The following is a 226,680-nucleotide window of genomic DNA, read 5'->3' on the forward strand; positions in this document are numbered from 1 at the left end:
TGGGGGATGCACCAGTGCTGCACAAATGCAAATGGCGACGCCGCTGCCCTGAAATCCGGCCCCTGCCAATGGGGATTTTAACTCTGAGAAAAAGATGAACCCTCAGCAGGGATCCAAGGAAGAGTTTGTTTGTGTTTTTAATTTCACCATATGGCCAGCTGCCGTTGGTTTAGACTGTATTGCTGTAGTTAATCAGGCAGCCAGCAGCTTGAATTTTTAGTGCTGGCTGGCAGCCAGTTGCTAATATTCCAGCCTGGCATGGTCACCAGCTGCGACAGGAGCTTGAGCAGGACCTCTGTGTCCAGCCTGCCTTCATGCTACTGCTACGTCCATCTGAATGCAAACCTGCAGTAGGCATGTGGGCTTTAAAAGTGCTGCTGAGCGTGTTCCTCATCCCGCCTGAGTGAGAAATCTGCTGGATTCCCCCCACCCCAGCACCCTGGGTAAATACAACTTGTTTCTCATGAGGTCTGCAGAAAATCAGGGACTTTCAACAATGTCACCTGGTATCTTTTCATCCTCAAAAGGTGTCTGCCCTGTTTTGGTCTTTCTCAGAGGACCAGGCACTCAAAAATTGATATTGCCCTATTTCAAGCATAAAAAAATCAAATAGTTAAAGCTAAACCCTTGAGGGGAACAACATCTCTTTCAGGTAAGAGCTCTGCCCATTGCCCCACTGAACAAATGTTTGAGCCTGTAAAAATAAATAAATAATTTCTTATTCTCCTTCATGCTTGGAGGATCAGGATGTTTAGAGAAATTGCATGATGCTTTGAGCCATCTTACTGCTTTGTTGCTAGTACTTCTGAAATCGGCCGGTGAACAAGTGATATTCTGGGTCTGAAGGCTGATGGACCCTTCTCACCCAAAGCTGAAAGACTTTAGCCAATCCTGTTTGCCACATACATAATACAGTGTTGCCCATTTCATGCCATCAGATCACCATCCCATATGAAGGATATTCAGATCACAGCTTTTCCGATACTTTTACGGGAATTAGGCACTTTTCCAGGCACATGCGATTCAGCCCTGCAGAAATCCCGGTGCTGTTTGTATGCAGAACAGGCACATACAGCTGGCTCAGTGCTTCAGCAGCCTTGCAGTGACAGCTCTGTTATTTAGCACCCATTTACTATACATCATTAATACCCTGTAGGCTTTCTAACATGCAGCTTGTTCCTGCTCTCACTTCTGTATGGTTTTGATGTGTTAGACATGTGAATGGTGCTTTTCAGGGTTACGTTCAGAGTAATGCTTACGGTCTTGTTTGCTCTGCTGCTGCATCAGTGCGATTTGGAAACTAATAAAAATGGAGGCATCGGCTTCACTGTCAGCAGCAGCATGCACTTACATGGAGGCAGTTGCCTGGAACCTTTTAGGGGAAAAAAAATTATTGGAAATACCTTCTGTGCTGTTTTCAGCCAGCAGAGGGGCAGGGCAGCTTTTTCTCTTGCCAGCAATGTAAGAAATCCCTGTTGTAATATCTAGTGCTTATTATCCTTGTTGATAGCTCCCTGCTCCCTTGCAACCCAGGAAGAAGCTGTGGCAGGAGAGCAAGCACGGAATTGCAGCGGACTGGGATTTATTCACTGCTGAATCCTTCCCAAGTCATCTAAACCCTCTGTCTCAGGTGCCTGCATTCTTCTTAAAATGGAAAAAAATATAAGCAGCCTGCACCAGAACCAATGAATCAATGGCGAACCAGAACCAGAGTCGATGGGGAGATGCAGTAGGTGCTGTGTAACCGGCACAGGTGCAGGGAGAGGCAGTGTGGGTGGGTGTAGCGTAGCTTACCACCTGCTGGTTTCCTCCTCCTCTATGGCTGGGAGAAATCAAGAGCAAACAGAGCCAGGTTTTAAAGCAGTGCATCGTGTAGCAGCAAATTGAACTAGCAACAAGAAGCGCTTTGCGAAAGCTTCTGGTGTGGCACGCCATCAGTGGAGGACAGCCTCTCGGCTGAGACACAGCACGCGGCTTCTTCTGCAGGATATACTGACTTCAGCCATCTGCTTTGAGAGATTTAAATTCTAGAAAATGCCCAGCATCCTCTTCAAAAAAATAAAATCTGATTGCTTTAAATGCTCCCAGGTTGTACCTTTGAAGCCCTGTGAGGTGTTTTCCATGATCTGTCTCCAAAATGGAGAGGAGGAGAGCGTGACAAAGTTTGAGGGACACGGAGAGGAACATGGAAATCCTAGAATAAAATTGCCCATCATCACTGTGACTGTGTAGTTTAATTGTCGAAGCTGAGACCAAAATCCTACTAGAGTTAGCATTATCAAGCACATCTTTACTGCAATATATCTTTCACATGTGCAGCCCACCCTTAAGAGAGGCACTTTGGCTCAGTATGTTAGAAAACCTCTTAAATAAGTTTAAGCTGTTACACTTATTCAGCCATGTGCAGATGTTTTTCTGCTGCACTCTCCATCCCTGTTTCCCCTTCCACCTCTGAGCAAGCCCAGACCACTGCACGTCCCCAAAAAACAGCTGAAAACACCCAAACCCACAATTACACAACCCCACAGCCAACTACAAGTCAGACCAACAAGAAGAACTAGGGGGAAAAATTAAAGCTCAAATGCCCAAAACAAGTCAAGCCACAGCTCAGCTGAATAATTTCAAGGGCAGGTCTAAAACACACATACCAGCAAAATATTTTGATGATCTCAGTTAAAAGACTCCACCTCTCCCTCTTTAGGGCCATAAACAAACTTAGGTCACTGGAAGAACATTTTGAACTGAAGTACCCTAGCAGGAGAATGCACTCTTCTAGTTTTAACTATTAAAGCCTTATAAAGTAAAAACATTTATAAACAAAACTGGGATAAAATCAGTATGTTTAGTAGGATTTTTTAAATTTTTTTTAAAGCTATCTACAGAGAGCTAATGTTATCCTCAGGGTGCTTTTAAGCCTGATGCTGAGGCTGAAACACAGGCAATGTGCAGCTGGGCATGGCTTTTTCGCCTTCTGTAGGTTGAATCCTGGAGTTTGCTGGAAAGCCAAAAGCAAGCTTGGGGGTGGGGACAAGGTGGCTGGTGGTGCATGGTGGCACTGCCTGCACATCGCCCTGGACCAAGTGCCCATCCCATGGCTGGCAGCTGCACAAGAATTTGGGGGGAAGAGCTATAATTACATTTCTGTGACAGTAATTATGTGTATTTCACACAGCTTAGCAGATGTCATATGGTACAATAGATGCTGTGAAGAATACTCATTTATTAAGTAATTTATAGCATAATAATTAACAGCTAATCACTTGTGAGTTAAGATGCTCTGGGAACAGACCCAATTCGCAGTATGTGCTGCCTCCTTCCAGGAAATCTTGCTATTGAGACAGTGCTCCTCACCCCCACAAAGCCAGCTTCTCTGCTCCATCCCCACAGAGCCTGTGCTTGCACACACACATCTGCAGGTAATAACTGTGTACATGGCAGCAGCTCAAACGAAGAAATCAAACTCTCATGTGATATCTGCAGGGTTGTCACCGTCTGTCCTCAAAGCCACATCACAGGATGGTTTAATTTAAAGCTCTCAGCCCAAAAGCTGCTCAGATGCAAAGCCTCAGGCTTTCCAAGCCTGCCCTCACCATGGTCACCCCTTCCCTGCAATGCCTATTTGCTGCCTTGCTGCACACCAGCTTGCATGGCCCAACCTGCACCTTCTTCAGCAGCCTGGCTCAGACTGATGTTGAGGGATTTGGGGTCACTCGAAGCCTCCATACCTCTGGAATGGCCATCCCATGGTCTAAGTGCTAGCGTTCAGGCTTTTGAACCGCCGTCACTGGTTCTCGAAGGGCTGCCCGGGGAAGTTCAGTGGGAAATCACTGCTCAGAAGCAGCCTGAGCTTTCCAGGAGATGGGGCTTTCCCCAGCATCCCCAAGTAATTTCTTAGCCATATCTACTGCATTTTTCCACATCGCAATCACTCACTTGGGTGGGTATCACCCAGTCAGTCAGCAAAATACCACTAGAAGTTTCTGCACTTGAGCTGATATGGTAAAAAAGACTCTCCAGGAGGGATTATCCTTGGTTTGCGATTATATTACAGCCTCACCAGCCTAGTGCCATTCAAACCACAGCATTAAAGCCACATTTCCACTTTTCCCTACATGCAGCATAGCCCCAGAAGTGTGTGCCAGTGCTTGGTGAGGAACAAGGAACCATTTCCACCGCAGAGCATCACATCAGCCCTCAGAAAGAGATGTGCTTTGGCCAGGGCACTGATCAGAGGAAGGTCCTTGTCCTCTGGCTGGCTTGACCCTATGCAACTCAGTCCCAGCTGTAGGTGCCAGAACATCAGCCCCGTGTGGTTTAGTCTGCTGTGCAAAGAAACCCCTTCCCACTCCCACCGGTTATGGCCTGAAGCAGGAGACTTTCAAACCCTTCATCATATATTTTCACTTAACTGTGGGTCATCCTCAGTCCTTGCCCCTGTACCTAACTTCCATTTGGGCATTGCAGAACTTGCTCTCGGTCATATCTGCTGTCAGTGAACTCCACTGCCCCATTTCACATGATGAAAAAAATAAAATATTTCCTTTATGAGTGTAAAGTTTGCCTTTGCAGATTGCTTTCAGGGAGCGTCCCCTCATTCCTGTATTATGAGACAAGCCAGTTAGGATATATATCACTACCACAGCCTTTTATTTCTTTCCCTCTTAAACTAAGCTGCACCAATCCCTAAGCTTTTCATCCAGGGACCTCTCCAAACCGTAAAAATTTTCATCACCCACCCAGTCCCATGACTGCCTGCATTTTTGAACAGCAGCAATAAGCTGAAGCCATTTTGCCATTTCTCTTGGGTTTCATCCTTTGGTTTTGTTTCAGTCGTCTGCAATGCAAGCAGAGGCAACTCGCTATAAACCTTGCTTGCCTGCAAGGAGGGGTTATTCCTGCCCTCCTGTGGGGTCATGGGGCTTGCTGGAGCCTCCACACCCTCCTTTACTGCAAGGGATTGCTTAGGAAATCTCATATGTACATTGCATATAAAGGTCATGGCCAGGAAAGGTTTAGTTTGGCAGAAAGTGCCTTGTACAATGGCAGTGCTACAATACATAGCCACGTGGCTGGCCAATTCAGTAAAGCACAAAGCTTAATGCAAGGCCAGTAGTATTTTTTATCTGCTCTCTGGTTAGAGCAAGCACAGCGATGCATTCAAATTGCTCTGAGGAGATGGAGAAAAGAGAGTTGAGCCGAGTTTCCCCATCTCTGGATATGGCTAATTTCATCCTGCATCAATGGCACTCAAAAGCATGTATAGGAAGAAGGAAGCTTTTTTCCCTCCACCACTCCTTTTTAGACATGCTGCGTATAATTACACTCTGAGGTATTTTTCCAAAACTCTTTCCTGGTGGAAGTCTCCCTGGAGACTCCTTGGTAGCCCCTGCCCTGTGGAGCACAGGCTGCATGATCATCCACGTGCCATCAGAAATTTCCTACCTGTATTACTCAGTAACTACAAGGAGAAGCAAGCCAACATCTCTGATGATTAATATATCTATAGACATTTGTCTCAAGGTTTGCTACCTCCTTGCTTGGTCCTCTGCAAGGATCCTTTTTTCAGCAGAGGAGAAGCAGTGGAGCATACCCCAGCCCTGCTGCTGCCCATCCACAAAGCCTGGGTCCCCACGGTGCGTGGGGTTTGTCCCGAGGGAGAAGGGAGCCCATGGGCGCCCCGAGTGCCTGGGTACCACCTGCCCTTTCCACTGCTGCTGCAACACAGAGCAATCACAGCAAAGGCTGAAGCATCCTTCTGGTCTCTGAATTCATCCTCACTGCTATAAACGTCTCCTTATCATCTGTCCATGAAAATACCCTCTTTGCTCACTTAGGGCCCATTTACTGCTCTACGATCTAGCACCTTAAATGAGGCCTTAGATGAGCCTGAGGTTCCTCCCCAGCATGCAGACGCAATGGAGAAGAGTGAGAGGAGAAGTTTGGCAGGGAGCAAGAGGCTGTGTCCTCCTAAACCTGGCAGGGCATACAGCGACATTGAGCCTCTGGAGATCTCTCTTGGCATGACAATAACCTCAGCAATACCCCAGCCTCTACCAATGGGCAGACCTTCACAGGCGGCAGAAGACACACAAATGGTGTCCCAGCAGGCTGCGAGTGCCGACATCCCTTTCCCATCTCTCTGCTGGTTGTGGGAAAGGAAACCAAACTTTTTTCCAGCATCTCCCTTCGCAGCAATTCTCCCCACACGTTATTTTTTGCTTTCACTACTGAGGCTGAGGCACCAGCCACGGCCACCACATGTTGAATGAGGTGTCTCCCATTCTTCATGGCTTTTCTGCTGAGGCAGATGCAAATGGGTAGGGCGAGGGGTCTCCCACAAGGAACTCCCTCCACATCTTCTCCCCTACCTTGATGATTCATGTCCAAGGACAGTGCTCTGCGGCTAGACAAGGCTTGCCCTGCCTGCTTCAAAACTCAGCGAAAAAACAATCGTCAGATGGACTTGAAGCATTTTGGAAGAATAAGTTCAACCAGGGCTCAGTAAATGTCTTTAAGAAAAATAAAAATCCACTGACATTCAAGTACTGTTCCTCCCCTGCAGCTCCTAGGACATCTCCCAGTCTCCAAGTTAATCACGGACCCTCTGAAACCTCCGCACACACCACAGTTGCGCAGCGATAATGCGTGAGAGAACAGTTCCTGCTGCAAAAAAATCATACCTGGTGGCCCATAAATCAACAGTGTGTCATTTCATATGGCCAAGGGCTGTGAGCGAGCAAAGCGCTGCGCAGCAAGGTGACAAATTCATTTTGGATGTCAGAAGCAGCAGAGCTCCCAGTCAATCTGAGACTGCAGTGCCTGAATTCAGATTTACAGATCCAGCAGATTTGTCTCATTTTATTGTCTATTAATTCACTCTGCCACAGGTGAGGGAGAAGAGCACATGCCAATACCCCAACCTGCAGCAGAGAGAAGAAATTCAGCCCCTCTCTGTTTGATTTGGGAGAGCAGCAAAAGAGGGATGGGCTGTTCCTAAAGCCAGCCTGGTGTTCATGAGGCAAAGCAGGACTGCGTGCAGCTCCTTCGGCCTCAGTGGAAAATAAAAAGCAACATTATTCAGGACTGAAACAGTGGATATTTGTAGCAGGGAAACCATAACACCTCTTGCTTATGATGAGCTTCATGTCTGGATCTGAGTCCTGCTGTGTTTTGCACACAGATCACACGTGCACCTTAGATGCTTCCAGTAAAACCAGACATTTCTCCAAAGCGCAGCCATGAGGAGCAGGTGCTGTCACTTCACACCCGATAAGGAGAGAGACAGTGTGCCAGCTCCACCTCCTGCTTTCACACCAAGCACGGATGGACCCACTACTGTAGTGGGTTTAGCAGCAGCAAGCCCTGCCTGGGCACATTGCTGCGCTGGGCTTTCCTCCCTCCCCCTGGGCCAGCACATGAGAATCAGCAGGACAGTTTGTCTGGATGAAGGATAGCAGGGAAAGGTGGTCCAGTGGGAGCCTCGTGCCTGGGACACAGTGCAAACTGCAAGCAACAGAAATAAAAAAAATCACAAGCTGAAGCCAGCTCCCATCCTTGCCTTGGACCACCAGGTCCAAGAGGCCAGGTCCTCCCCCAGCAGTTGGCTGTGCTGCAGTCGAAGTTGCAGGATTTCCCTCAGTGGTTTACAGCATGAACTTAAGAAGTCATAGAATCATAGAATCACAGAATGGTTTGGGTTGGAAGGGACCTTAAAGATCATCTACTTCCACCCCTGCCTGCCCTGGGCAGGGATACCTTCCACCGATCAGGTTGCTCAAAGCCTCATCCAACCTGTCCTTGAACAATTCCAGGCAGGAAGCATCCACAATTTCTGTGGGCAACCTTAGTGCGTGGGAATAGGCTGAAGTAGGTAAATTAAATGCTAGGACTTTACCCACAGCATTAGTTATCCCCCCGCCCCCGGGTTTAAGAGCAAGCCACGTGCTGGGCAAAGTGGAGGCAGGCAGAGCTTTGCCCGTTGTCCTCATTGCGCAAGAAACCACAGCCTCCAAACCTGGAGGCTGCTTGCTCAGGGCAATCTCCCACCAGGGATCCAGGCCAAGCCTGACTGAACAAGCATTTCCGAGACACTTGCTTCAGGAGCTGGTCACAAGATCGCCCGGCCATCCTCTGCTGGCTCTGCTGGCCCCAGAAACAACCCCAAGCACCTGAAATCTCAGAGAAACCCACTGGCTTCTCTCAAAGAGAAAGCTGTAAAAGGCATCACCATTTGTTTTGCATCAGGAAAAGTGTTGGCTGACTTTGTCATGCAGGAGGGGATAAATGGTTTGCAGTTCTGCAGCTCCTTGCATGTAAGCATGGGAATGCACTTACAAGCAGGGCATCCCTTTGCATTAGGCAAGGATTACATTTCATTTCTACAAATGGGGGAAAGCCAGCAAAGATGCACCTGGCTGGCATCCTACCTGGGAACAGAAACTCTTCCAGTCTGCTCCTCTGCTGCTGCCTGTGCCACACATATCCAGCCTGAAACCCGTCCTCAGTAAATGACAGCTCAGCTGATGATGATTCCTTTTTCAGGAATGACATCATCTCTTTCCCTCTCATAGCATGCAGGCCAACCAAACCATTTCCATCCTTGTATCTCCTACTTTTCTCGCCAAGCGTTGACGGGGTTGTGCTAACCATGCACTGATCCGGGTGCAGGCGGTGTGAGCTCTGGGGAGAAGCACCGGCTCCGCCCTTGGATTTATTATCTCTGTGGTACGCCATACTATCAATGAGGATATACCTCCCAGCCATAATGCCGGAGCGGGGATGAGCCATTAAGGGGGAGGTAATTCCATGGTGCTGCCAGAAGTCCCAGCTGTGCTCTGTAGTAGCATAACGCCATGTGTGGAAGATGAGCTGCTTATTAACAATACAGCTACAACAGACAGGTCTGGAAATCAGCACAGCACAGATCAGATTTTTTCAGCATTTAAAACACTTCATATCCACTATATAATAGATATCTTGTGACCAAAAAAAAAAAAAAAACCCAGATGAGGGGGGGGATCTTTCACTCAATCTCTTCTCCAAGGCATCGGTCAAAAATAATGAAGAAAATCACTCCGTGAAGAGCAGGAGGCCTCCAGCCCATCACCTTCTTGTGTATGTGCCCATGCATGTACAAGACAGTATGTAGCTGTATCTCAAAGTTTTGATAACCTTGACCAAAAGCTGCCAAGCAATCATCCCACCCTCCCTTGCACAGCGGGGGATGCCGCCAGATGACTCCCTGCTTTGCAGCTGTAGCACACCCCCAAATGTAGGTCTCCATCCACCCTCACAGGGCACCTCTGCTTTGGGGACTGCAGGGATTGCTCATCCCGGAGCAGTCATGGTGCTGGGTAGAAGACCCCTTGCCTTGGCCAGGCCCATAGAGCAGGAGGACATACCTTGCTCCCTTGAGGCCAAGCACAAAGCTTATCTCTAAGTCTGCATTTTCTCCCAATGCCTGTCCCTTTCTTCAGTACATTGTGAAGGAGAGTAACTAAACATCCAGCTTCTGATGCTTTCCAGCATCTACACAGTGGTGATAATCAAATTTCACGAAACCTCTTAAAATGGGACAAAACATGCTGTGACTAGGGAAGGAATGGGATGCGGCTCAACTGGCTTGTGGAAGGTAAGTTGGTACCTTTGACTTGCTCCTGGATGGCACCAGGGGCTTGGGGAGATAGAACAGCTTTCATTAACCTGCTGAGTATCACAGGAGCTGGCTTCCCACACAGGAGCACAGTTTGGGGCTCACCTTGCTCGTGGAAAGGCTGGAAAGTCAGCAGAAGCATCAATCTCCTCATTAGTTGCTTGGCTTTCGGATCCAAACCTTACCTTACTGGGAGAGAGAGAGAGCGGAGTTTGCAACCTGAAGAGCCCCCAAGCCCCCTCATGGAGCCAAGGAGGGAAAAGGGGAGAAGGCAACCAGTCACATCCAAGGCCAAGACAAGGACAGTATTATTTTAGCCCCTTCTGCTTTTCTTTGACACTCACTCTGCGCAAACCCATTAATGATTTCCTTCTCTTTATGATGGAAAATTACACACACTTATCTGCCTCCTGGGGAGACGTTTGCATTTCATTCTCTGCTATTTGCAAAATACTTTAAAAACCACATATAAAAAATGGTCGGTAAGAGCTGATTGCTCCATGTATGTCAAAGGAAGCAACAATCAGGATGACTTTGGGAGACCTATTTTTGTCTAACTTTATCAGTATACAAACCCAGATGGCACTAAGCAGCACTGAAGTGAGTTGCTGTTGGAGGAGTGCGTGCAGGGAGCTGTTCATTCTACTTTGCATATCTCTGCAGGAAGGAGGGCCCCATCGGCATCAACTAATTTGGATGAGCCTGTTATGGGAGAGCAACACAGTCACCCCTCACCAGAGGGGCACCGCAGCTGCCAGCCAAGCACCAGGGATGCTCGTTTCTTTATCATCTCAGTGCAAGTAACATGCTCTCACCTGATTTTGCACAACATTGGCCCCGATTATTGCTGCAGCCCCCTCCCTTGGCATATCCCCCTCCATGCTGCAAATGTTGCTTCTCCCATGATTCAACAGCTGAGATAGAGAAATTGCTTTTTGGAGGGAAGGGTGGAAAAGAGTTACTGTTAGGGAAATCTCTGAGGTTGGTTTTTCCTCCTTCACCAGCATCCTCCCCCCTTCCCTGCAGAGAAACACAGCGAGGCCTTTTCCAGCCCATTAAGCTCACCCCAGAGAGCAAACACTGAGCTGGGAACACATGTGCAAGCTCCTTCATTCAACCCACACCTCCACGGCACATCTTGGCAAAAGCTGGTCAACGAGTGCAGAGAGACCATCCATCAGCTGCACTAACTGGTCCTGGTTCAGCCAGGGACCCCCAGCTCTAGCTGTGCCCCACATCTGGCAGCCCCTGCCCAGGCCAGCACAGGGGCACAGCTCTGCAGCAGCAGCCCTTGCTGAGTTTTTGGTGGCAGACAGTGCCCTCCAGTGGGACGCTTGCCACCACACCATTCACACATCTTCCCAGAGAAGAAAAAAAAAGTAATTCAAATTTTAAATTCCTTAAATTGGACAGATAGAGAAGTTACAAGCCTGCAGCTGGTAGGGGCGAGGGGCAGAAGGCAAGCTGGACAGACAACTGTGTTTTACTGCCAGCAAGGAGGATTTATTTAGCGGTGGTGCTTTTTGCAGCCAGCATCTCAGCAACCAGCATTCATGCAAGCAGCAAAAATGCTGTCCCCATCATTCAGTGACAGGGGATTCACGTGCCATAACCCAGCCAGGAGTCTCCCCAAAGCTTTAAGTCAAGCTCTGCTGTTTTCTCAGCCAGGCTGAAAGAAGCCCCCTCCAGATCCTCAGGTCATGCCAGGGCTTCTTGTAGAGCTCTGCCTTAGCGGCAGGGGAAAGCAGGCAGCACTGAGCACAGATGCAGAATAATTTTTAATTTCTTAAATTAAGCACCAAAACATCTTATTTCCTTTTTTCCTTAAAAAGAGTGTTTAATTTCCATGTTCCACGCAGCTCTCAAGCAGGCTAAGACAGGAGATGATATATAGTGGTGTGGAGCAAGCGCTTTGTTTCCCAAGCTGAGCAAGTATTAAAAAACCAAAATGACAAGATGAGGAAGACTGTGGTGGGATATTCGTGATCCATAAAACACACTAGAAGGGTTTGGCTTGCACAGCCGGTGGCTTGTGTTGGCCAGGGAAGGCAGGAGCGACTGCGCAGGTCACTGAGGCCACAGGGGGTTTAGGGGAGCACCAGGACCCCCTCAGAGTGGGGGGGACTGCTCCAGAAAGACCCGGTATGACTGGCCAGGGTGGGCCCGGGCACCCCACAGCCACTCGGGGGGCCTGGCCCGCAGCTTCAGCTGGAAGGGGTCAAGTCGCAGGCACTCCCCCAGGTCATGCAGCTCCATCGCTGGCTCCTCCACAGCCCTCACGGGTGGCTCCTCGGGGCTCAGGTTCCTCTTGGGCTGCCGTCCCTGCCTGGCTGCCCTGCACAGGGCACCAGCAGCCACCAGCGTCACCAGGCCGGCCATGATGGCTGCCCCCACTAGGATGTCAGCGTGGCGGAGAAAGAAGCCGATTCCTGCAAGAGAAAGGCCATGGCCTCATTCTGCTTGCCTCAGTGGCCCCCACTGTGCTCACAAAGTCCCCCACATCATGACCACAGTGCTCAGGGGTGAGACCTGGAGCTGTGGGTGCCCCTCCAGGAGGGTCAACAGCTCCCCTGCTGCCCCCCAGAAACCCTCATGGCCACCCCTGGGACAGAGCATCTCTCCCAAACCTCCATCCCAAAGAAATATTTAGACCAAGAGCCAGCCTGCAGGAGAGCCCCAATAGAGCAAAGCCATTGCCAAATCTAGGTGCAGCTATATAGAGGCTAGAAGGCCTGCTACCATTCCCATCCAGACCTGAAGGGACCCTCTCCTTGACCCAAGGGATAAATATGCATTTATAAAATTATTTTTATATAACAATATCCAGCTCATCTGGATAGGCTTAGACTGCATAACTGGTTAATGAATTTGGAGCTGGGAGGATGGAGGAGAAATGCAGTTTGTCTGCAAGCTCACATGCAGGTTTAAGCCACTTCGAGTTCTGCAGGGATGAGAAGTAGTTTTGGTAAAGTAGCAGCAGTGTTTTGACAGTATTGCAGAATATTGCTGTTTTTCAGGCTGGATGGCCCCATTACTCTGCAAGATTGGATTAGCCAGCTCTGATTATAGTCAAGCACCACATGCCATCTGCTTGTGGCATGTCAGGGGAGTGCTGAGGTAAACACCAGGAACATCAATGTCTTTCTCACCAAGATCTACACAGTGTGACAGGAGATCACAGGGCACTCTGAGTGACCAAGTTTGCTGATCACATCAGTTACGGCAGAGGTAACTCATAAATCACGCTCGGCCACACTGCTTATAGCAACAAGCTCTGAGCAGCAAAGGCCAGAAGATGCAGAAGGTCTGGGCTCACACGTGGCAAGTTGTAACCCTGATGCAGAGAAAATAGCAGACTAGGGAAAGAGAGGCTAAGCCTCGTGGAGAGATTATTATGAACACTTCCTCACGTGGAAGTGCCAACACAGCCAGTGAGCAGAGCATGGCAGCAAACACCACAGGCTGCTGCCAATATTTAAACACCTGTTAAATACTCCAGGCTAAGCTCCAGGTTCAGGTGCTGGCTGCCACATTGACTTACTGCTCCCAGGGAGCATGAGCTTTACCAAAAGTTTCCATCCACAGCCTCCCTCAAGCAGGGAAGTGGAAATCACAGAGCGGTTGAGGTGGGAACGGACCTCTGGAGGTCATCTGGTCCAACCTGCCTGCTCAAGCAGGGCCATGTCTAGACAGTTTTTTTAATATCTCCAAGGATAGAGACTCCACAACCTCCCTGGGCAACCTGTGCTGGTGCTCAGTCACCTTCACAGCAAAAAAAGTGTTTCCTGATGTTCAGAGGGAACCTCTTGTGTTTCACTTTGTGCCCACTGCCTCTGGTCCTGTCAACACATACTACTGAGAAGAGCCTGGCTCTTCTTTCCACCCTCCCCTTCAGGTATTTATATACATTAATAAGATCCCCCCGAGACTTCTCTTTTCCAGGTTAAACAGTCCCAGCTCTCAGCCCTTCCTCATAGGAGAGATGCTCCAGTCCCTTCCTCATCCTTGTGGCCCTTCGTTGGCCTCTTTCCAGTATGTCCAAGTCTCTCCTGTATTGAGGAGCCTAGAAGTAGCAGCACTCCCTAAAACTTCCAGGCACCATTCTGAAGAGCCTTTGGGAGCATAGATATCACACTGAATTATACCCAACAAGTAACAATACTTTAACCTGACATGGTTAACTGATGCAGGTCACCCCTTAGATGCCTATCTAGGCTAACCTCTGAAAGCTGATGCCTTTGGAGTCCAGGAAAGATCATTTCTCCTTTGAGTACAGACTCTCCTCCTAACTTAAATAGCTGTGCTGCCTAAACCTCACTCTTCCTCCCTCTCCTCAGTTTCCAAAAGAATCACATTTGCCTCCAGTCCACTCATATCTGAATATAACTCCCAAAGAAGAACGCCTAAAGCCAAAGGAAGAAGCCTAATGGGACAACCAGCTGGGAATTGCCTTGCAAAGATATTATATATCCTTCCCACACCTGGCCCAGATATTCAAAGCCACCATGCCAGTCGCAGTGCCATTTTTAAGCATCACATGCAATGCATGTTAGCAGAGGCGCAGCTGGTAGGACCCCAGCCCCTTACCCCGACAGGCTCATGCCAGGTTACACATGGCAAGAGTGATGACAAACAACTCGCTCACTCACATGAGAAACACCCAGATGCAGGAGAAAGCAGAGCCACTACTTTGTCCTCTACCTGATCGGGGAGCACGGATGCAGAGGGTGCCGGACTTGGTGGGAGAATGATCTTCATAGTCCTTTTTGCAGCGACAGAAGTACGTGCCCACGCCATTGAAGCACTCCGCCTCCTCCCCACAGAGGCCAACCCCAGCACTGCACTCGTTCACATCTGTAACAGGGGAAATAGATAACATAAGTAGAGTCAGGCTTGGCATAAAACGATTTATCCCAGAAAAAAGTGAAACACCCACCTTCAACAAGCAGTGAAACAAGCTGCAGCTTCTCCACTCCTACCGAGGTGCCAAGCAACTCCTCCAGCTGAGAGTGCAGGAGCAGAGACACATTTCTCTCCTCTGGCTTCAGGTGCAGCCAGAAGGTGAGCAGCAGGTTGGCACCGCTCGTCCTGCGGACAGGGGAGAGCCCAGGGTGAGGCAGGAGGAAAGCATCCCCACCAGGCCTGGCTATGAAAGCCTGTTTAGACCTCCCGCACACTCAGATGGTGGCGCTGCAGGCTCTTGCAACCATTTGTGACAAGAGGCAGCTTTGCACTTGGACCAAGGGAAAAAGGAAAGCCCAGTAATGGGCCCTCACTTGGAGCTAGGCTGAAATGACTCGGTATTCACATAAAGCAAATTGTAGTGGCAGTTCGCAGCCCCAGGTCAGCCTCAACCAAGTGTGGCAGGGACCTTGATGACAGCTCACAGCTTTCTCCAGCAGACATCACAGCAGGTGTGAGAATCCTTGTTTTCTCCAAAGTTTAAATCCACCTATAAAGGCCCTAGCCAGCACTAAACATCCATTTTCACAATTCTTCCTCTAGAAAAGAGATTTTTTTTTTTTTTTTCCCTACTTTCAGGGCAAGTTACATCACAGGAGAGGAGCAAACCTGGGTCTCTGCCTGGGGAAGGAGAATGAGAACCCAAGCCACTTCTGTCCAAGAAGTATTTCAGGTTATAGCAGAGTCACCTGCCAAGCCAGCAACACAACAGTAACTCTACCTTTTGATTTCCTTTAACTTTATTTCATTGACTCTGTTGGCAGAAAGTTTCAGGTTCTCCTGGATCTGCAAAGGAAGAGTGACCAGCGCTGATTTGATGTTTGATGGGCAGGAATATAGCAGCAAACAGTTTCTTTTCTCAGTCTCCCTCCCCACCATGCTCTTCCCCTTCACAAACCACTCAGGACACATTAGATGTCCCATAGCCCAGTGCCCTGGGCCTTTTCTCTAGGAGACTACTAATTGCTCCCATCTTCTTAGCTTCAGCTCAACTCCCCCAAACATACAAGGTAATTCGGGAAGAGAAAGAGCAATAGTAGCCCCAGGTAAGTATTTGGGTGCTAAGCCATTGCACAGCAGCAATGGATGGATGGTGGCTTTCTAGGCTAGGCAGCAGGCTGAACCCTGTACCTGCTCCAGTTTGCATCCTGGAAAGGAAGTTTAGGTGCAGCCCTGAAAGCAGATGCTCACGTGCTTGCTCTCTTCAGGCTCTGGCTTACAACCTGCCCTATTTCCAGAGACGAATTACAGCCCTCGGTTGGTTGTATCCCTGTCTCTGCAGTGCTTTTCTACTGCCTTGCAATGGCACAGCACTCTGAAGAGCTGCAGCAGCTAAACGCCAGACACTGCAGCCAGGCACACTGCCATGGTATTGGCCTCAGATGACCACCAGCACAAGCAACTCAGATGCTGGTTCATCATATGGCTTTAACAGAAAATCCTGGGAATGAAGGGCACAACATGGTCTCTCCTAGTTGAAGATTTGGGACATCACATTTGTTTTTCTCCCCCTCCCTGCACCCAGACTTACATGGCTCTTCACAGATTCAAGAAGACCCTTTTTGAGCTCATGTCCACCATAAGGAATCCAGTCCTTGGGTCTGATTTCAATAGTTACTTCAAACAGCACATCTACCAGAAGACATAAGATCCTGGCATGTTTAAGTCCACATAACACAACAGGCTCCTTAAATAAGTTAGTCCTTAAATGTCAACAGTAGTAGAATAGCTACACAAGGATGTGCTTGTGTAAGTCAGTGCCACATGGGTATTTCCAGAGGTTGTGCATCAGGTAGAACAAGTTGTTGAGTAACAGGTGAAAGCAAACCTTAGCTAATGCTCAGTGCCAAATATAGGAATTGATCTTTCAGCAAAAAGTATGGAAAGCATTAATGTGTATCTGATCGCACTCACATTTCATTAGCTATTATCTTTCCCAAAGGTATCATCATAATTTGTGATGGAGTCTAAAAGCCCATGTCTCTCACCCATCTCTGTTTGGGATCAGCTTAGATAAACTGCTGTGTTCTGGCTGAATCCAGGCTGGCACAGATTTGCCAGAGTCTGCTGTTTAAAGCCTATTTATTCAGCAATATTTCTCCTGTTCAAAGCTCAGGCTCCTTCTGTATTGACTCCTTTTCACAAACTGTTTCTGTGGCTTGCTCTGCCATATAAGCCCGCTATTGTGCTGCTTAGTTGCTAATACTCCCATAAGCAGGTTTTACTCCTCTCGCCAGTCTGAGGAGCAGGACTCCTACAGGTTTCTGATCCAGGTAGTCATGAGACACCCATTGGAGTATATTTGAGGAAGTGAGGCTCATTCACCTTGGCAACACCTTCTTTAAACAGCCAGCAAGTAATGCTTGAACTGAAACAAGCCAACATTTATGTCAGGCGGCGTGTCTGAACGGAGGTTTCTCCAAGCCACAAAGTGGCCAAAGCACAACTGTGGGATTGCAGTGATATCTTGAAGTCTTCAAACTGGTTACTAATCAGAAGCATCCTCCACTGCTTTCTAAACTTAATGAGCAGATGATGTCCAACAACTCCAATCAGCACACTGAACTTAGGGCAGTGCTTTAAGACATGCTTAACCCTTTGCATCGCTCACCTCCGGGACGGTGCTGGGATTGCAGTGCCATGTCATTCTCCAGAGATGCCAGGGCAGAAACCAGATCTGTCAGAGCAAGGGAAAGAATCAGGCTGCTAACCTCAGCATACCGGTAAGGGAGAAAACGTATATTAGGTATGTGTCACTTTGCAAGAAGATTGCCATGTGCCAGCTCCTTTCTATATTCCTTGTACTGAAGTCAAATATCAAGCTCTAAATACAATCTACTCTACAGCGGGAAATGATCTTTAGAAAGAAATCACCCCAACAAACCTCATTTCCATTTCTGGAAGTGGATGAAGTGTTATCTCTGTGAAGCCACCAGAGCTCCTGCAACCAACAAGGCTGCCTTGGACCCCCAATGAAGAAAAGAAGCTTTGGCCTTGCATGTTAGATGCCAGCAACTACAAAAGAGCTTCCCCACATCTACAATGAAGGGGCAAGAACAGTTTGGAGGGGAGGAAAGACCAGTTGAAAACATCTTCTCTTCCACCTTCAGGAAAAAATTAATATATATCAGTGGCTAAATATTTCTTTAAAAGAAATCTACCATTAGTTCCTAATCTTTCTTGGGAGACAAGAGCCTTCCCCCTCCCCCCCAACTTCTGGAACTCAAACTCAGTTGTTATGGCTAGGAGCATCATGCCAGGCTACAGCCACGGGAATCAATGCAAGCCAGAGCTGTTTAACACCAAGATAGGCATTCAGTCTGCTTTGTGTATAAAGGCTGGCTCCTCCATGGACAATTCAGAGCACTTGGGTTAGGAACCAGCCTCTCCCTGTTAAGAGAGGCATCAGCCCATAGGTGCCCATGTTACAACAGATAATCCTGTCTTCTCGACTACCACCTGCCTTCGATACAGGAGTCAAGAGTGCTACCACATGGACCAACTGATGGCGACAGCCATATCTACAAATAAAACCTCTTAAGAGAGTCCTGCATCACTGGAAATGGATCTTGCACAGTGTCAGGCATCAGTTCAGCCAAAAATAACCCAAAAAACACCTTACCAAAGAGCTCTTCATTCCTTTCTCCTGGGGACACCACATCTCCAGCAGTCACAGTAGGAGAAGGGTAGAGAGGAGAAGGTTTTGTACTCGTGTTTAGTGGTGGCTCTTCCAGCACTGGTGTCTGTGTGCTATGTGCAGCAGTGACTGCTTCTTCTGACAGGCTGTTGCTGGCCTGATCCAAGCTAGATGATTTGGGAGAGACATCTACATTGCTGCTGGACACCTCTGAGGAAGGAACACTCGCTGAGTGACATGGAGCTACGGTGACCAGAGCAGACACCAGCTCTACATCCCCCTTTGCAATCTCCAAAGCAGATAGCTCAGCTTTACGCCTAGCTGGAGACGGCTCCACCAAGACATCATCTTTGGTTTCTCTGCCCTCAGTGCTGCCATCCTTAAGGCTCCTTTCCAGCTCTGTTTCATCCCACAGCTGACCACACTCATTCAGGTCAAGCTTGCTCAGGTTAGGACCAGACTGAGCATCTTCCATGAGATCAGGAGAGTGTTGAGCCTCTTCATCTGGGCTCACAAGCTCAGGCTGGATCCTGCCACCAGCAGGTGCACCTGATGGGCCCAGAGAGGCTCTCAGTATGGGCAATAAACCTTTTGTTACTGCCTTCCTCCAGCTCTCTTTTTTGGAGACCTCCTGGACAGACTCTTGGGGAGCTATGGTATCATTTGAAGAGCCCACAGTTTCAGAATCTCTGAATACATAATACCGTCCTTTAAAGTGTCTGTATTCATGGCTTAGGGAACCACTCCCTGATAGAAACAATATATGGACAACAGTAGCTTGCGTAGCAAAGATCAGAGTACCTCGGTTGTGACAGGCATGCACCACTTTGGTTTCCACACTTGATAAGACCCCCTGGAAGATTATCTTGTCCTGGTTCTTCCCACAGCCATCGCTCCCCTGGAACCCCTGGATGTAGATGACAATGTGCTTCTGAGAACCTGCCAATATGGTCCAGTTGCACCAGATGTTGGTTTTAATGTCAGCGTGCAGTGGCAGGTAAAATGTCCCAGACCCGTTCCAAAAGATGATGTGGCAGCTTCTGACAGGGAAGTACTCCATTGCCCAGGGCGGTCCTAGCTCTGACACATCAGAAAGGAAACATAGTCAACCGTTATTGTACACACCAGGACATGGATATCGTGCTTCTAGGAAAGCTGCAAATTGCCACAGAAGAGGCACCGTTTAAAACTCTTTCCTGCTGCAAGATTTCTATAGTTTCAGCCCCCAGAGCCACATCTCAGCTCTGCAATTGGAGCTGAGCCTGGGCCCCAGCTGCTCGGCAGGGGTTTGGCCCTTTGCAGCCCACCCAGCCTCTGGCAGCTTGACTTACATGTTTTTGCTTCCAACAGAGTTTTGGTCAAAAAGACCACTTTGTTGGAAGTCTTCTCCTCCCCAGACAGCTGGGTTACGCCTCTCAGGCTGGGACTGCAGGTGATAGACATAGCTTCATCCTTGCCCCCACAAGTACTGCTGCCTTCTAAAGATGGCTTATGGCAACACATGAAGTATTGGGAAACCTACCAGCATGTTTATGTTGCTGTCCTCCTGGCATCCAGGTGTTTCTGGATACAGAATCATCAGAGGGCTCCCAAGACTTTTGGCCTCTCAGCACTGTTTCCCCCCCTCGGGCCACAGGAGGACCAGGGTGTGTAGGAGTGGCACTGAAGGAGACATTTCTCTGCTCTCCTGTACCTGCTCGGAGAGCTTCTGCGGCTTTCTGCATTTTAAATCCCCCAAGGATAGAGGCAGAAGTTAATTTGTCATTAGCAGCCATGCCCTGATGGTGCACAGGCACCCCAGAGCCACTGCTCACACAGTCCTTAGGCCAAGGAAGTCTCACACCAGGCTTTGGACCAGTGACAGAAGCTGGGGAGGGACCCTCAGCCACCAAGCCCACAGGGGCCGAGGCTTCTCCTTGCTGGCTGCCCGCCTCCCCCAGCAACAGCTTTTGCATCCCAGGGCCAAAGCATCCGGGGGACTCATCTGTACCCGGTTCAGAGGCTACTGATGGATGGCGAGGTGGGGAAAGGGAGACCATCTCTTGTCCTCCTGGGCTAGCCAGTGAGACATCTGCCCTTTGCCTGAGGCTAACAGGGTCCAAATTGAAAGCTGCTGGTGGAGAGAAGACAATGCTGGACACAGGCTCCACTTTTGGAGGAAGAGGTACTTCAGGGGTGAAATCAGTAGAGCCAAAGTCTGCAGGGACAGGTTCTGTGCAGGAGACCACCAGCGCAGGGATTGTTTCTGTCCCTAGGGTGGACATGGCTATGGGAGGATGCTCCAGTCCTGTTGGCAAAGGGGGTACAGCCAACCCTGGCTGTGTAGCTCTGTCACTTTGGTGGTGGCAGCTTTTTACACCCAAGGAAGATGCACAAACTTTCTCAGCAGCTGGATAGTCTTGTGCTTGGGTATTTTGGGGAAGGCTCCCAGGGTCTGTAGGGGCTGAACGCAGGACATGACTGCTGTGGCCACACAAATCAGGACGCTCTTGGAGGATGTCCCATGGTGCTGTGGGATGCAACACTGTTTTCCCCTCAACAACTCCCCTACAACATTCCAGGGCAGAAATATCCATGAGCTTTGTATGTTGGAGGCCAGCTGTTCCCAACTCAGGTTGAGTCATGGACAAATCCCCAAAACAGCTTTGGCATCTTTGGTTTCTCTGGAGTAGCAGCTGTGAGTGATCCCCATTTACCACTTCATGCAGGCTACTCAGGCTGGGCATCAGGCCCTTTGCAAGGCCATCAGCATCACTGCTCGCCGTGTCATCAGCCAGGACACTTGACTGGAGATGGCTTTCATCCTTCTCTAAACGGACTGTGTCGAGCCCTTGGTACATGGTGGTATCTGTGCTCTCTTTGCTATTTCTTCTGCCAGGGGACAAAGCCTGTGAGAGTGCAGCCAAGTCCAGGCAACTCGTGTGTGTTGGTTTAATAGTAAACTGTAGGTCTCCCAGATCTTTTGGCCTCAGGCTAGGGTGCAGGACAGACTGCCTTTTCTCCAGACCCACGCCTGTCGGCTGCAAAAAAGGCTCCACTACCTGCAAGACGCTGAGCAAAGGAGTTTCCAAAAGCACACTTGAAAGCCTGCGCACATAACCAAAACTCACAGCGGTGTCCCCACTCATGGAGAGACTCTGACTCCAGGTATCCTGTGCTGCAGTGGGGATTATGCCCCCAGGTGTTCCTCTGCCTTGAGCTTCCTTGCAGCATCTCAGACCTCCTTGCAGCTCAGACCCCAGCACGCAAGGAGCTTTTGTTTCCAGGAGGGGTGTCCTTGCACCTTCATATGGGACCAGCTCAACAGGACTTTCCACAGCTGTAGTACCCAGCATGCTCCCTCTTCTCACCAGTGACCCATCACTCAACACTGTGGTCTTGCCAAGGCTCACGGTGACACGTGTGGTCGCAAAGCCCAGCACATCTCTAAGGTCTTCAGCCCATCGAGACTGAAAAACACTATCTTGCTTTGGTAGTTTTGGAGCAGGAGTTTCAGAAATAACATCATCTTTGGAGGAAGAATCACCCTCCTGCTCTTGGAAGATGTAGTACTTCCCTTTAAATTGTGTTTTTCTGCAGTTTGGCAAGTACCTCTTCAGCAACACAACATGGACAGCCTGAGCAAAGGTGGCAAAAACATGTGTCTCCTTTTTCCAGCAAGCATAAACCACACTGTTTTCCACCAGTGAAGAAACTCCTTCAAATAGGATTTTGTCCTCATTTTTGTTGCAACCCTCCTTAGAGATAAAGCCCTGAATATAAATTATTACATGCTTTCTGGAGCCTGCCCAGATTGTCCAGTTGCACCAAAAGTTTATTGGGGAATCACCACGGTACTCTGGAGGAGAAAATTCCCCATACTTGTCCTTCAGGACTCTATGGCAGCTTCTTATAGGCACATATGCCAATATCCAAGGAAAATCTGACCCTGGAAGACAAGAAGCAACAACCTCAAGTTTTCCTCCATTTCCACTTCCCAGGAAGAGTTACTAGTCCTTACTTCCAGAAATTATTTTCGGGTTCCCTTATCTCCCCATTTTGCTACATCCCACTCCCATTTGCCAAGCAACATGCAAATCCATCAGCAGGAGAACACGCAAGTAACCCTGTGTCAGGTTCTGAGGTCAAGGGGGGGAGGCCACCTGGGCATGCACCCATGCACCAGCCCAGGGTGAGCCTAAAACTGCCATCCCTTCCAGCCCGAGTGACTGTTTCCACCCACACCTGCAACCTACCCCAAACCTCCTCCCCATCAGTGCTCACCCCACCAGTACGTGCCGCTCCAGAGCATTCAGAAGGCTGGGGGCAGCTGGAGAAGCTCTGGCCTCCACCACCACCTCCTACCCCATGGAGAGCCAGGCTGTACCCCCACTGCTACCACCCCACAGCAGGACGTGCTCATGCTTTGAGTCCGTATCCCCTGCCAACATGGCACAGAGGTCCCAGCATGGCTACACAGTGGGTGCTACTTGTTCCAGGGAGGCAGGTTCCCCACCAAAGAGTTAGGCTATTTAGGGATCAAAGCTAAAGGCTCAGGGAATTGCCACATCAGGACAAGTTACAAAAGCAAAAAGTGTGCTATCGTGTTTGGTTTTGGCATGTGGGCAACATTTGTTGGTTATACACCTGCAGAGCTGGAAGGTAATGCTCCCCGGAAGGCATTTTCAGCCCCTTTGCTTTAAAGGGTTCAGCCAAGCAAAAAGTCCTCAGAGCCTCAGTAGGATGAGCAACACTAGCATCTGACTATAGTTAATTTAGCTCTCAAAGAGGGAAACACCTTCCCTCAGGTAGGAAGAAATGTGGTACCTTCCAAAAACGCTATCTCAAAGCTAGAAGAGCCACGAGCCAGCAATAGGTTTACCCTACAGGAGCACAATTAAAGTTTGGATTGAACTTTTGCTACTTGTTTTAATTGCTGCCCAACAGCGATTTGCTACAGTGCATTGCTCCTGCCTCCAGGGTCCTTGCTCTGCAGTAGGGGTTTGGCAGCTGTAAGATAGCAGCACACATTATCTCCCACACTAGCACTGATTTTTTCCCTTCCCCAGCACTTTATATCAGCTGTGTTCCCTGCCCTCCCCACACCACCCTGGGGCCAGGTTGTTGCTCCTGGTTTCCCATGGCTGGATGTGCCCAGCAAATTCTGGGGAAGATTTATTCCGGCTAAAAAAAAAAAGAGGCTGGGCTGAGAATTAACTCTTACCTTGTTTAACCTTCTGATATTCCCGAGAGGACCCACATGCCTATAAAGAAAAGAGAGTCTTATTGCAGACGCAAGTACCACTGCCCATGCTTGTAACACTGCCCAGAGAGATCCGAGCCCGATGGGAAGGGAGAACCAAATCCCCTGTATCCTAGTAGCTTGGGGTTTTGCCTGCACCTGGACCAAGACCCTAAGCCACCTCATTTTTCCCATGTGACAATAAATATGCACCCCTCCTTACCTCCAAAAACATTACCTGATTCATGCTGTTAGACCACAGCCAGTACAAAAACACCCCAAAAACACAGCAAGCAAAGCCCAGCTGTTCTTTAATCCATATGGACCACACAGAGGAGGAAAGGATTTGTAAGCAGGCAGGACGCTGCACCTAGGGAGGGAGTTTTCTACAAGCAACTGAGTTCCTACTTCCCATCACTCACCCCTGAGGCAGCACCAGCAGCATCACAGCCAGCAGCATCGCAGCGGGACCTCAGCATCGCCCTAGGAGCCTGCCTGCCAGCAGCCAGTCCCCATGCCCAGGGCACCAGGAGCAGGGCCAGAAGCACCGGGGAGGGCAAAGCCTTCATGGCAGAGGTTACCAGAGGCACAACATTAAAATGAGACCAAAAAAGAAAAGGAAAACCTCTCCCTCCCTAAAATAATCCCCCAAGCAGAGCAAATGTGGGACCACCAGTTTCCCAGCCCTTCTCCAAAACACATCCCTGAAGCAAAGGGTTTGGTCTAGGAGCCCACTCACTCATATATTGCCCTGCTACCCCTGTGACAGCAATTAGCTAATCAATGAAATGAGGCCAGCTATCACTCATTAGGGACAGACCTGCTCTTTCAATTCACTGTCCAGTAATCCTCCTTTCCTGGGTGTTTTGGTGAGAAGGCATTATGTGTTTATAACCATCTATAAACATCATGCTATAAACTGGGATTAAAATAATACCGATACCCCAACCTGACCCAGAAGCAGAGCCCAAGTTGCTTGTTCTCTTAAAAAAAGAAAAAGATCCAATTACTGGAAGGAAAAAAAAAAAAAACCAACCTAATGTGAAAGTGAATGTTTTCATCACAACATTTTAACTGACTTCTGATGAAGGCTGTGATTTCCCCTGGGGCTGCGCCATCCTGAAGCAGGACTGAGCAAAACAGGTGAAACCGCCTTGAAACACAAGCAGCTCCTCTGCTCATCTACACTTAGTGAAGTGTGGAAAGCAAATAGCCAAGGTGATGATGTGTAAATTATTAGATGCTTAAAATTCTTTCAGCTGTAATAGTCTAACTTGTCGTTAGGGGCCATGCAGATAAGGCAATTAGGATCTTTGACATGCGGCTTTGACAATATTCTTTTTAAAATGTCAATCATCACTTAGCAAAATAAAATAAAAAATCTTTTTTTTCTTCTAAGTCACCACAGCTTGACAGGCTGATGGATGTTCAGGGACAAATACACCCATTTTTTTCATGGGTTGAAACAAGCAGCGCATCAGAGCATCCCAGCTGATCAGGGTTCGCAGGGGCGTTGCTGCAAGTGACAGCATCCCAGCTCCTGGTTTTGAAGCTTTCCCACCCATCCCACATGCGGTCCCAATGGCCCAACAGCCAGCAAGAGGCTGTGATTCTTCCAGTGGCACAAACCTTCTCCTTCCATGGCTGTGTATCTGTAACTACACCTGTCCAAAGCGACCCCAAATTCCCTTTCGCTGTCCTACAGCAGGCGTGGACGGACCTGCAAACCCACTCCACGCTTACCATGTAAATGGGGTTTGCCCTCATGAACATCAAACAGGGTTGTGCTACCACGATGTAAACCCTGGAAGATAAGCATCCTGGCTGGATGCCCTGTCGCAAAGCAGGGAAGTCCCTAAAGTATCATTTGGTTTGCGAGAACAGGAGTGTTTGCTTGATTTTAGTTCAGCAGATGGTAGAGTGGAGATGGTGAAATAAATCATAAGGACAAGTTTATTTTTAATTTGCCGATATGTAAGTATTTGAGTGAGGAATTTTAACATGTAGGGGTTTTTTTGTTTGTTTGGTAGCTATTTTTTTGAGTTTTATCATGAGTATTTCCATAAAAATGTAAATTGTCCATTAGGCTGTTTGGGCCTTTTGACTAAATCCATGTGCTCAGTGGTTGCTGATTTTCTTATTTATTTTGGGGCCGTCTGGCCTGAAAGTATCTTTTGGAGGAGAGCTGGTGGGCACATTCATGCTGGCCTGTGCCGAGTTGCACAAACTGCACCACGGGGCCAAAAAACGCAAATTGCAGGTCTCATCCTCTACCAGCTCCCACACTCCTGGTTTCTCGGGACGGGGTTGAACCTCTCCCAGGATGAGCCAATGGACCCATGACCCTCAGCAGCCAGGCAGCTCCGAAGCTGCCGAGGCACCTGGGCTGGTGGCAGCTGCTGGGGGGGACACGGCCACCTTGGGGACCGCTGGTGCGGGCAGGGCCATCAAAGGGAGAGTCATCAAAATTAAGCTAATTTCAGCAAGCGCTCAAATTTCCCCCCTTTGCCAGGCAGCATGACATTCCAGGTGCTCCTGCTTACAACTGTTCTGCTGTCATTTATAAGGCAACATAAACTGGCTGAGAGCTTGGGATACGTAAATTTACTGTCTACCTCCCTCTAGTGATTGCATTGCTGCATACAGAGAGAGGGAAAATCACACTGGGCAATAATTTTTGTTTTCTTTCTTAGAAAAATCAAAGTAACTGAACGCTTTCGTTTTTTCTGTTGCTTATTCACTATTCTCTTAAGCACCAAAAGCTAACGGGAAGAGTTAAAGGATGAGAAATTAGGAGCTCACTTATCACCTCACTAACTAGAAATAACTACAGTCCAAAAAAAAAAAAGGGTAACATGGGTGGCAGCTAAATGCTGCTGCAAAAACAACATTTTTATCAAAGCTGAGAATATTTTTTAGGAAAAATGGTAATGTGACCGATAAGCTCTTTTTTTAACAGGTTTCAAAAGCTGCATTACTCTTCAGAGCTCAGTAAGGCGCCCAGCTAAATACTGGGGGAGGCACCCTGGGTGCCCATCTTAGTGGCTCCATCCCTTCGAGTGAGCTGACAGCACCGTGCTTGCAGGGGCTACTCTATTATTTATGTATACATTAGGTAGAACAAGATCCTTGTATTTAGTTACCAGAGATAAGCATCAGTTTAATTCCCTTTTCTTTGTGTCACTCGTTAGCCGGATTGATTTTAGGTCTGTTAAAGCCAAAGATGCAATTATGCTCTTAGGTACAATTAAAGGTAAGGGATTTCTCAGGAACTGATGTTTTCCTTAAATACGGAGTTGGCTTTTCTTGATCACTGGCTGCTTTTCATTGATGTGGCTGCTAATCCTCCGGACCGTGCTCAGGGATATTTTAAATGAGTAATGCCATCACGCTCCAGTTTATTGTGGTGAGTGTTTTACCCATGTTGATGGTGAACTGTAATATTAGTAATAAAACCAATTTATAGTTTAGACTTCATGTTTTGTGGGATTTCTATAGACTAATAGCATAAATCACACACCTGCAAGATTTGTGTAAGAAGATGTGTGGCATGGTTGGGCTAAAGTGATTTTTCTCTGGGCTTTCTGATGCCTTCAAGGCACCTATTCCTTCTTTATCCTGACCTGGGAGTCCATGGACACCATTATTTAACCTCAGTCGGAGCAAGCTATAGGATCCATGTGCAATGTATATCTTAGCTTAAAAGTTTCCACTATTGATTGTAGAGCACCTCATGTTTGCATGGAGCCCATCTCCATAGCCCTTAAAGCCAGGATGTTTGTGTCCAGATGTTTGTGTGTCTATGGCCATCACTCTGTAAAACAGTATAAAAGGTCCTGAAGATGACAATAAATTGTATAAAGTGAGCAAGTCCCTAGCTCTCTTCATGTGCCTGGTAAGCAGAGGGAACTACACCGGCAGGGCAGAGTTCCAGCTTTGACCAGTAGACAGTACCTGGGGGGTGCACTCAAAGCCCATCCTGCCTTGAAAGACCACAAGCTTCTGAATTTTGACCTGGTTGTGAGATGAGATGGAAACAAATGCTGCTGCATGCCAAGAAAGTAAGTGCTAGCGGGCATTTCCCAGCAGATGTGCCCCGGCGGTGGGAGATGTCCCTCCAGGCCCATTGGCCAGCTCAGCCCCAACCCGAAACTGGGTTGGCCCAGGGCTCCTGCAGCCCCCAGCCCTGCCTTGCTTAGGGGCAGCAAAGCCTTCACCCCTGGGGACAAACCTCACTCAGCACCCCTATCTCTGCCCCCGCTTGATCACTGCTTTGGCGTATTTTATGGTACAGTTTATCCCAGGCAGGTGCACACAGCAATTACCTGCTTAAACCCAAAATATTGTCCCTGTCTTTCCCACAGTTGAGCCATGGGAGGCTTGGTAAGACCCGCTACTGCATCTGCAAAACAAGAGTTGGTGGTCCTGACCCACTTCTAACCTCCCACCTCACCTCAAAGGATGCTCCCACTCCCAACAACCGGTTGCACCAACACCTACAGTTGGCTCCCACTGCAGCTGGAAAGGACAAATCCAGCTGAAAAACAATATTGCTGAAATAAAATAAAATAAAAACCACCAAGAAGCCCAAGTTTAATGCCCAAGGTGCAACATCTTGTTTACCTCATGAGGGCAGCCTCAAGTGTTGGCACTAATTTTTTCCCCATGCAATTATCCTGCGGGGTAGAGGGGAGTTCATCAGGTGCATCCCACTGCCGGACCAAGCACCTCCCTGATACATTGCTGTGCCACTTCAGCTCATTACCAAAGCAGGAAAAAATTCCCTGCTTTTTCTTTTTTTCCCTCCAGGATGACTTTTCTTGCTACTTCAACATAAGGGCTCATGGCAGCCACCGCTGCTGCCCGGCAGGTCCGTGTCCAGATAGAAAAGCTGCTTGCAACCAAAAAAGAAGATGAAAACCGCCGAGGTGGGTTTAGCGGTGCCTGAGACATGGTTCACCTGGCGGTGAGAGGGACAGAGCAGCTGTCACCCCAGCCAGCCTGCAGCGGCCACATGGTTTCCAGCTCAAGAAACCCAGGCAAGGAGCCCTTCGTGGACTGTGGCTGCAAATCAAGTTAGGGCTCTATGGAGTTATTTTTAAATTCTTTTTTTAAACTGTTATTTACTATTTTTCAACTAAACTACTTTTTTAAACTTTTTTTTAGCTGGCCCAAACTTTATGGGAGACGCAACGTCAGCGGGATGCTGAGGCAGCAAGGAGGGGACCTGTGAGCAAGGTGATGCTGCCGCTGCCTCTCAAACATCCCCCAAAACCTGGCTGGTTGTTGTTCTCCTCAGCCAAAAATAGCCCCTGCTTCCAGTTGCAATAATTTGTGATGAAGACACAAGGCTGAACTAAAGGGCCGTCAATGAGTCTCCCACATCGACGCTGGTTATTTCTTCAGCTGATTAATTAGCCCTGATTAATTACCAAAGAGCGTATTTTAGCCCTGTTTCCCATGGACAAGGAGCTCGTCCACTGGAGGGGTCTGGCTCCTGCACGTGCAATGGCAAAAGCAAAGCCCTGTGAAGGGCCACGAGGACCAGGCGAGGGCTGGCCCTGAGGTGGAAATGCCCCATGAGCAAACTAGGTGATTTCCCCAAAAACTGTGGGCTGGTAGGGACCTGCCCAGCTAGTGAGATGAGGAGGGCTGGTCCCAAACCACCACCTTCCCTACAGGGGAAATGGTGTCTTTATTCCCCTATGGTCTAGAAAACAAAAAAAAAGAAGAAAGGGGGGGGAGAAAAAAGGGGGAAAGGGGTAAAGGGAGAAAAAAGGAAAAAAAAGGAAAAAGGAAAGGAGAAGAAAAAGGGAAAGGAAGAGGAAAAAGGAAAGAAGAAAAAAAGAAAAAGGAAAGAAGGAAAAATTAAAAAGGAAAAAGGGAAAAAAGAAAAAGGGAAAAAGGGAAAAGAGGGAAAGGGAAAAAGGAAAGAAGGATAAGAAGGAGGAGAAAAAGAGGAAGAAAAAAGGAAAAGGAAAAAAGGGGGAAATGAAAAAAAGGAAAAAAGGGAAAAGGAAATGAAGGGAAAAAAGAAAAAAAAAGAAAAAAAAAAAACAAAGGAAAAGGCAAAGGCAAAGAGAAAAAGCAGTACACTTCTAAGTCTGTGCCTGGTATGAATATACTGTTTTTTCTAGCTGCAAATTCACCCTGGGGCGGCAGACACATGTGTGAGGTGGCACCTCCCGCGCCTGGCTTTCCTCCTCAGCAATCGGGGCAGCACTAGAGGGAAAAACAAGCCACACTTACCAAATACGCTTCTCCACACAGGGTATCGATGCCTAGTTCATGAGTAATGTTGGAAATTCGCCACCCTCATTATTAATGGGATGCATGCACCCCTTGCCCTTCTCACCTCTCAAAGGAGGTGTTTTCCCACCCATGATGGGGCTGGGGCTTTCCCGGAGGAGGCTCCGCAGGATATTTGGGAAATGTCCTTGTCCCTCTATTTAGAAGAGGTGGGATTTCCCCGAGCCGCTCCCCAGTCAGCAATTTCTGTGCCCGTGGCTGAGTTCAGGTGATGAGCAGCCTGGCTGGCGCGGTTGCTACGTGCCAGTTTTGCTTGGGCTGGTGGCAGAGGTCGAGCACTGCCATTGCTCTGCCCTGATGGGAACCAAAAAAAAAGAGGTTTTCAGCTCTTTCAGCTCAAAGCACGACAACACGATGGCAAATGAGCTGCTCTCCAGAACATGCAGTAAAACACATTTTAAAAGAGATGATGGAAATAAATACTTGCAGAAATGTTTTTCAACAAAATATTTTTAAAATTGAGGAGCTTATGAATCTTGCCCATACAACGTGCAAACTGCTGCTTCATTGTGGGCAGCCTTTTTTCACTCAGTTAATTCAGCATCACTCTGATGAACTATTTTCAAAAACCAAAGGAAGTATTTCCCTGCTAATAGCTCCCAAGACCAGTTTTCCATCAGAAAAGCAGGTTTATAAGTGAGCCTACATACCCACAGCAGTACATGGGGAATTGGACTCTGCAGGAATCCCAAAAGATGGAGAAAATGGAGACCTCACCCTGCCTCAGCAGACAGAGGCAACTTCCCCTCCTATTTGATGGTTCCTTTTTCTGGTTATGAGCCCAAAACCACTCCGTCTGAGAGCCTTTCCTCTGCTGGCAGCATCAGGGGTTGGCACTTTGGTCTGGTGTTTCCCCATCACCCATTTTAAAGGGCATCGCAAGAAATTCACACCTAAAATTGGTGAAGCCCTTTGTTCCTCCCCAAGCCTTAATCCAGGCTTTCAGTGGAGCTGCTGACCTGACGGGTGCCAAAAATCACAGCATCCCTGCTGGGAGCCGCTGAGGAGGCTGGCGAACACAAAGGGGCCGGGAGGAAGGAAGCGCATTGCTGAATTGCTATGGGACCCCCCCCTCTATGGCCATGGATGATCCATGGGGCTGCAGCAGGGCTTGTCCTCCTCAGGAGGAAACCAAATCAACCAAAAAAAAACCCAACCCAAAATGGGGGAGGACAACCAAGGGAATGAGAGGTGCCACTGAGACAGGCGGTAGAGGAGAGGGCGATGGGAAGGGTGAGCAGGGAAGACCATGGGGCCGAGCCAGTGAGGAAGACAAGGCTCCCCGAGGGGCTGAAGGCTTCCCAGGAAGGGTCTGGGAATGGATGACGGGATGCAGGTGGTGCTCAAAAAATGTTTGGAACAGCTCTTTTACCTGTTTTCAGGTACCTGAGGATGCCAAGCCGGATTGCCTGGCTGAGTGTCCCCAGCAAGAGAGGATTGCTAGGGCACTGGGGCAGACAGGAATGACACAAGTGCCTGTGATGCTCAGGGGGAGCCCTGAGAGCACCCCCAAGACAGCCTCTGCAGCTTCCCCATGGCCAGGGGAGGGCAAACAGCCCACGCAACCAGGGTGCAGAGGGCTTCAGCACCTCAGCACAATCCCAGCCCCAGGTCAGCAATTACATTGCCCAGCTGATGCTTGACATGAGTGCCTCACGGTCCAGAGGGTGCAACACAATAAATGCTCTTGCAAGGTGGGAGGGAAGTTACTCTCTCTGTGCGCATCTTGTTTCTTAGCCTTGTAAGCCACTATGACTGTTTTCAGACACTGGGTCATGTCAACCCACGATCTGGAACAGTACAGCTCTCTTTTAACCTTCTTGTTCCAGCCCAAATCCCAGCCCATGCTCAGGATGGACCCCCTGCAGAGGTGTCCTCTCCCATGGGTGCAATGGAGGGTATCAAAGAAAGTCAATCTCAGCATCTGCCCAGTGACAGTAATTTCTGCTTGCTGGTGGTGGAGAGGAGACACAGGGCTGGGACGAGACAAATGCCAGAAGCAACATCTGGCAGGACCAGAGCCTCTTCCCTGCACCCCTGTGCCCTCCCTGGTGGGATTTATGCCCCCCAGGTCTCTCCCAGCAGGGGCCCTTCTGCCTCAGACACAGAGGACAATGGTGGGTGAGAGGGCTGGTGGCCATCCCTTTGCACCCAGGAGGTTCCCAAGCCAGGGCTCAGTTGGGAGGACCAGCTCTGGAGGACTTGGGAGGGTTCGCATCCAGTCAGGCACGGGCAGGCTCATCCCGTCAGCAGTTCCCACCTTCTGCACACCCTGAGCAGCAGGAGGAAGGAAAGGCAGAACAAAAACCCCGCGGCAACGATGCCCCGGCCGCTGACCCATGCGCCCGGCCAGGCCATTCATTCTGGTGGGAGGAAACCCAGGCTGCAGGCAGCTTTGTGTCCTTCTGCAAACCACTGCAAAACTGATTTATATTAAAAATAAAGAGCACACAATACCGAAGTGGTTGGGGTTTGTCTATTAATCTCTCAGCAGTCAGCTGCAAACCTAACAAATCCCCTGAAATAGCAGCGGGGAGCCATGTCCTAGCTCATTCCTCCCTGCCCCCTTTTACAGCTAAAAATAATCAATAACAACTGTCCAAAACAGGGAGACCAAAGCAATTTTACAGGCTGTGGGATCATGACTCATATTTTTACTCATGTGGCAGCTAGGCACAAAGAAACCACGGGGCTGTGTTTCTCAGCAGCCACGGTGGAAAATCACCTCTGAACCACCAGGGACCGGGACGGAGCAGCTGCCATTGTTAGGGCAAGCTCCCACATCCCCTCCTTTTGCTGTGATCCTGCAGTGATGCTTTGCGGGGAAGAAATGAAAATAAAAATGATGCAGCCGGGTTGAGAGTGGCTTTATCCCCCCTGCTTTATGCAAGTGAATGCTAATTGAACCACCCGGGAGCAATAAGCCCCAGGGAGGCAGTGGTGGTTGTTATTCTGCTGATAATTGCTGTTTTCAGCTGCCGTAGGCAGCAGAAGGGACTTGTCGGGGGTTTCCTGGGGTGGCAACAGTGCTGGAGGAGATTTCCATCTGAATACCCGTCCAGAAGGGGCCAGCCTCCTCTCCGGGCAGCTACCCTGCTCGGGTGAGTCCATTCTCTCTCGTGCACATCTGTGCATGGCCATTTTGCCTCGAGAAGCAGCAGCAGCACCAAAGGCAATGCTGGCAACAGCCAAACTGGGGCCTCTTTTCTCTACAGCAACCACATTTCAAGAGCCGATAACAAAAACTAGCGTTTCCCACCCAGCTGGCCACCATGCTGGCTCCTACCACATCCGGGGAGCCTGCTGGGGAGGGGAAGACGCAGCCTTGTATCTCTGCGTCAGTGTCACTGACATGGGAAAAGCCCAGCACTTTGGGGAATTCCCCAGCCTGGCAAAAAAATGAGCTATATTGCTCCCTTCTGTCCCAAACAGCCTGTCCTGGCCTTGGAAAGGTGGTGGCGTGATGCCCAGCATAGTGGTGCATAGCAAACCGATGCGTTAGCTCCCCCCCCAGACTTTCAGGATGACTGTACCTCGATCCATGTGCTGAGAAACACGCTTTTCTGGCAGCCAGATCATCTGTCCGCCACAGCGTTTCCTTCCCCGCTACTCTCTCGCAGCAGCACACGTGGGTGCGAGGCAGCCGCAACCCTTTACTGTTTCTCTCTGTGTTGGTTCATTATTGCAAAGCTGGGGGGCGGAATCCCGACCTCTCCATTAAAAAAAAAGCTGAAACACCTGAAAAAAAAGAAAAAACAGAGGCTGCAAAGGTGGTGGCCAGATTGATGTGATTTACTCCTTGCCTGCTTGGGAATGGGCTGCCAAGGGGTTGCATGGGTCCTGTCCCGACCCCGGCGCAGGCTCAGCACAGACTGACGCTCTTTGCATCGGGTTACCCCCATTTCAAGCCAGCGTGGCCGGGTTGATGTGCTGGTCTGCAAAAAGACTGACCCATCACAGCTACGCTGGCAAGCCTGCCTGGTATCGTAGCAAAACACTCCGTGAAAATGAGGCCCTAGAGGAGATATTTTCCTGAAGCCCTGGGTGGATCTGCACAGCCCTGGTTAGACGAGCTCCCCACCTACCCTGGGTTAATACACACCTCATCTTCTCAGCAAGGTCTGTTACACACATGCTTGCTTCTGATGCTTACGGTGTGTAGGTAGGGATGGGGTCACATTGCTGAAACCTTCAGCAGATGTGTGCACCGAGCTGGTGGTGGTGACCAAGGGCTGGCGGTGGGCTCTGCAGGGGAAGTTCGTTGCCCCACACACAGACGTACGTGGCCAGAGGGCTTTCAAGGCAGAGGCAGCAACCTGATGCACGGGCTTGCCTACACCAGATGCTTTCAAATCTGCTTTTTCCAGGCTGATAACCCCCTCTCTTCCCATCTCCTTTGACCCCACCACAGCCAGCAGCTACTCCAGGAGTCTGGCAGCATTGTCTCCTTGCGGCATGGGGAAAGGTTTCATTTCCAACGTGCTGCCACTGCCACTGGCTTCACTGGGCACATAGTGAAGCTGGGACTCGAAGGTGCTGGAGGAAGGCAGCAGGGATTGCTGGGGTGTAAAAAGCCATGCTAGCAAAGAAACCAGCGCTTTGAGGATGATGTTGCAGTCAGGAAGCGGTTTAAGAAACAGTGCAAAAGTTCAAATTGAGAACACGTCGCCGCTTTTTATTTTAGCGCCTCTAACTGTGTGTGATTCTGGAGAACAATGTTATTCCTGCTACTGAGCTACCGCTTCCTGCTCTTGCTGAAGATTTTAACACAGAGGAGAAGCAAAGCGAAACGTTGAAAATCCAACAAACAAATCATAAAAATGAGGACAAAGCCCAGCTCTGAAAGGCTGCAGGAAATGCTGCTCCATACGCCCATGTGACGGAACCGCAGAGAGACTGCAGCAGCAAAGCCAATAAAAGAGATGGATCCTTCTTACTGCTCTGCACAGGGAGCAAATGGCTCCCAAATATCGTGTCTGGCAGCATCTGTTTGGGAACCATCCAGGTGGAAGCCATCACGTTTCCAGCTTCAGCCAAAAGTTGGATATTTTGGTGGAAACCCGCTGGGGAATGGGCTGCTCAGAAGCAACCCGTTGCATGCACCGAGGGTATTCAACGAAGCCGGTGGCAAAACCCTGCCTGATTTCAAGGCAGACACAAGCTCACCCTGAAAGGTCTGAATCCCAGATGCTTTGTGTGTGCTCGCAGGGGTGACGACTGGGTCTGTGCTGGCAGCAGCCACCACCCTCAACATCAGCTCTTTGAGAGAAAATCAGAAACACATCCAATTCCTCCAGCAGGACATTCAAATGACCCCACCAGTAACGCGAACGTCCTCAAACAACAGACTGGAAGAGCTATCGAAGGGGAATTTCCCCTCCTTTCAGCCTGAATTCTCTTTTACTTCTGCTAATGACTTCACATGAAGGAATCCAGATGTTAAAAATGGCAGCCACACCAAAGAGCTGGCCCATGTCCGGCGTGTGACACTTCCCTGCTCTCCTGGCCGGCTGGGCTGGGAAGGAGCTTGGGAGCAAAAGCCCAGCTGAGCAACAGCTTGCATTAGCTGAATGACTGCCAGCAGCCACAGCAACCCCCGAACCAAAAAGAAAAACCCCACCTGGAGGAGAGCAGGATGATGATTGGTTTAAAAAAAGTAGACCAAGCAACATTGCAGCCCTTCATGGCTTCAAAAATCAAAATGAAATTTATAAAAAGCTAACAAAAGACATGCTTGGAAATGGTATTTGTAAAATGGTAGCTTGACCCCCACTTCTCCGGGTCTCTGTTCAAAGCAATTGGCCTGCAAGTGCCTGCACTCCCATGGAGGAGGCTGCTCCCATCAGCCATCCATGCTGGGCTGGGGAAGATCTTGGGCAAGAGATAACTCTGCAGGGGTCAGTTCATCCAATAATGCGTATATATGTATTTTTAACAAATCAGTCTGTTCCCAGTGGAAAAGACCAGGCAGGACCATACATATCCAGGTGAGACTCTCTAGTGTCTATCAGCCACCAGCACTGATGAAAAATGCCCGCTGTGGGGCTTGTACAACTTCCAGGCTTTCGAGGTCTCCAGCCCCAGCTTGGTTGAAAACGGCTCACCCGCCACCACCCTCACCCCAGCACCATGCTCGCCGTGGAGCAGAGGGGCTGGGAGAGTTGACTGCATTCTTTAAATGCAGAAGTATTTTGACAGCCTGGCTTATTGTAAATGATCCTAATGAAAAGCAGCTGCCTCATGCCTGTAAATAGGATTCTCTATGCAGCATTTTGCCCTAACAGAGTAAAATCAGAAGATAGTATTTTTAAATATATATATAAAAAGATTTGCAATCTCAAATCTAAACTTTACTGACAGGCCAGCACCACTGGTTGGAGGGGGAGGGTTTAGAGACGGTCATTTATTGAAATAATTTATTCAAGTGTGGTCACTAAGACTTGAAGCCCACCTGAGGCTTCTTCACTCTGCCCACACCTCCCTCACTTTGAGGGGGTCCAAGCACGCAGCACCTGCTCCTGCCCCCCAGCACGCTTCTGCCCTCCAGCTCCGCTGGGCTGGGACTGCCAGGCATACCCTCAGCTGTCATCACACCAGCATCTGGGGACAACATCCTTGGCATCGCTGGTTCGGAAGATAACCTGCATCTGAATGCCCCAGCCTATGGAAAAAAAACTCAGCAATGGAGCTGTCAAGTGACCTCAAACAGCCTTAAATATCTTCCCCTGCCTCCAGCCACACTGTAAATCCCTCTGGCAAGACAGATATGCTTTATATCACGTGAACTTCTTCACTCCTGGCCGTCCCTCGGTCCCCTGGGCTGATTTCTCTGTCAGGTCCCTCCCCGTTAGCCTCCCCGAGCTCTGGCTGGTGGCTCAGCCCTAGCTGGGTTTGCGTCGTACAGCCACGGAGAAATCCAGCTTAACCTTCCTCACCGAGCAGGCACTTGTCCCAGTGAAAACTTGTCCATGATGCAAAGTGAGTGTAAGCCAGGACTGTGGTGTCAGCCCGAGCCCAACCATCTCCATCCAGGATGACAGTGGTTGGTGGATGTGGGCGCAGGTGAAGAGAGCAGCAGAAGCCTGTGTGAGGCAAGGAGCATTGCCGTGGGGCGGGGCAGCTTGCCCATCCCTGCAGGCACCGGGGCAAAACACCTACTGATTTCCAAGTGGCCTTTCCTTCCCAGGCAGTTTCACAGCCAGCAAAAATGGTTGAGAAATGCCACTTACTCCTCTAAGGGGGGAGTCTCCCATGGAAGGAAGGAGTGAGAACCAAAGCATAAACCTCAAGCATTAGGTTAATAGTAGACATGTGAGCAATGAGCATGGCCACCACTGAGTGACACCCGTTTCCTCTCTTTTTCCACTCACCACTTCTTGCTCAAGAAGCTCTTGCTTCAAAAGCCTGGGCTTTAGAACTGTCTTTCGGGAGTCTCTTCAGAACAAAGACAACAAAGAGTTAGTAAATGAGCAGTGCCTACGTGCAATGGCTTGTTGTGAAAACGAGGAAAATAATTATCTTCTGTGCAGTTATTAGAGAGTTGGTGTTCCTGCATGTTGTACTGCTGGTAACTGCTAGGAATTTCGTATAAGAAAATGAGCATTTTTGTGCCAGCTCCTGACAACACTACTGGACGTGAACATAGGAATCAGCATCAGGTTAGGCCAATGATCCATCTAAGCCCACTGGCTTTGCCTCCAACAGCAGTCATGAGCAAACAACCAGGGAAGAGTAAGAACAAGACACCCACGTAAGGTATTCGCACCAAAGTGCTCTCCTGCCTTCAACTAGTTTCAGCACAGGGGTCTTCTGAGCCAGATGGGATTTCTGCTCAGTGACACCCACCGCACAAACACACCGCGCTCCTGACACAGACTCCCTTTTTCAAGTAATTGCCCAGTGTCCTCTTGAGTCAATGTAGATATTGAGCATGCAAAACACTTCGGACAGGGACCTCCACAGATCCACTGCCTGCTGTGTAAAAAACCCACCAGTTTTTGCTGCGTTTCTGGCCTTGAGTGACTCCCTTTGAAGACCCTCACTTCTTGCTTTTCCAGGTCACTCATGATTTTGCAGACGTTGTCATGCCCCTCTTCAGTCATTTCTTTCCAAATTGTGAGTAATACCTTACATAACTGTTCCTAAGACTGTAGCTGCTCAGTGTGGATCTTTGTTGTCTCCTTCTGCACCTCTTGCAGTTTTCCTCTGTCCTTTTTAGATAAGGAAACCCAAACCATGTGCGCTAATGAAGATGCAGATAGACCATGGATTTAGAGTGTCGTAAAGATGTACTCTGTTGCTTTCGTTGCCATGTTTGGTGTGTGATGGGCTTTGACCACTACCCACCACTACCTCCAGCAACCCCAAGATCCTGCTTCAGGGCAGCACCGGATTACACTACCTTCTCCCCACACTGTACCATCTTCCACCTATCTTCCTTCACGTCTACCTCCCATTTTACTTGGCCTCCTATAGCCCTTCTGAACTCCCCCCAGGCTGCGCATGTCCTCATCACCACCATCCTCAAAAACTTTATCTCGTAAGTAAGCTGTCCCATCCCACTGCTCACCTCCAGTTCAGCACGAATACGTTGAAGATAATCTCGGTTCCTGTAAGAAACTGCCTTGTGCTCACCTGCCTAGGACTCAAGATGGTGAGCAAGAAGGAGGGTCCAAATAACAGAGGTCTGATTTCTGTTACAGAGTGTTTGGCTTTTCTCAAAAAACGTCTCTCAAATCTTTCCCACGAGCCCAAGTGGTTAGGGACAAAAGCTGTTCACTGAATTTTTAGATATATTTATATAGCACATCTCAGATACTCTTTTCCTCCACAGTAGCTCCATGACTCACTGTGGAAGCATCCTGGAGCTGAATTTCAGAGGTTATCCTTTTCTCCCCCCAAACGCCAGCCCAGGAGGATATGATGCAACTAGCAAGAGCACTCAGCTCTTCTAACTCTTTATCTTCTTTGTTAAGTACCAGACTATTTCTCTTCCAAGGGAGTGTTTATAAGATTTTCAAATCTTAACATGAACAAAAATTCCCCGGAGTAGAGGCTGGCATCATGCCACACTATACATCATTATAAAAGACAAATTCCAGACACTGGGATATTCAGAACAGACCAGAAATAAAAGGAAGAAACACAGAAGGAATTTAAAGAGAAGTAGGCATGAGGGATGTTTAATATAATGTTAAAGCAGCACTCGTGTATTTAAGCAAATGCTGACTGACTAAATGAAGTGATGGTTGTAGCATTTTTCTTTTGCACAAATCGGGCCCTTTCGTTGCACAGATCTCCCTTCTGGGGATAGAAAAAAATAACATCAGCCCCAAAGCACCATGTTTATCTGTTCACCCTCACAGAACTACAGCCACATGGGTATTCTAGCAGTTGTTTAGCCCCTGGAGACATGCAAGGTGTAAACATATATTGTATCTAGAAATAAGCTATTCACAGTGTTTTTGAAACCACTGTCCTTCACTTGAAATCAGGGAAGAGATACAGACCCAGGGAAAAAAAAAGCCACTCATATTTCTGTGCATCAGTTTTCCACCAGGTTTTTCCTGGGATGCAGGAGTGGGCCAAGGTTCCTGCCTGCAGCTCCTGGTTTGCCATTGACCATGAAATCCTTCCAGCTCTGATGACCCTGGCTGCCCCTCTGCAAACTGCAGACCCTCCATTTACAAAAACACTCCCACGCCAAGCTTTTTCATCTTTGTTTATATACCCTCCTTCGCCCTCTCCTCTGCGGAGGAGAACGGGAAGTCATTTCAGCAAGCCTCAGCAGGCAAGAGGAGCGTGGTGGGTGAAGTCCATCATTTACCGCGTCAGCTGATCTCCACGAGACTGGGTGCAGCGCCGCTCTTGCCCAGCGGGATTGCTGGTTGAAGTGCGCAACTGCTTTATTACAGGAATGATGTAGGTCTGAAATCATGCTGGCCTCTAATGCTATTTTCCCTAGCCCGGTGAAACTGGGAGAGGTGATGTCTTTATCATTTGGGCTTCTCCTATTTACCGCAGTGCTTTAGGACACAACCCTGCACACTCATCCGTTAAGAAGGTAAAGGATAACTCTGCCAGGTTACATAGGAGCCTCCTCTCTAGACAGACACTTTGGGAATGGATGTAGATAGGATGGCATATAAAGATGTATCTTCTCTAGCACACTCCCCGTTTAGCAAACACGGCTTAAGGATTTCCTGAACAGAAAGCTGCGCTGGTGCAACAGCCACAGACAAAGCTGTAGTCTGTGAGTCACCCTATCCTCGTTTGATCTCTGCAGTCTCCTACAGAGAAGGATGTCCTCTCCTGGTTTAGATGAGGGACAATATAGTGTCGCTGAATACAACCACGGCATTCTCTGTGCAACTGCAGCAACTTCCCTTGCTTCTCCAGGCAGAAGGCACAGGGACTTGGAGAGTTACCCAACACAAAATAAACAGGGAATTCATTTCATCAAGTGCCCTTATTCTTTGGAGGCATGAAAGGCAAAGGACTGAATCATAGAGGTGGGGAATTAACAACTCTTCTAATTATTAAGTACCATTAAAAATTTCAGTGCAAAACTCATCCACGTAATTAGGTTAGTATTAATTACCCTGAGTGAATGATTCAGATCTCCCTGGCATTAAACACCACCTACATACAAACATCCTAAAACAGGGAAAATCCCAAACAGACTACCTGAGAACAAGCAAAAATAAACCAGGGGAAAGGATATTACACTCTTAATCACCCAGCTGAGAGCAGAACCAGGAGGTCCACGTTCTCTCCTGCCCTGAAACACACTCAGAGTAGGGGAAAAGCATGTTGCACGTGTGAGAGGAACCTCACATGTGCTAGAGCCAACTGGAAAATGGGATAAAGGACCAGGCATCATCTGAGAATCACTACACTGGGTCCATGCCAGTTCTTTGTCCCAAGACACAGGCATGTATTTCACTTCTCTTTGAGCAGGGAAACTTTCTAGCAGGCAACTGCAACTACATCACACAGTATGGCTCAGGCAACACACAAGACAGCTGGAAAATATGACAAATTTTGGCATATGCAAATGTAATTTTGGTGTGCCAAGCAGTAGGAAATCAGTTCCAAAGTTAGATCAAATGTGAATATTTTGAAACAGTTTGAGATGCTTCAATGAGAGGTCCAAAGAGAACTCCTCCATAATGCCCCTACTGTGGTGTTCACTTCCAGGCAGCTCTGAACTCAATCTTCTCGCACTTAATATTCTTTCACTTGTAGCTAATATGGTTTATCTTGCTTTCCTGTGAGGAAGATTTAAAAATCAGGAAGCTAAGGGAGAATACATGGATAATCCGCATCGAATAAGAACTGCTGACACATATCACATGAAGGTATACTTCATGGAGGAAAGAAAGCTCTCTTCAATGCATCATGTAACCAACAACCGCCTACCCATAAAACTTTCAATTTTTCCTGTTATACTTTGTTACTAAAAGATCACAAGGGCATCAGGTTTAAGTTACATCACCAATGGCTGGACCACCAACACCCACCGGGGATGGTGGAATGGTCCATTCCAAAAAGATATAGATAGACAGTAAATAAAGATACCCTTCATGCTAAATCCATGTGTCATATAGATTCTCGGGGGCAACATCTCCCCCAGTGCGTGCTGTCCTCCATGCCGAGAGTGCTTCAGTAGAGCTGCAGGCTTTTACTGAGTAGGCATAGAAGATGCAGGAGAAGAGTGACAGTATGCCATACGTACATACTACTACTCACGCTATTGCTGCAGGTCTCCCACAACACGGTGTTTTGCTCAAAAGCAAGTTTCTACTGCTCAAGCAAATTCTTCAAGCTTTTACGCGTAGATTACCGGCTTTGATAAGGAAGGGGGTTAGTACTTATGTCCACTCCAAATTGCGAGGGAGGGAGGAGACATCTGACTAATGGTTTTGTCATTCTTGGAGTTCCAGATACTAAATTTTCGTACAGCACGTAATTATGCCGCAAAGCTCCTTGTCAGAGCATGCAGTGAAGTTAAAAAAACTCAGACAAATTCCTGGAAGATATTTTTGTTGCTCATCACTAACCACCGTGGTCAACTTCTAATCAACTTTGTGGTCACCAAAGCAACTTCCAATCATAATTAAAGGCTCTCCTGAGCTACCAGAAGCATTTTTGTGCTTCCTCTGAGGGGCTCGAAGGACCAATCTAGCCTTGGCTTGGCCCAATACAGCTCTTCCTAGAATGTAAGTTAGAACAATCCAGGTTATATTTATACAGAGATGGGATGACAGCTCTAATAACAAGAATAAATTCTCAGACTAGTTCCAACAAGGAACCTCTCTGAAACCTGAAGGGCATGAGCAAAGCTGGGCTGTGCAGCGTGCCTCTGGAAACTCATCCAATTTCTAGGTATCTTAAAGCATGGCTTAGGTTTCAACTTTTTTGATAATGTAATAACTTTTTTTCATCATTATCTTAATCTAAACATCATTAGTATTTTTGCTGAGCATCTGGGATTGTATCAAAATGAAGTAGGATAGATTTAAGAAAAACAGAACAATTCACTGCCTTCTCTGGCATTTATTTTCACATAAGCAAAGTGGTCAACAACTAACAGGATGATGAAATTTTCTCTCTCAGGTCTCCTGGGCAGCTGCCAAACCTACGTCTCAAGCAGAAGTTTGTTTCCTCACATACCAGAAAGAGTGAAGGGAAAGGAAAACAGACAAATTCCTTTGGTTTTACATATTCAAAAAATATTCCCTCACAGTTCACACTGTGCATAACAAGGGATCCATCTTAGTTAGGGGTCATTTGTTCCTTCAGCTTAGGCTATTATTTCCTACCCTGGCTGTTGCTTACCTGAAAGCTTTTGCAATGTCTGCAGTGGGGATTTTTGTCTATATCCTGTCCCATCCCTCCCCTTTTAAAAATCATTTTCATGTGCCTGAATATGGGACAATAAGAAATACAAACCATGATGCAGATTTTGGAAAAGAAAAACACAAGGGGTCTCTAGGTACACAAATGTGCTTCTGTTTTCTTCAGTAATGTTACTGAAGAATATTTCAAATCTCAGTAAAATTTGGGTCTAAATTTGGGTATTTTTAATCTTGCCTCTACTCACAAGATGAACTTTCAGGTTTGATTTCTGTAAAGAGTTGACAGATGAGTATATAGTATATACTTGGCTGAGTATATAGACTCAACACAAATCCCACAACCGTTTCCAGCTCTATCACAACAGCTAACAATCTAATGTTACAGGATACCAGGAAAATAAGAGCATGAAATATAACAAAAACATTAAGAAACTGAGTGATCCTACAGGTAAGAAAACAGGAAAGAGGTGACTTGAAGGATGACATTGTTTTCTGAAGTTACAACTCAATTTTATTGCACAAATGGAAGGCTTGTCTTCGTAAAAGGAAGGCACAGGTTTTACAGAGAGCTTTCAAATACTCATCACGCATGCATTCTTGCTGGTCTGCCGGCATAACACATGCTTGGTGTCCCCAAAAAAAGACAAAATTCAGACCATCATGAGATAATTGACTTTTCTGGAGGAGCAGGAATATCAGTGGCTGTGGTAGGAGTAGTGGGGAAAAAACAGATGACACATTTCAGCCACACAAGGAACACAAATGAATGAATCATGTACAACCCTCTCGCACAGCAGAAAGAGCAAAAAGGAGAATTCAGTCAAAATTTAGCCAGAGGGATGGAGTAAGAGGGGAAAAGTAAACAAAGATACAGCTGGAACAAATACTGAGCTGCAGGTCTTGGCTTTAAAACCTAACAGGGGGTATTTAGGGATTATTTCTAACCCTTGTAGAAACTCTCTCCAAATCTGCCCAGAGCAGTTTTGTTTAAAGAAATGACAATGGCAATTACAGTAGAAAAGCTAACTTTAAAATCATGAAGTTTACAGTTTGATTTGCAGCTCAGCACTTTCCCCCCCCCCACTTACTCCACTGTTTGAAACAGTTTGAATCAGGCTTTGATAGAAGTCATCGATTTTTGTTTTTTTCAAGAGCTGAATTCCCAGGTGAATTCCCAGTGAACACTGTCCAAACTGTCTCTTTGCTCCCTAGTCCAAGGGGCTGTCACTGAACATGAAGCCACAAAAATCAAATACCTTAAGACTATCCAGTCTGAGGGAACCAAAATCCACTTGCTAGAGAGGGGAATATCTGTCTGTTCCAGTGAATCCAAAGAGGTGCTTCTGTTTCTCAGTAAACCTCCAGGAGAGGGAAGCACTTCATCTCCACCACAGCTGAGACAACATGGGACAGAAGGGACATAGACATGACAACAACAAGGCAAGAAAGATGGATGCATTTAGATAGGGAGCTCAGCAGCAAAGACTGGAAAGAGTGATGCAGGTCACCGATTGAAGAAACAGAGGGAGTCAAGGAGCCTAGAAATTAGAGAACCGATTAGGAATTTTCTCTCTATAAAATTTGAGATTGTGCAAATTTCTATCATGATCGATCTTTAACAGGAAATTCAGTATGTATTCATATGAATGCCCTCTCAAGAGAGCAGGGTAAGAGGGAGAGAAGGGCCTGACCTAAGATCAGTAACTTCACAGAACTCAACCAACGGCAGCAGGAGAGATCCCATCTCTTTGTTGTCCTTCGGGGCTGAATGAATGCCTTTTGTGCCACCACAAAACTGACATCCCAATACACCCAAGGTCAGAACTGAGCGACATTTATCAGGCTTCTGCGATCGTAACACACATCAGACACGCAACTGCTGACCTGAACAGAAAATTGGGCTATAAACTTACACGGGCAAGTTTTGGGGCCTCCCTCCACAGTTCTTCAGAGAGCAAAGATGCTGCATGCTGCCAAGTGCCCCCGCCCCTGCAGCAGGGAAGGGTGCTGAGTTATAAGCAGATAACTCATGGTCTGAAGTCCTCAGGCAGGAGGGCAATTAAAAAAAAAAAAAAAAAAAGGAAAGACATAGGTAACTGCAGTAACACACAAATATGGAAAATGGAGCAAAAATTGAGATCACAGAGGTTTGTTCCATACTTACATAAGCGTTAACAGATCCTGAAGTGAAGGCTAACGCACAAAGGCCAGCTTTTATCCAACTCACCTTGTTCAGTCACATGTTAAGACAGGGTACAAAGGTCTTCATCGACAAATGAAAACAGACTAAATCTTTTGAAAAGGCTGGCGTGCAAACTCCACAAGGTGCTGTTCAGCCATCCCTCAGCAGAGTCTAGCCAAAGTTGTTTAAACACTACTTTGAGCAGGCTGGGCCAATACAAATATTATAAACTGTGATTAGCAACCAAAGACCTGGTCTGAGCACAACAAAAGAAAAGAAAAACTGACCTGCTTAGTATTTAATCACCCCGACATGCAGAGAATTTGCTTAACTCTCTCAGCATACAGTTTGTAATGTGATGTGGAGCTACAAGACATCAAAATGTTCCTGTGAGGTTAAGATCAAGACTGGCTCTTTCCGACCCTGTCTTTCTTCAACTTTCCTTCTTGGGAAAACCACTAGCAGATGTCTCTCTTTGCATAGCACGGGGCTTTGTGGGCCATGACTTGGCTTCCAGAACCGCACATGCTTTACTAAGTTCTCACTCCCACTCCTGTTCTCATCTTCATCCAGCAAGAAACAGGGCAACAGCTTTAAAAAGTTTGAGGAAGAGGCTGAAGAGAATTTGAAGAGTGATGTTTTGTGCTCATGCCGATTGACATTCCTCCTTTCAGACCACCTCTGTGCATTACTGTCCATAACAAGGATCCATTAAGCAGCTCTTCCAGCCCTATCTGCTTGCTAAGTTGGTTTCATGATTGTGATGTGAGGAGGAAATAGTTCAGTGTAGACATGAACTCATTTGGATTGGTGCCCTCAGGCAAACGCAACTACAGTGGAAATTTTATGCATATGAGGTGTAACAAGCCGGAAGGGAAAGGAGGCCAGATTTCAGGGAGTAAACTGCTTACTGTCAGCTCAATCAGCATAACAGCAGCACCAGATAAGAGATAGATTGCTCATTACCACATCACAAAGCCCAAAATTAAGAAGTACCTGCATGTGGATCCTTGTTGAATTGTGTACCTAACACAGAAGTTCTACTAAATTCTAGTCTGCATCTTTCTTGTATTCTCCAGCCAAAACTCTTTTCAAGTTTGGCTTTCAGTGCTTCCAACACTGAAAAGCAGAAAGGATTGTCAGGAATTCTGTTATCACCACTCCTGTCAAGTGCTACATTTCACTCAAGCCTACATAACAAAATAAAACTGGGTAGGGAGAGAAGGGATCCAAGTCTAAGTGCATACAGTCCAAGTAACCAACTGGCACAAATTTTTTTATTTAGGAAAAAGGGACTCCATCCTCTAGAAGATAAACATTATAATTTGTGCATTAATTATAGCTCATTTACCTTCTTTATCCAAAGGCCTGTATTTCCTCCTCCCAACTGAATTTAGAAGCAAAGGCCTGAGCCTTTATACAAATGAGCTAATGGATTCTAATGGCTTAGCCTGATGCAATGTCATTTAATCACAGAAGCACTTCATTTGCTGTACTCAGGGAAGAAAAAAAAAAAAAACCAAAAAACTGCATCCACATTCAACTGTCACATCTAAACACCTCTTATTTCAGTGTTCAAATTCCATTATTCCCATTATTCTCATTGTAGTCAGACTTTCTCATGCTTTCATCTTAGTAGACTCTCCCTTAAATTTAAGAAAAATAAAAATCCATCTTTAGCTCCCTGTATTTCCCAGATCACTTTTCACTAAGTAATTAAAAAAAATTTTCATATACTTATTTTATAGTAGTTACCACTGTTGCTCATTGTTTCCTCAACTGTAAGTTTACTTCATTGGAAATCAATCCATATTAAAAAAAATTATTCCTGATTTAATTATGTTACTTTCACTTTTCATTTAAAAGTACCTAGTACTCAAGAAATGCTCCAAAAACCAGGAACCACAACAAAAACAAAACCAAACACAAAACCCAACCAAACCCAGATAGAACAACGTAATACTGCATCTGCTTTTTAAAGACTTTTCATCTTCCGTTCCCACCACACGTTGTTTCTTTTGGTTGCCTTCTGTTTCCTTATCTCTGTTTTTGTTTATGTCACTTGCTCTTTACCCCACACACTCCCCATTCTTTGTCAAGACAATTCTTTCTTCATGGGAGTGGACTGAAGACTCAATCGGACAGTACAGTCACCACTGCTTCTCCACACCCACAGTAAACAAGACTAGTCTGCCCTATTTCTTCTCCAGTACCTTTTACCCATTTCGCCCGCTGGGGCCACCTGCTCAGTCTTTTCCTCTCCCCTCTTCCTCTTCTCTAGTCACTAGATGCTTTCTCACGGCATTTCTTCCTGGCAGGTACCACTCAGCCCATTTTTCCTATACAAGGGGCCTGTTTTTAATCTCATGGTTACAGGAAGGGTAAATAATTAATGCTGGCACTCCACCAATCCCATCCATTTCACTAACAGGTTAGTATCACATGTGCACTCCGATCCATCTTACTCACAAGAATTAATTCCTTTTCCTCTCCCTCTCTCTCTCTCTCTCTCTAGTCCATGAAGACTCTTAACATCACATCTCTGCTTGCATTCCCCATCATCAGCATAACTTCTCTCCTTTCACTTGGCCCAAACTCTTGACAAAATCCCCACTAATATTTAGAAAGAAACAGGGTGCTTAGCATGGCTAGGAAGAACAGAGTAGGAAGTAACACATGCACAGTAAAACCTACAGCTCTTTCACAAAGGTGTAATTTCTCATGAGGAATGACAAGGCACAGGGGCCAAACCTCATGGCACAATACCAGAGCACAGTCTGTCTGTGATCTGTCCTGGGGGTTGACAGTGAACATCTACAGGACAGAAAGGTGGAAGACCAAAAGACCTCACCTTCCCCCAAACAAAAAAATAAGGCACCACACCTGTTCTTCAAGGTAAACGAAGGAACAAGAAAGCAGGTGAAGAAGCCAAAAGAGTTGTAGCTGCCAAGTTATTTCAAACAAAAACTAAAGTGCCAGCCATTCAATCCATTCCTTGACTCCTTTCAATTGTACAAGCAATGTTATTGTACAGGCAATTATTTGTGTACATACAATTTTTCTTAGGGCACTTAATGTTCCCGTGCTTTTGCCAGAGTTGTCCATCTAACAAATCCATGCACAATTGTGACATTTTCTTGACAGTCTACTACATAAGCATTAGAGAAAGTTATGAATAAAGCCTTTTGCTTCTGAACTTCTGAAAGGCGTAGTTACTGAATGCCTTGGAGCAGAGTGCAACTGCTCTGTAAGTCAACATTATGTCTCAAATGAAGCATTACAAGAAATATTTAAATCACGATTTATTTTTCAAATTCAAAAATAGCAATTAGCTTTATTTAACATGTTACACATCTCACAGATTTAAAATATCATGCTCTTTTTAAATATCTGAGTGACAACACTATACAAATAAAATGTTACACAAAATATATTTTAAGAAAAAGTTTTGGTCTTCAATCTGAACAATAAATAGACAGGCACTTCTACATATACAAAGGAAGCAACCACTATTTAGAATAACTCTTATAAGCAAGATGTGGAAATACAGAAGAAAATCTGAGTTTTGAGAACATGTTTAACTCTACATGAGACATCATGCAACTTCAAAGTTTGTTTCAAAATTCAAAACTCTTAGGATCTGCACAATTCTAGATTTGCTACCGCTTTACAGGAGATCCAAACCATGCTCTTGTAAGCAATGTGCAATTTCAGTTATTTGCATCAAATCAAGCTACCTGATCACATTTAGTGCCAAAACAGAAAACAAGGACTGACCAGAGCAGCTTTTCACATAAATAACATGAGCAACAAAGTCAGCTTTACCTCACGTAAGCTTTGGGCAGGGGGTGGACCTAGCTGTACTTAACTGCCCAGCTCCAAACAAAATCTGTTCTTCCTTTTCCTTGTATATTCAGCTCTTCTATGGGGTGTTTCAAACCCTTTTGTAAAAAAAGCATCATCCAATAAATGAGTAAATCCTTCAGACACAGGCACGCTTTGCACAAAAGATCGTAAGTAAAGGAGAAAATACTGTTCTGGGGTGCAAAAAGACTGAAAACTATAAATTAAGAAAATCAATAGTTAAAGTCTCATAAGAGCATTTCATACTTAAAGTAAAACTACATTCCTCCAATTTGTGAGCTTTCAATTTACAGTGGTTTCCACACACAAACACTACTCAAGGAAAAAATTATCTTCCACCATCACAATTAATGAAAGATGCATTGTAGTAGGCAATCCCTGTTTCCAATACAGCTAACCAGTCACTGACAACTAATTACATCCTGTAAGTCCTTTTTAAAATTAAGATGAATATTGAAACATAATGACCACTAGGACAGTGGAAAAGTCAGGACCAAGTCTTCAATCCATCCCCTCAAATTTAGTATTATTCTCATTTTCAAAAGTACAGGAAAAAGTTTCCAGAGAAAATTAAACTATTGAACAGAGCCTCAATGGTCCACCAAGAAAGTCAGATCCAAACCTGGAAAGTTATTTGGACTTAAGACACTTATGCACATTAACAATTTAAGTGTGGATCTTGCAAGCGTGTCCAAATCTTAATCATTTCTTGAGGTTTTCTACTATGTACTAACATTAAGTTTGTGTAAGAACATATGTTATTTCTGTATTTCTCTTCGATATCAAATGTTTTGAAGCCTTTGTGTTTTTCCGGAGCAAGCCCAAGCTTCTGAAGGCACATTCCAGTATAAACATCATCAATAGGGTAAAGGAGTACCTGGTCAGATGCATTATTCAGTCTTAATGCCAGATCACCAGAGTACAGAAACCCACCGCCTCCTGCATATGGAGGATACGAACCTTCATAAACACTTTCTGGGATGTAGTACTTCAATTTTTTCTCTCTATGAGGTCCAGCATCTTTGATCACATCGCCTATAAATAAGTCTTTGGCTTTGTCCTTTGATAAGCTCTTCAAGTAATCCAGGATCTGATGGGTATTCACAAAAACATCATCATCACCCTTAAAAATAAACTGGACATCTGCGCAACTGCTGCTGACCCACTTAAGAAACAGCACCTCTTTGAGAGTTAAATTGAAGAAAGTGTCTCTGTAGCTCCAGAGGAGAATGTCTTGGTGGGTTTCACTCTCAAATTTTATCATGTCTGAAAGATCAGGAAAATTATCCTCTGGTGGGGTCTGTCCAAGTAAGAAGACCCTTTTGACTGTCACATCCCCTGATTTTATTTCCTTGCCCCAGGACTCCCTAATTGCTTGCCTTCTATCAAAATGGGGTGTAAGTGACTTAATAGCCAGCAGCAGAAAAGGTTTATGCTTGCACTTGTTTGGCTGATCCATTAATAGTGAGTAATTTCTACATCTCAAATAAAGCAGAAAGTCTTTGAACCTGTCTGGCAAGTTTGCAAAGTCACTAACTTCTGAAGGTACCCACGGGTCAGGGTCACAGGAGCTGAGAACACTTGAGTTAGAAACTAAGTTCTCATCCACAGTCATATTGGAAAGAATAGGGTTGTACAGCAGTTCAAGCTTCTGTTGCTGTTTGTTCCAATAAGCTTTGTGAGGAGTATATTTTCTCCAGAATTTGCTGCGTGGTATAATAACACGACCTTTTGCATTCTTCTCTTGGCTGCCGCTTTTTGAGACTTCTACAATCACATAAATAAAAATGTTTACCATCATCAGAATTCCCAGCAGCTTTAATCTTCTGCGTCCAACACTCATTTCTCATATCTGGAAAGAGAAAACAATGACAGAATTTTAGCCTTCTTTCTATCAAGTTCTTGATCTCATAAAAATACAAACTACTTTCAGACCAAGAACGTGCAAGTTAGTAGCCTAAAACCAGAGGTTACCTATACAAAAAAAAAAAAGGCAAAAACTTTTAATACGTGCATACCTACAGCTAGTAGGGGTTTGGGGTTTCATCAGCAAACAAGAAGCTGGTAAGAATGTAAAATTTCCATTTGCTGCTTAGGAATTTTACACAGCACTTCACAGTGGTCTAAATTAGCCAGCAGTTTTTGTTCCTCATTTAAGTCTCCCTTAAACACCTGACTGTGTAATAATTAGAATTTGAGCCCTCAGCTTGGCAAAGGCAGGCAGAGAAACTTTTTTTCTGCTAGTAAGGTAAACTTAAGGGTATAGAATAAATTCCTGTAAGATAAGGTCAGTTATTTTTCAATTAAGTTTCAGGCTTTTATACTTGCACTCTTATACCTTCCAACTACGTAACAGGCAGAGCTGAATTTTAAAGCATACAATCAGTTTCTGTCCATTTAACTTGGCTGTTCCTTGGGAGAGAGGCTGACAAAACTGGCCAGCTGCGTTGCTGGTATTCAGGTCTCTGGAGATAGAAGAGAACGTGAATTTTGTTGGGTTTTTTTTTCCTCCAACTGGAAAAGGAAACGAATGGCAGCAGAAAGTGAAAGTATAATTATTCCTAGGAAGGAAAAAGAAACCGAAGAGAAATCAAAAAAGGAGAGGTTTCCCATATATGCAAGAGCAGGAATAGTACGCGTACCTCTCTTTCTTGTAGCAAAGGTTATTGTGACCCATCTCCAGTTTTTACTGAGAGAGAAAATGGATCAATCCCTCTTTCTTCCACAGCTGTCAGAATGAAAGGTGCACAGTACTAGGAGCAACATGAAAACAGTGTGTTCCTCTAAAGTAGTGCCTATCAAACTGTTTACTAGCCCAGGGGGATATCAAGCTACAAGCTACACAAAATTTAACAAGCTATTCTAAATCAGGAAGTAAGACTAGAAAAGAATTCAGAATGAATAAGAAAGTCAGTAAGACTACATTTAAGTCAGATACAGAACTTACTGTTGAAAACGCTTTCATTTGCCAGGAGTATAAACAATTATTGGAAGGCCAGAAAAAACTAATGAAATAAAAGATTCATAATCACTGTTAAAAGCCCAGCAGTAAACGCTGCCTCAGAGGTCCTGAAGTCACAGAGCAACAGCAGTCACTTGAGAAGTACACCTTGTACTTGCTCTTCTTTTCATTTTATTTTCAGCCATCACCAGACACCTGAGCTAGACTGACCCCTCATATCCTCTGGTTTGACCAGTCTTACTTTCTTTTACTCCTCAGCAAGTTAAACACAAAATTTAGTAAGAAAGCAGCAGGTAAACAATTAGTCATTTTTTTTTCTCATTTGACCCCTGCATTCTCATTAAATCCAAAGGGGGGGTATTTTTGAATTTAAATAAAAAGCCACTCCTAGAAACAATGCACAAAATCCCTGTTCTCCCTTCATGTGACCTCATGTACCATCTGCATATTTATCCTAGTATACACTCAGGCCAGATCTACTTTATTGAATATCCTGTTCTCAGCCAGCTATGAAGTCTACTGTTCCAATTTTAAAGTAGTTTTCTTCTATACCTCAAACACAAAAACATACTTTGTGGTCAGTGCCATTATTTAAGCTAAACAGCTGAACTGTTAGAAAGTACTGGCTGGCCACACAGAGTTCAAAGAAACTTTATCTTCCTCTTTCAACTGCCACAGCAGCTTCCACTCAAAACAGACCATTATATATGATTTTTCTTCACTTCCCTTTCAATACAGACAAAAATACTGGAGGAGCAGCTGTCCCGTGTTTTGTACTATTCCACACAGTTCAGCACGCAGATCAGTGCTGATCTACCCTGTCCTCTACAGCGCTTCTCACTAGAACAACAAATGACGTGGGTTTTGACCTATGATCCTAGGACTCCCGAGACAACTGGGCAAGAAGCTCCCCCCTTAGTAATAGCTAACAAACACAGGACTGTCAAGAGCTCAGCCGAAGCCTGATTTTCCAGGATATGTAGCACTACACAGCTCATCTGTCCACAGCCCCCAGCTACTAAGCTATGAGTATTCAACACCTCTGTAAGTCATCTGGATGCTTGACCTGAGACTGTTCTGAACACAATGAGACACCATTTGCAAATAACTTTATTTTCAATCACTTAAAATCCTTCAAATCACTAAGTCTCTTGGGTAAGTATTCAAATTCTGTAACTACAAGATCCTCCCTAATCTTCCTGTTTTTCACTTGTTGCCTTGCAATTCCCTGCAGCAAATGAGACAGGGATCCTACACAGAAAAATCTCCATTTATGGTTAAACTTGGTAGAACTTTTCATCAGGAAAAGTACCAGTCTGGCAAGACGACACTGGTTCCATCACATAAAGCACAGTAAATGCTATCAGTCCCACATGTAAACACTTCCAGTATAATTTTCAGTCTCCTTTTTAAAAAGCTATCCAATATTGGTGATAAAATTAATACTTCTGAGAAGAGACAGGTAACAAGTGACATTTGATGTCAATACAAATAAGAGTTTTAAGACTTAACACCCCCCCAATTTTGCATGAAAGCGTTCTTCTCATCTGTAATTAAAAGCTATCTACATGTGCTTTTTATCAATTCGTTAAGAATATAACTCATTAAGAATATCAAACCAATACTAAGGGCTACCAAGTGAAAAAGGGATAAAAACTGCTTTGTTAAAAAAAAGTGTCCTTTTTCTGAACTAGACAAAGACAGGTTGTATTAAACACTTACTGATAGCATTAGATCGAGATTCCTGAACTAGAAGCAAATAGAAAACAATCAGACTTCAGAAAGGCTATTTCTATAAATTGAAATAGAATCCTCCATTTTGCAATTAATATGTATTAGCTTTAATCATTACACCTGAAAACAGAAATTGATAAAAGGATGCCAGTGCAGCAGTTTCACAGTAAGTTAACTGGATTTATTACAAAACATAGTATTACATCCTTCAGCACAATGGCAGGGCGGGGGTGTGTGTGTGGGTGTTGCATTTGTGGGGGTTTTGGGTTTTTGTGGTTTGGGGTTTTTTTTGTTGTTGTTGTTGGTTTTTTTTCCTCCTCTCTTCAGAGTAAAGACCCACAGCCCATATCTCAATGCAAATCTCATTTCTTCATCTGCTTTGCTGACACTGCAGTGATTGATCAAAGTGCCAGCATGACGGAGATTTTGTGTGCTGGGCAGCTTGCTAAGGAGCAGCATCGTAGAGTACAAGACAGTGCCCATTTCCTACTTATAGCTTAGCGACAGTGATCTGGACAGATCACAAAAGCTTCCTCTTATTCCAGTAATAGCTTCTTCTATCAGCATTAATATTACAAAAATTCCCAGCTGCCTCCTTTCACTGCTGAGAACAGAAGATCTGTTAGTGAAGCCAAAAACAAACTACAAGTGACCTGGTTCATCCTTAAATCTCTCTGATGCATTTTTACACGAGTTTTGTTGAAGAACTGAGATGATCAGTACAAAGCAATACTCTATTTGAAAAATTCCTGCTGCTTTAGGCGTTAAAAAAGAAAACGCTAGAACACTTAACTAGCTGGCAGAAAAAGCAGAATGCAAGGGTAAACACTATATATCGGTAAAGCAAACCACAGTACACACAGAGCCTCTGGAACAGAAAATCCTGCAGAAATTTATTCCAGCTTCAGCGGGTAAGGTGAAGAGAGTTACCCACACTCAAAGACGATCTGACACACAGTTTTTCAACGCCTGTTTTCAACTTCTCAGCTACACTGATATGAAGACTGTTTCAGCAATCAGTTCAAGTTTGTATAAATCATGACATTTCTGCTTATGCAACTTCCAGCTGCACAGTTATGCATCAGTATCACTGCATACATTAAGTCCATTTGTTCAAAGCCTTTAGAAAATATCCATGTGGCTAGGAAAAAAAGGGGTTAACATTAACCATACTCTGGATAAACCAAGATTCTGCTACAGATGCAGTATTTAGAAAGATTGATCCTGCAGAAACGGGGGAGCTGCCCTCTCCAGCTCCACTCCACTCTCACACTTTACTGCAGTCAAAATTAAGGTACTGATAGAAGGGAACAGATTTATGGAACCACAAAAGCAGCACTGGGATCAAGAGATGGATGGAAAAGGCAAGCCAGCAGAACCTGGGAAGAAAGAGAGTTTCACTATGCAACCACACAGCCATCAACAAAACAAGATAAACCCCAAAAGAAGAAAACAGGTATTAAAAAGAAGTCATAAGCTACAAGAAAAGATTCCAAATGCCCCAAAAGCTTTAAGTCCAAATAACATTAATGCACCACAGTGAGAAACTGTTCACAGGTTGTTTTTAAACAGTATTATTTTATGCTTTATCTCAAGAGTGGATGTATTCCAAATGTCTGCAGGGAACCTATTCAGAAGTATAGAAGTGTTGGTATGAAATGAGAATCACTCTCTTGAGCTGGAAGACATCTATGAGGATCCAGTCCAACTCTTGACTCCTCACAGGGCAACCTAAAAGTTAAACCATATATCCAAGAGCATTGTCCAAACGCTTCTTGAACACAGAGTATGCACACTCTGTCCAGTTCCAGCAATTAATCAGATAAGAGACACTTTTTTCTGGAGGCAAGAATTTACACAAACAGGGGCCATGATACCCCCTGACAAAAGACAGGGGTTACATCTGGAGGAGACCAAGCTCAAGGTCAAAACCAAGAACACGTATATCTAAGTGTACCAGCCCCTAACTAAGGGCACACATGGTTCATCAGTTTGAACTTCTCACATTGGAGCTAGGATCCTGCAGAAGAATTCTGATTAGCCCTGTTACAACACTTGATTTTCTGTAATGACTTCAAAGTTAGTTTGTGATGCTACTAAGACACTGCTATGCACAAAAATAAGCTTAAACCTCTAACTGAGGTTTAACTATAGAAGACAAAAAGGCAAAAGAAAGACACAAATGTTGCAAAGTGGCTAAAAAAGCAAAGTATATTTAGAAGTTCAGAAAAAGCAATCCTTTCTAGGATAGAGACAACAAAACACAGTGGATTCAGATGGTGCACTAACTAGTCCTCTATAGCAAGATGTCAGAACACACCTAGATTTGCAGTCACTGAGTGCAGCCTATAATCAATCCAAACAGGAATTCTGAAGACTTGGAACTTGCTTCAATATCCAGATTTTGGCAGATGCTGGACATCGCCCAGAACTATGAAGTAGTTTCTCTATCCTACAGTTTTTAAGCAAGGTGCTACTTGATTTGAGTTGGAGATGTTACCATAGATAGTAAAAAACCTTCAACGTAGGACAGGCAGGTGCTCCTTTGGAAAGGTCATCAAAACACAGATGGCACTGATAAGCGTGAAAGCAAGTGGCAAATGGATAAATTTTGACAGTCAATCCTACCAATTTTACCAATGAAGCAACAAAAAAAAAAATCATCTCTCCTGAGAAGTCAGATCAAGTTTGTATCTAACTTATTTCAGTCTGCTTATATTCAACAAAACACCCACTGAGTGTTTAAAATATCACAGGATTAACTGCTTGCTTACACATTAACTGAGAGATCATAAGACAACTTCAGGAATGCCACCTTCCTAAATGAGTGGAACTTTCTTTTATTCCAGGTTTCTAGTTAGCAACCCAAGTATCAAATAACCATACATTCATACACCAAATATTGATCATATTTGTTGATTTTTATTGATGCTTAATTTAAGTTCTTATCCAGTGGAGCCTCTTACTAAGATGCCCAATTGCTGTACATTGAAGCTTCTTCTGCAGCACTCTACACACTGTCTCAGTCTCTGTAGAGAGATGAATATCCATCCCAAGCTCCCCCTTGCAATGTGAGTATACCTATAGCATGAAATTGCAGAACAAGTCTTCAGAAGGGAGCTACAAAAGGGAAAGCAACTGTTACCTCATGTGTCTTAATACTGACGGAAGAGTCATCTTCCTTGCTCTTAAGTACTGAAGTCCACGATAAATTACGTAAGTGGACAGATTGCTGGTGAATATTTAAAACTTAACACTTGAAAAGGCATTACTGTTGTTATTGCAGGAGGGTTCCATCATTTCCCTTTCAAATAAAGGGCTAAATTTTATCAAAAACACCACTGGGCATGATGCAATGCATCAATACTCAGCAAGGATCTTTACAAGCAGTTTCAGGTCAGCAAGTAGGTTCACACAGCGCAATCCTGAACAGTGCAAGGGTGTTAGCTTGCATTCAAAAGGTAGCATAGCCTCTGGTAGCACAGTGACCCGTGCTGCATTCCACTGCACAGCAAGGGCATACCCACAAACTCTTCCAGCAAGATGAAGAAAATGCAGTATTCCTGTTCATTACATAAAGAAGGAAAGTTTCAGGGAGCAAAAGACAGGTAAGACAGCCACCATTTTCAAGGTTATAGTTCTATTTAAAAATAACTTAAATGGTGTTTCTAGATGTACCAAACATCAATTCTTCACTCCAAGACCAGTCTTTTGCTATTAAAACATTCTTCTTTTATGCTTTTACTTATGAATATTTATTGTTCTCAGATCTCAACATGAAAGCTCAACAGCAGTAAAAGTAAGCTGTGACTACCAGTGACCAGTCTCAACAGCAGCAATGTATCATACAGATTTGCAGCTAAGCAAACCACCCAAAGCAGAACTCCCTTAAAACAGCTTGAATATTTAGCATTGACAATTAACAATTCCCCTGGGAAAGGAAGATCAGATAACATGATGCAGACTACCTCAGGTGCTGTTCCTTCCCGCATTGCATTTATTGACACGAGCATTCCTGCACCAGCAAAGTGCTCCACAGCAGGTGCAGCCGTAGTAGCAAATCCGTACTTCAAGGCACTAAACCAAACCTAGGCACGCTCATGGAACCCCAGAAAGAAAGAAAAACAATACGTTTAACCAGACTACCTGCCTCAACCCTCGCCTCTTGCAGCAGTTCCAGGCTGTGGATCCACAAGAAGCTGAACCGATCTAATTGCCTGACCCCTCCTTTTGATGGAGACTTTCTCCTCCTCCCTTTCTGACTCCAAGAACTCAGGCCCAATCCCTCCCTAGCACTGGCTCTGGTGCTCTGCCAGGCCTTTCTGGAAATCAGTTCACATCACTAACCCAGCAGAAAACTAACAATGACCAGAGAATGCACACCAGATAAGCACCAGAGCAGCTACGTATCTCCCCTCTTCAGCACGGATGACAACCCACCAGGAACTGAGCCTGGGTACTGGATCCATAATCCCTTCCACCCTCTAACAAGAGGCTATCTAGCATCACAGCAATGACAACATTATACTTATACCCTGGTGCAAACAGTCATATATAATGCCAGTCCTTGAACAGATCATGCAGACACAAGGTAAAACACCTAAGTTTTTCCCCTCCTTGAAGTCTGACAGAAGCCATGACCTTTAACTGCAAATACTTGTGTCTTCTACTGAGGACAAGAGTTATGCTGTATTTTCTAAGTGGGCTGAGTAACCTGTCTACATTATTTGACTGCCAAAGCCAAGCATTAGAAGTCCATTTACTTACTGGGGCTGACAAAATAGAATATAATCCTTACTCCCTGCAGGTACTACACCTACCACTCTACTGGTTCAGGACTGAACTATCAGGAATTTGGCAAAACAAACCTGTAATTCAGGTATTTAACAGATACTACCACCTTTCTCTCTTTGCAGAGACTAGCTATAACTGGGGCTATGGCAGACTTGGATCTCACCATGTAACTTCATTTTGAAGCTTGATATCCCTTATAGCAGTTGTACATGTAGCACAACTTCTGGTAGTTCTAGCAATAGCGCATGCAATACTGACACTATGGTTCTGAAGATAATTTTTAAAAATTATTATTATTAAACACATCACAAGCCATATGCAGTCCCTCTAACCTCCTGTGACATGCATCAGTTCTTCTAATACCTCAGTTCTGTTCAGTGAGTCAAAAGAGATTCCTGGATTGAGCAACAACACAGTTTTAGAATGTGAAGATGTTGTTAATAGCCCCAGGCTGTTATAAAAAGTATGTGCGATTTCCAACTTTAAAAAACCTGAACACTATTTTTCTAACCACACACAATCGTATCTCTTTTTTCCCCTCAGAACTTTACACAAGTCCACTTTTACACAATAGTAATGAAGAACATCTTAAAAACAGGAAAATATTCAACAGATATCGGCATTCTGCTTCTGCAGAAGCGTGTCACAGTGGTTACCACTGAATAAATCAATGTTGCCTGCGTTCTTCAAACACCACAGTCTGAAACAATATTCCAGTTGGAGGAAAGTTACCAAGATAACACAAAGCATCTAAGTGCAATGAAATTCAGAGCAGTTAATTTTTATTTTAACATTAGTTTTAATGAACTGCATACACCTGCTTTGAGCCATCTTTCAGCATATTATTTCCTTTTAAGAGAAATACTACTCTTCCAGTATTTTAATACCAAAATACATCAGTGCAACTTGGGCATGGAATTTCAAGATCCAAATAAAATAGCAAGACTGGGAAAGGATGTGCTTGTATTTTCCTAAAACGCAGCCTGAGGCATAAAGAACTATAAACAGTTTGAATAAAAGCCAATCTAACTTCACATTCTGTTTCCCACTAGTTACCTTCAGCACATTTTGCTAAAAACAAAAACAGGAAAAAAAAAACCAACCAAAAAAAACCCCCAACACCCAAAAAAACCAACAAAACAACAAAACCCACAAAAAACCACCACCACCAAAAGCAAAACTGAAAAAACTCCACACCCAAAAAACCCAACGGTACAGTGAGGCATTTCTCTAGTAATACTCCCCTGGTTTTCTGTAGTAAGGTATTACAGGGCTAGGAGCTGCATTTGAACCATGCTTAATTACTGTTGTTGAACCTAATCTCACTTTGTCCAATCCCTCTTGGTACCCGTTTGTATTTTCAACTTTTATGAATTCCACTGGTGATGAATTCCTCAATGTTTCACACAGCAAGAACTTGGAATGACTTGCTTTTCTATTACCACACAGGACGGGAACCCTCGGAAAATACAACATAAAAAAATTGCAGTTATTTTCTCTATGTACATTTGCCATACCAGCTATATAACAAACCTTTATCTGTCCGCTGTTCCTTCTTTGCCACAATAAGAAGTCCTAGTCATTGATTTCTGGAACTATTTTGCACTTCTGAGTAACCTTATCTTCCCCACCCCCCCCACCCCCCGCCTTAGGTAATTTTTTATATGGCAACAACAAAAAAGGCATTTAGTACTTAAAGCTCACGAATAAGAAGTTGTGGAGACTTTTTTAGAGCTACATATCAATGGGGCTTGGGATAAGGCGCAAGCCAGACAGCATACTCAGTCTTGCTAAACATAAGGAGGGAGAATTACTTCCAAAATAACCACAAAATTTGAGAAAGAACACTTTCCCACACACATCTCGGCATATTCCCATTAGCTTAGAAAGCTTTCTCATTTAGAACATCCACACACATAACTAGTTGTCCAAAACCCTCATGGCAGGTGGGTGATACTGAGCTTCTGTCATTTAATTTTTCAGGAAGTCATCATTGTCTTGTGACCCATATGAAGTTGGATCTTCTCAATTCAGCTTCCAGCACCCACAAATTTTACCACTAAAATTATCACTAATCAACACTTATTTTGGCTGTCTGGTAATGAGATTAACTGGACCTGACACCTCAATGTTCCTAATAATACATTTAACTAACCTGATTCCTCATGGACCATGCCCTACAATTTAAGGGAATGAAGCATACACTGCATGGAATGATAGACGGTTCCACCAGTTTTGTGCTACACTTGGTGCTGCTTCCTTGTTACTCCTCATTTTCCACTCCCCCTAACTCTTGTCCATGCACTCAGCCGCTTCACAAAGTAGCTTTGATAATAAACTTGGGGCCTCATGAACTCTACCAACGGTTTATCTTATAGGTTACAAACTCAACACTATCTTTTCAAGTCTGAAACTGACACAGAAGGATTGACACCTCTTACATGAAAGAAAACAATCTCCAAACTTCAGGCATTGGAGTTACCCTAGGCGTAGCGACAAAGCTCTCCGCTGTCCCTCCTTTTCTGATAGCCCACCTGTAGCCCTATTCCTACAGAAGGGTTTTCAAATATGCTTTTGTTCCTGCTTTGAAATAATGCCTCTCAGCTTCACTGGTAGTTTTCACAGAGTTCTACATTGCACCACCCCCTCCCAATTACAGCAAAAACTTCTGCAGCAGCAGCAACACTGGAGCTACCTACAGACTTCAGGAAATAACTGCACCATTCACTCTCAATTCATTTGGCACATCACATTTGCAGTCACAGGGGTAAGAGCTTAGACCCAGCTTCTAAAAATATGCTGAACAACCATATGTCTGCACACAGATGGGTGAAAAACCCTAGTTTCCAACTGAAATGGTGTTAAAAAAAGGAAAGATACAAACTGTTGCAATTTCCCCACACAGAAAACGTCTCACTCCATGTGGCATTTAATCTAGTATCCTACAGAAACTCTTTAATTTTTTTTTCTTTAGTGGCTAATATACTTAAGTAAGACAAGCTGATCTAAAGAACATGTGCTATTCAATCCAATGGTAATTAACTGGCTTGAATAAAAACCTTTAGAATGTTGTACTCACAGGCCTATTGTTTTAATCATTGAAATGAGGCCCGCAAACTCTTTTCAACAACCCAAACTTTTGCCATCAGCCAAGGAAAAACTACAGTGAAAATGAAAGAACATATATCTAAACTTTGACTGACTTTAATCAAGCACTAAAGCAATAGTCCATATTTGAACAGCTCACTTCTCACTCATACGAGCTACCATATTATGAACGTGACATTCCAAGAAGCCTATCTGGATTCTTTCCTGTGGTGGATTGAATGCAGCAATTAAGGAATAGCCTCAAACAGCACGTAAGGTGGAAATTAATATCACCGTTGCATTTACTACTTCATAAATAAAAATGATTTTACAAAAACATCTCTTGAAGGTTATTACACAACATACGAGTCTTAGAAACGCAAAAGAACGTAACTATGCTTTATAGAATTTTAAGTGCAGTGGTACATAAAATACAGGGCATTTTCTCTAAATACAATCTAGAATTGTAATTCACAGCGCAGTTTTGTGAACCACAGCTGGCTTACAGAATAGAAGTTGCTATTTTAACTACAGAACAGGTAAATATTTTTCTCCACACAGGCAGATAGTCTCTGTCATCTGGCACCATGTAAATACACACAAAATGGCTTTATTATATTAGTTATACCACCTCGTTTGTTTCCTATGATCCACAGAGCTGCTTCCAAGAAAACTGTGCAATAACTATAGAAGGAAGGCACGAAAGACAACAAAGTCATCATGCACCCCACACAAACTACAGTTCTGAAGTAAAAGAACACCAAGGCTCCAGTTGCAGCTTCTCAAGCCTCATCCAAGTCACAACCACAACCAAGTGAACATGTTCCAACAAGGTTCTTCTACAGCATAAGGCAAATTTGACCACACTCCATCACCAAATCTCACCAAGACTCCAAATCACATGAATTAAGAGTCAGTCTTCATCAGGTAAGAACACCATCCTATAAGCTTGTCAGTAGACAATCAGATTATCATTGAAGCCAATTCCTCTAGGTGCAATGCAGACAGACCCTGCAGCTATGTGAAGGGATCTGTGAGCACTACAAACATTTAAATTTCTCAGACTACTACCACCTCATGTCAGCAGGTTTATTCTCTGCAAAGTCTTGCTTCTCAAAGCAATCAGATGACGCACAGTGTTTAAAATGCATTGCTCAAAGCAGTTATGTTAAGATTAAACTCAAGAAGTTAACTTGTCAGAAGCTGCTACAAAAAGGTGGGGAAATCGCTGCTACATTAAAGTTTGTAAAAGCATAATGAATCCAAAACTCCCTACTCCTAACAGCCTAGTTGACTGCTGTCCTGAGACTACTGACATTAGCTTCAAACTGTGGTATTAAGACGGAATAGTCCTTTCATTTATTGCTGAATGGTAAGTTCCAAATAGCAGAATCCCAAAATCTTCAGGGTAAGTTATACTACTGCTATGTTTCCTGTCACCATTTTGACTAGTTCCAGGTGTTTCCCTCCCTCTAGCTCCTCAAACAGGAAAGAGAAGTTACCAGAATGCTGCCTGTTAAGGTACACCATTTAAAATTACATCTATGAAACGAAAGTTTTGTTGACTTTATACTGCTGCTTAGAAATATTGCAGCAACACCCACAAAGTTTGCATCAAGTTATCTTTACAAAGTAATTCAGGACAACAAAAACTTATTTTTACTTCATTAGAACCAGTTCGTGTGAAATTCCTGCCTGACAGAATACTTGCAGATGGAAGAGATACCACCAGATCTTCACTGTCTCAAACTGAACACTTCCAGCCCTGAAGCAAACTGATAAAGTCACAAAACCTTCAACTGGAGAGTGGTCTACTTTTTCATCCATTTTTAATTAGAAAGTCAGCTGCCAGTAAATCACTCAGATCATCCCAACCCTGTCTATATTTTAAGTTATTATAGGTGTCTCTCATAAGAGGTCTGGGTTTAATTAAGAAGATATTTAAATATTGTGTACCTATTGAATTCAATGCAAGTTAGGCCTCAATATTTTTTTTACCTGTTAAAATTATATCCTTGGATTGGTTGAAAGAATGTTCAGTTCATATTTGAATTGTTTCAAGTGTTCCTATAGAAGACCACAGTATATGCAAGAAAAGCCCTCTGGTCATTATGAAAAGTCTTCTGTAAACTCAATCCCAGATTTAATGTATATTCCAGTTTTTCTACTGGTATAAACTACTTGAGTTTGGCCATGATTTTCTACAGGGATAAAAAAGGATAAAAAAGCTCCACATGTACACCACATATACTGACATACCTGCAGCCACACTAAACATCTATGAAGGTGTTCCTAACTGCACATGCAAAATAACTTGTGATTAAAAAAGTTTAGTTTCTTTAAGGGTAAAAAGGATTTGGGTTGTTGGTTTGGGGTTTTTTTAGTAATTGAGATTTCACACTGACAACCAAGGGTAAGATCTCAACTTGCTATAAAAACTAATATTAAAAGTTTAATACCTCAGTATTTGAGGGCTCATGGTAGTAAAAGTGACCTGTTTTTCCCCAATCCAGTATACCAAAAAAAAAAAAAAAAAATCACGTGTCATTCTAAGGTCAGTTCAAGCTTTAGAATTATGACACTGTGCAATTTGTTAGGAATAACCCAGACCTGCCAGCTTCTGATTTACGAACTTCAGTTTTTACACACCTTTGAGAAGGCTTCAGCTTGAACGAACAGTAAATTACAAAGAATGAAGAGGTTTAACTGAGTGGCAGCAGAGAAATATTTCTTGGAAGAAAATTAATTGTCATTCATCACATCGATTACAAGTCGGCAGGTACAGTTCCATGGCATTTAAAACAGTTTCAGTCATGGCTGACACACTCCTGTAATTTATTCCTTCCCCTGTTGCACAGTCCCATCCCACCTTTGCACTGATTTGACTGTGGTGAGTCAGTTCAGGGAGCTAAAGAGGATGATGAACCTAGCAATGAAGCAGCAATTAGTTTTCAGCTGGCTCACATCACTAGATTTGCTTGCTGCTGTGCTGCACAAACACCAGTTACAGTTCAGGAGAGGGAAGACTCACAAAGCCAAGACCACAGCAGAGCCCATTTTCAATCAGCTTAAGCTTTCATGTACCAGCACGCTGCCACTGCAGCCTGACGCAACTGATCTTGTTCCCACCTTCATCCACAGAGGTCCCACAGGCAGGGCTAGAGAAGCACCAGCACTGGTCCACCAGAAGCAGCTAGCCTTTAGGCAACCTCAACCATAACAAGACACACCCCGGGGGTCTGAATGTGTCTAATACTTTTTGTAATCAAGTCAGTTGTTTAGCTATTGAACTAGCCTGACCCACCCATTTCCGCTACTCCTAGTGCGGTCTGCTGGAGTGTTATCTTCCCATAATTACCTGAAAGCTAAGGAAGTGGATAATGGACTGCCTTCCTCCCAGATAGTTAGCATGTGGACCAATGCTAGTTCTGGTAATAAAGAATGAAGAATGTCTAACACATTGAAAGCATCACTGGGGTTTGCAATGGACATTTTAAAAGTCTGCTGGAGAGGCACTGTCTTACTTCTTACTTTTATGCTGTATTTGAATTAAAAAAGGTGATTTAGTATACCTATTCAAGATGCAGATAACCATAATTTCCACAAACAAGACAATTCATCTCCTCCTGGCATCTCTTCCAGCTTTATCTTAAAACCAGTAATTACTACTGCCTTAGCCATATTCCAACCACCTTTATGTCTGCATAGAGAGCATTCACTATTTAGTCAACTAACAAAACCGTCCTTTAAGCACCATACTTCAAGTCATCAAAATTTTACCTCTGCTTTGTCTTCTTGCCCATGTTAAACTGTCAGACATAAGCCACACTACTAAAAACTATGTTTCAAAAGCAAGGATGCTGTAACTTGGTATGTCTGATGAGGTTACTACCCCCAGTGACCACTCTGTGTTTTTGGGTTAAAAGTAATCAGACACTGGCTTTCAATGACTTCCATGAGATGCTGCCTTTGCAGCCAGCAGCTGGGTAATGGGATGCACAGGTGGGATGACAGCCTTCCCAGCCATGGGAAGTGCCTTCCCAGTGGCAGGGAAGCCACTTGTTTCCCTGCAAGTGCTATGCGGTTAGTCAAAAGTGAATTCCAACCAAATTCAAACTGTGAATATGCAGGTCAGAATTCTGAGATCTGCCTCTGAATTTATAGTACTGAACTAAATAAATGTTTAAGAATGCAAAACCTACATTTTAAAATGCAAATACATGAAAAGATTTTCACCTTTAATTGGTTTTGGTTTCAAGTGTAATTAACAAGCACAGGAAAAAAGTTTTTCATCTTTCTGAAGAATTCATTTAAAGTTCAGAACATCAGTGGGGTTTTAAGTAGGGAAGTTCATTTTCCTCCTCCAAACTTGTAAAACCTAAGATACAGATCTCATTCCAGCCTATGACATTTAAGGAAAATGGAACAATTTCTCCAGCAGTTTTAGGCAGCTAAAGATGCATATAAGTACCAGGAGGATTTTGTAAAAAGATCTTTAAGCAGGTTAAGCAGCTAACTCCCATTTTTGTTAATGGCGGATAAGCACCTAAGCCGATTAGAGACTTCTAAATCCAAGCAGGAACAACTTCTGTACCTGTTACCTGCACACCAATGCAAAGTATCCAGTACATTTGAGAGTGGTTTGAGTAAACAGCTTTAAGCCGGTTTGCATGTCTTTTAATTGTTTTTATTCGAAAGTAAATGAACTATAAGTTTGCAATAACATTCTCCATCCCAAAGACAGCCTTCCATTACCATTTGCTAACATTCAAATATCAGATTAAAAAATATCATTGCTCTAAATTCAGGGTACAGTCTGACATTCAGCTGCACCATTCCTTAAACTGAATTTAAAAATCCCATCCTTCCCCAGTCCATGAATTCCCATACTTGCATAGCTTGCCGTATGACGTTATATGTAACCCCAAAGACAAGCAAACAGAAAGGTTATTTCTCAACCCCCCTGGTTCCTCAATTCAGTTCGCCGCACAGCTGCACAAACAGCTACGCCAGCACAACAGACTGGGGGTGCAGAGAGGAGTACCGCCTTAGCCACTGTGCCTCGGAACCAGCCTACAGAAGGATGCTATCAGCAGGAAACCGGGTGCAAGCTGAACGGCAGGTGGCTGCAGCAGGAAGCTGAGCACCCCACATGCACGCACACCTTGGCAGGGCACACAAACTTTCAGTACCCCACTGCTACTGTAAGTTTCATACAAATATGCATATCCTCTGGTGGTTAATAAACCATTGAGAATTAATCTTTCTAGAAAACGAATAAAATTAGTCACCCACAAAAAAAATCCCAAACCTCAAGATTTCTTGCTCATTTGATTTAAGAGCTGACTTACAAATTAAGTGAGTCAATCCACTCTCAGAGTAACTTTTCTGTGAGTTTAAGATGAAGCAGCTGCTAAATTTCAGAAGTTATTTACAAAGATGAACAAAACTAGTTCCAAGTGAAATGCTTTTCAGCTCTTACTATTGTATTTCTCTCAAACAACAAAGCTTTCTTAACCAACTGCTGATGAAATTGTTTCATCAATTCTCCTTTTAAAAATCTCAGCACCACACCCATCACACGCTGGGATTCGTTTCCTTATTTAAATGCTAATTGCTTCTCATGAGACATCAAGTCAATCGTTCTTTTGCACAGTTCATCACAAGACATTTTAATGATCCAGTCTTTTCACTGGGTTTTACATGATCTAGAGACTTGGAAGGTTTACTCACTTGCCTCTTAAATCCTAAAAGGCCCAGTGAAATCGATACAAGAGAAGTGCAGGATCAAGCCCAAGATACCTGTCAGTGCTTCCTATGTAAAAAGCAAAATGTGCCTGAACAGATCCAAGATACTTATTCCCTAACTTTCGGTTAGTGACTTTTTCACTCCGTACTAAAATTATGGGAAGAGCCTGTATTTCATTATATCATCATCATCTTTTCTTGGTTATTTTTTGCTGATTTTTAAGCGCAAAGGATTGTGGAATGCAACTGCAAAGTATTAGCAGCCTGATAAAAACATCTAAATATACATTTGTAAGGTCAGAACATGGCATAACAGGGAGACTACATAAGTAATTTTTGTTAACTGCACTCACGGGCACAAATTCTTCTCTAAACCATGTGAAGCATTTGTTTGAATATAGCCTACCAACGCACTAGAAACATCGAATACTAATCTGGTGACTTCACATGCACAAAACCATAATGGCCACACCTTCTTCCTAAATTAATTGTTAACACTTTGATTAAAAACGTTATTTTACAAATGCCCATTAGGAATTGAAATTGAGTATACCTGAAAAAGATCATAAAAGGTTTGAATTTGAAAAGCAAATGGATGCCTACTTCCTTCGAAATTACTTACGTACTTCTACTGTATAGTAACAGAAAATATAATAAATAGACATACTAAGAAAAAAATCCCAAACTGACAACCTATGAAAGGGACAAAAATGGTTTCAAGCTTTTGGAAGGTGATCAATTCTAATGGCTTTCCAGAAACATTAACATGAAAACGAGACACATTAAAAGTCTCCTTATTTTAATGAAATGCATCTTTTTTCTGTATTCTGTGCTTTCTACAAAACCACACCAAACTAACTAAAACAGATTATTAAAACCTTGTTGCCACAGTAAGTATACTCTTGCCAATAGCCTCCCTCCACCCCCACCCCTCCTTTGGCAAGTTTTAGAATTACACAGTTTAAGAAGCTTTAAGTGTGTGACAAACCTACAAAGAAACCTACCAGGCTCTACTATTTAGAGTGCAAATGCTTCAACTGAAAAAGAATAAATTAATGGGCTTTTTACAGCAAGAAACATAACTGAATCCAGTAAAACACAGAGATCTGGAATGCCAACCCTTGATGCATTTCTGACAGAGCTGCTCAGTCACTTTCTATCAAAACCCTGTGTCTGACAGCACACAGAAAAGGCCCATTAAGTAACTAAGTTTGTGAAGTTTCACGAGCTGTCTGAAGTAAAGATTTTACAAGATAATTTGACACGTATTTATTTGTCAAAAATGAAGTAATCTGCTGAAAAACGCTACCAAAGAAGTTGGCTGAGGATTTTAACTGATACTGTTACATCTTTTTCCTCTCCTTTAGCTAATTTGGAGAAATACGGACATACAGGTTTCAGTCAAGTACACATACCGATGACAAGCCATCCCTGCTTCTTGACTGCTGTGATAACGACAATATTGGCTGTGGTAGGAGACAGATGACTACATCCTATGTTTCAATACGATCGGCACTGACATAGACTGTCTTTTATCACCACCATTTGTTCTCCTTCAAATGGTTTCACACACTCAACAGGAAAAATCACTATTGGAGCTAGTCCCACTAAAAAAATAGCTGCACCAGGTGGCAGTAAAATGACAATTGCTAAGGCTCTTGGCATTGACAAGTCACCGTGGAGGAGTACTCCTCTGAAAGACTTCATTCTCCCAAGAGTCTGATGGGTAGGCAAGAAGATGAAGACTCAAATCCCATATTTTTTTCCCTCCATCTACAGTGTAACTTATTCATGCAGACAATTGCATATGTGTCAGCACAGAATACAAAACCACTTTATCCACTTCTCATTTTTCGTCAAAGCCTTTCTGAGCAAGCACTACTTTTATACTGATCTCCTCAGCAGCATCTTCATTACCCAGAAGTATTTAAAAAGTTTAGGAGGAGCTTACAGACAATAATAAAATTTTTGACCACCAGTGACATTGTGTTCATTAGGAACAATCTCTAGGGAGATTAGCGAGCTCTATTATGAGACAGGGCATCAGACAGCTAGCTAGCACTCCCAGTCACCTAATGCATGACCTTCAAAACAAGGCCCTTCAGCAGTGTTACCTTGCTGCTGTACCTCATTTTCCTCGTCTATTTATAGTATATGGGGAAAAGAAACAAGCAAAAATCCAAGCAAAACCAGTTTACAGATGACAGAATTACTTAAAACAAATTCTAATTTTTGATCACTTTATGCAGTGTCTGTAGCTTCCTCACAGCTGTACAACAGTATTGCACAACATGTCAGGTAGAAAGTCACACATTCAAAACAATCAGCAAAATCAGGGTTTCCTTTAAGCCAAAAGATTTCGATTCTAACCGAGAGCATTATATTTTTTAAGTGTACGACAAACATTCTGTATTTTAATTCATCTCCACTGCAATATTGTGTTTTAAAGAGTCTATTCTCTTTTCAAGTTGTTCACGGCCTGGCAAAAAAAACCACTAGAAATCACAGTTGCTGAACTAGAAAAGCTGATTCTCTGTTTTGCTTCCTCCACGCATTTGGTAATAATTCGGAGCTAATTCAACTCCTCCAGTGGTTTCAACAGGTATTAGGCTGGGTGACTGAGGTGACAAGGCAGCCGTTGCCAGCAGCCAGTTCCTCACCTGAACAAAGCACCAACTGTACCACTCACCCGAGTGTCATCGGCTCCCCCCACCCCACCCGCACACACACCCCTCCGTGACACCATGAAAATCTGACGCAAAAGCGGAACTGCAAGAACATGAAACCGTTTTTAAGCAACTTTAAAAGAGAACTAAGTTCGAGACTGCCTCTCTTTAAGACAGGGGAGGAATAATTAACCAGAAATTTCCTCAAAGGCGAACGCTATAATCATCTTTCCTCAACAACTTTCAGATTATATATTTAGCATGTAATTTTATGCATACATCCTTCCACAGCCAGATTAAACTCTTCTGTGCCCAAACTCACTGTGCCAAAAATAATTATATTTAAAAAAAAAAATCAGGCAGAAAAAAGCAACTGAACCAAGTAAACTTCACTTACATAGTTAAAACTGAAAGTTAGTGTTTAATAATCAACTCGAACAGCACTGAACATTTTGGGAAGTCAGACTAAAGGGTTACTTAAGTAACTTTCACCATAAATTTTTGCAGGATGACTAATGAATTGTGAGCTGCAGTTTGGCCACAATCAGGGCGAGTAACCTTAAGTCCCCTCCTGGCGGGGCACTGTATATCTCAGGAAGTTTAAAGGACTAAAAAGCATGATCTCGTGACGGAACACAATATATTCAGGCCAACTCTAGCAAAAATATCATTTTCCCCCTTTCAGGTTCACCAAAGTGCATACTTGAGAGCCACCACCTCAGCACTGTACCGTAACAGCAAAATCCTAAAGCTGCGCAGGTATTAATAATTAACCTGTTCGGTTACAGCCTTCTAATTAGCTGACCCCACGAGCTGTGCGAGTCTTCCAGCTCCGCCACCACCGCCGAAGAAAACCCGACGGGCGCTACCCTGCCCGCGTCCTCCCCTTTGCTTCTCTCCTCCAGCCAAGGAGAGGATTGCAGCAGCACCCAGCACTGCAGCAACCCTACGCCTCAGGTTTTCTCTGGAAAAAGCTCACCGTTTCAGCATGAACTCCTCCTCCCCACGTTAAAAAAAAAAAAAAAAAAAGCGACGACAAACATACGGTCATTTAACTCGGCTGAGCTGGCCTAAGTTTCATCCATGCCAACAGACTGCGCCTCTGCCTTCCGCTCACCGAGTTTGTTGCAACATGTGCCGGCTGCCGGCGCTCCTGTGGGCCAGGGTAGATGTCGCGTCCGCGTAGTTTAACCCCACCCTTTCCACCGCCTGTCACCTCCCCCATCGGGAAAAAAAAAAATGTAAAACAAAGCCCCAAAAATCCCAAATAAATATATACGTCTCCGACCGTTTCCCCCCCCCCCCGCCCCGTCAGCCTGTAGCTGTCAGTATACAAATAAGCTAGGGGCTACGAGGAAGAAAACCCTCACGACCTGGAAAACAAGAGGAGGTAAAAATTAAGTTAAAACATCATTTTTTCTCTCCCGCCCCCACTCAGCCCTTTTCGCAGCGACGATCCCCGCCGCCCCGAGAGGCAGCGCTGACGGGGGCGGCAGCCGAGCCCCCTCCCGCACGTACCTTGCCAGGCTGCCGCGGGTCTCCGCCGGGGTTCTTCCTGCCGCCGCCGCCTCCACATCCACCATGCTTTTGTCCGGCCGCGGGCCGCCTGTACGCGGTGGGGGTCCCTCCTCCCCCCGGCGCCGGCCTGCCGCCCTACCGCGGCCCCAGCGGCCGGCGGAGCTCCATGCCGCCGCCGCCGCGCTCCGCCAGCCCCCGCAGCGGGCGGGGGCTCCGCACCTGAGGGCGATGCCGAGGCGGCGCCCAGCCGGCCACGGAGGGCTCGTCCCGTCCCGCCGCCTCCCCGCGGGACGGCGCTCGCTGCCGCCGCCGCTCTCTCCTCAGGGCCGGCCGCGCCGCGCCCGGGCGGAGGTGCGAGCCCGCGGCGGCCCGGCGGCCGGGGCGGGGCTGTGAGCGAGGAGAAGGGATGCGGGGGTAGAAAAAACACCCCAAACGAAGCGCGGGGGGCGGCGGCGGGGGGCCGGGCGGGCCGGCTGTTGGAGGGGGCGGAAAGCGCCTCACTTGTTGCCCTGCGGCAGAGCCGCGCGTCCGCCTTCCCGCTCGTCACGCGCGCCTCCCCACACGAGCACGAGCGCGCGCACCGCCCGCCTACCCGCCAGGCGCCGCCGCAACAGCCGCGCGAGTCCCCCACGGCTCGCACCACGCGCCGTAGGCGGGCTGGGGGGCGGGGCGGGGGGACGAGGCAGGGGGCGCGGCGCTCCCGCTGAAGCCCCGCCTCCGGCCGGCCGGCGGCGCAGCGGATTGGCGGGGCGGGCGGCGTGGGGCCGGGCGGGGCACGTGGGACGTGGGCGTGGGGTGGGGGGGTTGTCCCTGCGCCCCCTCTGGTCCCGGTCGTCCCCGCGGTTGTCGGACCGTCGTGTCCCTGAGGAGGCAAGCGGGCGGGCGGAGGAGGAAGCCCGGCACCGCTGCCTCGCCGGCCCCTTCCCCAGCAGGACACAATCTCCCCACCAACCCCCCGCCACCCTACGGCTTGCAGGCACCGCGCCTCGCCACCCTGCCCCCGCGGGGCCGGCCCTGAGCCCAGTGCCCCGTCCCGACCCCGCCTCCATGGCGCCCGCCCACAGCCCCGCCTGCCGCCCGCCATGTTCTCTCTCGACGCCTCACCCCTTTCCTGAGGTAAAACACCCCGGCACCCATAGCTCACTGCAAAACACAGACGGTTGGCACAGGAGGGAGATGTCACCCGGGGTCTCCCCGCAAGAGGAGGGCATCTGGTTTGGGGGTCATTTCCACCGGGAGGGAGCAGCACTTGACCCAGCAGAAAGGCAAACACCAACACATGTATGTCTGCCAGCTTTGTTTGCAGGAGAAGGTGAGGTTGCGCCTCCTTCTCTCCCTCCTATAATAACAAAAACATGTTTTCTGAGGTAAACACCTATTAGTTTTACAGACTGGCGGCCTCTACAGCCACAGGGGCTGCTGGTTGCAGCTACAAAACATCTTTGTGACAACATCCATTCCTTCGGGTTTTTTTCCCACATGGCATCAAGCAAAAGAGGAAAACCCCCAGCCATGCTGAAAAATGCTGTTCCACATCACTTTAAAAAAATTTTTTCTCCTTTTTAAGCAAGGTAATTGCAGCTGTCTCAGTTTTATGTGGTGGTCTGCAAAGCTTTTGTTACTGAATTCAGGCAGGAGAAGACAAGGACTGCTTTAGTCTGTCAGTGCTTCCCTTAGTAAGTTTCCGAGAGTTTCAGATTTTGGAAATTTGCCTTCCAGAGCTGATACTAATCATGCATGACTCACTCATTAGTTACCCTCTTTTTTTGTGTTGTTTGCTTACTTGCTAAATTGATGAGACTACAAATCCTGGCCAAACATCCCTATTAAACTAGAGAAATCGCTGAGACCGAGGATGCTTACTGAAATAAAACATGCATGCTGTTGCAGCAAGGAGTACAGTCTTCAGTCTCATTGTGGCCATATCAATAGCAACCAGTGGACAGATTTACAGTTTATGTGGACTGTGAACCTCACAGCTTTTTGTCCTATACAGGAAGAAAATGGACACATGCCATTTGTTTCTATTTTTAGCACCTGCATTCTCAATCCAATGTAAGGAGAGGCCCAACCAAAGCAATTATCTCAATGTCACCTGGCACAGTCATTTAAAACCTATTTTTACTGCAAAGAGAGAGCAGGGTAAGCATGTCCCCACAATCCACGAAAATACACATTTATGCACTTCCATTTTACAGCACTCATTTTCACCAAGACTCAGTAGCTGACGTGCACAGCCATAAACACGACTGGTTTGGTAAACAGCATGAGTATCCACAGCACGTACTGAGCTCCCCGTGCGCAGTGCCATTAAATATTGGAGGCCCATAGAAAACCTGCAGCGAGTCTCCTGGAGCTGTTCCAAAATCTCTTTCAGGAGTCTGGAAGGAATGTCCCCATCCACAGTGCATTGGAGGGACATTGCACGTTTCGTTCCTCTTCAAATATTTATATATGTAGTTCACATTTGAGTAAAGCTGTCCTGTTCATCAAAGTAGAAAGATTACAGCAAAGGGAGGAATTACCCTAAATCGGCAAGCACCTTTGTCCATTAAGTAACACAAGGCTTGAAAGGAGAATTAAGCGTCTGGCAGCCAGGAGCTTGGCTTCGCTGCACGGGAGATTTCATAACAATATGTTTTCAAAGCAATTAAAAAAAAAAAAGGAAAACAAAAATCAACTACAACAGTGTGTCACATAACACTGGGTGCTAAGGAGCCTGGAAAAACACATTAAAGCTGAAAAGTTTAGACCATGGTGAAATGGTCTGCTGTCTTTGGGGGAAAGACATTTCTCTCTCCTCCCAATCCCACACCCACAGCCGTGCCTGCTCCTCTAATCGCACCGACTCAACTGGTCACGGGGCTGCGTTGTGAAACCTTGGGGGGGGGGGAGGTGTTTTAATGCAAATATGTTCCCTGATCCAATTGGCAGCTGAGCCTCAAAAATTAGCTGAAAGGGGGAAAAATACCTAGAACCGACACTGCCACCGAGCACAGCGTATTTTGAAACCGCTGCCTAACTGTGATGCCTCTGCAGTGCAGCTACACTCTAAAAACCTCAGCGACGGGTAAGGCAGGAACTCATTTTCCAGCCCTGCTCCCCTGAATGCGGGTGGCTTGACCTTCCCTGAATCCGTGCATCACACCGGGCAAAGCGTTAAGCCTGGGGAGGTTTCCTACCTGCTGCTGCCAATTAACAGGTCCCTGTATGAGTACCAGTGAGATTAGCACCATCCTGGGGCAGGGTCTGCAGGGCTTCAGTGTGCCTCAGCCTGCTACAATGGCACGAAAACTGCTCCAGCTCTAAACTCAAATCTCCTCTGTCAGTCATCAGGTTTAATTAAGTCTCAGTAGCACAAAACAATCCCACGAAGCAACTCTCCTTCCATCCCACAATGACATCCTCCCTTCAGGCTTCACTCCAAGGCAGCCTCCTTCCCTCTTGCCCCATGCACTCTCTCTGGGGGCCTGGACACCTCCCCGTACATCCCTGTCCCCACTGGGGTTTAAGGGAGGGATCTTGTTTAAAAGCACCTCAGTCGCTCTCAGATTTATATGTATTTTATTCTATTTATATCTCTTTCTCCATTTTCAGCAGGACCTGTTGCTTACAGCTGCGGAAATGGGAGAAAACAACGCTGTCAAGCAAGAATGCAAATCCACCTGATGCCCCACCATCCCGTGTCATGATCTGGTACAACCTTATACATTAATTAATGGGAACCGGTTCCTAACAGCACCCAGACATGCTGTTCCCAGGCTTTTGCTGTTGTTGTTGTTGCTTTGACAGGGCCTGCTGGAAAAGAGGATTTTTTTATCCAGCTGTTGAGACAGGTAGTGGGGTGCCAGTGTAAGGAGTAACCTCATAAAAATACACTTTTTAAAGCACTGACAATGGAGTAGACACTACACCTGCCAGTGTCCCTGGGCAACCTCCAGCATGCACAGTAGGATGAAGTAGGACATGAGGGACCACATCTAAACACAGATGTACAGCCTCTCCTGGATGGCTGGTTGTGCTTGGGTAAAACTAAGGAATCCCTGAAAAATTTGATGTTAAAATTGTTCTGCAGTTTGCTTGATTAGAAAGGAAGCAGGATTTGCATGTTTCAGGTCTGTAAAGCTCAGCTTTGTTACGGACACAGTAGTAAATTGTTGCTTTTTTTTTTTCCTCCTGCGAAAGAGAGCAAATGCTTTTGATTGCAGCTGTTGTCAGCAGCACGTACACACTTTGGTCTGAATCTGGAATAACTTTTTTGCCTACATATTCAAAAATACCACCTTCACTCAGCATTGTGGTGCAAATTATGACCTCTCACAATGCATCCCAATGCAAGCCTCCCTCTTGTAAATACTCACCTAGTTCTCCTGGGTCAAATGCTCCTGTAAGGCCAGTGCAGCTGGAATTAATTTTCTGTGATGGACCAAAGCTTATCCTTATAAAAGCTTATAGACAAAAGCTTATAGACAAAAGCTTATAGACAAAAGCTTATAGACAAAAGCTTATAGACACAGGTCTATCTGATTTTTGTGGACAGACTGGTGTGGCTAGAGGACACCGGGAAAGCATGGGACTAACCTGACTGTGCTTCTGTGACCAAGGAGGATAACAACACAAGATAAGAGGTTAAAATTTAAATAATAATAGGAGCCTAAAGATTGCTCCTGTGGCATGCGAGCACTTCAGCAGCAACCCTGATTTTCAAACACTGAAGATAAGAAAAAATAAAAATGCAAAGATGACATGCAATTGGAGCTGGAGCATCTCAGCTCCTCCAGGAATGAATCTGGCTTTTCCGCCCCAAATTGTTTGAGTCTGCAATTCAGCCAAGCAAAGAGCCTCTCCCAGGGCAGGCAAGGTTTGTCAGCAAGGCTTGCCAGCGACGTGAACACAACCTTTCAGTGGTCTCCTCACACAGTAATTTTCCCCACTTTCTCCCCCCAACACACGCATGCAAAACAGCGCAGCGAGAGCAACCACTACAGAGCTGTTTTGCTCCACTTCCCTTTGCTTTCGTGCCTTGGCGAGATGGGGGAGATGCGAGTGGTATGTTCAGCTTTGGCTAAACCACTCAAGTTGAAGAGATTGGCATGTCCATCCATGTTCCCCAGAGCACCACTTTTTTCTGGAGCGTTGCAGCTTGCTCTTCCAGGCAAAGTGGGGCAGGATAGCAAAGGCGGAAAGAAACTTGCTCCTGCTACGTTGTGTGCTGTCATTTGCAAGCAGTGGGCAGAGCTGCATTGTGCTTGTATTGATTCACATTTGCAAAAAAAACTCCCTGAGCTGCTTAGATTAAAGTCAGTGTTTCCCTGCTCCAGAAGGACATACCTGTCTTTTCCAGACAAAGGCTGCAGTAACTAACAGCATTTTCCTCCCAGTGAGGGTCCTTGTCCTTGCAGATGGAAGGCACAGCAGTGCAGAGTGCAGGCAAGAGGATGGAGAAGAATCCACTTGAAATTCAACTTCTGTATCAGGAGAAACTGGACAACAATTATTTTGCAAACATCAAAAAAGCACCCACTATGTACAAAACATCTTTTTTTGTGTCCTGGAAATGTGAGCCCCTTACACCTCTCCTGACCTCCATTCAGAGGCATGCCACAGCATTTTGCAGCAAGACCTGAAGAGCTGCAAAACTGAAAACTGCCAGGCAGCAGAGGCTGCAACTGAGCCTCTTTGAAGGTAAGAAAACTTTACACTTACTTAGGAAAAAAATGTACTGGACCCACTTCAGCTGAACTGCTTCCATTTTGTTTTTATTTTTTAGCAGGTGTGGTTTTAAGCACCAGCAAAACACCAGCTGTGGGAAAACTGCCAGTCCTCGCATTTAACTTAGATTTTTTTGAACCACCTTGACTTCAGGCGTGTCCTGGATGAGGCTCTGCTGCGTGATTTCCCCTAGACTCTTGCGGTGCCAGCTTGGGTAAGGCAACTCCAATTAAAACCAGTCCTGTATCTGGAAGCGTGCTGACATCCAAGCTGGCTGTTTCTGGGTGGCAAAGAAAACTAAGCCAACACCATGCGCGGGAGGTTTTTTAAGACACTCCCAACAGTTTGGCAAAGTGCTTGCAGCTGCCACCACACTGAAATCCTGCTCAGCCCACAGGGTTGCAGACCAGCGGTGGTGGCACAGCAAGTGTTTCGTCACTGGGGCTTGGGGCTGGCACTCCTCACTGAGGGCTCCTCCTTTGCGTGACATGGGCAGAAGGGTCTCTAAAACCAGGGTGGGGAGAGTGGCCCTGTCTCAGGGGGGCAGCAGTGGCTGGCTCCTAGGGCTGCAGGGTTGGGGTGCGACCTAGCTGGGCTGTTTGAAAGCTCCCTCTGAGGCACTTGCCAGGCCCTATCCAGAGGGCATTGTTGTTTTTGTGCCAGTGCTCTGGGGACCCCAGCAGGACAGCAGTTACAAGCCCTGGTTTTGGCCCAGCTGCTCCCCGCATTGTCTGTGCTGGTCTCAGGGTGCAGGCACCCATCTAGCATGTTGGGCGCCCAGCTTGCGGGGCAGCCAGGGGCCTCACTCCCAGCTGGGAAGTTCCTGCCCCTCACCATCTGCCTGCTGATGGCTTCTCACAGGTGCTCAGGGCTCATCTGATTTCCCCCAGGCCCCATGGATCCCTTGTAACTTTTTAACGTGTATTTATGCTTGTAAAAGCCACCTCAGAGGCCACAGGCCACTTGCCATGCCGCATTGCTCAGTTACCCACACCCATTACCACCCTGACCTCATTGCAATGAGGGGAGGCCAGCGGTACCACCCGGGGTGCAGGATGTGGCCCCCGGCCTATCAGAATTACAGTATATCAAAGAAGGAGATCAGAAAGCTTTTATCTTGTTATTGTAGGATCTGCAGATAAACTTCAGGAATAAAAAAACAGGGCAAAGGGAAATGAAATAATCCACATATCTAGTTTTAATATCCAGCCTCATACCTATGGGTTACTGAAAAATGACCTGGAGGGAAGATACCTCCTGCATTAGGGACTGAGATCAGCAACATAATCAGAGTAAATGAAGGGTTTTCTTCATGCTGCTCGATGGAGAAATCCCTCTGACATGGATGTACTCACTATAAATAAATAAAACTTCAGAAGCCAGCATGCAGCACAGATGAGATCTAGCCTTGTAAATTAGTAAACCACTGCTCCATGTATGAAATTGCTGCAGGTTTTGCGCCTGATCCTGTACATATTTAACCTCCCCCATGTAAATAGTCCTCTGAAGTTAATGGAGCTATACTAATTTGCAATGGCTGGGGATTAAGCTGCTGAGGTTAAGCATTTCTGCCAGCTCTGATTGCAGCATGTTGTAGTTACAGGGCTGTAGGATGACTCGGAGATGTTCCTGCTCTGGAAAAGAAACATCCGTGGCCATTACACCGTGTCACCAGTGGCCCCATGGTACAGCCCAGGTATGAGCACTCTTCCTTCACAGGCCATGTCCTTGGACAGAGAAATCCCGCTTCCACTCTGCAGAGGAGGGTGCAGACATTTTGTCGGACGCTGCAATGTAAAGCTCATTTCTCTCTTTCATTCTCACTGAGAATGTGCCAATGTTTTCCAGAGATCGTTTCATTACTATTATGCTGCTTGCAAGCATCTTAATTTAAATCACATTATAGATGCTCCAAGGCAAAATGATCTATCCACAGCCTAAATAATAAACTGGAGTGAAAACATCCTTGGGCTGCAAGAGGCTAGAACAAGCATTAATTGAAATGTATAAACTTACATAACATTATTTATAGAAAGCAGCCGGATTGTCAAAGGCCCTGAGAGGGCTGGAACATGGGAATGTTTGTTCTCCCTGCAAAGAAAAATTAATTATGGAAGTTTATAAATTCCAGTTGCTTTGTTTGCTCATCTCCTGATGTGCCTAAGGATTGCTTGAAAGGTATTTATGGTTCCGGGCCGCTGCTTCTCGATGGCGTTTTTTAACCTTGTACTTCTGCATGCCATTGCCTCGCAGGATCTTGGAGCAGGTGATTAGTTTTACGCACTGTGTTCCTCAGCCATAGAAAAATGCAGATTTATCCTGAGATTCTGCAGTAACAAATTTATTTTAGGGATGCCTGGAGGAGGCCAGGGCTCACCAAGCCACCAGATCTTTTGCAGAGGGTACTGGGGTGGCTGCCGTGTTTTGGGAGCATGGGAAGGGCCCTGAGCCACCGGGTGGCTGGGATCAAACGGACACCTCTCTCTGCTTGAGCCTGCCATCTCCTCCTGACGTGGCTTTGCTTATTCTTTCACTGCCAAGAACAGAGATGCCACGAAGACTCTAATGCTCTACATGGTTTGATTTGCAAGGCAGGAAGAGTGCCACCTATTACTAAAATGCACTATATCATATAATTTCCCAGTAATGGTGTATTCGGTCAGGGCTGCCAACTGGCCAGAAAGCTCAGGAAATATGGCAGACAAATTACGTATTATCAGACCCAAATGATGAATGTTTCCTCCCAGGCTCTGCCCAGAAGCACTATGGCTTTGGGTTTTGTGCTGCGATCGCTGTTTTTCCCCCCATCCAGCCCTGTAAAACGTCACTCCTCAAGGGTCTGAGACACTCGCCGGCATCCAAAAATGCCATTTATTCAATTACCTAGTTTTAGGTATTCTCCAATACCATCTCATTATGAAAGCTAATGTCTGAGTGCCAGAGTTTCAGTGCGTCTGACTGCTAAGTGAATTAAAATGCAAGTTCCAGGTCACCTGCACTAAGGGGAGAAAGAAACAAGAAAACATCTTCGGAGAAATATTTCATACCTCCCTGCTGGCTGATGTCCTCTGACAGTGCTGCATTTCAGGGACCTCCCCTTGGGTCCTGCTTGCTGCGATAACACTAAGGGCCACCTGCTAAATGCCCCAGGACCAAAGGCCCCAGGCAGGCTCTCCGTTCCCGGCTGCCCCGGCCCCCTCCCTCCCATATACTTTCAAACCCGTTTTCCTGCAATTTCTTGCATTTCAAGATCTGCCTTGCTACCCCAAAAGGAAGGAGGAAGAGCAAGGCATTTGGGGATCTGAGCATGGGGATGATCAACCCCATTATGTCTGGGAAGAAAGCTTCATAGCACCAGCCTCTGCCACCCATGGATTTTGTGCTGGGACAAGCAGCTCAGGTGATATCCCCAAATAATCCTAATCAAGCAGTACTGGCAGTTCAGAGGTGTATTTGCACCAGGTGAGGCTGTAGCTGCATTCCCCTTGCCACCCTTTCACGAGAGGTGACACATCATGTCCTCTGGGGACTCCGGTGGCGCTGGGGATCACCCATGGGAAAAGGCATTTTTGTTGGTTTCTGTGCAACCCTTTTGAGGAAAGGAGGACTCATCCACAGCTTTTGCAACGCTTGGCTAAACCAGGGTGACCTTTATGGGTAGAAACACCTTTATTTTGCTGCACTGAGTGGAGAAAGCATCGATGGTGATGGGCTGCCTGTTTCCCTGCGCCATCACCTTTCCCTCCCAACAGGGCAAGGGAGGCCCAGGAGCCTGTTGGATTAAATGGCACCCTGAGCCCCGCTTCCTCGGGATTTGGGAATTATTTAAGAGGCGGATTTTAACAGTCCCAGCTCCAAGGTGAGGAGTCACTGTCTATTTTTCCGGTCACAAGCCACATGAAACATAACGCATTAAAAAGTCATCAGTGGCTGCTGCGAGGGACTGCTGCACTCCCCCGACCCAGCTGTTGCCATGTGGTACCGCATTCTTAAAAAGGCTCCCTCTGTCCCTGGCACCAACTGAGCGCCTTTTTATAAATATTTGGAATAAATGAATAAACTGTTGAAATTCCCCAGAAGGGGAAGGAAACATTTCCATGAGCAACGTGGGGCAAGCGTGAGTCATCAGGTAAAACTTCTCAGACTTGCACATCTACAAATGGTCGGCAAATATCTAAATCAGGAAATCACCTCAGAAAGATGGTAGGTGATTTATTTTATTGACAGATAGCAAAGAACTGACATACAGAAAAGAAAAATCTCTTAAAATGTCAACCAGCTTATCAAAAAGTTAAAGCACAATAAAACGCGGAGGTCATGGACTCCAGCGAAAACCCTCCCGTGAAACACAGTAAAAGCACAAACATTAATTCTGACATTTATACTTGCAAAAAGGACATGTAAGAATGGGAAATAAAAAAGAAATGTAAAATAAAATGAGACTAAGTAACCTGAACAATGGAAAAGTAAATCAACACCAATATAAAATAAGTATGCCTCATCGTCTGCTGCTTTCAATGGCCCAAAGCTTTATGAAATACAGTGCTTGCTTGGCTTGGATTTGGAAAAACATGGTGTGCCTAAATTGTTATTTTTTTCAAATACAGATATGCCTAGAAAAATACTCTAAAAATTCAGCAGTTCTGGGAATACGCAGACCAAGAAAAAAGAAAATTGTGCTAAGAGGAATCTTTGCCAAGCAGAGAGTGAGTGCAGGGCTTGCCAATTGTGTAATGCGTGATTGAAGGCGACAGCACTTGCAGATATTTTAGAGAGCACCAGATCATGAACGAGCGGCAACTTGGAGGAATTCCCAGAAAACAAGAAGCAATTGCATTAATAAATTGCAGGGTGTTTTAGCAGTGCAAAAGGTGACATCTGAGGAAGAACCAGCTGAAGGTTGCAAAAACATGTGGCTGCTGAGTCTTTGGTAAGAAGCAGCAGAGCTTGGGATGGGCTGCACATCTGGAGTTGCACATCTGGTGCTCACTGTGGGGCAAATCCACATGGCTTCAGCAAGCTGTCACCCAGGAAAGCGCCAGCAAAACTGGGACCGGAGGAAATTGCTGGTGCCACTGGGTGCTGTCCTCTGCCTGAGCAGCATCTACCTGGCCGTTCCCTGCCCTGCCTCTGCCAACATGATGCAGGTTAGATTAAATATCTAGGCTTTGATCGAAACCAAGCCTGCCCTGGCCCGGCACCACCCAGCAGTCCCACTCACGAATGGTTTTTAGTTGTTAGTAAACCAGGAAGGATGGAGATTGGGCAGATCGCAGGCAGGTATACCTGCAGGGGGGCAGCTATGAAGGGGAGTTTTCTGAGGTTATTGGATGCATGGCATGCATTGTGTCCCTGCTCCTTCCCTGGCTGCTTTCAAGGACTGGGTCGGGAAACCTCTTCCAGGTGGGACTCAGGCAGGGGCCCTCCTTCAGCCCTTCCTCCAGCTGCTTCCCTGTTTCCCTCACTTTCCTCCTCCAGCTGTGCTGGGCTGCTAGTGTCCCTGCTGTAAATCTACCAACTGCCCAGCAGGCTCAACCAGCGGCTCAGGGCATGCTGCCTGAGAGAAGGAGGAAGAGAAGGAGGAGGTGATGGCCCTGGTGTCACGCTGCTGGCATGGCTCAGCACACAGGCACGGGAGCTGGTGCCATGGTGGGCAGTAGTGGTCTCCAAAACAGGATGAGGCCCCTATGGCCAACAGGGCTGTACTGGGCTGTCTGCTCAGATGGACCCACACAGGAGGCCAGCATCCACACATGGCCCCAGCCACAGCAGGAGCTGCCTAGCCACGTGTTCAGGCTGAGTCCGGTTTACATCTGGGCTTTGGGGACGGAATTTGAAATCTCTCCTGAAGAGCGTAAGCAGCAGATTTCATTTGCCAACACCACAGAGGTATTTAGTGGGACCATCAAGAGCTCCCAACAAAAAGCCATGGCTGCTTGTGTCCTTCACTCAAGGAAGGAAAGCAGAGCAGCATCGGAGGCCTCTTCTCCTCCACCAAGTTCAGCCAAGAGTGGCCAATAGGTTGAAAACTCCACAGCAAGGGACAGATGGATGGACACACACATAAACCAAGCCAGGCAGGGTCCCACTCAAGGGGGACAGTCTGTTCTCCGTGCCGCAGTAGCAGCTGGGCATGACAGCAGACTGGGGAAGCACAGCATCCTCCTTCCCTGCCCACGTCAAACCGCGTGAAGCAGAAACGATTTTGCTGCCCAGTGACACTCCTGTGCCCTTACCAAGGGCCGGGCAGAGTGTGGTCTCCAAAACATTCAGCTTTATTTTTTCCAGTTTTGCATGGTAGTTTACAAACATCCAGCAAGAAGAAAATCAGGATCATTAGATATTCAGGGGAGGGAGGAGTAGGAAGAGAAAGAAGCGGCCACCCATTAAAACATGCCCCTTTTTAACATCTCACCTCTACTAGGAAAGTATCCAATTATTTCTTAAATGACCCTGATATTTTTTGCCTCGGCCTCCTTGCCTGGTTAGCCATTTCACATATTTATTATTCTTTGCATGAAATAATACTTCCTGACATCTGGTCCCAGTTTGTTTCTCTTCAATTTCCATTTATAGCACATTTTCCTATCCTCTGACCATGTTAAAGTAAAACAATAAGTATGTTTGAGATGGTGCAAGTTACTTAAGATCATGATCCTTCCCTGACCTTGACTTTTTTTTAAACATGCTCTAAAACACAGAAAAAACATTTTAATGAACTTTGATGAAAAAGTAAGTGGAAAGATCAGAGAATGGGCAACCACTCAGCGTTTCACACCCATGCTGGCAGCTGGTTACCTGGGGACTGGCGTGAGGATCGGCTGGTGGTTACAGCCCAGTTCCACTCTGACGAGTATCAGCTGGAGGCAGATGGGGAGAGCTGTGGGCTCGGCAGTCCCTGCACGAGACGGAGGGGAGAACCAGGTGGCTGTAGGAGATGAGGTAGCAGTGGGACAGGCACAGGAAAGGAAATGTTAATTCCCAGTGTGGTGATACAAATTGCCTTGGGTGATGCTTTCCGTCCTGACCAGGCAGATGGGAAAAGGTGCCCTTCTCTTGCTCTGAAAAGAGAGTTTGCTTCCAAGTACAATCTGGCAGCTCCACAAGCAATAAATTCACAAGGGGAAGCAATGAGGAGTACTTTAGTTACGGCACAAGAACATTTTATGTTGTCACCTCTACCTTGGTACAAGCCCTCAATATAATTTTAGCTCAGGAGGAGGTGGCTTATGAAGCTAAAATAAAATGGAAAGAAACAATGTAGCCTCCAACCAAACGTGTGTGCGTGCCTTCCTGTTAAGTGACAAAGCAAAACAGCGAGCCCGTGTCATCTCCAGCTGGTCCATCACCATTTTATGGACTACCAGGCAGCTCTCCAGTAGTATCACGTAGTATCCAGTAGTATCATGCTCCATACAAGCATTAGCCTGCTCAGAACAGCCCCTCCAAGTCCTCCTGCACTGATAAGCCAGTAAGCGTGGTTATACATCCTGCTGCGACAAAGCTGACAAGGTTGTACCCCTGAACAGAAACATCTGAAACTGAAAACATTTCTGCTCAGTCCTCTTCAGCCGGAACCTGCTCTGCAGTTTGGCACTATGGCAGACAGATGTGGGTGCCTGTGACAGCCAAGAGCCACAGCAACCTGGGCAGTTCGGATCATGGTGCCCTGTACATACCTTATCTGCCTCTCAAAATTTTCTTCACACAACTATTTTATCGATAGGGCTTTAACCTGCCAGGTTGCCAAAGGCGTTTTCCCTTTACCTGAATTCCAAGCTGAACATGCACATACTAGAAACCCTGGGTTTAACCTGGAGCTTCCTGAGGTCAAGACAAACATCGTGACAAACAGGACTAAGAGCAGCCAAGTTAGACCGTGCCCTGACAAAGCACCGTTCTCTCAAACACACTGTGCAGCTTGGCGCCAGGGCTGCACCACTACAGTTGAGAGCTGGAAGGTCTTTGGGAAGCAGGTCAGAAGTGGCTTTGAAGGCTCGCCAGCAGGTTGCTCAACACATGCAGAAGGGCTGCTCCTTTTTGGAAACCAGCATCACCTCCCACCACCCAAGAGATGCTCCCCTGATTGTCCCCTGGCTCCCCATGGAGTCGGGTGGGTGTGACTGAATGGGTTGGCCACCTCATGCCTTGGGAACCATTTAATCCTCAGCAGCATAGAGGCTCACAATTACAGAAATGTACGTTTGTGTCTCTGCTCCCTGAACTCGCTGCACTTCATCTACTCTCCTGGGCTTTAAGCTCGAAGCAGGCAGAGTTCATGCGGGTGTATTTGTCCTACATAGCCCATGGTCTGAAAGGATAAACATGAGTCCCCCCTAGTCTGCCTGTTCCTTCTGCTCACTTCTCCCCTGCCACAACTGACCAATTTACCTTTGCTGTTCATCCAGCCCAGTATTTACAGCATCTGGAAGACTTAAAAATTGATTGAGGGGAAAAAAAGAGAAAAGCTACACTAAACTCGAAGGCCTGATTATGCACAGCTTTATGTGAACAACGCCTCCACTGCCTTGAAGAACAGGCCTGGAGGATGGGTTGGAGAAAGCTTCACAATGTAACTTAGCCCATGCTTGGTTGTGAATGTGCGGTACAGTTGTAGCTGGGATTCAACAATCATTACCTATTTTACATGCAGAAACAGGAATTATGACAAAGTACCGAGGGTCATTTGTTTTCTGAGTTGCAATCTCTTTATTTGGTTAAGTGGTCTGAGTCAACAAAGTCATACTCTCCTCTATCTCCGAGAGTTTCTTCAGCATCTGGCTCACCTTGGCCTCATCAAACTCCAGACAGAGAAACTCTGATTCCTACAAAACAAAATTGCAAGAACAATAGTTGAGAAAGATAATGGTTTTTCAGGCTTACAATGGAGGCAGGATAGCGAGTTCTAGTTTCCTGACAATTCGTGTCCCGTGTCTCCTTTTTTCCTGGTACCACTTAAATAACCTCAGTAGACCCAGAGGTTGGCTATACACCTACCGAGCAAGAGCAGTGCATGCTGGCAGGCCAGCCAGCAGTTGCCAAGGACGACACAGGAAAGCTGAGCTCTGCCTGCCTTTCAATGTAGGCATCAGTTTGGGTCTCTCCTTAGCTGCAGACTTTTGCAAAACTTGTAGAAATTTAATTATATCTGAGACTTCCACTTTTCTTTCCAATCTGGTGATCCCCAAAGCATTGCTGTGGATGCTGGGAACTGCAAAGTGGTTGGAGCCACTGCACAAAGCTCGTCACATATGAAAAACAGATTTTATACAGGGGAAAACAAGAATCCAAAACACAGTCTTGTACAGGACATTCCGGTCTGGAAATTCAGGAGAGTTTTATATTCTCTTACGCATGGGCTCTAGTGTCAATATAAACTTAGAAGCAAGTTAAGAAGCAGCACTGATTTGCTCTGAAAAGTCCTGTCACATCTTAAAAAAATAGTTATTCTCTGACAAGATGGATATTGGGATATAGTAAAAGGATCTTGTCAAAGGCCAAGAAAATAAAGAATATATCTAAATAAATAAAGACTATATATATGTGTGTGTGTATACGTATAAAAAAAGTTCAAATGATACAGAACTCATTAATAAACACCAATGTGAAAAGGCCTCCTGAGATCTCCAGTCCATTAGCCTTACCTACTGGTATGTCTATAGTTGCAAAGTATTTCCTATAGTGAGTCTGGCAGAAGAAATGTTTGAGATTGCCAGGAGTGCGACTGTGTACTAGAAGTCATTCCAGGTGAAGCACCATCCATGACAGAGAAACAAATTGAAAATATTTGAAGAGGAAAGTGCAGCCAGTATGGAGGGAGGTTGCCTTATGAGACACTGGAATAGTTTTAGCAATCAGAATCACTGTATATCCACTGAATTTCTGTATGTAACACAGACCCTGTGGTGCTTATAAAAGCAGAAGGGCATCTCCAGATCTCGTCTGTTTTCTACCAGACTAAAATTTCTATCATTATTTCAAAATATGTTTTTTCCATACAATTAGCATCTAACCAAAACACCACAACTTCATTGTTTACATTTATAGAATCAATAGTTAATACACAGGGATAAGATCATCGGACAAATTAAACTCACCAACTTCTACTAACCACATTTTAGGACTGTTACAAGTGTTTTCCCCCAGGCATCTGGAACAGTTTTACGTTTTACCCTCTCTCATTCTCCCAAGGATTCATGGATCATTTCATTTTTTGGAAGAACCAAACCAGCAAGTGAGATACGAACCAAAATGTTCACAGAAGAAGCAAGGGGATCATTTTGTGTGCAATTATCACAAAGGCACTGCCAGAAGAATGCTAATGGGAAAGAAATGAGGTGCCAGAAGTCAGTGATCAGGAAGCCGAGCATGTGGAAGCGCATGGAAAAGTTGTGCCAGGGCTTCTGCCCGGACATCAGTCATACAGGGAACTACCACAGTTCAAGGCAGAAATTAAAACAGTGATTTAAACCTTAAAACTTGAAACTTTCTAAGAAAGAAGACCTTGTAAAATGAGAGTGGCATGCACTTTAAACTTTTTTTTGTCTTCAAATATCACTGTCTCTCCCCTAATGCTGGTACTTAGGTGCAATTATGCTCATAAACAGCATCCTATTGGAAACTATTACTGTAGGTTGTGTTTTGTTTTGTTTAACATTAATTGTTCATCTTTATAATATTACTTAGTACATTCCAAAACATCACCAAAGTAGCATTAAACATTCAGGATCAATAACACCACAGATAAGAAATCTAGGACTTGGAAGAAAGGGCTCTCTCGCACTGTTTTTCTTGTCCTTGACAATGGTTATTGACACATCGTACGGAAAATACCTCGTATAAAATATCTCTGCAAGCATAATTACAGAAAAGCATAATTACAGCTGGTCACTGTGCAGAAAGAAAATGTTTGGTGAGGAATTTGACAGCTTAACTCCATTTGGCAGTGGGCTTTCTTGTATTTTCCTGTCTGATTAGGAGTGCCCTGAAAAAAAGCTAGGTTGGATCTGCCTGAAGATGTGTTTGCAGGAGATTGCATGAGAAAGCCTGAACGAAACCCTGAAATATCTCTCTATACATTCCTCGATTAGGAAGCACTGGGAAAGTCAAATCTCAAGCAATCCGTTATTTAAACCCTGAGGCTTTGTGAAGCATTGTGCTGAAACCAGATCACAGACCTTGCTGCAGTAAACCATTCTCCACTGAAATGAGCGGAAATGGGCAGCGTCAGCCCAACCGGTGCAACTGCTGCAAATCGGGACTGCAAAGCCAATGCCTCTTCAGCTCCGCCAGCTAAATCCCTCTAGTTTTAGCATCCTTGTTTTCCCAGACCTGACCAGAAAGAAGTTTTGAGCTCTCTTTCACAGAAGAGCTACTGCAGAAGCAGAAGCTTTTCTCACCAACCTAAAATCATCCCAATATCTGTAACACATTTTAAGTCTTGTTTCACAGATAACATCTGAAAACAGCTCTTCTCTCCATACCCTGACCTCTTTCTTCAACACGTGTGCCATGGCCACAGCCTGATTTCTATCTTGATCTTTTCCCTAAAACGCGGTGCCATGCTACGCAGCCCTGGGTCATAGTCCTCGACAGGACAAACTCCAAGGCCAAACTCCTGTTGACATCTGTGGCTTTCCAGCCACAACTGTGCACCTCAAGTCATGGGAGCCCATCAACAGACTTCCCCAGGCCAGGGTCTGCCCATGACGCCTTGAAGATCTGCATAAGCTGATTTTATGGCTTAACCACATAGTGAGTGTGAGCCGACAGGAGAAGACCGAATGTCCCAGCTCTGGTGGAGATGTTTTTGCATGAGCCTAAGGCATAAGGAAGCTTTTTTTTTTTTTTCTTCTTCAGGTTTTGTCAGTTAAAAGGAATGTAAATGGAGCAAAAGGACGCTCTTTGATTACACTAAGACTCTGCATGCCACTTTACACAAGTGTAAGTGTACTCATAAAGCATGTTTTTATCTCTAAAACAGCTAAAACTTTCCTATGTGGACTGGATGGTATTTAAATAGTTATCACACTTTCATGTGGACCAACATAAAACATGATCAGGAGGGCTGTAAATCAGGCTGTTCAGAATTGGGCTTTAGTTTTATTTAATGCTTCGTTAGTTTATATTCTCCACAAAGTTCCAAATAAGGAGAAAAAAGAAAGAAAAAAGAAGATGGAGCTGTGAAATTAAAACTTTCCATCGCTCCCCGAAGGTGTCCTCCAGGAGCAGGATAAATTTGGTATCTCTGCTCCTTCTCAGCAAGAAACAAGGCATCACTTTTAATACTTGCTATTGTTATAGGAATTTTCAGCCCACTTGTATCTCTTGTAGTTAAGCAAACCCAAAATGGAATGAGTCGTTCATTAAAAATAAACCCAGAAGCCATCAAACTAGAACATCAACAGGCTACCAAACACTTCTTATCTGAAGCCACCAAACACACAATGACAGCACCATGAGCCCCTTCACGGGATGGGGACCGGCTGTGGTGAATACTTCATACCCAAAGCATGAGTAGCAGTGCCTTGAAGCCCTGAAGCACGGCACACTTGCCTACCAGACCGAAATCTGGACTTCAGCTGAGCCCTTCATGGCGATGGACGCAGCCTTTGGAAAAAAGGCGTGTGTATGCGCAACAAGCGGGGTCAGTAGAGCATGTCTGTGTGCAATGGGAACGGCACGTGCATCCCCATCTTCAGGCTGGAAAGCCAAGCTCGATGGTTTCAGAAAGGTGTGGGAATGGATCTCCACGTCCTGCGACTGTCTTGGTTTTCTCCCCACATGCTTTCCCACCCCTCCTCCCACTTCCCTCCTGAGCCTGGGCTATAAAAAGGCGCTGCAAAACAAACATCCAAGAAACACAAACTCCCCCCAGTCATGAATTAGGTCTTCTAGGTTTTTTTCTGTTTCAGGAACAAGAGAGAGGTGCAAAAATATTTATATGAGAGACTAAGAGAAGCACAACTTTCTTTATCTCAGTAACCACACTTAAAAAACCATGCATTTTTAGAAAACCAATCCTCACACATTCAAAACTTAAAAAAAATACAACTGTTCTCTACCGCATCAGTTTGACCAGCTACTTAAAATGGTTCCCAGCATTTCTGATACATCTAGTATTTTTAAGCTTTGGCCATTATATTGGAAAAACAAAAAAAAAACCCCTCTGAATTCATGTATCATTTTATTCATATTCATTTTCACTTTATTCGGAGACCTCCTACAACACTCAGCGTTCAGGGAACTTGGTCACTGCCAGGACTGCAATGTAAGTTGGCGGTAAATTTGCTTTGGATCACGGAGTGTCTTGACTAAGGCTCGTTCCGCAGGCCGGGGCGGTGGCTTGGGGCATCTCCTGACGCAGAAGTGAGGAATTCAGCTTTGTTAGCAAACGGTGGTCGTGAGGGAGCGCTGGTACAGGTGCAGTCAGTGGGGTGCCATGCCTCACGCTCGCTGGCCCAAGGACAGTGAAGGTTGCTACATGCAGATATTTGCCTACCCAGGTGGAAACACCTCAAAAAAAGCTTTGAGAGAGGTAAGGAGAACCCCCTGCCAAGGGGTAGGAAACAAAAATTGCTCAGCAACTACACAAGACGCCAAGGTGTTGACGACAGCCTTAACAACCTACAACCCAGGTGGGCTCAAGGGACCGGGGCTTCCTTCCATTAAGTCAGAGGAGTGCCGTCAAACAGAGAGCTGGCCAGCTACCAGGAGAGCAGGTCTCCATTGTTCAGTGGAGGTGTCACGAGCAAGGGGAGAGGAAGCCAACTCCACCTTCACATAGGGAATGCTCTATGGCGTTCGAGAAACTGAGACAGAGAGAAATGCAGGGTTTGTCTGGTTGGATACTATTTCATATAAAAGTAGTTGCACTTTAAAACCCTACGCAAAGAGAATACAGGTGATGCTGTGTGCCTCTCCTCACCTCCATGGATTTCAGACATGGCCAGAGCGAGCACAGGGTCCATGTCCCATGGGAACAAGCCCACTCACAGCTGCTTGATCTGGGGTCCCAGAGGCCGCCGGGCTACAGGTGCCACTGCCAAGAGGGGCCCACAGGAGAAGTGCTTCAGATCACATGGAAGTGGAAGAGCAGAGATGCCACGAACTGGGACCCACAGACCTTGTCCTGAGTGACCGGGAGGGAAGAAGAAACCTCAAGGACACTCCATGATGGGCAGCCACCAGCCAATGTGCCAGGCCCATGCATAAAAGCCTTCTCAACTTGATGTGGTGCTGGTAAGATCATTAATGGCTCTTTGTAAAGGAATTGTCCAATTTTGAATTACCACGAAAGCAAACTCTTTAGACAGCGAAAAAGCATCAGCTTCTGATGCCTGTGTGTGAACACAGCCAGCCAGACAGCCAGGTAGAGACATGGACTTCTGTACTCACACAGCTGCTTCCTGGAGCAATGGGAGTATCATGGGGTTTTAGGTCTTATCCTTTTGGTACAGGCAACGCCATCATTTTCTCTGTAGAGGTCAGGCTTCAATGTAATTTCATTGCTCTGGAAAATATTTTATTCTCCTGGCTTAGGTTTTGCATTAGATTAGGATGTTTTAAAGATTTAGCTGCCCCTTGCACAAGTACAAACCAAGTCTGTATTGTCACCAGAAACCCAACTTGGCTTCCAACATCCTGGTACCTTTCATTGTGATTAAGAACCCACATGAATTTTCAGCTTTCCCAATTTCTTTGGTCAACAAAGACATTAAGTGGGTTTGGATAAAACAGTTTTACACCTGCAGTTCGCATTTGCTTGCTAGCAAGGAAACCTTGTTATCCTTATTAACAGTTTTTGATACTGCAGTAAGCAAAGTGCTTTACTTAGGGAGGGTTTTTTCTTAATTAAAAGAATTGCGGAAGCCAGAATTTCAATAAAAGTTGTTAACAAAAGTAGTAGAGTTCGGAAGTGTTGCCTTTTCTTTGGGCCAAAGCCCAACCATTCAGTGATATGTGATTAAAATAAAAAGTAACTTGTTTCTCCACTTCTCAATGGGATGTGTGAAAGGGTGAATCAAAGAAATTTCTAGTATAACTTTTCGTACAGAAATGAATTTTGCTGCTTTTTAACGACTTCTGAGTTCCTCATGGCTGAGCAATACATAACAGATTCTTCACTACTCCATGCACTTTTTCTTCCAGATCACTGAATATTCTGCAGGCAAGCAAGTCTCCTACCTCCTCTGTGAACCAGGAAAAATACCATGTATATTTTACATAAGTAATTAAGTGCATCACTGGAAAATAAAGACTCCAGAGTCATGACTGTCACACCTCTCAGCATTTCATATTAGCTTGGGTAGTGAAAACAGCAGGGAATACCTCCAAAACGATATCATATTCTACCGTAATATGCCGTGAGACAACCACGTATAGTTTTCCACCTGAACAGCTGCCCTGGTCTCCTCTGCAGAAGAGGTGGTAGGCAGGAGTCTGCAGATTGCATCTGGCTCACGTGCCACAAGTCAACCCATGCTGATCTGTGATAGGATGCGTGTGGCAGCTTGGCAGGAGCTTGGGAAGGGATATGGAGGCCCCCGCCAGCCCCGCAGGGTTTCACTGCACCTCTGTGGATGCTGCCAACTTCCCAGCAAGCGCACCCAGTTGTGGGCACCCTCCTGCTGCAAAATCAAGTGCCAGGCATCTTGCTCAGACAGGCTTATTCTTTGTAGCAGGAAAAAGTACTGAAATATATAGAAGGACAACGTGCCTTTGGAGGATTTCGGGCATACTTATACGTCTGAATAGCATATATCTTATATTCAGAAGAAATGCAAGGATATATAAAGCCACATACATTACAAGACAGCCAATCATTTTCTTTCAAACAGATTTATCTCTGTAAATGCGTATCTAAAAAACACCTTTCACTTTTATTCTAAGCACACTAAAGAAATTCTGGGCTTGGCTTACATCAAAGCAGCAGGGCTAGGGTTAAATCAGCGATGTATTAACACCAGATGAATGATGAATTGTAAGATAAGTATCTTACAATTCACAATACAAGCAAATTAGGTTGCAAACAGAAAAGCCGGTGGGGGGTAAATAAAAATCCTGGAGAAAGCTGCTCGGTTCGGTGTGGTACAAGGAGCTGGTCACTAAGACATCACGCAAGCCTGAACTTGCAGTCAGCTTGCATCACACGGGAACGAGCACGACTGCAAACATGCATGGGAATTCAAAGCACACTCATCTTCTCCAGCAACACCCACAAGCAGAAACAAATGTCACTTTGTTTCCAAGGCATTAATTAATCAGAAAAGACAAAATACTGATTTCGGAGTAAATCTATAGCTTACCAACTTTTTTTTTTTTTTTTTAATTTTTTGCAAGCAAGTATTAAGACATTGCTTATCTGGAGTAAAAGGAAACATATGCATGGGCTTAGATATAACCTGCTTCAGCAGCATGAGTTAGGATTACCAGAAAATCTTCTGGTTTACCTGAAAATGTCAACTCTCCCACTTCCTCCAAATTTGCTAATGCCATTTAAATACTATTTTAGTAAAACACCTGCAGAGACTACCCTGTAAGTATTATCCCAAGCCACAAGTATAATAGTATTCCAATAGGAAAATCAATAATGACCAACTACCTTCTCAGCTCCCATTTTATACCTTACTACCCTTACAGAGAGATGCTGACGCTCCCCCTGGGTGTGCTTTCCTCCTCACTGGCTCAGCACCAGAGCAGGTTTTGCCTGTGCCGGTCCGGTCCAGCTTCTCCTTCTCACAACCAGGAACTGCACGTTCTCAGTTATCCCTTTTCCTATTTCTTAATCACGAAAATATTATAATTGTAGTTGAAAAGAAAGTGTCTGGAAATAGCCAGTGAGGAAACCTAGAGAACTGGCAGAGGGGGTAGCGCACACCTGACAGTAATAACTGTACCTTAACTTTACAAATAAAAAACCATACAAACCAGTCAAAGTCCTTTAGACCTTTTTTAAGCAGGGCTCCATCAGGGTCACTTAGCTAGTTTTTAAGTCGATAGACTTAAAGTACAAGGTGGCTTCGGTCATTCCTCGACACGCCACCACCGCTGGGAGCAGGGGGAGAGGAGGTGGCTCCAAAGCAGTGACAGCGAGCTGCCTGCGGAGCCCACTGGCTCCAGTGTTGAACTGGCAAGTAGCCCCAGTCACACCAGTGCCCCAGCCAATGCCGGAAGGTGTGGACAGCACGCTCCATGTTAGAGTTATTTCTCTAACATGGACAGAAACAATAAGATACTACCTTCAGGGTTTAGCTGGACCTGCTTAAAGGCTTGCATGATAAAGAAATGCAAATCTTAATTAAAAAAAAAATCCCAAACACCCTCCCCTATCCCAAAAAAGACAAGAAATTAAAAAAATCCCAACCTAACCCAAAATTCAAACTGGAAATTAGACGCTTTTTAAAATGGTGCAAGGATGCACGTTCCTTGGAAAAGGCACATCTTCAAGTCATTTTTGCAATTATGCCGCCCAGCTCTAGCGCAGAAGCCTGCCTTCATTGTAGACTACTCTTACTTACTCATTAGTGTGGGAATTTGCTATTGTACTGCCTGATGGCGGAAAATAAATAAACTCTGATAAAAAAACCCTGATAAACTCACCTCAGTTTTATTATTACTATTACTTGCTTCCAAACCTTTCTACGGAGGACCTCTCCTTGACACCTGCTGCACGCAATTCAAATGTGCCTCACCCCAGTATTGCTGGCAGGCCCTGAAGGGCTGCCTGGTAAGAGGTATTTGGTTCTGTTCTGCTACATGTCAAAATACACAACAAGCTACGCTTGATCTTCTCGCAGATCGACAGGGTGGAGGCTCTGCCCAGCACAGAGCACTTCCTTAGCTCCAGGTTTGCTTCTCCAAGGAATAGTTGCTTGTGCCATTCCTAGCAGGACTGGGGGGAGAGGGACAGAAATGACCTGTGTAATTAATGCTAAAAAAAAAAAAATAAAAGATAATGCATAAGTTACCACGACAATGTTCTCGAAATTAGGAAAAGATGACCCAAAAAGAAGAAAAATATTGCATTTGAGCTAATTTTTTACTTCTTCAAGAATCAGGGCAATACCACAGTGAACTGGGTGAAAATACTTCATGTCAGATGTTTATGAGAGCAATTAATTTTTGCTGCTTAGACTCTCAGTTAGGAACACCTGATAAGTGGTGAAAAGAGAAAAAAAACCAACAAAACCTGAGCTGCCACAAACCAATGCAGGGCGATAAAAGTACGAGATGCTGCATCGAATCTCCTATCACATTGCATCAATCGTGATCCCACTGCAAACTTCAGAAGTTATTTTTAGATTCATTAATATTCTGCAAGATACACTGGGGCATAAGATAATGACAGCAAAGTCTAGATAATTCCAGAAAAATTGGAATGGATGGCAATCCATTGATTTCATATGACCACATTTCTGACAATACTGAATTCATTATTTTTAATTCAATTCAATTGCAACAAACCTATAATCATGGCCTTCGAAAACCCTAAAGTGCAATTCACTTCCATAATACTGTATAAAATAAAGCACAAATATTTGTAACTGAAAGTGCCTTCTAATTCTTCTGCATTATTTTTGTATTACATGAACGAAGAATCTCTTAAGCGAATTATTATTACATCCACGTGGGGGAAAAAAGTTAACCCGCTTGCAGATTTTTTAATACTTTTAATGTAACATCAAGCCTGTAATATCACAGATTAAATAGATAAAGGATTGTAGAAACTGGAATAATTCCAGGAGCGTAAGACTAGGTCTCTGACACTGCACGGCAAATGCAATGTCATTGCTTTTACAGTATCAACCTACTGAAAATAGTCCATCTAGTATGTTATACCTTACAGGAAAGATGAATATTTGTGGCTGCAGAGATGCACATGCTTTAACCTGCTGGTCTTTGTGTCTTTTGGAAGCACAGGTTTCTTTTCAGAAAGTGTTACAAGAAAAAAAAAAAACCCAACATATTTTAATCAATATAACTAATTAGAAGGAAGCGTACACTGAAGTTCTTACATATTTCACATTATAAAGAATTAATAAGAAAAAAGACAACTTAATACTTTTATGCAAGCTTTACATAATTTCTGTATGGCTATGCTGTTTTCAAACTGCTGATATGAACCTGCATTGGTTTCTGTAAACCTTCCAACTTCCTCTCTTTTTGATTAAAAAAAAAATCACTTTGATTTGTATGCATTTCCTTTTTTGAGCTGTTGTAACCTTATGTATTCCTCATATCCCACCCAGAGAGCAGCATCCTATCCTGTGTGCTCTCCCTACACAAACTCTGTATTATGGGGGTTACTTATCCACGCTTCCACTTAAAAATATTCTACCATGATGCATAAATACAGAGGTTGACAATGAACATTTGGTTCATTGGTGGACATCTAACACGGGTAATTACCCTGCGTTTGTGATTAGTGATCTCCTATTTCTTTTCATTATTGAAAGAGTGCTCAGTCATAACCGTTGTGTTCCAGATGCTGCGAGGACACTGCTCATTCATTATTGATGCCAATTAGCCCAAACCCTCAGTTGTTTCAGAGAAAACACCGCGAATATCTTTCCTACGAGGGCAAAACACATTAAAATACCCCGAATGCTGAGCCACTTCATATGGCAACTTGCTGTGGCTGGGAAAGAAAGGTTATAAAAGCCACAGTTCTGCTGGTACCAACGCAATTCAGAAAGACAGACCTGGTTATGTTGACAAAATGCAAATTTCATTCTGATTTACCAATGACTCTTTGCAAGATTATACCTGTAACTCTTTATGTGGGCTTATCGGATTGATTGCCACTTGCTAAGCTTGCTTACCTGGTTCCTCCAACACCCTTTTACAATGTCTTCAAGTAATTGAGACTCAAGTTACCCCATAAAATGCCTTTCCAAATCTGCTGTGGTCATCAGCCATCATGAGAGGTTAACAGAATGGAAAACCCTTTATGGCTTTCCCTTGCTGAAGAGCGGCGTATGTTTAAATGTATATAACACACATAGTATTTTGGCCTCCTGTCTGTTTGCAGTTCAAGTCACTAATTATAAAACTGTGAATTTGACAGGGAATTCCCAGTGATTTCTCCAACCCCATAGTCAACCAGCTTCATAAATGTGGAGTGACTGAAATGCGTTAATACTAATTGTTTAAAAATGGCCTGGTTTGTCCTCCTGAGTCCCACATGCCAACATTGAGCACCAATGCTAAGGTTGCAAAGTCAATCATCCCCATGAAGCTGCATCAGCTTCATTTCAGCATTTGGTAAACAGGCAAAGAGATGCAGAACCCAAAACCCCTCCGGTGTAGCCACAGTTTGAGATATCTACCCCATTTTTCAGAAACCTGCAGTGTTTTTAACAGTGCTCCATACCTTTTCAACACAGCTCTGACCACCTGTGGCTGTAAGTGTATGGTTCTTTGCAGAGTTACCTGCATCTGCCGCAGGCACCCAGAAAATGGGGAACATCTCGTTGGGAAATGGCTCTGAAGTGCTCAGCTGCAGCCAGCTTCACCAAGCCTCATGCCAGGGTTCTCTGGACTGAAATAAGCCCGGAGGTCACATTTCACTGTCTTACACATGAGGTTGTCTCTTACCTTCTGGAAATGCCCTGTGTCCTGCCCTTGGATAGCCTGTTCATCAGCCTGAACCTAGAGCCAGGTACCTACAGCAGTGCCCAGAGCATCCAGAGGCTACATTTCCACTCTGGAACATGCTCAATTCAGGCAAAATCCTCTAGGAATTGAGCCGCTGGACAAAATCTCTATCAAGGATGCATAGATAAGATTTTCAGAAGCTCCTAACTTGTTTAAGGCAGCTGTTTATTTTCATAAGGGCACCAAGAGGCACATCCCTGACCTTGCTGTAAGCCTTGAGCTTACTATTTCCATGCTTTTTTCCCCCAAAAAACATTACGGCATTTCCTATATGAAAAGGTATTTAAGGAGAAACCCCCAGAGCATTATTCCCTCTTAGTCTTTATCTTGGAGATGGACAAACTAGTTTGGGGAAAGATTCAGCCTGGCAAGGGAAATACTGACCGTGTAAGTTGGTCAAAGCTGAAGGCCACCAAATACAGGGGTGGGTAATCCTAACCAAAGGCACTGCCATCGCTGTTGCCTTCTTTAGATGGGAGTGGAGTTATGGCAAGAGAACAAAAAGTGTTACGATCTAACTCCTGGTGCGGAAATGAAAAGTGAGACACCTCTGTATCTAAACTGATTTTAAAAAATTAATGCAAAAATAACCTCCCCCAACTCCTCTCTGCCCCTACGGACACTATTTTGACACAAAGCACATCAAGACTGTTTTCAATTGAACCCCAGCATCTCTGAAAGCATGGCTGAGCTCAAGAGTTCTTTCAAACCCTAAAACAACAAGCGTGGGATGTTTAATCTTTAAGAGGGGCATTTTTCTCCCGCTGCTTGACCAGCTTGAAGTAAGCGGCTGTAACAGCATGTAAAATAAATCATTTCACCTGCTTAGTCTGCTGGCACTTTCTTGGTGATGCTAGTATGCCACTCTGGTTGGGTCTCGAGCCCAGCTGTTATGTAGAAGAAGGTGTAAACAAGCAGAGAGTTAAAATCACCAACTAAGAAATGCATTTGCTTTCTTTGCACAAACTTTGTTTCCATTAGGCAAGCTTAAAAGACGTCTCTGCAGGTGGGTTGCAGACATTTATATCACTTCGTGTGTATATTAGGGAGAAAGCCCTGCTCTTCCTCTGTGCTACAGGCAGGGCCGTTTCCTCCTTACAAGAAGAAAGAGGCAATACAAGTCTAGAGAGTTGAGACTCTTCAAGGTCAAGGCTTATTAAGGGAAAATTTAGGGAGAATTTATTTAGGTGCTTGTGGTCAATTTTTGGAAATCATAGAATCATAGAATAGTTTGAGTTGGAAGGGAACTTTAAAGGTCTTCTAGTCCAACCCCCCTGCAGTGGGCAGGGACGTCTTCAACTGGATCAGGTTGCTCAGGGCCCCATCCAACCTGGCCTTGAATGTTTTCAGGGATGGGGCGTCTACCACCTCTCTGGGCAACCTGTTCCAGTGTTTCACCACCCTCATTGTAAAAATTTTCTTCCTTATATCTAGGCTGAATCTACCCTCATAGACTGGTTATTACTGGTCTAACCCCCATTTGGGAGATGGTACATAAAAGCTTTATGTGGAATTACATTAATTCTGTAACAAACAAGGTTGCCAGTCCCCAATCACCCTAAAAGTGTAAATTAGACTGAAAGTTTCACATTATTTTTGCTCCTTTAGAAGAAAGCTTTTGGGGATCTTATGCAATTCCAGTGTCTGTCATAGGATGCAATCTTAGGGAAACAGAGGCTGAAATATTACGTTTAACATTTGTATTTATCTTTCTCCATGTGAATGCCCTAGTGCAAGCCTACGGATATCTGGCAGGGCTTAAGAGGTTTTAAAGGAAAAAAAAATGCAGCGATACCTTCAAGTTTCACCAAACTGTACAGACAAGTATATAAAGACAGCATTAAAAAAAAATTAAAAATTACCTTTGTATCACTGTGAGATTTGAATCAACACATGTATTTAAAAACTAAAGGAAATATCCTATATTTCTGGCAGGGTATCATCTTACTTCTCATCTTACTTCTTAATCACATTTTTGTCCAGCTCATCTCAGCTCCCCCTCTGCTTCCCCAGTCCTTCCACTGCCGGTGCTCACAAGGGCACCAGAGACTAGAAACCTCCATCATCATTTATTCGAGCTCTGCTGTGTCAGCTCTTAACTAACACAGAGTCTCTCAGTGGAACCGCTGCAAGGTGATGTACTTTCCTCTGAAAGTCCCCTGCAGGGGACCTTAAAGGGTAAATGTCCTTCCTCCCTTATGATTGTTGCTTTCCTGTGCTGATAGCATTTTGCTATTTCTATCTTGTTTGACAGCTGTACTTGTTTTCTTGCACCACATTTTGTTTGGTTGGTGTTTTTAAGCCCGCTCACAGAGCTAAAGTATCAGTCTACAGCTTTCTCTCTACATGCTTAATCTCCGAATACCTAGGCTAGTCTCTGTTTTTCAGTCTTGTAGCACTTAATTACAGTATGAAATTAATGTAAGAAAAAGACAGCCCTTACTGGAAGGACCTTCTGTTTTACCCTAGATTCAGCTTCTCTAGTGAGAACATTAATCAGACCTGGAATTCGTATTTACATTTTAACCTCCCTATTATCTAACATGGGACTCATTCAGCATTGCAAAAAAATTAAAATCAAGCATCATTCAGCATCATAAAAAAAACCCTTTTCAGAATCAAGTTTCAACTCCTTTGTGATATGATTTACCATCTTCTTAAATGTATCGGAAAGTACCGTATTATAACATCAAACCCTCCGTGCCAGGGGGGCATGTTTTTGTTACAGGGTATGGCCAAGACTGGAGTTTGCAGACTGTGCATTTAGTTAACTCTTAATTACATAAGGAAATCTCTGTGCTTTTAACTTAACTGTTTATTTAATCAAATCAGTGTAAACCATGTTCCTCTCAGTTACCGCAATATTTACTGGCAGGAAAACAGGAATGAGCTGTGGGGTTAAGAATTATTTTTATACCGACTACATACACACAGTTTAAGTAATCTGCATTTAAAAATAATCTCACAGTCAAAGAATACAGCCAAAACCTGAGCAGAGAATACCTGACCTTTAGGAGGCTGCGTGACTTGGGATCCTGGCATATTCTGGCTGAGAGAACTATCAGCTTGCAGGCTTAATAACTTGGTTAGCATCCCCCAAAATGGATCTCTTTTGCTCCCTCGCAGCTCTGTAATGTTTTAGTTTATCTGTTACATAAAGGATTCAAATGCCCATTAATGCCCTGCCTAAAAGTATTAGACCAAATATAAAAGCTGAGTGGAAATTAATACCCTAGGACAGTTCAAGTGGCTGTATTTTCCATGACAGCAGGCAATCCTGGCTGCTGTTGATGGCAATGGCTAGAAGGTCTTTGCTTTTTGATGCCAATCTGTCTTCAGTGAAGACAATACCTGGTTTGGTCAAAGAAGAGACCAAAGATTAAAATTACTCGGAATCAGCATTTTGGAATAAGTGTTTAAAACCTTCTTTTCTGCTCCTTTCTTAACCGTGCATACTTGCCCTGTGGTCTAAAAGGCAGCCGGATTGCCTGAAACAGAGGAGCAGATGAGGGAGGGGAGTACAGCGCATGTTGCTGAAATACTTCAACATGAGGAGCTGAACAAAAAGTACATCGGTCTTTAGTCGGTTGTTGCAAGTTTTTCAAGTGGTTAGTAAAGGCCATGCAAATCCTCTGCTGGTTTGCATCTCTAAACAGTGACAGGCAATGCCCTCAAAAAGTCCCGTATTCAAAACATCCTTATATTCTTGCACCTAAGCTCTTAGATCAGCACAACCCGGCTACAGCAAATACGTTTGTGCCCACAAAATGGAATTTTTCATAAAGTAATTTTTCAAGGGCATCTGTTTATGCACATCTATCCCGGCTGTGTTTATAGCATCACAGCGATGCCAGGCATCCATTTGCTCCAGGGTATTTTAGCACCTAGAGGAGGAAGAGCACAAAGCCTGGCAAAACAGACCCTCACAGGCACACGCACCACCAGCAGCATCCCCATCTTGTTATGAAAACATCAACCCTCTGTCCCTGGCACACTGGTGCATCATGCAAATCCTGAATTACACACGAATATGCCTCTAAGGAGAGTGAAAAGGTACTCTCATTTGGGCAGAAGGGCTCATCTAAAAATATTGAAACAGCGTACCAAAGGCTTGAAAATATGGCTGCAGTTCAGCACATGTTCAGCTGGGTCTTCCTTCTTAAAATATTTAATAAGACAAAGTGGTCAGGCCAAACAGGCTTTTTTTTTGCTGTTTTTACGGCATTTATCTCTACTCTTTCCAATGATCTGAAAATAGAATTTATGGGGACAAAAGAGGCTATTCAGAGTTACGTTGCCACTGCAAACACATATTCTCAGCGGGACCAAAATAACTATACTTGTTTCTTTTTAGTAATTTGAATGTATGAACTTAGAAGGGGAGAAAAACCAAACTGGCAAAAAATTGTTTTATTTCATTTTTTATATTTTCTTATTTCTTTTAAAATGCAAACTGCTGTCTTTCAATTCGCCTTGAGGAACCTACCACAGAAAGGAGGGCAGCCACGTATTCGCAGTCCAGCCTGTTTTACAGCCCCTCCAACACTGCTGCTATTGCTGTTCCAAAGCCTCAGGATGGGCATTGCACTTGGATTTATCAGCAAAACAGCAGCTCTTGCTGAGTGTGGTGCAAAGCCCACTAAAGATAGTGGGAATCTCTGCACTGACTTCAGTGACCTTTGGATCAAATGCACTAAAATATCAGTGTTACGTGCCAGCAGGGAGACACCACAGGAATATAGCTCTCTGCTGAAAAAAATGGAGAAGCTACAGATTTGCATTTTTCTTTGCCTTTTTTTTTTTTTAAACACAGAATGTGTCCTTGCTAACATTTGCTGTGTGATACATAACTCCTTTTTTTTTTCCCCAGCCTCTTTCCCTGTGTAAGAGGAAAAGCAAAGGCTCACAATGAAAGCTGAAGCTGTAGGTGCAATCCTGCAAAGAGATTAGCGTGGGAGGACACTTACGCCTGTGCAGAATCCCACTGAAGTCAAGGAGCCGTAGGCTCTGCCCACACAGCTCTCTTTGCCTCAGCTAATATTACAACTTTGTTTTATTCAAGCTGCAAGTTCAAAATTCATCCTAGAAATGAATACAGGCAATACCATATGAATTCTGCGTTACAGTCAATGCACCTCACCTGGATTCATCTGTTTAAAAGTCTAATCAGGACAGATCAGGACAGCAGTTCCCAACGTGATCCCAAAAACAGCCTTGCCATGAAGATTGTTTTAACGCACAGCACTTCATAGTCTTCTTGACAGGCATCATGTTGAACCATATCTTTTTTTAGAAAGAGAAAAAATTCAAAGAAAAGTTATCTAATTTTGGTTGACCTCTTGTTCTCAATTCAAGGGCAAGTGGTACTGAAGTAGAAATTATTTCCATAACTGAATTGCAGAGCAGTCATTTAACAATTAATAAGTGATCTGCTTGGCATATGAAAACTGAATATGAAAATAAGCATGTGAGAATTGGAGATACCTCTGCACAAAGAAAGGCTGCAGCCCCTCCACATCAGATATTTAATTGGTTATCTCTTTCTTTTTCTCCCCATGAACAAGGGGAGGAGAGGGCAATGAAATAAAAAAGAACTTAACCACTTCTCCAGACGAAAATGGAGATGATGTGAATGGCTCATTTAGCTTTCTGTGTCTTTGAAGCAGAGGAGAAGTCTCTCTTTTTTCTCTCCACAACGGCAACCTTTCCTTTTGCATCCACAGTTTGGACATCAGCATTTAGCAGAACAGACTCATTTGTCGTTGGCAGTAAATCTGTAACGCTGCAGCCTTGTTCTCCTGCATCAAATCCGGTAAGATTTGTGACCGGTTCCCCTTGGCAGATGTAAGGTCATCGCTCTTGTTGTAGGACTGCAAGGAATAGGACATGTTTCACCTCCTTCCCATTCCTGCAATCAGACTGAACATGTCCTCCTGGGAGACCAACCTAAGCACCGAGGACCTTGCCTGGTGGACCTCCTGCTGGCCTGGCACATCATGGCCATGAGGGCGCAGTGACACCACCTTGTGTCTTCTCACTTCAGCTCTTGAGTGGAGGGACAAGAACCAAGTCACAATTTGTAGCAGCTCTTGGATAAAAGAAAAATGAATTGTGCTGTCTTTTAAGGTAGGGAGAAGAGCAATATTGCAAAACCCAAAGCTTCCCCTTCCTTAAGGAAGCAGAGAACAGGAGGAAGATGTGCAACACTGAATGCTGTTGCCTGGTTTTAGACAGCTGACCTAAAGTGGAAGTATAATAAAATTTGTGAGTGGGCCTGTGTCCTTAAATGTACATGTTTCTTCTCCTTTCAAACATCAAAGCACTACACCTTTTTAATCCTTGCAAGCCTAGGGGTTTGTACCAATGGCTGATCTTTCTGCTGCACTCTTGACCAACAGACACTAACAAAGCCAGGGCTAACTGTGCACCATACTAACAAAAATACTTGTTTCTGGTTTAAATATCTTGCTTTTCAATTTCCCTGCTTACTGTCCTACCACAGGGCTGGGAGGTAGTAGAGATTGTACAGAAAGATTTGGACTATGTTGGGGGCTAGGGGGGACAAAAAGAGGCCTACATATAAAATAAAAAATGGTGATGAGAACAGAGAACGTCTGTCTTCCCTCCTTACCCACAGGATTTTCACATCTCATAACCCTGGTAATGCCTGTTATATCTTCCTATGTCTATTACATCTTTCTTCAAGGTTAGGAGACAAGAGCTAGCACAGATTTTGCAGCAGCAGTAAGTAATTAAATTTTCAGGTTTATTTCCTCCCGTTCCTTAAGCTTGCTTTCATCTGCACCGCTGCTGAATGCCAAACAGGGATGTTCACTGACCATCCAACACTTACACCCCTGTCTCTCCCTTCCTTCCCAGGCCTTTACAGCTCACATGGAGCTCAGAGAGGTTTACAAAATCCAGACGACTCCTTCTCCGAACGATCATTCCGCCTCCCCTACGGAGATTTAAAAAAACTCATCTTGGCTATATTAATTAGCAAAGCTGGGTTCAATTCATGTTAGCTGTTGTTTGTACCTACCACAAAACAGTAGTGATTAATTCCTCAGAGCCTGCCAAACTGCTTGCAGGAAGAGCTCAGGCCGATGCATTGGCGGCAATGCAGACGAAGAGAAAGGTGCATTGGCAGGGCTGCATGGTGACGCCGGCACGAGCTTGCCTGCATTATGCTTGACGCAAAGCCAAAAGCGGCGTTTCATTTTCAGGAGGACTAAATTCACTCATAAATTGAAAACCAAGTTTGATAAATAGCTTGTAAGAAGTTGTAAGAAAAATGCACACGGTGGCATGCTGGGCTTATTGCATTCATTGTGCTCCACTGTAGGCTCGGTAACGTACCGCTGGACATTATAAAATGTGCCTTAATTTCCTTGGATAAAAGTATTATCCTGAGATAAAGTATGCTGGGAAGCAGCTTTACATTTGGAATGGCCTTTCTCCCCTCAAGCCCAATCAACAGTTTTGGAAACAAATTGTAGACACATAAAGGAAATATTACTGCAGTGGTATTTTCCAAAATATCAGCCTGGGTTATAAAAAGGGTGTTCATGCTATAAAGCTCCTAAAATAACTAGGGAGTAAAGATGGCATTTTTGGCCTCCTTCGATTGATTCTCCGATAAACAAGTTCTTGATGAGAACTCAGCATTACCATTTGATGGGTTTGTACTGCTTCTGTATGTACCCGTTTAACAAAGAGCTGTAATTAAATGCCGTTAAAATACCTTATTCTGACATTACAGACCTCAGCTTCTCATTTCAAACCAATGTAGCGGCAGCGATTGGTTTTAGTTTGGTTTTTTTGTTGTTGTTGTGGCAGCAGAGCAGGGGAGGACATTGGGCAACACGAGCATCCCCTGAACCAGAAAAGTAACAACAAAAGAGGAACTTCCAACCGAGTAACTTTCAACATAACTTTTAACAAAGCCAGTCAGTCACATGAAGAAATCAAATACATCTTTGGTGCACTACAAAAACAGAACAACACACCCTTGGTGAAAAACATCCCAGAGATGCTTTCCAGAAGAAACTCCTCTAATGTGCTGTTGAATCCTGTGCCAAGGTTTTGATACAATTTCAGGCCACTGCTGGATTTTAAACAATAGAATAGGTACAGACAACATTAGACTTGGCTTTTTCTTTTTTAACCTCACTGGGTTTATCTTGCCACACTGCTCTTCTTAATACGATTTCATAACATATTGCAAATGATGGAGGGAAGAAAGAGAGAACAAACAGTTCAATGGTTGTCTTTGAAGGCGGGTATACTGGCTTGGCTGTCTTGATAGGTTAATGGTTGAACTCGATGATCTTTTCCAACCTTAATGATTCTATGATTCTATGATATACAGAAATATATATTTCTGTATTTCTTTATATATTTATACATTATCTCATCAGGTCTGAGGAAATTCTGATAGAACAGTTTTGGATGTCATTAAAAAAACCCACAATGTCACCAAACTGAAAAAAAAAGGGTTCAGAGATATGCAAGCTCTTTGGGAGGACTGTGTGTCTGCAATAGCTGGCAAAGTGTCTGCAACAGCTGGCAAAGCTCTGCCGATCATTTCTTCCCTCCGCCCAAGCACATCGGACACTGAATTCTCAGGCAGTCCTGTATTACACCTCAAATGCATCCTCCCCTGTCACAGTTCACCACCTCTTCTTGACTCAGATGGTTAGTCTGTATTTTGGGGTCTCTTAAGAGTGAAAGCTGACATAGACCGAGAAATGTGTGTTGAAGGACACTTTCCATAGAGAGCAAGAGCTCTCGATACCCAGGTCTAAGAAATCAGGAAAGGAAGGCAAGAGATGAGCCAAGACCTGCTGGTTAAACTAAAGGGCAAGAAGGAAACGCACAGGCAGTGGAAGGAGGGACAGGTATCATGGGAAGAGTATAGGGACGCTGCCCGCTTGTGTAGACGTGGGGTCAGGAAGGCCAAGGTGCAGCTGGAGCTGAACTCAGCAAGGGATGCAAAGAATAATAAGAAGGGCTTCTACAAGTATGTCAGCCAGAAAAAGAAGGTCAAAGAACGTGTACCCCTCCTGATGAGCAAGACTGGCAAACTGGTAACAACACACAAGGAGAAGGCTGAGGTATTAAAATTCTTTGCCTCCCTCTTCGCTGGCAATCTCTCTTCCCACAGCTCTCCTGTTGATGGACGGAGAGTTGGGGAGCAAACTCCCTCCCACGGTAAAAGAAGATCAGGTTCATGACCACCTTAGGAACCGGAACATACATGAGTCTATGGGACCAGACAAGATGCATCTCAGAGTCCTGAAGGAATCGGCTGATGTAGTTGCCAAGCCACTCTCCATGATATTTGAAAAGTCATGGCAGTCAGGTGAAGTCCCTGGGGACTGCAAAAAGGGAAACAGTGCACCCATTTTTAAAAAGGGTAGAAAGGAGGACCCTGGGAAGTACCGACCTGTCAGCCTCACCTCTGTGCCTGGGAAGGTCATGGAACAGATCCTCCTAGAAGCTATGCTAAGGCACATGGAGGACAGGGAGGTGATTTGAGACAGCCAGCACAGCTTCACCAAGGGCAAGTCCTGCCTGACCAACGTAGTGGCCGTCTATGATGGAGTGACTGCATCACTGGACAAGGGAAGAGCTACGGATGTCATCTATCTGGACTTCTGTAAGGTCTTTGACACAGTCCCCCACAACATCCTTCTCTCTAAATTGGAGAGATATGGATTTGATGGGCAGACTGTTCAGTGGATAAGGAATTGGTTGGATGGTCACATCCAGAGGGCTGTGGTCAATGGCTTGATGTCCAGATGGAGATCGGTGACAAGTGGTGCCCCTCAGGGGCCTGTACTGGGGCCAGTGCTCTTTAATATCTTCATCAATGACATAGACAGCGGGATCGAGTGCACCCTCAGCAAGTTTGCAGATGACACCAAGCTGAGCGGTGCAGTTGACACGCCTGAGGGATGGGATACCATGCAGAGGGACCTGGACAAGCTCGAGAAATGGGACCATGTGAACCTCATGAGGTTCAACAAGGCCAAGTGCAGGATCCTGCACCTGGGTCGGGGCAACCCCCGGTATCACTACAGGCTGGGGGATGAAGGGATTGAGAGCAGCCCTGCCAAGAAGGACTTGGGGGTACCAAGAGATGAAAAGGTGGATATGAGCCAGCAATGTGCTCTCGCAGCCCAGAAAGCCAACCGTATCCTGGGCTGCATCAAAAGAAGCATGGCCAGCAGGTCGAGGGGGTGATTCTGCCCCTCTACTCTCCCCTGGTGAGACCCCACCTGGAGTCCTGCGTCCAGCTCTGGGGTCCTCAGCGCAGGAGGGACATGGACCTGTTGGAGCGGGTCCAGAGGAGGGCCACAAAAAAGATTGGAGGGCTGGAACACCTCCGCTGTGAGGAAAGGCTGAAAGAGCTGGGGGTGTTCAGCCTGGAGAAGAGAAGGCTGCGGGGAGACCTTATTGCAGCATTTCAGTACTTAAAGGGGGCTTATAAGAAAGATGGGGACAGATGTTTTAGTAGGGCCAGTAGTGATAGGATAAGGAGTAACGGTTTTAAACTAAAAGAGGGTAGATTTAGACTAGACATAAGGAAGAAATTTTTTACAATGTGGGTGGTGAAACACTGGAACAGGTTGCCCAGAGAGGTGGTAGATGTCCCATCCCTGGAAACATTCAAGGTCAGGTTGAACGGGACCCTGAGCAACCTGATCTAGTTGTAGATGTCCCTGCCCATTGCAGGGGGGTTGTACGAGATGAATTTTAAAGGTCCCTTCCAACCCAAACTATTGTATGATTCCATTCTACATACTTTGTATATACATGCCCACAAATGTATACCTACAGGCACCGAGTTTTGTTCAGAAAGATACGACAGGGAATCAAACGCCGGGACAACGTTTCCTTGCCTCCACTTCCAAGCTTCCTTCCAGTCAGCGCTCCCTGGGAAAATAAAAAGCTCTTCTCCATTCCCATCATGTGACCACCCCAAAGCTTTGTGAAAACCACGCCAAAGGTCCTGCTTTTGACGTGATAACCTCTTTGCATCACTCTTTGTCATCTGCATGATCTCTGACTAGCTTGTATGTGTGCTATTTGTGGCAGGTGGCTTTCTCCAAAATGAGCTGACGATCATAGCTGGTTTCTTACTGCTGGCCTTCGGGGCATCGTGGGCACTGGGAAGTATACACGGTGGCCAACACCGTGGGAAGGTCTTGACCAAAATTTTAAGTGGCATCTGGGAAGGCACATTTTGGATGAGGGGTTAAGAGCTTGAAGGTGTTCGCTTAGGGCAGCCATTGCCCCGCTGCATGGGGAGCTGGGCCTGGGAGAGCACAGTCACACCCCAGGCTGGAAAGACTCGATGGTCAATCCTGAGCAGCAACTTCATGGATGCATTTAAAGCTCAGACAGCACAAGTCCCTACAGGACCTTTCCCTGAGGGAAAAACCAAGTTGGGATGACAACAGACCTGCCCCGCTCAGTGCTTCAGAGAAGTGATGAGGGATGAAAAACCTTGCTGGAACCCTCTGCCAACCCTGGCTGGATAACGTGCTCTCCTCCCTCCACTATCCTCCAGTGCTGCTCTTGAAGAACGTGTGCGATGAAATCTCCACCATGAAATCCCCAAGAAAGCCAGTCTTCCTGAACAGGGGACTGATTTCAGTGCTCCCACCACAGATGAGCCTCAAAAACATGGAGTGGTACTTGCATGGCATCACTGTAGAGGAGTTAAGGAGGAGGCAAGAGGGTCACTGCCCATGACTTTGTCATGGGCCAGGTTAAAAAACCACGAGGCTAAACAGACAATATTTTCCATCTGGACCAGTCCTCCAACGCAACTCCCTTTTTCTTGCTAGCTTTTGGCTGCCTCAGATTCTGTGTCTCAAAATGGTCATGAAGAGGAAATAATAAGCAAATACAACATCTCCGCTTATTCCTACCGCCCGTTACGCATCCTTTGTGAGCAAATCGACCAGGACTTTTTAAAATTGTGGTGAAGCATATTTTTAACTGTTACTAAAGATATAGTGAGTCATTAATGATCTGTGTACCAGAAGACTGTGCTTTCTGAAGTCATCACTGCTCATTATTCCAAGAAAACAATTAGTCAAAATTAAAAACAAAGCCCTAGAGCTTCCAGGAACTGGATACTGTTTTTTGAATCATTCATGAACAGGATGAAGACAATAAAGGCCGTCTGGACCATCCCCTCACCCCTTTGTAATGGGTATAATAACCAGAGACAATTTCATCAGTGAGGGCCAATAAAAACACAGATCCTCTTCAGGAGCTCTGGATGGGGAGGATGGAGGGATGGAAACACTGAAAAATTATTCTTATTTACTGACCTGGCTGCGTTAAACTCCAAGCTACATACTTTTTATTTTTAAACAAGAGTCTTAAGCATCTAAAAATAATAGCCTGAGAGGAATACTCATACTGGAAAACCAAGGCAATAAGTTCAAAAAAAAAAAAAAAAAGTAGCTTTTAAAACTGGGATTAAACTTTTTCAAGACAACACATTTAGAAGATAGCATATTACCAGGAACAGAACAAAAATGAAGCCATTTCTTTTCATTAAAAAATGAATCACCATACTTTTCCCCAGCTATAACCCATTTATCTGACTATAATGAGGAGCCAGCATTTGATGTTCTAATCTCCACAGATTCCCTCGCTAAAATATAACTACTGTGGCAGCAAAAAGACCCTGGTACCTGGGTCTAAAGCACCGGTAGCACCATCTGAAGTTCTTTAGTCTCAGAATAGCCACATCCGTAAGGACAGATGCACTCTGCTCGATGAGATTTATTGCTATTAGATAAAGCGGCCAGAAAAGCAGCTTTACTAATTTTTTGTTTTAGGTAAAAGCTCTAATCACTGTCCTCTTAGTTTTCAGCTACAAAGGGCAAAACTGTAAAAAAAGCAAAACAAAACAAAACAAAAAAAACCCCAAACCCACCATATGTTTGGAGTTTCGGTTACATCATCCCCCTCCCTCTGTGCCCTCGCTGACCCGAGAGACACGCTGTCATGGTGAGATCTCACTGCAGGCGCAGACATGTGCCATCGGCTGACAGCTCCGATACAGGGGAAGCAACCAGCACAATTGCTCACCTGGGTCTGAATTTACTTACAGAAAGGAAAAAAAATTTGGTTTATTCCTCAAAGGAGGGTTGAGGAATCTGGACCGCAGAGCCCAGGGGATGTTTTTCCCTAAAGATACCTTTCAGTTTGCAACTTTTTGTGCTTAGTCTGTGATCTACTTTTTCCTTCTGTCCTAGACTCTCTCTGACATGGCTTGTCTCCCTGTGATTCAGAGCAGGCATTTGGGGACTCTTCACTGACAGCAGGAAACACAATTTTCAAGTAGAAAAGATGAATCTTCTACAAAGCTGAGTTTCACATCTCTTCTTCGGAAAAGATGGCATTAGTGCCCCCCCCCCCCCAATAAATCATTTGAATGTGTGACATTCAATTCATACCTGAAACGTCCCCCCTTGTGCCATCGCAGTTGTGACTCCTGGCATTTTCTAGCAATGAGCAACGGCTCTAATGCCAGTGTTGAAAGCACAGAAACGTTACAAATGTACAACGAAGCCTGAGAAGAGCTGCTTGCTGTTCTTTCTGTTGGCTTAAACATCGCACTTTGGTTTGCAGTGCAGAACGTCCCGTAATGACGTTATGTAAGTAAGCAGCTGGCCAAGCATTAAATCTAACACTAAATCTAACTTGTCTTCCTCTTTTTCACGCTGGTGGAATACCCTCTCTGGTCTCTATCTCATGTCATCGATATTACAAACTTCTCTATTTTACCTTTTCTGATTCACATCTCATCTCTCCATCTCTGCAGAAATAGAGATCACCACTTTCTGGTTTGATTACAATACCCCTTCCTTGGGACAGCCTTTGGTATATGTTTAAGGCATCTTTACTTTCAAATTGCACTACAACGTTTACTCCTACCAGGGTGACTATGTGATCACAGCAAAGACACTGGAAAGAAAAACCAATGTAGAAGAACAGCATTTATTATTTTAAAAAAGAAGTTGTTCCTTCCTCTTAATCTTCCCTTGTTGCTTTCCATTAGCAGTTTGGTAACTAGAGAAAATTTCTTGCAACGTGTTTTCAACACGCCTAATGCAGTGGGTTTTATCCTGGAACCCTTGAACCACTTTCAAGAGATAAGGGAGAGTTAACTAAGAAAACTAATTTCATAGTTTTGCTTTGGAGCCACCTGCGTGTGCCACCTCCAAAAGGTCCAGTACCTCCAGCAAAATATTTTGCGCTCCACAACTCAAAAAAGATGATCCCACACTACAGGCACCATCCCAAGACTATATGAAATGAAAAGGGGCTTAATACAGGCCATGTGCTATACTTATTTTGAGATCATATCACTTCTGTCCCTAATACCACTGTTTTGCTGTTTTTTTGGTCCGTGATGGATTGAACATCTCCAAGTGCATAATGGCAGACCAGTACCTCTCAAATGCAAAACCGGGGCATTTAATAGAAGCAGTATTTAAAAAGTGATCCTACAGCTACTGGTGGATCTGCTAGTTAATGTTCATACCTCTGCTAAAAGCAGCTTTGAAAAGGCAACTTTGCAGCCACATGTACAGATGTTAATGATTAATATGCTTCTGCATGAAGAGGGGAGGAGGAACAGGTGTACCAAAAAGATAACAATAGTAGGAAGACGTTGTTAGGGAAAAGAAGTGTAAAGGTCAAAGAATGGAGGAACCGTCCATCCTTAGAGCTACTAAGTGTAGCAGCTCACAGTAAATGAAGGACAGTACAGTTTCATTTTGGGGAGAAGACAATTTGTCAGTCAGTACAAAACTCCACTACAGCAATTTTTTGTAGACCAATTTGGTAAGTTGGAAGAAACAATTTTTTCAGGTGCTTTTGCTACCTTTCATTTGATGTTTTCATAGATGACACAACCAGGCAGCACTCTTTGAAGTAAATACAGAAACGTTTCTTGTTGGGAGGGAAGAAAACCCCTGCAAAACCTTTACCGCTCCTTTCACATCACTAGCATCAGGCACTACAGATGTAACTGCCTAACATGCACGAAAGACTTCTAGCTGAAGAAATCAAAATTAGCGTGTATTTTTTTCCTTTTTCTTTTAATGAACACGCAGACATGACAGGGCATCTAAATGAGCCATTTGAGACTTAATTTCTGTGAAACCCAATACAAATTCGGATGGAAAAGCAAAATTTGAAGCAGCCTTTAAACAAAGCCACCTACCTCAGAAATACTCTTCAATACCTTAGCATGATTTTGAAGGTTTGTTAATGTGTTAAAGCATTTGTTATTAAATGGCACACATCAGAAAAAGCCTGAAACATGATCAGACTTTTCAGCAGTTTTGCTCCTCCTGTGATAAAACACCATTCCTGGCTAGGGAGGGGAGGGTTTCTTGATGGCCCTTTCTGAGAAAGGGCTATCAGAAAGCTGCCACCTCCCACTGCAAGACAACAGAGCCACTGTGCTGAATTGCTCAGTGGAGATCCTCCTCATCTGCTTCTTTGAAGTTCGCTTAACCTAACTTGCTTAACCCAAAAAGTTCCTAAAATTGCCCTGCCACGTGCCCGGATGTAGCAAACACTACACATCAAGGTTATCCCACTAGATCTCCAGCCGACCCGGGCTTTATACCCCCAGCAGTAGGTGTGTCATGTTATAAGGGGCGGAGACAAGGGAGGGTCGACCCTTAACTCTTTCCGTACAGCACGTGATCTTCCGGTCGCCAGCCCTTATCTTTACTACATTTCCCCCTCCCTTAGCTCCAGTAGTTCTGGATCTTGCTGGGGAAGCTGCGTGTAAAATAATCGATATATGGTAAGACTTATACAGGCACGCATCCGTTACGTTCATAGATTTTGCCCAGTCCAGCCAGTAGTTCGTCGCGGCTCCCTCATTACTCCCCCACACCATCAGGATGCATAGGGAAATGGTAACCTGTCAAGATAAGACTCAATAGATTGATTAATGTCTATACGGTCTAATATTTCGACTGGGTACCCATTCTAGCGTCCCTTTCTCGGTTTGCACACACGCATACCCACGTCCCAAGCAACGGAGGGAATAAGGGCCCCCCATTCACGGGTTTGCAGGTCCCGTACTTGAACCAAAGGGTAAGGCCCTTCGTTCTCATCGAGCCGGAAATGTGCCTGGGTTGCAGTCTGGGTTTTATAGGTGTTCCCTCGAATGGTATGATTTAAGGTAATTAGTGCCGTCGTCAACAGACGCTGTGCCCGAAATAAGGGAGGGTCAAGGGGAGGGGGAACCCCTGTTCCTGGGCTTATCTTTTCCCCCTCCCTAAGTCGGTCGAGTAACTCTTTTAATGTGCGGTGCGCGCGTTCTACAATGCTTTGGCCCGTACTGTTATAGGGAATGCCATGACTCAACTGAATATCCCAGCGCGCGCAAAAGTCCTTTGTCTTCTTGCTGACATATGCCGCTCCATTATCTGTTTTAATTTTTTGTGGGATGCCAAGTTGCGCCATACAGTCCTGCCAATGTAAAATAACTGCGAGAGCATTTTGTTTAGCATGCATAGTCGCTAAAATAACTCCACTGCAGGTATCAACTGTGACATGCAGATACTTACGTGGATTAAAGGGTTCATAAATCGTAACATCAGACTGCCATATTTGGTTGGGCTGCAACCCTCGAGGGTTTACCCCTGCCTCCCAGAGGGGACCTTTGGAACACACAGGACAAGCAGCAATCACAGAGCGAGCATCTTGCAACGTAATGCCAGCGAGCCTAGCTAAACCGCGAGCTCCACAGTGGAGGAGCTCATGCAGGCGGAAAGCTCGCCTTAGGTTAGAAGTTTCTTCAACCGCCAGTACGCTCTTTGCTAAGCTGTCCGCTATTTCATTCCCAGCAGAAAGAAAACTCGGTATGGAACTATGACTATTAACATGGATAGGACAGACAGGAGCGGTTCTCATTTGCAGTGCGGTGAGCAACATTCCGGCAATCTCTGACGTTGCCCCAAGTGCCCATCGGCACTTCTTCAGTAACTTATATACATAGCAAGAGTCTGTGATTAGATCCAAGGCCTCTTCGGGCCATTGAGTGAGAGCCATCCATACCGCTTTGGCCTCAAGATACTGCACGGATTGCCCTTGATCTTGATAACTAATGTGGGTCCACTGACCATCCTCCTGCCATGTAACGACAGCTTTCCCAGTAATCGATGACGCGTCGGTAAAAACTGTGCGGCCTCCGGTGGGTTGTTCAACTATGGCACTAGCTGGCAAAAAATGGAGTACCTGGATTATCTCCCCACAGGGGTGTGGTCTTAGACCTTCAATACGACCCGTAAATTCAGCTATCGCCGCTTGCAGGAGCCCCACTTGTGGAAGTACCAACTCCCACTGTGCCAAAGAACAGGGCAATGCGATGACCTCCGGGTCCTTCCCTGTTAAGTGTTGAGTTTGCCTCCGACAGCGGAGAATAAGCTGGGATAATAATGTTGGCCAAGAAATTAAAGCCGTCTTTGGTTTGCCTTGATACAACCAAGCAAAAGGCCAGCCTTTTTCACCATTATTTTGAATTAGTAAACCATGGCCAGCGGTATCGGTCATGTAAATCAGGGCAGTGACTGGTTGTTCAGGTGTAAATCGAGCAAGACCCCAATGCTGGGCTCGCTCCATAATTGTCCTAAGAATCTCCTGATGGTTTCTTGAAAGAGTCCTTGGAGCTAGGGGGAATCTCCTCCTTTCAGGAGTTGATATAAGGTAGTCATTTCTGCCTCAGATATTGGAATAAAGTTTCTAAGCCACAATAGTTGTCCAATTAATTTTTGTGCCTCATGGAGTGTTGTCACTGTAGTCCGAATTTCAAATGATTGTGCTGTCACGCTTCGTGGCCTCAGTTGAGTACCTAAATACTTTACTGCACGCCCTACCTGTGTTTTCCGAGGCTCAATGTGTAACCCATGTCGCTCCAAACTGACTATCAGCTGCACGCGTGCCTTTTCCAGTAACTCCTCTTGGTTGGACGCCAATAACACGTCATCCATGTAATGGAAAATGATGACCGTAGGGAAATTTTCTCGAATAGGGCGTATCGCAGCAGCTACAGCAATTTGACACAAGACTGGTGAGTTTTTCATGCCCTGGGGTAACACCTTCCATTGATATCTGGCGCACGGGTGTTGATTGTTAGGCTCAGGAACAGTAAAGGCAAAGCGTACTCTATCTTCTTCATGCAAGGGAACACTAAAAAAGCAATCTCTAATATCTATAACCACTATTTGATAGTCAGGTGGAATCATGGCCGGAGAAGGAAGGCCCGCTTGTAGCGGACCCATGTCTTGTATACATGCATTAACTGCGCGTAGATCATGTAGCAGTCGCCACGCTCCCGATTTTTTCTTTATCACGAAAATGGGGGTGTTCCAGGGACTTGTAGAGGGTTCGATGTGTCCTGCGTCAAGTTCTCGTTGTACCAATTGTCGAACAGCCGCCCTCTTTTCCTCTGTCAATGGCCACTGCTCTACCCACACTGGTTTATCTGTCAACCAGGTGAGTTTTAATGGGCGGACACAGGCAGTGGCCATTATGATAAATTTGTACGCAGCACTATATTCATCTTCTGCAAACAACATCGTCCCAAGATGACAATGGGTAACTCAGCAATGACAGGGTTACACCATGCTACCCTAGCTTGTCCAGATTCCGGATCCTTCAACATAATTTGCATTGGGTTCCTGCTTTGATGCGAGGTCTGCATGCCTCCCACGCCTTGCAGCGAACCTCTCGGTTCGAGTGGCCAATCATCTGGCCATAGATGTGATGGGATTACTGTAACATCCGCTCCTGTATCTAAAAGGGCTCTTAACACGAGGCGTGGTGTTCCCCCCAACGCTGGGAGCCATGGGGTAACTATAATATCTACTTCTGGTCGTGTGGTCATGTTTAGGGTGAGTGCCACATACGGCGAGGCTCTATCCCCAGCCTCCTCTATTGCGCGCTCCCATCTCCCCAAGGCAGCTGAGTTGGATATTGCATCATTGGGACCGCAGGCGACTGTGCTGGTCCCGGGGAAGGAGAGACTCCCTGTGCCATACATTGCGCTGCTGTCGTCGGGCCTGTTGAGCTGATCACTGGGGCAGGTGGGGATGGCACGGCCCTCAGCCATCCCCTCTTCTCGTTTCCCCAGCCCGGTCTCCTTTGCTGACTCCCCGATTTGCACTGTCGAGCTCTGTGGCCTAGTCGCCCACAGCGCCAGCATCGTAGGTCTCTCTTTCCTTCCCCTGTTCCGGGGGTGTTTATTTTTGAAGGGCATTGTCGCGCCATGTGTCCTTGCCCCCCACACCTATGGCACATAAGTCGTGCGCCGCGGCAGGCCGCATGGACTGCGGCCACTACCGGTTGCATACTTTGCGCCTGTTCCTGTTCCAGCACATAACGAATCATCTGTGAAAGCGTGGTCCCTATGGGTAACTGTCTTAGCAACACTGCAGTTTGTGGGTTTGCTTGCGTACGTGCACAGTCAAGCAATATTGCCTCCTTAGCCTGCTCAGGAAGTCGAGCAACCTGGAGCGCCGCTTGCAGCCGGTCTAAAAACTTTGTGAAGGGCTCACTTAACGATTGCCGTATTTGGACCCATGGAGGCTCCCTTTTATCAAGAGCTGCGATGATGCGTATTGCTTCCTGGGCAGCTTTCGAAGATGCAGCAAAATCGCGCCCCCGCATTCGCTGAGCCTGTGCCTGAGGAGTTGCGAACTGCCCTTCACCCATCAGCTGCTCTAAAGTCACTCCTGCCATGGGATGGTTGGCCTGTTGCGCCTCAATAACAACTTGGGTGCACCGATTCCTCCACTCCTCCCTAAACAATACCATCATCGAGGGGGTCAATACGGCCCGCATCAACTGAATGATATCAAAAGGTGCAAGTGGCGTTGCAAAAACACAGTCTAATAGGACTTGGGTCTCTGGGGAATTTAATCCATGACTTTTCACCGTTGTGACCAATTCTTTCACCAACTTTGCATCTAACGGTTGCCACTCATATCCTCCACCTGGGGCTGCTCGGATAGGAAATGCTTGAATCGGAGGGGCCTGGAATCGCACTCCTTCCAAGACACAATTTTTTGCAATCATCTGCCAATCCGTCCCATTTGCCCTCTCTTTCGGCATTCCCCCTGGCATAAGACTTTCCGCATTTGCCACCACCCCTCTCAATCGGCTGATCAATGCCTCGAGTTCCCTTGAAACCTCGTTAGTCCGTCTTGGAAGCGGGGGCGGATGAGCAACAATCGAGGATCCCTCGTCACCCCCTTCGCCCTCACTGCTATCAGAGCTCATGGGGTAATCGTGTACAGGCTCCCTCCACTGTGAGGGAATACCAGTTTGATTTCCCATTGCCCCAGGGATAGGGGTTCCCTCTGGTGGCTCAGGTATCACTGGCAGTGCCGGGGGAGCCCTACCACCCCCCCTCGATGTCCTGCGCTCCGCTCTCTGTGTGTCCAGCACTCGTCGATCACTGGGATACAATGGGGCGTCCTCAGGTGTTTTGCCTTCTTTTTGTCCTTCCCGCCATCTTCCTTCACGTAGTTCACGATACTGCTGGGATCCCACATCAGCCCCCGGGACCCAATCCAGCAACCTATCAGTCAGCTCCCTTTCCACACATTGTTGCAACTCGCCCCAGGGGTACTGAGGAAGTGGCAGATCCGCCGGTGCAGGAGGTGCCGAAGGTTCCGTGGGCGGCCGCTCTAAACTCCCCACTTGTATCGGGAACACCTTTCCCGACTCCTTTGTTCCCGCTGCACCATAGTCTCCCTGCACCTCCCCTTCCTCCGTTGGCTCAGCCCCCAGTAACAACGGTTCCGTCTGTGTCCCACAGGCCACTCCTTCCCAGCCAGCCTGGGTCCCCTCCGAAACTAAACTTGTTGGCTTTTCGTTCCCAGGAGATTCCTGCCCCATCAGCACACCACGTGCAGCAGGTCGGCGCCGCCTTGCCGCAAACCCCCGCTTGAGCACCCTTGTCGTTACCGACTTTAGTACCTTTATGAGTTCCGCGAGCTCCATCGCTGTTGCCTGATCACGTCGGGGTCACCACTGTGTAGCAAACACTACACATCAAGGTTATCCCACTAGATCTCCAGCCGACCCGGGCTTTATACCCCCAGCAGTAGGTGTGTCATGTTATAAGGGGCGGAGACAAGGGAGGGTCGACCCTTAACTCTTTCCGTACAGCACGTGATCTTCCGGTCGCCAGCCCTTATCTTTACTACACCCGGAGCTCTTAGGAAAAGCACAGGTGGGAAGGCACGTACAAAGCACCCCACTCATATGAAGAGAATAGTAAGGCATGGGTGTATTTTAAATATCTAATCAAAGACCAGTTTTACTATCAGAATTTTATATTACCAAGAATTTTCTTACTAGAATTTTGTTATCAAGGACTGGTTTTATTACCAGAATTTTATATTCTGCAATATTTGTATGGACTGCACAAGAAAGTAAACATCCCTAATTCAATAATGTGAATCCTACCACAGCAAGGAAGTTCACACAAAACTTTTGCTTTAATGGCTGAGCCAGTCTGGTTATTTGAAACAGAAATGCCAGTTCACTGGGGCAAGCAACTACCTTTAGAGTTTCAAAACCAGAAATTCAGTAATCCATTAATAGTCATTAGTCTTCCATTTAATTTCTGATGTCCTTACTGTTTTGCTCATGGATTATCCATCTCTGCGTTAAAAACTGTAGACAAAGCATCAGACTCATATTATACAAAGCCGTAACACACTCATGTGAGAACAGTTTCATTAAGATTGCAAACCTGTTGCATAAGCTTTACAGAAACCTGGATTGTACATGGATTTCACCTTGACTGATGTGTCTAGTTTCCAAAATGTCACTGTAGTTTCCTCTTTGTAAGAAAAAGAACATTAAAATGTTTGAGACAAGCTGATGACATGATACTTGCTGTGAATAAGAACGTTTATATTGGTGATGAATTAATGTTTGCATAAATGTTTGTGTGACACTTGGTGTTTTTTTCCTTCACAGTGAGCTTTACATGAATTTTATACATATTTAACATGCATTAATGATGGTATCTATAAAACCAAATTGATTTCTATCGGAAAAAAAAAATAATTTTAAAGAAGCAGAGAAGGACCTCACAAATCAATTGCCTCTGTCAGGTGACAACAACTGGACTTCTTTTTAAGTAAGTGGACTTGTTTTTAAGTCATAGTTTAGCAAGGGATCAATACAAGCTGGCGATGGCAGCTAACAACCAAATTCAAGCTCAGATGAATTTTCAGAGCTGCAAGACAGGCTTTGTATTATAAAACTTGGAGGAAGGCGAAGGGATGTGAAAGACCCAAGATTATGGCCAAGGAATCTTTCAGATCCTCAAATCTACAGAAGAAAAATTACATTTGAGACTTTCCACCTTAGAAAATGAAGTCTCGGCAGCAAGCAATCCCATCCCTCCTCCCATCCAAATAATGGGAAAAGCAAGTGGTGGCTCTTTGAATCTCTCTGCCCTGGGGGAGGGCTGATCACTAATGACCAGGAGAAACAATAGGCAGAACTAAAAACAATGGGACCGGCTCCTGTCTGCAGCTCCAGACATTGTTCTGGAGCATCCAGGAGCCTGAAGGAATTTTAAGTCCCTTTCACCTATATTTGACTTTTTTTTTTTAAGGGATGCCTATGGGTGCATGTAAGCATCAATCAAGTACTTGTGAGGAAAGCTTCTGGCCTGACAAAGGGATCTCTCATTTTTAAGTTTCTACAGTTCGTGCTTTTGAGATTAGAGCTCTTTCCACATTCATTAAAAGGCAGAAATCCAAAATACAATCCAAACCTGAGACTACAAACTTCTATTACATCCAGCAAACTTGGTTAATGCAAGGCTTGAATACCAGCGTCATGCCCCATGCTGATGTGAAAGTGCCTGACTCCAATGCATTTTACTCTCATTTGAATGTTTCATTAGCAAGAACTATTTTTTTAAGCTACAAAAGCTTGTTTTTCTTAAGCCTTGAAGTACCTGTCAGTATTCTTTTCCTTGGAAAAAACAGTACACTTAGTACTTGCACATCTGGGAAATTCTGATGGGTTAAAGATTGACAGAGCAAGGCACTCAATATCCTAATCAATATAAGCACTCGATGTGCTAACTTTCAAGAGGTTGGTAGCGAACTCACCTGTGAAATATTATCTGGGAATCTCAGTGTATGAGTTAAGAAGTGCACGGCAAGAGAGAAAAGAAACCCCTCGTTTCATTCGATGAATTTGATGAGAGCACTTGGGCTGCAACCTACTGGCTTGGGCCCTTCCTGATCCCGGCCAAGTAGTTCATCCTTCTGTACATAAATTAGCTTAGCATCACCAAGAAGCTTCAGCATTTCTTTTTTATAACTCTGTTTATTGATGCCTGTCAAGATGTTTGTTCTAAAAAATTTAGGAAATGGAGGTCTACGGAATCTGCTAATGAAAAGTTTATTACATCCAACTGAGACTGATGTTGCATCTTGGTTGGGTTTATTCATTCATGCTGCTAAACACAGATGAGCTATTGTATCATTAGAAAATTACGTAAAACAATCAATATTCTGTGACATGACAAGCAAAGTTATTTTGGGCAATCAATGTAAAAAAAGGCACAATACATCTCCATAGCCCTTTCATTTTTGCTCCCTGGGTGCATTTGTTTTAGCAGCTTCCCTTGCTATCTAGTCTTGAATCTTCTCACAACTGTGATCCACAAAAACAATGAGAGTAACTAAACACAGATTTCAAGTTACAAAACAAAGTTGTTCACATTTGCTGGTAAAACAATCTCTGTTCCTGTCAGACCGAGCTTCAAAACACCTCGGTTAACTCATGCGGCAGATAAAGCTCTAAAAATATCTTGCCCTTAAGAGAGTTTTGACCAAAACAAATTATCCAGTTTAATAAGCATCGTTCTCTCCTTATCCTCCAACCATTATGCCTGCCAAAGGAATTAGAAACAAAAATAGCCGTTTTACCTTCCTCAAAACTACCAAACCTACAGGCTCCTAACGGAGTTAGAGCTCAGAGGAGTGCAGCAGCCTGAGCTATAAGGTGTCAGAAATGAAAGCCGGAAAATGGTTAATTAGCTCTTCAAGTATCTGAAAGGGTAGGATATATTATAGGCAACAATTCCGCAAGTTCAACCTGAACTCCTGGTACTGGATTATCGATTGTTGACGCTCTCCTCAAAGCACAGGATTACAAATATTCCCCCCAAAGCTTGTCATTGAGCATCTAGAATAAGCTCCAAAACAAACCCAAAATTGAAAATGTTTTAAGAAACAGATGACTGTGAAAAATACAGAACGAACACATGAAAAGACCGACTTTTAATGAAGCTCTTCATTAAAACATACATGCTTGAACAATCTGCTTTTCTGCCCAGTATTGTTAAATGTTCACTTCAAGTTCCATGTTTCAAAAATTCCCTCTTCTACTACCAGGATATTTACTGGTAATAAAACCCGATGGTTTATTCATCCCAAACATGTCACAGAAACTTTTGTTATAGGTGGTTTTTTCTATGGAGCTGGTTTCATTGTCAGACTTAGGCATCTCACCCAAAACAGATATCCCCCATGCCAAATCCCAGAAACCAACCCAAATTTGCAGATTACCAGCCTACTATTGTGCATCTGCTGCACTATTTTAAAATATCACATCTGTTGACAAAACTTCACCTCTGAGTTCCCCAACCTGCTTATTTTGGCCAAATACTATTGCTTATATTGGCTGACACACTAACGAGAAAAAATCTTTGTGTAGCCATAGTTAAAGAACAACTCTTATTAAATCCTGGTGTACACCCTTGCAAGGCCACTTGCTGGCAATTTCCATACGATGCATGTTCCTTGCTTTGAAATACATGCATGCTTTATGCTATGCAACGAATTTCTACCTAATACATTGTCAAAAATAGAAATTATTAACAGCAGATTCTTAAGGCTTCAGCTTAGTAGGAATTTACAGCGGTATCTATAATTTATCTCTGCAAGTGAGGGACAAGTCATCAACCTTCTCCAGAAAGACACTGAAAACCAGCAGGATGACCAATATCTGAACATAGAGAATTACAGAGGAAGAAGAGATGCATTTAATTAAAACAATGTAAAATGGAGTGTAAGCAGTTATTTGCATATGGTTTAAATACTCACAGGAGGAGTGGGAAGACAGCTGGATAAGTAGGGAACACGATCAGTTCCTCCCTCCTTAAAGACAGAGGGTACCCACAACCGATTTTAAGAATTAAGTATCATTTGAAAGGATAACAATTATTTTTGCGGCAAAGCCTACTAATAAAATAAGCACAAAATATCAGAATATTTTTCTAAATTTGCATTGAATTCCAAATTTCCTGAATAACAGTAATCATTAAGTATTTTTGCATTTTATAAGATTTATCACTGAAGTAATAAAGAGAATTCTTAGAAATAGATACTTTCTTTTAGAAATAATAAAAACCAAATTTGTAAATGCCTAAGCTATAATTTTCTTTGTTTTTACAAGGCTGATGATTTCATAAAATACAGCTTTTGTGGGACCCTAACCTTGCTTACAACTGCTCTGTTCACAAAAGTATCTGCTAATATACTTTAATAAAAGTATTATCTACACGCTTAGACTGCATTAGCGGTTTATGGTACAGCCCCTTGAGCTCACAAGGAGCCAGGCTCCAACAGCTGACATGTGTACGTTCAACACGTGTGCTGGAGCATGCAATGAAGTGAGTAAGTCCACAGCCAGTGCTTCCATGTGATTTAGCACCTTAGGCCTGAACGTTTTTGATTTCTTTAAGAAGAGACAAAATTAATTCTCTTCTCAAAATGTTCCCTGAGAGTAAATAAAAATGAAGCCCATCTTACCAGTAGCATATTATTAAACAGAATAATGCAAGTGGGAAAGAAGACTTGTGAGAGTTTGATTATCAGACATCCAGGATTGTGGCAAGCAAGCCACAGGAAACAAAAAACATATTTAAGACATGACTGAAGGGTCCCCAAGTGTATTAAAAATCCCTCCTAGAAAATGAAGCTTATCACCTCAGGGATGGGTGAGGGACATCTCACGCATCTTCTCAAATCGGGCACATACTGATGCTGAAGGGGCAGCGCTGTGCTTGCTGCTCAAAACCACTGGTCTGAAATGGAGCGGTCCTTGTGCAATATGGCCACTGTTTCAGAAAAACATATCACGAAGTAAAAATAATTCATAATCTTTAACGCTCTTCACTAACTTCATACCAGGTCTGTGATGGAAACTTTCCAAAACAGTTATCGGATTAATTTCTGAAGTAGCCGGATAATGACATTTCAGATATTTTGATTTTTCTGTCTCAACAGCAGTCTGAAAACCTAAACACACGCAAAAGACTGGATATGGTATGAGAAAGCGTAGTTCACCTCAGATTTTTTGTTGGTCATAAAACAACAACAAAACCCCAGGATGCTGATGGAAACAGCTTTAGGACATGCAACCTAAGAGTCTTCGAATGCTGTTAACCAGCAGCGCAAGAAAATGCATGCAGGAGACTTAAGCCCAGCACAACAAGAGGAAAAAGCATCGCCAAATGACACAGGTTGCAAACTTCTCAAAGACATTTTTTAAACAAAGAGGCAGGATCTACTGCCAAGGTGAGTCCGAGGTAACTTCAGACAACAGCAATACACCGTGTCTCACCAATAAACTCGTTTCTTAAACCGAAGGACTGTGTCGGTGCCTGAGTAACTTCATCAGGGAAAAGCAAATGTGTAATTGCCAATAAAAGCCTCGCCACACAATTAGTGTAGTGTCCAAAAAATAAAGTCCAAGCTAATTATGTTTACCTGAACAGCAGAAGATGTGAGCCTTCCACCTGGGAACATGCCTGGGGCCCTGACACCAGGATGAGGGGCTGGGCTGGTTCACGCTCTGAGCACGGCTTCAGGTCAGCAAATGTCCCTAAAGATTTTCAGGTGATCTAGATATGCCATGGTTGAGGAACCACGTGGCATCCTGACATGGGGATGTCATGGGTGGCTACCATGACACCTGCACAAAGCTCTGGTGCAACAGCTGCGGCTGTGGACAACGCCTTGGAAAAAACAAGCCCTCTCCCTGGGAAAACATACCCTGCCCAAAACCTTTTTCAACAACTCATTTGTAAACCATTACAGGCATCAGCATCTTGATAGTTAAGTCGGCAAGAAGTGGCTGGAAACAGCCCCCATCAGATACCATCGCAGTCCGGCAGGCAAAGCCTTGAAAACCCAAGTGTCTGCAACTGCTGCCCAGCTGGCCAGACTGTGTTGCTTGCAAGGGTTCAGCCTTCTGGACTTTACCAGACAAAAACGTCTTTCTTGGGAGATGTGACTTTATAATCAGGCACTCTAACAAGGACTGCAATTCAGTGCCCATAAAACAATAGAAGACCCGATCCTTCCCACGTGAACAAGCCGAACAGCGATCTAAATAAATAAAGCATAAGGCAAACTAAGTTTTAGCCATCAGGCCCATGTTTTTATGTAGCAAAGCCAAAAAGTACTAAATTTAAACACTGAAAATAAAGGAGACACTGTTCCAGTTCTTCTTCATGAGATGCTCTCCCCCACTACTCTTCTTTCACCAGGCACTGAGCAAGCCAACATAAGAGAAGTCTAATTTTGTAGGAAAACATCTTTGCCTGCTAGAAAGAGGAGAGAGACTCCTCTGACCCCCAACTGCACAGCCGCCGTGACGCCAGGGAAAAGGGCTTTGTCTCCCTCCCAGGCTTTGTGCACGCACGCACACCATTACACACCTCTGCAAAAAATCACTTTGCAGAGTGAATTTATAAATGTTTTATGCCTGGCGTTGAACTAACGTTATGCAAGCACAAACGCTATGATAAATTACAGCATGTGCGCATGGGACAGAAAGCAGAATATCAAATGACAGAAATAGCCCAGTCTCCTTCATTGTTTATTGCTTTTCTTTAATTTTAATTTAAAATGCACTTCAGAGATAAGCACAAGACTTTTTTTTTTTTTCCCCCAGGTCAGATACAATAAACTTGTCCTGAAAGAATTTAACCTTACTTTTTAGTCCTTCTCCAGAAATTCTCCAGAAACACTACAAAAACAAAGCTTTCCGCATGCTGGGAAGAACAGAAACAAAACCAAAGCTTTAAAACCCGGCCGCCGTGAACTGCAGCTCTCCTTGTCCCAAAGCCAAACGCTTTGCTCATCCTTGCCGGGCTGCACCGTTCAGCTACTGGCCATCACCTCAACGCCTTTTTCTGGTTTGTGGGTTTGGGTTTTTTTTTGTCCATGCAAATACACGAAGAGTATGACAACACAGATGTGTGGATTTTTGGAAGGCAATGTTAAATTCAAGGGTATAGCTTCTCCCTCAGCACCTGTGTAGAGGGTTGAACAGCAAACCTGTGGCAGTGTGAGCAGGGGTGAAGACAGGCTTTCCTGCCAGCAGAAACCCTAAACCATGGACTCCTACACTTTATATATAAGCTTGCCCTGTTCATTAAGTCCTTCCTGAAGAGGCCCCTGGTTGCTGCTGCTCCTAAACCTAGAAGAGACAGAAACTCAGAACTTGGTGATCAGAAACTCCTCAGCCAGATCTGCAGCTTCCCATTCACTGCAGATCTTGTGCCAGCAATCCTTCCACCACGGCTGATAGCACCAAAACGTGAGAATTTGAAATGTCTTTTTAAGTTGGTATCACTTGCACCACAGGATTTGACTAGACATCTCCTTCCACAGAAAGCCCCACAATGAAATTCAGCAAGAGTTTTTCCCTTAGCAATTAATTAGCTGATATGTAATTTCAAAGACAGATATTTTGTATGTACAAATCTCCTAAGAACCAAAAGTACACAGCACTTTTTGTCTGGTTTACTATTAATACAAAATATATTTCTGTGAAGTGATAATAATAAAAAAAACCCACCAATAAACCTCGACTAATATTTAGCTCTTTTTGACTTACGCATTTACTTGTATTTTTTTTAAGGAGGTTTCTGAATCCTGCGTATCAGCAGGGCTGCCCTCTGTCATGAAATTCCCTTACCCAAGGAGTGCACAGGCAAACAGACTAAGTCAGGCTGGAAGTTCAAGACACAGAGAGGTCAGCAGGCGTTCCTATGGATTTATCCCTAATGGGAAACTCCACAGATAGCGCTGGCTACTTCCTGCTTAGACGGAAAGGAATTAATTTTACCATTGTAGATCATGTTTGAAAGTCGAATAAATGGTTGTGTTTTAGGATACATTGACATCTTTCAAGGAACAGATAAAACAAACTGGGTTTCATTCTGTCTGTCTTCACAGCCATGTTGTCAAGTCCCTCCTGCTCCAAACACCACACAGTGAGCAATGTGATAAACCACAAGTTCCTACAATTTTACAATATAGAATGCTTAAGTAATTTTCTTAACCCTACGATAAATCTTTCTTACTATAACTGGTATTCACTGTGAAAATATTGATATTAAATTTAAATTATTCCATATTTTTAAGACAGAAAAATATACTTGCTAAAGATTAATAAAGGCAGAATAGTCTCAGGCAAAAGAAAGAAAGAGAAAGGAAAAAAGAATTAAAGACATTTAATTGTTTTTGTGGAAATGTTCACATCTTTGGTAGCAAGTTTAGAAAACTACTCAGAGCCACACAGGAATATTTCTGTTGGCAACAGCTGATCAATTTGTGGATGAAGATTTTGTTTCATTTAGAGCATTAGAGGAACAAATTCCCTCTTTTTTTATAAACAGAAAAGTATTTTTCCATTATTTCTATTACAACTTCTATAAATGCATAACCTTTATCAGAAAATTGCACTCATCTTGAATTTCCATCTCGTTTTAAAAACTGTCTGAGAAGTCAAAGTGTAAAAGACAAAGTAATACCACTTCAACGCAGGATGAAACAGGACACTTCTCCAGCACCGGAGGGTAACAATCAGCAAACTCCCAGCAAACTCCCAGCTTTTATTTAAGGATGATGTTACGGGCACCACTATTACAATGTCACCGAGATAACATGAGAGAAAGAAATACCTCATTAAAATTCCTTTCATAGCACACCCTTCCTTTTGACCCCCTTCTTATCACCAGCAGCAAAAAGATTAAACAGTGTGACCCACCAAAACGATGCAGGAAAATGCTGCCACGCAAAGCATGAGCGCGTGTGATTTTGGAGGGAGACAAGATCAAGCAGGGGCAGGATGGAAAAAGATGACAAATGGTTGTCTTCACTGAGGATGGACAGTAAACATACATATTATTATCACAAAGAAACTTCTCTTTACTGCATCAGTTGAACTTGGAAGATGGCCTTTTGAAACGCTAGCCAACCAACTAACAGTCTTTTACAAATATTTGCTCAATAAACCACACTGAGGAGTATTCTCACATCAGGTCGAGGTAGCTACAGTGCCTCAGGTAGTCTTCATTGGGCTATATTTGCCCTCTGAATCAACCCTGAGTCACTCCCTGGAGAAGCCTCTCCCTCCACTGACTACACAAGGAACCTACAGATACAAGACGGAACACACACAGTTCAGAAGCAATTTTGGCTGCCAAAGATTAGGCAGGGAATGAATCTTCCCAGCTGTCACCTTCTTGGAGGCAGTTGATTGAATTTTTTGTTTAGTTGTTGGTTTCTTCACTGTTTTTATTCAGACGGCCCATCGGGTCATGTTAATTTTGTATCCCCCTAGAAAAATCTTTTCCAAGGTTATCGCTGGCACCCTGGATGCAAGCTCCATGAACCTGTTCCCATTATCAACAAACTTTAGGGAATAGCCAAAAGGTCTGTAAGTGTATCAGGATCCATAACACAGAGGAAAAAAACACATTACTTGGAGATGAAGACTGCTGTGGGTCCAGCCAAGCTGAAGAAGTACTGCTGTGTCTCAGGAGATCAGTGTCCATTAGAAATTTCACTGACGTTCTGGCACTGTACTTTGAAAACAAATCCTCTCCTTCAGCTCATGGTGGGATGGGGAACAAACTAAAACCCAAGCATTTCCATTCATTTCACTATAATTCACATTTTCAAGCCCCTGGGTAGCAGGAAAACAGGCATCCAGTGTAATGAGGCTACACTAGGGAAGACGAGCACCACACAGAAAAGTTAGAGTTTAAGTCCTCATGAAAGTAAAAAAACCACTGCAATATTTTCAAAATTCCTGCTGTAACAACACCTCTTTGAGCAACTGCCAGATTTCAGTTACGTCCTCAGTGAAATACAAGCCATTAGTAAAACAGATCCGTAATTCATAACCTAGGGCCTCTTCTCTCTCTCTGTACTCTTTTACAAAAACCAAGGACAGCCTTAGAGACGGAGCTTTAGGTGAACGAACAAAAAACCCCAGGGCTTTGCCCTGGGAAGCCTGACCCCAGGTAGGTGTTGCATGCTCTGGCAGACCTCCACAGGAGGAATGACTCAGCAGGGCTGCCAGCATCTGAAGACTCCTTTATGGGAGGCTATTTCGCTATGAACTCAACATCTATCTCATCATGTTAAATATGAAATGCTCTGTTCTTCATGTTGTATTCAGCACCCTGTAACTTTACCCAACCCAACAAAACGAGGGGCGAAACCCTACAGATCTTTCTCCCATGGGACTTGTCTAACGCATGGCATCAGCCCCAGGAAAAGCCTGCGAACCCATGACTCTGGTATGCACAAGGAGGGACACAGAAACAGCAGGAGCAAAGGTCTACTTTCACTGATTCTTAGTAGATTTTCTCTGCTGGAGAAGTGTTTTAGCTGATGGTTCACTGTATCTTTCCCATGCTTCTATATTTGGTCAGCTCCATATATTCCTGGCAGCTGATCTTTTTTTCTTAATATATATATCACTCTTAAATTTCTAAATCAAATGATTGCTAATATGACTTAGCTTCACTCTTCTAAGTTCCTCATAAATCCACAGCGAAAGAGGATCCTTTGTGTGAAATTCAATAGAATTACCTTCCTCAAGCCCAGGGCAACAAGCCTGTGGCTTTCTTTTTGAAGGAGGGGGGAAAAAAAAACCCACAAACTATTTTGAATCTCAGATCCTGAGATTAGAAACAAATAACCCTCCCAAAAATCAGTAAAAGGCCCTTTCTACTTTAGATACTGAAAATTAGCCTATGTCAAGCCCACATGACAAGTTATTTAGATATAACAGAGGCAGATTTTCTGTGTTTCAATGTTTATATTCTTAGAGTTCTCCCAGGAGAAAGCTATCCCACTCAACAGATTTATTTTTCTCCCCCCAACTTCCTGGTATACAGTAAGTTAGTTTTTAGTGCTTCTGGCCACTTGGTCCTTATGTGACCCATGGAATAGGAGGAAAAAAGAAAGAATTATGGTATTCTTATGCAGTTTAAGTTCTCATTAGCTTGTTTGTTGACTTTACCAAATGTAACGGCCCCTCAAAATAAATTCTTAGCTTATTTTGTTTGTTGAAAGCAAAGTATGCTTCAGGTCAGGAAGAACCAGTAATTACAGCATCACTGGTTCAGAGAGAGGATGAAGCCTTCAGAATCACGACCATCATAGCCAGCTTGTGAGCAGCATCACTTGGAGAGAGTTTCTAGCAGAGCCTCCGTGAGCTACGCGAGGCAGCCAAACAGAGGTCCTCTCCCCCTTTCCAGAATACCCTCAAGAAACCCAAACCACGTCCCCCTCTCCAGCCCCTAAATCCTTGTGCAAGCCGCTGATCCCCCTGTGCCAGCACTGGCAATCACGGGAGTCTTCTGTGAGCCAATTCTGTCCACTAACTTGGCCAAAAATCAACCTAGTAAAGCAAGCGAATCTCTTTCTGGGAGAGAAACAGAGCAGTGAAGGGGAGAGAGGACTAAAACCTCTCTTTCAGCTGTGGCAGTCTGTTAGACCCGCTCAAGCATGACGCACAACTTCAATCTTAATCCACGTGGCAAATTTTTCCAGAATAATATTAGCTAAATCATGGTACTAATCACTCTTCTACCCTGTAAGGAGTAGAATACCGTTGTACCTGTAACTCCAACATGATTCTGGAATCACAGGAGGCTTTGCCACACAGGGAAGGAAAATTATACACCCGCTGGTCCCACCAGCGATGTCTAAACACAATTCTGGGTTGGTTCTGCTCTCATGCCTGCAGCCATGGCCTTGAGGTCTGTATGCAATGCATTTTCCCATGTTTTAGAAAATTCTGTTTCAGGTTTCAGAACAGACCATGAAGAATTGCTTCCTGAATAAATGAAAGGCCAGAGAAGTTAGGACAATATTGCATCGTTTCATATTTCTGCTTTCAAAGTAAAAGTACAAAAGAGTTCCTTACCAGTGTTCATTTGAAACACACTCCTAGAAGTAGGGATCCATTTGTATTTCAGTGAGCAGCACTTTTACACAGGCAGATTCCCACATCAGAAGCTCTTCTCCTGAAGCTAAAGCAGTACAAAGTAATAAGGTGCTGATAAGCACTAAGCAAATAATTAAAAATGAGTTTCTTCTAAGGTAAATAGCATTGACATTGCAGTGGGAATTAGATATGCCTGTTGTTTAATCATCTTGGAATCAAAGCAATAAAAAAAACCTTGTAAAAATTATTTTACAAGTACTTGCAGGCAGTGTGACAGTGTTTAAGATCACCATGGTACCTGATTGCTGTCGCAATGACAGCAACAGCAAGCCAGAAATCTGGAGGTGTTTCAAACAAGAGAAGCTCTGAGGCTCCCTTTTAGATTCTGATTTCCTTGGGTGGAAAAAGAAAGAGGAGGCAAGTGCACAAGGAAAAGATATGCTTGGTATTACTCACTGCAAGAGAAGAGACCTTGCAACTTGGGGGGGGGAGATAGTTATCTCCTTTAACACTCGGAAAACCTAGTGATGATGATCCCTGGGGATGAAACAACTCCAGAGTGATGCAGATTACACTAATAAGCAGTTCGGTAGTTTAAAAACAGTATGTACTTCCCTACTCCCTTTTAAACATACTCTTAACCTAGGGATTATTAGAAAGGGGCAGCATCCCATATAGGTTTAAACCACCTGCAACACGATAAATGAAATATGCTAGAGGAGATGTAAAATCTTTGAGGATACAGAAATATAGTACACAACAGCATCTTTGTAAGGTTAGGATTGGGACTGGTCGTTCATAAGCATGACATATGGGACTAACCCATCTCTCTTCTACATCCAGAAAGAAGTAAAGAATTTCTGTTTCCCTGCACTCCTCTGAGGAAGGAGACAAACAGAGCTATGGACAGGGAAGAGCTACTACAGCAAATATTTAATGCAAACAGTAATTTTGATAATGAACTCACAAATGGTAAGCGCTGCATTCCCCCTATCTCTGTCCCTAACATGGCAACAACTGTCTGTATCCCAGTCCTGTGCTGGGATACATAAGAATTATTACCCACGTGTGACATTTTTAATATGATAGAAATAAAAAATAAGTTAAGGGGAACATAGATAGCATTGGTACTATCATGAGTAAAGCAGACCTCTGCATTTATTTCCAGTGACTACTGGATTTCCATTGAAATAACTACATTTCTAGCCTTGCAGGAATCTCAGAAGAAACACTCCCTGGGCATCTCCAGGGCCTCCTCCACCCTAGAAATTTCCCTCAGTGTCAGTAATTGATACTTTCGCTCCAGGCACACCTACCTACAGCAAGTTGGCAGGGGTGCAGCCTTGTGAGTTTAAACAAGTTTCCAAAAAGCATAAAAGTCCACAGGCATGTATGTTTGTGAGGGGGTGAGTTACAAGAGTACCTGACACATTGCAATGACTCAAATCAGAGTGAAAATTTCAGAGATAAATAAGAAGAGGAGACAAAGTGAAAAGCAGCAAAGGCCACAATAGCCTGTTATGTCCAGATGTTTATGCAAATGGTAGACTGCATATGAAACAAAATGTGCTCAGAATTTATAGGGGCATAGAGATATGCCATTAGCTTTGTAAAGCATGACTTTTTCTGCCCATGAGCACACAAATATGCTAACTGTACAGCGCAGCACTTACTGTGCATGAAGGCAACTTCACTGGTGATGCAACACACCCATAAGACATACTTTTTCTGTTCAGGTCCTTACACGATCACTTTAATACCCAAAAATACCCTGGAAGCACATGAAAAAGCCCTCCTGCTTATCCAGAAGTATAGATTGTATAGATGAACAACTTTGATTCAAAAAGGCCAAATCTTTTCCTCAACATCTGACTCATTGCTTTCCACCTGGTTTGTCTCTAATTAGTACCAGACAAGTCTAAAGTTAAACATCAGCCTGAGAGATAAAGATGTGTTTGTACAGAGGAGAGAGAAATTACAGACAAAATGCATCTTCATAATTTCAAGTGTAAGAGATTTGAACGTGTTTGTTTTCAGCACAAAAAGTAATGTTCCATCCACTCTGGTGACCCAACCTTTGCCTCCATCAAAAATATTGAGTGTCAACAGGATGCTGGGCTTTGCATTAACAATGCTTGTAGTGTGAAGTATGTTTACCACTGGGGAAAGGAAAAGGAAAAAAAAAATTTATTTCCATATGCAACATACAGAGCAAGTCTTCTCTAAATAAATGGCCCCATTTGTTCATATATGTCAATCTTCAGTTCTCAGAATTTATTTTCAAGTAAGTCCAACTCTAAAGGTCTAAAGAGGAAGACTTTTGTGCAGGCTACAAACAGATGACAGATGAAGTAGGGGGGGAGGAGGGAAGAGATGATGGCCCTTTGGTTTGCTGATATTTAATGAGACATCTGAAGAATTCATCCAATGCACGCATGAAGGATTCTCTTGGTAAATCTATTAAATCCCTTGATGGCATCCTGTTTGAAGCTGAGATTGCCACATGATCCACTAGTCCAAAGGGGAAAAAGCATCAGAAAGAAGAACCAATGTCCTCACGTACGTTAGAGCCACATGTTGGAGCATTAGTGTGCAGTATTATTTGTACAGTCTGACATACAATTTTAATTGAGAGCTGTTTGCATACCTTCATGGCAACTACAGCTTGCTTAAAATGCAAATATGCTTACTTTTAAGCTGCCCTCTGCCCAATCCCAGCACTATTGCTAATCAAGTCTCCAGGGTAATAAGCCTGGGTTGTGTTCATGTGTATCTCAACTAGCAAAGCTGATTCTCAGTATAATCATCATGATGAACAAAATTATACAGCTCAGCTACATAAACTTAGCACATAAAGCTCATTACTTAGAATACATTAGAACATGTAGGAGCCAAGTAATTCCTGTATGCTCCATCCTTGTTTTTAAAGCTCTACTTTGGTATTGCAGTTCACTAAATCCACAGAAGAATTATAGACAAGGAGTTTCATGCACAGTTTCAAGTGAAGATTTCATACACTGCTTTAAAAAAAAAACAAACCACATACAACCCCAAGAACACAACGCAATCTATTCACAGCTTCCTATAAAAGTAAGCTTTGACACAGAGCAAGAAGAATACGTTGTTTCCATAACACAGCACTGGTCTCAGGACAGTAACAGAGAGAGACAGCAAGTGGAGACACCTTGCAAACCCAAACCTTCCCCAGGAGAGCATCTGTACTTTCACATGGTCATGGGCAGGGGCAGCTTTGACCTGGGATGGTTCATGGCCCTCTGCTGTGCTGCACAACTCCAATACAGAAAAAAAACCTAGGTTGCTCTGCTGAAACAAAACAAAGAACCAACTTTGAGAGCACCGAGGAAGCCAAGGGGATGAAAAGAGGGAGGAAAGAGGCAGAGAAGCACCCTGAGGGTGTGAGGGCAGAAAGGAAAAGAGAAGAAGCAGAAAGAAACGAAAGCAGAACCAGCAGAGAAAGGCAAAAGGAGAAACAGGAAGACTCAAACGCAGTGAGGAGTACGCTGCTGCTGCTGAGAGGTGACCTGCCTCTCAGGACCTGCTGGAGTCCGAGCCCTCTCTGGGATTCTGGCTTGGGCTCTCACAAGGCAACCCTGCTACAGCCTCCCACTCCCCACTGACGCTTCTCAAGCAGTCCCCTCTTTAGCAGCTAATCCTGGAAATAGTCCCCTGCCTACCAGCAAACCCATTCTAACTGATGGCCTGGCAATCTTCAAGCAATGACTTATAATTTAGAAAAGCAGCAGAGTATCTCAAAAGCACATCCTGCACATCGTCATGCCACACATCGAACGACCTTCTACAGATGTTCCAAAGAAAATGACCTTTCTCCCCTGTCAAAGATGAGAGACGCTTCCTTGGACAAACAGAGCCCAACGTTAGTTGTTTTATAGCATGCTTCCTGCCTAGCTTTCCAGCCTTGCAAAATACACACTTTAGCCAAGAAAAGAACGGCAGCACCTGCCCAGGGTGCACTTCAGTCGCAGCTGGGCAGGCGCTGGTTTCCGAAAGCACAGGTGCATTACACTTACCCTGCTACACCAGTATAGATCAGATTTTTCTGCGTGATTGCCTACTCCCTTAGTTAAGCCTGAGATTTACTTTATTGACTAGAGTGCTTACAATATAATCATATGATTACATTTCACTATGTATAAAATGCTATTGCTTCATGCAATATTCTTCCAAATTTGGAAGAAGGAAGATGTTAAGTAAAGGATGAGGCTGGATAGTACATACACTCACATGGAGCACAAGTCTGGGCAAACCACTTCAGGTAAAAGGCAGCATTCATCTTAGGTTCTAACAACAGGGAAAGAAGAGAGAAGCACTAAAAGCCATTTCCCAGATTTTGGATGGGGAGGTATTAATATTCTGCTCCAATATACCTCCATCTCAGATTTTCTTTGGCTGGAAGAATCCCACCAATATTTTCTCCAGTGGCTTATGAATATTCATGAGTGTTCTGCCTTTATTTGCATACAGCCATTAAGTAAACTTATTTGTCCACGGGTAAATGTTCTTGTGTGCACACAGGAGGTCCAAGCCAGGATCTTCTGCGTGCATAATCTTAAGAAACTCTTTCTGACCCCATTCTTAAAAATTATATTAAAGAACACAAGCACTACAATGCAAAATTATCAAAATACAGAAAAATGTCAGAATTACAGTTGCCAGGCAACCTTAAATAACCTTCTGTCCTTTTGCATATGCGCTGTAACACAGGTTGCCATAACAAGATCCAATACTATTTTTTTTCCAGCCAAACTCCGTCGCAGGCAGTGCCCAGGCAATGAATGGGGGCTGTGTAGCGAAGCAAGCTGTGGTCTGTGGGCTGCCCAGGCTCACTTGCATTGCAGAAGCTGGAAGGTGCGGAGTGAAGCAGATGGGGAACTGCAGAAAGAGAAAGGATTTTATGGTTAAAGCAGCTGAATGATACCCTGGAGAACTGGGCTGTGCCTTTACAGGAAAGCCCCTGAAATGGCAGGCAAGTCACAGCAACAACGGTTTTCCAGGTGGTCACTCACTGTGTGTTCCCTGTTTTCTCCAGGCTCAGTCTGAGGCACCTGGAGCCTGGTTTGCAGAATGACTGATGTCCGTCACAGCTATGGGTTCACAATCAGAAATGTATGCTGGCTATACCACCAAGGCTCAGCACTCTGGGAACTCGGGTTGAGGGCTTTTCAAGCTGGGCACCAAAATCAGTGGAAATCTTTGCATTTATGTTCTCCGCCCTCAGATTGTACCCTTGAAATGGGAATTATAATACCATCATAACTGATTATAACTATTTATTTATGAGATTTTTGTGGCAGTAAGATGGCTTGCATAGAAGCCTCCAAAATAATAAATACTATTAAAATAAACAATGAAGACATTCATAATTTCATGTTCAATGCACGCTGAAAACAAATGTTAAATAAATAAAGAGAGAATGAATGAAGAAGACAAACTACTTAGCAGCACCCTTTCAACAAGCCCCTTATTATTCTGGGCAGAGACTATGTGGGAGAGAAAACAAACACACAACCAAAGCCAAGCAAAGGGCATAAAAGAAAGGAGGGTGCAGAGGAGCCACACTTAAGCAGGGAATGGTGCCAAATGGGGAAGGCAGTGAGACGGCAAAGGGAGAGCCCTGGTGACAAGTCCCTGCCCGAAGGAGAAAGCCCTGTCCTCCGAGCGGAGGGAGGGTTGTTGGACGCTGCTGTCACTTCTTAGGATGGGAGATCATGAGCCAGGCTGACCCAGAGCACAGCAAGCATTGGAAGTCATGTGCAAATTCCTGGCCGACAGCAAATTTCTCACATCCCGTTTGCACATAAAAGCATTTGCAATACTCAGCCCTCTGGCCTGGCGCTCTGCTTGCTGCCCCAAGGGAAAGGTATGAGTTGAAATCTCTCCTGGGAGCCAGAATAGCTTGTGGAGAGCTCTGCATGTTGTCATGCAAATGGGGAGTTGCAAGGAACACGCAAGAAGGGGCAGATGGAACGAGGTTGTGTTGCAGGCTTGGAGCACAGCATCACACCTCTGACAACTCCTTCCAAAAATCCTCTTCCAAAAGGCAATGGCTGAGAAAAGCAACATCCAAAGCTCTTTGAAATAAAGTACTGCCCATGCAGAACAAAAGTCGATGGTTTAGAGTAAAATACAAAGATTTGCCAAACACAGTTTTCTTACCAGGCAGCTTCTGCACAAGGATCATGGCAAACCAACATCCCCCAGACAACCCCAAGGCCACTGGGACATGGCAGCACCATCCAACCCCACAAGTCCCTCAGCTAAGCTCTCCTCCAGCAGCCCTGGGGAACAGTCTCCTTCAGAGGTAAGCGAGCCTTTTTGATCTCCAAGCTCTGTGCCTGGAAAAACAAGCCTCTCTTTTTTTTTCTCCCCCCTCCCCAACAGAGAAGCTTCAGGTCCTTGAAACTGATCCATTTGTCCACTGTCTTTCAAATCCTTGCCCTCAGCCAGGGGTATTGTCTTTCTTCTGTCTATTCTGCCCTAGCATCCGCTAAGCTTGACTCTTTGTCTGCAGAGGAAAGCGTTATGACCCAAAGCGGCTCGGTCACACATCATATCCAGACCACGATGATATTTCAGTGCTCTTGGATCACTGCTTATCAGCACCATAACTGTCACGCATTGCATTTGGCATGTTTAAACCTGTAAGTACTTCTGCTCTGCAAACTTAATGCTTGTTTAATATGACTCAAAAGGAAGAAACACACATTTAAAGAGCATTTCTTTATCCTTTCATTTATACCTTGCATTAATTTTACCCTGAGAGTTTCGCTTTAATGCAAATGCAGGTCTCTGTCACCCAGCAGCCTGCACTTCTTTGGCTGACAGAATTTAATGACATTCAGTCGACTACTCTTCCCCTGGCATAAATGGAGGAGCTGCCTTTCTCTTCTGTTTTTCCTCCCTGGAAAACAAAGACTGAGACATTTGCCTCATCTGCCCTGAGCTGAACTAAGCAACAAGGTTTTATCTATACTAGTCATCTGAGAAGACTGGTTGTTAAGCCTTCATTAACCACTATGTGGTTCAGACAAAGGGTGGGATCTATCTCACCAAACTTCAGGCCCCTAGAGCTAATCTAATGCTTCCTTTCCTTTGGGAGTCCATGGAAACAGATGCTTTGAGGGAATGATCCAATGCAGACAGCTGAACTGAATCAGATTTACCGTTCCCTCAAACCAGCCTGGGTTTCTCCACGTGCTCCCGGTGAGCTCCGAGTGACTGGCTGGATGCAGAAATGGCTCATTGCTCAAACTCTAACAGTGGCGACCTAAACACTACAGGACAGCAACGGCAGTGAAAAAAAAAGCACGTTTTACTATACACAGAAGTTGACTGGATTCAGTTAGTATCTTTTCTCTTCTAGTGGAAAAGGTCAGTAAGAAGAGAAACAATACGGGAAGATGCTGTTGCCAATGCCTGCACCTTCAGCGAGAGAGAGCATGTGGATCAACAGCTCTTTTTCATGCCCCCACAGCAGTAGGTATCATAAAAGCCAATTCTGTCAAGCGTTGTGATTGCTCTCATCATATAATCAAGATATTTGTAGGTAGAAACAGGTTCCAGTCTAATTAATTTTGATCAGACTTGAGCTTTTTCCCAGACAGTCGCACTTTATAGTCGTCTCTGAGCATCACAGTGATATTTACTGGGAAACGCAAGTGCTCCATTTCCATAAAAGCAGGCAGTTTAAAATTAGCTGCAGATAACTCAAAATGACTGCTTAGAGCAGAAATGTAATTTTCTGAAAGGAGTTATTGGTTCTGAACATGATGCACTGCACTCATGATCTCTCTCATGTCTCATTACTTCAGACCAAATAAGTCGGGCCAGCGTAACTGGATATTCTAGAGACTCTCCTCAATGCCAAGTTCTTTTGAGATGTTGCCTTCCAGGCTGAAGTCTTAAAAAAAAAAAAAAAAAAAGAGCCATTATCAAATTAATTTTCTCAAGTCCTGTGGCATATGTACAGGTTAACGGGAATGAAATTTTTTTAATATTTTTTAAAGCACAGCAAGCACAGCTCCACTTTTGAGAGCGATTCGACAGAAATGGAACCAATTGACTTAAAAGTTTAATGTAAACATTCAAATATCACTTCAGACGTTTGAAGAAATAGATATTATAGCAGCTTTGCATGTCCAACCAAGGTTCAGAAGCTGTCAGAGAATTTATTCTAATTCCAGTAGTAATTTGCGAGTATCTCATTTGATTAGACCACTGCAAACTAAGTATAGGGCGAGCATGTCCCTGATTTGCATTGGTGGAGCTTAGTCATATTTGAACACAAGGAAACTTTGTTCTTTCCATCCTGTCTAACCCCACCTAATATAGTTTGGGAACTCAAATTACAATGCCATAATCTTCACGAGGTCTCCATTGGCACAATTTATTACAATTAAATCATTAGGAATGTGATGATGCACACAAGGAGGACTAAAATTCAGCACAGAGGTCCTTTGGTTGTGCAGGGTCAGGGTAAAAAGCACTAGAAACTTATTTTTGTCACTAAACCAAGAGGCTTTATACCCTCCTTGTGACTTTAGAGAAAAAATCCTGAAAAAGTGGCATCATTTGTGGTTACTTTCAAAAGTGGGACTATTATTTCAAGCATTTATTAACCAAATTAAGCATATGCAATTTAAATTATGCTTTCCTTGTCTTATTAACATATTAATGAATATACATCAGCAAGTTGAACTAAAAATATATCGAAGATTTGCATGTCTGATTATCTTCGTGGAGTTTTGCAACTGACAACTTGAAAGGAGGACAGAAAAAAACCCCCTTGTGTCAAGGTCTATGCAAAATTACAGCTTAGAGAGGTTCCTTAATCAAAGGGTTGTTTTGTATATTTTATAAGCTAAAATGAGAATCTCTTTCTAAATGAAGAGGACTTGCTCTTAGAATTATGTTCGAAGTAGTCAATTTCTCAATTTTTAAAGCAGTAAACAGGACAATGATGTCTTAACCAAAAGCACTGCCAGTGATCTCCTCCCAACCATCTCCTTTCAGAGAAAAGCAGGGAAGCTTATGCTTCAACACACCGCCTCAGTAAGTATTTTCAAAACAGGCAAAAAGAAAAAAAAATGGAACAGAGGCACGCAAGGAAAGAGGGAAAGTTATTTTGACGATTAAATTGTTGACAGCAATCAACTTCTTGTAACAATTTAATTGAAAAAGAAAATAACCCCAACCAAAAAACAACAAACCAGTTAATTTGTTAAAGCTGTGACTAAGTCAGGACTCGCTTGCTGTTCAGCTCTACTCCTTGCTGTTCCCATACTCCTAGCATCACTCCAGGCAACTCAGCCAAGTCTGTGGTTCAGCCTTCCATATTTCCCACCTAACAGTGGAGAAAATAATTGGACAGGTAATAAGACAAGTATTTCAATCATATTTCTCATTAAAGACCGTCATGAATGTGCGTAGCTGAGAAATTTTCTAGAAACAAAAAATACTAATGCTGCTAAAATACCAAGATTCCTCTGTTCTTGCAATCTTAGCAGGTTCCCACCTCCAGATACCATTTTAGATCATTTCCAAATCAGATACCTTTTCCACACTTCTCCAGATTAAGTCTACAATACCACACTTGTCCAACAGCCGTGCCTCTCAATTTCTATTCCACCTCCGTTCTTTGAGGAAACACTGGCACTTTGGAGAGGTTATCCTTAGCACTTAAGGAAAGCTGCTTTACTTCTCGTGTTCAAGAGACGACTAGGTAGGATTTAAAATGGGTGATCCTTTGAACATCTGTGTTTAAAAGAGCATTTTTAATGGGTTCTTGATTTCTTTTGCTCAATTTTGCCCTCAACCTGTCCTTGCAACAAATTGATCCAAACTAAAAATAGTTTGGGAAAAAATAAAAAGGGTGGGGAGGGACCAAAAAAAATTTAAATTTGGACTCACTCAGCCAATTTTGACTTTCAACTTTGTAAATGTGTAACTACCAGGGTAGCACAATGGTGAGAACAAGTAGCAAAGGTCAGGAACTCTTTAAGTCCACCTTGCTGCAAGAAAAATGACCTGTAACCCAGAACTACCATCTAAGACCCAGACATGATTTTCCATAGCAGTTCTATTTACTGCCTTCCTTTCGGTCTGTGTTTTTAACAAGATGAAGCAAAGGCCAGGGTGCTAAGGTGCACCTGTAAGACAAATCCATTTAATGTGGAGGTAAGTGAACCTGCAAATGCAGATGCAATGTTTGAGCTTCTTCAGTGCAAACTCCCACCAGTGATCTCCTGAAAACCTGACCTATACAACATGGAAGTTGATATTTGCAAAAAGAGCCGTGTTTCCTACAGTCTTAATTCACTCCCTTGGGAAGGGGCATGAGCATCTCCCAAAATTTTTTTGCTGGCATCTAGAAGTCCCTAGGTACCATTTCTAGTAGTATAAATCAATAGCAGCAAGAACACCTGCAGCAGGAATGAGGGTTTACTTTTATGCAGACACAGCACTAGTAGTCCAAACATTTCACATGTTGATTAACTACATTTCCGTACAGGGAGCTGATAATACCTCAGCATTAACGCTCAGTTACCAACTGCCAAGGACAGTTTTGTACACCAAAAAATTCCAGCAGCTACCAGAGAAATCCCTCTGTTAGAGATTTTTGTAAAGTGAATGATAAGAAGAAAAGGAAGGAAAAAAAGTGATGTTTATCTTTTTTCCCATTTTTAACTAGGACGAGACATACGAGTAGAAGCACTAAAAGGACAGAAAGCCACAGCTTGTTAGAAATTAGAAGAGCAATATCTCCTCAATAAAAAGATTATACTGCGATCTGCCTACGAATTGCATTCTCCTATTGCCCATGCCGTCTGCTGCCTAATGTATTAATAGAACTACTCACCATGTGGGAATTCAATTCGTGAAGAAAGGTGAAAAAATAAAGCTGCTGGCAGATAATATACAAGCTGCTCACAAGAAATGATGCAGGTTCACTCTCCCCTCAAAAAACTTCAGACATGCAGAGAAACACGGCAAGTTTAATTGTACAGTTTGCAGTGACTTTGCTTTGCTATCGTGTACTGTTGGGTGCGGGTTTTTTGTTGGATCAATACTTGCACAGCCAAAGCTAGAGTCCAGCTTTTATGTAGAGTATGTGTGTGTGTATATATATATATTTAACACAGAATAAAGAGAATCCAAAGGATTAAGCAGCAAAGAAGGGTGTGAGTTACACGCATTTCTCCCCAATTACATGCCAGCTTTCCAATTTTATATCTTCTGATACCTCCTCCTGCAGCAGCTCTTCCTAATTGAAATAAATTAAGTACGAACCTGTTCTTATTTACACCCCTGAACACGACTATTTGGGGATTTCAAGAGACACCATTACAAACCTGGAAGGATCTCCAAAGCACTCTTCAGCGGCAACGTGGCATATTGTCAAGAGTAGGAAGACCGGCCAACTGGCAAAACAACAATTTAAAATGTTCTTGGCCAGGCTAGGCCTGTAAAAACAAGATGCTTTGTCAGCCAATGCAGTGGGCACTTATGTTCATAGCAACTCCTTTTTTTCCCTGAGTTTTCTAAGAACAAATTACTTGCTAATGTTGACATCCAAGTCCTCTGAAGAATGCAGACGGCCAGCAATACTGGAGCTAAGATGCAAAGAGGACAGTGTTTTTGATTTGCTGTATACAGACTCCCCAGCAAAGAAATTCCACTTTTAAAAATTTTTTAATGAGAATCAAGCAAAACTTTTTACTTTTGTTGAAAAGCAGCTAGTGGAGATTACGATTTTTGGTTCTTCAACCATGTTCCCCTTCCTTGAAAGCCTCGTGGGGTAAATATATTTCATAAAATATTCTGAGATTTATCCCAAGATAAATTATTTCACAAAACAGAACACATTCACTTTCACACCCAAACTACATGCTGCTGGTATTACAAAAGGTGGGCAGTGTCAAAAGAAATCACTAACTCTTCTGTATTTACCCCAGGAGGCCTCATGCCAGCAAATCCTCTCTCTGGTTCCTCAACAATTGGCAACACTGCAGCCAACAGACCCAATCTTTGCATTGCAAAGTTGCTTTTTAATAAGCCAGGAATCGATCACGTTGGCCAAGCATGGTCCTCTCTGCCTCCTGCCCCAGGCTTAGTACAAGTACAATAGAGAAATGGCAGCATTTTTTAATCTACCTTTTCCATTTCAGTTTTACCTCACCTGCAGATCTCCAAAGACCTTCCACTTCATACATTAAAGCTCCAACTTTCCAAGCCTTACACAACGTTTCGCCTCAATTAAAGCCTGGTTTTGCAGTAAGGTTGAATCTCTTGCTGGTTGGTAGAGGTGGGAAATGCAGAGCTGCTCCTCTACCCTCCAGCAGTGACCCAAGCCAGGCTGTGAGCTCTGAAGAAGGCAGAAGCTCTGACTAAGCTTGTTTAAGAGCAAGGTCATGCACCCAAATGGTGTGGGTCTGCATGTGGCATTTTGTGCAAATGCAATGCTTTAACTTGCGTATTTGCAGTCAGTTTCTATACAACTCCATGGCCATTGTGGTGGGGGACTGCACAGACAGTGGAGTCATCTGTGATTATTTACATGACAGCAGTAGTCCAAGTGTCACATTGAAACTGCTCTGCCAACTGCTCAAACCGAGCAATTCCTTTGGTGACGGAGGGTATGCAATTTAGGGTCTCCAAATTACCCAGTTAATGCAAAGTGATGAGGAAGCACAAGAAACTCATAACCGTCCTCTAAGCTCGTTAGTGACACAGGAACTTTCTTATTAGAGAACAGAGACAGAGCTGGGGAGGTTTTGAAACTCATCAGCCATCTCTGCATCCAGCCTCTGCAATGTGTTCTCTTTAAATGCCATCAGCTTTTTTCGGCCCCCCCCTCCAACATTCAGTGTCACAGTTCCCAAACAGCTCTCCCTCTTCTGAAACCGAACTCCCCATTGCCTGACCCAGAAGTTCACGCATTCAGACTGAACTAAAGCACAAAGTACAAAAGCAACAGAAACACGCTCTTAGCTCAATCTTGCATGTGAGGTGCGGTGAATAGAGAAGGAACTGAAATGCACACAGTGACTGGATTAAACAAGGAGCATGAAACTATCCGTTTCACCTGAAAGCCTGCAGGCTAAATGCTCAGGTCTGGTGTGGTGGAGACCCTGCCCATATGTCTGTCTTGATCCAGCTTGAGTCTTGAGGATCTCAAAACGTGCACTGCCACAAACTCTCAGGGTAACCTACCCCAGCACTGCAGGAATAGCAAAGAAAAGGTTGAAAAGTTTATAGAAATGCTTTATCTGGACTGCTGTTAAGGCCTTTGACACAGTCCCCCACAACATCCTTTTCTCTAAATTGGAGAGATATGGATTCGATGGGCGGACTGTTCGGTGCATAGCTAACTGGCTGGCTGGTCACATCCAGAGGGCTGTGGTCAATGGCTTGATGTCCAGATGGAGATCGGTGACAAGTGGTGCCCCTCAGGGGCCTGTACTGGGGCCAGTGCTCTTTAATATCTTCATCAATGACATAGACAGCGGGATCGAGTGCACCCTCAGCAAGTTTGCAGATGACACCAAGCTGAGCGGTGCAGTTGACACACCTGAGGGACGGGATGCCATCCAGAGGGACCTGGACAAGCTCGAGAAGTGGGACCATATGAACCTCATGAGGTCCAACAAGGCCAAGTGCAAGGTCCTGCACCTGGGTCGGGGCAACCCCCGGTATCACTACAGGCTGGGGGATGAAGGGATTGAGAGCAGCCCTGCCAAGAAGGACTTGGGGGTACCAAGAGATTAAAAGGTGGATATGAGCCAGCAATGTGCTCTCGCAGCCCAGAAAGCCAACCGTATCCTGGGCTGCATCAAAAGAAGCATGGCCAGCAGGTCGAGGGGGTGATTCTGCCCCTCTACTCTCCCCTGGTGAGACCCCACCTGGAGTCCTGCGTCCAGTTCTGGGGTCCTCAGCACAGGAGGGACATGGACCTGTTGGAATGGGTCCAGAGGAGGGCCACAAAAACGATCAGAGGGCTGGAACACCTCTGCTATGAGGAAAGGCTGAGACAGTTGGGGTTGTTCAGCCTGGAGAAGAGAAGGCTGCGGGGAGACCTTATTGCAGCCTTTCAATACTTAAAGGGGGCCTACAAGAAAGACGGGGATAGTCTCTTTAGCAAGGCCTGCTGCAACAGGACAAGGAGTAATGGTTTTAAACTAAAGGAGGATAGATTTAGACTGAACACAAGGAAAAAATTTTTCACGATGAGGGTGGTGAAACAGTGGAACGGGTTGCCCAGAGAGGTGGTAGATGCCCCATCCTTGGAAACATTCAAGGCCAGGCTGGATGGGGCTCTGAGCAACCTGATCTAGGTTTGCCTAGATCAGGTTGCCAATTGCAGGGGGGATGGACTAGATGACCTTTAAAGGTTCCCTTCCATCCCAAAGCATTCTATGATTCTATGTTTTCAGTAGGGGAGCCAGGATGAGGATCGAGGGCTGTTAGCTAACAGTAGGTTCCAAAAGTGTACCAACCACTTCTGGGGGCAATGAAGCTGGTAGAAGACCAGGGGGAGGACTTCCAGAAAAGCAACGAGCAGAGATAACATAGGGAGGATAAGAAGAAGGAGGAGGAAGAAAAGGTCCTTCTAACTCATAAATGTGTAGCATCAATTCCAGAAAAAGGTAAGTGATGAAATGCATTTGCTGGAGACAATTTCCAGCAGACAGGTCTGTTGAACCCAGCTGCCCCTGTCCCAGCCTCATCGTAGTCTGTATCCCAAGGTTGCAAGAGATGGCTCTGCAGGGTGTTTCATCAAAGCTATGAAACATTTTATTGCTGCATGAGAATGCCAGATACATAACAGATGGTAAGTTCCCTGTCATAATGTCCAATACCTCAATATATTTTCTGAGAAGGTAAAAAATTTCAAGTGTCCAGGACTGAATCTGAATTTAGGCAGATGAATGGCAGTAAATATGCATCGTTATGATAACATCCATCTTCATACAGTTCACCTTCAATTAATCCAAAATTCTCCCCTTAATACCCTGAGCTCAGCTACAATCAAAAATATTTATGTCTCACTTAAATTATTCTATTTAACTACTTCAACAAATCCAGTTCCAGAGTAAAAACAGTTGACAATGAATATATGTGTGTGCATGCACCTGCACACCTGTATGTGTATATACACAGCACAAATAAACAAGGATGGAAACTGTTAGTACCAGTAATTGTAGACTATCCTTGCTTCGTATAGGATGAACAGATGAGGTACTCATAAAAAAAAAATTGTCAAATATATACAGTGGAGAAGTGACAATTCAAGTTGGACAGTTATTTAATATCTCAATTTAATACTCTTATCTTCGTAACATATTACGCTTAAAAAATACCAACAGCCACAAATAACAAAATTCTCTTCTTGTTCCCCAAATTTCACTTTGCTTTCAGGAGAAGGTGACAAAAATTGAACTGTCGAAGCAAAGGACTACAGAGAGTGCCATGCAGAGGATTAAGGAAATAACTGAGTTAAGTCAGTCAACTGTGTTCCAGTTTCCTCTGTGCGAAGTGACCCCTTGCCCTCTCTGGTTTTTATTTGCTTTTCACTGTACTGCCTTATGTAACTGTTCCCTCCAGCTCATAAATTTCCAAGGTGAATAAAAGCTCAAGTGATTACATTCAGCTTGGCCACAAAGGTGATTTTTTTCCATTAACTTCTACTTACTGGGTTTTATATTTTTAATCACATAAAGCCCATTGCAGTTCACTTGATCGATTCGGCTTCTAAATGCCCACCTTTTCCCATTTTTGACCGTAACAATAGTTCCAATAATGTTAATAACTACAAAGATTAAAATGGGTTAAGGCTGGAAAGGAAAAATTGTTTGGTGGTTGTTTTTCCTTCCCCTTCGCAGGCCAGGCTATCCTTATTTGGGTTCGAGTACCTAGAACCGCTTTTCATCTCCCAAAGCATTGTTTTGCCCATACCAATATCCTACAAATGGCAGTCTGTCTTTTTGGAATAGATCGTACATAAAAAAGACTGGAAGTCCATTATCTGAAGTTATTTTCAGTGATAGCTCTGAAGCAGCCTGACCTGGAGTCACACGGAGACAAAAGCAAGCGCAGCCATAATCCTTCCTCCCTATAGCATGAGTTTACTCATGACGTTTTCTTGATCTGACCTTTCTTCAGCAGAGAAAGCTATTGCTGGAGATAACCACAGCCTAGGGAAACCAAGAGACCTGTGCTTACAAAAATGTGCAAAACACCCACAGATCCTCAGTGGCATTCAGTCTGTAGTCCTAGCAAGGTAATGAGATTTATAGAAGCTAAATCCTAAGATTTTTTTATTACACTGTGAAAGTATGTTCAATTTTAATATTTGTCAACATGTGTGAATTCAGCTTATCGTTTGTTTATAGCACGGTTGATAAAAATGTCAATATAAATTTGTGTGGAATATACATAATTGACAAGTCAGAAGCAATTTTGATTTCCCAAAAGTTTACTTTGAGACCTACTTCACTCCTACCCAGAACATTAAAAGAATTAAATCTTCATAGTCATACAAATTAAAAGTTGATGAAATTTCAAGCTCCAGACCTTCAAAATCCTGGTAGCATTTTACCTCTTACATACAGCACATGATAATTGTCTATGTTCGTTATGAGTTCTTTCTGCACCTGAATTATCTGAATTATTATTATTTTCTCTGAATTACCGGGGTCTGGACCCAGCTGCGAGCAGATGTGATATACCTAAGGTAAACTGTGAGCTGACAATTCTTACTTTTTCAGTATCAGGTAAATTCTTGCACTGGCAAAGGATTGCTTCATCTAGTAAGCCCTTTCATCATAAAGTATTTATCTCACTGGTGAGAGTTTAAAATGGCAATCAAAATATAGTGAGCACTAGGAAATATTAGACTTTTCAATTTATAAAAAGACTGTTACTAATGCTTGCCTGTTCTTTAAAGAAAGATGTTTATTTTATATGAAAATATACATCCCTGGTGATTTCAGACTTCAGAAAAATGATATGCAATGAGAGGCTGCTCTTTGCCCTTAAATTTGAAAGAAATTATCCTAATTTCATAACTTACACTGTGGCTTTTACTATCTGCTGTATAGTAGTATTTACGTACCATATACCATTAACTCAGTTTTATGATACCTCTGTCAAGCAGATGTTTTAAAAAACGAAGGAGAAGAGATATACAATGTTTTGGGAAAAAACCCTCTAATCCATAATCCTGATGCAATTTCCTCAGGTCTTTCTGGGAAGAATCCTGCAGCGGAACCCCAAACTTCATGTTAAATTAGGGCAGAAAATACTCTTTGCTCACAAAACATGCTTAACATCCCACAAAACTTCAATAAAAGTGCTATGACATGGATTACCAGTATCTTAAACACTGAAAAGAAATGCATGTGAAAATACCCACTCTGTAAACAAGTTCAAGCACAAAAGCCAAGAGCAAATACTTGGGCTAATCTGTAACATTTGATCACTCTCAGATATTAAACTGCAAAATATATAATGCAGCAAGAAAGTAAAACTTATTGGCAAATCAGCCCAGAATACTAGTGGGAATAACACAGCCCCAAGGGAGAGGCACATCTCATAAGGAAAATAACATGGCAAAGTCCATAAAACAAATGCAAACACAAAAACAGTGCAAACCCAATGCATTTATTTCCTATTAATAACAAGGTCAGATATAAATCTGTGACTGAAATCTGCAGGTAACCTAACATTACATGGCAGTGTCGTTCACCATAAGGAGCAGCGTTGGTGCAGCGAGGCAGGAAGGGCACGAGAAGGGCGACTCTCCAGCTCACTCTGCTGTCCCTCCCGGCGGATTCGTGTCCGGTTGACATTTCACGCCAAAAGAGCTTTACAGCAATGCCCAGAGAGGGAGAACAAGATTAAAAAGGACAAAAAGAAGGGGGCAGGGAGCTATAGATGTTTTAAGAGAAAGTCAGCAAGGTATAGAGATACAGGAAGATAAAACCATTGTGCAAAAGAAAAGATGGGCTGTTCAGAAGGAAAGAATGGACTGGCACTGATGAGTGCTGAATATCGCAAACAGATGAAGGCAAACGCAGGCTAAAGTGCAACTGCTTTAGGAATTTTATTTTTAGTCATACTGTTAAAGAAAAAGGGCTTTCAAAGCAGAGTACTTCGTGGCTAGCATGTTCATCTGCCTTTAACCACGATGTATAAAGATGACATCACCAGCATAAAGGAAACTTTAAATGTCTCTGTAAAATCTTTACTGAAGAAGAGTTCAAACTGCAAGTTACAGATCCTGAACCAAACTTCCCAAAGTTTGGAGCACCAGTATTACCAAATGTTTACCATTAGAAGTGTTTTTAAGAGCATTTAAAGGAAAGGGTTCATTTTTTTTCTATTATCAGTAATGCCAAGGATAGTAAGAATTGATTCATGCAAGTTGTAATGGATTCTCAAACCCAGAATCATCTCTCTTCCATGAGAAAACATTCATGAAATTTGACATAATTCATGTAAACTTGGTCTACTGACATTTATGAACCAGTCACATCAAACTCCCTATTTCTAGCCATATTAGCTCTTACACACATATTCTTTCCATCATGAAAGAACTGACTGATTAAAATTCAGAGATGACAAGCAAAAGCAGAAGGAGCAGACACTTCACCAAACCGCCTGGCCTTCTGCTGGGCAGAGATCTAAATCCAGTTCAGAGACATTGAGAAGAATCAGAGCGACTTTAAATTCTTGAAAGGTACATTTTCTACAGGGTATTTCTTTGCTTCTTTTAAAACATGAAATATTAATGACAATTCATTACACATCAATGCATCTGTATACTCCCCTGTTATCAAGTGTCCAAATGAAAACAGTCTGTTCTGAATAATGTACTCCTGAATCATCAGCCAGCTTTCTTCTACAAATCCAGCAGATCTTCAGTATTCGCCAAATCACTTCTATGACTGACAACCTTTTAGAAAATGTTCTCTCTGTTCAGTTTCAGAACGGTACCAGCGTATGTGTATTTGATGTGCTACAAAACTTGATATTTAGAACAGATATAAATGTGCTAACAATAAAGTAAAAATACATGTAAAGGCTATAAAATGTGATGGTTTTAAGTTTGTGGGCTGAATCCAGCATGCAAGAACAACTCATTCAACCTCCAATAGCAAAGCCTCTGCGATCATCTTTCCAGGAGGTCCTCAAACATATGTGGTTAGAGGCTGAGGGCTGGAGTTCTGGCAAACCACTTGCTGCTGTTTTGGTCCCGGGGTTCCCCCAACTCCCCTGCCTCAGCACATGACATGATCATGCTGTGGACTGCCTCAGCCAAAAGCTTTGCAGCAGAAAACCTATTTAAACCAAAGCTAAAGACTATGTGAAACCACAGCGCCTTAAAATAAATGCCAATTTTGACTCAAGTGGTGACAGTCTTAATTACTCCGTTATTATTTCTGTAAGCACCAGTCTAATACCCTTATTTGCACCGATAGCCAGACTTGCTGACAGCTCACTACTGCACTGTCCTCAGCAAAGGAGACAAAAGTATGTCAGTTCAAAAAAACCACATTCACACAACCACTTCTCTTTGAAATACGAAGCTGCATTGCTAAAATAATTCATTCTGCTTTTGTTGTGGGGCTCTTTGGTAAGAGAAATTACAGTGTCTCAGAAATGTCTATTCTTCCTTCATGTTCACATCCCCTTTCTCTTGCTGCACAGGGAGGAAGAAATATAAATGTATTTGCTGATTGACATTACCATAATAATCCATTATCAGGGAAAAAACAATTTCAAAACAAGAGTCACTAACTACACAATTCCCTTATGAAATACAACAGTGATTCTGACTTAAGGATTTTTTTTTTTTAATGAACATGGGTATTTTTCCCATTTGCTCACTAATGTACTCATTCTAATGTACTCACTGTAACTTTTTTTTTTTTTTAACTTTTTCCATTTGTTACTAATGGAATATAATTATTTCCAATCTCAAGATCTTGAGCAGAAAACTCCACTTTTTTGAGGCTCAGAAAAAACCTAAAACCACACACCATTACCCTATTGGTCACTGCAGAGATACACGAGTGGAAGGTGGAGGGTCAGCGCTTAGGAGGGCTAAGCTTTCAAAGACTGAGAAGTGGACTAACAGAATAACTTCCACAATATATACTGTCTCAGTAGGATCCCAGTTTACTTGTACTTTCATTCCAGCCTTGGTATAGCCACACAGTTTCAATTTAATCATTCAGCCTGCATAGGTATACTCCAGGTATGTGTATATACACACATTTTAGGTATACCTAATCCAAGTACTTTTTTGCTATAAGCTACCGAAATATTATGAAATCCAAGGAAACTTGCTAAATGTTAACTATTAACATCAAAACCCCCAGATTAGCTTTACAGTATGATTTACAGTAGCTACTGCTAAGAAATGAGGTTTTAAGATTCACTAACACATTACAGAGGAGAAAAAGATACCAAATTGAAACACATTTCCTCTCAGAAAAAGACAGAAAAATTGAAGATGGGAAGCCATGCCTTTAGTTGTACATTCATATGAATTACATAAAGATTAAAAAGAAACGCAGTGTTCAGCACTGACAGAGCTATACATCTCTTTCAGGTAGGTAAGACCACATTGCATAATGTGACTGGTAATAAAGATGTACTTGTAACATGAAAATAGGCGTTACGTAAAATAAAGAGGAGTCTTTCCCCTCATTTATCCTAAAATGTAAGGGATGCTTGATCATCATAACTTGTGAACTTTATTCTTTTTCAGCTTCTACTTTGCAGATATTACCTAATTTTAGTATTTGATTAGGAAAAAAAAAAAGACTAATCGACTTCACAGTGCATTGAATATATATGTAATTTTAATATAATTGCTAGCATGGATGATTTTGCGTTTGATTTCTGCATCCTCAGGTTTTGCAAGCTTAATGTAAAGAGAGCTGTCAATACATATATGAAAACATAAAATAAGCAAAAATTGCATTCACCACCCAGAATGTATCTTTGTATCCAAAGATGGCCCACAAGTTCATTAAAGGCCCACTGATGAAAAAGACACTGACTTGATTTGGATGCAGTGAATTCAGCAATAGGTAAAATGTCTCAGCACCTACACAGCTAAATCAGTTTTATATATTTTGCAAAAGAAAGCTTACCTGCCCATTTTTCCCCAGCTCCATTTCAACTATTGCAACAGGCGTGTTTATCTGATCAATGTGTCTTGACTGTGACTTCAGATCCACTCGCCAGTTCATGTTTTTCAAGACATTATCCCAACGGCTTTGATTGATCAGGCTCTCGTGGATCTTTATTCGGTGGTTCTTCCAAAATTTTGCAATGACTGCAGCTTGATCGGATGTGATGCCACCTTGTTTTTTGGTCTGAGCAGTGAGAAAAGCCTCCAGCTGATTCAAATCCATGTCAGCTGAAGCAATTGACTGAAGGGAAAAGAAGAGGAGAAAAAGGGAAAAGCTTGCTTAAAAATACTCTTTAACAGTCTAAGCTGAACAGTCTACCAAAAGGCCACGTCTTTGGGGTTTTACAAATACCGGATTTTAAAGGGATACTGCAAACAAAGCTGGGTTATGGAAATAACCTGACAACTTTCATTAAAACTCAATTTGCAAGTGCCTGCCACTTATCCCGGATTCCTGCCCCCAGACAGCTGGAGGGTAATGCATCGGTAACAGCGATGAGGAAGCTGGGAGCACCTTGCGGAATGCAGTACTGGTACAGGATAACAAGGAGGCTTCTCACTCCCTGCCTGGCCCCAGTATGCCCTATGCATACCCAACTGGTTGCTGCTGGGGACAGTCTGCTGGGAGCTGGGTCAGGGGTCTAGTATGATACCGCTGTTCTGATGGTCAGAAATCTGGGGCATACATGGCATGCCCCTGGCCAAGGCTGAAACAAGTGAGGAGACATCCCAGCTCGCTGCAACATCCACAGCTTCGTCTGCCATCTCCACACCACAGACAAGGAAGCAAAACTGCTAAATGCTGCACCAGTCAAGCAGGGTCTGCAGCACTGGCCACAGTGGTGTGCTGGCTGCAGCAGCAAGAGCGCAAGTCTTCCAAGGGAGAGTCTATGTGCACGAAGCAATCCTTAAAAATGCAACTCCAGCTTCTTCTGAAGTGTCAGTGGACTCTGTTAGGCTAAATACTGTATTTGTGTTTTGCAAGGGAGCGTAAGGGGTCATTTATTCCTCCTCCCTGCGCAGCAACAGAAATTATTCTTCCCAAACCCCCTTTTTAATAGATATCCAGTTTTTCCACCTATTTTTCCAAAGCTGGTAATCCTACAGCCTCAAATTTGCATTGCCTAACTGGCAATGGTTGCTAAATACAGCTGTGAAGGGAGGGGAGGACAGGAGGTGGAGAGAGGAAACTGTGGCTGTTTCCCCATCGTAGTTTCAAGCAGATGCTTTTGCTTCATTCCTACCCAAAACGGATGCAGCTTACCCTAAATGAACATGCCACCTCCAAGCATGCACCAATGTGGAGCACAGCAAGGTGAAGCGTGGCCAACGCTGCAATCCTTGGGATTTGCCTTGATTTAATTTTCTTTGACACAGTATTCCTACTGCTGTATTCCATGCATTCAGGGAAATGACAACCTCACCGTCAAAGCCTACCATTAGCCAAGGGGGTGACACCATGTGGCTTTTGGCCAGACACACACTGTGTTCTTCACACTGCCTGTCTGCAAAGCAGGGCGTCACTTATCTAAAAACCAGCGGTTAGCACTCTGTGAGCTTGCAGAGGACACAAGACCTGCTGCTTCTCCCCATTTCATCAGCGATGAACCAAAAGCTGTCAGTGGGGTGAACTACCAGCAGGCTTTGCCACCTTCTTCTAGACCAGACAAATGTCAAAGTATGTGATCTTAGTCACACCAGGAGTGACCTGAAATAAAATGGTGGGTAAAAAAAAAACAAACAAAAACCACAAGAACTAGCCCAAAACAAAGAGTTCATGTATCAGGCAAGCAACACATAACAGCAACAGGTTTGATGCTTTGAAGGGAGTAAAGTCAACACTGCAACTTACTCAACCTTCAGCAGATACACCACCACATCCTCCTTACCCTGAGTTTTTTTTCCAAGAGAAAAGCAAACCAGAAACACCCGCCCAAAAAAACCCCAACAAAAAACTTGCAATCTACAATGGTTACGCTGCCTTTTATCATCCAGTGTATAAGATCTTTCTCCCGAAGCTTTTATAGGTTTTTGTTTGGTTGGTTTTTTTAAGAGGGACACACTGCCTTCCCTCACTCTCGCAATAGATTAGCAGCCATCTGTTACATGAGTGAGAAAAGAAATGGCAATCCACACTGGAAGTAACTGGGTAGCAGGGTTCCAGCTTAATAGGAGTATCTGCCAATTTATTATAAAATTTGAGATGCCTAGTACACTGCTCTGTCTTTTCTATAGGGCATTCACTGTATCTGTATATATTGTTTGCTTTTATCATGAAGATATTTAACTTAAGAGGTAATTATCCTGTAATATCTAATTAGGCGGTAACTGAAAAAAGCACGTATTTTCATTTTCAAAAGAAAAGCTATTTAGACTTACAGTCCTTTCCTACATTCACATCTTACATGAACAGGACTGTCTATTAACAACAGTGTGCAATATTTTCTGTTCTAACATTTTTCACATCACTACACCTGCGTGTGGATCTGTTTGCATGTTGTGTGACACCAACTACTGCTTACGTACGCCTTTTGTGTAGGCTTACATGAGTATGTGAAGGGGGGGAGGAATACAGGTGAATCAACAACCCCAGACCCCAGCACCTTATGTAAGCCCTGTCAAGACCAAGATCAAGTTGAGATGCAGACTTTCTTCTCAGTTCAGCTGTGCAGAAAATCGCCTTCTGTTTTATTCCTGTGCAGGAACCAAGAACATAAACTGCATCCTGTGCACTGAATGAAGCAAAGATGTCATGGAGAAACATCTAATCTGCATTAAATGTGAACCTAATGCAGATTCACTGGATCAAACAACGAGGTAACCCTTTTCTCGGCTTGATTTTACAACCTTCAAATATTTCACATTTGTAATTCTTAGAGGTTTCTTTTAACCTCACCCCCTTCACAACAACAACTTTTGCAAGAGGCAGCAATATTTCTGGGAGGGCCTTGCTAAGCTGATAAAAAGACACAAAGTTCCTTATTGTGCTTGACACAATATAAATCTGACTTCTAAGCATATCCAAAAGAGGAAGCTTATGACCAAGCTTGCTGTTTTAAGCTTAAGGATGACAAAACAATATTACTAGGGCTTGTACAGGACAGCTAAATTGGCTCTGATTATGACTGACTCTATATGTTCATGTACTATAACCACCCTGATACAGTTTGCTACCAAAATACTATCACATAAAACAGAGGAAGGAAACCATGTATCATAATTAGCAATCGTTTCTCTCTACTGTATTTTGGTGGAATATTTATCAGATAATGCATGCTTTAAATAACGTACCAATACAGTCCACTAGAATCTCTCTCAGCTTGGAAACAGTACTAGTTAAAAACTCCTTTTTAAAAAAAATTAATATACATTTTAATTGGAAGCAAGTACAAGCAATCAATAAGTTATACCTCAGTATAGTTGCATTAAGATATTAATGAAGACTTTTTTTTTTAAATTCCTCAACAAAACCCACCAGCTATCAAGGTTTTCAAGTCACAGAAGAACAGCAACTCGTTTTAATATCCTTTTTCATCTTAACTTGGAAACATTTCATTGTGGACTGGAAACCTGATATAAGTTACAAAGAATGAGAGAACAATTAAGGTCTTTGCTGATCTTCCATCTCCTTTATTGTACAAACACTTATACAACTCATTTTTTATACAAGCATAGTTCTACGCCATTGTATGAATGACCACAGTCAAATTTTGGACTTTTTTTAAGCTTGATGAAATGTTTCAATTTAACTGGGCAAAAAATTGTATTTCCAGTCATATTCTGCACAGCATTACAAACAGTTCCTTCCATTACTTTTAACAACGCTCATTTATTACACAGAATATCAAATTACAGTGAATACACCTTATTGATATTTCTAAGGATTAATTTAAATTTAAAACATGAGGGGTTCTTCTGTGTTTACAACTAAAGACAGATAAAATATATCTGATTATAGGTCTCCCTCTCATGCTTTTAAACCCTAGGAGCTTTGGGTGAGCATTTACCACCACCAGGACAAAGACCAGCTGTTGTCCAGCTCCCACAGCAGTGATGAAGATGGATTCACTGCCAGAATAAACAACACACACACATTTTAGCATCATTACTGGAAACTTCACAGGACTTAAAAGTGTTGAAACCTATTTTACCCACCAGCTCCTACAGCTGAATTACTGTCAGCATTGGTCCAAGAGGGATACATCTTATTAATGCCGATTACTTAGTCCAGACAGACCTTAAAGTGCAGGATCTACTGCAGTAACTTGAGTCACTGTACTGTCAGTGGCACACGTCATTACATTATATAGACTTTATATTCTGAGCTAAATGTGTGTACGTGGAGATCGATCCAGCCTTAGTTGTTTCCCATCTCATCTCTTCAGCAGTCATCAATAACCATACTTTTGCAATATATTATCACAACCCCCTTTTTATTTACAGTGTCCCATCTCCATGCAGTTCTACAGTGCATCAAGAAGTGCTGTGTTAAAAGTGTGACGACAAGGAAAAAAAGTTATGTAGGACCTAATTCCAGTTTTTATTGGTAAACGCAAATGATTTACTATTTCAACGTAAAAATCTCCAGCTAACAAAAAGCAGAAAAGTTTTCTAAGTATGTATAAAATCATAGCTACGGTATGCCAGTGAGTAATTTAATTTACATTACTAGGACTATTCACTCAAGTGACTAAGTAAAAAAAGCCTATTTTCAAAACTAGAGTCTGTAAGAGAACACCATTTGATATTAAAAATTTCCTCACATTATGTATTTTGAGATATGTTAAAACATGCTTTTTTTTTTTTCCCCCTAGGAAGCACACATGTCATATGAGCAGGCAAAACCCACCCTCAGCAACTGGCTACACCTTTCTTTCCAGAGGCTGGGCAGATGCTTTTAAACAACAAGAAACAGTTTGGGTCATACTGACTTCTCCTACATTCACCTTCAACACATACCCACTATGTCTTCAAATATAATTCAGCCAATAAAAATATGACTTCAAATACTATTTCCTTAATGGAACAATATTTGATAATCTGGAGAGTTTTGTATTGGCTTAATTAGATCCATTAGACATGTGCTTTGGTACACAGAACAGGAAAACAGACTTAAATTCATTATCTCTTCTGAGAAATAAAGGCTGACAAGCATGCAATACTAGTTGAGAAACAACAATTGGTAAAACCCATGAGGAAAAAAGAACACACTTCATTTCCGGAAATAAAACATTACTTGTCAACCATTATGGAAGAGCTCCAAGAGCTGGCCATGCCAGCATGTGTAGGCATTTTCTCCAGCTGACCCTCAAAATTGGAGGCTGCTGCCAGCCTGTAGCACAAAGAAATCACAAGCTCAGAGAAACAAACAATTCAGGGCCATGTACCGTATTAATGAACTCGCCTCCTCCGGGTTTTGGGAGGTGGGGGTGAGAGGCTATTCCTGTATCATGACCCTTGTAATTTGGATGTTCTTAGAAATATAACCTTGAAAACCATTTCTCAGACCCTTGGAGCACATGCATGGAGAGGAGGAACCAGATGCAGACGGGAGGAACATGCCAAGGGACCCCGCTCCGCCAAAACATTTTGATCGCGCAAAGCTAATTCCTGTTAACGTCAGGATACTATGCATTTCTTTCACTTATCCTTAGAAGAAAACCTTTACTGGATTTGGGGTAAATATGGGGTGTCTGCTGCATGCAGACTGGGGGTGTGTAGCTTCTTTCTTCTTATCCAAAAAGAAAGGCAACCCTGGGAGAGCAGGGGGGAACAGAAGCAGCTCTCATCATCTTTGAGCGTAACAGCACACGCGGGTCATAGTGACACTGAGCTATTTGTCAAAGTTAGCTCAGCATGTTCTTCTGCAAATAGTAGCTTCAGACAGGAGGAATATGAGAACATCTCTGCAACCCTGTGGTTTCTGGGTCCTCCTTTGTAAGTATGTACTAACCAGACTCTCTCCCAAGGGCTGCTGAGATATCCAGTCCCGTAATAAATGAGCTGTTCCCATAGATGTTCCCTGGATATTAGTCCAGTAGACTTTCCCACGTTTTTGGAGACAGTGGAGGTTTTCAACTACTTGGTAGGTTGTGCCTCACAAACACTACACTGTTTATTAGAGTCCAAGAGCTCTCTTGAGAATTGGAATTAAGATAAAATTAGATGCAACAGCCTGCCCGTCTGCACTTGAAAATGGTGATCTACCTTTCGGAAAAAAACCCCAAAGCTAAAGGCCTCTACACCCCCCCCAAATTTGTAAGTCAGAAATCACAAGTGACCTTAACAACACATATAGTATTTCTACATCAAAGTAGAAAGGTTTTATCTAATCTTTAAGTCTTCATCTAATCCATGGGCGATCACACGAATTTCTTTTATTCAAGTTCCATACTATGTCCCAATATTATTTTAGTTTGCTTCTTATTGAGCTGTAATACACAGTTAAAAGTGAAATGAAACTGTTTGCTGAAAGAGCTAACTGTGAATCATTAAAAGGATAATATTATATGTACTGTTTAGAAGCCTACAGTTTAGTTTTTTTCTAGTGTATAATACATCTTCTGCAACACCTATTTCTTATTCCAACCTGTAGAGCCTTTTGATTCATTGCCGAGGAGACACTAACCAGGTCAACTGACATTCAGCAGACTTGTAAATATTTTTAAGTTTGAGTTATTCTGACTTTCATCAAGCTTGCTTCTTGGACAGGAGGACTCACAGCACACAGCAACAACAACAACAAAAACTTAACTGCTACTGCAGATGGGAAGAACGTGTGTGCATGATGAAGTTTCAGGCAAAATTACATCCTTCCTGCATTTCTAATCTTGTTAAGCTTGATTCCACCCAGAGTTGTCAAATATGCACATGGAAGATAAAACTCTTCTCAATGGGTCGCTTCCATGCTTCTTAACTGACTCCTCCATTATCTCCCCCAAGGTTCCCAGGTTCCCACCAAGCAGAAACCCCTCAAAATCCCTATCTTACTTTTTTGCATACAAGCTCACCAAACCCAATGTTCTCTGCTAAAATTACTTTTTCATTTGAACATGAAGTTCAATAACAGGAGAGTAGATATACAGCTATTTTTGGCCTAGCTTACAATTGAATGCAAAAGAGATCTCAGCATTAGTTTTTAAAAGCATCTGAAGTGACCACAACATTTTTTCTCCAGCTTGCCTCTGCTATTAGTCTGTGTGTCTGCTAGAAACGACCAGTTTGAACTCATAATTCCATAAAAAAACACTTCCTAAATTTATTTGCATGAGGTGTCATTTTTCTGCGGTATGAAGACTCATTTGATGACAAAGGAGGATAAAAGGCTGATTAAAATAGGCAGCCACCAGATGAACCACAACCTGAGCCATGCTCCTGTGGTCAGATCATACTTCCTGCAAACCTGCTGTGCTGAGCTCAAAAAGCGGCTCCCCCACCCCAGCCCCATCTGAAAACACATCTTTAGCTGAAGGAAAATTGAGAATCATTAGGATTACTCTGTCTGGACCTGCTTACCGGACTCTGTCTAGGCTTTATACCACTTACAGAACAGGAATAAATGAATAAATGAAAACAGAACAAGCCCACTCACTAGTAACGTTAGTCATAGCTAAGATCTTCAAACGATGCCTGCATACTCAGATTACGAATAGATACTAAAAGCTTGGATTTTAAGCAATAAACATAAAAAAAGAAGCGCCACTCCCTTCCTGAATAATAGTTTCCAAACTACTTAAATTATTTAAAATAGAAAGAGGAAGAGATGTACAAGAAAAAAGGCAATGGAAAGCACTTCTCAGAGAGCACAGATAGGTGTTGGACAGGCTAGCGGGAGATAAAACAGGGAACCAAAAAAATAAGGAAATGTTCTATTAATAGCAGATATACTTGCAACTACAAGGGTCAAACAGGAGGATTAAAAATATAAATATATTAAAATTAAAAATATAAATTGTCCATCATGGCCTGCACTCAACTGAATTACAGCAAAAAAATCCTAAACTTTGCTATCGGTTTTCTCCCCATTTGAGTCAAATTCTTTGCTATGGTTTAGAAAGCATTTTGCCATTTGGGGTGGAGGCAAAGAAATGCCACATTTCCTGTAGCTCTTAAACATGCTGTGTTACAGACAAGTTTGACAGGTTCAACCTTTTTCAAAACGAATGTGCATACACATGTGCTCCCTGAACTATGCTTCAGTAGAAGCAAGTTGTTTTCTTGGAGAATGTCTAAATCTTCACAGGTTACGTTACTCAGTCGAAAATGGTTTCTTCTTCAGTCCTCCTGGAGGAGCTGGATTCAGAAATAAGAACTGTCGACAGATGGAAGCCATTTAATGCAGTATTGCTAAAGACGGAAAGGACAATAAAAGACGCAGAGAAATCCAGACAGGGCAGAATAAATACCAGACGGTAAATACAAAAAAATTCAAGGGACGAAATAAAGGCAGGAAAAAGAGAGACAGACAGACAAACACAGTGACAGTCCCAGGATTGGTGACACGACCTGTCGTTCCCTTAAGAGACCACGTGGTTGGCATTTTTTCTGCTCCTCCGTTCTCTTACAGTAAGAGAACTGTGTTTATCAGGTTTCTACAATCATTCTGGGAAAATTACTTGCTGCCGCAGACTGCTGCTTCAAGTTTAATCTTGTTTCACTTAGGAGAGTTAAAAATAGAAGCTGGAGCAGCACGTATTTTGAAGGCACATGGAACAAAAAAAAAGTTGTAGCCCTACCCTGTGCGCAGTGATGGTGCAGACATTAGCAGAGGTTATTGTAGCTCTGTGCAGGCAGCAATCCTGTCAGTGAAATCGGGCAAAGTGCAAACTTGCTTTATTATGAACCAAGCACAGAAAATGGAATTAGCAGCATGAATTAATTTTCACTTTTACTCAGTGTATCTTGATTGTTTGCATCTTAAAAGTTAATAATTAACTGAGCTAATTTCCCTCTTGGTTTACATTTGGACATCAGCTTCCTTTATAGCAAAGCATAGATGCTCCAGCAGCGAACAACATGAAACACGAGTCACACCCCTCAACTCTATGATGTGTTGCCATATGCTCTGATGCAGAGCCAAACTCTGACTCCAGGCTCTGCTTTCCTTCCTTTCACAGCACCATTGTATATTATCTGTACTATTCTGGGCAATAGCTAAAGTTACATTTTCCTACCTGGAAGGAGAAGGGCTCCTGCACTCCTAAACCAGGCTCACACCATAGCCCATCACTGCCTTGGCTTATAACCCTGCAGAGACATTTCACAGCAAAGAGATCAGCAAGCAAATCAGACAAGTTTAGAGACTACACTGTTTCAAGGGAAGCAAGCAAGAGCACTTTACCATCTGGTTATTCATCACCTATGTTGACAACTCGTGTTACCCGTTGACAGGTTTGACAGGCAAGAGGTAAGCTTCCAGCGGTAGGTCTTCCTTTCGCCATGGATAAAATGGTTTTCCCCCCTGTTGGCTCAGTGAAATAAAAAACACGTTCCCCAAACCAGTAGCAGACATGGTGGTTGTTAACAGCTGGGCCTTTATGAGGAGAAAGGAGCAGCAGGTCAAACTCTCCACCACAGCAATCACAACTGCTCTGTGCAGGTCCCCACTCACCCCCTGGTGCTGGAAAACAACACTTGATCAGGAGCAAAGCCCAACCTGGGGAGCTCAGACGAAATCATCCCTCACTTTCCCATAAAGATTTAAGTACCATTTGCTGTATCAAAAATGCTCTTAGAACTACATGTAATAAATGTTTTTGGGAAAAAAAAAAGCTAAAGCCTTAATGAAACAGCCAAAATATCAATCTGAAAGCATTCTCCAATAGAATCACATTAAATATTAATGACTGCTTTAGTTACCCCAGAGCAGGTTCTCTATTTCTATCAGGTTAGGCTCCTGACCAAGACATCTATCGGTAGACCTGGCCAAGTAATCAGGTTTTCCAACAAGTTTGTAGGAACAACTCCCCGCCTCTGTGCCTTCACAGACAACATGCGCTGCCCTTGAGAGCTGCACGTGCATGACAGTGGTTTGCAGAGCTTGTAGACACACATTATGGTAATTACACATGCCAGCCACCATAACAGGGTTCGACTCTAGGTTTCCACTGAATCAATGAGCCGAAAAGAGATTCTTCTAAAAAGCCCTTTTTATTAATAGTGCTACAGCTCGAGCTGGGTGCCTCCAAAGAGGGACCTCGAACAAAGAAATCCCTGGGCAACTATACCCTTACAATCTAAATCCCCCACCCCTCATGTGATAGTTAGGACCAGTAGTAATATTAGCGTCTGGGGTCTTCCCATTCTTCATTGGGCCCTTTCGCTGTCTCTAAGCAGGCCGTTTCTTTTCTTATCTCTAAGGCTGCAGCTTCTGTTAATGAATGTAGCTTCCTTATCTTCTGGCTTGAACCAGCTCTGGGGCCTTCTTTTACCTGACTAGGTAAAAACTCAACATATCTAGGTGAAAGTTCACAGCTTGTGGTCTAAGGCTTCAGCAAATTAAGTTACTAATGCTAAGCAAGTTCTATGTAAGTAGCATACCAAATCGCAAAACGCACACCACCAGTGAAAACTGTTTGGTGCCAAACAAAATCTGGCTTTAGATTTCACCATTGCAGGCCTAAACAGCTAAAATCTTCAGCATTCGAATGCTCCAAGACAGTGCAGCCCACGCCATCAAAAAGAATTCAATTAATTTTTCCCATGGCTTTTCTTTGGCTTTTAGTTAAACTGGGGGCTACTCATATTCAATAAACTCCCTACCATTTCTCCATACAAACTGGAACATTTCTCTAGTGCTTTCTGTTCATTACGAGACTTTTTATAGATTTCCTGCCATGTCATAAACTGACATGTCATAAAATGAATCCTGTGAACAAAAGCACTCTACCTGCTGAGCAAGGAACAACTGACACTCTTCCAACCTGGTTCACAACAAACCAGAGCCAGATCCCACTCTTTTGGTCACGCAGGAGGAGACTTTATACAATGGACACAAAATAGAGGCATGCACACGGGTACTTGTTGCATACAAGGAAGCATGTCCAGTAACCGATGAGGGAAGAGTCCTTCTGCAAAGTTGCATCAGCCACTCGTGTCTTTGGGCTCCTTAGAGTCCGCAAGAGAGGACCATCTTAGAGGTCTCAAGAGGTCCGAAGCAGCATAACAACCTCTAGCCTCTTGAGGACCCATCAAGTAAAGCAAAGCTCAGGCAAGCCATGCATCTCACCCGTTAACAGTGGAAAGCAAACCACGGGGCCATACTGCAAGACCCCAACCAACCTCAGAACCACAGCTTGTCATCTTCATCCTAGGCAATGCATACAAACTGTGTCCGTCCCTGAATGGTGTTAGAAGGGCACTCATTTCTGACCTCTCTTCTTATCTCTACATACATGCATACATATTTTGTAACAGGTACATGTGAGCACCATGTGAATACCTGAAATGATATGAACCATATGAACATCTACTAAAATAATAGCACGCTGCCTAAATGTGCCATTTCTTCTGCAGAAAAAGGGAGTTACGCGTACTTTGTTTACTTCAAAACAGGTAAAAATTGAGTTTAATGAAAAATGCAAAAGAAATCACAACTAATTCAAATGTATAAAATATTTTTACCATATTTGACCATTTAGAACTGAAGGGTACTTATACAAACAGCTTGTTAGAACACAATATAAACTACTCTTGAACCAGAAATGGCAAAAAGTATAAGAGAACGGCACATCTGATGCGACAGTCTGAAGAGAGACAACAAAGCCATGTGTAAATGTCAGACAAGGAGTAAAAATGTCTGTTGCTTACTTGCCTTTTACACAGATACTACTTCAGTGTCTGCATATATCTTCAGAACATGTTTCATAATCTTGGCATTCACAGTTTATAGAGACTGCAAAGAAAGGAAAGAAAAAACTACCCACCAAGCTGAGGTAGGAATCTTTTGGCAGAGACCCCAAAACATCTCAACAAAAACATCTCAAAAAAAAAAATCTAACCTTATTTGGAAAAAAACACAGAATTTCACTCAAACTATATTTGTATTGCCACTTCTTATTGTTAGGGGAGAGAGAGAGAGAGAGAGAGAGAGATGAAAAACATGCTTTCAGAAATATATTAATGTATGCAAAATGAGATAATTACAAAAATACTTTAAAAAATAATTAGAAAAACACTTGTTTTAAATCTAAAAATTTTTTTGACAAGTTGGCTATTATTTCACATTTGCTCTGCACAGTATATTTTATGTCTTCTTTCAGTGAGATTCTGTTGGTATCTATTTTTACTTATGTGGAATCACACATAAACTAGCATTGTTAAGAGGTAAATATAGAAGATGCTAAAGAATTAGAGAAATAAAAAGCATATTCCAAGATCACTGTCACCTTTAAAAGTGAAACACGCAGTCCTCAAGGAGAGCAAATTAAACAGGTATCAAACTCCATGGGGATGTGAGGAGGAAGAGGGAGTCACAGGCTTGCTTTACAACTATAAAACTACCAACTTCATAAGAGATCAAGTACTCCGAATTAGATCTTGGACTATCAGCTATAAACAGGTGCTCGTGCACTGTAAACAAAGTGAAAGGTAAATCCCACTTGCTTTGTTCAAACAGTCCAATTTTAAATCATTGGGTGGCTAAAAGCAGTATAGGATGATTTGGTTTCCCTGTATGATTTGTAAGATGTAGTTTCCTTGTATGTGACTACTATATACAATGGAACACAATTATGGAAAACCTACTGTGCTTAAGCTTCAGGTGTTCAGAATACACAACAAAAATGCCCCAAAATAAGACACCGAGTTTGGTTTTCCCAATAATGAACTCCTAATCCTTCACAATGGAGGCCATCCCTGTACCAGTCAGTTCTGACTTACTCCATGTATTAAATCCTTTTTTTTTCTTTTCTAAGTTATTGCGTAAAAGTATATATTTATGATACACATAAAATTTTAAAAATGGGATATTTTAGGCTCTGCCTTTAAAGAAAGTCACTCACTTCATCTTGTTCTAAAGCCAATGATCCTCCAGGGATGAATCTGGAGCCCCCTCAGTAAGTTGCAGCCAGCCCTTGCTGCCCAGGGAGGCTCACAGGGAACCAGACCAGCCCGTGCAGACTGGAGCTCAAGTTGCCAGAGGTTCTTACCTGACAACTTCTGCCCCATTGGTCTCAATGAACAAAAGACTTCATGTAACAATTGTAGTGCCTGTTATTTTGTGTCATGAATGCCTTTTTTTTTTTTTTAAATTAAATAAACTATTGCAAAAATCAACGACATCGAAATGTGTTGAAGAGTTCAAGACTCCATCATACTTGGCCACCAGACTGGAAGATATCCAGAGAGTACAAGCTGCAAAATGGTATAATTCTAGCCACACAGCATTTTCACCGCACTAAGATTTTTGGTTTTTTTTATACCAAGTTGTTGGATATACTGCATCCAGTTGCTACAAACTAGTACAGTAGAAAAACGAATGTATGTCATACCAAGACTGTAGCTGCTAAGCGTTACCAGGAATGGAAAATTTCAGATGTTCAGCTTGTAAAAAGGTTGACTTGCAAGTGTCATCCAAATTTCTTTTTCATACGCTAGCTGTGAACTTCAGTGGCTCAACCGAATGCCACAGCTCTGCATCTTTAATAGGGTGTTGGTTATTCAATGCATTAACAGATCATTCTGTGGCTTTCTTCTTGTTCTGAACTTTCTGTTAAATGAGGATGTATATGTTAGCAGAGGAGATTATGCTCATCCCGATGTAAAGGATCCATTGACTAGTCTTTTTTCCTAATAAGGTTAATCTTTACTTACAATGAAAAAATATACGGCTATTTGAAGAAAGAAAGAAGTCCATTACCGGCTCACCTGTGTGGCAGCCTCATGTGAGACCGGCAAGGTGGGAATAAGAATTTTTACTCCATTGCCAACATCGGTACTCTCCTGGAGCAAGCAAGCACCAATCTTGCTTCAGATCAGTTGTAACAGATACAATTTTAAAAGTATCATAGAATCATAGAATATTATTTCAGTGTACAGCCTTTCCTTTCCTTTTAGTCCTTCTTTATGCATCAAATTGAAGAAGAGACAACTCAAGTTCTCCCCTTTTCATAGGCCACATTTAAAGAGGAAAGACAATTCATACTAGTACAGAAAATCACCAGTGCTGAGATGATGGCAGTGAACTTCGTTACCCTCTTCAGCATTTCCCCCACGCTTTGGGGAATAGGGAACAGAGCATTAATGTTACTGAAATAAAGGCATGAAACTACACGTGAAGCCTAAGGGAGTCTTTTTCCCTTTTCAAACACACTCCATACAGCCTGTGTTTGATGAATACTAATTCAAGAATAGTAGAAGCATTTAATTTGTAGTAATGAACTTCAAAGGCAAGATCTGACTCCCCAGTCTTCAACCAGAGTAGACTCTCGTTAAGGTCAAGAGAAACACTGCAGGGATCAGACTGGACTACTGAATTTCAGCATAATCAAAATACTTGCCTTTCTGCGCATGCATGTGCGTGTGCGTGCACACCCACACGTATATATACCCAACACATGCTAATCACACACACACATACATATATGTAACTTGTGCTAATTATACCTGTGTGGGATTGTTTTTTTGAGAAATAAGGAGTGCATCCAAAACTTGCTGGTGTTATTAATGACGAAAATACTACTTACTGGCAGAAATTCTACAAATGCAACAAACTGAACCATACATTTGGATGGGAAAAGGGAAATCAACAGGATACAAAGCATCGTGACCACCAGAGAATCCAACTTCCTCAGCAGCACACTGTTCTGGAAGTCCATTAACACACAATTAGCAGATTTTCGGTAGGGCATTATAAAACTAAGACGTAATGCAGAGTCATTATAAACATGAAGAGCTGGCACTGCCCTGCCTGCTCTAGACATGACAGATAGGGCAGCCCTCACCTCCGCAACTGGGACAAAGCAACTAGATTTCTACTTGCAGAGATAAAAATCAACACTGTAATCGAGGAAAAACACAGAGAGAGACTTGCTTCTCGTTTGGGCAATACAGAGTTTACCACACCTATTATACATCAATGACGCAGGTCTGCCAACTTCTTTTAATTTACCACTTTTCTGTAGGTAAGAACATAAAAAAAATAATATGACACAAAAGGTCAAGTAAGCCATTAAACTTAAGGTAAGCCATTTTCACTGAAGTGGCACAGTTATAGCATATCAACACCTTACAGTCTCAAATGAAATGAGTCTTGGATTGGCCTCATTAGGTAATGACCTTTCACCTCTGTCTCATGCTTGAGTTATAGAAAATACTACTAATTAAATGAACAACATTATAATGGTGGGAGCCCTCATGTTTCTGCCTGCCTTCAGGATTCGCACTTGTAGTTGCACAGCAGTAGGAAGACTATGAGGTTTGTAATGTGGAGGTGTGGATTCCTTGCTCGCACTCCATTGTTTAAATGACAGCCCAATTTGTATAGATCTGCTCACAGTGCAGAATACCATCACCTCCAGATTCCGCAGCTACCGGCAGTAACACCGCCTTCTACACGTCTCTTCAGTAATTACAATAGCAATGAAAACAGTACTGCAAATACGAAAGGCTTTAACAACACATACACCAAGTTTTGCAACTGGAGAAATCACAAAAAAGGAGTATTAAAAAAATCCAGAACGATGCAGGTACATTGTTCTTTCTAGCTGACACATACAAGCAATAAATTGGTGCTCTAGGCAGTGAAGCACTGATCTTACTGCTCCTGTCAATGCTCTTCAACCATTTAACATCCTGCAGCCAACTTTCCTCTCCAGTTCATTCTTTTGAAGAACTTTCCCCCTCCGCTTTATGTTATTCCTACAACTGCCAGCTGCACCAGTCCTTATTTGAACTGACTGCACGTACACATACCTAAAAACTAAAATAACTCATATTGGAAGCACTAATAAGAATGCTTTGGGGCAGTATCCATGAACATTTTCATCACCGCAATACAGCAGGTGCTAGTTCAAGTAAACACTAAATTTTCTACCCTCCTAAGACGATGCTGAAATAGGGAAAAAAAAGAAGCAGTAACTGTAGGTTTATATACTGAGAAGAGAAAATGTATGCTGCAACACCAGACACTGCAGAGGTGGCAATTGAGCTGTGTTCAGATTAGTGAGCTATATAATAGTGGTGTTTCGCTAAACTGAAAAAAAAAAAAAAAAAAAAAAAAAAGACTAGGATTGTTATTTAGTTATTCCAGGCAACCATCGAGACAATAATAATTTCCTCATGTATGTCCATTTATACCACTGTAGACATTCCCTCCCTCCCAAAATTCTGTGCAAAGTTATCGTTAGTATATTTTCACTTAGCCCAATAACAAATACAATTATTCATAACAAGCCCAGTCATTCACTGGAGTGAAAGGTATAACACTATGCAGGACGCATATTTGGGTAGAAAGCACCTCATACGTACACAGTTGATACTTGCTGATACTGTTTTACAAGCAACTTGTTTCCTTTTACCTGAATTGAGAAGAACGAGCATGCTTACTTTTCTTTTTAGTTAGCAGATGCAGGCACAATTGCAATTCTAAACAGCAGAAAGCAAGCAGTCTCTCCTGTTAACTCTTCCCAAATAATTTTATCTCAGTCTGCAGACTGAGGCTGTTCTGCCTCTCAGCCCTGCAGAAGCTTGGACAACTACAAAGCGCTCAAGAGGTCATGACAGCCCACGTACTTGAGGAATCACAAGGTATCTGGGGAGAAGGAAGACTGACAACTCTCTTCCGTTATTAGAAAATGCAAGAAGTCATTTATTTCCCACCAGTGGCTGTCAGCAGAAATCCTGATGAAGAAGATGCAAAGGCCTTTATCCTCCACAACTGAGTGGACCCTATGACTTTTTCAGCTCTGACTTTTCATCTAACAGCAGACCCATTTTATGAAGATCAAGCCACTTTCTTCTCAAGCAGGGGCAGTCATGCTTTGGGACCTCCTCTCTGGGTAACACCAGCAACTTCATAGGGAAAGGACTGCAGTCTCTAACAGGAGAGAGACAGTCTTTAGGGACAACACATGATAACGGCACTAAGCAGCCTCCAAAGCACCTGCAGTTTGCTGGTGCTCCTCCAGAGCATTTTACACACCAAGAAGTTTTATCCACTAGTGGCACTCAGTTTTTCCCGCATAAGTCTTTAGATCAGATTTTGATCAAAAGGTTTCTTATTCAACAGATATTCTGCAAAGGCATAAAGAAAAGTAATCACTAGAAATAGCTGGGCATTTCTCAATATAGAAGTAGCTTCAAGACGGGACTTACATACACGACGTGTGCCAGCGGCACAGCAGAGCCAAATAACGACGGTACCATCAGCCTCTTGGCTGAATGACAGCGAAATGAAATGTAACAGTCATTAGAAAACCTGGTAGAAATATCAGCATGATTTATAGTAAAAACAACCAATGGGAGAGGGCTAGTGAATGTTATAAAGCATATACATAGAGTCTGGGTGCATCTTACGTCGGATATCAAGCTCTTGGTTCTCACATATTACATAGGTAGAGCCTGATTAATATTTTACCAATAACATACCAATGTATTTATTACAGATGGTGACACCCTCAGTATTTGTGAAAATAAATACTTATAAATCAAATGTAATAAAATATTTAGACTCCTCACGCTGGGATTTTTATTGTCATTTAGCCAACGTACAGTTTGTTCTGCAGCAGAAGAGCGAACCAGGACACTTCCAGCAAATGAGCACGTTCAATAAATCCAATAGCCTACTGCCACCAAAAGGAAAAGACTGGAATTACTCCAGATGTAAAGTAACTTTTATTACCAGTGGAACTAATACAGTAAATTAAACTTATGTAAGGAAGAGACAAATATAGTATTTTAATCAGGATGAAGAAGTCTTTGAAAACCAAAAAAAGCTGGGGGTGAGAATTTGCAAAAGCTGATCACCCCAGTTTCTCAATGTTCGGAAACCTTATGGGATAGGAGGCTGGGAAGCATGAAGGCAGAGGGTAAAAAACAATTGATAGAAGAACATTGAAAGGGTACAGCTCTCCAGGGCCAGCCTTCCTAGGGCTTTGTTCTACCTTCCAGGATATTCCACACAAGAAAATAAATTAAATTAAGAAACAAACAAAAAAATAAATTTCACTAGAGGTAAATATAATAAGGTAACATGATTTCTCTATAAAATAAATTCAGCATTTTAGAAAGAGGTCAGATGATTCATGCGCATTCAGCAGATCTATGGGCAGGAAAGGAAATATGTGTAAGAGGTAGATCATTATGACATCTTTTATAAATATATCTGCCAACAAGGCAGATATCACAGTGCGAGTCTGTTATAGACCATCCAACCAGGATGAAGACACGGACGAAGCATTCTATGAGCAGCTGGGAGAAGTCTCATGATCGCTAGGCCTTGTTCTCTTGGGGGACTTCAACTTGCCAGATGCCTACTGGAAATACAACACAACAGAGAGGAAACAGTCTCGGAGGTTCCTGGAGTGTGTGGAAGATAAATTCCTGATGCAGCTGGTGAGGGAGCCAACTAGGGAAGGCGCCCGGCTAGACCTGTTGTTTATGAAGAGAGAAGGCCTGGTGGGTGATGTGACAGTTGGAGGCCGTCTTGGGCATAGTGATCATGAAATGAGAGAGTTTTCAATTCTTGGAGAAGGAGGGGGGTCAGCAGAACTGCCATCTTGGACTTTCAGAGGGCAGACTTTGACCTGTTCAGGAGCCTGGTTGACAGAGTCCCTTGGGAGGCAGTCCTGAAGGGCAAAGGAGTCCAGGAAGGCTGGACATTCTTCAAGAAGGAAATCGTACGGGCGCAGGAGCAGGCCATGCCCATGTGCCAAAAGACGAGCTGGTGGGGCGAGAAGACCAGCCTGGCTGAACAGAGAGCTTTGGCTAGAACTCAGGAATAAAAGGAGAGTTTACGACCTTTGGAAGAAGGGGCAGGCAACTCAGGAGGACTACAAGGATGTTGTGAGGTTATCCAGGGAGAAGATTAGAAGGGTTAAAGCACAGCTGGAACTTAATCTGGCTACTGCCATAAAAGACGACAAAAAATGTTTCTACAAATGCATTAGCAACAAAAGGAGAGCTAAGGAGAATCTCCATCCTTTATTGGATGAGGGGCAAACATAGTGACAGAGGACAAGGAAAAGGCTGAGGTACTTAATGCCTTCTTTGCCTCAGTCTTTAATAGTCAGACCAGTTGTTCTTGGCCTTTGAGCTGGAAATCAGGGACAGGGAGCAGAATGAAGCCCCCATAATCCAAGGGGAAATGGTTAGCAACCTGCTACACCACGTAGACACACACAAGTCTATGGGGCCAGAAGGGATCCACCCAAGGGTACTGAGGGAGCTGGCGGAAGTGCTCACCAAGCCACTTTCCGTCATCCATCAGCAGTCCTGGCTAACCAGGGAGGTCCCAGTTGACTGGAGGTTAGCAAATGTGGCGCTCATCTACAAGAAGGGCCGGAAGGAGGATCCGGGGAACTACAGGCCTGTCAGCCTGACCTCGGTGCCAGGCAAGGTTATGGAGCAGATCATCCTGAGCGCCATCACGCGGCACGTATGGGACAACCATGGGATCAGGCCCAGTCAGCATGGGTTTACGAAAGGCAGGTCCTGCTTGACTAACCTGATCTCCTTCTATGACAAGGTGACCCGCTTAGTGGATGAGGGAAAAGCTGTGGATGTCGTTTACCTGGACTTTAGTAAAGCCTTTGACACCGTTTCCCACAGCATTCTCTTAGAGAAACTGGCTGCTCGTGGCTTGATGGGCATACTCTTTGCTGGGTAAAAAACTGTCTGGATGGCCGGGCCCAAAGAGTTGTGGTGAATGGAGTTAAACGCGGTTGGCAGCCAGTCACAAGTGGTGTTCCCCAGGGCTCAGCATTGGGGCCAGTTCTGTTTAATATCTTCATTAGTGATGTGGATGAGGGGATCGAGTGCACCTTCAGTAAGTTTGCAGATGACACCAAGTTGGCCAGGAGTGTCGATCTGCTTGAGGGCAGGAAGGCTCTGCAGAGGGACCTGGACAGGCTGGACAGATGGGCCGAGGCGAACTATCAAGTTGTTGATAGTTAGTTCAACAAGGCTCAGTGCCGGGTCCTGCACTTGGGTCACAACAACCCCATGCAATGCTACAGGCTTGGGGAGGAGTGGCTGAAGAGCTGCCTGGCTGAAAAGGACCTGGGGGTGTTGGTCAACAGCCACCTGAACATGAGACAGCAGTGTGCTGAGGTGGCCAAGAAGGCCAACAGCATCCTGGCTTGTATCAAAAACAGCGTGGCCAGCAGGACTAGGGAAGTGATCGTGCCCCTGTACTCAGCACTGGTGAGGCTGCACCTTGAATCCTGTGTTCAGTGGAGCATGTCCAGAGAATGGCAACGAATCTGGTGAAGGGTCTGGAGCACAAGTCTTACGAGGAGTGGCTGAGGGAGCTGGGGTTGTTTAGTCTGGAGAAGAGGAGGCTGAGGGGAGACCTTATCACTCTCTACAACCACCTGAAAGGTGGTTGTAGCGAGGTGGGGGTCGGGCTCTTCTCCCAAGTAACAAGCAATAGGATGAGAGGAAATGGCCTCAAGTTGTGCCAGGGCAGGTTTAGGTTGGATATTAGGAAAAACTTCTTCACCGAAAGGGTAGTCAGGCACTGGAACAGGCTGCCCAGGGAAGTGGTTGATTCCTCATCCCTAGAAGTATTTAAAAGACGGGTAGACGTGGTGCTTAGGGACATGGTTTAGTGGTGGACTTGGCAGTGATAGGCTAACGGTTGGACTCGATGATCTTAAAGGTCTTTTCCAACCTTAATGATTCTGTGAAATACAAAACCAGGACTACTCTATACACAAACCAGGGGGAAAGAAACATTTAAATGATTATTGCTGCAGTAAATATGATACACTTTTGTGGCCCTTATTCATCTCCATACTTTTCACAGGTGCCATGCTTTGCACAGGTGGAATGCAGCAGGGTACAGGAAAGTCCTTCACCTTATTTATACTCAGCTCTAATACAAGCAAGTGGTTGATTTATGGTACAGATCTATGATTACTACTTAGAAGACATTTAAGTACAATTAAGTCACAAAAGCAATTAATCTCTCTGCTTCTAACCATCAAGAACATGGGTGTCAGTGAAAAAAAATCCTCAAGAGACAGGAATGAGGCATTATTCATCCCATCCAATTTAGGTGCTTACATTCCCTATAAAGGCAACAGAAGACTGTATAAGACATCTAATCTTTTCCACATTGACCATACAAAGGATCTGGGCTTCTAAATGAGGTAATTGAAAATAAACAGTATGGCCATCTCCCGAAATAATCTATTTAGTGTGATTAGGTATTATCATCAATGGAGACATTAAAAAGTTACCTGTCTTCTTCTTAACTTAGATGCAGATCACTGCACACAAGGGAAATGGCTGCATAAACAAGTACTCTGACTTTCTGTTGCTATTCTGTTTGCTCCCCTTCCTCTACCACCCAGAGGAAGGAAAAAATAAAACCATGAAAAGATAACACAAATGTTGCTGTTAACACTTTAATAACGCACATTTTTCACAATGAATTAAATATCAAGACTGAAATAAATTTGCTCAGAAGTTCATGTGACAATTGACAAGGAAGGGACACCACAGATCTTTGAGTGGAGCTTGCTCCTTCAGGTGCTGAGGAAACACCAGCATCCAAGACGTGTGTCCAAAGACGAAGATGTTATAAGCACAGAGGAACACTTTTGAAGTCTGCTGTTATCAGCAAACACAATATAACACCAAAACCCCCACATTTAAATTCATGGAGATACTAAAAGTATTCCAGGCAACTCTCTGAAGTATGCACGTATGTGGTTTGCAGTTCTCAGCTGCTTAAAGATTTAAACAACTTGTAGGGCCAAGACACTTTCCCCTCACCCTCCCTCTGCCACATCGTTCAAACAAAAGGAAACATTGCACACCATATCTCTACATGATGGCTTCAGATGACTCAGTTTATGCAAGAGGCAGAGATTTGTAGGCTAGCTGTGAGAACTGAAAAGAAGGTATCACAAATAATAGCTAGGACAACGGATTTTTCTGCTAGGTAGATGGAGGGAGAGGAAAGTAAGTTTAAGCCTCCCTACTTCCGAAGCACAACTCTAATAACAACCTTTCTTCCCCATACTGGGAGGTGTGAAAGACAGAGGGCCCTCAAAATGACCAGAAAGCCAAGGGATTTTTTAGGACGCTCTAGAACAGAGATCCTGAAAGTATCCACAGGACTTAGGTGTCACTTCATTTAAGTCATGTGCTAGAAATAAGCACCCCAAAATCCACACGTACGCGACATGAAGTTGTGTCTGTACAAAGCAGTTTTTGCATTGCTTAGCTCACAACTTCGACTTTAAGGTGTGCTGAACTGCATAAACTTTGGTTATTTCCCAGGAATTTCATTCATAAGGAGATGAGAATAGCGGTGGCCATGAAGACCATGAGACACACCTGATAAAGCGAGATGCTAATTTACATTGGAAGGCATGACCTCAAAGACCACAGTTGTTATCAGTTTTGGTTCTTAAAGCAAGCAGCACACAGGGAATGTGATATCCTCTCCCCAGCATATTGCCATCCTCCTAAGCTATATGCCCATGTTACAACAATTGGTAAATATCCAATAATTTTAATCATCTGTGTTTTCTGAGGCCTGAATTAACATTATATCCAGAATATGACACCTCAATAGTGCTTGAATAAGAGTTGTATTTGAGAGGGAAAGAAAAAAAAAACCCACAGACAAAACCAGAGTGTCTTAAGTCCTGCAAGAATCACTCTTTATGATTCAGCTTTCATTCCAGACTTTTCAGGGCATCATATGAATCTGATCATTAAAGAAACAATGGATCCTTCATAAAAGCAGAACATGAGTGCCAGCATCCTCATCAAATTCCAAATCTGTTTGCAGATGACACCAAGTTGGGTGGAAGTATTGATCTGCTGGAGGGCAGGAAGGCCCTACAGAGGGACCTGGACAGGCTGGATCGTTGGGCCGGGGCCAACTGTGTGAGATTCAACAAGGCTCAGCGCCGGGTCCTGCACTTGGTTCACAACAACCCCATGCAACGCTACAGGCTGGGGGAGGAGTGGCTGGAGAGCTGCCTGGCAGAAAAGGACCTGGGGGTGTTGGTCGACAGCCACCTGAACATGAGCCAGCAGTGTGCCCAGGTGGCCAAGAGGGCCAATGGCATCCTGGCTTGTATCACGAATAGTGTGGCCAGCAGGCCCAGGGAGGTGATCATGCCCCTGTACTCGGCACTGGTGAGGCCGCACCTCGAGTACCGTGTTCAGTTTTGGGCCCCTCACTACAAGGACATTGAGGTGCTGGAGCGTGTCCAGAGAAGGGCAACGAAGCTGGTGAGGGGTCTAGAGCACAAGTCTTACGAGGAGCGGTTGAGGGAGCTGGGGTTGTTTAGTCTGGAGAAGAGGAGGCTGAGGGGAGACCTTATTGCCCTCTACAACTACGTGAAAGGAGTTTGTAGCAAGGTGGGGGTCGGTCTCTTCTCCCAAGTAACAAGTGACAGGACGAGAAGAAATGGCCTCAAGCTGTGCCAGGGGAAGTTTAGGTTGGATATTAGGAAAAAATTCTTCACCGAAAGGGTGGTCAAGCATTGGAACAGGCTGCCCAGGGAAGGGGTTGAGTCTCCATCCCTGGAGGTATTTAAAAGAAGGGTAGACATGGTGCTCAAGGACATGGTTTAGTGGTGGACTTGGCAGTGATAGGCTAACGGTTGGACTCGATGATCTTAAGGGTCTTTTGCAACCTTAATGATTCTATGATTCTATAACTACATTTGCCTACCTAAGTTTCTCTAGCTCTTTCCTCTGGATGTGGCACTGTCTTTTCTTCTGGCCTCAAACACATCGTACTGGCTGAGCAGCTGTCACATTTCAGCGATGGCTAAAGAACTACCCATTCCTGCAAACAGAAAAAGCAAAGCCTATATAGAGTTTGGAGAGTATTCATATAAAATTCTCTTTTATCTAAAGTTACTGCACTCAAGTACTGCCCTGAAATAAGTAGAAAAATAATACCTGTGTTTGCCAGGTATCTGCCAAACTTAACTCTCAGAGGTAAGTCAAAAGCACCTCAGAAAAAAAAAAAAAAAAACACTAGGAAAAAACAGGTAAGCCAAAAAAAAAAAAAAGAGAGAGAACCACCAGGTCTGAAAAATTACTATCAGAACAGGGAAGAATGGGTATCACAGTAAAATTTGGCTTAGGCAGATTTAGAGCAGAAAATAATTTTAAAAATAAAACTGAAAAGCAAATCAAGAATTGAACAGGAACCTACAATTGTTGAAATATCAGCCAGAATACATGGGGCGGGAAGCAGGGGAGAGAATGTAGGGAGTATTAGCTTCTTTTTCGAAAAGAATATGAATCAGGAGAAAGCTGTCTTTTTTTTTTTTTTTTTTTTTTTCCCCCAGTGATACTGTCAGGTAGAACTCAAAACATCCTGGCTTTTAGCCATGGATTGAGACACTGATCCTCACCAGGCTTCATTTCCTGAGCTCTGGTCACCATCACTTCATGAAACATCACAGAGAACACGCAGTGTGTCCAATTCTGAGAAACTCTAGTTCACTGCTCAGTATATCAACAGCCATTGATTTCAGTTTACTTCAGTATGCCAGCAAAATAGCTTGCAACATATAAAAGAGCACATCTCGCTTCCCGCTCCCCTTCACTCCTGCTATACAGTCCCAACTGTCTCCTTTGATCATCTCTGATGCCTGTCACATCTTTTCATGAGAGAATTTAAACTCGGGAACTTCACAGTAATTTGCTTTTTCTTCCTCCCTTTGAGTTAGTCAGTAATTCAACAGAAAACTGTCAGATCACAGAGCAGCCCAGAAAGCACTGTAGTTGTCAAAAGGTAAGAATTAGCGGCAGTAGATAGTGCAAAAGGAACAAGCCCCCCCCTGCCCTCCTGCTCTTTGGCAATAACATACTTCCCAACGGGCATCCTACACCTTGCAGAACATGTGGCAGACCTGACCGCATGAGCAACGACAAAGAAGCGTCAAACTGAAGTGGTATGTTTCACGTACACAGTTCCTTACCTGATCCACAAAAAGGGAGGCTGCTGCTAACAGCGCTGTGGGCACAGCATAATTATGAGAGACTAAGCTGTGTTCTCTGCTGAATCTGGTGACACTGCACTTAATGATTCAGGTATTTAAAGCATTTAACTGTTCATCTGCTGGGCTAACATGCATGTTTGCACTAACATACTGACTCCTGATACAGACGCAGCAATATAGTGAAAAAAACAAGAGAGAACATTTTACAGTATTTTTTTCTTTTAAAAAGCACATACACACTTACCTTTGACCTTGTAACAAATAAGAACACAGATAAAAGCAAGCAAAGGCAACTCCTTGTCAAATTTCTGATATTTTTCATCATACAGAACAACACAACATAATCCCAAAGGTTCCTCAGAGGACAGTAATTTAAAAGATGTTGTTTTGCAAAACATATTAATGATCTTGAGCAATACAAACAGCATGCAGTAAAAATAACGTGTAGTGACAAGGAAAGCATAGCAAGCAGACATGTTGCAGCTTTACTTGTATGGAAAAAAAGGACACTTTAGGAAGGAAAAAAGCCATCATAAAAAGCTCACTACTAAAGACAGGGGTTTGGGCATGAAAAATTATCCAGCCGGAACTACGTTACTGCATTTAGTTATATTTTTTCCTCACACGAGTGTGTCAAAAAACGACCGACCAAGTGTACAAGCCCTGCTAAACAGTCGCGGATTTAACCACCAGGTGGCAGCGGCCATCCAAGCTTTTTGCCCCTGGAGGCCCCCCTGTGCCACAACGAGCTGCTACTCTACCCTTTTGTCCCTGAATGGAGTGCAGAAAAATCCATTCCGGAGAAAAATACCTTCTCTTACGCATAAAGCAAGATCTGTTTTCTATTTAAAATGGCTTACTTTATACTTGGTGATGCTTTTCCCAAAATACAGTTTTCCCGTAAGAAACCTGTATTTTGAATAGTAGCTCTTCTCAGAAAGTTCTCACAGAGCGGTACTTCTTTCCAGGAGCGTAAAAGCGAGGAGCCGTCTTTCACCTTTCACGGCGCACTGGCCCGACGGGCTCCTGCTCTTGCGGAGACGCGAAGGCAGAGCCCGACCTCGCCCGGGCCTCGGCTCCCCACCGAGCCGCCTGCTGCCCGCGCCCTGCGCCGTAAGGGACGAAGCCAAGGCTACGCCGGCCGCTTTCACCCATCCCGCGGCCGCGGCAGGGCAGGGCTGTGCTCAGGGCCCCGGCCCGGCGCCAGCCCTGTACCAGAAGCGCCCGGTACAGGTCAGCCCCACGCTGCCGGCGGCCGGTTTCGCCCCCACCTCCTCCTCCTTGTGCGGGGGACACACGCCGCACACCCAGGGGCAGCGAGGACGAGGAAATGGTTTCCCCCAGGGTAGGCGCCCCGGAGCGGGACCGCGTCCCCCCTCCAGAGCCCCGGGCCCGCCCCGGCCGGTACCTGGAGGAGGCCGCCCATCTTGGCGCGCAGGGCGCGGAACTCCTCCGGCGCCGCCTCGGGGTAGAGCTGCCCGCGCAGCAGCTCCTCGGTGATGTCCGCGTTGCCGTAGTAGGCGGCCTGGGCGATGCCGCTGAGGAGGGCGCTCAGCGGCTTGGAGCCTTCGGGCGGCGGCGGCTGCTCCGGCGCCGCCATGGTGGAGAGGGCGGAGCCGCTCGCGGCCCCGCCCCGACCGCGGCTACCGGTACGGCGGCCGCGCCGGGACAGCCCAGGCCGCGCCCGCCCACGCGTGTACCGAGCTTTCTGACGGGGGTGAGACGGACGGCGCTCACGGAGAGCTCACCGTGCCTATCGAGGACCACACACGTACGTGGCAAAAGCAGCGGCTCTACCATCCAGACGAATTTTATTTAACACAAATATTTAGGCACGTACCACCGAGTAATCGCACACTGAACTTGTTATCGACGCAGGCAGTGACAACTGCAATGACACACAGGAACGCACACCCTTCGCTGACCAGTATTCTTCCCTTCCCTGACGATTTCATGCAATGGTTCAAACGTACCTGCGATTTAAAAAAAAAAAAAAACAACAAAAAAACAAACACAAAAAAACCCCAATCCCATTAACCAGAACCAAACAAAAATTACCTGACTGGGTACAATAAATTTCTGCTTTCTAATCTGTTTCTTCAAGAAAAAGTACTCCATTTTACTAAATACTCAGGTATTTTAAGGAAACTTCCATAGGCTTTGCGCTCTGTCCCTTCGCTATAAGGTGTAGCATCAACCACAAAACACGGGGACAGTTAAGAAGAAGGTACTAATAAAAATCAAGTGTTTTCTCTGTGCACCATTCTATACAAGTTTAAATATAAAAAATATTAAAATGCTTTGTATATACAAGCATATGCAGTCACAAAAGAGACTGTGTGCTCTCAAGAGACGTCTACAGCAAATTTTCTTCTGTTCATAATACACTGGTATCACATACCACCTGATTGCAATGATTTAAGCCCTTCATAGTTGCACTGGTTTTTATGACATACAAGAAATCACACGTTGCTCCAAAATAGAAAACATAAGATTATGATCAACATGATCTGTTCTGCCTAGTGCTTTATTCTGCATCTTGCTGTAAGCAGAGAACACGCAAAGAACAGGCGCCAGCTCTCCGCGTCGGAGAGGATCCCAGCATACGCCTCTTGAAGCTAGGGTACAGGAAGAATGAATAGTACGTGCACCGACAAGTTTCTTCCACTCTCCCCATTCATTTGGACAGTATTTAAAAAGTCCTTCCTCTCCCATGGTACTTAGATTAAACAGCATCTTTAGAGGCTTTAAAGAATCTGGAGACAGAGGAGAGTTTCTTTCGATCACTAGAAATGAATACATAGCATGAGAAATGGAACTCCATTTGGGTACAGACTCTTCACTGCATGGCTGACCCTTCTGGGACTCAGAACTCTCCTCTGATGAGGACAGTTCACTGTTGCTCATACTTAAAAAGAAAAGGGAGCAGGGTCGTGACTCTTCACGGCTTATCCGTATCACCACGGAATACGAAGTAAAATTTCTATCAGTCCGGTGTAAATTTCTGAAGATACTGTTCCTCGATTACATGCTTTCTTCCGCTGCAAGCTGACGTACATCATTAAGTCCTAATGAGCAATGCTGGTTTACTGACTTAGGTTGAAGTACAAATTTGTTCTTGTAATTGCTTTTTCGTTTCAGATCTCAGCCTACTCAATGCCTTGCATGAAGATGGCAAAAAAGCTGGTGAAGAGTGCGTATTTTGACTTCAAAAACAGTATAAAATTATTCAGAATGCACATGGCAGCAACCAGTAACCTGTGTCTTTATGAATATTATTTATTTGTTTTTGTAAACAACCTCATTTTTAACAAATTAAAAATACATTGAGAAGTCTCTCTCTATATATACACAGTACATGTTCAAACTTCACTTCATTGTGATGCCGTGGTTTAAGCAGAAAAACAAGAGTTCTTGATCCAAAACTCAGTTGCATTACAACCATCTTCGGCAGTACAGCACACCACGCTGCCAAGGCCCGGCCCTTCCAGGAATACTTCATTTGTTATTTATCACCTGAACCGTTTTCCGGCCATAGTGGTAATAGCTGTACGCAGATGTTACCGTTGTGAAAGCTGTGATGCACCTTTGGGGAAAATAGTTCCCGTAAGTCATTTGAGTCTAAGTATGATAATAAAAAGTGTTATTTTTAAGCATTTTCCCTGTTTTTCAGTACACAGTCATGGACTATGTCCTACAGAAATGCAGTTTACAATTTATATGCTGAAATTTGGTTCTAAGTGGAGGATTAGATAAACAAAGGAACTGCCACCCAGCGCTAAGCAGCATGCTTCTGTTAACTGCATACTAGGCCAAGTTTTTACCGTATTAGCACTTGTTTTAGAGACGGCAAAAGATTCAGTATTTGCAGCCTACGTAATTTTTACCAGCTTGAGAACTGACTGATGTGAGAAACTATCCCTTGGTAGTATGAAAGGGGAACATTCAAATCATACAAGACTTGAACTTATAATTTTACCAAGTTCCAAAGCTAAGGCACAAGTTTTGGCTTCAGCCTCTTTTGTTCCCTTCCCAGACGCTGGGTAATAATCATATATATTTCTAAATTAGCAGTGCTCCTCTGTGTCAAAGGCTGACACCATTCGGGTGCGAGCCACTGCTACAGTCCTGCCCCTCCATTACAGCTGCCCTCCCTGGACACGCTGCCAGACTCATTCAGGTCATTTTTGACAGTGTTTATAGAGGACTCTGCTAAATTGTACCCAGCATCTCTCCATTACTCACAACATGGTAACTCTCTCATAGAGTCCCAGACAAGCAGCAAGGTCAGCATCTTGCACAGGTGCCATTCCAGATTTGGCTTTCCAACAGGATGAAAAACCACAATGACCCTTAAGATCAAGGTTCCTAGCGCCTTAGAAGCTTGAGTTTTGCATTTGTTTTGTTGTTGTTTTGTTGTTGTTTGGTTTGTTTTTTTTTTAATCCAAAAGACAAGTAACACTGGATTTTCCACTACTTTAAGTTATTTAGTAATTCTGCTATCTGCTATTCAGCCTTTTTGTTCCGAACTCTTACCTAACTGCTCAGGAGAAATTACTGCACTTGTAACACCTGCCCTCAGCTGCAATTGAGGTTCAGACACAGTTCAGACCTCCAATAACAGTGAAAGGAACAGCCATTATTTAGGGAGGTATGCTCCGGTATGCGTGTTTTCATTCGATCCCGCCCCTTCCTTCCTACAGTCTAGCAGGAATCACCATTTTTTTCAGGTGCTTTTCAAAGAGGCTTCAGAAACCTAGATTTCAAGATAGCAGGTACAGTACAAAGCAAAAATAAGAAAACACTTCCCATATATTTTTACTGGTATCAAGGTTGTTTTTTCAAGGACACTTACAGCATGAATAAATAAAGAACCCACACAGCCTTTCTTCCCACTCCCTTCTTTTCTATTAATCTGAATTTACACTTTGCATGTACATCATGTCTTCTCTGAAGACTTGTTTCTTAAGCCGTTATTCCTGGATCTTAACTAGTTTAATTTGGCTACTTTTTGCTTGTATAAATTAAGTACCAATAAATATCTAGCTCCTGTGTCAGTTAAGAATAAACGTGTAAAAATTCAGCTGTATGGGTCTACTACATCATCTGGGCACAGTTTTTTTGTTCCACAAAATTAGATTAATCTCAATTACCAGTTTCTTTAGGAGTACATTAAATTATCTGAAAAAAAGTGAAGAGAGAAGTTACCATAATGTCTGCAGATATATGCTGTCCACATAATTGAAAACAGGAGCTGCTAAAGAAGCTGCCACCAAAATTAGCTGAACCGCTGTATTCATCTGATGAAAGCAAAATAGGAAATGTGACCAAAATGAAGACGTGTACTATGCAAGGAATACCAATATACACTTTTATTACTGGTTTAAGTATTAGTCTATATACAGAAAATTTATTTAGAAACCTCTTTTAATGAAGCATCTTACACGCTTGAAATTAGCACGTGCTCTGACAGAGTGTAGTTGAAAATCTCTCAGGATTTAAGCTGCCTCCAAATCAGTCAGCACTATTTTGAAACTGCATTCAGCAGAAGTAGTAAACAGCCCCCTCCCTCCAAACTACACACCACCCCAAGTACTGAGGAGTTACCTTTTGCAACGAGTTACTACTCTTACCTTGCTAATGAATGTTGGTTTTAATTGGGCAGTAGCATAACAGGGGTTAAAATACCTACTGAGTGTTCTCTGTTGGGTGAGAAAAGAGGGGCGGGGGGGAAAAAGGCAATTCTAGTATATGCAATTTGATATACCTCTTTACACGATACAGAAAAGTCAATTGTAGCACTAAAGAATTATATTGCTACTGCTCTTATATGATTTATTACACATCGTACACAGGAAAAAAGTTATCTATAGCTCTGACTCATCTTTATGAAACCTATTTTATGAAATACTGTTCTGCTTATAAATCTATCTGGCAAAAGAACAAGCACAGCCTTACATCTTAGGCTATCCACCCAAGTTTTGAGCAACCATCAAGTCTCAAGATGAAAATCTCTTGGTTGCAACTTTGTTAAAGCTTATTCATTTTTTTTATACTTGCAAAAATACAGCAGATTTAATCAAGATAAAATGATTACATGTTCATACAATTTTGTTTAATGCTATACACTTACCGGTGGAGAAAGAGTTTTGTATCGCACATAAAAAACAGCAGCAATGAGCGCTACATCCCTCAGAATAATCATGGAAGTCAGTGAAACTGAAAAACCAAGCCAACAGGATCTAGTGAAAAATTACGTCCATGACCAAAAAGAAAACAAAGTACGAAGCAAGAAGAAATAACCACTCCCAAATTCTTCTGAACAAGTTTTATGCGTGACTGAAGATTTTTAACATGCCTTCTGAAAGGGTTTAATCTGAAGTCTTAAAACAATCCAGTCTATGAGAAAATTTTTGATATAGCTACTAACTATCACTGCTTTAAAGAAAGTACATTTGAAAATGGCAGTATATGCTAGTTATTTTTGTATATGGCAGCATATGGTTTTTGTGAGGTCTACTGGAGGAGTGTTTTTTCAGTATTTAATAGGAGCAAAGTGCAACTGACAAAGCAAGAGTTCCAAGCCATACACAGTTTGCCCTCACAGAAACACAACAAATATTACTATGCATAAAATCAGCTTCTTTACCATGTATAGTACACACAAGTAATGACATTTTCTCACCTGGGATAAGATTTGCACAAGTTAGGCTTACATAGAGCACACTGATGAGAATTTTATCAGCCAGAGGATCAAGAGCACTTCCCAAAGCTGATTTCTGATTAGCCCAGTTTCGTGCAATAAATCCATCCAACTAGGAAAAACAAAGTTCAATGTTCCTCTGTTAGAAAACTAAGAATAAAAATAGCTTATACATGGTGCTGTTACAGAGATATTTCATGAACGACATCACATAATACAGCTAGTGTAACTAAGGTGAAATATGATACCTGTTAGCTGATATTTCTATCATGCTTTTTCAAATTACATTACAGATTCTGGAAGCCTCTGAACATATTAAATTCTCATTATTAAAAAAAAAATAAAAAGGAAGGAAAAAAAAACCAGGAAGAAGGAAAAAAGGTAACCGATGTTCTAAAATTCACACGATTATTGTCACGATGGGTGCACCGTGTACACCTGCATATGGTAACAGACCACTAGATGCATAAATATTGACTGGACAATGCCCACCTGGGGCTGGTCAGGGAAGCCTTTGCTCCACCAGCACTTAAGTCCCCTTCAGCTACCTGCGAGCTCCCTTCGCAATGTCACAAAGGATGTATATACCATTTCTAGAAAACAATGAATATAAAACCTAATCTGTTTATTCATTTCTATTCTACATTAGAGTATAAATTTCAATGCACGTTAATGGGATCACCGTAACCCACGCTATCCCCAAAGTATTTCCAAACTAGTGTAAACATACCAAATCCGTTACGCCAGCCAAAACAAAGACACCTAGTGCAACACTGAAATTTTCTTCAACAATCAAATAGCCTAAAACTGGCGCCAAACCCATTCTTGCCATTGACAGTATATTTGGGATCGTCCAGGGGTTTTCATACTGTAAAGCAAGAAAGCAAAAACTTCAGGCCAGGAAGGCAAACCCTAACTTGGCACGTAACAGAATTAATCAAGACAAATACCCGCTTTAAGTTGAACTGGCCAGAAAGCCTTCCAAGTTCTTGGAAGCAACCTGCCGTTTGCGCAATACATGCGGACATGGCCTCTAACTACTAAACATTAACTTCGGCTTCAGAAGGAAAGCACGTTGCTACCGAGAGACCCAGAAAACCCTTGTTCGGCTGCAAGTTTGGGCGTGACACCTGTTTCCAGCAGGCAGCGCGCCTTCGGCTGTGCTACGGGGTAACAAGTGCTCCCCCACGCGCTGCACCGCTTCGCCCCCGCCCCTCAGCGGCGGAGCGCGCCCGCCAGCTTCCCGCACCCAGGAAGGCGAGAAAGCGTCCGCCGCGCCCCCCCGGGTCACGTACCAGCTCGGCGTAGCGCCCCGCCGCACGCCGCTCCCGGGGGGGTTCCGGCGGCGCGGCCCCGCCGCTGAGGAGGCGCCAGGCGGCGGCGGGCGCGCGCACCAGCCGCTGGTGCTCGCGTAGCAGCCGTTGGTGCGGGCGCAGGGCGGGCGCCGCGCGCGGCCCCGCCAGAGTCCCCGCGCCCGCCGCGAGGCAGAAGACGCCGCTGTTGCCACGGCGGCGGCCGCCCGCCCCCCCGCCGCGCCCCTCCGCCGCTTCGGCCGCCGCCGCCCCGGGCCGGCTGGCCAGAGGCCCGGCGCCGTCGCCCGGCCGCCTCCGCCCCGCGCCGCGGAGGAGCCCCCAGACGCCCCTGCCCAGCCAAGCGGCGGCCAGCATGGTGTGGGGTGGCGCCTGCTCGCGGCCCCTACGCGCGCTGCGGCTCTGCCCGCGGGAGCGAGCGGCCTCCCGCCGCTAGCGCCATCCGCCGCCCCGACAGAGTGGCGGGGGCTCGGGGACAGGGTACGAGCCGCGGGATGTGCGTGTGCGGCGACGGGGCGGGGGGACGATGACGACGCGTGCGACTTTTTGCGACGCTTTACGGCAGCCCCTTCCCCGCCGGGCCGCGCGCTTTACGGCAGGCTGCCACCAGCGGCGGGCGCGGCGGCTGCATTAAAAAATCCCAGCTGTGAGGAGAAATACGGAGGAAAACAGCTTTTCCGCCGTTTTCCGCCCTACCTGCCAATGGAGGCTCTGCCCTAGGGACCCCCGGGCGCGGATGGCAGCCTCCATGGCAGCGTGGTGGGCGGCTGCCCGGGGTCACCGTGCTCCTCCTCACGGCGGGGCGGCTTCGTGGGGCCGCGCTTTTTGCTCCAGCTGTTCTCTTACGAGCCCTTAATGGAGGAAGGTGAAGGTTTGCTTTACCGTAAGAGACTTCTCAGAGGACCTAAGTAGTCTCTTCTTCTTGGTACTTGTTCTTCACCCTCCCTCGCCCACGTTTACTTTAGCTTAAGGAGAAAGAAGAGTTTACTTTTCCATGTACAATCATTTATTTGCTCCTGAGGCTTGCTCCTACCCACCTTCCCTAACACTAAGAGACATTGTTATGTTTCATATTTCTGGCATCAGTTTATCATGCAGCTAAAGGTTTGACCCCCAGGTGTTCAATCAACTTTAATTACACACAGTAGTCAATAACTGGCAAAACAAAGGTAGTCTTTAAAAAAACAAAACAAACCCAACCAATCACATGTAGGATATTTAACTGTACCTCTTGCACAGATGTTTGAAAGCCTCGAGAAAGCTAAAATGTATATGACCTTGTTAATTTATTGGTTCCTTTACCACATCAAATTAGAGGTAGTTGCTTTTTCTTTTGTGTTTTTTAACTGTGGGGAGGATGAAGGCAGGAGTAAAAGAACATGACCTGGACGCTGGAACAGGGTGCACCATTGCCACACCACGTAACACACACATCCTCAAAAGAAGCCGACACCAGCACATGTCTGGTATTCACTTGTCCCAGACCAGCTGCAGATCAAGAACCATAAGACAAATCAGACCCTATTTCAAATAGCAAATTGAGGAAAACTGCAATCTGTTTATAAACACTTCACTAACAGTCAAATTCAATCCAAAATATTATTATGGAGAATGAACTGGTCATCTTGGTGGACTTGGCAGCGTTAGGTTTGTGGTTGGACTCGATGATCTTACAGGTCTTTTCCAATCTAAATGATTCTATGATTCTATCAGCAAGTTCACAGATGATACAAAAGTGGGAGGAGTGGCTGACACACCAGAGGGTGGTGCTGCCTTTCAAAAGGACCTCACCAGGCAGGAGAATTGGTCTGACAGGAACCTCATGAAGTTCAACAAGGGGCAATACAAAGTCTTGCACCTGGGGAGGGGTAACCCCAGGCCCCAGGACATGCTGGTGGCCTACCGACTGGAAAGCACCTCTGCGGAGAATGGAGTCTCCAGCTGTGGAGATACTCAAAAGCCAAGTGGACATGGACCTGGGCACCTGGCTCTGGGTGGTCCTGCTTGAGCAGGGAGGTGGGTCCCTTCCCACCTCTGCCATTCTGTGGTTCTGAGCACAGGCCCCAGAACTCCAGAGAAGGGGTGGTGGAACCCCGCTCCTGAAATTTCAGTTCTGTTCCCTACCCGTTATATCCTGGTTATATTGGCCAAGTCTGAGAAGATTTCTTATATGTGGAAAACAAAAAAAAAACAAACCCAAACCCTGCATTAATCTGTTGGCAAAGATTAAAATCAATGTCTAACACCTGCTTCCCATTGGTTGATACAATAGGTTGCCTCCTCATGTGGGATTAACTCCCAATTTGCAAGAAGGTGTGTCTCCTGTGCTGCCTGAATGCTAACAATCACGGACAGATGACAACTACTGTATGCCCATACGGTTCATACATTAAAAAAAAAAAAGCCATTAAGCACAGTTACCATAACAAGCAAACAAATCCTGGGAAGAGCAGACTGCTTGCCACTTAAGAGTTCGTATGTAGAGCTATAGTTTCTTGGTTTTCTCTTAAGCATCTCATCCTTCAAATTAGTTCTCAATTTCAAGTATACTGAAGTAGGTTCACACGGAGGCAGCATTGAGCAGTTTAACATGTTCTTTCACTTCTGTAAAGTTTGTATTTTCACACAAAAATTGCTGTGGAAGCATGCTGTAGATCAGATCTTTATGTCACTTAATAAAAAAGGCAGAAATAATGAAGCTTATTTTCTTACCTTACAATTTATGTATCATGTCTTACCTTAGAAATAAAAGGGGGAAAACAGAAGGATCAGCAATGCATTCTTGAATTTTTTTTTTTTCCCCCCAAATGCTTACACTGAAAGCTTCTCATCTGCCATTTTATTGCACTAGACCATGATTCTGATGTCATAAAAGTCAGGAAACATTCAGCACTTTACCCTTGCAGAACACACGTTCTTCTGTGGCAGGAACAGAGTTACACAGTGTCCTGGTTTCATCCGGGATAGAGTTAATTTTCTTCCTAGTAGCTGGTATAGTGCTGTGTTTTGGATTTAGTATGAGAATAATGTTGATAACACACTGGTGTTTTAGTTGTTGCTAAGTAGTGCTTACACCAAGTCAAGAACTTGTCAGCTTCTCATGCTCTACTGACTGGCTGTACACCTAAGATAAGGAAAGGCGGGGTTTCCTAGGATAGCAGGAAGGTTTAGGCATAGGTAGGCGGGAGATACACAAGAAGCTGGGAGGGAGCACAGCCAGGGCAGCTGACCCAAACTGGCCAAAGGGATATTCCAACAACTATTTAAGAATACCACTCAGAGATCTACCCCGAGGCTGGATAGTTAGGAGTGGCAGAGTACCTAGGACAGTGGGCACCTCCAGTGTTTTGGAGCTTTACCCCGAATAAGTGCAGAATCCTGAAAAATTAGTGAAATATTTAGAAAAAGTATGCTGTCACCCTGGCAATTCCAGAGACATGAATCACTGCAACATGCTGAGGCCTGGCCCATGCCTACCGAGCCCTGTTCAACACTATTCAGTAGCCTCAAGGGGAAGAGAAGGTCTCTAGATCCGACGACAAAATGAGTGGCGCTGCGGCTACGCCAGCCCCGGCGACTAGCACTGCAGCTGAACCAGAGAACCAACCCGTGCCGGTATCAGTCACCCTCATACACAAGAAGAAATCTTGGAAGCGGAAGTCAGCTCATTTAAGTAACAGATGATGAAAAGGCAGGGCCATCATGAGAAGAGGAAGAACTCGTAAACAAGACAGTAAACACCCAATCCCTATCCCTGAGCGAGCTGCAAGATATGCGAAGAGATTTCAGCTGTTGTCCAGGCAAGCACGTTGTCACCTGGCTGCTGCGATGCTGGGATAACAGGGCCAGGAGCCTGGAATTAGAGGGTAGGGAAGCCAAGCAGCTGGGATCCCTTTCTAGGGAAGGGGGCATTGACAAAGCGATTGGAAAAGGGGCACAAGCCCTCAGCCTCTGGAGGTGACTCCTGTCAGGCGTGAAGGAAAGATATCCCTTCAAGGAAGATGTTGTATGTCACCCAGGCAAGTGGGCCACCATGGAGAGAGGTATCCAGTACCTGAGGGAATTAGCCGTGCTGGAAATGATTTATAGTGACCTGGACAACGAGCAGTTATCCAAAGATCCAGATGAAATCCAGTACACACGACCCATATGGCAGAAGTTTGTATGGAGCATACCATTGTTGTATGCCAACTCGTTGGCAATACTGACCCGGAAAGATGGAGAGGAACCAACAGTGGATGAATTGGCTGGCCAGCTCCGGGAATATGAAGAAAATCTCTCTTCCTCCCTCATCTCAGCTGTGGAGAAACTGTCCTGGGAGGTCCAGCAACACAAAGAGGATAGGTCCTACTCCCCACTTGTACAGATCAGTATCTCAGCTATTAGGCGTAAATGTTCCTCTGCTCAAGAGGGAGGATATAGAGGGTACACACCATGGGGCACCCTGTGGTGTCACCTGCGTGACCACGGAGATGACACACAGAAACATACATAACATGTTTGTGTTATACATCTTGTAACGGCCATTAACACCCACACCAGTGTTCACTATTACTGTCTAACACTCTTGAACAAATCACAGATTTCTCATATATAAAGTTTAATGAAAGACAAATAAAATCCAATTCCTGTTTTAAAAATTAAATATTGTAATAAGGATATTTTCTTAAATCAGACTTGCATTTCAAATAAAATCTCAGCTACAAAGATCAATAAATACAGAGCTGCAAAGCAGAAAATCACATCAGTTTCAATAAGGTATCACTTCTTACAGCTGCAAAGCTGTGTTGTCTCAACCAGAAGGCTCCCAAATTTTTTGAAACATTTCTATACTTTAAATTCCTCAAATGAACTACAATGCCAAAAACCACATCTCATCATCTTTTCATGAAAGATTTCTGGTTTTAAAAGCATGGGTCCCACATCTCTTTTAGAAGTAAAATCTGTTATGGCACTGTGATAATGTCAATATAAAATACGCTTTCCACTCCTCAAGGATGATGAAGTACATGCTAGTCTCACACAGAATCGCTTGGGCTAGCAGACTTATGGGATGAGTCAAGCAGCGATACCATGTGTCAGTTTGTCCTACAGCAGCTTAAAGCAAGCCTGTGGGCACCGCAGACAAATCTCACACCTCAGTAAGCGCCAGCACCCGCAGTGCATCAACTACCCTGGCAGGCTGCAGTTCAGCGTGCTTCATTGCTGCAGGTCCATCCGTCCATTCCAGATGTAATGATTATGTCTCAAGAAAGTTTATCACAGCGGCTCTTTTCACATAGTCTGAAGCTGATAAACTCTTGAACCTTTTTTCAAAAGATAACCCTGATCATTTAGGGATCCAATAAAGCTTTCAAAATCAGACACCTGGGAGAAAAAAAGAAAAAGATAAATATAAATATCAAGTTGGAAGAATGACATTTTATCTGATGTAAAGCAACATAAACAGTTTGAAAGAACTTAATGAAATAAAGTGAGCTAAGAATAGGTTAGTTTCCTTAGCAAACGGCTGACCTACTAGGAGGTGGCATACAGTCAGTTGCACCCTTTTGTGCTTTATTTACGCACTTTATGACATGCAGAAAAAATAGAGTAACCTATGTATAAATCTGAGTTCTGAAACACAAGTATCCAGCAAAGAAAAGTCCGATTTCTACAGCTCTCACTGATTTCCAAGTATTTGTTACAGGTATAGAACTTTGGGCAAAAAATATTCTATATATAAAGGGAAAATTAGAATTAATTGAATTAGCTATAGGTAACTAGTCGCTGCATCAATGAATGATCATGCGATAAGAGAGCTGGCAATAACATGTTCTGTCAGACAGGATTACGTATAGTCAACATTTGAACAAGTTTGGAGACTGAAGCCGTCTCGCCCCAGCAGGCCAAAGTAGGTTAACCAGGTAATAGAGAGAACAGCATTATTGCCCTTAAGTTCCATAAAGAGAAATTGTCACTACTTTTCACTCATTACACCTGAAATCCAGTTTTAAGTTTTAAATTAGCATTTAAAGCTTTTTATCATGAAGCAAAAAGTAGAATTAGCTATCGATATTTTTGTCTGGCTGAAGTCCCCCACAAGTACAGAATGCAAATCAATTACAGAATAAACCACATCTGTGGCCATCTGTCCTACATGATGTTCCTATCAAGTTACGATATTAGGATGCTTGAAGCAGGAATGAAAACCCAAAAGGCATATTTGGGCCAGAGAAGGCCAAGCAGAAGCGTCACTGCGCTGCTGAAGTAGAACACGGACATCCCAACAGTCTAAATTAGGGAACAAAAAAATAGGTGTGTCCTCTGGGGAGGCAGAGGAAGTAAAGTATACCGAAACCAAAATTGCCTTTCATGAAACAAAACAGAATCTTGCTAAGGACCGGCTTCAGAAGCAGAACCAACCCTTACTAGTGCAAGGAGTAGTTATTGTCAAACAGCTAGTAAGATGAGTAAAGCTTACAAAGGCAATTCAGGAAGAGCGTTCAGCCTAAAAGCAGCAAACACTGCTTATTTCTGTTCATTGCAGAGGCACAACAGGTGTACCTTTTCCACTTCCCATTTTGCAATAAATAATTTTGACTGGTCTTGCAGTTTGTTGTTGAAGAAATGCTTGATTTCCAAACTTACTCGTATTTGTAGCTCCTTCCCAATCTGTCGAAGCTGTTGCAAGTCAAAGAGATTGTTGTAAGTTCTCTCTGCAATACTGTTAAGGGCAGAAACAAATCTTTTTGCTTGTGACCGATTGCTCATCCCAGACCCATGCTGTGAACGTTCAAAGTCCAGTTTTCCAAACTCATCAGAGTAGGTTCCCAGCATGCTAAAAAAATATATATATAAAAAAAAAAAAAATCAACAGGAGGTAAAAGCAAGAGTACATTAATTTCCTTCCTGAAACATAACTGCTTGAGAAAGCTTTCAGAAGCCACATAGGAAACCATCTCCTAGTAAGAAAGTCACTATCTAGGGAACGTAGACTAAACATCTGTCCAAATCACTTTTGAACTTAAATTTTTCAACTGCAACAACAGAGAGTAATCACACGAGAGAAAAACCTTTGGCAGCGCCTCGTGTCTAAGTTACTGTGCACTGGTATACATCACCGCTACAATGATACAACGCAAAGGCCTTAGCAATCAACTTAGGGTTGCTGTCAGTTTTTAAAGAAGAGCTAACAAATCTGAATATTAGTATCAATGGGCCTAAACTTGATAATTTCTTCATAATTTCTTCACTGTGTTTGCATATCTGCATTTAAAAAAAAGTTTTGAATGAATAGCACCGTAATGCTTTATTTATTTTTTAAAGCAGTGTATATTACCTATATTTCATTATTTCTATTACATCCTCAGCATCTTCCTTGGTAGCTTTCTCCCTTAATTCCAGCCTTGATCGTGCCTTAAAACAAAACAAAAAACCCCACAAAGGTATATTTCAGATATATTATAGTTGATGTGAAAAAAGGCTACAATCACCCTACAACAAGCACGAATTTTAGGAGCAGAGATGGAACCTGAGCCTACAGGATTTAGAGGAAGATTCCTCTATTTTTTTATAGTGTTTCAATGTCATCTCCTGCATACTCACATTATTAGGCTGTAGCTTCGAGTGCATTTTCTTTTTAACAGTGCATTCTTGGGAAGCAGCAGATCACAAATAGTGTTATTAAGGTATAGTGTTAGGGAAAACAGTGGCAGTTTAAGTTGAAGATGGGCAGCAGCTTGTCCCTGCCTGCACCTACTTTTTCTCCTTTTAGGAGAATGTGATAGATTCTCTTGCCACCCCTCAAGGGTGTTTTAGTTTATAAGAGGCTTTAAGCAACAGTAGCTCTTAAGCATTTGTAAGTCTCTTGCATTCTCACTTTTTTTTTTTTTTTAAACACAACAAAAAAACATAGCCGTGAAGAAGCTGCCAAAAATTATAGGATATCAGTAGTAGTTTAAGAATAATTTCTTTGCTTTCAATCAAGTATTACAGCTTGCATTTACCTCTGTAAGTCGAATCAGTGACTCTAGCTGCCTCGTGGTGATTGGTGTGCTGTCTGCTCCTTGGTTCTGTTTCCGGAGCTCAAGGTAGAATTCCTGGAGGACCTGAGCAGCTTCTGGAGATAAATTTGGGTGAACGTACTGCCGAGCATATCCGACGTACTTCCTCAGCAGCTGATGTGGAATGGCATCAAAGTTTTCTCCTGGTAAGATCTAACCCAATTACAAAGAGCTTAGATTTCTGTCTGTCAGAACCCTATACAATACAAATTTTAACATAAAATCTTTATCTTCTATGCTTTATCGAGTGAAATCTTCACTGTAAGGGCTTTAGTGCTTCATATATGAACTGTGTACTTAAAAAGTCCATACACTATGCTTAGATGTGTAATTAAACACATTTGGCCATTTCAGAAAAAGCAGCTGAAAGTTCTCATTTCCAATGATAAGGAGTGCCAAATACGATTTAACTATATCAAGAATTCTTTCTCAAAAAGAGAAAATCCAATTTCCCAATTGTTATAAGATATATCTCCACAGAAGATTAAACCGTCACTGCTGATATCCCATTTCCAGAAGTGCATGTGTTTAGCTCCAGTAGGGGATATTCCTTCAAGACCTGGCATTCGACAATACCAGCTCTCAAACTGATCACTTAAGTTTAGTAAGAAAATATGCTTTCTCTCCTATAATCCTCAATTCTGTCATGAGTTGCAGATGCCCAAGGATTTGTTCACACACTGCTTTATTCAGATTCAATACTTCACAGCACATCGCGTTATATCAAATTATTATATCCAGCCTAGTTCTGTAGCTCTTTATTGAAATCTAACACAGCAAATTTGCTTTAGAGCATCTCATGCAAAGTGTCTTCTCACCACCACAACTGAAAAAAAAAAAAAAAAAACAACAACCAACCCCAAACCAGCTCAGCTAATAAATTCTCTTCTGTGTGGAGATGAAGATGGCTTGAGACCCATCTTTAGCAGCTCCAGCAGAGGGGGTAATGTTAGCTAGAAACCGGTGGCTAGAGCTTTAAATGTTTCCTCTTTAATTCAGAGCCAATTATCATGAGAAGAATGGGAGTGGGAGACAGAGGACATCCAGCAGGTCAGGGTTGCCAGGTTCCAATGCAAGGAACACCACAGGAAGGGGCATAGCAACAGTCACAGGGCAAGTCCTACCTTTAGTCTTTCAAGCAATGGTCGATCTGAAATGACTTCAAGAAGAGAGCGCTCCTGCGTGTTGGTACGAGTCACAACAGCACTGCTGCATGCTGCCTGCTTTCCAGCTCGGATTGCCATCACGTGCTCAGACAGCAAGTGATCGTGATCTTCATTTGGGGTGTCCAGCAAAATGAAAACTAAATCAAATCTTGACAGTAAAGCACTCCCCATTCTAGAGTAAAGACAAGAAAAGCACACAATGCTCATAAAGTGGAAAAATTACAGCAATTCTGCTCCACTTCAAAAACACTTAAAAAATCCTGTCCCATTCATTCAGAATAAAGTAGAACAGCAATTTCTCTCTCAAAAGCCACGGAAAATTATTATAGTAAGTATGTGTTCAAGCTCCAGGAAACTAGAAAGCAATACATACAAACTACAAGACTTCCAGAAGCACCTACTCCTGAATGTAAACTATATAAGCAGCATTTCAGAAAGTGCTCACTTTAAGTTCTCAGACACTGTTTTGGCTTTGTTATAATGTCCTCCAACTGGGTTTGCTGCAGCAACAATAGACGTCCGAGCTGGCAAACTGCAAACAATGCCAGCCTTGGCAAGGCTGATACTTTGCTGTTCCATGGCTTCCAACAAAGCCTGATGCTGGTTTCCCATCTTATCAAATTCATCTATCCCACAAATACCTGCAACCAATTAAGACAAGACAAAGACTTATTAGAAAACACGTTAACTGATGGACAAGTGTATGCTACAATCCAGTGCTGATTGTATAGTCTGATAGATTGTATGTTACAATCCATCAGAAGTCCAGCCTAACATCTTAGGGACTGCAGGAGACATCGGACCAAGTCTCCATTTCAGCAAGGATTGTTTTCATTTCATGCTGCTGCAGCTGAACAATTACGAAGTTGGCCTGGCTTGTGGAAGCAGTGTCTTGATTACACAGTAAGATGGCAAAACAAGCTTTTTAAAAACAGAAATAGATGACAAATCTCATAAGCCAGCTATTTTTCAAAAACGGTAAGAATCCAGTAGCTGCCATTAAGTCAAGAGATTTCTCAACAAGGAAATCCTAGTTCTTTGACACATTAGGTAAGGCTCCAGTTTCCTGCACATCCTAAGCCCTAGGAAAGCAGCAACCACCTCCAGAGAAGTCACTGGAGAAGCTCAGAACTTCCCAAGATGTGGAAAGCCAATATCATACTTCAAATTTACATTTTTAGTCCACAATTATGCAAGCACTGTAGTTAACCTCAGACGCAGCAGCACAAGCCCCTCCATGTTTGTTCATGCCAAACCTGTGGCATTACAAGTATTACCTTGATCTCCAAGCACTAAAGCACCAGCTTCCAAGGCAAAATCTCCAGAAGTGCCATCTCTAGACAGTGTAACAGTCAGGCCAGAGCTGGTGGAAGTATTACCACAAACATACACACCTCGAGGAGCAACATTACACACTGCCTAGAAGAGAAAGAAATACTTTTTCCCTCCCCAAGGTGAAGAATTTGATAAGCCTTATTCTAGAGAAACAATTCAAAGCACATCCAAATTTATTCCCTTCTACTTAACGTGGCCCAACAGTAAAGTTATAACTCCCTCCAACCCCAAAAAGACTTACTTCTGCAAAACAGTAGAAATAACTTTGGTCACAATATTTGCACACAACCATGTCTACATGTTATCAAAACTACTAGGGCTTTGGGTACAACATTTACATTTTAAAGTATATTGAAATGCTTGGGGACATGCTGTCCGTCACGGAATTGCAGATATAGAGTTTCTCTTTCAGACCCCAAGGTCTATTTAGACTAACATGCTGTCTGAGTGCCCAACACAAGCTGCTTCAAAGGAAGCATGCATAGCTCTCCCCACAACTAGGGGATGAAGGACAGTCCTAGTCTTGTCCATGCCTCTAGTATCCAGAAAGCAGCTTACAATTTGAAATATGAACTAGAAAAGCAAAGCATGGTAAGCTTCAAGAAATTTCACATAGACTGGCAAAACACAGACATGTTGCAGTTAAATTTGCATAGAATACAGTTATCATAACTGGATTTTCCCCGTAGATCTCTATAGTTACTGGTACCTCTATTTTATTTAAAAGGTGACACCCAAAGCACATTTTTTCAGTGCCAGATGTGACAGGCACTGAGTATTGAATAAAAAAATCCAACCAAACAAAAAAACCTGGCTCCTACACAGCTTTGGTTTTCTCCTTTGGATTTTTTTTCCTGTGACAGCAATGACTGAGAGGAGCCTTGTCTCAGGGTCTTATCTGAGGAACAGATTACTAGCTTTTCTTGAATGGTATTCCATTATTTAGTAACAATGTGAAAAAACAAATCATCTACCGTATGCTAGAGAGTCCCCATTCAATGAAAAAATAATTTAAAAATTTGTTTGCCAAAATGCTTGCATGCAAATCCATCACTTTGGTTAAGTTATTGCAAGTCATATCCTAACGTAACATGTCCACATTAGAAAGAATTGGACTTTTTAAATGAGGTATGCAATGCTGCAGGTCTAGGTGAACTGTCCCTCTTTCACTTCACAGTAACCATAGGAAAAAAAATGACATGCAACTTTAAAACCATTCAGTTTAAGATGAAAAGATTCTGTTACTAACTGATTTTGTCACAGTCATGCAGAAATGCCCACAAAGATTAAAACCCAAACGCAGCAGCAAGTCCGTTTCCCAAAAAGCAGAGATCTGTGCTAGCAACATAGAAATCAGGTAAGAGAATGGAAGTAAACCTCACAGAAGGTCAGTGACATGGCATTTAAAGTTGCATTAGTTCCAAGAGTGTACTTATTTTATTTGACAACGGATCAGCTAAATGAAGATAGGCAGGAGTGAAACTCCTGACTGGGGAAAAGTGTTGGCGAAAAAAAAAAAAAAAAAACAAACCCTGTATAAGGGCAGGACAACAAGCCTATACTTGAAAGCTCACAGGCTTGAGCAAGTATACCTGCTTTGTAACTTTTAACAGGCCTGATCCCTTCTGCAAGGCTCCCTGGAAGGAGAGGACAGCAGGGGACCCCTTTGAGTACTATTCCTTATTTGAGGCATCCTACATGAAAAGATAGCTCCAGCCAGGCTCAAGCAACCCTTGGGTCTTAGCGCAGCTATCCTACCATGCTTAGAAGAAGTCAAGATAGCAAGGAATTGGAGAAAAATACAATCAGACAATAGAAATAAGTCAACCCATACTTGCAACATTTGACTTTTTCCTAATCCTGGATCTCCAACGACCAGAACATGTGGATCTCCTCGCACCGGGATTCTGTTCTTGTCATCTACAAACTTCTGACATCCTCCAAATAACGCCAGGGCCAAACCTGCCTTTACAATCTGTGGTGGTACATACCAACACTAGTAAGTATTTGATCATGGTGACCAATACTGAGAGCTCCCTAGAATTGGCGGTAATAACCCTTTCCTTCCAGATGTCTGAACTTAAGGGTAAAAGGCTGCCACCTCCTTGTCACTGAAAGTGACTGTGAGTCACAGTCACCTGTAAATACAGTCCCTGCCCCTTCCCCCCACCCAGAGAAGCTTTATAAATCCTTTGCAAGTTTACTGGGGCGTAAACATTTCAAACTGAAGTCGCAAGCAGAGCTGTTAAATTACTTACCTCATGGCCATAGATTGCAGGACAAAGAGAGCTGAAAAACAAAGAACACTAACATAAGGGGACTATAAATCTTGTATTACTATTAAATAATCAGTTGTTCTGTCTCTCTTGTCATACAATACCTCTATAAACATATAAAATTTTTGGTTAGCTGTTGCTGAATTTCTAACAGAATCAGTTTAAATCAGCAGCAAATTTCTTGAATTTTTCAGATAACCAGATATGCTTGAAAGAAGAAAAGCCTTTCATCCGAGTTCACATAAATACAGAGGAGAATCAGTTTCCCAGTGGTTTCTGCACCTATTATCTTAATCAAGTAGCTACCTGTAACCCTCATTTTAAAGGTTCTAGTTTCCTGTTCTTTGACTCCATTGGGAGGACCCGAGGGACACCCCAGCTAGAAAAGTACTTCTCTGTCTGAATGCAGGGTCTTTCACACCCTCTGCTCAGTTCTCACACCTCTTTCCTCTGCTGCAGAAAAGCAGAGCAGAGAACAAAACAGTACTTGTGAGTTGAATTTGCTCAGTGATGAGCAAAATTAACTGGTGTTTTTTTGTTTGTTGTTGGTTTGGTTTTTTTTTTGTTGTTTTTTTTTTTTTTTTTTTACCTGCGGCTTTCTGTCTCAGGGTTGAACTGAACACTTCCTCCCAAGCCCCTTGCCCACTAGTTTGTTAAATCTCTGTGGTGTCTATTGCAGAAGCCTTAGACATTTCATAGCTTTAAGATTAGCTGTCACATTTGTCTGAAGTTGGTCATGCTGATTGAGAAGTCTAATCCTAGACCTAGTCTAGGTCCGACAAAACTTACTTCACAATGAGCCTGAACAGATTTTCCTCAGCTTGAATTTCTTGAACAGCATAGAGGTCTTTAAGTGAAAACTCCATGAACGATCTTTGAAGAGTCTCATCATCAAAATTCTTTGGTTTTTGTCCTTTACTGTTGCTGACAGAATTTGCCTCAATGTACAACAAGAACATACACTTGTCATTCTTATTTTTAGAAGCTCCTGTTAGAAAAATTGAGAAAGGATGAAGGAATATTTTTTATATCCTTAAGTACTGATGTTATTTACAACTGGCATAGGGTAATTAAGAAATATTAAGTACAGTCATGTGCAAAATGTTCATATTTAGGTAACTGAACATCACATTTTCAAAAATTGATGCAAAGTAAGTTTCTAGTTACAGTTGTTCTTTAAGTTTAGGCATGCAATAAAATATTTTGCTGGATTAAGAGGGTATATGTGTATAGAGAGAATTTTCTCCCAGAATAAATGAAGTTTTCCCACGAATTTTGAATTATTACATTATTCTAGTCAAATAAGTTGAATATAAAATGTTTCCACTCAATATTCAGACGAAAAAAAAATCCATAGTGCAGAAGATTTAAATATGTAGCTTAATAATCATTTTCTATATCCCCCAATGATTACTGAGCAGAGAATGTGATCTCACAGTAAATCAGTACTGCAGTTCTCTGCAATATACTCTATTACAGCCTCACTTCGAGAAAAAAAAAAGAAAAAAAAAGAAGTCTCTCAGAGACACTTTAGGAAAAAGGGATGTCCCCCTTACATTAGTGGTCCAGAGAAGGCTCTCCTATCAGCTGACATACTAAACCAGCAGATGTCAGACTGGCACTTCAGATTCAGGACCACAGTTGCATACAGACCAGTAGGTTGTGAAACCCTCTCTCTATCAGCGGATATTAGAGACAGTGCTCCTCTTGGACAGCACTGCTTCTGGCTTTTTCAAAATAACTTCTCGTTATAAAACTTTGGGAAATATACACTTAATGCGTTTACAACTTTGAGGTCTCAAATTATGGCAGATGGCTGTTGTTGCTCTTGTGTAATCACTAGAAAGATCCCCACCCTAGGAACAAGGTGTTCTCAGATGATGTATTTTACCTTCCTCCGTGCTCGACACCTTTACTATCCCTGTAATTGTGACCATATCTCCTGGGACACAGCTGTCCACAAGATCTTGAACCAGTTCACATTCAATCGTGCGAGGGATTCGGCCTGCTTCTCGCTGATCATCTGACATGAGTTCCTGCACCCTGCAAAACACAAGGTGAGCATACACTTCATGCATAGCACTTCCGATTCAATTACGGCATACAAGATCTGCAGCTGTGTGCTTCCAACCAATCCTTTCCCAACTGAAAAGGGAGACAGCAGACAGCAGAAATGCCCCGACAAACACTAGCAACAGCAGGGCTGAATTTGAAGAAACAGACTTTTTTAGTTCAGACTTTAATAAATGGGTATATATTATCCATAAAACCCAGAAAGACAATAACTATGAACTCCAGAAATAATAATGTTGAAATTCAGATCTTCTAGCACTGATGAGCATGTTCGTGTAGAAATAAGTACAGTACATGAAATAAGATGGACCTCATATACAAAAATTAAGGAGGTCAGACATTATTGCCCTGATGAATGCTTAATTGGCATTTTAACCCTAGCAAAGCCTAAAAAATTCCTCAGACCATGACAAGAATAGTAGAACAGTAGCTCACTCTTTGTATAGTTGTAAAAGGCTGGCAATTAACAAGTTCTTGTTGTAATGCAACAGGGTAGTCAAAAAGTGACAGGGTGGCTCATTCCATGTTACACCATGTAATTTTAATAATCTTATTCTTTTGCAGCAAGCACTCTTCAAAATTTGTATTACAAAGCAGTTGTTTTATCCGAGCACTAGTATAGTTCATATATTAAACCTACTCAATATAATAGCTTTTTGGAAATTCCTCCTACCATAACTGAGTCCTTTGAGAAATGTTCAGTTTGTGCTCTTTGCAGCTTTTCTCAATCATTTCTGGTTGTATCTATTATTTAATGATTTCTTTTAATGAGCTGTAAGTCAGCTAGAAAAGCCCTATTAAATCACATTGGTCAGCTGTGCCAGTTGACTTGAATGAACTGAAAGTAAATTTGAGGGTTTAAAAAAAAAAATAATCTTAGTTTGAAGCGGTATTGATTGTGTTCCCCAGTCCTTAAGGTACGCTCAGTAGAAGGAAATAGTGCTGTACCTGTCCATTCATCTACTTTGTGTGTCTAATCAGCAAGTAGGCATGCCTAAAATTTGTGAGATCTTTGGTATGAGGGGATAAGTTACTGTTTCTACAGCTATTAACAATGTTAAAGTGTAGGAAGGCGGATGATGGCTCTGGTTTTCATAGCTTCCATCCTACTACATGCAATCAGCGCTACGACCATCCTACTATTGCCCCATAATATACGTTCAGAAAAGTTTGACGTGTTGTTTATTGTCCACCCCATTAGCTTACTACAGTAAGGATGTCAGCTTGGAAAAAAAAGGAATCTGCTTACTTTTTTCCACTTCTTACATTCAGATTCTGTAAGTTCATGTGCTCTGTGTCGAAAGTCTTATTGTGCCAAATGACATCTAAATATGTTTTTTTCTAATTAATGTCCTGTAATAAGAGTCATTTAAAAATTCATTAAAAAATAGGGCTAAAATTCTTGCAGAAGGGAAGAGATGCTTACTTAACAGACTGCCAGTCCACTGTAGTGGTTAAAGGAGAGCTTCTGTCAGCTGTGAAGGACCGGCCACGGCACTCAGGAACAAGGCACTGTAACAACAGTAATTCTAATTCATTCTCAACGTTTTTTTAAAATCATAATTTGAAATTGCCTTATTTGGTTTAAAAAAAAAAAGAAAAAAAGAAAGCAATGTGATTCATTAACACCATTTCAGGAAAAAAGCTAGTTAAATTAGGACCACAAATTAGCACATAATTAATGAAGAGCTATCAAGCACAGACACCTGAACCCTGACTCATAAACAGTAAAATTAAAATAGAAAGTTCTAAACAAAAACTCACAAAAAAACCAATCTAAGCATAGAAAACCGCCACAGTGAGGTGGAGGAGGCTTTTTAAACATAACTGGTAAAATGGAAATGAAAAGAGATTTCCCTTCCCCCCCCGCCCCCGATATTTGAGGAAGTTTCTACATGCTGCTTTTGTTTCGGCAGGATCCATTTTTTTCAAATAACAAGAGTAGGCAGTAATACAAAGTTGCATGGTAAGTCTGATTTTTTCTAATGTGTTGGCTGTTTAACCTAGCTTTTTTTTTTTTTAGAATTTTTTTTTTTTTAATACCAGTGGTGCTGCTTTTTGTCAAATCACTACAGATAATGGAAAAGTATGAAGTTAAATGGTTTTAACTTACCTTAGTTGGAAGAGTATACTTCCCGTCAGTTAGAGGAACACTCTGAACATCTCCACACGCGCCACATACAAAAGCTAGCTTAGTGCAGAGAGGCTTAATGTTACTGACACGCACAACAGTACCACGCAAGGCAATGTATTTTCCATAGCAGTTGGCCCGAACGTTTTTCAGCTGAGTTAGAGGATCATAGTTGTACACCCTACACAAAAGTTAGGCATTAACATTTTGAAAGCTTACCATACTTGAATGCAGAACAAAAAAACCCAAACAAACAAAAAAAACCCCCACAAAACCCAAAAACCCTACCAAACCCAAACAAACAAAAAAATCCCACACCCAACAACAACAAGCTTACACACCAATCTATTAACAGTAATCCAGAGCAATGATTAGAAATATTTTGTCTGTGGACCCACCATATAGTCTTTGATTCCTGTTCTAGAAAGTAGCGTTAGGTTTAATATTCCTCAAGTGTATATACCTCGACAGCTGTACAGTTTGTTTATATGGTGACATCTCCCTCCTGTAAACAACTGAGACTAGTGATACCACAGAAATTACTTTATAGTCATCTGTAACCGTCTCTGAATTTTTTGTAGTCTTGCAACACAAAAGGATCAAAGATTTACTATGTCTATGCTCCAAAAAGAAGCGCGAGTTTTCGTGTTTCAAGGACATAAGAACCGGTCATCAGGTACAACACACTGCACCTTGTTAAGGATGACAAAGAATAATACCTAGCCAAAGAATTCAGAATAACAAACTTTAAACAGAATTGTTTATCATGGAGTGGACCTCATGAGATTGTCTAGTCCAACCCTCCTGCTCAAGCAGAGTCAGCTAGAGCAGGTTGCCCAGGTACACATCCAGTTGAGTTTTGATTATGTTCGCGATGGAGACTAGACAACTTCTCTCACAGTAAAATAACGTTTTCTTGTGTTTACGTGTAATTTTCAGTGTTTTAATTTGTACCCACTGTCCCTTGTCCTGTCACTGGGCACCCATGAGAAGAGTCTGGCTCCTGAAATCCAGGGTTTTCTCTGCTCCCTCCGCTTAGGACCCTGAACACCACCATCTCATTGTTCAACCCTGCCTATGCTGCAGAACCATTTTAGGAACATGATATTTTATTGACTTATTGAATACTTTCCTCTACAGGATAATGGTCCATAGCTGTCTCCTGGAATTTTAGATATATATACATTTTTTTGGCCACAAGTTTTTCCTAAACACATTCTACTGTGTAATTAAAAGGGTGCAGTTTTATAATATTGCAAAACTTGAAAATATGTTATAGTGTGACAAACCCCCATGTAGTGTGACAAACATGCTGCTTTCTTGTAGCAAACCAGCAACAGCAGGAAAAAAAAGAAAACAAAACAAACTCAAATAGGGCTTATACTCCTAGTCCCTCTCAGACTCCTGAAGTCTGAGATTCCATTACACCTGATAAAGAAAAAAAAAATAATTGTGCTAAGGGCTTGTTTCATTAAGATCTCAAAGGAACTCTCATTTTTAAAATAACAGTAATTATGATTCTTCTAAGCACATGCTTGTTCAGAATTAGTGTAACCTCAGCTTCTTCATTTCAAATTAAAGTTTAATTAATTAGAATTAATATTCTTGAGACTTTCTACCAGTAATCCTTTAATAGATTTAAGCTAGTATGAAATAACACATCCTCATACACCACTGTCAAAACAGCCATCCAAGGAATAATAAATATTACCAGTTGTAGTTTAGGTCTACACCCTCCAAATCAACTTCCTTACAAAGATGAGCCTTTTGCTAACAAAAGGCTAGATCATAATGCCTTCCCAACTTCTCCAGTAAACAGCAGAAATTTAAATACATTTCTCTGTTTTTAATCAACACATGTTTCACAGAACAGTTGTTCTACTTATAAGTTACTTTTCTAGTTATAAGCTGTTTGTTCAGCTTATAAGCAGGTTTCATTTCGCTTTTGTCTTCATGACAGTTCAGCCTTTGTCACGGTGAAGAAAAAAGCAAAATGTACACTGTTTTTCCTGGTAATAGCTTCACAGAGTCAAGTCTCTCAAGAAATAAATAAGGAAGCCTTCAGCACCATGCATGGACACTGACAGCCATTAGACAAGAGACAAATAGATCCTCCTGAAAACAGACCAAAGACTCAACATGCATTACCTAGCATGAATGAGAGGCACATTTATTATAGGTTCTCCATTGAGGGGTAATCCTTCCTGTACCTGCAGCTCTGCAGCATGCCTTTCAAGGTCCTTTGTTAGCACCTAGACAGAAGAGAAAGGCAGACACAAATGTAGTATGGATTCAATTTACTACTAAGTTTGATTACCACCCTTTAAGATCAGACCCCCTACTGAAGTCTAAACAGCCCTCTGCTGTCCAGTGACCGCCCCTAAACAGTGTTTTTCTGCTTCTGAACAGTTTCAAGCTTCACTTTAAATGGAATTTAAAATCAACATATTTGTTGTGTTTGTTTCTTTAATTAAAAAAAAAGAAAAAGAACGTATACAGTATTTTTTTAATGCTGGCCAATGTGTGGAGTTTTGTTTGACTGAAGCACAAACATCTGAGAACTTGCCTGTCAAGAAGCAGTGAATTGCTACTTTAAGAGACATTCAAGAGAGCCAGGAATTCTTGAATCTGCTCACCATTCACCCACCAGAGCCATGGTTCCGCTGCATGAGGTGGGACACACAGCACAGGTAACTCACAGGACATTTAAAAAAAAACAACCCGGAATTAGAACTCCCAATAGGGAGTAACATAAATATTAGAACCACACTTAGTTTTAGTCAACTGCTTTGATGATGAGTAAGCAAAATGCACCAAGACTAAAGCATTTTCAAAACATGATTTTGTAGGCCATACAGAAATGGTGGAGAGATGGAAGAGTTTGAGTTTTGAATAAACAGTAAATTTCTGTGAGACAGAAAAACAGAGATTTGGGGTTTATAACATAATTACCTTTAAGTCCCACTGATTCTTTGTGAGGGTTATTCTATGTATTAGAACATCATATTTACCTGATGAATTGCCAGACCCATGCAGTGCAGTATTTTCTGAGGCATATCCCTTAACTCAGTAGATATATTTGGTATTGATTTAGTTAATTCTCTGTCTTGTATCAGTTCCTTATAATCCACAAGAATACTTCCTTTTCTTTCTATTTCATCCTGTGAAACATTTTCAGTTAGGAAATACACTTCAAATTATAAACACAACACATCCAAATCATGTCATAAACATTTCATATCTATGATGGAGATTATTTTTGATGGAGAAAATACAAAAAATCTGTAATGTTCTTGTATCAACAATAGGTTGTGGGGGGGAGGTGTTTTGTTTTGCTTTTACCTTATCATAAAGCTCAATGCGTTGCATGAAAAACTTTTCAAAGGCTTGAGTCTTCTGGACAAAAGGAGACTTGTCAGCATAAGCTAATTAGAAACAAATTGCATTAATAATTGACATAAATAATTAATTCCATTTCACAAAATGACACAAACAGGCAATTTCTCTTCCATTATTTTCCTGCATTCCAAAGCTGAGGAAGATGACAGATCTCTACAGTATCACAGTAACGTCCTGTTATAAAACAGAACTTTGTCTAAGATGACATAGGACAAGCACATAGGATCAAGAAAAGTACAGCAGAGGTATGTATATTCCAATCTTTGACAGACTGCAGGTTTTATGTGGCTAATTGAACAGGTTTAAGAAAGATCATATCTTACACTATTCAAGATTCCTTTCCAAAGTTTGGAGCCCACAGAGATTACAGTATACCACAAGACCAAAATCGCTACTGTATTAATGTTTTTCTATAACAAACATGAATTTCAGTTGCTTTCTGTTGAACTTATCCCCTCTACTTATAACCAATTTTAGAAAAAAATGGAATAAAATACTTCTACATATAAATTTGGTCTAAAAATACCTTCAGAGAAATAAAGTTTCCAGCCCTTATAGGGAATAAATTGGTCCAACGTTGATTGAACTAGTCGAGATCTTACTACCAAAAAAAAAAAAAAAAAGTTAAACCTGGTATTAAAACAATGTGGATACTAAACTTTGCAAGTTTTATTCTCTGTGATCCTTTAGAGCACCAGGAGGCAACCAGCTGTAATCATGCAGTGCAGAAGTAGGTCAAAAGAAAAGGTTGTTCTGAAAGCATTATGGCTTCAGAAAACAGGGAGAATCACAGGAGCTGGCTCACCAGGTTCGGGAATTCTTCTCCACCCTCCTGTCTGCCCTCTGCCTCGCCATCCGCCTCGCCACCCCTGAAAGCCTCTTCCCCGGGTGCATCCCCTGCCTCTGACGTCTCTGCTCATCTCGCTCTGCAGGCATCAGTTTAGGGACGTGGCGGCAAACTGAGCTAAAGAAGCAGAAGTTTCACCAAAAGATATTTAATGTAAATTAGGGTTATTTGCCAGGAGGACTTCGTCTGCGAGGCTGGGAGTAGAGACCCCGAGGTACCTCGAAGGCCCTGCGGAAGACGCGGTCTCCCTCTCCCCACCACAGGGTACCACCGCGGGCCGCCTGAGGAGACGGGGAAACCCTCACCCCCCTCAGCGTTCTAGCGTGGCGCCCATCCCTTACTTCCGGCTCTGCAACCAATCCCGAGGCAGCATGTGGCGTGGCCGCGGAGCAGGAGGCGTGGCTTGCCAGCTCTCATTGGTCGGCTCTTTCCCTTCCACCCACTCGCCCTCCTCTTCAGCTTGCCCTGCTTCAGCGCGCGGGGGCCGGCGGTCCCTGCCATTGGCGGGAGAGCGGCGCATGCGCCGCTCTCCCGCCAATGGCAGGGACCGCCGGCCCCCGCGCGCTGGCCGCCCCCGCGACGGAAGGCGCACGAGCGGCTGTGGCGATGGAGGACGGCCTGAGGCCGGGCGCGCGCATTTGTGAGGGGGATTGCGCCGTCCTCAAGCGGGACGACGTCTTCAAAGCGGTAGCCGTGCTACGGCGGAGGTGAGGAGCCGGTCTGGGGCTTTCGATCCCGCTTGTCGTCTCCCCCCTCGGCCAAGGTTTGCGCCTTCCCCTCCCCCCACCCCTCCGTGAGGCGATTCCAGCGGCCGTCGCGCGGCCCCAGCTGAGGGAAGGGGGGGTTCTGGTGCGATGTGACCCATAGCTTTCCTGTCGTGCTAGTCAGAAATAACGGCCTCGCTAGGCCCATGTGACAGGCAGCATGAAAAATTTTAATGCTGTCTCCGTTCCTGTGACTGAAAAATCCCGGAAGATCTGGCTGCGGTTTTTGTAAGAATTTGAAAGATATTTAATGTGGTTTTGTGTTGTCATTGTCAAACTGGTACCGATTGAATAGGAGAAGAGGCGCAGCAGCCTGAGAAGCATATCTTCATCATACTTATTTCACTGTGGCATGTAATTTCTGTGAGATCCAGCACTGCCTTGTTAATAATAGGGATTGGCTTCAGTGGTCTCATCGGTGTTAGACTGTAGGAAGATGCTAGCTGTCAGTTCTGGGTAGTTACTGCTTTGGAGAGGATGCTATGAAAGGTCTCCTATTTCTTTTTCCTAGGCCAGCTGGCATAGCAAGAAGTGCCTGCACCCCAGCAGGAAATACTGTAATCAGTGGACACAGTCTGGTCTCTTTCCATTGCAGCATACAGTCTTATAGTGTATAGTATGTATAGTTTATGTGTAGAAGTCAGTATTGGGTAATGTGGCCAGACATCTGATTCAGTAGCGTGGAGATTTGAAAGTACTATGCTTGAATAAGACTGGTTTAAAAATGGCATAGCTTGGACCTAAGAATTTGGGAGTACTGGTTATTGATAGGCTTCATGTTCGCCAGTAGAATCTGGCACCAAAATCAGGTAGTTACTCTGTTAGCCTGCAGAGCACTGCCAAGATCTGTTCATTAGGTCCCTCCTCAGTTTTTGTTTAAAACCCCTATGATAAAAGAAAGAAAGAGTAAAAAAGTCAAAAAGTAAATATTGTCACAGGAAATTAAATAATTTTTGCATTAATTTTTTCTTTTCTATAATCTGATGAGGGTAAGGACACTCCAAGAACATGTGACAATAGCTGTGGTTGGATATTCTGTTTAGAAGGGACATCAAAATGAAATTTGAGCACATGTACACAATTTCTTATCTATATAAATTCTTTTCAGTCATTTCAAGTCTTTTATAATCATTTATTAGTCTTTTAAGATCTGTGTTGGCAGGGATTAATAGACTTTACATGAGCAAGTATAATGTTAATTTTTTATTAAGAGGGTTTGGTAATATGTCTGACAGACCTTTTTATTCTTATGCTTTATTTAAATTCTGCATTGTATTTTGGGGTATGAATAATATCGTATTTAAAATATATGCATGAATTGTCTACTTCAGTCAGTAGAAAACTGGAAATAACAAAGAACTCAATCTTTTTGCTCAGCTTCAGAGTTAGTGATGAGTATAATCAGCATAATAAGAGCTCATATCGGTAAGTTTTGATTCAAATGTGAGTGCGGCATAGACCTGTGTCGATGTGTGACATAAACAGTACCTGTTCCACCATAGTACCTGTTTCACACCTGACTGTGTGACATAGTACCTGTTTCATTTGAGAAGATCAGTATTTCTCTGGTCAGCAAGGAAACCTTTGTAGGTGAGCCTGAAAGTTAAAGGCTTTGTGGGTCCTTTTTTGTGTGAAGAAGGAAAAATGCAAACCTCCCTTAGGGCAATCAAAATGAAAGATGATACTTTTTTTTTTTTTGTATTATTAAACCTTTGTAGGATTACATGACACTGCTGTCTGTTTTCTTCATAGTCCTTTGGCAAATGTTATTTCAAAGGAGCTCTGCAAAATATATGTTCATGCTCATCTTTTTGCACTAATCTCCATGACCCAACCTAGATTTCATGTACTTTAGATTAATTTCATTCTTTGCCTTGTTCTGACTTTCTCTGTCAAAAATGGTACTATATAATTCAAGTGCTATATCCTTGTTTTATCTGCCATTTTAGAATTCTTTTGAACTGAAAAAAAATTCTTGCTGTATGCTCAATTTAAGTTCTTTGTTCTTCTCCTAACCAGTTTCAGTTTAATGTGGTTTTGTGGTTAATAGTAGTTGGTGTTTCACTTTTTATGCTTGTCCTGGTTTTCTTCAAGGATACAGATAAAAATGGCATATGTGAAGCTATAGTTTACTTTCAACTATGGTGGGTTTCAGACATAGTAAAAATAATGCTTTTAATATCATTAACTTTATTATTTCAGAAAAATTATTTTTGAGAAGCAGTGGTTCTATCTGGATAATGCCATCGGACATATCTATGGAACTACATTTGAAGTAACCAGTGGTGGAAACCTCCAGCCAAAGCAAGAGGTGGAAGAGACTACTACAGGTATTAGAGAGGATTGACTGGTGTTTGGAAAAACGAGTTCTATTTAATTTGTTTCTTTGATAATACCAAAGATGATGGAAAAGCTTTCTATTAATCATTTGTTAACTTAATGTTACTTATATTCTTTCTGTCATAAAAGTGCATGGTTTTGTCTTGATCTGCTGTTTCACTAGTCCTGTAACAAATCAGCTTTTTAATATGGGAGAAAATCTGAACCTTAGTTGGGGTGAATATATATACTAAGGTTTATTTTACATATTACATTTCATTGATTGCTTGGGCAATACTTTGCAAGGCCATGAAGCATGTGGGTTTAATCCTGAGAAGTCTGCTTTCTGTGAAACTAAAATCATATGTTTTCCAACTTAAAGATATTTAGAGCTAGATTTTACAAGTCTATATCCTTTTCCTTTAGAAACAAAAGAAGCAGGTACAGATAATCGTAACATAGTTGACGATGGAAAGTCTCAAAAACTGACTCATGATGACATAAAGGCTTTGAAGGACAAGGGTATTAAAGGACAGGTAAAAATAAGGTTTTGGTGTCATTTCTGTGCTACCTTGATGGTTATATTTTAGTTTATGAAATAGGGTATTCTTTTTATCGGTGCATAGACTTCAGTGCTTTTTCTTTGTTCTTCTGCTCAAGTCATGTGTTTCCTAAAGATCTGTTTTTACAAAAATTTTTTTTCAGAGAAAACTTCATGTAGCGTTGGCAACTTTGTCAATAGAGAGTAAAGTATGAATTTTTACGGCATCAGAAGTCATAACAGACAAAAAGAAATATTAAAACTGTTAAGGAAATACAGCTTGCCTAATCACCCTTTAGTTTTGTTTATTTATAAGATTCAAAATATTATTTCTGTATTACAGGCGTATTAAAATTGTGCAATAACTAAACTATCAAAGGAGGAGGAAAGGATTATGGATAAACACCAAAGTATTAACACATAACACTATGTAACAAATGTACTATCAGTGCGCCTCTAGGCGGTACCTACCAAACGCATGTGATGCCTGTGCTTTATCTGCACCTCAGAAGCTAAGAATATTCTCAAGAGATCAGTTCTGTTCTGTTAGAAAAGGGATTGGATTTTACCCCGCGTTTTGTCAACAAGAAGTGAGGCCATCTTAAACGTTAATAAACCATTGTAGCCAATTCTGTTCTGCCCATGTTATCAGTCAAAATTATCTCTCATCTTTGGTTTACTCCTTCTAATAAAAATAAGAAATTGCTCATGCTTACATCAAGTTCATCTCCTCTTTGCATCTTGCTGTTTGCTGCTGCTCTTCAGAGCAGCTGTTCTGCTTTTGCCTGCTTAATGGGTCCAAGGAGTTTAGACTGGTATTTCTTCTGTTTCCGTGGTTGTGCTGCTCGTGGTGGTCTCTCTTTGAGAAGAATGTACTAATCAGTCTGATAGCTTTGATGTTTTCTATTCGTTCTCATTATCTGTGGCAGAAGATCATTCTGGCTTTTCTGTATGTCCTCAGCATGTCTGTGCCATACATCTACCATACTGTTATTTTAGATTATTAAAATATCTTACTTTGTTAATTCTGGCTTCTGAACTGTACCTGAATATTCATTTTAGACCGTGTTGTATTAGCAGTAATAGATATTATTCTTCCATAAATGTCTGGTAAAATTTGAACTCATGTTTGTGAATGGCATGTCTTTGTGATGCAGGCTCACTTTAGAGATTATTGTTCTTTGAAATAAAGCAACCGCAGTGTTAATGGGGTTTGATTTCCCATCACTTCCCAAATCCTTCCCAGGTCCTGAGGGATAGGTGTTAGGATGCAGACATGTACAAGCGGCATGTACTCCCAGGGCATTGCATAGTGCTGCAGCTTCCCTTTGGCTTGTTTTGCTTACCCTGCAGAAATACTCCCCAGTTTCCTCGCTGTAAATTTTACTGGGGAAAAAAAAAAGCCACCAAAAACTCAGATAACCCAGACACTGCATTTAACTTTTTCCAAGAATAAGGCAAAAAAAGAAAGATGTGCTGTTTCGTGCCATTAATAGTAGATTTTAAGTGCTCAAAGGGCTTTAAGAAATAATGGCTTGAAAAATAGCAATAGAATGTGAGAAGTATTTTGGAGCAGGTTCTTAAAGTGCAATGGGAGATGCAGTGTCCACATTGAAAATGCTCCTTTTGTCGTTCGCTACCACCACCCTCTCCAAACTCCTGTGAGGTGAGGTTATACTATTGCTCTTCCTACAAGTTTAATAAAACTTACAATTTTGGCAGTTAAACTACTTTGATCACAACCAAAGTAGCACTCTGCAGCATTTGTTCTTGTATTGCAGGCATGGGGACAAACCCTGAGCAATGAAAGCTTTTTTTCTGTTGGAGGTCTTAATGATCTCTCCAGCTGGAACCTGAAAATATGAGGGAGAAGAGTTGGATTGGCAAAAGGAGGAGATTAGGAGACCAGGAGACAAAACCTGGAATTCTGGGGAAATCTAGGAGCTAGAGAAGAAAGAGGTCGGGGGAGTATTGTAGGAAATAGTAAATGCTAAGGAGTTTGACATCGTGCAAGGAGCTGGTACAGGAGTCTAGCACAATTTGGAAGGCAGAATAAATTAAGTGGGGTAAGGGAGATGTCTGATAAGTAGCCAGAGTACAGGGGAAGAACTAGCACAAGATGGAAACAAAGATACCCTCAGAGATAGAGATGCTAAAGTCAGACAAGAGACCCAAAGAGGGAGTTGGATTAAAGTAAATATTACATATGACATCAGGTTCTTTGGTTTGGTTTGGTTTTGTGAAATATTTTTGCCTGTATAGCTTCACACAGGACTTAGGGTACTGTCATGCAAACCAGTTACTATGGGGAATGTTAGACTGACAGAATATGTGTCAGTTGTTCCATAGTAGCTGACAATAAACATAACTCTGCTTCCTTCTAAAGAAATTAAATTAAATTAAAAATAGCTAATCACATAGAGAAAGCAGGGTAGTCTCCTTGACATTCAGCATAGGATAAGAACATGTAGGTACTGAGGCTTCACAGTAAGAGCTGAAGTAACGACTTGCTGATTCTGAAAGGAACGATACTGGTGTTTCTTTGTTTCTGGCCATCCAAGTCTGCCCTCTCTCATGAGTTAGTTCTGGCACCTACCCGACTCCTTCCCCACAAAATATCCTGTTTCCAGGACAAGCATTTTCAGTTTTATCATTTTTATGCTGGCATTATGTAGTGAAAAGAACACCTAGAGGCAGAAGTATATGATTAAATTCCTGCACATAGTCAGTGTAGTGCCTCAGTTGTCATGTTGATCAGTAGAAATTTACTTTGCCATTAATGTCAGTAGAAGTGAATGGTATACATGCCTCTACTGGAAGAAAATATTTTCAGTGTTTGTTTAAAAAAAATACTATATATGAAATGAATGAGAAATAAATACCAGCTATAATAAAAATAAATTGTCTCTTCCAAGGAAATAGTTCAACAGTTAATAGAGAATAGTACAACATTCAGAGACAAAACAGAATTTGCTCAAGATAAATACATAAAGAAGAAGAAAAAAAAGTAAGTGAATTTTAAAATCTAGAAAATACTTAGTAGTTCTCTAATTTGTTGAGCTTGAAATAAGACTATTACTATGTGTTTCTTACAGATATGAGGCAGTTATTACAATTGTGAAACCATCCACTCGGATTCTTTCAACAATGTATTATGCAAGGGAACCTGGAAAAATTAAGTATGTTTTCATTTTGTTTCTTTTTTCATATTATAACAGAGAGATATTTTAATATTTTTCAAAATACCTGTATTATACCAGAGTATATAATACTCCTCGCATCATCTTTTTTCCCTGTTAATGGAAAGATTGTACATTAATGAAAAATAATGTTGATACAGAAGAGGAATCAATATGCTATTGCAGTGAAGAGAAAACTGTCTTGCATGCAGCATCAGCTTTTACCATTTCCCTACCACCACCATCTTGCTAATTATCTGTGTAGACAGAGGCTCTTGGCATTTGCAGAGGAATCTTTTATCTGTTGTTGGTCAGTGGCATATTGTCTCTCTTCTCTGGCTCAGTAATCAAAATAACAAGCCACCTACCAGAAACAGGAATTTTTGTCTTTAACATGTTAGGGAATCAGATCTTCTTCAGTCAGAAGTCTCCAGAATTTAAAAACAAATGGTTAATTTTGGGGGGGCAGGGCAGAGATCTAGCTGCGTTTGATTTTCACTTACCTAAATTAAATGATACAGTGTTCCAGACATTGTTTAAGATGGACTGATTTATTGTTTTTAAAGTAGTAAAGGTAGATCTAAGATGCTGAGACTGAAAAAACTACTATTTATGTTATTTAAGTCTTCTCAAACCTTTTTCCTTCTCCTTCACTTGGCTTTATTTATCTATTAAGATTAGTTGTAATTTCCTTTGCCATGACTGGGCCTTGTCAGTGCAGGCGCTGCAGTCAGTAGACTTAGGTTTTGATCCTGGATTGCAGGTGGTGTATGCTACTGCGAAACAGGTGAAAATCACTGAGGATACATTACTGGATTAGGAAATGCGCTCAAGTATCGTTTGTTCTTCACAAAACTGACATGTTAGAGAGAACAACAAAAACTTGAAAAGAAGTTTAAAAAATATTTTGTCTGACTGGCACAGCACGAGATGTGCACTTTATGATGTGCACCCTACTTCATATCCTGCTTTTGCTATTTTCATGTAAACCTAAACACTCATTCCCTGCTAATTTCTTGTTGGCTCTGTTTCTAGTGCTTTTTTATTACCAGATGGTTAATTATAAGTTTCTGCATGGTGACTCTGAAGGCCACTGATGCTGTTTCTGAAAATCTACCTGTAATCCAACTTTTTTTTGACAGGGTCCTGAAATAATACACAGTATTTCTAACTGTAAGAAAACTAATTTGGTGTTTCTTAAAACCTTCTGTCTTATAGCCACTTGCGATATGACACCCTGGCTCAGATGTTGACTTTAGGAAACATCCATGCTGGCAACAAGATGATTGTAATGGAAACATGCGCAGGCCTTGTGCTGGGTGCCGTGATGGAGCGAATGGGAGGCAAGTAACATGGTAGCTTTAGTAATGTACAGGCTGAGGGCTTACTTGAAACTTAAGAAATACGCATCTCTGTGCTACTTTTAAAAGGCACTACTTCAAAATACTTTCTTGGTTTTTAAAATTGACTTTTACTGTCTCCAGTATTCAAAGAGATACTTGTTTTTTCCATTGGAGAAAATTGTATTTTGCATGTTTCAGTTGGATTTATTTTTCACTATTTAAAAAAAAAAAGAAATTTAAAGTTGATATCACTGTATGTAGATCTGTTTTAGTTTCTGTCTTAGCATAATGACATTGTGTTCAGAAAAGGCCGTAAGGAGCTTGTATGCAGGTTCTTCCCAGGTACCTGAAGTCCAGGAAAATGAATGGCAGAAAACAGGAATAGTAACACTGGAATTCAGACAGCCCACAGCACTGAAAATGTTGTCATTCCTCTTGTTCACCGTGCCAGAGATTTAACGTCTGCAAAATGTGTATTTTAAAAGTAGTATATGACATTTTCTTGAGCATATTCTAGGAGAAGTTTGACTTGTTTTTTATTTCTCAAACTCAGTTAATTAGTTTCATCGTAAGTCGTTCAAAGACACTAAACAGAAATGACAATTATCTTCCAGAAGACTGGAAGGGTAGGAAGTGTGATGTAATATTGTGGACCCAGATGTGCTGTCTGTTGGCTGAGAAGCACACGGGCAGTTGTACTATAAATGGTGGTTTTTTCAGCAACTTTTGGCCATAGGGATACTTTCTGAAGTGAATTAAATAAGATGCAATTTCAATATAGCTATTGAAAAGTTCTTTTTAGTATGTTTAAGCATCTGACATCTCTTCCTTTAGAGTCTGGATGTGGAAGAAATTCTTTGCCTATTAATGCTGTTCAAGTTAGCTTTTGGTTTTTATCAAAACCACTCCATAGTTGTCAGTAACAAATACTGTAGAAAATTTGTCTTTTAATTCTTAATTAAATTAGCTTTTCTAACAAATTGTCACTGCTTATATGTTCTGTGCTAATCCTAAATACATGTTTAATACGTGCATGATCTTTCAGTTACCTTGTTCTTTTGAGTTGCAGTAACTGTTGTCCTTCCAATAAAGATTTTCTACATTGAGGCATACTTCAGCAGCCTGTTAAATTTGATGATGGTTAGATTAAAAGCAGGCAATTTACTTACCTATTCTTAAGTGAATGCTTCATTTAAGCATTTTAGAAATTGAGAAGATTTAAGCAATGTAAGAAATTCTGGCTTTCCAGTGTGTTTTTGATTCTTTTGCTCTCACAGGCTATGGATCCATTATTCAGATGTATCCAGGAGGGGGACCTGTTAGAGCTGCTACCAGTTGTTTTGGATTTCCAAAACTTTTTTTCAATAATCTTCATGAATTTCCTCTCAGCAAAGTGGATAGTGTCCTCTCCGGGACATTTTCTACAGACACCCTGCCTTCAGAACCTGAAGATAACGCGCTAGGGGAAGAAGAAAGCAATGGATTGACTGATGAGAAGCAGACTTCCCTACAGGAAACAGAAGAGGAATCTACTACTGAAGCAGCTATGGAGATCAACCAAACAGAAGAGCAAGAAACAATGGACGTTAATGCTGAAGATGTAGAATTTAAAGAGAACAAAGAAAAAGAAGATAAAGAAAATGTAAGAATATTTATTATGGCTATTGAAGTTTTAGAACGTCTGCATACTTAAAATTCTCTCGTCTGAATCAGACATGCTGAAATACAGGTTATTCGGGTGTTAAAATAGAACTCTGAAAGTTGTCTTTTGTCTTACGTTAAGCCATCTAAGATGCAAAAAATGAAAATTCAGTCCATGCAATAGTGGTCCAATATATAATTACCAGTTAAAGTGCAAACTATTTGTTTTCTTGTTCAAAGGTTCGGGAAAAGCAAAGAAAACAATGGGAGAGAAGGAAAAAGCTAATAGAAACTGCTGCTTTGTTGAGAGAGAAGAATGCTGATGGGTGAGTTTGTAGTTAGAAAGGTCTTCTGTTCGAAAACATATCTACAGAAAATAATTTCCTTTCAAACAAATAAAAGCTTTGTTTTAAAAATACCCTATGTTTTTTCTTAATTTTTACAAGCAAGCCGTCAACCCAGGTGTGTCTTGGGTCTTGTCTGGCTCTTAACTGGTTGAGATTTTTTCTGTTATTTAAATGGTTTGAAATTTCATGATCTAAAAGTCAGTTTCCTGACTAGCTATGAGTAAACAGTAAAAAAAAAAATCTACCCGGTGAGAAACAGAATCCAGGTAGAATTTAATACAAAATGACTGCCGATAAAAATCACAGGATTCTAACTGGCAAAGTAGAACCTGAGGTTTTAAGTTTATTAAATTGGAACTAAGTTGGTTGTTTTGGAGTTTGGTTGGTTGGTTTGTTTTTAGAAACTCATTTCTTTTTTACACAGGAAAAAATGCATAACTTCATTTTACCTGCTTTAGACAGGATCGATTGTTCCCAAGGAACAATTTAACATGAAGATGTAATATGAGAAGTTTAAAACAAATACGATAAATATATTCCTAGAAATTCAGCCCCACAATAGTGTAAGAGCACTTGGTGGTTGTGACTTTTTCGTGATGTTCTTAGCAAACGCTGAAGTGATTTGAGTTAATCAAGTAACACTGATTTGGTTAATTTAATAACATACATATTCATTTTTTCCTCCTAAGAATATTGGCTGACTGGGAATAAAGCTGTTCTGCTTGGATAAATTTTAATACATGTTTATTGGTTATGTTTAAATGCTTGTGTATAATTTTTGGTTTTATTATTATGAAATGATTTAACTCATGCTCATTCATATTTTAGTATATCTCATCTAGCATATTTAAGTGGTAGAATTAGCGTTTTCTGTGAAGATGCAGAGACAGGTCATTCTGTGTTCTCTGAAGCAATAAAACGGTAGAGGAGGTTTGTAAAAAGTACTGCACATCTGTCTGGCAGCAGCACCACCACCGGTGATGCCTGTGGATGACCATTAAGCTGCCTCAGCAGTGGTAGTGTTTTATTACAGTTTTACCGCTGTCTCCTGCACCCATCATTATAATTAATGTCTGCGCATGGTCTGGCAAAGCAAAAATTAATATTTTACTTTACTCGATTCTTCCTGTAGTGTAAAATTTGTAAAATATTTGTAAAACATTAGGTTGTTGATTAAGTTTGAGTTCAAGGAAGCCTATTTAGTATTTGTCTCTTGTTTTCAATCACTTGTCTACTTCTTACGTCCTTTGTAATGCACGAAAGCTATAATAAATTATATACTTGAAGGGATGAGTGATTTCTTGCTTTAGGAAGTCTTCAGCATGATGGGGAGGAAGAGAGGTTTGTGGCTGCTTGAAGGCACTGTCCCAGATGGCTCAGTCAGGATGACCTTTCTTCAGTCATCTGCCTTTTATAGCCCACCCTTTGTTTAGATTGAGAACCACAGGGTACATACACTGCTAAGCCAGGAAAAATTGGCATGGAATAAAGAAATGCTTCAAACTAACAACTTGGCACGTGAGTAGAAGCAGGCAGGGAAGTCAGGATTTTGTTTTGTTTTGCAGGAGAGAAACGGGGAAAGGATAGGTAAAAGCTGGTTAACATTGGAGGTGGGGAGAAAGATTAGGGCTTAATGTCAGAGTAGAGAAGAACTGGTCATTAGGTAAAGATGGGCACCAGCTTTAGGAGAATTACTTCGTGAGTTCCTGAATTTTACAATATTAACTACCTAATGTAGAAGATAAGATAAAATTTTAATAAAATTTGTCTTCTGTGCTGTTAGGTGGTAAAACAGTCCTTCTACTAGACCTATTTGTTCAATTCCATTTATGAAAGTTGTTGTCTGTCATAGGTCTTCAAGGGGAAAAAAGGAAGACATTCATTGCTATTCTTCTAAAGATGACTTTTTTAAGATAGACTATTAAACTCTGATAAGATAAAAGCAGAAATTGGTTTATAGACACTCCATGTGTTCAGAATTAGACACCCCCCCCCCCCACCACCCTTCCTTGCCCTTCCTCTACCTCTTCCTTCTCCCCTCTCACCTATTACATTGTTTTGCGACTGGCCGGACTACCTGCTGACAGCAGTATGTGCTGCCATACGAGAGAACAGAATTTGATTTTTCACGGTCTCTCTCATCTCTCACTTTGCTTCCTGTTGTCTGGCAGAGCTCCTGGCAGTGTCAGTGCAGCACTCCGAGCCTTCTGAGGCACAGTCTGGAGTCCTTTTTCTTTATGCTTGGTTAATTACTGAGCACAAATTTTTTGAAGTGTGGATTTGAAGTAAATGGCCCGCAAGGCCATGGCCAGCAGAAAACCAAACCAGAAACAACTGTAAAAGAATTGTCTCACCTCTTTACCTCTATTGTATTTAGAAAATTGAACATCCATTTTTACCTCCCTTTTGTTAGGTAAGTTTAACAGTGTCTCCAGTGCTGTACATTCCCCTGGAGACCAAATGTTAGTTGATGGGTTGTCTCATATAGTATCTGTACACTGAAGAAGTAGTTTAATTAGCTCGTTCTTTCTGCACAAGTACAACTTAATAACGAATTTACTCAACTATTTGTTAGCATCTAGTTTAGCAGTGATTTTTTTTGATTAAAACTCTAGATACCTGTAGAGAATCTTGACCATCTGTAAATCCAAGTTATACTATGATATTAAAATGAGGATAGAGAATAAAATATGAAGCCTTTAAGTTGGCAAGGACATAATTTCTTTCTAACAGATTTTTAGTCATGCCCATTAAGGGATTGTTTTCTCCTTAAATAACAACTTTTTAATATAAAACTGTATTTAATGAAGATTACCCAGTTTAAAGAGTCACAACTGAGGTTACATTCTAAGCAACAATTAGCAGTCACAAAACTTAAATTATATTTGGACAATGGTCTTAGGGTAGAGAAAGCAGCATGCAAATTCTTGGATCACAGAATGTGGAGCTCAGCACAGCTGAAGTGAGTGCTTCTGCAGTGCACTTAATATACTGCACTTTAGGGAACAAGTGTTTTATCCTCTTAATTATGCAAGTAGGAAATTGTGATTTGTTTTTATATTTGGGGAGTTGTTAGAGCCATGAAAACATGCTGATTGGCAACATTTACGCTATAATTGATCGCTGTGCTAAGTAGGAGAAAATGTCTCTTGATGAATAGGTTTTAGAAGCAAAACACTAATGCGCATGAAATTTCTTTTGCAGCTTAATTGTAGCCAGCAAGTTTCATCCCACTCCTTTACTACTTTCTTTATTGGAATTTGTTGCTCCTTCAAGGCCTTTTGTTGTCTACTGCCAGTATAAAGAGGTAAATCAAGCATGTTATTTTAGCTGGTATAGTTCAAGTTTGAGACTATTCTGCTGTATAACCTACTATTTGGTTTTTTTAAGCCATTATTAGAATGTTACACAAAGCTGAGGGAAAGAGGCGGTGTCATTAACCTAAAGCTGTCTGAAACCTGGCTACGAAACTACCAGGTAAGGATTGCAGTAAGTCGTCAAAACTGCATGAATACTGGAGAGCGAAACACTTTCTGAAAATATGTTTAAGCTGAAACTATGTATAAGCACGTGCATTTGTTTTACCTGAAAGCAGTGGGAAAATATTCTGAAGAGTTTTAATGCTTCATTGCAACAATTTCAAATGGAAATTCTTTATTTTCTTCTTCTAAAACATTTCATTTAAACATTTGCTGAAATATTTGTAGCACACTGACAGATTTAATAGTTGTGCTGCTTTAGTGGCTGGACTAAAGTGAGGAACAATTTAATGTCATGTAAGAGAAGTGTAGCAAAATATTACAAGTGTTTATTCATTTCCAGTTGGTTTGATAGCTGAAAAAAAATCGGTAATGTTAAGAATAGTGGTGACCTACAAAGTCAGTGCCTTCAAATAATACCTTTCCTGGAAGTAAAGTAACAAGAAGTTTCTGGTCTGGGAACTGAACAATGAAAACGAGATGAGAGGGGAAAACATCTCCACAGTGAAAAATGTCAGTTCGACTAACTTTGAACAAGATGTTTGCAAATGTGGAGTACCCTCTCAACTATGAAGACGCAGAAGCATGTCTGATCTCTAAGCAGCTCACCACCTCTGAAGAGGTTCTTGCATTTTACTGACTTTCTCCTTGCCCATAGGCTTCTGGAGTCCATAAGGAATTATTATTTAGGGGATGATTTAATTCAAGGGTAGCCATGATTACTGACTATTAATCAGGCAATTGGGAATGATTAGGAGATTCACAGATGATGATATTCACACAAGTTAGGCGTGGCAAGGGTTACTATGTCCAGGTGCACTTAGGAACAAATACTGCACTGTCTCCTGGTCACAGGTAAATCAGCTGAGAGCTGTGATGGCAGTCAAAGCACAGAGGAGGCATGACTGAAGAGAAAGCATTTACAGAAAAGCGTAACATAGCTGAAAGCGACAGTTCATTGCTATGCCTTACCTTTAGAGTAGCTACGTAAAGATTATAATGACAGAACTGGAAATCACTGTATTACTTAATGCTGTTTTGTTAGACCAGCTGTGGCTTCTTGCAGAGTACACCAGTTCCCAACACGTTAATGAGACTTTCATGTATCCCAAACCTTGACTTCATAATTTTGCTGGAAATGCCATGAAGAAGTAATCAGTAAGGCAGTAGCCTGTATTCTTATGTATTTCTATAACTGGTTTCTGGTATGCAGATACTTTGCCCTTTGAAGATAAATACACTTTCCAAATGGCTGTTTGTTGTGGTGGCTGGAAAAAAAGCCCTGCGTCTTACACTGTAAGCTTAAATTACACAATTTGATGTGCACATAGAGAGTGAGTTGTTACAGATGCTTGTTTTTTTGTTTGTTTTTGGGTTTTGTTTTTTTAAAGGTCTTACCTGATCGAAGCCATCCAAAACTGACAATGAGCGGAGGTGGAGGGTACCTTCTATCTGGTATAACTGTTGTCTTGGATAAGGGCAAGTCTGATTCCAGTAATTTAGAAGCACTGAAGATGGAAGAGCCATCATCTAAAAGATGCAAAGTTCAAGACCTTCATTGTTAACATTTGAAGAATTCATTTCTTTTTTAGATCTCGGGAGTCCTACTGTTAGTAAAATAACAAGTGTGCTTTCTGTGCTCTTGACCGCACGGACATTGTACCTGTCATACACCTGTCAGCAAAAAGCAGCAGAACTACATGGTAGGGAGGGTTGTCTCGCTCTTTACCAGTTTACATGATCAGAATGAGAAAAACCCTTGGAAGCAAACATCTCACTGAAAACACACTAACTTCAAAAACAAGAGAAGATAAAGCATCAGTGAAGGCATTCTGTTTGTTTGTTGCCAAAAGTGGATGTGATGAAGTAGTTTTTTCAAAGGTTGAGTCCGAATCAACACATTTAACTTAGCTTCCCATTTTCCCAGAACAGCATCAGGGTAAAATGTTCTATGTAGTGATCTGCTCCCCCTTTGGACACAGAACCTGGCTGTGTTCAGTAATTTAAGGAATTAGAATGAACAGCAAAAATAATACACTTTGCTTTCCAAAGGAACAATAAAAAGAGAATACTAATACCAGAACTTTACAGCAGGCCTGAAATAAATACAGAAGAGAAGTGTATGTTTGTAAATTAAAATACCAAATATTTAAACAGAATGTCTCTATTAGTATTGCCTGTCATTTTCCTGAGAGTTGTTATATGTTCTTAAGATACGACTATTTTGAAAACCACTATATGTATAAATATTTATTCTACTGTTTTATCCTTCACGATGTGTAGCTTTTTTATTATTTTTTTTAACTTTGCATTTGCCATTTCAATTAAACTGCAGGATGTTTTTCCTTATGAGATTTATTTCCTTTTTCTTACTTTTCCCTCTTTTTGGAAAGAAAAAGGTCTAGCAGAGGCTTTAGGAGGAGAATACCCTTGCTGACTGCACCTCGTTGAACCCCCAGTGGGGAGCTTCAGGCCCATATGGGAGCTCGTAGAGCCAGCAGGACTTACCTTCCATTCTTGAACTTACTCGTCAGGGGGAATCTGGAGCTTTGGGATCAAGTAATCGGACTTCATAAAGCTGTAAAATTCTGTATATTGGTAAGAGTAATGCTCTTTTAGGACACCATTAGCTCAAAACAAACCAGGGCTTATTTTGTGTAAAGAAGCAGTTAAAGATTTGAGGTGAACAGGTACGGTATACCTTCAGGTTTTTGTCTACCTCTGTTCTGTTTTTCGTAAACTTCCCATCTTGTTTTTCTGTTTTTATGGAAAGCTTTTCTTTTCTTCTCTTACTTCTGTGAAAAAAACATAAATGGAGGGATCGTAGGTTTCACCATCTCCTCTGCATTCCACCAAGCGTGTGGATTTGAAAAACGTGCTTTGCCCTTCTCACTTTTCTGTGCAGTGTAAGTGTTGCACATCAGACATAGGGAATAGAAATGCGATGTGTGGCTTTTAGTAAGTTTTTAAAAAATGGCTGTATTTTTCACCTTCTTTCAAGAATTAGTGGGGAAACAAGGGGGAGGGAAGAGAAGTTTTCCTTTATCTCTGCACGTGCATACTGAAGGTAAACTGGGACTTTGAAAGCAGCCCACACCCAGTATGTGATGGAATTCTGAGACGACCTAGCTTAGAGTAATGGATAGGAGTCTGAAAGCTAGGGAAAGGCAAGAAAATTATGAAATCAGTGTAAGACAGGAGATTAATACCGAAAAATTATCTTTTGCCTCCATTTTCTTACCTGTAAAGCAGGCATAGGTACTGCTCTGCCGCTTCCATTGAACTGGTAGGTACGCAGCTATCATAGCACTACGAAGGTGTAAAAACTTACACAGTAATTAAGTTAAGCAACCAACATATGTGTTAAATCCTACTTGTTATCATATATAATGTAATAAAAATAATAACTGGGGGGGGGGGAATCTTTTATTAGTATAATAAAAAGATAAGTTTTGAGAAATAAATAAGATTGGAGCACCTGAAAAATTACTTTAGATCAAAGTCAAACTGGCTTCATTTCACGAGCCTTAACACGAACACGCTCTTCGTACTGAATCCTGTCCCTCATTTTTAAAATGCACCACAATCCTTGTAACAATGAAAGATGGTAAGGAACAATTCATGTGAAATAGTTCAAACTGTTTCAAACCAATGGAACATATTCTATATAGAATAGTGGAAGAGCACATCTTGATGTAATGTTGTTCCTGTTTGAACTGAAACACATGAATAAACGGAACTAACAACTATAAAAGAAAAGCAGTGTTGAAATGCAAGTTATGATTGTCTGAAACTCTAGGGAGGCTTTATGTTCTTACAAGTTGCAAATTAGGGAAAACGCAGAACAAATGAGAAGAAACAGAGTGCACCCTGTAAGAAAGAACTTAACATAAGTTGAAAAATAACTGATGTACTGAAAAGCATCCCTAAGAAAAAAGACAAAAGTGGGGGTGAGGAAAAGGCAGGCGGTAAGTGCATACCTGTATTTAGTCTCCATAAAGCGTAGCTCAAGAACCTGATAATCGCTAGAGCCTCAAGGCAGAATGCCCAAGACCTGTTATCTCCGCAGGTATAGAACATAATAAATTGGGATAATTTAATTTTGGTCAATGATGTGTAGATAAGGAGCAGGGAAAGGCAGTGGATATTAAACCAGCAATGGGTTCCTTAAGGCGGGATTAACATCCAGACCGCCAAGTTGTACAGAAGCCACCCTTTTGAAGGGGCAGAGAACTTGGTTCGGATGAACAGGTGGAAAAGCCAACGTCCGCCACTCGGGCCCGTCTGCTGTAGGGAGGGCCACGCCGGGACGGCGCCTTACGTTACAGCACAGGCGCTCGTCAGGCCTAGCACAGCTGTGGTTACAGGTGGCTTAGCCCAACTGCGGCCGCCTTCAAATGATTTTTTTAAAAATGCACCTACAGCTTGCAATGGGCCATTTCCATCAGAAAAGGGCCGTTATTTTGCAGTCTGGCAATGAGCGCGCTGTGTGTGTCTGCCCACGTTTCCATCTCCTGAAGTACTCACCTAAGCTTGAATCTGTACGATGAGGGCGGCAAAGGCAACCCGGGTGCTGTTTACACCTCAGAGGAACTTCAGCCTTCCTCTAGAGGCTGGCAGCGCCCAAGCTCAACAACCAACAAAGTTCTCAAGCCTCAGCTTCTATAATACATGGTGGGTGTCTGGCGGGGTCAGGGCCTCGACTGGCAACAGTACCACTGCACTTAGCGACTCGGGAGCTGTTTTTATGCCTAGCTTTAGTCACAGAGCAGAGCATGCAACTGCCTTCACTATGCAAATTCACTGAAAATAGGAGCAGATTAGAAGGAATAAGTAGTTACCAAGCTTTCCGTTCTTGTGTTTTACTAAAACTCCACACATCAAATTTACCATTAACCAGGGGTGCATGAGCCAGAAGCAAGACACTTTTTCAGAAGCCAAAACGACTATTTCTGCTTCATGCGATTTCCTGGAACAAGGTCATGCATCTTATACACCAATACTATTTTTTTTAAAAATTGTACCACTTAGCTTCAATGGCAAAAGCAGGCAATTTGCCTTTAAATAATGCAAATTAAATGTAAATTGTATTGGCTGTTTAAAAAAAGATCTAGTGTTACCCATCGAAAAATCTTGCACAGGCAATGCAAATGTGTAGATAAAAATGGACCAGGCAGGAGCAGTCAGAACAGCTACTTGGCTCTCAGGGCTTGCGGCGTCAGTCCCACAGAGTGACACGAGCAGAATGGAGAAAGGCGACAGATAGAAGGGCTGACACAAAGCTCTTGGAACTCATGGAATATTTGATTTTAACGTCTTTCAAGGGACATGTTTTTACGCAAAGCAGTGCTGATTCATGAATGTATATTTGCATAAGCTGAGCTTTTAAAAAAAGAAATCATTGCTAATGTTACATACTTGAACAATTTAGAAAGTTTTCTGTGCTACAGCTAAAGCTATTTTCTTCTAGGTATGTACATACTCACAGATGCTTTCACTCATACTAGCTGGGGGAAAAAAGTACCATGCTGCAATACTTATTGTATACAGTACAATACTGATTGTAAATTTTAAAAGGGAGAGTCTCAGAATTTGAAGACAGCAAACAAAGTATTTCTGCAGCTGGGACACTTTTGAGCTTGCTTTACTGTTGCTGGAAAAGTCTGTTGAAAACATTGTCCTACTGAAGTCAAAATTCTGTCAACTTCTTTGAGCCAGGGTTAGAATTTCATGTACCTTAACCAAACAAAATGAAACATTTGAGTGGTCTTACCAAAATCCCTAGGCAGACATGCTCACACAGTTCAAGGATCAGTAGCTCACTGAGTATTTTCAGTTCATATTGCCTTAGAGTTAATCAGAGACTATGTTTGTGTTTTAATGAGCAGGTGGACTAAATGGGTTAAGCTGGGATGACAGATCACATTTACAGATAGTGTGACCCAGCTGAATTCTTTGTTATAGCTCCTGCCTCCTGTGTGGTGTTACACAAGCAACTGAAGACACTGTCACAGCAGAAAGTCTTTAAAAAACATTTGGAGAAGTTAAATTAAATTGAACCACAGATATTTGGAGTAATTGAAACTAATTATGGGATCATTTCTTTTACTGCTTCGTAGCATCATAAGATCGCCAAGTGGCTCCTTCCACACACCACTCACTCGTTCTCCGCAAGACATCGTACAGTTTATTCCACAGAGCCCATCCTGCCCCCAGCTCGCTGGCTGCTGGGAAACTCGCTTTGTGCAAGATCAGCCCTGCTCCAGTGCAGTGCACAGGCTCTGTAACACTTCTCACCACAACCTGCTTGCCTGCAGTAGGCGGGAAGAACATGTTAGCAAACCGTGTTCAGTAGGCGATTAAATTAATGGGACTACTTAGTCTGAGTTAAGTGGCAAAACCAATCCACTACTTAATGCATTGATTCTGAAGCACCACATGCTTTCCAAATTAGCAAGCAT

At 43.2% G+C, this 226,680-nt stretch overlaps 6 protein-coding genes across 28 annotated transcripts; 1 reads left to right on the plus strand and 5 right to left on the minus strand.

Moving 5' to 3' along the window:
• Positions 1-11,070: 11,070 nt before the first annotated feature.
• On the minus strand, positions 11,071-24,164 carry LOC148053112 (uncharacterized). 4 transcript variants are annotated; one of them, XM_087777165.1, is made up of 10 exons: positions 23,895-24,164; positions 23,455-23,494; positions 19,774-22,179; positions 19,053-19,331; positions 17,226-17,291; positions 16,146-16,246; positions 15,336-15,400; positions 14,589-14,740; positions 14,354-14,506; positions 11,071-12,081 (listed from the first exon to the last, which is right to left on the minus strand). In XM_087777165.1, exons 1-10 carry the CDS (start codon positions 24,039-24,041, stop codon positions 11,762-11,764), a joined length of 3,729 nt encoding a protein of 1,242 aa, XP_087633291.1. In that variant the 5' UTR covers positions 24,042-24,164; the 3' UTR covers positions 11,071-11,761. The 4 variants fall into 4 exon arrangements, with proteins under 4 accessions (XP_087633291.1, XP_087633288.1, XP_087633289.1 ...); XM_087777162.1 differs by having other exon boundaries at positions 11,072-12,081; positions 18,237-19,331; XM_087777163.1 differs by having other exon boundaries at positions 11,921-12,081; positions 14,302-14,506; positions 18,237-19,331.
• Positions 24,165-48,106: 23,942 nt separating this feature from the next.
• B3GNT2 (UDP-GlcNAc:betaGal beta-1,3-N-acetylglucosaminyltransferase 2) lies at positions 48,107-50,530 on the minus strand. Its single transcript, XM_009467604.2, has one exon. The coding sequence runs from the start codon at positions 50,528-50,530 to the stop codon at positions 49,346-49,348; it is 1,185 nt and encodes a 394-aa protein (XP_009465879.1). The 3' UTR covers positions 48,107-49,345.
• On the minus strand, positions 50,519-178,968 carry COMMD1 (copper metabolism domain containing 1). Of its 13 annotated transcripts, none has more exons than XR_015708909.1 (4): positions 178,730-178,966; positions 152,136-152,417; positions 130,912-131,017; positions 85,591-85,733 (listed from the first exon to the last, which is right to left on the minus strand). XR_015708909.1 is itself a non-coding variant. In XM_087777172.1 (4 exons), exons 1-4 carry the CDS (start codon positions 178,919-178,921, stop codon positions 85,626-85,628), a joined length of 648 nt encoding a protein of 215 aa, XP_087633298.1. In that variant the 5' UTR covers positions 178,922-178,967; the 3' UTR covers positions 85,591-85,625. The 13 variants fall into 13 exon arrangements, 11 of the variants coding, with proteins under 11 accessions (XP_087633306.1, XP_087633298.1, XP_087633299.1 ...); XM_087777172.1 differs by lacking the exon at positions 130,912-131,017 and adding an exon at positions 98,388-98,453 and having other exon boundaries at positions 178,730-178,967; XM_087777173.1 differs by lacking the exon at positions 130,912-131,017 and adding an exon at positions 102,707-102,849 and having other exon boundaries at positions 178,730-178,967.
• An 862-nt stretch (positions 178,969-179,830) lies between these two features.
• CRLS1 (cardiolipin synthase 1) lies at positions 179,831-185,861 on the minus strand. 5 transcript variants are annotated; one of them, XR_015708906.1, is made up of 8 exons: positions 185,320-185,861; positions 184,755-184,892; positions 184,007-184,136; positions 183,455-183,540; positions 182,955-183,023; positions 182,530-182,621; positions 181,858-182,077; positions 179,831-180,907 (listed from the first exon to the last, which is right to left on the minus strand). XR_015708906.1 is itself a non-coding variant. In XM_087777166.1 (7 exons), the coding sequence occupies exons 1-7, from the start codon at positions 185,689-185,691 to the stop codon at positions 180,820-180,822; spliced, it is 975 nt and encodes a 324-aa protein (XP_087633292.1). In that variant the 5' UTR covers positions 185,692-185,861; the 3' UTR covers positions 179,831-180,819. The 5 variants fall into 5 exon arrangements, 3 of the variants coding, with proteins under 3 accessions (XP_087633292.1, XP_087633295.1, XP_087633294.1); XR_015708907.1 differs by lacking the exon at positions 182,955-183,023; XM_087777166.1 differs by lacking the exon at positions 181,858-182,077.
• Positions 185,862-189,973: 4,112 nt separating this feature from the next.
• Positions 189,974-207,023, minus strand: MCM8 (minichromosome maintenance 8 homologous recombination repair factor). 4 transcript variants are annotated; one of them, XM_087775526.1, is made up of 19 exons: positions 206,948-207,023; positions 206,565-206,723; positions 206,286-206,360; positions 205,703-205,785; positions 205,372-205,521; positions 204,509-204,612; positions 202,343-202,541; positions 201,656-201,741; positions 200,048-200,199; positions 198,946-199,144; positions 198,139-198,169; positions 197,715-197,855; positions 195,823-195,964; positions 194,991-195,186; positions 194,504-194,717; positions 193,323-193,532; positions 192,656-192,732; positions 191,965-192,154; positions 189,974-190,701 (listed from the first exon to the last, which is right to left on the minus strand). In XM_087775526.1, the coding sequence occupies exons 2-19, from the start codon at positions 206,677-206,679 to the stop codon at positions 190,609-190,611; spliced, it is 2,457 nt and encodes an 818-aa protein (XP_087631652.1). In that variant the 5' UTR covers positions 206,680-206,723; positions 206,948-207,023; the 3' UTR covers positions 189,974-190,608. The 4 variants fall into 4 exon arrangements, with proteins under 4 accessions (XP_087631652.1, XP_087631651.1, XP_009465881.1 ...); XM_087775525.1 differs by lacking the exon at positions 206,948-207,023 and adding an exon at positions 206,825-206,935; XM_009467606.2 differs by lacking the exon at positions 206,948-207,023 and having other exon boundaries at positions 206,565-206,922.
• Positions 207,024-207,160: 137 nt separating this feature from the next.
• TRMT6 (tRNA methyltransferase 6 non-catalytic subunit) lies at positions 207,161-222,568 on the plus strand. Its single transcript, XM_009467607.2, has 11 exons — positions 207,161-207,313; positions 209,573-209,700; positions 210,116-210,225; positions 213,146-213,237; positions 213,326-213,409; positions 214,628-214,752; positions 216,030-216,394; positions 216,634-216,719; positions 219,945-220,047; positions 220,131-220,217; positions 221,611-222,568. Exons 1-11 carry the CDS (start codon positions 207,213-207,215, stop codon positions 221,782-221,784), a joined length of 1,455 nt encoding a protein of 484 aa, XP_009465882.2. The 5' UTR covers positions 207,161-207,212; the 3' UTR covers positions 221,785-222,568.
• The last annotated feature ends 4,112 nt before the right edge of the window (positions 222,569-226,680 follow it).

The sequence above is a fragment of the Nipponia nippon genome, unplaced genomic scaffold, assembly GCF_047370975.1.
Source record: "Nipponia nippon isolate SJK-2023a ecotype South Korea unplaced genomic scaffold, ASM4737097v1 scaffold_4, whole genome shotgun sequence".
Taxonomy (NCBI): Eukaryota; Metazoa; Chordata; class Aves; order Pelecaniformes; family Threskiornithidae; genus Nipponia; species Nipponia nippon.

Excerpts from the sequence above, each read along its gene's own strand:
- LOC148053112 (XM_087777162.1), bottom strand. The coding sequence starts at position 24,041 with ATGAAGGCTTTGCCCTCCCCGGTGCTTCTGGCCCTGCTCCTGGTGCCC. Across the intron at positions 22,180-23,454 it reads ATATCAGAAGGTTAAACAAG|GGTCAGATTTTCCTTGGATA; the intron begins GTAAGAGTTAAT and ends CTTGTCTTCCAG. Across the intron at positions 15,401-16,145 it reads TTGAATCTGTGAAGAGCCAT|ATCCAGGAGAACCTGAAACT; the intron begins GTAAGTCTGGGT and ends CTTCCTTTGCAG.
- COMMD1 (XM_087777170.1), bottom strand. The coding sequence starts at position 178,921 with ATGGCGGCGCCGGAGCAGCCGCCGCCGCCCGAAGGCTCCAAGCCGCTG. Across the intron at positions 152,418-178,729 it reads AGATGGGCGGCCTCCTCCAG|TCAATTGCTTCAGCTGACAT; the intron begins GTACCGGCCGGG and ends TTTTCCCTTCAG. Across the intron at positions 148,836-152,135 it reads AGCTGGGGAAAAATGGGCAG|CTCTTTTGGCGTGAAATGTC; the intron begins GTAAGCTTTCTT and ends ATTGCTGTAAAG.
- TRMT6 (XM_009467607.2), top strand. The coding sequence starts at position 207,213 with ATGGAGGACGGCCTGAGGCCGGGCGCGCGCATTTGTGAGGGGGATTGC. Across the intron at positions 214,753-216,029 it reads CGTGATGGAGCGAATGGGAG|GCTATGGATCCATTATTCAG; the intron begins GCAAGTAACATG and ends TTGCTCTCACAG. Across the intron at positions 216,720-219,944 it reads AGAGAGAAGAATGCTGATGG|CTTAATTGTAGCCAGCAAGT; the intron begins GTGAGTTTGTAG and ends TTTCTTTTGCAG.
- B3GNT2 (XM_009467604.2), bottom strand. The coding sequence starts at position 50,530 with ATGAGTGTTGGACGCAGAAGATTAAAGCTGCTGGGAATTCTGATGATG.
- CRLS1 (XM_087777166.1), bottom strand. The coding sequence starts at position 185,691 with ATGCTGGCCGCCGCTTGGCTGGGCAGGGGCGTCTGGGGGCTCCTCCGC. Across the intron at positions 184,893-185,319 it reads CGGGGCGCTACGCCGAGCTG|TATGAAAACCCCTGGACGAT; the intron begins GTACGTGACCCG and ends CTTGCTTTACAG. Across the intron at positions 183,541-184,006 it reads TTGTGCAAATCTTATCCCAG|TTTCACTGACTTCCATGATT; the intron begins GTGAGAAAATGT and ends TTGGTTTTTCAG.
- MCM8 (XM_087775526.1), bottom strand. The coding sequence starts at position 206,679 with ATGAGCAGAGACGTCAGAGGCAGGGGATGCACCCGGGGAAGAGGCTTT. Across the intron at positions 200,200-201,655 it reads GTGGACTGGCAGTCTGTTAA|GGTGCAGGAACTCATGTCAG; the intron begins GTAAGCATCTCT and ends TGTGTTTTGCAG. Across the intron at positions 192,155-192,655 it reads ATAGAAATAATGAAATATAG|CATGCTGGGAACCTACTCTG; the intron begins GTAATATACACT and ends ATATTTTTTTAG.